Source organism: Electrophorus electricus, chromosome 15, assembly GCF_041902795.1.
Source record: "Electrophorus electricus isolate QZ-2024a chromosome 15, ASM4190279v1, whole genome shotgun sequence".
Classification (NCBI taxonomy): Eukaryota; Metazoa; Chordata; class Actinopteri; order Gymnotiformes; family Gymnotidae; genus Electrophorus; species Electrophorus electricus.
The window spans coordinates 20,179,371-20,408,258 of record NC_137511.1 but is presented as its reverse complement, the minus strand read 5'-3'; the positions used below and the strand labels follow the sequence as shown (position 1 = coordinate 20,408,258).

Sequence of the window (228,888 nt, the reverse complement as noted above, 5' to 3'; positions counted from 1 at the left end):
GAAGGTCTCGTCCTGCATTATGGAGCTCAGTCCTGTTGGGAATATCAATCCGTATGTTGTACTCTACACCAACCATACGTGGACTGTAGATTCATTTGCAAAATTTTAACAGCCAGAGGGGATCCCTTACTAAATATAAGCAATGTGTCTTAAAACAGCTTTGCTCTCATTTAACAACAAATAATAAGCATTAAATAACATGCACTCGCTGACCTTTGACCTGCCTGTGGTTGTTCTTGTTCTCATGTTATGCTCTAATTAAGCATGAACTTGAGTAGCATTCTAATGTAACAAAGTTAACATGCCTTATGCAAAGCACCTACCTCAGCGCTGGCTGTAATCAGACCTGATGATGTGAATTGTAGGTCTCTGAAGTGTAGTCAGATTTCTCTCTGTGATTGAGTAATTGCTCTCCCTTGCACTTACTTGCTAATTGTTTGCACTTTTCCTGAGCCAGTAGTACACAGCCAATATCCTTCACCTGTTCACATTAGTAAATACAATCAGAACTTGCTCACTCATGTTTGCTCACCTTATTCAGATAGAAGGGAGAGCCTGAAAGCAAGGACTCTGGATATTGTTTCATCAGAATAAGTAGACAGTGAGGAGTAAGGAAGAGACTTAATAAAGGAAACTTTCATGCTCTCACACACAGAAAGGACAAACTGACCAGGCTCCATTATAATATTAACATGTGTGCAGTCAAGACACTTAAGCCATAGTTCAACTCATAGATTCTATGGCACCTCTTTGCAGTGTTGGTAAGTAATAGCCACTGCTAGTCAGCTTGCCCTAGAGAGTTCATTTCAAGCTTTCGCTTGTATGAAATGAAGTTTCCATGATTTCTTCATCTTAATAACTTTTCAAAACCCAAATTCCCAGCCGTCTTAGTATTAGTTTGAAAGAGGCTGATCTGTTTCAGACAAAAACGCACCAATGTAAGTTGGCTGGTGTGTGCAGAGAGCCAGGTTTATGTGGAGACCAAAAATGTCTCCTCATGTCATAACTGTCTGATGCCATTACCCAAAACCCAATACAGGAACTCATAGCCGGGGTAGGGAAGAGGAACCCAAAGAGAAGGTTGAAGGTGCTGAAATGTCTTTTGTCCACCCTGTGCCCCCTTAACTTTTGATGAATGGCTGGCTTCAACTGCTTTCTGTAAAGTGAGACGCCCACCTGACTCGGGTAATGGTGGGGGCAGGCTGGGGACATTTGGTGAAATCTGGTTCAGATCAGCAGGTGCTGGTGTTGAGGAGTGTTGGATCTACCATCTGCACAAAAGCACACCCCACTGTCTTCGCTGCCCCCTGATCACAGAACCAGGTGGCATCTGAAGGCAGCTGGCAAACAAGCCCAATTTTGACAGATCCCCGAGATCCACTGAGCATGCTGCAGTCTAGGAGATACTCGGACTGACATATTTTCCCTTGTGCCATAGTGTTGCTGTAACCAGTAGTCAGAACAAATGCAAGAGCCATAAGTGGCTCTGATTAGCAAATAATAACAATTACCAAATAACACAGAAAACATCACTCACTTGCCAATTTGTAGGAACAACCAGTGCATCTTGGTAATGCACTGGACTCTCAGCACTTTAATCTGTTTTATTAATAATAATTTTTGCTAGTTATACAATTTCACATTATATCTGAAATATCAAATTGGATTGTAGTTACCTGGCTTAAATCAACTTCTGAGTTCTCCTTAAAGGAAAATAACACAAGTTGTTTTTTTTTCTGCATTTGTGGTCCCAGTTTGAGAGGAGCAACAGACTGCACTGCAACATTTTCATTAGAAACTTTTGCCACTTTCTCCCATACTGGTCAAAAGCATATGACCTGACTAGTTAGTGTGGGCGGTTTTAACATACTGAAAAAAAATTCCATTTCTCAACAAACAGGAACATGAAATGAAGTACAATGACATTATTAATGTTTATACCATAACAATTATAACACATATACAGTTATAGATGCAAATGCGCTAGATAGTTGTCTGTGAGCCAGGAGATTTCTGTGTGGTTATACAGAGGAGCAGGAGAAACACAGCAGGCTACACTGCTGTCAGCTTCAGCTATAGTGGGCATGACCTGTAAAACACAAGATGGACTGTATGAGTGTGGATGTGTATAATACATTGATGCTAATGAAGAAACCATAGAGTGTACAAATACAAACCCTTCCACAGTTTGCATCATTAAAAAAAAACAAAAAAAAAAAAAAACTGTTCTACAGTGAATACATTTAACTTGGTTCAGATATTTTTATTCTGTTTTCCATTGTGTTAATTTGGCTAATATTCCTTTGTCAACAACAATAATTCAACTCAAGTTTGTGGAATATTCTAGGACCCCCACACAGATCACAGATGGTTCACAAACACTGAACACCTGGTACATTCATGATGCAAACTTGGATTAAGCAAATTCAGTTTAATTCAGTTCAGTAGTTATTTGTCTAATACTTTTACAATAGATATTGTCACAAAACAGCTTTACAGAAATTCAGTTCCAGACCCCTCAGTAACAAGCCAGAAGTGAAAAGGGACAAACTAAATCTCCCTGAGTTGATAGGAGGATGAATCCTGACGAGGCGAGAGCCTCGCAAGAGGAAGTCATTCTCCTCTGGGATGCAGCTGAAAGGGGGCTTTTGATGTGAAAATGACAAAAGTAGGATGAAGTGTGATTGGTCTGAGGGTACACAAGGGTGAGGAAACAATGATTTAACCAAGCATAGTTCGTTAAATTAAACTCTCAACACTGATTGTTGTACTCTGCCATGGTGGATATGTTCAGTATAAGGACAGAACATTGCTGTGCTGTGAGATCTGATATTATCTGAAGTATAATTATTCAAAATGGAGTCTATAGGTGTAGTGAGGAGCTCAAGAGAGCTCAATGATGGGAAGAAACTGTTCCTGAGCCAAGTGTTCTGGAACTGATACTCCTGTATCTGTAGGAGGTTATACAGAGTGTCGCTTGGGTGGGAGGGGTCCCAAGTGATGCTATACACAGTGCTGATTATTATTATTATTATTATTATTAAGTTACATTTATTCAGTTCCTTTCTCAAACTCAAGGACACTTTACAGTCAGATATCACAGACTGTCAATGGCAGGTAGCTGTGTCCCAATGACTTCACACCTTCCTCTTCTGTCATTAAGATTGCATGTGTGCTCACTGCGAATGAAACCCATGACCTTGGTGATGTATCAGGTACGAGCTATAGGACCACAATATTCATATTCAATTTTTAAAACATATTTTATTCATATTTATTCAATATTTATATATGCTGAATTATTTGTGTGGGCTTGAACCCAGGTCAGCTGGGTGATGACACCAACTGCCTACTGGGTGAACAGTTAGATCTTGGATCAGGTAAAACAAAAGGAAAAAAAACTAAACACCACAGCGAGCGTGGAAAAAGGGAGAACAAAGGATGCCACGGGAAGAAATGGCAACTCTGATGAACTGAGGAAAACCAAACTAAAACTTCCCAAACAAAACCAGAAAACAGGGAGGAACTAAGGGAAGCCTCGAGAGAGAGACAAACTCGAAAGGGGAGGAGACGTGTAAAAACACGGACACCCTCGCAGCACAGAAGTAAGGTGAAGCACAAGGGGGAAATCTGGAGAGGGAAGGGGACGTGTAAAAGCAAAAACAACTTCAAAGACAAGAAGTGAGGTGTAGCACAAGGGCTCAGAACTTTGGCAAAGACCCAGCACTGAATATTTGGGTCACTGGGCTTATATAAGGTCTAGCCCAGCTGTTGGGTGTTAAGCCTGATTAGTGGTGTGCGTGACTTGAGGCCTCCCTCTGGTGGCCGGAGGGGGCCTCAGCCTGGCACCAACCCTTACAATTTGTACCAGCATTACACATTTATTTATATTCACATGTATACGCTGATTCATTTATACCTGCTTTACACATTTATTGATACAGTATTTACATGAATACGCTGATTCATGTATACCTGCCTTACACATTTATTTATATTTACCTGTATATGCTGATTCATTTATATGCACGAATATTTTGTCAGCTTTATACATCCGCTTTCTTGGGGTTAGGAGTTATGAATAGGGTTAATGTGGACTACATCTCACCTCCTAAGACCTCTGCTGAGAAGCAGTAACAGCAGGATTCTCCAATTCATGGTTTTCTACTGGTGGGTCCTGTGTTTAAGGGAAACATGAAATTTCGATGGTATTATTTGTATTATTGCCATGTGAAGTTACATCTAATAAAAGGAAACTGAGTAGCATTTTCTGGCAGAAATAAAATTACATCCTTTTGAATATATCTAACAGTAAAAAAAAAAAATATATATATATATATATATATATATATATATATATATATATATATATATATATATATATATATATATATATATATATATATCTCATAAAGAAAACAACTACTTATTTGAATTTCATGAAATTTAAATATGTAGAGCAGTGACAGCAAAACCCTCTAGTGGTGCATGAGGAAGTATAAATAACGTTGTTTTAGTACCCATATGTTAGAAGAGGAATTCTAAGTGCTGCTGGTATGCATTATCATTTATCTTTAATTTCACTGATAATGTTCACATGGCACATGTTCTGGGTTTACTGTTCTGGTTAATAATCGAGACTTTATGTAGGTAGGTGGTGCTTCTTTCTATACGATGTGTGATGCTACTACACTGGTCTACTAGGGTGCACTCAACAGTGCAATCAACCTCCAAGGCATCTGGTAGACCACACACACATACACACACACACACAATATATATATATATATATATATATATATATATTCAAAGATGATTAGAGTATAACTGCAGTGCACTATAGTAAGGGATGTAGAGGTACTCAGTAGTACTTTACTACAATTCTAAATATCTATCTATCTATCTATCTATCTATCTATCTATAAATAAATTATATATATATATATATATATTTTTTTTTTTTTTTTTTTCTTTTTTCCAAAGATGATTAGAGTATAACTGCAGTGCACTATAGTAAGGGATGTAGAGGTACTCAGTAGTACTTTACTACAATTCTAATTATCTATCTATCTATCTATCTATCTATCTATCTATCTATCTATCTATCTATAAATAAATTATATATATATATATATATATATATATATATATATATATATATATATATATATATATATATATGTATGTGTATATATATATATATATATATATATATATATATATATATATATATATATATATATACACACACAATTTATTTATTCTACAGCAACCTAAACAAAATTGAGTTTCAATTGGGGTTTTCCAGCAATCCTGCTCAATCCAGCCAATCACATTCTGTGCCTTCTGCCAGTATGCCCTATCAGTTTGGGGTCTATATGCATTCTAATTTTGCATCAATTGTATATATAAAATTGGGTTTACTGCTCCTTTAATATTCTATTGTGATGTACTTACCCTTGATGTCTGTGTACGTCTGCACAAATGACGCCAGTAGTTTATGTGGTTTTTTAATCTAATAGTGACACTATAAAGAAGTAGTAAATAAGGGCAAATATTTACATTAATAACAAACAAATCTTGATATAATCTTCAACAATGTTTCAACAATGTAAACTTACCTTTCTTTATTCTTCCTCCCTGTGTGACACAAAGAGTAACAAATTTAGATTAAGTGGCATTTAGACATTCTGGGTACACATAACAGTAAATTGATCATCATATGAACATGAAGGCCTATTCCACAGTTCGGTATAATTTGAACTATGACTAGGTTTACAGTAGTTTTGTTAGATTGTGTAGCAGGCAAGACGGGGAGTCGAATTTATGGGCAAATTGCAGCAGAATCCAAAGACATTACCAACAGACAGAGTAAGGCAGGGAAACAAGTTAAATAGAGCAATCCAAAATATGACAGGAAAAAAGGCAGAAAACATAATAATAAAGCATCAGTTCATAATGAGGAAACGAATGATAAAAGTAATAGTAAAAATAATATTTTGTAAATGGAAGATAGAACAAGAGGCAATCAGAATCAAAGTAAATAGGAACCCCCCAGTCCCCAGAATTCTAATCACACCTGTTCTTAATTATTTTGATTCTTGTTAATATAGCTTCTTGTTCTGTCTTTCTGGGAAACAGGTCCTGGCAGGTGTTACAAGTATAAATGAATTCTTATGAAACATATATAAAACAAATTCCCCACTTGCCCTCCCCTGGGTGGTCTTTTTACTTCAAGTGTGGGTCCTCTACCAAAGGTCTGTGAGCTTGAGGATCCTGTGTAGTATTTTAGCTGTTCCAAGGACAGCACTCTTCTGGAGCTCTTGAATATTGTTCATGGGATCTGCTGGAGCCATTCTTCCACTTTGGGGGTCACAGCCCCTTATTGCTCTGATAATCACAGGAACCAATGTCACTTTCAACTTCCAACTTTCAACATCTCTAGCTCTTGTTTCATCCCTTGGCATCCCTTGGCATCTTTTCATGATGTTCCTGATGTTGCTATCACTTGGGCTTGTTACATCTATCAGTATGGCCCTCTTCTACTGTTTGTCCCTCACTACTATGTCCAGTTGGTCTTTACCATTTTGTCAGTCTCTATCTAGATATCCTACAGGATCTTGGCATGGTCATTCTCCACTGCTTCTGTGGGTGTATCCCACTTAGACCTTGGTACATCCAATCTGTACTCAGCACAGATGTTTCTGTATACTATGCCTGCCACTTGGTTATAGAATTCCATATATGCACAGTCTCAGTGCTGGATTTGGTGTGAAACCCTTTGTGTATTGTGAAGAGTATCAGGACAGGGCATCTCCTTGGCAAATCCTGTACTCAATGGTGACTCATTCTATTGGCCTGAAGTTGGCCCCTAGGGACATCTTACACAGCTCAACTGAGTTCTAATAAAAGCTCTTAGAGTCCTGTTGATGTTATACAGCCTCAAGCATTCCAGGATTGACTGAATCATAGGCTTTCATATAGTGAATCCAGGTGACGCACAAGTTGGTCTTACAGTCTCGAGTGACTGTTTTATCCAGCAGTAGCTGAGGCTTAGCTCCTCTGGTGTTCTTGCCAGTGCCTTTTTTGGCCCTGCTCATGTATTAAGCCATGTGTCTACTCATCTAAGCCACAATGATTCCAGACAGGAGCTTTCATCTTGTTGAGGCAGGTTATTGGATGGAACTCAATCAAATCAAAATCAAAATTGATTTCTATTTTTATATTTACTTATAATAGCCATTAAGGGCAACAGAGAAGTAGTTGGCTTGGGTGGAGGTGTGGTGGGCTATGGGAGGGGACATCAGGGAGTGGTGGAAGTAGCGAGTGGTGATTAGGCCTAAAGGGAACTGCCCTTTTCTGGGGGTCCTTCAGGATCAGGACTGTCCGGCCATTCAGGGTGGGTTCTATCCATTAGCATCTGATTTATTTGTGTTGCCAGGTGTATATGAAGAGCAGTCAGCTTCTTCAGCCAGTAGGCATAGACCATGTCTTGGACCTGTCCAGTTCTTCATACTTGAGACCCTGCCTGGATGTCTGCTAGTGTGATGCTTACTGGATACTGTTCAGGGAGGTTGCTGTGGTCAGCTCTCGGGTTCGATAACCTCTGGACAATGTTGTGTGATACCTCCTTCTCCTTTATGCCATTCCAGTATTGTTTAGTCTCCAGCTTTGGGGGGGGGGGGGTGTGTTCTCATGCTGTTACACTGTCACCAAGAGGGCAATTTGGATGGCTCATCGGAGAATATCCTGTTTATTCTCATGGCTTCTACTTCTCTTTGTATCTCTTCATGATCTGTTAATCTGTTAATCTCCAAGGCCTCAGGTATGGACAGATTGTTGCACTTCTCAGTTACATTTATCACTCCTTTCTGCATTTATGATATCTGGCTGACTTTCTGTGTTGCCTTTATCTTGGCCTCTAAGTATCAGTGATACTGTAGCATATATCAGCTGGTTGGTCACAGTGATGGTCACAGTAGTGGTTGTCTGTAGTGCTGCATTCATATCTTCCAACAGCCTCTCAGAAGCCTTCTTGGTCTTGGTAGTCTGCTACGACCGATGTCAAGGTTAGCCTTGATCTCAGGTAAGCAGCTCAGGTCAGCAGGAGGTGTTGAGCTTAGTGCATAGGTTCATTGGCTCTTGGTTCCCAAACTTGGTGTGTGTAGATGATGATGATATAATTTCTCCTCTAACCTGGCTCCACCTTGCCATAGCATTTGTGTTGTACCTTGTCAATTTCTAGTTGTGACAGCAGTTGCTGCTTTTAGATGTTAGAACACTGAGTTAGTAGTTGTTTCAGTGTTAGTCTAGATGTTTTGAAGCATCCATAGTTCCCACATTCTCTGCATATTCCCTGTCGCACTCAGCTCGCTTGTAGAGTAGCATTCCAACAGTCCTCTGTTCTCCACTCTTGTTCATGAGTGCATTGTATTGTTTCCAGTAACCCACTTTTTATCAGATTGCCCTGTTCCCCCAACATCTGACACAGTCCTTGTTGACCTGGGTGACATCCGAGCCAGTATGACTCTCTTATGCTCATCTCTCATTGTTATTGAGGTAGGCGGACAGCAATAAGGAACTTGCCTAAGGGACCACACTGCAGATGCCCTGGTCAAGGCGTCAAACCTCTGGCTGGCTAGCTCCGTGGATTACACAACTGACTTCAGTAGAGGCAGTCAGGATTTTAAATCACAACATATATCTACGTATTTTTTAGTGAAATCTTACTTGCACTATACTTTGGCTATAACCAGTGAATTTTTAACAAAAAGGATGGCCAAAAAAGTAGTTAATCTATGTCAATTTATGTGTACATTAGAATGCCGTCATGTAATCAGGTTCCCTGGAAGTAAGAAGCTTAAGATATGGCCATGGATTAATTTAATGCATCTTAGTGTTAATACATTTTCTTTACCTGTGAATGATTGACTGTTTAATATGCAAGAAAAAGTAACAAAAATGTTCATAATCAGTATTGTGATTTTGGTTGAACCCTTTCTTTACTTCAGTCCAAAGCAGCTTTGTTTCTCAGCTGATGCTATAGCTCATTGTGTATGTCAGCACTCAGATTGGGTCATGTTTATATATTATACTTACAGAATGCAGATATTGCTAAAGCAAGGCAGCATATGGCAAAGACACATTCAGATGGCAGAAGAATCACTCTCAGATCCGTCAGTGTGCGTTCACCATGTCCTAATGATTGAAAGAGAAACGGCGATCACTAGGACTTTCTTTAAAGAAGATTTTGTGATTGTAGAACATGCACTCTTCAACCGATAAAACACAATTATGTAAAAATATGATCATATCTTCATGGAAATGCTGCTATGAACAGACTGATACATGAACAGACTGAAACATACCAAAGGTATTCTGATCTATTAATGTGAAGCTGCAATTTGCTATAATATAAGAAAGTATATGTCTGCATAACAATAATAATAATAATAATAATAATAATAATAATAATAATGAAGAAGAAGAAGAAGAAGAAGAAGAAGAAGAAGAAGAAGAAGAAAAATAACACTAAAATATAATACATGTATAAGATTACAAATCAACACTAAACAGTTATGAACTGTAATTCAAAGAGTAAAGCAACATTTTGTTTAATTTTCATAGGTTACATAAAAGTGCCATTTATACATACACACAATTATACTAATTAGTAAAGGAAACAATTTAAAATGCAGAGCTCACTCACGTGTTTTCAGGATCAGTTCTGCTATTAATGAGATGGAGTTCACACAAATGAGCCCGACTGCCCCAAGCATGTGTACAATTGTATATAATTGCCCTGTAATATCATGCAAAAGAAAAAAATTATTAAGATCTAATTTTCTGAAGAAAACACTGACTTGCTAAAATAGTTCAGTTAATCACACAATCAATGGGTTAAACACACACATGAGGTTTAGTTTGGAGCTCAATAGTGAAACTGCTGAAGTTGGATGTCTCCTGATGTCTCCTGATCAGTCCTGATCTGACCATCAGGCTATTGTTACAGACAGAGCAGCATATTTCTGAAACCTTGTAGAAACAAATAAATAAGATTTGATTTAATGCACTTTGAACCACTATAATGAAAACACTATAATGGACACACTATAAGGTCATTTATAAGGTCACACTATAAGGTGCGTGTGTGTGTGTGTGTGTGTGTGTGTGTGTGTATAAATGATTATCATACACGATATAACATTACTCTGCAAAGGTTGTAGGCACCCATGAAATTACATGGCAATAAGTGTTCCTTTACAGGTAAAACAATCATATAAGAACAATATAACAATAACATATAAAAATAACAATATAACATAACAATAACAGCAACAACAATAATAATAAATATCTTGGGCATGACGTTAAACTGCATCCAACAATGAATACACAAACAAGAATAAACCCATGCCACATTGCATAGGTAAACAAGGGTCACGTACTCCAGTGACTGCTGAACAAGCTGTAGTAGAAAAATCAGCTAGTGATTGTCCTGGTCCTCATGTAGTTACCTAATCAAGCCTCAATCTCAAGATGATCTATATTTTATGGCATCATCTACACAGGCAAAGTCCACCATATGGCTAGTAAATCAACAAGACTAAAGTGGGCTATGTAGGAGTACTACTATGCTGCTGAGAACAAGTTTGTTTACCACAAGGAGATGGATCAATAAAAAGAAGCTCCAGCTGCTGATGTCCAATGACAGTGTCCCACACCTGAAACCATAGTTATGCTAGAGAATGTCAGAAACAGCATCTGTAATTACCATCGCAGTCCCCTCGGAAGGTGACTCAAGACCCGAAATCAGACCAAGAACAATCAGCAAGCTGCATGATACCGTCTCATTAGCCATAACAAACCATTAGCTTAACAAACCATGCCTTACAAAGGCAATTTGTGAGCAAATAGCAGCTGTGAATCAAGTTCAAGTTCAAGTTCATATTCAAGTTTGGTTTATTTGTCACATACATAGTCATACACATTATAACTCACAGTGAAATGGTTGAGAGTGCTCTCTCCAAACTGAGGAAAAAAGAAAACAGGGGTGCATAGAGAAATATATATATCAGGCCCTCTTTGATATCCAAGAATGACAAAGTTAACCTCACTTCACCAAGTCAAAAAGCTGATGTAAGCAACAGCTACCGTTAATGCCAGAGACTAAAAATCATGACATGAACCCAGAGATTAATCAACTTGGAAGAGAAAGAACCGGAACAAAATCAATAAGCATCTGAAAGACCATCCTTAGTGAACTGAAGAAACGAGTCAAAAGCAAACAAGTACACGCCCAGGCCAAGCTCATATTTCACTGAGCAAAAATGCAGAGCATTTGCATTGCATTTTTTAGATTTCGCTCATCTCTACCAAGAAATAAAAGTGAAGCTTCAGGCCACGACTCAGCGACTGAGGAGGTCCACAATGAGAAGAGAGCAGTTCTGATAAAACAAGTTCTTTGGTGAGGATGCTAAGAAATACTACCAGGAGCTCAAAGGTCAGAAGAAGTCCTCATAGAACCACCAGCAAAAGAATGAGTCAAGGAATTCTGGCATGGAATCCTGGAAGACAGCATTGCCCACAACATATAGCAATGTGTAATAAATGTCTAAAATCACCATTTGTACAATTGTTTACTGAGTAAAAGTGTCTGTCACTCTAATTTCGCAAAATCTTAGAGGGCCTAAAATGTGACTGAACAATATATATATATAAAGCTTCATGGAGTATCAATATGTCAAGCTTCATGTGTGCAAGAAAAAATGTCCTTAAAACAACTATAACCAAAAAATTGCAAAAAACAAAAAAGTCTCAACTGCATAGAACCGTATTTAATATGGCGAAAAACATATGCATTCATCACCAGTTTACTTTCACACAAAAAAACAAATAAATATTTACTAAAGGACTGTAAATTGTGTCAAACAAAAGTCATGACTATTGTATTATAACATTGTAAAATAACATTAATTTAGCCATTGATCTCTGTAATTTTCATATTCTTCTTCAACAAAGTAATCAAACCCCTAAGGCTCTAAACTTCAGCAGCAGTTATCTTTTTGCACAACATTTTAGCTAGCTAACTAGATCTCAAATCAGCGAGGGAGGAAATGTTTCTGACTTGAAGGGTTAATAGTTAATGATTTCATGATTTTTTATTGGTCACACAGACTGACACACAAATTATGACACACAATGTTAATAAACCTCAAATCTGAATATTTACGTGAGGTTTTGGCTTTCTTAGAAGAATATCTATGTGTGCATAAATCTTGGGCAACTATTATTGTGCAGAATTATTATGCAACTAAATGAAAAACTGACATTTTCCCATCTCACTTGTCGATTTTCATCTGTTAAAGTGAGAATAATAAACAAACAACTCAAAATTTACAAATAAACATTTCTGACATTAAAAAAAAATCAGTGACCCATATAGCCACCTTTCTTTTCTTTTCATAAGCCTCCCATTGATTCGGTCAATCTGTTGACGATCAACTTTTTGTGCAGCGGCAACCATAGCCTCCCAGCAACTGTTCAGAGAGCTGTACTATTTTCCTTCACTGTAAATCTCCCATTTAAGAAGAGCCCACAAATTCTCAATAGGGTTTAGGTAAGGTAAGGGCCATGTCATTATTCTTTCATCTTTAAGGCCATTACTGGCTAGCCATGCAGTGGAGTACTTCGATGCACGCAATGGAGCATTGTCCTGCATAAAAATCGTGGTCTTCTTGAAAGGTGCAGACTTTTCCCTGTACCACTGCTTGAAGAAAGTGTCTTCTAATAGGTTTGGCAATAGGTTTGGGAGTTGATTTTGAGTCCATCCTCAACCCAAAAAGGTCCAACTAGCTTTAATAATATCAGGCCATAGCAGTACCCCCACCTCCACCTTTCTCTGTCTCTGACTCGATGTGGAGCTCTGTGCCCGTTACTGATCCAGCCATGGGCCCATCCATCTGGCCCGTCAAGAGTCATTCTCATCTCATCAGTCCATAAAGCCTTTGAAAAATCTGTATTCAGATATTTGTTGGCCAAGTCTTGATGTTTTACCTTATGTGTCTTTTTCAGTGGTGGTCAGGTTTCAGCCTTCCTTACCTTGGCCATGTCCACACCTTGTAGGTCACAGTTTAGGAATATGACAGCACTGGAGGATAATGGGTTCCTGGATGCTTCATGTTTGATTCTTCACAAATCTTTGGCAGTTAATTTGTGTCTTTTTTTCCTCAACACATTTTTTGTGACTCTGTTGATTATTTGCAACAAACGTTTGATGGTTCTGTGATTATACCCCAATATCTTAGCAATTTTAAGAGTGCTGCATCCCTCTATTGACCCCTTTGGCCCAAGGAAAAGAAGCTGCCTAATAATTTTGCACACCTTGATATAGGGTGCTGATCTCCTTATGTCACATCCTCCCTCATTACACAAATACACATCATCTGATATGTTTAAATCCAAAAAGCATTCAAGTTTATACAGCTTGGAGTTGGGAAATATGTATATGCTCTCCAAAATATCAATATTAGCAGTCCCGGGAACACAGACTAGGATAAGCTTCTAATGAAATAAAGTTTTTAATGAAGTAAAAACAGATAAAGGTAGTTAAAGAGCAAGTTAAAGGTGAATTGGAGAGCAAGGAGAGAATGTGTAATCTGGAACTGAACAATATATAATGTATAAATAAATCCTACTAAAAAGTAAGTGGAAACTACAAGTAGGTGTTGTATCCAGACTTTAGTGCCTGTAACACAGTGCACTTTTGATTTGTAAAAAACATGAAAACATCAAACACACTAAAACACAATGAAGACCCGCATCTTGTCCACGAACAGAACGAGAACAGAACTTAAAATCAGGAGAAAAAAACAAGAGAAAAGATTTTTAAAAATAAATACATTTTTAAGTCGTCAAAGTTGAAAGAATAAACTTGGAAGAATTTTACATGGTGCCACATTTTGTTTAAGCAAGTAAATATATACTTTTAGCACCATCTTCTTGGGTATTTAAGATTTTGTAAAGGAATACACACACACACACACACACACACACACACACACATTTATTTCCCTTTGAAATATTTGCAGTAGTACTTACCTGGTGATTGTTCTGTCTCAGTGTCATTAGAATTAGATCCTGTGTTGGAGTGAAGCATAAAGCATTGTGCATTAGATTTAATTATGCATGCAAAAAAGCAGGACATGTGAAAATAAACTTTAACCCATTGATTTCTCACATGCCTTGGCACTCGCTTTGTTCTATATTTTAAATAAAAGCTAATTAGGAACATTTCCAGACACAATATAACATTCCAAAGAGGTTCACTGTAGATTAATGTACAAAGAGTTAAAATAATGCAGTTATTAATCAATGTAGAACAGTGTTTTATTCTGAAATTTTTATTCTGAATTTTTTTAAAATTCTATTTCTGCTGGTAATTTATTTAACCTTCAAAACAGAGGGAGTTTGTGCATTCGCTGTGTCTCATCATAATTAGAATTAGATCCTATGAATGAGAAATTAAATGCGAATGAAATGTGCCATTCCACAAAAAGATGTACTGGGGTAAATATCCAACTCCAAAGGTAGGGGGCTTTTATGCCCTCAACAGAGGGCATTTATACTTACCCCATACTAGCCAAGTCCTGGTGTTGATAGAATTCGATTCTGTGTTAAAGCGAGATATGTGAAGGAAAAAGAGTTAAATTAATAGTGGAGCTCATGGGAGTGAATAAAATGTGCAAATTCACTACAAATGAATATCCTGGGAAACATAAGCATCAGAGGTAAAGTTAAAATATGGAAAATGAATATTAGCCCATAAATCATCTAGGGGAAAATACTAATGTGTCTATGAATGACAGATTCAAATACACAGGCCATGAGCCAAATAAAAGATTTGAAAGTTATGAACTAATTAACTCAGTGTCTTTCTTTCCTTTTATAATGACATAACAACCCCTAGGTGGTGTGCACGATGAGGCAGAACACACACCACCTGAGTAAGACATGTTTAAAACAAAGACAAGAAGAAGTGAAACCAAAACATAAACAAATGTCCCATGCTCAACCACCACTGCATGCTAGCATGTACCTGCAGGGGGATGGCACCGTGACAATTACAAAACAAATCTACCACTTGAATATACAGATTAACTCAGAATTTCAGGCATTCATGTGTAAATATAGCTGCATAATTACTGAAAAATATGTGAACATGATCAAAATAACTAATACTGTACCACGTAAATGATCAAGATATTTAAAGCATGCAGTCAAAGACAAAATGTGGAGATACTTAGTAGCACAGGTCAATGCCACACGTTCTGTAAAGAGGAAAAATATTCGATTAAGATTAAATATATTTAATCATTAAAATAGAATGATCTGAAATATGTAACTACAAAAAAATTAAAAGGAAAATATTGCTTGGAAAAAATATTTGAAAAAGTCATTACTAAATTTGTACTGGATGATCCTTATGAACTTAAGAAATACTAAAATGTCATACAGTCACATGCTATGTGCATTTTAAAAATGTTTATTGGTTATAACCAAAGTAATGCATGTAGCATTTCATATGCATTTATATGTAATGAAAATTTTCATAAGCATTTATATGTAATGAGCATTTGCATATGTCTCAGAAGCAGATAGCAGTGCTTTTGTCCTGAATGACCAGAAACAATGTGAGAGGGAACGTTATCAGGCTAAATTCTCAAATTATTGTAAATTATTACTTTACCTGTTTCTTCTATGAAGAATGTTAGAAATTTTTAATAAATATGAATTGTCAAACATCTCTATAATTTTATAAATACCTAATATGTTATACACCGAATATATAAATGAATCATGCTCACTCATCAATATTCCTACAAATGTTTTTTTTGTTTTGTTTTGTTTTTTTATTTTTTATTTTTTATTTAGGGTTAAGAACTCTTTGATCATCCATGTGGACTTATCTTTAATACCCTGATTAAAGAGTCAACATGTGGCTGCTGGTGTAGGAAAGTGAGATGTTAGGATCATCCAGTACAAAAGCATCACATTCTCCAACATTCAAAAGTAATGAAACAGGATTTATATCTACCTTTATCACCTTCCAATAATTCATTATGAAGATAGACTGATATTACTGTACTTAGGATCTCCAAGATACACAGAACTGATATCCAGAGCAAAACTGCAAAAGACAAAATGCTATAGAAGGTTTTGGCACAAATTGCAAAGTTTTGTTTATGTCCAGTCATAGAAGACCAGGCTTTTGAATGGAGAATGGCCTATAAATCTGAAACTGATCTGGTAAAATTGAGATTAAATTAAAATGGCATTAAGGATTTGCCTTCGTTGCCTGAAATAAGGAAAAAAATATTCCATTATGTCCACAACAAGAGGGGAAAAGGTTTGATAGCACCAACCTTCTTAATGGCAGATCCTACGGTAGTGGATCACCTCTTCTTTTCTGTGAAGCATCATAGGTGCTGCCTCAAGTGATCACCTCTTGTAGCCTGTCATGATCACCTCTTGTAGCCTGTCACATTTTAATTTATTGTTAATTTATAATGACAATTTTCATGATTTAATTTATAGTTTTACAAGCTGCCATGGTAGAAGAAAAAAAGAAAAAAGAAGCAAACATTTATATTTGTTGGCATAGAACATCTGGATTTGGCCCTCTAACTGACATGCTCCCCTGGTCTACCCCTTCACCCACATGCTGAGATCCACCACATGGCTTTGTGTCTGTTGTCATTTTGTTGGTGTGTCTCCATGTACTTTCTGTCTACATTTACATTTCCCACATATTGCCTGATATGTATGAATCATCTAAAAGTTCCTTGAGAATAAACTTGCATTTACACTTGGCAAATTGATTATACTATTCAGAATACACAAACTATTAATAGATGTACTTACATGGAACCCCCTGCTGAAAACCTAACCAGCATAGAGGCAGCAACAAAATAAATCCCAGGACAATATTGGCTGAAAATAAGAAAAATAAGAGAATCATGCTTTTGTTATTTATTGTTTTTACTATTGTCAAAAAGCCAGGTTGCTTTATGCAATACTATTATAAAGCTAGTGTCCTTTTTCTTGATTCATAAAGTATTTGTCCTGACCCGATATGAACAGCATGTCCTAACTTTGTATGGGGGGATTTTGGTGGCTTTAATATAAATAAATACACACAAAAAAAAAAATTTTAATGATCATTGTTACGAACCCCAGGAACAAACCTCAGCCTTGCATAGCCACACCCACTGGCACTCACCTCCAATCTGACTCACCTGGATTCTAGCACACACCTGATTCCCATTCCCCTCATTACCACCCCCTTTATAAGCTTCTCCTCCCCGTGTACACGTCACGAAGTATTGCTTTACTTATGTGGTGTACCAAGCGGTTCCTTATCCTGTGTGTCTTCCCGGTTATCGACTCCTGCCTGCTTTCTAGATCTCATCTCCTGCCTGACCCTTGGACACCTCCCAGATGCTACACTGTTTCGATGCCGGACTGACACGACCACACTTACCTTACCTGTCTGATTGGATCGTCTTCTGTGTGTGTGCAAACATTTTTCATTATATTAAATTATTATTTCATTTAATTAAATTACTTTTCAATAACTTGAATTATTTATTATTATTAAATGTTTTAAATGTTTTAAATTACTAAATTAATTATTTAAGTTAAAGAGAACATTATGCTCAAGAAGTTCACATCCATTAATAATTAAATTATTAATGAATTCTCATTTTAATAATTTATTTATTTACTTATATTAAATATTCATATTCTTTCATAATATTCCCCCAATTCCCTTCAGACATTCATATTCTGGTACAACAATAAATAGTAACTTCAGTAGCTAATACATAAACTAATAGGCTACAGCCAAATGCAGTCAGATATATAAGTAGGAAAATGTATTCTGAATTTTCAGATTATTTTAAGTGAAGTGTTTGCCACAGAGAATATTTGTGTATACAATGGTTGAAAATAATATGGTTGTATATATTGCAATTAAGCTTGGCTCAATGCACAACAGTAAGTAAACTAAATGATAACTTACCTATACTTTTCAAAGAATACCAAGTCATAATCATGAATATCCTAAATAAATTGTTTATGCATATACAGGTATATATGTTGTTCGGGGATCCTATAAAACAACAAAAAATACATATTTTATACTGCAGAGCAACAGAAGGATAAGAATAAGCACCCACCTACTATGTGACTCTGCAAGGTAAAGTGTTTCTGATGAATAACAACAGTGACTCTACTTGGTGATGTGTTTCTGGTAAGCATCTCTACTGTAACTCTACATGGTAAGGTGTTTCTGTTAAAGTGGCTGATGAATGTATAAGCTGTCAGTTATTTCCATTCTAGGCTTTTCTCTGTGTAAACTGAGCATCCATACATTGTGTTTATCCATAGCTGGAATGGTTCACTCGTTAACTCATTCACTATTCACTATACAGTGTTTGCTACATAGTGAACTGATTAGAGGACAACCAAAAACCTTTTTGGACACTATGTTTGGAAATGCTGCTCAAAGTTATATAATACTTTATGACAATAAATGGTCATCTTTTTATCATATTAATGACATTTCATCTTTTGGTCCTCTTGTACTTCCTATTTACTTTAGCCCTACATTGCTCCTATATCTGATCTCTTTTATTTCCATTATTTTGTAAAAATAAAGTAAACAAAACACCTTTATGATGGAAGCTCAAGAGGAACAGCAGAAGCAGAAAAAAGAGCTGGGATGCCCAAGACAACACCATAACAACACTATCAGTAGTGCTCTGGATGGCTTCATATTTATGCCAGTTATGCACAACCAAACCGAGAGCAAAATAAAACAACATCTTTTAAATCATATATACTCAAAGCTGAAGCAGAATAAATTTAACAGATTAATGCATTTATTGAACTGTGTAAGCGACTCTATACTTTAATGAACAGCTTGTTTCTGACATGTCATCAAGACTGGTATGGCTTGCACAGGGTTTAAGACATGATTAAGTCAGTTGATTACTGATGGGGGAATGGGGGTAGAGGTAGGAGTGGGGGGGAGTGATGCAGGAGTGCAGGTGAGAGTGGTGGTGGGGGTAGGGTTACTCTGTTACTCTAGGGTTACTCTGTTATTCTAGGGTTACTCTGTTTACTCTAGGGTTACTCTGTTTACTCTGTTTACTCTAGGGTTACTCTGTTTACTCTAGGGTTACTCTGTTATTCTAGGGTTACTCTGTTTACTCTAGGGTTACTCTGTTTACTCTGTTTACTCTAGGGTTACTCTGTTTACTCTAGGGTTACTCTGTTTACTCTAGGGTTACTCTGTTACTCTGGGGTTACTCTGTTTACTCTGTTTACTCTAGGGTTACTCTCTTTACTCTAGGGTTACTCTGTTTATTCTAGGGTTACTCTGGTTACTCTAGGGTTACTCTGGTTACTCTAGGGTTACTCTGTTACTCTAGGGTTACTCTGTTACTCTGTTTAATCTTCATCTCATTTGTCTATGAACCCATGTTCCAGGAATCAACTGACTTTTACATCTATGTTTTAACAAACTGTAACCAGGTCCCTTATGTTCCTAACAAGTACGTTCTGTCATGAAGAGTGGCGTGGCTTGTACTGTGTTTAAGACATGCCTTAAAAAAAGCTGATTACTGGGTAACTGTGGTCTGTATAAAGCATATAACACAATGCATCTCACGTCTGTCAATGATAATAGTTCGCTGTAAAATACTTTGTTGATTAAACCTAGATTTTCCATCCTAACTGCAGACACTCTGTCACTAATATAAGCCTTCCTGCATTAAACTGTAGAGCAGTTACTGACTAAACAGAGTCTCTTATGTTAACAGGAACTATCTACCCAGTGTCTGGGAAATGTTTACATATACAACTATTCATACATACTTCTATAAAACATCGAGGTAGCACATGCATTATGGGGGAGACAGGCATGTAAGAGGCTAATAGCATTTTAACCAAAAGACATGCAGCACAATTCACTGTTGGTAAGAGTTAAGAATACCAAATGGTCATGACGGTTATTGATGCATGTGTATTTTGCATGTGAACAATTTTTAATTTTAGATTTTCTGTTTTATAGAGTTGACTATTTTAATTTGCAAAGCAATGATACATGAATCATTGTAGATCAGTGGAGGAAATCCAGATTTAATCTGCTAAAAGTTATATTTTATGTTATAGTAATAGTTGAAGTAAGAAAATATTGAAAAGGATGTTTGACACTGGATACCTTTGCAAGGTACTGTTCAGTTCCAATAACAAGCTGTGGTTTAGCACAAAAGAAATTAATTGTTTAAATTTCATTATATAATTTGGCCCAAAGATTTTGGTCACAAGATATAAGTAAGACAAATCAGTGCATTCAGAACATTCAGTTCATATTATTTTGAAAGTTGATATTGATAGATGTTATAAAAAAAGTCTGTTTATATTTATAGATACACAAACTGTTGGCAAGCAGCACTAGAACTTTGTGTTCTTGAAGAGAAAGATAAGAATTTGCTCAATCAATTTAGCGATCTAGATGCTTTAAATACTAATAATATTTATGATGATTTAAAAATACTAATAATACTACACAGCAATAGCTAACTTTCAAAAACTTGGTTGGTCAGAGTTGCTTCGTTGAGTGTTTAGTGTTGTTTCTGTGCACACCACTGTAGTTGGTCCATTATTCTTAAAACAGTCAAATTTAAATGTTTTTTGCATTTTGGAGCACACAAGGATCATAGAAATTACTCAAACATCTACAGCAAGTATCAAATTACACTACAGAGAATTATTTACATTTAGCTGACACTTTTATCCAAAGCAGCTTACATTTATGACCCTTGAGGGTCAAGGGCCTTACTCAGGTGCCCAGCAGTAACAACTTGGTAGTGGTGGGGCTTAAACCAGCAACATTTCGAATACAAGTCAAGTACCTTAACCACTGACCTACCTGCAGCTAATAAGGTGACAATGATTGTAGAGATAGGGTAGTTGTATTCAAAGTAACAGAGTAGTTGATAAAGTGCATTTCTTTTTATATATATTCATTAACTTCCATCATTCCCTGAAAGACTGCTTTATATAACATACCCGGAAATGTCTTGAAATGGGAAATAACCCAAAGCAGGGAAAGAATCCTTAAAAGATTCAGAGATGAACAAGTAGCCACCTCAGCAAGAAACCCTGCAGAGAAACCAAATAATTAAATGTTAGTGATAAGCCCTTCACAGTCAAAACAGAGTGTTACAGCAACAAAATGAGCTTGGGTGGACAACCACATCAGGCCTTTGTGTGTGTCTCTGTAACCCAAAACTAAATGACATAGTCCAAGAGCAGTGAGCTAAGAAATAACTAACAAAATATACAGCAAGGGATAAAGAAGTGAAGTGAGTGGCAGAGGAATTCAGATTGATCAGTGAGAAGCAACAACTCATTCTGGCCAGAGTCCTCACAGGAAACATCTAAACACACTTTAGCATGGGAGTTGATGGAGATGGTAATGGGCTGTTCATTAAAATGTTCATGCATAGTCTTTAATCTCATCAGGAGGGTGAGGAACACATGCAGATGAAGCGCAGATGGACGGTCATCCTCTATCTATTAAACTTGCTAACACATTGTGAAATATTACAATAGTTATGTAAAAGTTAGCTATGTTCAGTTAGTCATTTGTGCGATAGCATTAATGTGTTAATGTGTTAATCATTTCACACTGGTAATTTTTCAGTCAATTTTGCATGTTCTAAAAGACTAGTGTAGTACATCAGTTACTGCTTTTGTTGGAAAGACCATTCCTAAAGGTATGCTTCATTAAGGAGTGACAACACATGCTACATCTGACATCACCAACAATAGTTCCAGAAGAGACATTGGAGCGAATGTAGCCAGTGACTGTTCCTCGTTATTCACATTTCTTGTGCAATGGCGTCCTTGACCTGATGTACGTTGATTACCTGCTGTACATTTTAGTTAAGAGTACATGTTTGGCCATTGTCAATGTTTGCTTGAGATCTAACTTAGAATTGACTGTTATAAACACATTACGGTATTAGCCTACTGAGTTGCTAATTTTATACTCTTATTATTCCTCACTAATGATGTTTGTTATGTTATCTTGTCAAACTAGTTTTAGAACTTCACATGCAAGAATATAGAAGGACTACCACATTCTCCCCTTCTAGAGGGCAATGATGGAAACCTAATTAATTAATGCATATTCATATTGCATAGCAGATTCACTGTGAATATATTGCTCTATACGAATGACAAGCACTGATGATGATGGAATGATTATTTGAATGTATGCTCTGTTTTCTTATTCCAGACCGTACTTCTCATGCTCCATACTTCACTCTTCATATCCTCTACATACTTCTCACTTCATATTTTACACCTCAAATACTTAACCTTTTGTCTAAAATGAATAAACCTGAGCCTGTGTGTTAATGTGCATAGTGAATGTGCTGGTGTGCAAACATGCCTCATATGTTGCATTGCTGAATTTTATTAAAGAGTTGAATATCACTACTAACACTCCAGTGTTCTGACTGACACTCTGAAGGAGGACAAATCGCCCCTTAGAACCTGCCTCATTATGCAGTCCACTTGCCTTACCTCTATCAAACAGCTTTATCTAGGTGAATAAGCAAATTTCTTGCATTTTTCAAACAGCCAGGAAATGAAAATGAGATTATTACAATTTTCAGCTGACCTAGACATCTGTAGTACTGGCAAAAATTAAGGAACCTCTCCAAGTTTTCATCTCTAACAAGAAGTTACTATTATTGCATGTTTACCGATTTATGAATCAAGCGATATCAAAATGTTAAAATTTAACAATATATCCTGTTTTTGCTATATTGATATTATTACAGTTAACATAACAATAACTAAAAAGTATAAAATATTAACTACAAATACCTACCCTCAGTCACACCCCAAAGAATGAAGGCAAGGGCCAAAGCAATGGTTGGACAGCAGACAAATGTGCACTGTAGAGCCAAGTCTGATTTGGTGTTTTCTGTAGAGGAGATAAAACATGTGCATACAACTTCAAAGCGTCAACTTCATTAATGTTTCATAATGTTTCATAACTTCTTAATTTTAGGAATAATCAAATCAACCTGACTTACTGTTATTTTTTATAGAAGTGTATGCTGCGTAACCTAGCACAAGTAAAAGTACAAATGCCAGGATACAGAAACACAACACCCCTGTATGCATATTGGAAAAACCTGTGTGGCACTGAAATCAGTGCTTATACAATGTCATTCAAATGTAAAAATGAAAAATGTGAATGAAAAACAGAACCACTCCTGACTTGTGTAACTATTATACTAATTTGTGCTTCTAGCTGTGTTTGTTTTTCAAAATTTGCATGGTGATGCTACTTTTTGAAATGCCAGGCAATGCATTAACAATAATATATATATATATATATATATATATATATATATATATATATATATATATATATATATATATATATATATATATATATATATATATATATGTGGGCTACAACTAACAACTATCTTGGTAGTTAAAATATCTATTGATTGTTGAGGCGACTAATCAGCTTTTCAGATTGTAGGTTTCACAACTAATAAGTGGATCTTATTTATGTAGCAGATTTTAAATACAGATTGATGTTTTAGGCATGTGCTAACTAATACTAAAGGTTATAAAGATTAATATTTATATGTCTTTGTATATTTCTGGTTTTGTAAGACAAAAAATATACATCCTTTTCAATTTCAGTATCCATTTTTTCTGTCAAAATTTAAAAGAAGGACAAGCAAAGTATCAGCAAGAGAATAACAAAACTACAGCACTTTTCCTTAATCACATAAACCAGCCATCTAAATGTCAAAGAAATAAAGAGGGTGATGGGATGAGAGGACAAACATAAACACACCCACAAATGATTTGAATTAATTTGAATGCAACCCACATTGGGCAAGCATGCACAGAGTTGCAAAATGTTTTGTGATTTAGAAACTTGTGCACTCAACAGCAACATTGTAAATGACACTGTGCAACTGTAAATGTTGCCATGACAACAATGCATTGTTTAAGATGGCAAATTTAGAGCAGTAATTAATCCGCCATACAAAGAAAAAAAATTATCTCAGTACAGAACCTGAGAATGTTCTGCATTAAACTATGTGGAAAACTGCACTCACACTGCTACTGTGATATTAACAGACATTTCCTTACCATTCCCACAAGAATGTCAGAAAGTAAATATTTTCTTTCTTGTTTTAATACCCTTGGATTAAGTTACTAATATTCCAATTCCATTGCAATTATTTTGTATGTTTGATGGCATTAATTTATTGATCAAGAAAAAAGTATTTCAGAATGTAAAATGTTATAGCTCATAACATGGATTAAAGTGGCTAATTTTAACATTAACACTAGATAGCTATCTAGCTAACTAATTTATCGAGAAGACTCTTCATCATCCATGTTCTTCCACTTCAGATGCTCCAGCGTAACTGATGTCCTTGAGTAGATGGAGCTCAGATATGCAGGGATCCCTGACAGTGCTTCTGGTTTAAACAGATTATGGTTTAAACAGTGTTGGATTCTGGCTTGCTACTGTTTTTACCCTCTTGCTGTAAAATCATTAATGGAGTCATAGCTCCTGAGCAGATGGATATTTGTACATTCCTCAAGTCCCAGCAGTGATTCACTACATATCTGTTATGCCATGTTGTGCTCCAGCTCCCCTACATCACCCACATGCTTTGCACCACACCGAGAACAAAAATGCTTACTCACCCAGCTGCTGTACTTCCACTGTGGTGTTAGCTGATAAGTCTTCATGGAATACTTCACATATGTAGAAGCCTTTGTCTTCAGTCTGAATGTTCTTCAGCCTAAGCGAGAAGTTTCCTTTGTGGATTTCCTCACGGCTGAAGAGCTCAACTCTGTCTCTGTATGTTTCATGGATTGACTCTGGCACAGTCTGACCATTTATAAATTGCAACACTACCATGTCTTCATCTGTTTTCCTTTTCTTCCATGAGACTTCTTCAAGCTCCTCAGGAGGGATGTGGGAGTGTACAGAGCAGTTCAGAGTGCTGTCCTCTCCCGCATATACAGAAACAACATGACCTCCAGCCACAGTCAAATACACTAGAAGAATAATCATTTGAAATATTAAAGTTCTAAAGTCTCAGATAAAGTCTCAGTTGTTAAGTCTCAGATCAGACAATAAAATTGCACAATATATTCAGTTAATTCCTAGCTCTAAAAACTAATAAATATAATATTTAAAGTATAGACAACTTCATTTTTCAAGAGGACAATTTAAACTGTGTGACAACAATTGTGTGAATATTCACCCACCACTCATCTTTATTTCAATCAAGGTTTCATTAGATTCCTGGTTTCTGTAAACAGCACACTTGTAGAGTCCTGTATCCTTAGTGGTCACATCTGTAGGTAAAAGAGAGAAGTTGCCACGGGCAATGTCCTCAATAAAGAAGTGTGCCCTATCATGGTAAGCCTGGTCCTGAGACTCTGGTTGACTCTCTCCATCTTGGAACAAATGCACAATCGTTTCAGAGTCTGTTCTTCTCCACTCCACTTCCAGCTCTTCCACTGGTATGGGAGTTTGAACATAACAGGGCAGCATCACCGAGCCTCCAGGTTGGATAGCCAGAGGACCAGAGGGGCCTAACACATGGAGCCCTAAAATAAATTAAAATAATAGCAATTTTGTTAATGTGGCATGTTCCATTTAAAATATTTAAACAATCATTATTTGACTCACTGGCTGCATGCACTCTATTCCCTTGTACATCTTCCTTGTAATTTACAGTGCAAATTAGTTGAGACAACTTGGCCGATGACAATGTTTGGTTTACAGATTTGCATATTAAATGTCCAAAGGTATAATATTTTCCTAAGGCTTCACACACATTGTCATATAGTCGAACAGACTATGGGGCATCAGCCTGTATATGCTAATGAGCTGGAGAGAGGACAAGCAGAGGTTTGTCATGAGTGCTAAAGGCTGAAATGGTGGCATTTACATCCCTGACACTAACAACCTTCAAGTTTACAGTCCAGTTACCAGCCAGCAATACCAGAATTTAAACCAGTAGCCCTCCAGTAGATAACATGCTCCTCTTTAACCACCAGACCATTTGTATTCAAATCCGGTCCTGCATTTTGTAACCCCTTGTAGTTCATTAAATGATTATTGTAACTTGGGCACTTGTCACACTCCTAAATGAAGAGGGTGGAAACTCTGTAGGACCTGGAGGACTGGGATCTGAATACCACTGTACTCTAGTACATAGAGAGAATAGAGAATAGAGAATAGAGAGAATAGGCTATGCAGTATTACAAACATCAGGTTCATTAAATGAGTCCTCATGAACAGCTGGACATGCTGATTAATACTGTTCCTTGAAGTTTGGTTTTCTTAGTTGTTATGTGGATTGTACATGTTATGTGGATGTGTGTCTGCTAGGCCTACCAATTCAACTGCAGTGATAGTGTAGTATATGTGGCATTAATCAAATATATCTACCTGGCACAACTACACATTATATTCTGGCTAATATCATAAGATTCCACTTATTTTCAGGGCAAACGTGCCACTATGCCAATATTTCGTAGCACACGTTTACTACAATGTAAACATTTCTATTGATGCCATTAAGTCAACGTCTTTCTTATAACTTTCGTTTTCTTTAACTAGATTAAAAGTTGTTTCAGAATTAAAATTCTGGGGTTATACAAACTTAAATGAAAAAAAGGGTTATATAAAAAAAGATATTACATCGGATGTGTTTAAATATTGTGAACAAAAGACTTTAGATGCACATTGAAATCTATGACCATAGCGATTGGTTGTTTTCTGTGTTTCTTAACGTGCACATTTAGTGATTTTTTTTCTCTTTTCTCTTTAGAGATCTGACTTTTGTTGTATTATGCGCTTAGTTACTGATTCTACTGGCTCACACGGCGCGTTCAACTCGTTGTAGAGCTGGGGGGCGTTACCCATTGTGTACGTCGCCACGTTTAACACTTCTCGCCGTTTATACAGTTTAGTTTAAATCTAAAATAAACTAACAAAAAAGAATAATGTTTAAAGCATAGCGTACCATTAGAGAGAACAACGACCGACAGAGCAAAGCAAATAACGAGGCTCGTCTTCATGTTTGAGAAGTTAGCGGTCTTGCCATTTGAACGGTGAAAGCTTTTACTTTCGCTTTCCTACAAATACGCAGAATGTTATACTGAGTGGATTAGAATAGACAGAATTCCAGTCGACCATTAACTACACAGCACTCTTCACCGCAAGCGTCAAGGAAGAATGTGATTGGCTCAATCTTATTTTCTGAGAAAAAAAAAAAAGATCTGAAGTTCTGCCATTTTGCAGGCTGTTATGCTAGATACAGTGGTGCAGACGTAGTCCATTAGTCCACTAGGATGTTTTTTGTTTTTTTTTGGTCTGATTGTTTATCTAAACACTTCAATGCATTCATTCATATTGGCATGATATTAAATGTGAAGCATCTTTAAAAGCTGTTAATACAGTAAAGGATACCAAACACAATTTAAAATAAATTGTATCAAGTCTGAATTATTTGTGTCCCACCGTCAAAAAAACATGTGGTTTTGCATTCTTGTGTTCTCCTTTCCCTACTCTCCCTCTCTCCCTCTCCCTCTCTCCCTCTCCCTCTTCCTCTCCCTCTCTCCCTCTCCCTCTCCCTCTCCCTCTTCTATTCCCCCCCTTGTGTTAAATTTATTGTCTGTGTTCCCTCCATCTTTGGTCACCTCTCTTTCTCTCTGTTCCCTCCCTCTTTCTCTCTGTGTTGGTCTTCATGGAGCGAAAGCGCTTCCCTGACCTCAACAGAGAGAAGAGCCTATTGTTGGGATGCGTGGGGTCCTTCACAATCCCCCTGGCTTTGGTCTGGCACCACTTGTGATAGATAGTCTGCAGGTAAGGAAGTTCCATTTGAATGATGTGCTCTGCTGAACGCACCAGCCTCTGGAGTGCTTGTCTGTCCTGCTTGGTGCTGTTCCCAAACCAGGCTGTGATGTTCCCTGTGAGGATGCTCTCAATATTGCAGGCGTAGAAGTTCCGCAGCACCTTGGAGGGCAGTCTGAAGTCTCTTAGGTGTCTGAGGTGGTAAAGACGCTGACGAGCCTTCTTTGCCAGGGAGTTGGTGTTGCGGGACCAGGACAGGACCTGTGAAATCTGAACTCCTAGGTACCTGAAACTGTCTACCCTCTCCACCGTGGTTCTGTTCCTCACAGCTTGGTAGTGCCGCTGCTGCTTTTTGCTGTAGTCCACAATCAACTCCTTTGTCTTGCTGACGATTATTTTCCTGGCAGCAGTTCTCCAGGTGTTTAATCTCCTCCAGGTAGGCCCTGTTGTCCAAGATCAGGCCCATGACGACGGTATTGTCAGCAAACTTGACAATAGTGGTAGAGCTGGAAGTGGCCATGCAGTCGTAGGTGTACAGTTAGTAGAGCAAGGGGCTTAGAACACAACCCTGAGGAGCTCCAGTGCTGAGGGTGAGGGTGAATGAGGCACAGTTGCCCACCTGTACTGATTGTGGTCTGTCTGTTAGGAAGTTAGAGATCCAGTCACGCAGGGACGGATGCAGTCCTAGATTCTCCAACTTAGTAGTGAGTCTGGAGGAGATGATGGTGTTAAATGCTGAACTGTAGTCAACAAACAGCATTTTAACATAATTACCCCTCCCTTTGTTCAGGTGGGTCAGGGTGGTGTGGAGCAGATGTGTAAATGTGGAGCAGTTGTGACGGTATGCAAACTGCAGTGTGTCCATGGAGGCTGGCAGTGAAGAGGTGATGAAGTCACTGACTAACTTTTCGAAGCACTTCATCACGACCGATGTGAGGGCAACAGGGCGCTAGTCATTGAGGCTGGAAGGTTGAGGTTTCTTCAGGACAGGGTCGATGGTGAATCGCTTGAAGCCGGATGGGACGATACCGAGCGTCAGGAGAGAGGTTGAAGATGTCAGTGAATACCGGGGCTAGCTGGTCTGCGCAGGCTTTGAGGACACTACCGTAGATGCCATCCGGTCCCGCTGCCTTCCTGGTATTCACTCTTTTGAACACTCTCCTCACATCACTCTCCGTGATGATGAGAGGGCGCTGGCCTATGCTGGGCTCTGTGCATACGCCGTTGGCTGTGCCAATAGCACCATTAGTGTTGTTAGCACTAGTGCTGTTAGCATGACCGCTGCTAGATGTAGCCTCAAAGTGACTCTAGTTTCCTCCCGTAGCGCCACTTCACCTCTCTCACCACCCTGCGCACTCTGTATGCCACAGACTTGTATTCATCCATGTTCCTGCTGACGATTCCCATGTTGTAGGCAGCAGTGCAAGAGTTTTTGTCCACACAGGGTTTCTAGTTGGGAAACATCTTGATGGTGGCTCTTGGGATCGTGTCGTCCACCAGTTTCCCAATGAACCCTACTACTGCCTCCATAAACTTGCTGACATCATCAGTGCTGCACCAGAAAATGTCCCAGTCCACATCATCCAGAGCGTCCTGCAGAGCGGCCACCGATTGGTCTGTCCAGTGCATGACCTCCCTCTGAACCGGAGTTTCCCATTTCTGCCTTTGTTTATATTTTGGTATGAGGAAGATGGCGGCATGGTCCGACTTACCAAATGGTGGATGAGCTATTCATAACAGAACCCCCCCCCCCCCCCCGACAGGTGCATCCACAGATGGCCGAGAAAAAACTAGCCTCGGCGTACCCCGGCCTCTGGGACTTGGACAGTATGTTCCCTGAAGGTAGCCATGATTGTTCCTCTGGTTCATACCCCTCTCAATCAATTAGGTAATACAATTGATCCATACGCCTGTGAGAATCCAGGATCTCACTTTAAATAGGAAGCAGGTGGATTGTCAAGAGCAGAGCCTGTAGAGAAAGGGCTATATTGAACTGGTTTTAGCAAGGAGACATGGAAGGTCAGAATGATACAATGTAACCGAGGGCTTATTTTACTGCAAGAAGACCCTGATCTCATGTTACATGTAGATACTCATACTCGCTGACCTGTATGGAACACAGCTGTGGGGCGTCAGCGGCAGTTTGCAAACATTTGTTGTGACAGGATGGTTCAGTTTAATTGAACAGTTGCCAAATTCCAGTTCTTGGCTCTGTTGTTGAACTAGTGACATGCCAGAGCAGGGATGTCAGTAGAGGTGTCATCCCATGGGAAGAAGGCTGGCTGAAACACACTGAAAAGGAGTTATTTGTGTGGATGAGTACTTTAGTGAATTACGTGCATATTCTGCCCAAGGGAGCTATTGAGACCAGTTAGAATGAGTAGTACACTAGTTGCCTGAGGAATCATCCTAATTCCTGGTTTGTCCTCTATGCTGCTCTGTTGGACTGGGGATGATGACCTAAGGAAAGGTCTTGATGTGTCTCATGACGAGTCTCTCGAAGCACTTCATGATAATGGATGTGAGTGCGATGGGACGGTAGTAATTGAAACACGACAGCATGTGTTTCTTAGGCACGGGGACGATGGTGGTAGTCTTGAAGCATATTGGGACCACGGCACAGCTCAGAGAGATATTGAAGATGTCTGTCAGGACATCTGCAAGCTGGTCAGTACATTCTCTGAGCACATGACCCGGGATGTTGTCTGGTCCAGCAGCTTTCTGTGGGTTAACTCCACGCACATCAGCCTCACATCAGCCGCAGTCAGGCAGAGCACCTGGTCATTTTGCAGAGGGATGCATAGAAGTCATTCAGTGCATCTGGGAGGGTGACATCACTGTCACAGGAAGGTGATGTTTTCTTGTAGTCAGTAATGGCCTGGATGCCCTCCCACATGCGCCGTGTGTCAGCAGTGTCTTTGAGGTGTCCATGGATCCTCTGTGCATGTGCACGCTTTGCTTCCCTGATCGCACGTGACAGTTTGGGTTCTCAGTAGCATGCACACCTCAGCAGTCATCCATGGCTTCTGGTTGGGGCGCGTGGTGATGGTCCTGGAGACAGTAACATTATCAATGCACTTGCTGATGTAGATAGTGGATGCTGTTTACAGTAAGCAGCTCATGCTCGAGTTGAGCCTTATAGGAATTTACTAAAGAGGTCCTCTATTACACTGCAGTTTGGGGATTCATATTTTGCAGACACGCTCGTATGAACAGGTTCCTGTCTGTCTCAGAGGTTGATCCAAGGCCCACCCGCTCAGCCCAGTCCTTAGTAAAACAGGAGAAAAGCCCCGAGCACAGCTCATCAGGCCCATATCTCTCCAAGAGGCCTGCACTTTAAGTAGGAATTGCCTCAGCAACTGAAAAGGTGTCAACGTTAGTGTGCTATTGCTATTCATATTTGGGAGGGTGTCATTGCTAACCAACTCCTCCTCAGTAAACCTGGGCTTTAAATATATCAGAACAGTCCAAAAATCAGGTTGTTAATTGAGCATATTTGGTGCCTTCCTCTAACACATCCAAAATTAGTCTGCATGAAGATTAGTCTGATCAGGTAAACTGTCACAAATATTTTTTTAATATCAGTCATGTTAGGAGGCATAACTACACACTCTCACCCAGCATCATGAATAGAGCAGAAATATTCATGGGGGGCTGGAGCCATGGTCCAAAGTCTCACCCTGCTGTCAAGAGATGTGGTTAGGATAGAGGGCTGGTGTGGGCTTGCCACCCACACCTCATCCAGAAGCCCCCCTCTCAGCTTCCTGATTTAGCTCTGATGCATCCATGGCCTTTGGCACAGAAACACACAAACCAACTTGATTTCTTCTAAATGCTATTTATTCTTTGAGAGTCTTTGTTGAGACTGGGGTTAACTGAAAATGAAGCCAAGAACACCATTGCTGGACCATAAAAGAGCTTGTGAAAACTGTGCTAGAAAAATGCCCATCAAATAAAGAATCATGGATCTCAGCAGAGAAGTTGTGGCATGGCTTGTTGCCACACCCGAAGAACCACTGCTTTCATCACCTTGCAAAGCTAGATTGAATTAATGCTGACCCTTGTGCTCCTTCAGACTGCAAGTAACCCATACAAATGAAGCAGGCAATATTACAAATACTTTATTCAAGTAACAAAACCAGAACCATTTTGAGAAAGACCATTACACTCAGTATCCCATTTAGACTGCATCAAACAGCCTCAAATTGGAACAGACGCTAGTGGTTTTACATTTGCCTCCAATAAGGAATCCTTGTCCCACCCACTGGAGTACATGCTTAAGAGCCCTTTGTCAATCCATATGCTGGATGAGGTTTGATCAACCTGTAAAACCCAAGTATAAAACATTGGATTTGTGAGGAGATTGACCTTCTGCATCTAGGATTGGGCAGCCTGTACTGAAAGCTGTTAGTGGCTGGAGAACTGGCCTTTTGAGACATCATGGGAATTCAGAGGTCCAGGAAACCGTTGCCTTTCATGTGCACCACCCCCTTCTGCCCGACGACTAGTAGAGGTCACACCAGAAGCCCACATTTGGGAACGGGCAGCCAGTCCGAACGGCTGAACCTTACTCGAGAAACGGGCAGCCTGTCCTGACCCCTGGACGGTGCTCAACAAACGGGCAGCTTGTCCTGATGCTTGGAAGTTGGGTACAACATGAGAATCCAGATATCCAGGAAACCGGTGGCTTGAACGTGCATCATTCCCTTCAGACTCACGATTGGTAGAGGTCACACCAGAAGCCCACATTTGGGAACGGGCAGCCTGTCCCAAAGCTTGGACAGGCCTTGAGGAGTGGCCAGCCTGTCCAGACACCTGGATGGGGCACAATGAAGGGGCAGTGGACAAATCATGGGAATATAGATTTCCAGAACCGCTTCTGGTCTTACATGGAACCATCCCATCAGATTCATGGATTGTGGAAACCAAACCAGGAGGCCACAAGCGGGATAATGTATTCTGATCTGAGGGCTGGTAGGGGCTGCCGGGGTGGCCTGCCTGGCCCGAGGGCTGGTAGGGGCTGCCGGGGTGGCCTGCCTGGCCCGAGGGCTGGTAGGGGCTGCCGGGGTGGCCTGCCTGGCCCGAGGGCTGGTAGGGGCTGCCGGGGTGGCCTGCCTGGCCCGAGGGCTGGTAGGGGCTGCCGGGGTGGCCTGCCTGGCCCGAGGGCTGGTAGGGGCTGCCGGGGTGGCCTGCCTGGCCCGAGGGCTGGTAGGGGCTGCCGGGGTGGCCTGCCTGGCCCGAGGGCTGGTAGGGGCTGCCGGGGTGGCCTGCCTGGCCCGAGGGCTGGTAGGGGCTGCCGGGGTGGCCTGCCTGGCCCGAGGGCTGGTAGGGGCTGCCGGGGTGGCCTGCCTGGCCCGAGGGCTGGTAGGGGCTGCCGGGGTGGCCTGCCTGGCCCGAGGGCTGGTAGGGGCTGCCGGGGTGGCCTGCCTGGCCCGAGGGCTGGTAGGGGCTGCCGGGGTGGCCTGCCTGGCCCGAGGGCTGGTAGGGGCTGCCGGGGTGGCCTGCCTGGCCCGAGGGCTGGTAGGGGCTGCCGGGGTGGCCTGCCTGGCCCGAGGGCTGGTAGGGGCTGCCGGGGTGGCCTGCCTGGCCCGAGGGCTGGTAGGGGCTGCCGGGGTGGCCTGCCTGGCCCGAGGGCTGGTAGGGGCTGCCGGGGTGGCCTGCCTGGCCCGAGGGCTGGTAGGGGCTGCCGGGGTGGCCTGCCTGGCCCGAGGGCTGGTAGGGGCTGCCGGGGTGGCCTGCCTGGCCCGAGGGCTGGTAGGGGCTGCCGGGGTGGCCTGCCTGGCCCGAGGGCTGGTAGGGGCTGCCGGGGTGGCCTGCCTGGCCCGAGGGCTGGTAGGGGCTGCCGGGGTGGCCTGCCTGGCCCGAGGGCTGGTAGGGGCTGCCGGGGTGGCCTGCCTGGCCCGAGGGCTGGTAGGGGCTGCCGGGGTGGCCTGCCTGGCCCGAGGGCTGGTAGGGGCTGCCGGGGTGGCCTGCCTGGCCCTCTTGGGAATCTAGATGTCCATAACGGCTACGGCTTTTACATGCTTCATGCTGGCCAGGTTGAGGGCTTGTGGACGTTACACCAGAACCCCACAGCTGGGATTCCTGAGACCACACTGCACTCTGGAGGCTGGATGTTTGCCCTTTCTTTGACAGCTGAAAAGGAGTGGTCCCATACAGGTGCCTGCTGCTACTTTGTTGAGCCCCCCTAGCAATCTGCTGCCTGTCAGAAGTGTATGGACTTCGAAATCCTTGAGCACTGGAATCGGTGTCTACACCATCAGAAGACCCATGGTACAAACGTCCTTGTGGAAAAAGGCGACTGGACAGAGGAGTATTTAATGCAACATTGCCACCAGTGTGTTCATGGGAAGAGGGACCCTGCAACTGGGTTTGGGTTACAGTTTCAGGAAGCTTCTGACCACTTTGGAGAACCGACTGGTAATATCCTGCTGTCCCAATTTCAGTCAGGTCTTCTGAAAAACCCTTTCCACTGCTGGAAGCCCACCTTGACTTGGCAGCTTCATTCTCACTAGATTCTAGGCCTTGCTGCAAAAACGGGGAGCTACTTTCCATGGATGCAACACTAGAAGGCAAGTCTCCCATATCAGTAGCATTTCCAGGCTGACCTAAAGGATTTTCATTCCACACTTGCAGGACAAAGGAGAAAAAGCAAGGTTACATTCAGAACATTTGAGCAAGCACAAGAGAACCAATATCTTTCTCCAGTCTCATACCTCTATATCCCTCTGCATCTTTTACTAATAATAGTGCAGTGAGAAGTAACCAAAACCTACAAGACAAAAGAGCATTTGTTCATGAAGATAACTCCCTGTCAGTGTCAGACAAAATACCAGCACAAATGATCCACACCATATGTTTACCTCCTGCTCCACCACATCATGCCTCTAGACAGGATGACCCCAAACCCAGGGTGTAACAGCACCTTTGTCTCTCTCTGAGACTCACAGGCAAACAGATGCTTCCCTTCCTGCTTGTGTTCCTCTTAAGCCTCTCATTAAAGTTAACCTGATAAGGATCACCTGGTCAAACTCTTTTCAGCTGTTATATAAGCAGTTACAGGAACTGAGGCATGACCGACGCTGAAAAAAAAAAAAAAAATAGTTGGTGATAGTAAAGTATAACTGTAACATTGTTTTAGTACCAGAGACTGATTGTAGAAGAGTTAATGTGCAATTAATTTGTTTGTTTGTTGTATGGGTAACTGTGTGCCAATTTCACTTCTCTTTGTTTATGGCTGGTGAGTATTTTATTTTGCCAAATGTCCTTTACTAAGCTTATCATCCAAATTTTCTACAGTTCTATATTTGTTTGTTTGAAGAGTTTGGTGCTATTGCCTGTCTTTTTGCACATCTTGATTATAGTTGTATATAATTGTAAATTATAGTAACATTTTTATATCTATCTAGGTTTCTCAAGAAATTCTGGACAAAGCCACTTTTATGGATTCACTGCCTCTGTAAAAAAAAAAAAAAAACAAACAAAAAAACCCCAACTATTAAAAACCATTCAGAATTCTAATTTGTGGGTAAACCAAGAGTGAATCCTCAATCCTGTAGTCATATGAAATGCACTGGTGAAAAATATTTAAGATTGCTTGACTGTGTGGAAATGGTACATTAGCAAATGAAAGTAATCAAAAATGTTGAAACGATGTATAACTCTTCATAATTTGAATCACATCATTAATAAATCTTCTGCATGCAGTTTTAAGAACATTCTCATTCCAGATTTGACTGCCATTCTGAAATTTGGCTTTAGTTTAGCTCAAGGAAACTTGCTGCATAGTAGGTTAGCTTCACAGTGTATGTTGCAGTAGCAACTATCCTACACTTTTGCTGAGCGAAAGGACCAGTTTACATGCTCTTGATCTCATTTAGTAATTCACTGAAATAAACAATTTTAAACTTGGGGGGGAATTAATTTTTTTTTTCTTTTTTAGAACTTCTTAACTCGCCCAGCTCTGTGATGAAGACCTGTGTATTTCTCTTCTGAATTACATTTCAAAAGGCAGATCACATGACTGGTACTTTGCAACAGCTCTTGACATCCACTTCTCAACTTGCTCCTTTACCTATTTTTATTCAAAGTCTCATTTTGTGATTCAAACGTTCCATGAACTCAATTTTTAATTTGAACGATAACTGTACTTAAAGTGACCAGTACTTCAGGTTCGATCTCCTCAGGTTACCCTCCGTCCTCTGTAGCCGCATCAATCCGGGGAAGTCGAGAGACACTGACACCAGTGTGAATCAAGAGAGTTCCACTTTATTGAGGAAAGCACAAAGTATACATGTGTCCTATATGTACTATCTAATCTACAGGATGATGGGGCGGGGGGGAAGTCAGACATGTTCTAAGAGTCTATGTAGAAAGCAAAGAAGCAAGGCTAATACAGATTAGATGTTCACTGCATGAACAAGCAGGAGCTGTCCCTGTACCAGCCATTAGCTACTCCTGTGCTTAGAGAGAAAAGGAGGGGTAAAGGAGACAAGAGGAGGGAGCGGATGATCTCGGGAGACCGTCAAGCCGTCATGGCTGATGAGCAGAGACCTTGTGTTGGGTGCCTGAAGACAGAAAGGCTCCAGTGTCTAACACTCCCCCTTTGATTCCAAGAGGAATCATAAATCAGTATATAGACTTTGCTCATACACAGGCACCAAGGCAACATTTGCATGATTAATCACAGTGGTGTGATTACAGGAGAACACGAGTTTATAAAACAAGATCACGGGAGAACATGTGTTTATAAACCAAGATTCCTGAGGTCCAATAAGGTCTGTCAGCCAACTGAACCAAGAATCATCAGCAGGTGGAGGCTCAGCAGTAGCGGCCTTCGTGTCAGTAATGTTCTTATAGTAACTAAAGATGTCAAAGCAACACGTTTCGTTAATGACCTAGCAGCCGCCTCCCTCCTTTGCCAAGAGGAGATCTAGGGCCAAGCGGTTTTGCAAGACAGCTGTTTGGATTTTATCTACTTCATCATTGAACAATGCCAGGGCGTTTTCAGTCCTATTGACTAAAGTAAGCACCTGCCATGCCAAGTCATTAATTTTGTTAAGTGCTGCAGTAGTTCCTCCTCCCAGGAACAAACTCCAAACCAAGTTTGCTCCAGGGTTAGTCCATGGGTTGGCCAGTATGTTCCCATCATACCTATTAGGGGGGGCCAGGAATTACAAACCATTTATTAGCCCTGCCCTGCGGTAACATGATCGACCGAGACCGGTACCCAGGGTGTATGGAACGCCTGACATACCAGACAATCCTTCTCTGGCTCTACCTCTCCTGCCGCTACCAGGGAGACCACACAGGCTAAATTACCATTACATTGCCGTTGATGAGTCTAAAAGCACTCCAGCCCCCTTTTGTACCCATCGAGACTGAAAGTAATGCCAATATTATCACACAGATGGGGCCCATTATTCATACAGTAAGGTTTTGCATACAATTATCAGGAAAACAAGGAGAGAAAGGACCAAAGAGTCTGCAAAGGATGTTAATAGGCAGATAGGATAGCTATCAATTTAAAATACCAATTTATAATATCAACAGGGCCAAGGAGTACTTCCTCTGTGTGGTGCAGCCGAGGGGCAGTCCCCCAGCATAACAAATTTTGTATCATATGTGAATGTGTTAAGGTGCATTTGGCTTGGCGGACGTGTCAGCTACTGGTAATTTCTTCGGCAGGTTGGCGTGTATCCACTGTACCGATCCCGATGTTAGCACAGCAGTTCGAGTCACTGCGATCACGGTTGTTGGGGCTCCGTACGCAGCTTCACCAACTTTCTGAGGGTTCAATGATTTGACTAAAACAGTGTCACCTGTAGTAGGCTTGTCTGTGGGAAGAGGGAGAGCACAAGAGACATTACCACGCACACTGTTCAATTTCTCAATCAACATTTAGGTGTAGTCTGCCAGGATCACGTCCGTGTCACCTGAATGAGAAACACCTGGGTTACCTCTGACCCATGGGGTAAATTATCCAGCAAAAATTAACTCAAATGGTGCCAATTTGGTGGTGGCACTGGGCGTCATTCTGATCTGACATAACATTGCTGGCAGTAGATCTATCCATTTCTTTCCTGTTTCCATCATAGCCTTTGTTAACATTTCTTTCAATGTATGATTAATTCTCTCAACAATGCCAGATGACTGAGGGATGTGAAACTTCCAGTCAAGAGTTAGGTAGGTGCATAGTTTCTGAGTTACCTTAGAAATGAAACAAAGTCCCTGATCTGAATCTATTACCTGAGGCACACCATACCTCTTTATTATCTTCTTGGCTAGGATTTTAACCACAGTGCAGCGTCTTCCTTAGAACAAGGAAACGCCTCAGTCCACTTGGAAAACCTGTATACAATCACTAGCCGATACTTCAACTGACCACAAGGTGGCATGTGAGTAAAGTCTATCTGTAGTCACTGAAAGGGATATTCAGGAGCCTTACCCTGGTTGCTTCTAGCATAGGTTAAACAGCTATCTAGGAAGAGTTTTATAGTTTTACATGTTTCAGGTATACAAAACTGCTTTTGAATGTTAGCCGTCACCCCCCCCCCCCCCCCTTTGTGCAATATGTGAAATCCTGTGAAAAGGACGCACAAGAAATGGCAAAACAGATATAGGAAGGGCGATACACCCCTCCGGGTCACAGATTAGACCATTTTTATCATGACTACATCTTTGATCAGCCCAATGAGAGCAGTCCAGTCATGTACCCTGAGTCTTTAAGAAATGCAAATCGATATCAGTAGACACCGAGCAATGAGAAAACATGGAGACAGCTTCACATGTCGACGATACAGTGTATGGGCATGAGGGGGCATTAACAGCTGCCCAAAGTGCAACCTCATCTGCCAAGGCATTGCCAGTGTCTGTGTCAAATCCAGAGATCGTGTCCTGACCCCTGACCTTTTCGACAGTCAGCCAAGCTGGTAGTGTACATGCAGACAAAAGTGCAGACACTAATCCTGAATTAGAAATAGGCTTACCATCCGAGGTGCAGCACCCCCTGGAGTGCCAAATCTTACCGAAATTATGAGCAACCCCAAACGCATGACAGGAATCAGTATACATGGTGACAACCTGATCCCAGGATAGATGACAGGCCCTGGTCAATGCCATCAGTTCAGCTGGTGAGCAGACCTGTAAGGGCAGACAGAATATCCGCAGGGAAATTCAGAGTCAGACGGTGTAAAACATGAGGCATCTACAAAAATGTGATAGGCGTGCTAGCGAGATCAGAGTGCATGCTCAATGACTCAAGGATAGCCTCCATTCGTGGGGCACAGAGTCAGCAGAATGATTTAGCGATGTCAAAAGCGATTGTAACAGACTAGCAGATGAACTCAGGGTTGTGTGTGATTTAATGGTTCTGAGTGGCGCAGAGGATGGCCTCAAAGCCTGAACGGTGCTGTGCCATCATGTGCTGTGTTTGAATGTTATTGAGAATAATAATAACTTGATGTGAAGTGTGAAGAACCATGGTATGAGACAGTGCCAATTTCTCAGCGTCAGTGACTAGCAGGGCCGAGGCAGCCCTGGCGCGTAAGCAGGCCGGCATGCTTGAACGACCGAATCAAAAGTTTTGGAAAGGTAGGCCACAGGGCCATAACTGCCACCATGCTCTTGACCCAGGATGCCCACGGCTATGGAGCCGTTTTCAGAAACGTAAAGGTGGAAGGGCAGATTATAATTCAGCAGGCCAAGCGCTGAAGCAGAGCACAAGGCCGATTTCAGAGTCCTAAATGATGCATGGTTTCAGTCCAGACCAACGTATCAGGACAGTCTTTTCCACAGCCCTGCCTGTGGACTTTATCATGAAAGGAACAATCCAGCACCCATTAACCAGACCCAGGAAACTCAACATGTGTTGCTAGGCTGGCCCATCACGTCTGTAAACATAGAGATATTTGGTCTGGAATGGATCGTCATTTTGCCCTGTTCAAAAGAGAGAGAGAGAGATTCATTTTAAACATTAAATCATGACCCAACAGGTTCAATGGAGAACCAGGAATAACTACAAACCGATGCATCAAAAGAATTGAGGGGTCATCTGGACTTCTAACGGACAAAGAGTGCATTTTAGGACAGTTCACAGGGACCCCCAAAATTCCCACAGAACTAACGGACGAACCAGAAACCGGACCAGTGTAACAGTGCGAGCTAAAGGATGAATAGGTGGAACCGGAGTCCACCAAAAATGAATAAAAATGATTATCGATCAGCAGATCAATAAGGGAAGTGAACGAAAATCACCAGGGGTGAGCAGGGATGTTTGGGAATAGGCAAAAGATGGAGCTCGCTGCTGTGGAGAGCACGTGTGCAAGTTTGAGTGTATACTGTACAGGACATCACATAATCCCATATGTCATCAACCAGGGACTCCCACCAATACTTCCTCAGCAATAACTGGTAGTACGTGTAACCCCCAGATGTCCACTACACAATGAAGTATGTGCCCATCTCACAGGGTCACCTCTCAGGACTGTGGGTACATATTGTCTCCCTGGGGGTGACAAAAAGGAAAAGACAGAACTGGTTGATCTGGTTTAATCTCCCGAAAGCCTCCTCAGCCTATGTATTTCATCTTAGTCTCCTGTTAGCCTGCCCCTTGAGAAGATTGGTTAAGGGTGAAGCTATTGTGCCAAAATTCCTGATAAATTTTCTATAAAAATTAGCAAACTGCAGGAACCTTTGTAACTCCTTAATGCTTACAGGTACTTGCCAGTCTACAACAGCAGTAAGCTTTTCAGGATCCATTGAGATATTCCCCACAGAAATAGCACAGCTTAAGAAGGTTAGGGATGTCCAACGGAACTTACATTTAGCCTTGGCATAAAGGTTGTGTTGGGCTAGAACAGTAGCCACGTGTTGTAGATGTGGTAAATCTACATATTGTCGATATACACAATAAGGAATCTGTCTATCATATCATGAAACATCTCATCCATGAACACCTGGAATACAGGACTATTGGCCAGGTCTTACGGCAGTACCAGATACTCTGTGTGCTGTGACAAAACAAGCCTTCCACATAGCTCCTTGCAGCTTTTCATGTGCAAGGGAGATCAAGGGCAGGGGAAAAGAATACTTCATGGTTACCTCATTTAATACTCTGTAATCAATGCATGGTCGTAAACACCCCTCCATTCTTCTCCACAAAGAAGAATCCAGCTGCGAGGGTCATGTGGACAGTTTTCTATTAAGTCTAGGAATGGTTATGTGACTGGTTTCAGCTTGATTGATGAGTTAAGTAAATACCCCATATCATGTGAAATAAAACATTTATTAGAAGATTTGTGTCACAGTACACTGAACAATTTTGCGCCCTCAAACAAAACTGTCTACAAACAGTGTTAAAGCAGAAAAATAAATTGGAGGTTTTCAGATTACAATTACATTTATGGCATTTGGCAGACGCTCTTATGCTAAGCAACTTACAAACGTGCTTTGTCATTTACTCATAAAATGTATACTAGCCAGTACAGTAGGTCAGTGTTCAAGATACCATTGAACTAGATAAGCTTGGAGTGTAACGCGAGGAGGCAGAGCACGATGCGTGGACGAGTTGTGTAAAACACAATTAGACGTTTATTCCAATGCACAAGATGACGTAGCTTACAGGCTATCATGGGTTAAACATTGACTACAAGTAACGTTTAAACGAGACCTTAAATACACGCATGACAACGATGAAGAACGAGAACTAGTTGTGAGACATGGGGGGGGGGGCGTGGTCCTACAAACGAACACACATACACACACACGGAGACGTCTGGGAGGAGGGGCCGTATCGTGACATGGAAAAAAACTTCTCATTAACTATCATCAAAATAAAGAATCTCATTATCTATCATCAGAATAGACAGAATAGAACAGCAGATAATGTTTATAAATTAATATTTCCATGTCGTGTCTTTGTTTTCCTTTACTTCCTTGTTTCATTCCTTGGTTTTGTTTTCTCCGCCCCTCGTCTGTTCCTCAGTTCCAGTCGGTGTTTTGGTTGTCCCTGCTATGTTCATCTTCGTCTGATTAAGCCTCGATTGTTCTGATTATTTAAGCTTTAGGTTTTGGCTTCTATTTTGTCAAGTCACGTTCTTCTCAGTCATGTTTATATTATGCTCCTAGTACTGTCGTCGCCATTTCTTTTCTATTTACTCCGGTCATGTATTATGTTACTCTCAGTGTTACCCCTTTGCCTCTTTGTATTTTGCCCTTATTAATAAACCGCTTCCTGCATTTGCGTTCTGCCTCTTGCCTCGTTCCTGCTGGAACTGTAACAACTGTAAATAAATTAAGATCAGGCCATTATTGAGTCCCAACTTCCTCCAGACATTACTAGCAACATGCGTTCAGATTTCTTCAGTATAGAGATTAGAATTAAGCAGCACATTTTCATCAGTTACAACCAAAAGGGCTTCTGAGGCTATGGAGTCTGAAGGTCTCGTCCTGCATTATGGAGCTCAGTCCTGTTGGGAATATCAATCTGTATGTTGTACTCTACACCAACCATGTGTGGACTGTAGATTCATTTGCAAAATTTTTAACAGCCAGAGGGGATCCCTTACTAAATCTAAGCAATGTGTCTTAAAACAGCTTTGCTCTCATTTAACAACAAATAATAAGCATTAAATAACATGCACTTGCTGACCTTTGACCTGCCTGTGGTTGTTCTTGTTCTCATGTTATGCTCTAATTAAGCATGAACTTGAGTAGCATTCTAATGTAATAAAGTTAACGTGCCTTATGCAAAGCACCTACATCAGCGCTGGCTGTAATCAGACCTGATGATGTGAATTGTAGGTCTCTGAAGTGTAGGTCTCTCACACACAGAAAGGACAAACTGACCAGGCTCCACTATAATATTAACATGTGTTTAGTCAAGACACTCAAGCCATAGTTAAACTCATAGGTTCTATGGCACCTCTTTGCAGTGTTGGTAAGTAATAGCCACTGCTAGTCAGCTTGCCCTAGAGAGTTCATCTCAAGCTTTCGCTTGTATGAAATGAAGTTCATCTTAATAACTTTTCAAAACCCAAATTCCCAGCCGTCTTAGTATTAGTTTGAAAGGGGCTGATCTGTTTCAGACAAAAATGCACCAATGTAAGTTGGCTGGTGGGTGCAGAGAGCCAGGTTTATGTGGAGACCAAAAATGTCTCCTCATGTCATAACTGTCTGATGCCATTACCCGAAACCCAATACAGGAATTCATAGACGGGGTAGGGAAGAGGAACCCAAAGAGAAGGTTGAAGGTGCTGAAATGTCTTTTGTCCACCCTGTGCCCCCTTAACTTTTGATGAATGGCTTCAACTGCTTTCTGTAAAGTGAGACGCCCACCTGACTCGGGTATGGTGGGGGCCGGCTGGGGACATTTTGTGAAATCTGGTTCAGATCAGCAGGTGCTGGTGTTGAGGAGTGTTGGATCTACCATCTGCACAAAAGCACACCCCACTGTCTTTGCTGCCCCCTGATCACAGAACCAGGTGGCATCTGAAGGCAGCTGGCAAACAAGCCCAATTTTGACAGATGCCCGAGATCCACTGAGCATGCTGCAGTCTAGGAGATACTCGGACTGACATATTTTCCCTTGTGCCATAGTGTTGCTGTAACCAGTAGTCAGAACAAATGCAAGAGCCATAAGTGGCTCTGATTAGCAAATAATAACAATCACTCACTTGCCAATTTGTAGGAACAACCAGTGCATCTTGTAAATGCACTGGAGTCTCAGCACTTTAATCTGTTTTATTAATAATAATTTTTGCTAGTTACACAATTTCACATTATATCTGAAATATCAAATTGGATTGTAGTTACCTGGCTTAAATCAACTTCTGAGCTCTCCTTAAAGGAAAATAACACAAGTTGTTTTTTTTTCTGCATTTGTGGTCCCAGTTTGAGAGGAGCAACAGACTGCACTGCAACATTTGCATTAGAAACTTTTGCCATTTTCTCCCATACTGGTCAAAAGCATATGACCTGACTAGTTAGTGTGGGCAGTTTTAACATACTGAAAAAAAATTCAATTTCTCAACAAACAGGAACATGAAATGAAGTACAATGACATTATTAATGCTTATACCATAACAAATATAACACATATACAGTTATAGACGCAAACGCGCTAGATAGTTGTCTGTGAGCCAGGAGATTTCTGTGTGGTTATACAGAGGAGCAGGAGAAACACAGCAGGCTACACTGCTGTCAGCTTCAGCTATAGTGGGCATGACCTGTAAAACACAAGATGGACTGTATGAGTGTGGATGTGTATAATACATTGATGCTAATGAAGAAACCATAGAGTGTACAAATACAAACCCTTCCACAGTTTGCATCATTGAAAAAAAAACAAAAAAAAAAAAACAACAACAACAAAAAACTGTTCTACATTGAATACATTTCACTTGGTTCAGATATTCTTATTCTGTTTTCCATTGTGTTAATTTGGCTAATATTCCTTTGTCAACAACAGTAATTCAACTCAAGTTTGTGGAATATTCTAGGACCCCCACACAGATCACAGATGGTTCACAAACACTGAACACCTTGTACATTCATGATGCAAACTTGGATTAAGCAAATTCAGTTTAATTCATTTCAGTAGTTATTTGTCTAATACTTTTACAATAGACATTGTCACAAAACAGCATTACAGAAATTCAGTTCCAGACCCCTCAGTAACAAGCCAGAAGTGAAAAGGGACAGACTAAATCTCCGAGTTGATAGGAGGATGAATCCTGACGAGGCGAGAGCCTCGCAAGAGGAAGTCGTTCTCCTCTGGGATGTAGCTGAAAGGGGGCTTTTGATGTGAAAATGACAAAAGTAGGATGAAGTGTGATTGGCCTGAAGGTACACAAGGGTGAGAAAATACTGATTTAACCGACCATAGTTCGTTAAATTAAACTCTCAACACTGATTGTTGTACTCTGCCATGGTGGATATGTTCAGTATAAGGACAGAACATTGCTGTGCTGTGAGATCTGATATTATCTGAAGTATAATTATTCAAAATGGAGTCTATAGGTGTAGTGAGGAGCTCAAGAGAGTTCAATGATGGGAAGAAACTGTTCCTGAGCCAAGTGTTCTGGAACTGATACTCCTGTATCTGTAGGAGGTTATACAGAGTGTCGCTTGGGTGGGAGGGGTCCCAAGTGATGCTATACACAGTGCTGATTATTATTATTATTAAGTTACATTTATTCAGTTCCTTTCTCAAACTCAAGGACACTTTACAGTCAGATATCACAGACTGTCAATGGCGGGTAGCTGTGTCCCAATGACTTCACACCTTCCTCTTCTGTCATTAAGATTGCATGTGTGCTCACTGGGAATGAAACCCATGACCTTGGTGATGTATCAGGTACCAGCTACAGGACCACAATATTCATATTCATTTTTTAAAACATGTTTTATTCATATTCATTCAATATTTATATATGCTGATTTATTTGTGTGGGCTTGAACCCAGGTCAGCTGGGTGATGACACCAACTGCCTACTGGGTGAACAGTTAGATCTTGGATCAGGTAAAACAAAACGAAAAAACTAAACACCACAGTGAGCGTGGAAAAAGGGAGAACAAAGGATGCCACGGGAAGAAATGGCAACCCTGATGAACTGAGGAAAACCAAACTAAAACTTCCCAAACAAAACCAGAAAACAGGGAGGAACTAAGGGAAGCCTCAGAAGAGAGACAGACTCGAAATTGGAGGAGACGTGTAAAAACACGGACACCCTCGCAGCACAGAAGTAAGGTGAAGCACAAGGGGGAAAACTGGAGAGGGAAGGGGACGTGTAAAAGCAAAAACAACTTCAAAGACAAGAAGTGAGGTGTAGCACAAGGGCTCAGAACTTTGGCAAAGACCCAGCACTGAATATTTGGGTCACTGGGCTTATATAAGGTCTAGCCCAGCTGTTGGGTGTTAAGCCTGATTAGTGGTGTGCGTGACTTGAGGCCTCCCTCTGGTGGCCGGAGGGGGCCTCAGCCTGGCACCAACCCTTACAATTTGTACCAGCATTACACATTTATTTATATTCACATGTATACGCTGATTCATTTATACCTGCTTTACACATTTATTGATACAGTATTTATATGAATACGCTGATTCATGTATACCTGCCTTACACATGTATTTATATTTACCTGTATATGCTGATTCATTTAGATGCACGAATATTTTGTCAGCTTTATACATACGCTTTCTTGGGGTTAGGAGTTATGATTAGGGTTAATGTGGACTACATCTCACCTCCTAAGACCTCTGCTGAGAAGCAGGAACAGCAGGATTCTCCAATTCATGGTTTTCTACTGGTGGGTCCTGTGTTTAAGGGAAACATGAAATTTCGATGGTATTATTTGTATTATTGCCATTTGAAGTTACATGTAATAAAAGGAAACTGAGTAGCATTTTCTGGCAGAAATAAAATTACATCCTTTTGAATATATATGACAGTAAAAAAAATATATATATATATCATAAAGAAAACAACTACCTATTTGAATTTCATGAAATTTAACTATGTAGAGCAGTGACTGCAAACCCTCTAGTGGTGCATGAGGAAGTATAAATAACGTTGTTTTAGTACCCATATGTTAGAAGAGGGATTCTAAGTGCTGCTGGTATGCATTATCATTTATCTTTAATTTCACTGATAATGTTCACATGGCACATGTTCTGGGTTTACTGTTCTGGTTAATAATCGAGACTTTATGTAGGTAGGTGGTGCTTCTTTCTGTGCGATGTGTGATGCTACTACAATGGTCTACTAGGGTGCACTCAACAGTGCACTCAACCTTGAAGGCATCTGGTAGACCACACACACACACACACACACACACACACAATATATATATATATATATCCCAAATAAAATTGAGTTTCAAATGGGGTTTTCTAGCAGTCCTGCTCAATCCAGCCAATCACATTCTGTGCCTTCTGCAAGTATGCCCTATCAGTTTGGGGGTCTATATGCATTCTAATTTTGCATCAATAGTATATATAAAATTGGGTTTACTGCTCCTTTAATATTCTATAGTGACGTACTTACCCTTGATGTCTGTGTACGTCTGCACAAATGACGCCAGTAGTTTATGTGTTTTTTTAATCTAATAGTGACACCATAAAGAAGTAGTAAATAAAGGCAAATATTTACATTAATAACAAACAAATCTTGATATAATCTTCAACAATGTTTCAACAATGTAAACTTACCTTTCTTTTTCCTTCCTCCCTGTGTGACACAAAGAGTAACAAATTTAGATTAAGTGGCATTTAGACATTCTGGGTACACATAACAGTAAATTGATCAGCATATGCACATGAAGGCCTATTCCACAGTTCGGTATAATTTGAACTATGATTAGGTTTACAGTAGTTTTTTTAGATTGTGTAGCAGGCAAGACGGGGAGTCGAATTTGTGGGCAAATTGCAGCAGAATCCAAAGACATTACCAACAGACAGAGTAAGGCAGGGAAACAAGTTAAATAGAGCAATCCAAAATACGACAGGAAAAAAGGCAGAAAACATAATAATAAAGCATCAGTTCATAATCAGGAAATGAATGATAAAAGTAATAGTAAAAATAAGATTTCATGAATGGAAGATAGAACAAGAGGCAATCAGAATCAAAGTAAATAGGAACCCACCAGTCCCCAGAATTCTAATCACACCTGTTCTTAATTACTTTGATTCTTGTTAATATAGCTTCTTGTTCTGTCTTTCTGGGAAACAGGTCCTGGCAGGTGTTACAAGTATAAATGAATTCTTATGAAACATATATAAAACAAATTCCCCACTTGCCCTCCCCTGGGTGGTCTTTTTGCTTCAAGTGTGGGTCCTCTACCAAAGGTCTGTGAGCTTGAGGATCCTGTGTAGTATTTTAGCTGTTCCAAGGACAGCACTCTTCTGGAGCTCTTGAATATTGTTCATGGGATCTGCTGGAGCCATTCTTCCACTTTGGGGGTCACAGCCCCTTATTGCTCTGATAATCACAGGAACCAATGTCACTTTCAACTTCCAACTTTCAACATCTCTAGCTCTTGTTTCATCCCTTGGCATCTCTTGGCATCTTTTCATGATGTTCCTGATGTTGCTATCACTTGGGCTTGTTACATCTATCAGTATGGCCCTCTTCTACTGTTTGTCCCTCACTACTATGTCCAGTTGGTCATTACCATTTTGTCAGTCTCTATCTAGATATCCTACAGGATCTTGGCATGGTCATTCTCCACTGCTTCTGTGGGTGTATCCCACTTAGACCTTGGTACATCCAATCTGTACTCAGCACAGATGTTTCTGTATACTATGCCTGCCACTTGGTTATAGAATTCCATATATGCACAGTCTCAGTGCTGGATTTGGTGTGAAACCCTTTGTGTATTGTGAAGAGTATCAGGACAGGGCATCTCCTTGGTAAATCCTGTACTCAATGGTGACTCATTCTATTGGCCTGAAGTTGGCCCCTAGGGACATCTTACACAGCTCAACTGAGTTCTAATAAAAGCTCTTAGAGTCCTGTTGATGTTATACAGCCTCAAGCATTCCAGGATTGACTGAATCATAGGCTTTCATATAGTGAATCCAGGTGACGCACAAGTTGGTCTTACAGTCTCGAGTGACTGTTTTATCCAGCAGTAGCTGAGGCTTAGCTCCTCTGGTGTTCTTGCCAGTGCCTTTTTGGGCCCTGCTCATGTATTAAGCCATGTGTCTACTCATCTAAGCCACAATGATTCCAGACAGGAGCTTTCATCTTGTTGAGGCAGGTTATTGGATGGAACTCAATCAAATCAAAATCAAAATTGATTTCTATTTTTATATTTACTTATAATAGCCATTAAGGGCAACAGAGAAGCAGTTGGCTTGGGTGGAGGTGTGGTGGGCTATGGGAGGGGACATCAGGGAGTGGTGGAAGTAGTGAGTGGTGATTAGGCCTAAAGGGAACTGCCCTTTTCTGGGGGTCCTTCAGGATCAGGACTGTCTGGCCATTCAGGGTGGGTTATATCCATTAGCATCTGATTTATTTGTGTTGCCAGGTGTATATGAAGAGCAGTCAGCTTCTTCAGCCAGTAGGCATGGACCATGTCTTGGACCTGTCCAGTTCTTCATACTTGAGACCCTGCCTGGATGTCTGCTAGTGTGATGCTTACTGGATCCTGTTCAGGGAGGTTGCTGTGGTCAGCTCTCGGGTTCGATAACCTCTGGACAATGTTGTGTGATACCTCCTTCTCCTTTATGCCATTCCAGTATTGTTTAGTCTCCAGCTTTGGGGGGTCTGTTCTCATGCTGTTACACTGCCACCAAGAGGGCACTTTGGATGGCCCATCGGAGAATATCCTGTTTATTCTCATGGCTTCTACTTCTCTTTGTATCTCTTCATGATCCGTTAATCTGTTAATCTCCAAGGCCTCAGGTATGGACAGATTGTTGCACTTCTCAGTTACATTTATCACACCTTTCTGCATTTATGATATCTGGCTGACTTTCTGTGTTGCCTTTATCTTGGCCTCTAAGTATCACTGATACTGTAGCATATATCAGTTGGTTGGTCTCAGTGATGGTCACAGTAGTGGTTGTCTGTAGTGCTGCATTCACATCTTCCAACAGCCTTTTAGGAGCCTTCTTGGTCTTGGTAGTCTGCTATGACCGATGTCAAGGTTAGCCTTGATCTCAGGTAAGCAGTTCAGGTCAGCAGGAGGTGTTGAGCTTAGTGCATAGGTTCATTGGCTCTTGGTTCCCAAAACTGGTGTGTGTAGATGATGATGATATCATTTCTCCTCTAACCTGGCTCCACCTTGCCATAGCATTTGTGTTGTACCTTGTCAATTTCTAGTTGTGACAGCAGTTGCTGCTTTTAGATGTTAGAACACTGAGTTAGTAGTTGTTTCGGTGTTAGTCTAGATGTTTTGAAGCATCCAAAGTTACACATTCTCTGCATATTCCCTGTCGCACTCAGCTCACTTGTAGAGTAGCATTCCAACAGTCCTCTGTTCTCCACTCTTGTTCATGAGTGCCTTGTATTGATTCCAGTAACCCACTTTTTATCAGATTGCCCTGTTCCCCCAACATCTGACACAGACCTTGTCGACCTGGGTGGCATCCGAGCCAGTATGACTCTCTTATGCTCATCTCTCATTGTTATTGAGGTAGGCGGACAGCAATAAGGAACTTGCGTAAGGGACCACACTGCAGATGCCCTGGTCAAGGCATCAAACCTCTGGCTGGCTAGCTCCGTGGATTACACCACTGACTTCAGTAGAGGCAGTCAGGATTTTAAATCACAACATATATCTACGTATTTTTTAATGAAATCTTATTTGCACTATACTTTGGCTATAACCAGTGAATTTTTAACAAAAAGGATGGCCAAAAAAGTAGTCAATCTATGTCAATCTATGTCAATCTATGTGTACATTAGAATGCCATCATGTAATCAGGTTCCCTGGACGTAAGAAGCTTAAGATATGGCCATGGATTTAATTTAATGCATCTTAGTGTTAATACATTTTCTTTACCTGTGAATGATTGACTATTTAATATGCAAGAAAAAGTAACAAAAATGTTCATAATCAGTATTGTGATTTTGGTTGAACCCTTTCTTTACTTCAGTCCAAAGCAGCTTAGTTTCTCAGCTGATGCTATAGCTCATTGTGTATGTCAGCACTCAGATTGGGTCATGTTTATATAATATACTTACAGAATGCAGATATTGCTAAAGCAAGACAGCATATGGCAAAGACACATTCAGATGGCAGAAGAATCACTCTCAGATCCGTCAGTGTGCGTTCACCATTTCCTAATGATTGAAAGAGAAACGGCGATCACTAGGACTTTCTTTAAAGAAGATTTTGTGATTGTAGAACATGCACTCTTCAACCGATAAAACACAATTATGTAAAAATATGATCATATCTTCATGGAAATGCTGCTATGAACAGACTGATACATGAACAGACTGAAACATACCAAAGGTATTCTGATCTATTAATGTGAAGCTGCAATTTGCTATAATATAAGAAAGTATATGTCTGCATAACAATAATAATAATAATAATAATAATAATAATAATAATAATGAAGAAGAAGAAGAAGAAGAAGAAGAAGAAAAATAATACTAAAATATAATACATGTATAAGATTACAAATCAACACTAAACATTTATGAACTGTTATTCAAAGAGTAAAGCAACATTTTGTTTAATTTTCATAGGTTACATAAAAGTGCCATTTATACATACACACAATTATACTAATTAGTAAAGGAAACAATTTAAAATGCAGAGCTCACTCACGTGTTTTCAGGATCAGTTCTGCTATTAATGAGATGGAGTTCACACAAATGAGCCCGACTACCCCAAGCATGCGTACAATTGTATATAATTGCCCTGTAATATCATGCAAAAGAAAAAAATTATTAAGATCTAATTTTCTGAAGAAAACACTGACTTGCTAAAATAGTTCAGTTAATCACACAATCAATGGGTTAAACACACACATGAGGTTTATTTTGGAGCTCAATAGTGAAACTGCTGAAGTTGGATGTTTCCTGATGTCTCCTGATCAGTCCTGATCTGACCATCAGGCTATTGTTACAGACAGAGCAGCATATTTCTGAAACCTTGTAGAAACAAATAAATAAGATTTGATTTAATGCACTTTGAACCACTATAATGAAAACACTATAATGGACACACTATAAGGTCATTTATAAGGTCACACTATAAGGTGCGTGTGTGTGTGTGTGTGTGTGTGTGTGTGTGTATAAATGATTATCATACACGATATAACATTACTCTGCAAAGGTTGTAGGCACCCATGAAATTACATGGCAATAAGTGTTCCTTTACAGGTAAAACAATCATATAAGAACAATATAACAATAACATATAAAAATAACAATATAACATAACAATAACAGCAACAACAATAATAATAAATATCTTGGGCATGACGTTAAACTGCATCCAACAATGAATACACAAACAAGAATAAACCCATGCCACATTGCATAGGTAAACAAGGGTCACGTACTCCAGTGACTGCTGAACAAGCTGTAGTAGAAAAATCAGCTAGTGATTGTCCTGGTCCTCATGTAGTTACCTAATCAAGCCTCAATCTCAAGATGATCTATATTTTATGGCATCATCTACACAGGCAAAGTCCACCATATGGCTAGTAAATCAACAAGACTAAAGTGGGCTATGTAGGAGTACTACTATGCTGCTGAGAACAAGTTTGTTTACCACAAGGAGATGGATCAATAAAAAGAAGCTCCAGCTGCTGATGTCCAATGACAGTGTCCCACACCTGAAACCATAGTTATGCTAGAGAATGTCAGAAACAGCATCTGTAATTACCATCGCAGTCCCCTCGGAAGGTGACTCAAGACCCGAAATCAGACCAAGAACAATCAGCAAGCTGCATGATACCGTCTCATTAGCCATAACAAACCATTAGCTTAACAAACCATGCCTTACAAAGGCAATTTGTGAGCAAATAGCAGCTGTGAATCAAGTTCAAGTTCAAGTTCATATTCAAGTTTGGTTTATTTGTCACATACATAGTCATACACATTATAACTCACAGTGAAATGGTTGAGAGTGCTCTCTCCAAACTGAGGAAAAAAGAAAACAGGGGTGCATAGAGAAATATATATATCAGGCCCTCTTTGATATCCAAGAATGACAAAGTTAACCTCACTTCACCAAGTCAAAAAGCTGATGTAAGCAACAGCTACCGTTAATGCCAGAGACTAAAAATCATGACATGAACCCAGAGATTAATCAACTTGGAAGAGAAAGAACCGGAACAAAATCAATAAGCATCTGAAAGACCATCCTTAGTGAACTGAAGAAACGAGTCAAAAGCAAACAAGTACACGCCCAGGCCAAGCTCATATTTCACTGAGCAAAAATGCAGAGCATTTGCATTGCATTTTTTAGATTTCGCTCATCTCTACCAAGAAATAAAAGTGAAGCTTCAGGCCACGACTCAGCGACTGAGGAGGTCCACAATGAGAAGAGAGCAGTTCTGATAAAACAAGTTCTTTGGTGAGGATGCTAAGAAATACTACCAGGAGCTCAAAGGTCAGAAGAAGTCCTCATAGAACCACCAGCAAAAGAATGAGTCAAGGAATTCTGGCATGGAATCCTGGAAGACAGCATTGCCCACAACATATAGCAATGTGTAATAAATGTCTAAAATCACCATTTGTACAATTGTTTACTGAGTAAAAGTGTCTGTCACTCTAATTTCGCAAAATCTTAGAGGGCCTAAAATGTGACTGAACAATATATATATATAAAGCTTCATGGAGTATCAATATGTCAAGCTTCATGTGTGCAAGAAAAAATGTCCTTAAAACAACTATAACCAAAAAATTGCAAAAAACAAAAAAGTCTCAACTGCATAGAACCGTATTTAATATGGCGAAAAACATATGCATTCATCACCAGTTTACTTTCACACAAAAAAACAAATAAATATTTACTAAAGGACTGTAAATTGTGTCAAACAAAAGTCATGACTATTGTATTATAACATTGTAAAATAACATTAATTTAGCCATTGATCTCTGTAATTTTCATATTCTTCTTCAACAAAGTAATCAAACCCCTAAGGCTCTAAACTTCAGCAGCAGTTATCTTTTTGCACAACATTTTAGCTAGCTAACTAGATCTCAAATCAGCGAGGGAGGAAATGTTTCTGACTTGAAGGGTTAATAGTTAATGATTTCATGATTTTTTATTGGTCACACAGACTGACACACAAATTATGACACACAATGTTAATAAACCTCAAATCTGAATATTTACGTGAGGTTTTGGCTTTCTTAGAAGAATATCTATGTGTGCATAAATCTTGGGCAACTATTATTGTGCAGAATTATTATGCAACTAAATGAAAAACTGACATTTTCCCATCTCACTTGTCGATTTTCATCTGTTAAAGTGAGAATAATAAACAAACAACTCAAAATTTACAAATAAACATTTCTGACATTAAAAAAAAATCAGTGACCCATATAGCCACCTTTCTTTTCTTTTCATAAGCCTCCCATTGATTCGGTCAATCTGTTGACGATCAACTTTTTGTGCAGCGGCAACCATAGCCTCCCAGCAACTGTTCAGAGAGCTGTACTATTTTCCTTCACTGTAAATCTCCCATTTAAGAAGAGCCCACAAATTCTCAATAGGGTTTAGGTAAGGTAAGGGCCATGTCATTATTCTTTCATCTTTAAGGCCATTACTGGCTAGCCATGCAGTGGAGTACTTCGATGCACGCAATGGAGCATTGTCCTGCATAAAAATCGTGGTCTTCTTGAAAGGTGCAGACTTTTCCCTGTACCACTGCTTGAAGAAAGTGTCTTCTAATAGGTTTGGCAATAGGTTTGGGAGTTGATTTTGAGTCCATCCTCAACCCAAAAAGGTCCAACTAGCTTTAATAATATCAGGCCATAGCAGTACCCCCACCTCCACCTTTCTCTGTCTCTGACTCGATGTGGAGCTCTGTGCCCGTTACTGATCCAGCCATGGGCCCATCCATCTGGCCCGTCAAGAGTCATTCTCATCTCATCAGTCCATAAAGCCTTTGAAAAATCTGTATTCAGATATTTGTTGGCCAAGTCTTGATGTTTTACCTTATGTGTCTTTTTCAGTGGTGGTCAGGTTTCAGCCTTCCTTACCTTGGCCATGTCCACACCTTGTAGGTCACAGTTTAGGAATATGACAGCACTGGAGGATAATGGGTTCCTGGATGCTTCATGTTTGATTCTTCACAAATCTTTGGCAGTTAATTTGTGTCTTTTTTTCCTCAACACATTTTTTGTGACTCTGTTGATTATTTGCAACAAACGTTTGATGGTTCTGTGATTATACCCCAATATCTTAGCAATTTTAAGAGTGCTGCATCCCTCTATTGACCCCTTTGGCCCAAGGAAAAGAAGCTGCCTAATAATTTTGCACACCTTGATATAGGGTGCTGATCTCCTTATGTCACATCCTCCCTCATTACACAAATACACATCATCTGATATGTTTAAATCCAAAAGTTTATACAGCTTGGAGTTCGGAAATATGTATATGCTCTCCAAAATATCAATATTAGCAGTCCCGGGAACACAGACTAGGATAAGCTTCTAATGAAATAAAGTTTTTAATGAAGTAAAAACAGATAAAGGTAGTTAAAGAGCAAGTTAAAGGTGAATTGGAGAGCAAGGAGAGAATGTGTAATCTGGAACTGAACAATATATAATGTATAAATAAATCCTACTAAAAAGTAAGACATTTTTATATTGTTTCTTTTCAGTGGAAACTACAAGTAGGTGTTGTATCCAGACTTTAGTGCCTGTAACACAGTGCACTTTTGATTTGTAAAAAACATGAAAACATCAAACACACTAAAACACAATGAAGACCCGCATCTTGTCCACGAACAGAACGAGAACAGAACTTAAAATCAGGAGAAAAAAACAAGAGAAAAGATTTTTAAAAATAAATACATTTTTAAGTCGTCAAAGTTGAAAGAATAAACTTGGAAGAATTTTACATGGTGCCACATTTTGTTTAAGCAAGTAAATATATACTTTTAGCACCATCTTCTTGGGTATTTAAGATTTTGTAAAGGAATACACACACACACACACACACACACACACACACATTTATTTCCCTTTGAAATATTTGCAGTAGTACTTACCTGGTGATTGTTCTCTCTCAGTGTCATTAGAATTAGATCCTGTGTTGGAGTGAAGCATAAAGCATTGTGCATTAGATTTAATTATGCATGCAAAAAAGCAGGACATGTGAAAATAAACTTTAACCCATTGATTTCTCACATGCCTTGGCACTCGCTTTGTTCTATATTTTAAATAAAAGCTAATTAGGAACATTTCCAGACACAATATAACATTCCAAAGAGGTTCACTGTAGATTAATGTACAAAGAGTTAAAATAATGCAGTTATTAATCAATGTAGAACAGTGTTTTATTCTGAAATTTTTATTCTGAATTTTTTTTAAATTCTATTTCTGCTGGTAATTTATTTAACCTTCAAAACAGAGGGAGTTTGTGCATTCGCTGTGTCTCATCATAATTAGAATTAGATCCTATGAATGAGAAATTAAATGCGAATGAAATGTGCCATTCCACAAAAAGATGTACTGGGGTAAATATCCAACTCCAAAGGTAGGGGGCTTTTATGCCCTCAACAGAGGGCATTTATACTTACCCCATACTAGCCAAGTCCTGGTGTTGATAGAATTCGATTCTGTGTTAAAGCGAGATATGTGAAGGAAAAAGAGTTAAATTAATAGTGGAGCTCATGGGAGTGAATAAAATGTGCAAATTCACTACAAATGAATATCCTGGGAAACATAAGCATCAGAGGTAAAGTTAAAATATGGAAAATGAATATTAGCCCATAAATCATCTAGGGGAAAATACTAATGTGTCTATGAATGACAGATTCAAATACACAGGCCATGAGCCAAATAAAAGATTTGAAAGTTATGAACTAATTAACTCAGTGTCTTTCTTTCCTTTTATAATGACATAACAACCCCTAGGTGGTGTGCACGATGAGGCAGAACACACACCACCTGAGTAAGACATGTTTAAAACAAAGACAAGAAGAAGTGAAACCAAAACATAAACAAATGTCCCATGCTCAACCACCACTGCATGCTAGCATGTACCTGCAGGGGGATGGCACCGTGACAATTACAAAACAAATCTACCACTTGAATATACAGATTAACTCAGAATTTCAGGCATTCATGTGTAAATATAGCTGCATAATTACTGAAAAATATGTGAACATGATCAAAATAACTAATACTGTACCACGTAAATGATCAAGATATTTAAAGCATGCAGTCAAAGACAAAATGTGGAGATACTTAGTAGCACAGGTCAATGCCACACGTTCTGTAAAGAGGAAAAATATTCGATTAAGATTAAATATATTTAATCATTAAAATAGAATGATCTGAAATATGTAACTACAAAAAAATTAAAAGGAAAATATTGCTTGGAAAAAATATTTGAAAAAGTCATTACTAAATTTGTACTGGATGATCCTTATGAACTTAAGAAATACTAAAATGTCATACAGTCACATGCTATGTGCATTTTAAAAATGTTTATTGGTTATAACCAAAGTAATGCATGTAGCATTTCATATGCATTTATATGTAATGAAAATTTTCATAAGCATTTATATGTAATGAGCATTTGCATATGTCTCAGAAGCAGATAGCAGTGCTTTTGTCCTGAATGACCAGAAACAATGTGAGAGGGAACGTTATCAGGCTAAATTCTCAAATTATTGTAAATTATTACTTTACCTGTTTCTTCTATGAAGAATGTTAGAAATTTTTAATAAATATGAATTGTCAAACATCTCTATAATTTTATAAATACCTAATATGTTATACACCGAATATATAAATGAATCATGCTCACTCATCAATATTCCTACAAATGTTTTTTTTTGTTTTGTTTTGTTTTTTTATTTTTTATTTTTTATTTAGGGTTAAGAACTCTTTGATCATCCATGTGGACTTATCTTTAATACCCTGATTAAAGAGTCAACATGTGGCTGCTGGTGTAGGAAAGTGAGATGTTAGGATCATCCAGTACAAAAGCATCACATTCTCCAACATTCAAAAGTAATGAAACAGGATTTATATCTACCTTTATCACCTTCCAATAATTCATTATGAAGATAGACTGATATTACTGTACTTAGGATCTCCAAGATACACAGAACTGATATCCAGAGCAAAACTGCAAAAGACAAAATGCTATAGAAGGTTTTGGCACAAATTGCAAAGTTTTGTTTATGTCCAGTCATAGAAGACCAGGCTTTTGAATGGAGAATGGCCTATAAATCTGAAACTGATCTGGTAAAATTGAGATTAAATTAAAATGGCATTAAGGATTTGCCTTCGTTGCCTGAAATAAGGAAAAAAATATTCCATTATGTCCACAACAAGAGGGGAAAAGGTTTGATAGCACCAACCTTCTTAATGGCAGATCCTACGGTAGTGGATCACCTCTTCTTTTCTGTGAAGCATCATAGGTGCTGCCTCAAGTGATCACCTCTTGTAGCCTGTCATGATCACCTCTTGTAGCCTGTCACATTTTAATTTATTTTTAATTTATAATGACAATTTTCATGATTTAATTTATAGTTTTACAAGCTGCCATGGTAGAAGAAAAAAAGAAAAAAGAAGCAAACATTTATATTTGTTGGCATAGAACATCTGGATTTGGCCCTCTAACTGACATGCTCCCCTGGTCTACCCCTTCACCCACATGCTGAGATCCACCACATGGCTTTGTGTCTGTTGTCATTTTGTTGGTGTGTCTCCATGTACTTTCTGTCTACATTTACATTTCCCACATATTGCCTGATATGTATGAATCATCTAAAAGTTCCTTGAGAATAAACTTGCATTTACACTTGGCAAATTGATTATACTATTCAGAATACACAAACTATTAATAGATGTACTTACATGGAACCCCCTGCTGAAAACCTAACCAGCATAGAGGCAGCAACAAAATAAATCCCAGGACAATATTGGCTGAAAATAAGAAAAATAAGAGAATCATGCTTTTGTTATTTATTGTTTTTACTATTGTCAAAAAGCCAGGTTGCTTTATGCAATACTATTATAAAGCTAGTGTCCTTTTTCTTGATTCATAAAGTATTTGTCCTGACCCGATATGAACAGCATGTCCTAACTTTGTATGGGGGGATTTTGGTGGCTTTAATATAAATAAATACACACAAAAAAAAAAATTTTAATGATCATTGTTACGAACCCCAGGAACAAACCTCAGCCTTGCATAGCCACACCCACTGGCACTCACCTCCAATCTGACTCACCTGGATTCTAGCACACACCTGATTCCCATTCCCCTCATTACCACCCCCTTTATAAGCTTCTCCTCCCCGTGTACACGTCACGAAGTATTGCTTTACTTATGTGGTGTACCAAGCGGTTCCTTATCCTGTGTGTCTTCCCGGTTATCGACTCCTGCCTGCTTTCTAGATCTCATCTCCTGCCTGACCCTTGGACACCTCCCAGATGCTACACTGTTTCGATGCCGGACTGACACGACCACACTTACCTTACCTGTCTGATTGGATCGTCTTCTGTGTGTGTGCAAACATTTTTCATTATATTAAATTATTATTTCATTTAATTAAATTACTTTTCAATAACTTGAATTATTTATTATTATTAAATGTTTTAAATGTTTTAAATTACTAAATTAATTATTTAAGTTAAAGAGAACATTATGCTCAAGAAGTTCACATCCATTAATAATTAAATTATTAATGAATTCTCATTTTAATAATTTATTTATTTACTTATATTAAATATTCATATTCTTTCATAATATTCCCCCAATTCCCTTCAGACATTCATATTCTGGTACAACAATAAATAGTAACTTCAGTAGCTAATACATAAACTAATAGGCTACAGCCAAATGCAGTCAGATATATAAGTAGGAAAATGTATTCTGAATTTTCAGATTATTTTAAGTGAAGTGTTTGCCACAGAGAATATTTGTGTATACAATGGTTGAAAATAATATGGTTGTATATATTGCAATTAAGCTTGGCTCAATGCACAACAGTAAGTAAACTAAATGATAACTTACCTATACTTTTCAAAGAATACCAAGTCATAATCATGAATATCCTAAATAAATTGTTTATGCATATACAGGTATATATGTTGTTCGGGGATCCTATAAAACAACAAAAAATACATATTTTATACTGCAGAGCAACAGAAGGATAAGAATAAGCACCCACCTACTATGTGACTCTGCAAGGTAAAGTGTTTCTGATGAATAACAACAGTGACTCTACTTGGTGATGTGTTTCTGGTAAGCATCTCTACTGTAACTCTACATGGTAAGGTGTTTCTGTTAAAGTGGCTGATGAATGTATAAGCTGTCAGTTATTTCCATTCTAGGCTTTTCTCTGTGTAAACTGAGCATCCATACATTGTGTTTATCCATAGCTGGAATGGTTCACTCGTTAACTCATTCACTATTCACTATACAGTGTTTGCTACATAGTGAACTGATTAGAGGACAACCAAAAACCTTTTTGGACACTATGTTTGGAAATGCTGCTCAAAGTTATATAATACTTTATGACAATAAATGGTCATCTTTTTATCATATTAATGACATTTCATCTTTTGGTCCTCTTGTACTTCCTATTTACTTTAGCCCTACATTGCTCCTATATCTGATCTCTTTTATTTCCATTATTTTGTAAAAATAAAGTAAACAAAACACCTTTATGATGGAAGCTCAAGAGGAACAGCAGAAGCAGAAAAAAGAGCTGGGATGCCCAAGACAACACCATAACAACACTATCAGTAGTGCTCTGGATGGCTTCATATTTATGCCAGTTATGCACAACCAAACCGAGAGCAAAATAAAACAACATCTTTTAAATCATATATACTCAAAGCTGAAGCAGAATAAATTTAACAGATTAATGCATTTATTGAACTGTGTAAGCGACTCTATACTTTAATGAACAGCTTGTTTCTGACATGTCATCAAGACTGGTATGGCTTGCACAGGGTTTAAGACATGATTAAGTCAGTTGATTACTGATGGGGGAATGGGGGTAGAGGTAGGAGTGGGGGGGAGTGATGCAGGAGTGCAGGTGAGAGTGGTGGTGGGGGTAGGGTTACTCTGTTACTCTAGGGTTACTCTGTTATTCTAGGGTTACTCTGTTTACTCTAGGGTTACTCTGTTTACTCTGTTTACTCTAGGGTTACTCTGTTTACTCTAGGGTTACTCTGTTATTCTAGGGTTACTCTGTTTACTCTAGGGTTACTCTGTTTACTCTGTTTACTCTAGGGTTACTCTGTTTACTCTAGGGTTACTCTGTTTACTCTAGGGTTACTCTGTTACTCTGGGGTTACTCTGTTTACTCTGTTTACTCTAGGGTTACTCTCTTTACTCTAGGGTTACTCTGTTTATTCTAGGGTTACTCTGGTTACTCTAGGGTTACTCTGGTTACTCTAGGGTTACTCTGTTACTCTAGGGTTACTCTGTTACTCTGTTTAATCTTCATCTCATTTGTCTATGAACCCATGTTCCAGGAATCAACTGACTTTTACATCTATGTTTTAACAAACTGTAACCAGGTCCCTTATGTTCCTAACAAGTACGTTCTGTCATGAAGAGTGGCGTGGCTTGTACTGTGTTTAAGACATGCCTTAAAAAAAGCTGATTACTGGGTAACTGTGGTCTGTATAAAGCATATAACACAATGCATCTCACGTCTGTCAATGATAATAGTTCGCTGTAAAATACTTTGTTGATTAAACCTAGATTTTCCATCCTAACTGCAGACACTCTGTCACTAATATAAGCCTTCCTGCATTAAACTGTAGAGCAGTTACTGACTAAACAGAGTCTCTTATGTTAACAGGAACTATCTACCCAGTGTCTGGGAAATGTTTACATATACAACTATTCATACATACTTCTATAAAACATCGAGGTAGCACATGCATTATGGGGGAGACAGGCATGTAAGAGGCTAATAGCATTTTAACCAAAAGACATGCAGCACAATTCACTGTTGGTAAGAGTTAAGAATACCAAATGGTCATGACGGTTATTGATGCATGTGTATTTTGCATGTGAACAATTTTTAATTTTAGATTTTCTGTTTTATAGAGTTGACTATTTTAATTTGCAAAGCAATGATACATGAATCATTGTAGATCAGTGGAGGAAATCCAGATTTAATCTGCTAAAAGTTATATTTTATGTTATAGTAATAGTTGAAGTAAGAAAATATTGAAAAGGATGTTTGACACTGGATACCTTTGCAAGGTACTGTTCAGTTCCAATAACAAGCTGTGGTTTAGCACAAAAGAAATTAATTGTTTAAATTTCATTATATAATTTGGCCCAAAGATTTTGGTCACAAGATATAAGTAAGACAAATCAGTGCATTCAGAACATTCAGTTCATATTATTTTGAAAGTTGATATTGATAGATGTTATAAAAAAAGTCTGTTTATATTTATAGATACACAAACTGTTGGCAAGCAGCACTAGAACTTTGTGTTCTTGAAGAGAAAGATAAGAATTTGCTCAATCAATTTAGCGATCTAGATGCTTTAAATACTAATAATATTTATGATGATTTAAAAATACTAATAATACTACACAGCAATAGCTAACTTTCAAAAACTTGGTTGGTCAGAGTTGCTTCGTTGAGTGTTTAGTGTTGTTTCTGTGCACACCACTGTAGTTGGTCCATTATTCTTAAAACAGTCAAATTTAAATGTTTTTTGCATTTTGGAGCACACAAGGATCATAGAAATTACTCAAACATCTACAGCAAGTATCAAATTACACTACAGAGAATTATTTACATTTAGCTGACACTTTTATCCAAAGCAGCTTACATTTATGACCCTTGAGGGTCAAGGGCCTTACTCAGGTGCCCAGCAGTAACAACTTGGTAGTGGTGGGGCTTAAACCAGCAACATTTCGAATACAAGTCAAGTACCTTAACCACTGACCTACCTGCAGCTAATAAGGTGACAATGATTGTAGAGATAGGGTAGTTGTATTCAAAGTAACAGAGTAGTTGATAAAGTGCATTTCTTTTTATATATATTCATTAACTTCCATCATTCCCTGAAAGACTGCTTTATATAACATACCCGGAAATGTCTTGAAATGGGAAATAACCCAAAGCAGGGAAAGAATCCTTAAAAGATTCAGAGATGAACAAGTAGCCACCTCAGCAAGAAACCCTGCAGAGAAACCAAATAATTAAATGTTAGTGATAAGCCCTTCACAGTCAAAACAGAGTGTTACAGCAACAAAATGAGCTTGGGTGGACAACCACATCAGGCCTTTGTGTGTGTCTCTGTAACCCAAAACTAAATGACATAGTCCAAGAGCAGTGAGCTAAGAAATAACTAACAAAATATACAGCAAGGGATAAAGAAGTGAAGTGAGTGGCAGAGGAATTCAGATTGATCAGTGAGAAGCAACAACTCATTCTGGCCAGAGTCCTCACAGGAAACATCTAAACACACTTTAGCATGGGAGTTGATGGAGATGGTAATGGGCTGTTCATTAAAATGTTCATGCATAGTCTTTAATCTCATCAGGAGGGTGAGGAACACATGCAGATGAAGCGCAGATGGACGGTCATCCTCTATCTATTAAACTTGCTAACACATTGTGAAATATTACAATAGTTATGTAAAAGTTAGCTATGTTCAGTTAGTCATTTGTGCGATAGCATTAATGTGTTAATGTGTTAATCATTTCACACTGGTAATTTTTCAGTCAATTTTGCATGTTCTAAAAGACTAGTGTAGTACATCAGTTACTGCTTTTGTTGGAAAGACCATTCCTAAAGGTATGCTTCATTAAGGAGTGACAACACATGCTACATCTGACATCACCAACAATAGTTCCAGAAGAGACATTGGAGCGAATGTAGCCAGTGACTGTTCCTCGTTATTCACATTTCTTGTGCAATGGCGTCCTTGACCTGATGTACGTTGATTACCTGCTGTACATTTTAGTTAAGAGTACATGTTTGGCCATTGTCAATGTTTGCTTGAGATCTAACTTAGAATTGACTGTTATAAACACATTACGGTATTAGCCTACTGAGTTGCTAATTTTATACTCTTATTATTCCTCACTAATGATGTTTGTTATGTTATCTTGTCAAACTAGTTTTAGAACTTCACATGCAAGAATATAGAAGGACTACCACATTCTCCCCTTCTAGAGGGCAATGATGGAAACCTAATTAATTAATGCATATTCATATTGCATAGCAGATTCACTGTGAATATATTGCTCTATACGAATGACAAGCACTGATGATGATGGAATGATTATTTGAATGTATGCTCTGTTTTCTTATTCCAGACCGTACTTCTCATGCTCCATACTTCACTCTTCATATCCTCTACATACTTCTCACTTCATATTTTACACCTCAAATACTTAACCTTTTGTCTAAAATGAATAAACCTGAGCCTGTGTGTTAATGTGCATAGTGAATGTGCTGGTGTGCAAACATGCCTCATATGTTGCATTGCTGAATTTTATTAAAGAGTTGAATATCACTACTAACACTCCAGTGTTCTGACTGACACTCTGAAGGAGGACAAATCGCCCCTTAGAACCTGCCTCATTATGCAGTCCACTTGCCTTACCTCTATCAAACAGCTTTATCTAGGTGAATAAGCAAATTTCTTGCATTTTTCAAACAGCCAGGAAATGAAAATGAGATTATTACAATTTTCAGCTGACCTAGACATCTGTAGTACTGGCAAAAATTAAGGAACCTCTCCAAGTTTTCATCTCTAACAAGAAGTTACTATTATTGCATGTTTACCGATTTATGAATCAAGCGATATCAAAATGTTAAAATTTAACAATATATCCTGTTTTTGCTATATTGATATTATTACAGTTAACATAACAATAACTAAAAAGTATAAAATATTAACTACAAATACCTACCCTCAGTCACACCCCAAAGAATGAAGGCAAGGGCCAAAGCAATGGTTGGACAGCAGACAAATGTGCACTGTAGAGCCAAGTCTGATTTGGTGTTTTCTGTAGAGGAGATAAAACATGTGCATACAACTTCAAAGCGTCAACTTCATTAATGTTTCATAATGTTTCATAACTTCTTAATTTTAGGAATAATCAAATCAACCTGACTTACTGTTATTTTTTATAGAAGTGTATGCTGCGTAACCTAGCACAAGTAAAAGTACAAATGCCAGGATACAGAAACACAACACCCCTGTATGCATATTGGAAAAACCTGTGTGGCACTGAAATCAGTGCTTATACAATGTCATTCAAATGTAAAAATGAAAAATGTGAATGAAAAACAGAACCACTCCTGACTTGTGTAACTATTATACTAATTTGTGCTTCTAGCTGTGTTTGTTTTTCAAAATTTGCATGGTGATGCTACTTTTTGAAATGCCAGGCAATGCATTAACAATAATATATATATATATATATATATATATATATATATATATATATATATATATATATATATATATATATATATATATATATATATATATATATGTGGGCTACAACTAACAACTATCTTGGTAGTTAAAATATCTATTGATTGTTGAGGCGACTAATCAGCTTTTCAGATTGTAGGTTTCACAACTAATAAGTGGATCTTATTTATGTAGCAGATTTTAAATACAGATTGATGTTTTAGGCATGTGCTAACTAATACTAAAGGTTATAAAGATTAATATTTATATGTCTTTGTATATTTCTGGTTTTGTAAGACAAAAAATATACATCCTTTTCAATTTCAGTATCCATTTTTTCTGTCAAAATTTAAAAGAAGGACAAGCAAAGTATCAGCAAGAGAATAACAAAACTACAGCACTTTTCCTTAATCACATAAACCAGCCATCTAAATGTCAAAGAAATAAAGAGGGTGATGGGATGAGAGGACAAACATAAACACACCCACAAATGATTTGAATTAATTTGAATGCAACCCACATTGGGCAAGCATGCACAGAGTTGCAAAATGTTTTGTGATTTAGAAACTTGTGCACTCAACAGCAACATTGTAAATGACACTGTGCAACTGTAAATGTTGCCATGACAACAATGCATTGTTTAAGATGGCAAATTTAGAGCAGTAATTAATCCGCCATACAAAGAAAAAAAATTATCTCAGTACAGAACCTGAGAATGTTCTGCATTAAACTATGTGGAAAACTGCACTCACACTGCTACTGTGATATTAACAGACATTTCCTTACCATTCCCACAAGAATGTCAGAAAGTAAATATTTTCTTTCTTGTTTTAATACCCTTGGATTAAGTTACTAATATTCCAATTCCATTGCAATTATTTTGTATGTTTGATGGCATTAATTTATTGATCAAGAAAAAAGTATTTCAGAATGTAAAATGTTATAGCTCATAACATGGATTAAAGTGGCTAATTTTAACATTAACACTAGATAGCTATCTAGCTAACTAATTTATCGAGAAGACTCTTCATCATCCATGTTCTTCCACTTCAGATGCTCCAGCGTAACTGATGTCCTTGAGTAGATGGAGCTCAGATATGCAGGGATCCCTGACAGTGCTTCTGGTTTAAACAGATTATGGTTTAAACAGTGTTGGATTCTGGCTTGCTACTGTTTTTACCCTCTTGCTGTAAAATCATTAATGGAGTCATAGCTCCTGAGCAGATGGATATTTGTACATTCCTCAAGTCCCAGCAGTGATTCACTACATATCTGTTATGCCATGTTGTGCTCCAGCTCCCCTACATCACCCACATGCTTTGCACCACACCGAGAACAAAAATGCTTACTCACCCAGCTGCTGTACTTCCACTGTGGTGTTAGCTGATAAGTCTTCATGGAATACTTCACATATGTAGAAGCCTTTGTCTTCAGTCTGAATGTTCTTCAGCCTAAGCGAGAAGTTTCCTTTGTGGATTTCCTCACGGCTGAAGAGCTCAACTCTGTCTCTGTATGTTTCATGGATTGACTCTGGCACAGTCTGACCATTTATAAATTGCAACACTACCATGTCTTCATCTGTTTTCCTTTTCTTCCATGAGACTTCTTCAAGCTCCTCAGGAGGGATGTGGGAGTGTACAGAGCAGTTCAGAGTGCTGTCCTCTCCCGCATATACAGAAACAACATGACCTCCAGCCACAGTCAAATACACTAGAAGAATAATCATTTGAAATATTAAAGTTCTAAAGTCTCAGATAAAGTCTCAGTTGTTAAGTCTCAGATCAGACAATAAAATTGCACAATATATTCAGTTAATTCCTAGCTCTAAAAACTAATAAATATAATATTTAAAGTATAGACAACTTCATTTTTCAAGAGGACAATTTAAACTGTGTGACAACAATTGTGTGAATATTCACCCACCACTCATCTTTATTTCAATCAAGGTTTCATTAGATTCCTGGTTTCTGTAAACAGCACACTTGTAGAGTCCTGTATCCTTAGTGGTCACATCTGTAGGTAAAAGAGAGAAGTTGCCACGGGCAATGTCCTCAATAAAGAAGTGTGCCCTATCATGGTAAGCCTGGTCCTGAGACTCTGGTTGACTCTCTCCATCTTGGAACAAATGCACAATCGTTTCAGAGTCTGTTCTTCTCCACTCCACTTCCAGCTCTTCCACTGGTATGGGAGTTTGAACATAACAGGGCAGCATCACCGAGCCTCCAGGTTGGATAGCCAGAGGACCAGAGGGGCCTAACACATGGAGCCCTAAAATAAATTAAAATAATAGCAATTTTGTTAATGTGGCATGTTCCATTTAAAATATTTAAACAATCATTATTTGACTCACTGGCTGCATGCACTCTATTCCCTTGTACATCTTCCTTGTAATTTACAGTGCAAATTAGTTGAGACAACTTGGCCGATGACAATGTTTGGTTTACAGATTTGCATATTAAATGTCCAAAGGTATAATATTTTCCTAAGGCTTCACACACATTGTCATATAGTCGAACAGACTATGGGGCATCAGCCTGTATATGCTAATGAGCTGGAGAGAGGACAAGCAGAGGTTTGTCATGAGTGCTAAAGGCTGAAATGGTGGCATTTACATCCCTGACACTAACAACCTTCAAGTTTACAGTCCAGTTACCAGCCAGCAATACCAGAATTTAAACCAGTAGCCCTCCAGTAGATAACATGCTCCTCTTTAACCACCAGACCATTTGTATTCAAATCCGGTCCTGCATTTTGTAACCCCTTGTAGTTCATTAAATGATTATTGTAACTTGGGCACTTGTCACACTCCTAAATGAAGAGGGTGGAAACTCTGTAGGACCTGGAGGACTGGGATCTGAATACCACTGTACTCTAGTACATAGAGAGAATAGAGAATAGAGAATAGAGAGAATAGGCTATGCAGTATTACAAACATCAGGTTCATTAAATGAGTCCTCATGAACAGCTGGACATGCTGATTAATACTGTTCCTTGAAGTTTGGTTTTCTTAGTTGTTATGTGGATTGTACATGTTATGTGGATGTGTGTCTGCTAGGCCTACCAATTCAACTGCAGTGATAGTGTAGTATATGTGGCATTAATCAAATATATCTACCTGGCACAACTACACATTATATTCTGGCTAATATCATAAGATTCCACTTATTTTCAGGGCAAACGTGCCACTATGCCAATATTTCGTAGCACACGTTTACTACAATGTAAACATTTCTATTGATGCCATTAAGTCAACGTCTTTCTTATAACTTTCGTTTTCTTTAACTAGATTAAAAGTTGTTTCAGAATTAAAATTCTGGGGTTATACAAACTTAAATGAAAAAAAGGGTTATATAAAAAAAGATATTACATCGGATGTGTTTAAATATTGTGAACAAAAGACTTTAGATGCACATTGAAATCTATGACCATAGCGATTGGTTGTTTTCTGTGTTTCTTAACGTGCACATTTAGTGATTTTTTTTCTCTTTTCTCTTTAGAGATCTGACTTTTGTTGTATTATGCGCTTAGTTACTGATTCTACTGGCTCACACGGCGCGTTCAACTCGTTGTAGAGCTGGGGGGCGTTACCCATTGTGTACGTCGCCACGTTTAACACTTCTCGCCGTTTATACAGTTTAGTTTAAATCTAAAATAAACTAACAAAAAAGAATAATGTTTAAAGCATAGCGTACCATTAGAGAGAACAACGACCGACAGAGCAAAGCAAATAACGAGGCTCGTCTTCATGTTTGAGAAGTTAGCGGTCTTGCCATTTGAACGGTGAAAGCTTTTACTTTCGCTTTCCTACAAATACGCAGAATGTTATACTGAGTGGATTAGAATAGACAGAATTCCAGTCGACCATTAACTACACAGCACTCTTCACCGCAAGCGTCAAGGAAGAATGTGATTGGCTCAATCTTATTTTCTGAGAAAAAAAAAAAAGATCTGAAGTTCTGCCATTTTGCAGGCTGTTATGCTAGATACAGTGGTGCAGACGTAGTCCATTAGTCCACTAGGATGTTTTTTGTTTTTTTTTGGTCTGATTGTTTATCTAAACACTTCAATGCATTCATTCATATTGGCATGATATTAAATGTGAAGCATCTTTAAAAGCTGTTAATACAGTAAAGGATACCAAACACAATTTAAAATAAATTGTATCAAGTCTGAATTATTTGTGTCCCACCGTCAAAAAAACATGTGGTTTTGCATTCTTGTGTTCTCCTTTCCCTACTCTCCCTCTCTCCCTCTCCCTCTCTCCCTCTCCCTCTTCCTCTCCCTCTCTCCCTCTCCCTCTCCCTCTCCCTCTTCTATTCCCCCCCTTGTGTTAAATTTATTGTCTGTGTTCCCTCCATCTTTGGTCACCTCTCTTTCTCTCTGTTCCCTCCCTCTTTCTCTCTGTGTTGGTCTTCATGGAGCGAAAGCGCTTCCCTGACCTCAACAGAGAGAAGAGCCTATTGTTGGGATGCGTGGGGTCCTTCACAATCCCCCTGGCTTTGGTCTGGCACCACTTGTGATAGATAGTCTGCAGGTAAGGAAGTTCCATTTGAATGATGTGCTCTGCTGAACGCACCAGCCTCTGGAGTGCTTGTCTGTCCTGCTTGGTGCTGTTCCCAAACCAGGCTGTGATGTTCCCTGTGAGGATGCTCTCAATATTGCAGGCGTAGAAGTTCCGCAGCACCTTGGAGGGCAGTCTGAAGTCTCTTAGGTGTCTGAGGTGGTAAAGACGCTGACGAGCCTTCTTTGCCAGGGAGTTGGTGTTGCGGGACCAGGACAGGACCTGTGAAATCTGAACTCCTAGGTACCTGAAACTGTCTACCCTCTCCACCGTGGTTCTGTTCCTCACAGCTTGGTAGTGCCGCTGCTGCTTTTTGCTGTAGTCCACAATCAACTCCTTTGTCTTGCTGACGATTATTTTCCTGGCAGCAGTTCTCCAGGTGTTTAATCTCCTCCAGGTAGGCCCTGTTGTCCAAGATCAGGCCCATGACGACGGTATTGTCAGCAAACTTGACAATAGTGGTAGAGCTGGAAGTGGCCATGCAGTCGTAGGTGTACAGTTAGTAGAGCAAGGGGCTTAGAACACAACCCTGAGGAGCTCCAGTGCTGAGGGTGAGGGTGAATGAGGCACAGTTGCCCACCTGTACTGATTGTGGTCTGTCTGTTAGGAAGTTAGAGATCCAGTCACGCAGGGACGGATGCAGTCCTAGATTCTCCAACTTAGTAGTGAGTCTGGAGGAGATGATGGTGTTAAATGCTGAACTGTAGTCAACAAACAGCATTTTAACATAATTACCCCTCCCTTTGTTCAGGTGGGTCAGGGTGGTGTGGAGCAGATGTGTAAATGTGGAGCAGTTGTGACGGTATGCAAACTGCAGTGTGTCCATGGAGGCTGGCAGTGAAGAGGTGATGAAGTCACTGACTAACTTTTCGAAGCACTTCATCACGACCGATGTGAGGGCAACAGGGCGCTAGTCATTGAGGCTGGAAGGTTGAGGTTTCTTCAGGACAGGGTCGATGGTGAATCGCTTGAAGCCGGATGGGACGATACCGAGCGTCAGGAGAGAGGTTGAAGATGTCAGTGAATACCGGGGCTAGCTGGTCTGCGCAGGCTTTGAGGACACTACCGTAGATGCCATCCGGTCCCGCTGCCTTCCTGGTATTCACTCTTTTGAACACTCTCCTCACATCACTCTCCGTGATGATGAGAGGGCGCTGGCCTATGCTGGGCTCTGTGCATACGCCGTTGGCTGTGCCAATAGCACCATTAGTGTTGTTAGCACTAGTGCTGTTAGCATGACCGCTGCTAGATGTAGCCTCAAAGTGACTCTAGTTTCCTCCCGTAGCGCCACTTCACCTCTCTCACCACCCTGCGCACTCTGTATGCCACAGACTTGTATTCATCCATGTTCCTGCTGACGATTCCCACGTTGTAGGCAGCAGTGCAAGAGTTTTTGTCCACACAGGGTTTCTAGTTGGGAAACATCTTGATGGTGGCTCTTGGGATCGTGTCGTCCACCAGTTTCCCAATGAACCCTACTACTGCCTCCATAAACTTGCTGACATCATCAGTGCTGCACCAGAAAATGTCCCAGTCCACATCATCCAGAGCGTCCTGCAGAGCGGCCACCGATTGGTCTGTCCAGTGCATGACCTCCCTCTGAACCGGAGTTTCCCATTTCTGCCTTTGTTTATATTTTGGTATGAGGAAGATGGCGGCATGGTCCGACTTACCAAATGGTGGATGAGCTATTCATAACAGAACCCCCCCCCCCCCCCCCCCGACAGGTGCATCCACAGATGGCCGAGAAAAAACTAGCCTCGGCGTACCCCGGCCTCTGGGACTTGGACAGTATGTTCCCTGAAGGTAGCCATGATTGTTCCTCTGGTTCATACCCCTCTCAATCAATTAGGTAATACAATTGATCCATACGCCTGTGAGAATCCAGGATCTCACTTTAAATAGGAAGCAGGTGGATTGTCAAGAGCAGAGCCTGTAGAGAAAGGGCTATATTGAACTGGTTTTAGCAAGGAGACATGGAAGGTCAGAATGATACAATGTAACCGAGGGCTTATTTTACTGCAAGAAGACCCTGATCTCATGTTACATGTAGATACTCATACTCGCTGACCTGTATGGAACACAGCTGTGGGGCGTCAGCGGCAGTTTGCAAACATTTGTTGTGACAGGATGGTTCAGTTTAATTGAACAGTTGCCAAATTCCAGTTCTTGGCTCTGTTGTTGAACTAGTGACATGCCAGAGCAGGGATGTCAGTAGAGGTGTCATCCCATGGGAAGAAGGCTGGCTGAAACACACTGAAAAGGAGTTATTTGTGTGGATGAGTACTTTAGTGAATTACGTGCATATTCTGCCCAAGGGAGCTATTGAGACCAGTTAGAATGAGTAGTACACTAGTTGCCTGAGGAATCATCCTAATTCCTGGTTTGTCCTCTATGCTGCTCTGTTGGACTGGGGATGATGACCTAAGGAAAGGTCTTGATGTGTCTCATGACGAGTCTCTCGAAGCACTTCATGATAATGGATGTGAGTGCGATGGGACGGTAGTAATTGAAACACGACAGCATGTGTTTCTTAGGCACGGGGACGATGGTGGTAGTCTTGAAGCATATTGGGACCACGGCACAGCTCAGAGAGATATTGAAGATGTCTGTCAGGACATCTGCAAGCTGGTCAGTACATTCTCTGAGCACATGACCCGGGATGTTGTCTGGTCCAGCAGCTTTCTGTGGGTTAACTCCACGCACATCAGCCTCACATCAGCCGCAGTCAGGCAGAGCACCTGGTCATTTTGCAGAGGGATGCATAGAAGTCATTCAGTGCATCTGGGAGGGTGACATCACTGTCACAGGAAGGTGATGTTTTCTTGTAGTCAGTAATGGCCTGGATGCCCTCCCACATGCGCCGTGTGTCAGCAGTGTCTTTGAGGTGTCCATGGATCCTCTGTGCATGTGCACGCTTTGCTTCCCTGATCGCACGTGACAGTTTGGGTTCTCAGTAGCATGCACACCTCAGCAGTCATCCATGGCTTCTGGTTGGGGCGCGTGGTGATGGTCCTGGAGACAGTAACATTATCAATGCACTTGCTGATGTAGATAGTGGATGCTGTTTACAGTAAGCAGCTCATGCTCGAGTTGAGCCTTATAGGAATTTACTAAAGAGGTCCTCTATTACACTGCAGTTTGGGGATTCATATTTTGCAGACACGCTCGTATGAACAGGTTCCTGTCTGTCTCAGAGGTTGATCCAAGGCCCACCCGCTCAGCCCAGTCCTTAGTAAAACAGGAGAAAAGCCCCGAGCACAGCTCATCAGGCCCATATCTCTCCAAGAGGCCTGCACTTTAAGTAGGAATTGCCTCAGCAACTGAAAAGGTGTCAACGTTAGTGTGCTATTGCTATTCATATTTGGGAGGGTGTCATTGCTAACCAACTCCTCCTCAGTAAACCTGGGCTTTAAATATATCAGAACAGTCCAAAAATCAGGTTGTTAATTGAGCATATTTGGTGCCTTCCTCTAACACATCCAAAATTAGTCTGCATGAAGATTAGTCTGATCAGGTAAACTGTCACAAATATTTTTTTAATATCAGTCATGTTAGGAGGCATAACTACACACTCTCACCCAGCATCATGAATAGAGCAGAAATATTCATGGGGGGCTGGAGCCATGGTCCAAAGTCTCACCCTGCTGTCAAGAGATGTGGTTAGGATAGAGGGCTGGTGTGGGCTTGCCACCCACACCTCATCCAGAAGCCCCCCTCTCAGCTTCCTGATTTAGCTCTGATGCATCCATGGCCTTTGGCACAGAAACACACAAACCAACTTGATTTCTTCTAAATGCTATTTATTCTTTGAGAGTCTTTGTTGAGACTGGGGTTAACTGAAAATGAAGCCAAGAACACCATTGCTGGACCATAAAAGAGCTTGTGAAAACTGTGCTAGAAAAATGCCCATCAAATAAAGAATCATGGATCTCAGCAGAGAAGTTGTGGCATGGCTTGTTGCCACACCCGAAGAACCACTGCTTTCATCACCTTGCAAAGCTAGATTGAATTAATGCTGACCCTTGTGCTCCTTCAGACTGCAAGTAACCCATACAAATGAAGCAGGCAATATTACAAATACTTTATTCAAGTAACAAAACCAGAACCATTTTGAGAAAGACCATTACACTCAGTATCCCATTTAGACTGCATCAAACAGCCTCAAATTGGAACAGACGCTAGTGGTTTTACATTTGCCTCCAATAAGGAATCCTTGTCCCACCCACTGGAGTACATGCTTAAGAGCCCTTTGTCAATCCATATGCTGGATGAGGTTTGATCAACCTGTAAAACCCAAGTATAAAACATTGGATTTGTGAGGAGATTGACCTTCTGCATCTAGGATTGGGCAGCCTGTACTGAAAGCTGTTAGTGGCTGGAGAACTGGCCTTTTGAGACATCATGGGAATTCAGAGGTCCAGGAAACCGTTGCCTTTCATGTGCACCACCCCCTTCTGCCCGACGACTAGTAGAGGTCACACCAGAAGCCCACATTTGGGAACGGGCAGCCAGTCCGAACGGCTGAACCTTACTCGAGAAACGGGCAGCCTGTCCTGACCCCTGGACGGTGCTCAACAAACGGGCAGCTTGTCCTGATGCTTGGAAGTTGGGTACAACATGAGAATCCAGATATCCAGGAAACCGGTGGCTTGAACGTGCATCATTCCCTTCAGACTCACGATTGGTAGAGGTCACACCAGAAGCCCACATTTGGGAACGGGCAGCCTGTCCCAAAGCTTGGACAGGCCTTGAGGAGTGGCCAGCCTGTCCAGACACCTGGATGGGGCACAATGAAGGGGCAGTGGACAAATCATGGGAATATAGATTTCCAGAACCGCTTCTGGTCTTACATGGAACCATCCCATCAGATTCATGGATTGTGGAAACCAAACCAGGAGGCCACAAGCGGGATAATGTATTCTGATCTGAGGGCTGGTAGGGGCTGCCGGGGTGGCCTGCCTGGCCCGAGGGCTGGTAGGGGCTGCCGGGGTGGCCTGCCTGGCCCGAGGGCTGGTAGGGGCTGCCGGGGTGGCCTGCCTGGCCCGAGGGCTGGTAGGGGCTGCCGGGGTGGCCTGCCTGGCCCGAGGGCTGGTAGGGGCTGCCGGGGTGGCCTGCCTGGCCCGAGGGCTGGTAGGGGCTGCCGGGGTGGCCTGCCTGGCCCGAGGGCTGGTAGGGGCTGCCGGGGTGGCCTGCCTGGCCCGAGGGCTGGTAGGGGCTGCCGGGGTGGCCTGCCTGGCCCGAGGGCTGGTAGGGGCTGCCGGGGTGGCCTGCCTGGCCCGAGGGCTGGTAGGGGCTGCCGGGGTGGCCTGCCTGGCCCGAGGGCTGGTAGGGGCTGCCGGGGTGGCCTGCCTGGCCCGAGGGCTGGTAGGGGCTGCCGGGGTGGCCTGCCTGGCCCGAGGGCTGGTAGGGGCTGCCGGGGTGGCCTGCCTGGCCCGAGGGCTGGTAGGGGCTGCCGGGGTGGCCTGCCTGGCCCGAGGGCTGGTAGGGGCTGCCGGGGTGGCCTGCCTGGCCCGAGGGCTGGTAGGGGCTGCCGGGGTGGCCTGCCTGGCCCGAGGGCTGGTAGGGGCTGCCGGGGTGGCCTGCCTGGCCCGAGGGCTGGTAGGGGCTGCCGGGGTGGCCTGCCTGGCCCGAGGGCTGGTAGGGGCTGCCGGGGTGGCCTGCCTGGCCCGAGGGCTGGTAGGGGCTGCCGGGGTGGCCTGCCTGGCCCGAGGGCTGGTAGGGGCTGCCGGGGTGGCCTGCCTGGCCCGAGGGCTGGTAGGGGCTGCCGGGGTGGCCTGCCTGGCCCGAGGGCTGGTAGGGGCTGCCGGGGTGGCCTGCCTGGCCCGAGGGCTGGTAGGGGCTGCCGGGGTGGCCTGCCTGGCCCGAGGGCTGGTAGGGGCTGCCGGGGTGGCCTGCCTGGCCCTCTTGGGAATCTAGATGTCCATAACGGCTACGGCTTTTACATGCTTCATGCTGGCCAGGTTGAGGGCTTGTGGACGTTACACCAGAACCCCACAGCTGGGATTCCTGAGACCACACTGCACTCTGGAGGCTGGATGTTTGCCCTTTCTTTGACAGCTGAAAAGGAGTGGTCCCATACAGGTGCCTGCTGCTACTTTGTTGAGCCCCCCTAGCAATCTGCTGCCTGTCAGAAGTGTATGGACTTCGAAATCCTTGAGCACTGGAATCGGTGTCTACACCATCAGAAGACCCATGGTACAAACGTCCTTGTGGAAAAAGGCGACTGGACAGAGGAGTATTTAATGCAACATTGCCACCAGTGTGTTCATGGGAAGAGGGACCCTGCAACTGGGTTTGGGTTACAGTTTCAGGAAGCTTCTGACCACTTTGGAGAACCGACTGGTAATATCCTGCTGTCCCAATTTCAGTCAGGTCTTCTGAAAAACCCTTTCCACTGCTGGAAGCCCACCTTGACTTGGCAGCTTCATTCTCACTAGATTCTAGGCCTTGCTGCAAAAACGGGGAGCTACTTTCCATGGATGCAACACTAGAAGGCAAGTCTCCCATATCAGTAGCATTTCCAGGCTGACCTAAAGGATTTTCATTCCACACTTGCAGGACAAAGGAGAAAAAGCAAGGTTACATTCAGAACATTTGAGCAAGCACAAGAGAACCAATATCTTTCTCCAGTCTCATACCTCTATATCCCTCTGCATCTTTTACTAATAATAGTGCAGTGAGAAGTAACCAAAACCTACAAGACAAAAGAGCATTTGTTCATGAAGATAACTCCCTGTCAGTGTCAGACAAAATACCAGCACAAATGATCCACACCATATGTTTACCTCCTGCTCCACCACATCATGCCTCTAGACAGGATGACCCCAAACCCAGGGTGTAACAGCACCTTTGTCTCTCTCTGAGACTCACAGGCAAACAGATGCTTCCCTTCCTGCTTGTGTTCCTCTTAAGCCTCTCATTAAAGTTAACCTGATAAGGATCACCTGGTCAAACTCTTTTCAGCTGTTATATAAGCAGTTACAGGAACTGAGGCATGACCGACGCTGAAAAAAAAAAAAAAAATAGTTGGTGATAGTAAAGTATAACTGTAACATTGTTTTAGTACCAGAGACTGATTGTAGAAGAGTTAATGTGCAATTAATTTGTTTGTTTGTTGTATGGGTAACTGTGTGCCAATTTCACTTCTCTTTGTTTATGGCTGGTGAGTATTTTATTTTGCCAAATGTCCTTTACTAAGCTTATCATCCAAATTTTCTACAGTTCTATATTTGTTTGTTTGAAGAGTTTGGTGCTATTGCCTGTCTTTTTGCACATCTTGATTATAGTTGTATATAATTGTAAATTATAGTAACATTTTTATATCTATCTAGGTTTCTCAAGAAATTCTGGACAAAGCCACTTTTATGGATTCACTGCCTCTGTAAAAAAAAAACAAAAACAAACAAAAAAACCCCAACTATTAAAAACCATTCAGAATTCTAATTTGTGGGTAAACCAAGAGTGAATCCTCAATCCTGTAGTCATATGAAATGCACTGGTGAAAAATATTTAAGATTGCTTGACTGTGTGGAAATGGTACATTAGCAAATGAAAGTAATCAAAAATGTTGAAACGATGTATAACTCTTCATAATTTGAATCACATCATTAATAAATCTTCTGCATGCAGTTTTAAGAACATTCTCATTCCAGATTTGACTGCCATTCTGAAATTTGGCTTTAGTTTAGCTCAAGGAAACTTGCTGCATAGTAGGTTAGCTTCACAGTGTATGTTGCAGTAGCAACTATCCTACACTTTTGCTGAGCGAAAGGACCAGTTTACATGCTCTTGATCTCATTTAGTAATTCACTGAAATAAACAATTTTAAACTTGGGGGGGGAATTAATTTTTTTTTTCTTTTTTAGAACTTCTTAACTCGCCCAGCTCTGTGATGAAGACCTGTGTATTTCTCTTCTGAATTACATTTCAAAAGGCAGATCACATGACTGGTACTTTGCAACAGCTCTTGACATCCACTTCTCAACTTGCTCCTTTACCTATTTTTATTCAAAGTCTCATTTTGTGATTCAAACGTTCCATGAACTCAATTTTTAATTTGAACGATAACTGTACTTAAAGTGACCAGTACTTCAGGTTCGATCTCCTCAGGTTACCCTCCGTCCTCTGTAGCCGCATCAATCCGGGGAAGTCGAGAGACACTGACACCAGTGTGAATCAAGAGAGTTCCACTTTATTGAGGAAAGCACAAAGTATACATGTGTCCTATATGTACTATCTAATCTACAGGATGATGGGGCGGGGGGGAAGTCAGACATGTTCTAAGAGTCTATGTAGAAAGCAAAGAAGCAAGGCTAATACAGATTAGATGTTCACTGCATGAACAAGCAGGAGCTGTCCCTGTACCAGCCATTAGCTACTCCTGTGCTTAGAGAGAAAAGGAGGGGTAAAGGAGACAAGAGGAGGGAGCGGATGATCTCGGGAGACCGTCAAGCCGTCATGGCTGATGAGCAGAGACCTTGTGTTGGGTGCCTGAAGACAGAAAGGCTCCAGTGTCTAACACTCCCCCTTTGATTCCAAGAGGAATCATAAATCAGTATATAGACTTTGCTCATACACAGGCACCAAGGCAACATTTGCATGATTAATCACAGTGGTGTGATTACAGGAGAACACGAGTTTATAAAACAAGATCACGGGAGAACATGTGTTTATAAACCAAGATTCCTGAGGTCCAATAAGGTCTGTCAGCCAACTGAACCAAGAATCATCAGCAGGTGGAGGCTCAGCAGTAGCGGCCTTCGTGTCAGTAATGTTCTTATAGTAACTAAAGATGTCAAAGCAACACGTTTCGTTAATGACCTAGCAGCCGCCTCCCTCCTTTGCCAAGAGGAGATCTAGGGCCAAGCGGTTTTGCAAGACAGCTGTTTGGATTTTATCTACTTCATCATTGAACAATGCCAGGGCGTTTTCAGTCCTATTGACTAAAGTAAGCACCTGCCATGCCAAGTCATTAATTTTGTTAAGTGCTGCAGTAGTTCCTCCTCCCAGGAACAAACTCCAAACCAAGTTTGCTCCAGGGTTAGTCCATGGGTTGGCCAGTATGTTCCCATCATACCTATTAGGGGGGGCCAGGAATTACAAACCATTTATTAGCCCTGCCCTGCGGTAACATGATCGACCGAGACCGGTACCCAGGGTGTATGGAACGCCTGACATACCAGACAATCCTTCTCTGGCTCTACCTCTCCTGCCGCTACCAGGGAGACCACACAGGCTAAATTACCATTACATTGCCGTTGACGAGTCTAAAAGCACTCCAGCCCCCTTTTGTACCCATCGAGACTGAAAGTAATGCCAATATTATCACACAGATGGGGCCCATTATTCATACAGTAAGGTTTTGCATACAATTATCAGGAAAACAAGGAGAGAAAGGACCAAAGAGTCTGCAAAGGATGTTAATAGGCAGATAGGATAGCTATCAATTTAAAATACCAATTTATAATATCAACAGGGCCAAGGAGTACTTCCTCTGTGTGGTGCAGCCGAGGGGCAGTCCCCCAGCATAACAAATTTTGTATCATATGTGAATGTGTTAAGGTGCATTTGGCTTGGCGGACGTGTCAGCTACTGGTAATTTCTTCGGCAGGTTGGCGTGTATCCACTGTACCGATCCCGATGTTAGCACAGCAGTTCGAGTCACTGCGATCACGGTTGTTGGGGCTCCGTACGCAGCTTCACCAACTTTCTGAGGGTTCAATGATTTGACTAAAACAGTGTCACCTGTAGTAGGCTTGTCTGTGGGAAGAGGGAGAGCACAAGAGACATTACCACGCACACTGTTCAATTTCTCAATCAACATTTAGGTGTAGTCTGCCAGGATCACGTCCGTGTCACCTGAATGAGAAACACCTGGGTTACCTCTGACCCATGGGGTAAATTATCCAGCAAAAATTAACTCAAATGGTGCCAATTTGGTGGTGGCACTGGGCGTCATTCTGATCTGACATAACATTGCTGGCAGTAGATCTATCCATTTCTTTCCTGTTTCCATCATAGCCTTTGTTAACATTTCTTTCAATGTATGATTAATTCTCTCAACAATGCCAGATGACTGAGGGATGTGAAACTTCCAGTCAAGAGTTAGGTAGGTGCATAGTTTCTGAGTTACCTTAGAAATGAAACAAAGTCCCTGATCTGAATCTATTACCTGAGGCACACCATACCTCTTTATTATCTTCTTGGCTAGGATTTTAACCACAGTGCAGCGTCTTCCTTAGAACAAGGAAACGCCTCAGTCCACTTGGAAAACCTGTATACAATCACTAGCCGATACTTCAACTGACCACAAGGTGGCATGTGAGTAAAGTCTATCTGTAGTCACTGAAAGGGATATTCAGGAGCCTTACCCTGGTTGCTTCTAGCATAGGTTAAACAGCTATCTAGGAAGAGTTTTATAGTTTTACATGTTTCAGGTATACAAAACTGCTTTTGAATGTTAGCCGTCACCCCCCCCCCCCCCTTTGTCCAATATGTGAAATCCTGTGAAAAGGACGCACAAGAAATGGCAAAACAGATATAGGAAGGGCGATACACCCCTCCGGGTCACAGATTAGACCATTTTTATCATGACTACATCTTTGATCAGCCCAATGAGAGCAGTCCAGTCATGTACCCTGAGTCTTTAAGAAATGCAAATCGATATCAGTAGACACCGAGCAATGAGAAAACATGGAGACAGCTTCACATGTCGACGATACAGTGTATGGGCATGAGGGGGCATTAACAGCTGCCCAAAGTGCAACCTCATCTGCCAAGGCATTGCCAGTGTCTGTGTCAAATCCAGAGATCGTGTCCTGACCCCTGACCTTTTCGACAGTCAGCCGAGCTGGTAGTGTACATGCAGACAAAAGTGCAGACACTAATCCTGAATTAGAAATAGGCTTACCATCCGAGGTGCAGCACCCCCTGGAGTGCCAAATCTTACCGAAATTATGAGCAACCCCAAACGCATGACAGGAATCAGTATACATCGTGACAACCTGATCCCAGGATAGATGACAGGCCCTGGTCAATGCCATCAGTTCAGCTGGTGAGCAGACCTGTAAGGGCAGACAGAATATCCGCAGGGAAATTCAGAGTCAGACGGTGTAAAACATGAGGCATCTACAAAAATGTGATAGGCGTGCTAGCGAGATCAGAGTGCATGCTCAATGACTCAAGGATAGCCTCCATTCGTGGGGCACAGAGTCAGCAGAATGATTTAGCGATGTCAAAAGCGATTGTAACAGACTAGCAGATGAACTCAGGGTTGTGTGTGATTTAATGGTTCTGAGTGGCGCAGAGGATGGCCTCAAAGCCTGAACGGTGCTGTGCCATCATGTGCTGTGTTTGAATGTTATTGAGAATAATAATAACTTGATGTGAAGTGTGAAGAACCATGGTATGAGACAGTGCCAATTTCTCAGCGTCAGTGACTAGCAGGGCCGAGGCAGCCCTGGCGCGTAAGCAGGCCGGCATGCTTGAACGACCGAATCAAAAGTTTTGGAAAGGTAGGCCACAGGGCCATAACTGCCACCATGCTCTTGACCCAGGATGCCCACGGCTATGGAGCCGTTTTCAGAAACGTAAAGGTGGAAGGGCAGATTATAATTCAGCAGGCCAAGCGCTGAAGCAGAGCACAAGGCCGATTTCAGAGTCCTAAATGATGCATGGTTTCAGTCCAGACCAACGTATCAGGACAGTCTTTTCCACAGCCCTGCCTGTGGACTTTATCATGAAAGGAACAATCCAGCACCCATTAACCAGACCCAGGAAACTCAACATGTGTTGCTAGGCTGGCCCATCACGTCTGTAAACATAGAGATATTTGGTCTGGAATGGATCGTCATTTTGCCCTGTTCAAAAGAGAGAGAGAGAGATTCATTTTAAACATTAAATCATGACCCAACAGGTTCAATGGAGAACCAGGAATAACTACAAACCGATGCATCAAAAGAATTGAGGGGTCATCTGGACTTCTAACGGACAAAGAGTGCATTTTAGGACAGTTCACAGGGACCCCCAAAATTCCCACAGAACTAACGGACGAACCAGAAACCGGACCAGTGTAACAGTGCGAGCTAAAGGATGAATAGGTGGAACCGGAGTCCACCAAAAATGAATAAAAATGATTATCGATCAGCAGATCAATAAGGGAAGTGAACGAAAATCACCAGGGGTGAGCAGGGATGTTTGGGAATAGGCAAAAGATGGAGCTCGCTGCTGTGGAGAGCACGTGTGCAAGTTTGAGTGTATACTGTACAGGACATCACATAATCCCATATGTCATCAACCAGGGACTCCCACCAATACTTCCTCAGCAATAACTGGTAGTACGTGTAACCCCCAGATGTCCACTACACAATGAAGTATGTGCCCATCTCACAGGGTCACCTCTCAGGACTGTGGGTACATATTGTCTCCCTGGGGGTGACAAAAAGGAAAAGACAGAACTGGTTGATCTGGTTTAATCTCCCGAAAGCCTCCTCAGCCTATGTATTTCATCTTAGTCTCCTGTTAGCCTGCCCCTTGAGAAGATTGGTTAAGGGTGAAGCTATTGTGCCAAAATTCCTGATAAATTTTCTATAAAAATTAGCAAACTGCAGGAACCTTTGTAACTCCTTAATGCTTACAGGTACTTGCCAGTCTACAACAGCAGTAAGCTTTTCAGGATCCATTGAGATATTCCCCACAGAAATAGCACAGCTTAAGAAGGTTAGGGATGTCCAACGGAACTTACATTTAGCCTTGGCATAAAGGTTGTGTTGGGCTAGAACAGTAGCCACGTGTTGTAGATGTGGTAAATCTACATATTGTCGATATACACAATAAGGAATCTGTCTATCATATCATGAAACATCTCATCCATGAACACCTGGAATACAGGACTATTGGCCAGGTCTTACGGCAGTACCAGATACTCTGTGTGCTGTGACAAAACAAGCCTTCCACATAGCTCCTTGCAGCTTTTCATGTGCAAGGGAGATCAAGGGCAGGGGAAAAGAATACTTCATGGTTACCTCATTTAATACTCTGTAATCAATGCATGGTCGTAAACACCCCTCCATTCTTCTCCACAAAGAAGAATCCAGCTGCGAGGGTCATGTGGACAGTTTTCTATTAAGTCTAGGAATGGTTATGTGACTGGTTTCAGCTTGATTGATGGGTTAAGTAAATACCCCATATCATGTGAAATAAAACATTTATTAGAAGATTTGTGTCACAGTACACTGAACAATTTTGCGCCCTCAAACAAAACTGTCTACAAACAGTGTTAAAGCAGAAAAATAAATTGGAGGTTTTCAGATTACAATTACATTTATGGCATTTGGCAGACGCTCTTATGCTAAGCAACTTACAAACGTGCTTTGTCATTTACTCATAAAATGTATACTAGCCAGTACAGTAGGTCAGTGTTCAAGATACCATTGAACTAGATAAGCTTGGAGTGTAACGCGAGGAGGCAGAGCACGATGCGTGGACGAGTTGTGTAAAACACAATTAGACGTTTATTCCAATGCACAAGATGACGTAGCTTACAGGCTATCATGGGTTAAACATTGACTACAAGTAACGTTTAAACGAGACCTTAAATACACGCATGACAACGATGAAGAACGAGAACTAGTTGTGAGACATGGGGGGGGGGCGTGGTCCTACAAACGAACACACATACACACACACGGAGACGTCTGGGAGGAGGGGCCGTATCGTGACATGGAAAAAAACTTCTCATTAACTATCATCAAAATAAAGAATCTCATTATCTATCATCAGAATAGACAGAATAGAACAGCAGATAATGTTTATAAATTAATATTTCCATGTCGTGTCTTTGTTTTCCTTTACTTCCTTGTTTCATTCCTTGGTTTTGTTTTCTCCGCCCCTCGTCTGTTCCTCAGTTCCAGTCGGTGTTTTGGTTGTCCCTGCTATGTTCATCTTCGTCTGATTAAGCCTCGATTGTTCTGATTATTTAAGCTTTAGGTTTTGGCTTCTATTTTGTCAAGTCACGTTCTTCTCAGTCATGTTTATATTATGCTCCTAGTACTGTCGTCGCCATTTCTTTTCTATTTACTCCGGTCATGTATTATGTTACTCTCAGTGTTACCCCTTTGCCTCTTTGTATTTTGCCCTTATTAATAAACCGCTTCCTGCATTTGCGTTCTGCCTCTTGCCTCGTTCCTGCTGGAACTGTAACAACTGTAAATAAATTAAGATCAGGCCATTATTGAGTCCCAACTTCCTCCAGACATTACTAGCAACATGCGTTCAGATTTCTTCAGTATAGAGATTAGAATTAAGCAGCACATTTTCATCAGTTACAACCAAAAGGGCTTCTGAGGCTATGGAGTCTGAAGGTCTCGTCCTGCATTATGGAGCTCAGTCCTGTTGGGAATATCAATCTGTATGTTGTACTCTACACCAACCATGTGTGGACTGTAGATTCATTTGCAAAATTTTTAACAGCCAGAGGGGATCCCTTACTAAATCTAAGCAATGTGTCTTAAAACAGCTTTGCTCTCATTTAACAACAAATAATAAGCATTAAATAACATGCACTTGCTGACCTTTGACCTGCCTGTGGTTGTTCTTGTTCTCATGTTATGCTCTAATTAAGCATGAACTTGAGTAGCATTCTAATGTAATAAAGTTAACGTGCCTTATGCAAAGCACCTACATCAGCGCTGGCTGTAATCAGACCTGATGATGTGAATTGTAGGTCTCTGAAGTGTAGGTCTCTCACACACAGAAAGGACAAACTGACCAGGCTCCACTATAATATTAACATGTGTTTAGTCAAGACACTCAAGCCATAGTTAAACTCATAGGTTCTATGGCACCTCTTTGCAGTGTTGGTAAGTAATAGCCACTGCTAGTCAGCTTGCCCTAGAGAGTTCATCTCAAGCTTTCGCTTGTATGAAATGAAGTTCATCTTAATAACTTTTCAAAACCCAAATTCCCAGCCGTCTTAGTATTAGTTTGAAAGGGGCTGATCTGTTTCAGACAAAAATGCACCAATGTAAGTTGGCTGGTGGGTGCAGAGAGCCAGGTTTATGTGGAGACCAAAAATGTCTCCTCATGTCATAACTGTCTGATGCCATTACCCGAAACCCAATACAGGAATTCATAGACGGGGTAGGGAAGAGGAACCCAAAGAGAAGGTTGAAGGTGCTGAAATGTCTTTTGTCCACCCTGTGCCCCCTTAACTTTTGATGAATGGCTTCAACTGCTTTCTGTAAAGTGAGACGCCCACCTGACTCGGGTATGGTGGGGGCCGGCTGGGGACATTTTGTGAAATCTGGTTCAGATCAGCAGGTGCTGGTGTTGAGGAGTGTTGGATCTACCATCTGCACAAAAGCACACCCCACTGTCTTTGCTGCCCCCTGATCACAGAACCAGGTGGCATCTGAAGGCAGCTGGCAAACAAGCCCAATTTTGACAGATGCCCGAGATCCACTGAGCATGCTGCAGTCTAGGAGATACTCGGACTGACATATTTTCCCTTGTGCCATAGTGTTGCTGTAACCAGTAGTCAGAACAAATGCAAGAGCCATAAGTGGCTCTGATTAGCAAATAATAACAATCACTCACTTGCCAATTTGTAGGAACAACCAGTGCATCTTGTAAATGCACTGGAGTCTCAGCACTTTAATCTGTTTTATTAATAATAATTTTTGCTAGTTACACAATTTCACATTATATCTGAAATATCAAATTGGATTGTAGTTACCTGGCTTAAATCAACTTCTGAGCTCTCCTTAAAGGAAAATAACACAAGTTGTTTTTTTTTCTGCATTTGTGGTCCCAGTTTGAGAGGAGCAACAGACTGCACTGCAACATTTGCATTAGAAACTTTTGCCATTTTCTCCCATACTGGTCAAAAGCATATGACCTGACTAGTTAGTGTGGGCAGTTTTAACATACTGAAAAAAAATTCAATTTCTCAACAAACAGGAACATGAAATGAAGTACAATGACATTATTAATGCTTATACCATAACAAATATAACACATATACAGTTATAGACGCAAACGCGCTAGATAGTTGTCTGTGAGCCAGGAGATTTCTGTGTGGTTATACAGAGGAGCAGGAGAAACACAGCAGGCTACACTGCTGTCAGCTTCAGCTATAGTGGGCATGACCTGTAAAACACAAGATGGACTGTATGAGTGTGGATGTGTATAATACATTGATGCTAATGAAGAAACCATAGAGTGTACAAATACAAACCCTTCCACAGTTTGCATCATTGAAAAAAAAACAAAAAAAAAAAACAACAACAACAAAAAACTGTTCTACATTGAATACATTTCACTTGGTTCAGATATTCTTATTCTGTTTTCCATTGTGTTAATTTGGCTAATATTCCTTTGTCAACAACAGTAATTCAACTCAAGTTTGTGGAATATTCTAGGACCCCCACACAGATCACAGATGGTTCACAAACACTGAACACCTTGTACATTCATGATGCAAACTTGGATTAAGCAAATTCAGTTTAATTCATTTCAGTAGTTATTTGTCTAATACTTTTACAATAGACATTGTCACAAAACAGCATTACAGAAATTCAGTTCCAGACCCCTCAGTAACAAGCCAGAAGTGAAAAGGGACAGACTAAATCTCCGAGTTGATAGGAGGATGAATCCTGACGAGGCGAGAGCCTCGCAAGAGGAAGTCGTTCTCCTCTGGGATGTAGCTGAAAGGGGGCTTTTGATGTGAAAATGACAAAAGTAGGATGAAGTGTGATTGGCCTGAAGGTACACAAGGGTGAGAAAATACTGATTTAACCGACCATAGTTCGTTAAATTAAACTCTCAACACTGATTGTTGTACTCTGCCATGGTGGATATGTTCAGTATAAGGACAGAACATTGCTGTGCTGTGAGATCTGATATTATCTGAAGTATAATTATTCAAAATGGAGTCTATAGGTGTAGTGAGGAGCTCAAGAGAGTTCAATGATGGGAAGAAACTGTTCCTGAGCCAAGTGTTCTGGAACTGATACTCCTGTATCTGTAGGAGGTTATACAGAGTGTCGCTTGGGTGGGAGGGGTCCCAAGTGATGCTATACACAGTGCTGATTATTATTATTATTAAGTTACATTTATTCAGTTCCTTTCTCAAACTCAAGGACACTTTACAGTCAGATATCACAGACTGTCAATGGCGGGTAGCTGTGTCCCAATGACTTCACACCTTCCTCTTCTGTCATTAAGATTGCATGTGTGCTCACTGGGAATGAAACCCATGACCTTGGTGATGTATCAGGTACCAGCTACAGGACCACAATATTCATATTCATTTTTTAAAACATGTTTTATTCATATTCATTCAATATTTATATATGCTGATTTATTTGTGTGGGCTTGAACCCAGGTCAGCTGGGTGATGACACCAACTGCCTACTGGGTGAACAGTTAGATCTTGGATCAGGTAAAACAAAAGGAAAAAACTAAACACCACAGCGAGCGTGGAAAAAGGGAGAACAAAGGATGCCACGGGAAGAAATGGCAACCCTGATGAACTGAGGAAAACCAAACTAAAACTTCCCAAACAAAACCAGAAAACAGGGAGGAACTAAGGGAAGCCTCAGAAGAGAGACAGACTCGAAATTGGAGGAGACGTGTAAAAACACGGACACCCTCGCAGCACAGAAGTAAGGTGAAGCACAAGGGGGAAAACTGGAGAGGGAAGGGGACGTGTAAAAGCAAAAACAACTTCAAAGACAAGAAGTGAGGTGTAGCACAAGGGCTCAGAACTTTGGCAAAGACCCAGCACTGAATATTTGGGTCACTGGGCTTATATAAGGTCTAGCCCAGCTGTTGGGTGTTAAGCCTGATTAGTGGTGTGCGTGACTTGAGGCCTCCCTCTGGTGGCCGGAGGGGGCCTCAGCCTGGCACCAACCCTTACAATTTGTACCAGCATTACACATTTATTTATATTCACATGTATACGCTGATTCATTTATACCTGCTTTACACATTTATTGATACAGTATTTATATGAATACGCTGATTCATGTATACCTGCCTTACACATGTATTTATATTTACCTGTATATGCTGATTCATTTAGATGCACGAATATTTTGTCAGCTTTATACATATGCTTTCTTGGGGTTAGGAGTTATGATTAGGGTTAATGTGGACTACATCTCACCTCCTAAGACCTCTGCTGAGAAGCAGGAACAGCAGGATTCTCCAATTCATGGTTTTCTACTGGTGGGTCCTGTGTTTAAGGGAAACATGAAATTTCGATGGTATTATTTGTATTATTGCCATTTGAAGTTACATGTAATAAAAGGAAACTGAGTAGCATTTTCTGGCAGAAATAAAATTACATCCTTTTGAATATATATGACAGTAAAAAAAATATATATATATATCATAAAGAAAACAACTACCTATTTGAATTTCATGAAATTTAACTATGTAGAGCAGTGACTGCAAACCCTCTAGTGGTGCATGAGGAAGTATAAATAACGTTGTTTTAGTACCCATATGTTAGAAGAGGGATTCTAAGTGCTGCTGGTATGCATTATCATTTATCTTTAATTTCACTGATAATGTTCACATGGCACATGTTCTGGGTTTACTGTTCTGGTTAATAATCGAGACTTTATGTAGGTAGGTGGTGCTTCTTTCTGTGCGATGTGTGATGCTACTACAATGGTCTACTAGGGTGCACTCAACAGTGCACTCAACCTTGAAGGCATCTGGTAGACCACACACACACACACACACACACACACACAATATATATATATATATATCCCAAATAAAATTGAGTTTCAAATGGGGTTTTCTAGCAGTCCTGCTCAATCCAGCCAATCACATTCTGTGCCTTCTGCAAGTATGCCCTATCAGTTTGGGGGTCTATATGCATTCTAATTTTGCATCAATAGTATATATAAAATTGGGTTTACTGCTCCTTTAATATTCTATAGTGACGTACTTACCCTTGATGTCTGTGTACGTCTGCACAAATGACGCCAGTAGTTTATGTGTTTTTTTAATCTAATAGTGACACCATAAAGAAGTAGTAAATAAAGGCAAATATTTACATTAATAACAAACAAATCTTGATATAATCTTCAACAATGTTTCAACAATGTAAACTTACCTTTCTTTTTCCTTCCTCCCTGTGTGACACAAAGAGTAACAAATTTAGATTAAGTGGCATTTAGACATTCTGGGTACACATAACAGTAAATTGATCAGCATATGCACATGAAGGCCTATTCCACAGTTCGGTATAATTTGAACTATGATTAGGTTTACAGTAGTTTTTTTAGATTGTGTAGCAGGCAAGACGGGGAGTCGAATTTGTGGGCAAATTGCAGCAGAATCCAAAGACATTACCAACAGACAGAGTAAGGCAGGGAAACAAGTTAAATAGAGCAATCCAAAATACGACAGGAAAAAAGGCAGAAAACATAATAATAAAGCATCAGTTCATAATCAGGAAATGAATGATAAAAGTAATAGTAAAAATAAGATTTCATAAATGGAAGATAGAACAAGAGGCAATCAGAATCAAAGTAAATAGGAACCCACCAGTCCCCAGAATTCTAATCACACCTGTTCTTAATTACTTTGATTCTTGTTAATATAGCTTCTTGTTCTGTCTTTCTGGGAAACAGGTCCTGGCAGGTGTTACAAGTATAAATGAATTCTTATGAAACATATATAAAACAAATTCCCCACTTGCCCTCCCCTGGGTGGTCTTTTTGCTTCAAGTGTGGGTCCTCTACCAAAGGTCTGTGAGCTTGAGGATCCTGTGTAGTATTTTAGCTGTTCCAAGGACAGCACTCTTCTGGAGCTCTTGAATATTGTTCATGGGATCTGCTGGAGCCATTCTTCCACTTTGGGGGTCACAGCCCCTTATTGCTCTGATAATCACAGGAACCAATGTCACTTTCAACTTCCAACTTTCAACATCTCTAGCTCTTGTTTCATCCCTTGGCATCTCTTGGCATCTTTTCATGATGTTCCTGATGTTGCTATCACTTGGGCTTGTTACATCTATCAGTATGGCCCTCTTCTACTGTTTGTCCCTCACTACTATGTCCAGTTGGTCATTACCATTTTGTCAGTCTCTATCTAGATATCCTACAGGATCTTGGCATGGTCATTCTCCACTGCTTCTGTGGGTGTATCCCACTTAGACCTTGGTACATCCAATCTGTACTCAGCACAGATGTTTCTGTATACTATGCCTGCCACTTGGTTATAGAATTCCATATATGCACAGTATCAGTGCTGGATTTGGTGTGAAACCCTTTGTGTATTGTGAAGAGTATCAGGACAGGGCATCTCCTTGGTAAATCCTGTACTCAATGGTGACTCATTCTATTGGCCTGAAGTTGGCCCCTAGGGACATCTTACACAACTCAACTGAGTTCTAATAAAAGCTCTTAGAGTCCTGTTGATGTTATACAGCCTCAAGCATTCCAGGATTGACTGAATCATAGGCTTTCATATAGTGAATCCAGGTGACGCACAAGTTGGTCTTACAGTCTCGAGTGACTGTTTTATCCAGCAGTAGCTGAGGCTTAGCTCCTCTGGTGTTCTTGCCAGTGCCTTTTTGGGCCCTGCTCATGTATTAAGCCATGTGTCTACTCATCTAAGCCACAATGATTCCAGACAGGAGCTTTCATCTTGTTGAGGCAGGTTATTGGATGGAACTCAATCAAATCAAAATCAAAATTGATTTCTATTTTTATATTTACTTATAATAGCCATTAAGGGCAACAGAGAAGCAGTTGGCTTGGGTGGAGGTGTGGTGGGCTATGGGAGGGGACATCAGGGAGTGGTGGAAGTAGTGAGTGGTGATTAGGCCTAAAGGGAACTGCCCTTTTCTGGGGGTCCTTCAGGATCAGGACTGTCTGGCCATTCAGGGTGGGTTATATCCATTAGCATCTGATTTATTTGTGTTGCCAGGTGTATATGAAGAGCAGTCAGCTTCTTCAGCCAGTAGGCATGGACCATGTCTTGGACCTGTCCAGTTCTTCATACTTGAGACCCTGCCTGGATGTCTGCTAGTGTGATGCTTACTGGATCCTGTTCAGGGAGGTTGCTGTGGTCAGCTCTCGGGTTCGATAACCTCTGGACAATGTTGTGTGATACCTCCTTCTCCTTTATGCCATTCCAGTATTGTTTAGTCTCCAGCTTTGGGGGGTCTGTTCTCATGCTGTTACACTGCCACCAAGAGGGCACTTTGGATGGCCCATCGGAGAATATCCTGTTTATTCTCATGGCTTCTACTTCTCTTTGTATCTCTTCATGATCCGTTAATCTGTTAATCTCCAAGGCCTCAGGTATGGACAGATTGTTGCACTTCTCAGTTACATTTATCACACCTTTCTGCATTTATGATATCTGGCTGACTTTCTGTGTTGCCTTTATCTTGGCCTCTAAGTATCACTGATACTGTAGCATATATCAGTTGGTTGGTCTCAGTGATGGTCACAGTAGTGGTTGTCTGTAGTGCTGCATTCACATCTTCCAACAGCCTTTTAGGAGCCTTCTTGGTCTTGGTAGTCTGCTATGACCGATGTCAAGGTTAGCCTTGATCTCAGGTAAGCAGTTCAGGTCAGCAGGAGGTGTTGAGCTTAGTGCATAGGTTCATTGGCTCTTGGTTCCCAAAACTGGTGTGTGTAGATGATGATGATATCATTTCTCCTCTAACCTGGCTCCACCTTGCCATAGCATTTGTGTTGTACCTTGTCAATTTCTAGTTGTGACAGCAGTTGCTGCTTTTAGATGTTAGAACACTGAGTTAGTAGTTGTTTCGGTGTTAGTCTAGATGTTTTGAAGCATCCAAAGTTACACATTCTCTGCATATTCCCTGTCGCACTCAGCTCACTTGTAGAGTAGCATTCCAACAGTCCTCTGTTCTCCACTCTTGTTCATGAGTGCCTTGTATTGATTCCAGTAACCCACTTTTTATCAGATTGCCCTGTTCCCCCAACATCTGACACAGACCTTGTCGACCTGGGTGGCATCCGAGCCAGTATGACTCTCTTATGCTCATCTCTCATTGTTATTGAGGTAGGCGGACAGCAATAAGGAACTTGCGTAAGGGACCACACTGCAGATGCCCTGGTCAAGGCATCAAACCTCTGGCTGGCTAGCTCCGTGGATTACACCACTGACTTCAGTAGAGGCAGTCAGGATTTTAAATCACAACATATATCTACGTATTTTTTAATGAAATCTTATTTGCACTATACTTTGGCTATAACCAGTGAATTTTTAACAAAAAGGATGGCCAAAAAAGTAGTCAATCTATGTCAATCTATGTCAATCTATGTGTACATTAGAATGCCATCATGTAATCAGGTTCCCTGGACGTAAGAAGCTTAAGATATGGCCATGGATTTAATTTAATGCATCTTAGTGTTAATACATTTTCTTTACCTGTGAATGATTGACTATTTAATATGCAAGAAAAAGTAACAAAAATGTTCATAATCAGTATTGTGATTTTGGTTGAACCCTTTCTTTACTTCAGTCCAAAGCAGCTTAGTTTCTCAGCTGATGCTATAGCTCATTGTGTATGTCAGCACTCAGATTGGGTCATGTTTATATAATATACTTACAGAATGCAGATATTGCTAAAGCAAGACAGCATATGGCAAAGACACATTCAGATGGCAGAAGAATCACTCTCAGATCCGTCAGTGTGCGTTCACCATTTCCTAATGATTGAAAGAGAAACGGCGATCACTAGGACTTTCTTTAAAGAAGATTTTGTGATTGTAGAACATGCACTCTTCAACCGATAAAACACAATTATGTAAAAATATGATCATATCTTCATGGAAATGCTGCTATGAACAGACTGATACATGAACAGACTGAAACATACCAAAGGTATTCTGATCTATTAATGTGAAGCTGCAATTTGCTATAATATAAGAAAGTATATGTCTGCATAACAATAATAATAATAATAATAATAATAATAATAATAATAATGAAGAAGAAGAAGAAGAAGAAGAAGAAGAAGAAAAATAATACTAAAATATAATACATGTATAAGATTACAAATCAACACTAAACATTTATGAACTGTTATTCAAAGAGTAAAGCAACATTTTGTTTAATTTTCATAGGTTACATAAAAGTGCCATTTATACATACACACAATTATACTAATTAGTAAAGGAAACAATTTAAAATGCAGAGCTCACTCACGTGTTTTCAGGATCAGTTCTGCTATTAATGAGATGGAGTTCACACAAATGAGCCCGACTACCCCAAGCATGCGTACAATTGTATATAATTGCCCTGTAATATCATGCAAAAGAAAAAAATTATTAAGATCTAATTTTCTGAAGAAAACACTGACTTGCTAAAATAGTTCAGTTAATCACACAATCAATGGGTTAAACACACACATGAGGTTTATTTTGGAGCTCAATAGTGAAACTGCTGAAGTTGGATGTTTCCTGATGTCTCCTGATCAGTCCTGATCTGACCATCAGGCTATTGTTACAGACAGAGCAGCATATTTCTGAAACCTTGTAGAAACAAATAAATAAGATTTGATTTAATGCACTTTGAACCACTATAATGAAAACACTATAATGGACACACTATAAGGTCATTTATAAGGTCACACTATAAGGTGCGTGTGTGTGTGTGTGTGTGTGTGTGTGTGTGTATAAATGATTATCATACACGATATAACATTACTCTGCAAAGGTTGTAGGCACCCATGAAATTACATGGCAATAAGTGTTCCTTTACAGGTAAAACAATCATATAAGAACAATATAACAATAACATATAAAAATAACAATATAACATAACAATAACAGCAACAACAATAATAATAAATATCTTGGGCATGACGTTAAACTGCATCCAACAATGAATACACAAACAAGAATAAACCCATGCCACATTGCATAGGTAAACAAGGGTCACGTACTCCAGTGACTGCTGAACAAGCTGTAGTAGAAAAATCAGCTATTGATTGTCCTGGTCCTCATGTAGTTACCTAATCAAGCCTCAATCTCAAGATGATCTATATTTTATGGCATCATCTACACAGGCAAAGTCCACCATATGGCTAGTAAATCAACAAGACTAAAGTGGGCTATGTAGGAGTACTACTATGCTGCTGAGAACAAGTTTGTTTACCACAAGGAGATGGATCAATAAAAAGAAGCTCCAGCTGCTGATGTCCAATGACAGTGTCCCACACCTGAAACCATAGTTATGCTAGAGAATGTCAGAAACAGCATCTGTAATTACCATCGCAGTCCCCTCGGAAGGTGACTCAAGACCCGAAATCAGACCAAGAACAATCAGCAAGCTGCATGATACCGTCTCATTAGCCATAACAAACCATTAGCTTAACAAACCATGCCTTACAAAGGCAATTTGTGAGCAAATAGCAGCTGTGAATCAAGTTCAAGTTCAAGTTCATATTCAAGTTTGGTTTATTTGTCACATACATAGTCATACACATTATAACTCACAGTGAAATGGTTGAGAGTGCTCTCTCCAAACTGAGGAAAAAAGAAAACAGGGGTGCATAGAGAAATATATATATCAGGCCCTCTTTGATATCCAAGAATGACAAAGTTAACCTCACTTCACCAAGTCAAAAAGCTGATGTAAGCAACAGCTACCGTTAATGCCAGAGACTAAAAATCATGACATGAACCCAGAGATTAATCAACTTGGAAGAGAAAGAACCGGAACAAAATCAATAAGCATCTGAAAGACCATCCTTAGTGAACTGAAGAAACGAGTCAAAAGCAAACAAGTACACGCCCAGGCCAAGCTCATATTTCACTGAGCAAAAATGCAGAGCATTTGCATTGCATTTTTTAGATTTCGCTCATCTCTACCAAGAAATAAAAGTGAAGCTTCAGGCCACGACTCAGCGACTGAGGAGGTCCACAATGAGAAGAGAGCAGTTCTGATAAAACAAGTTCTTTGGTGAGGATGCTAAGAAATACTACCAGGAGCTCAAAGGTCAGAAGAAGTCCTCATAGAACCACCAGCAAAAGAGTGAGTCAAGGAATTCTGGCATGGAATCCTGGAAGACAGCATTGCCCACAACATATAGCAATGTGTAATAAATGTCTAAAATCACCATTTGTACAATCGTTTACTGAGTAAAAGTGTCTGTCACTCTAATTTCGCAAAATCTTAGAGGGCCTAAAATGTGACTGAACAATATATATATATATATATATATATATATATATATATATATATATATATATATATATAAAGCTTCATGGAGTATCAATATGTCAAGCTTCATGTGTGCAAGAAAAAAATGTCCTTAAAAGAACTATAACCAAAAAATTGCAAAAAACAAAAAAGTCTCAACTGCACAGAACCGTATTTAATATGGCGAAAAACATATGCATTCATCACCAGTTTACTTTCACACAAAAAAACTAAGTAAATATTTACTAAAGGACTGTAAATTGTGTCAAACAAAAGTCATGACTATTGTATTATAACATTGTAAAATAACATTAATTTAGCCATTGATCTCTGTAATTTTCATATTCTTCTTCAACAAAGTAATCAAACCCCTAAGGCTCTAAACTTCTGCAGCAGTTATCTTTTTGCACAACATTTTAGCTAGCTAACTAGATCTCAAATCAGCGAGGAAGGAAATGTTTCTGACTTGAAGGGTTAATAGTTAATGATTTCATGATTTTTTATTGGTCACACAGACTGACACACAAATTATGACACACAATGTTAATAAACCTCAAATCTGAATATTTACGTGAGGTTTTGGCTTTCTTAGAAGAATATCTATGTGTGCATAAATATTGCGCAACTATTATTGTGCAGAATTATTATGCAACTAAATGAAAAACTGACATTTTCCCATCTCACTTGTCGATTTTCATCTATTAAAGTGAGAATAATAAACAAACAACTCAAAATTTACAAATAAACATTTCTGACATTAAAAAAAAATCAGTGACCCATATAGCCACCTTTCTTTTCTTTTCATAAGCCTCCCATTGATTCGGTCAATCTGTTGACGATCAACTTTTTGTGCAGCGGCAACCATAGCCTCCCAGCAACTGTTCAGAGAGCTGTACTATTTTCCTTCACTGTAAATCTCCCATTTAAGAAGAGCCCACAAATTCTCAATAGGGTTTAGGTAAGGTAAGGGCCATGTCATTATTCTTTCATCTTTAAGGCCATTACTGGCTAGCCATGCAGTGGAGTACTTCGATGCACGCGATGGAGCATTGTCCTGCATAAAAATCGTGGTCTTCTTGAAAGGTGCAGACTTTTCCCTGTACCACTGCTTGAAGAAAGTGTCTTCTAATAGGTTTGGCAATAGGTTTGGGAGTTGATTTTGAGTCCATCCTCAACCCAAAAAGGTCCAACTAGCTTTAATAATATCAGGCCATAGCAGTACCCCCACCTCCACCTTTCTCTGTCTCTGACTCGATGTGGAGCTCTGTGCCCGTTACTGATCCAGCCATGGGCCCATCCATCTGGCCCGTCAAGAGTCATTCTCATCTCATCAGTCCATAAAGCCTTTGAAAAATCTGTATTCAGATATTTGTTGGCCAAGTCTTGATGTTTTACCTTATGTGTCTTTTTCAGTGGTGGTCAGGTTTCAGCCTTCCTTACCTTGGCCATGTCCACACCTTGTAGGTCACAGTTTAGGAATATGACAGCACTGGAGGATAATGGGTTCCTGGATGCTTCATGTTTGATTCTTCACAAATCTTTGGCAGTTAATTTGTGTCTTTTTTTCCTCAACACATTTTTTGTGACTCTGTTGATTATTTGCAACAAACGTTTGATGGTTCTGTGATTATACCCCGATATCTTAGCAATTTTAAGAGTGCTGCATCCCTCTATTGACCCCTTTGGCCCAAGGAAAAGAATCTGCCTAATAATTTTGTACACCTTGATATAGGGTGCTGATCTCCTTATGTCACATCCTCCCTCATTACACAAATACACATCATCTGATATGTTTAAATCCAAAAGTTTATACAGCTTGGAGTTGGGAAATATGTATATGCTCTCCAAAATATCAATATTAGCAGTCCCGGGAACACAGACTAGGATAAGCTTCTAATGAAATAAAGTTTTTAATGAAGTAAAAACAGATAAAGGTAGTTAAAGAGCAAGTTAATGGTGAATTGGAGAGCAAGCAGAGAATGTGTAATCTGGAACTGAACAATATATAATGTATAAATAAATCCTACTAAAAAGTAAGACATTTTTATATTGTTTCTTTTCAGTGGAAACTACAAGTAGGTGTTGTATCCAGACTTTAGTGCCTGTAACACAGTGCACTTTTGATTTTTAAAAAACATGAAAACATCAAACACACTAAAACACAATGAAGACCCGCATCTTGTCCACGAACAGAACGAGAACAGAACTTAAAATCAGGAGAAAAAACAAGAGAAAAGATTTTTAAAAATAAATACATTTTTAAGTTGTCAAAGTTGAAAGAATAAACTTGGAAGAATTTTACATGGTGCCACATTTTGTTTAAGCAAGTAAATATATACTTTTAGCACCATCTTCTTGGGTATTTAAGATTTTGTAAAGGAATACACACACACACACACACACACATTTATTTCCCTTTGAAATATTTGCAGTAGTACTTACCTGGTGATTGTTCTGTCTCAGTGTCATTAGAATTAGATCCTGTGTTGGAGTGAAGCATAAAGCATTGTGCATTAGATTTAATTATGCATGCAAAAAAGCAGGACATGTGAAAATAAACTTTAACCCATTGATTTCTCACATGCCTTGGCACTCGCTTTGTTCTATATTTTAAATAAAAGCTAATTAGGAACATTTCCAGACACAATATAACATTCCAAAGAGGTTCACTGTAGATTAATGTACAAAGAGTTAAAATAATGCAGTTATTAATCAATGTAGAACAGTGTTTTATTCTGAAATTTTTATTCTGAATTTTTTTTTAATTCTATTTCTGCTGGTAATTTATTTAACCTTCAAAACAGAGGGAGTTTGTGTTTACCTTGCATTCGCTGTGTCTCATCATAATTAGAATTAGATCCTATGAATGAGAAATTAAATGCGAATGAAATGTACCATTCCACAAAAAGATGTACTGGGGTACATATCCAACTCCAGAGGTAGGGGGCTTTTATGCCCTCAACAGAGGGCATTTATACTTACCCCATACTAGCCAAGTCCTGGTGTTGATAGAATTCGATTCTGTGTTAAAGCGAGATGTGTGAAGGAAAAAGAGTTAAATTAATAGTGGAGCTCATGGGAGTGAATAAAATGTGCAATTTCACAACAAATGAATATCCTGGGAAACATAAGCATCAGAGGTAAAGTTAAAATATGGAAAATGAATATTAGCCCATAAATCATCTAGGGGAAAATACTAATGTGTCTATGAATGACAGATTCAAATACACAGGCCATGAGCCAAATAAAAGAGTTGAAAGTTATGAACTAATTAACTCAGTGTCTTTCTTTCCTTTTATAATGACATAACAACCCCTAGGTGGTGTGCACGATGAGGCAGAACACACACCACCTGAGTAAGACATGTTTAAAACAAAGACAAGAAGAAGTGAAACCAAAACATAAACAAATGTCCCATGCTCAACCACCACTGCATGCTAGCATGTACCTGCAGGGGGATGGCACCGTGACAATTACAAAACAAATCTACCACTTGAATGTACAGATTAACTCAGAATTTCAGGCATTCATGTGTAAATATAGCTGCATAATTACTGAAAAATATGTGAACATGATCAAAATAACTAATACTGTACCACGTAAATGATCAAGATATTTAAAGCATGCAGTCAAAGACAAAATGTGGAGATACTTAGTAGCACAGGTCAATGCCACACGTTCTGTAAAGAGGAAAAATATTCGATTAAGATTAAATATATTTAATCATTAAAATAGAATGATCTGAAATATGTAACTACAAAAAAAATAAAAGGAAAATATTGCTTGGAAAAAATATTTGAAAAAGTCATTACTAAATTTGTACTGGATGATCCTTATGAACTTAAGATATACTAAAATGTCATACAGTCACATGCTATGTGCATTTTAAAAATGTTTATTGGTTATAACCAAAGTAATGCATGTAGCATTTTCATATGCATTTATATGTAATGAAAATTTTCATAAGCATTTATATGTAATGAGCATTTGCATATGTCTCAGAAGCAGATAGCAGTGCTGTTGTCCTGAATGACCAGAAACAATGTGAGAGGGAACGTTATCAGGCTAAATTCTCAAATTATTGTAAATTATTACTTTACCTGTTTCTTCTATGAAGAATGTTAGAAATTTTTAATAAATATGAATTGTCAAACATCTCTATAATTTTATAAATACCTAATATGTTATACACCGAATATATAAATGAATCATGCTCACTCATCAATATTCCTACAAATGTTTTTTTTTGTTTTGTTTTGTTTTGTTTTTTTATTTTTTATTTTTTATTTAGGGTTAAGAACTCTTTGATCATCCATGTGGACTTATCTTTAATACCCTGATTAAAGAGTCAACATGTGGCTGCTGGTGTAGGAAAGTGAGATGTTAGGATCATCCAGTACAAAAGCATCACATTCTCCAACATTCAAAAGAAATGAAACAGGATTTATATCTACCTTTATCACCTTCCAATAATTCATTATGAAGATAGACTGATATTACTGTACTTAGGAACTCCAAGATACACAGAACTGATATCCAGAGCAAAACTGCAAAAGACAAAATGCTATAGAAGGTTTTGGCACAAATTGCAAAGTTTTGTTCATGTCCAGTCATAGAAGACCAGGCTTTTGAATGGAGAATGGCCTATAAATCTGAAACTGATCGCCAAGCAAACGTGAAGTCCCTGGTAAAATTGAGATTAAATTAAAATGGCATTAAGGATTTGCCTTCGTTGCCTGAAATAAGGAAAAAAATATTCCATTATGTCCACAACAAGAGGGGAAAAGGTTTGATAGCACCAACATTCTTAATGGCAGATCCTACGGTAGTGGATCACCTCTTCTTTTCTGTGAAGCATCATAGGTGCTGCCTCAAGTGATCAACTCTTGTAGCCTGTCATGATCACCTCTTGTAGCCTGTCACATTTTAATTTATTGTTAATTTATAATGACAATTTTCATGATTTAATTTATAGTTTTACAAGCTGCCATGGTAGAAGAAAAAAAGAAAAAAGAAGCAAACATTTATATTTGTTGGCATAGAACATCTGGATTTGGCCCTCTAACTGACATGCTCCCCTGGTCTACCCCTTCACCCACATGCTGAGATCCACCACATGGCTTTGTGTCTGTTGTCATTTTGTTGGTGTGTCTCCATGTACTTTCTGTCTACATTTACATTTCCCACATATTGCCTGATATGTATGAATCATCTAAAAGATCCTTGAGAATAAACTTGCATTTACACTTGGCAAATTGATTATACTATTCAGAATACACAAACTATTAATAGATGTACTCACATGGAACCCCCTGCTGAAAACGTAACCAGCATAGAGGCAGCAACAAAATAAATCCCAGGACAATATTGGCTGAAAATAAGAAAAATAAGAGAATCATGCTTTTGTTATTTATTGTTTTTACTATTGTCAAAAAGCCAGGTTGCTTTATGCAATACTATTATAAAGCTAGTGTCCTTTTTCTTGATTCATAAGGTATTTGTCCTGACCCTATATGAACAGCATGTCCTAACTTTGTATGGAGGGATTTTGGTGGCTTTAATATAAATAAATACACACAAAAAAAAAAATTAAATGATCATTGTTACGAACCCCAGGAACAACCCTCAGCCTTGCATAGCCACACCCACTGGCACTCACCTCCATTCTGACTCACCTGGATTCTAGCACACACCTGATTCCCATTCCCCTCATTACCACCCCCTTTATAAGCTTCTCCTCCCCGTGTACACGTCACGAAGTATTGCTTTACTTATGTGGTGTACCAAGCGTTTCCTTATCCTGTGTGTCTTCCCGGTTATCGACTCCTGCCTGCTTTCTAGATCTCATCTCCTGCCTGACCCTTGGACACATCCCAGATGCTACACTGTTTCGATGCCGGACTGACACGACCACACTTACCTTACCTGTCTGATTGGATCGTCTTCTGTGTGTGTGCAAACATTTTTCATTATATTAAATTATTATTTCATTTAATTAAATTACTTTTCAATAAATTGAATTATTTATTATTATTAAATGTTTTAAATGTTTTAATTGTTTTAAATTACTAAATTAATTATTTAAGTTAAAGAGAACATTATGCTCAAGAAGTTCACATCCATTAATAATTAAATTATTAATGAATTCTCATTTTAATAATTTATTTATTGACTTATTTTAAATATTCATATTCTTTCATAATATTCCCCCAATTCCCTCCAGACATTCATATTCTGGTACAACAATAAATAGTAACTTCAGTAGCTAATACATAAACTAATAGGCTACAGCCAAATGCAGTCAGATATATAAGTAGGAAAATGTATTCTGAATTTTCAGATTATTTTAAGTGAAGTGTTTGCCACAGAGAATATTTCTGTATACAATGGTTGAAAATAATATGGTTGTATATATTGCAATTAAGCTTGGCTCAATGCACAACAGTAAGTAAACTAAATGATAACTTACCTATACTTTTCAAAGAATACCAAGTCATAATCATGAATATCCTAAATAAATTGTTTATGCATATACAGGTATATATGCTGTTTGGGGATCCTATAAAACAACAAAAAATACATATTTTATACTGCAGAGCAACAGAAGGATAAGAATAAGCACCCACCTACTATGTGACTCTGCAAGGTAAAGTGTTTCTGATGAATAACAACAGTGACTCTACTTGGTGATGTGTTTCTGGTAAGCATCTCTACTGTAACTCTACATGGTAAGGTGTTTCTGTTAAAGTGGCTGATGAATGTATAAGCTGTCAGTTATTTCCATTCTAGGCTTTTCTCTGTGTAAACTGAGCATCCATACATTGTGTTTATCCATAGCTGGAATGGTTCACTCATTAACTCATTCACTATTCACTATACAGTGTTTGCTACATAGTGAACTGATTAGAGGACAACCAAAAACCTTTTTGGACACTATGTTTGGAAATGCTGCTCAAAGTTATATAATACTTTATGACAATAAATGGTCATCTTTTTATCATATTAATGACATTTCATCTTTTGGTCCTCTATTTACTTTAGCCCTACATTGCTCCTATATCTGATCTCTATTATTTCCATTATTTTGTAAAAATAAAGTAAACAAAACACCTTTATCATGGAAGCTCAAGAGGAACAGCAGAAGCAGAAAAAAGAGCTGGGATGCCCAAGACAACACCATAACAACACTATCAGTAGTGCTCTGGATGGCTTCATATTTATGCCAGTTATGCACAACCAAACCTAGAGCAAAATAAAACAACATCTTTTAAATCATATATACTCAAAGCTGAAGCAGAATAAACTCAACAGATTAATGCATTTATTGAACTGTGTAAGCCACTCTATACTTTAATGAACAGCTTGTTTCTGACATGTCATCAAGACTGGTATGGCTTGCACAGGGTTTAAGACATGATTAAGTCAGTTGATTACTGATGGGGGAATGGGGGTAGAGGTAGGAGTGGGGGGAGTGATGCAGGAGTGCAGGTGAGAGTGGTGGTGGGTGTAGGGTTACTCTGTTTACTCTAGTGTTACTCTGTTTACTCTAGGGTTACTCTGTTTACTCTGTTTATTCTAGGGTTACTCTGTTTATTCTAGGGTTACTCTGTTTATTCTAGGGTTACTCTGTTTACTCTAGGGTTACTCTCTTTACTCTAGGGTTACTCTGTTTATTCTAGGGTTACTCTGGTTACTCTAGGGTTACTCTGGTTACTCTAGGGTTACTCTGTTACTCTAGGGTTACTCTGTTACTCTGTTTAATCTTCATCTCATTTGTCTATGAACCCATGTTCCAGGAATCAACTGACTTTTACATCTATGTTTTAACAAACTGTAACCAGGTCCCTTATGTTCCTAACAAGTACGTTCTGTCATGAAGAGTGGCGTGGCTTGTACTGTGTTTAAGACATGCCTTAAAAAAAGCTGATTACTGGGTAACTGTGGTCTGTATAAAGCATATAACACAATGCATCTCACGTCTGTCAATGATAATAGTTCGCTGTAAAATACTTTGTTGATTAAACCTAGATTTTCCATCCTAACTGCAGACACTCTGTCACTAATATAAGCCTTCCTGCATTAAACTGTAGAGCAGTTACTGACTAAACAGAGTCTCTTATGTTAACAGGAACTATCTACCCAGTGTCTGGGAAATGTTTACATATACAACTATTCATACATACTTCTATAAAACATCGAGGTAGCACATGCATTATGGGGGAGACAGGCATGTAAGAGGCTAATAGCATTTTAACCAAAAGACATGCAGCACAATTCACTGTTGGTAAGAGTTAAGAATACCAAATGGTCATGACGGTTATTGATGCATGTGTATTTTGCATGTGAACAATTTTTAATTTTAGATTTTCTGTTTTATAGAGTTGACTATTTTAATTTGCAAAGCAATGATACATGAATCATTGTAGATCAGTGGAGGAAATCCAGATTTAATCTGCTAAAAGTTATATTTTATGTTATAGTAATAGTTGAAGTAAGAAAATATTGAAAAGGATGTTTGACACTGGATACCTTTGCAAGGTACTGTTCAGTTCCAATAACAAGCTGTGGTTTAGCACAAAAGAAATTAATTGTTTAAATTTCATTATATAATTTGGCCCAAAGATTTTGGTCACAAGATATAAGTAAGACAAATCAGTGCATTCAGAACATTCAGTTCATATTATTTTGAAAGTTGATATTGATAGATGTTATAAAAAAAGTCTGTTTATATTTATAGATACACAAACTGTTGGCAAGCAGCACTAGAACTTTGTGTTCTTGAAGAGAAAGATAAGAATTTGCTCAATCAATTTAGCGATCTAGATGCTTTAAATACTAATAACATTTATGATGATTTAAAATACTAATAATACTACACAGCAATAGCTAACTTTCAAAAACTTGGTTGGTCAGAGTTGCTTCGTTGAGTGTTTAGTGTTGTTTCTGTGCACACCACTGTAGTTGGTCCATTATTCTTAAAACAGTCAAATTTAAATGTTTTTTGCATTTTGGAGCACACAAGGATCATAGAAATTACTCAAACATCTACAGCAAGTATCAAATTACACTACAGAGAATTATTTACATTTAGCTGACACTTTTATCCAAAGCAGCTTACATTTATGACCCTTGAGGGTCAAGGGCCTTACTCAGGTGCCCAGCAGTAACAACTTGGTAGTGGTGGGGCTTAAACCAGCAACATTTCGAATACAAGTCAAGTACCTTAACCACTGACCTACCTGCAGCTAATAAGGTGACAATGATTGTAGAGATAGGGTAGTTGTATTCAAAGTAACAGAGTAGTTGATAAAGTGCATTTCTTTTTATATATATTCATTAATTTCCATCATTCCCTGAAAGGCTGCTTTATATAACATACCCGGAAATGTCTTGAAATGGGAAATAACCCAAAGCAGGGAAAGAATCCTTAAAAGATTCAGAGCTCAACAAGTAGCCACCTCAGCAAGAAACCCTGCAGAGAAACCAAATAATTAAATGTTAGTGATAAGCCCTTCACAGTCAAAACAGAGTGTTACAGCAACAAAATGAGCTTGGGTGGACAACCACATCAGGCCTTTGTGTGTGTCTCTGTAACCCAAAACTAAATGACATAGTCCAAGAGCAGTGAGCTAAGAAATAACTAACAAAATATACAGCAAGGGATAAAGAAGTGAAGTGAGTGGCAGAGGATTTCAGATTGATCAGTGAGAAGCAACAACTCATTCTGGCCAGAGTCCTCACAGGAAACATCTAAACACACTTTAGCATGGGAGTTGATGGAGATGGTAATGGGCTGTTCATTAAAATGTTCATGCATAGTCTTTAATCTCATCAGGAGGGTGAGGAACACATGCAGATGAAGCGCAGATGGACGGTCATCCTCTATCTATTAAACTTGCTAACACATTGTGAAATATTACAATAGTTATGTAAAAGTTAGCTATGTTCAGTTAGTCATTTGTGCGATAGCATTAATGTGTTAATCATTTCACACTGGTAATTTTTCAGTCAATTTTGCATGTTCTAAAAGACTAGTGTAGTACATCAGTTACTGCTTTTGTTGGAAAGACCATTCCTAAAGGTATGCTTCATTAAGGAGTGACAACACATGCTACATCTGACATCACCAACAATAGTTCCAGAAGAGACATTGGAGCGAATGTAGCCAGTGACTGTTCCTCGTTATTCACATTTCTTGTGCAATGGCGTCCTTGACCTGATGTACGTTGATTACCTGCTGTACATTTTAGTTAAGAGTACATGTTTGGCCATTGTCAATGTTTGCTTGAGATCTAACTTAGAATTGACTGTTATAAACACATTACGGTATTAGCCTACTGAGTTGCTAATTTTATACTCTTATTATTCCTCACTAATGATGTTTGTTATGTTATCTTGTCAAACTAGTTTTAGAACTTCACATGCAAGAATATAGAAGGACTACCACATTCTCCCCTTCTAGAGGGCAATGATGGAAACCTAATTAATTAATGCATATTCATATTGCATAGCAGATTCACTGTGAATATATTGCTCTATACGAATGACAAGCACTGATGATGATGGAATGATTATTTGAATGTATGCTCTGTTTTCTTATTCCAGACCGTACTTCTCATGCTCCATACTTCACTCTTCATATCCTCTACATACTTCTCACTTCATATTTTACACCTCAAATACTTAACCTTTTGTCTAAAATGAATAAACCTGAGCCTGTGTGTTAATGTGCATAGTGAATGTGCTGGTGTGCAAACATGCCTCATATGTTGCATTGCTGAATTTTATTAAAGAGTTGAATATCACTACTAACACTCCAGTGTTCTGACTGACACTCTGAAGGAGGACAAATCGCCCCTTAGAACCTGCCTCATTATGCAGTCCACTTGCCTTACCTCTATCAAACAGCTTTATCTAGGTGAATAAGCAAATTTCTTGCATTTTTCAAACAGCCAGGAAATGAAAATGAGATTATTACAATTTTCAGCTGACCTAGACATCTGTAGTACTGGCAAAAATTAAGGAACCTCTCCAAGTTTTCATCTCTAACAAGAAGTTACTATTATTGCATGTTTACCGATTTATGAATCAAGCAATATCAAAATGTTAAAATTTAACAATATATCCTGTTTTTGCTATATTGATATTATTACAGTTAACATAACAATAACTAAAAAGTATAAAATATTAACTACAAATACCTACCCTCAGTCACACCCCAAAGAATGAAGGCAAGGGCCAAAGCAATGGTTGGACAGCAGACAAATGTGCACTGTAGAGCCAAGTCTGATTTGGTGTTTTCTGTAGAGGAGATAAAACATGTGCATACAACTTCAAAGCGTCAACTTCATTAATGTTTCATAATGTTTCATAACTTCTTAATTTTAGGAATAATCAAATCAACCTGACTTACTGTTATTTTTTATAGAAGTGTATGCTGCGTAACCTAGCACAAGTAAAAGTACAAATGCCAGGATACAGAAACACAACACCCCTGTATGCATACTGGAAAAACCTGTGTGGCACAGAAATCAGTGCTTATACAATGTCATTCAAATGTAAAAATGAAAAATGTGAATGAAAAACAGAACCACTCCTGACTTGTGTAACTCTATTTTCTATTATACTAATTTGTGCTTCTAGCTGTGTTGTTTGTTTTTCAAAATTTGCATGGTGATGCTACTTTTTGAAATGCCAGGAAATGCATTAACAATATATATATATATATATATATATATATATATATATATATATATATATATATATATATATATATATATATATATATATATATATATATATATATATATATGTGGGCTACAACTAACAACTATCTTGGTAGTTAAAATATCTATTGATTGTTGAGGCGACTAATCAGCTATTCAGATTGTAGGTTTAACAACTAATAAGTGGATCTTATTTATGTAGCAGATTTTAAATACAGATTGATGTTTTAGGCATGTGCTAACTAATACTAAAGGTTATAAAGATTAATATTTATATGACTTTGTATATTTCAGGTTTTGTAAGACAAAAAATATACATCCTTTTCAATTTCAGTATCCATTTTTTCTGTCAAAACTTAAACGAAGGACAAGGAAAGTATCAGCAAGAGAATAACAAAACTACAGCACTTTTCCTTAATCACATATACCAGCCATCTAAATGTCAAAGAAATAAAGAGGGTGATGGGATGAGAGGACAAACATAAACACACCCACAAATGATTTGAATTAATTTGAATGCAACCCACATTGGGCAAGCATGCACAGAGTTGCAAAATGTTTTGTGATTTAGAAACTTGTGCACTCAACAGCAATGTTGTAAATGACACTGTGCAACTGTAAATGTTGCCATGACAACAATGCATTGTTTAAGATGGCAAATTTAGAGCAGTAATTAATCCGCCATACAAAGAAAAAAAATTATCTCAGTACAGAACCTGAGAATGTTCTGCATTAAACTATGTGGAAAACTGCACTCACACTGCTACTGTGATATTAACAGACATTTCCTTACCATTCCCATAAGAATGTCAGAAAGTAAATATTTTCTTTCTTGTTTTAATACCCTTGGATTAAGTTACTAATATTCCAATTCCATTGCAATTATTTTGTATGTTTGATGGCATTAATTTATTGATCAAGAAAAAAGTATTTCAAAATGTAAAATGTTATAGCTCATAACATGGATTAAAGTGGCTAATTTTAACATTAACACTAGATAGCTATCTAGCTAACTAATTTATCGAGACGAGTCTTCATCATCCATGTTCTTCCACTTCAGAGGCTCCAGTGTAACTGATGTCCTTGAGTAGATGGAGCTCAGATATGCAGGGATCCCTGACAGTGCTTCTGGTTTAAACAGATTATGGTTTAAACAGTGTTGGATTCTGGCTTGCTACTGTTTTTATCCTCTTGCTGTAAAATCATTAATGGAGTCATAGCTCCTGAGCACATGGATATTTGTACATTCCTCAAGTCCCAGCAGTGATTCACTACATATCTGTTATGCCATGTTGTGCTCCAGCTCCCCTACATCACCCACATGCTTTGCACCACACCGAGAACAAAAATGCTTACTCACCCAGCTGCTGTACTTCCACTGTGGTGTTAGCTGATAAGTCTTCATGGAATACTTCACATATGTAGAAGCCTTTGTCTTCAGTCTGAATGTTCTTCAGCCTAAGCGAGAAGTTTCCTTTGTGGATTTCCTCACGGCTGAAGAGCTCAACTCTGTCTCTGTATGTTTCATGGATTGACTCTGGCACAGTCTGACCATTTATAAATTACAACACTACCATGTCTTCATCTGTTTTCCTTTTCTTCCATGAGACTTCTTCAAGCTCCTCAGGAGGGATGTGGGAGTGTACAGAGCAGTTCAGAGTGCTGTCCTCTCCCGCATATGCAGAAACAACATGACCTCCAGACACAGTCAAATACACTAGAAGAATAATCATTTGAAATATTGAAGTTCTAAAGTCTCAGATAAAGTCTCAGTTGTTAAGTCTCAGATCAGACAATAAAATTGCACAATATATTCAGTTAATTCCTAGCTCTAAAAACTAATAAATATAATATTTAAAGTATAGACAACTTCATTTTTCAAGAGGACAATTTAAACTGTGTGACAACAATTGTGTGAATATTCACCCACCACTCATCTTTATTTCAATCAAGGTTTCATTAGATTCCTGGTTTCTGTAAACAGCACACTTGTAGAGTCCTGTATCCTTTGTGGTCACATCTGTAGGTAAAAGAGAGAAGTTGCCATGGGCAATGTCCTCAATAAAGAATTGTGCCCTATCATGGTAAGCCTGGTCCTGAGACTCTGGTTGACTCTCTCCATCTTGGAACAAATGCACAATCGTTTCAGAGTCTGTTCTTCTCCACTCCACTTCCAGCTCTTCCACTGGTATGGGAGTTTGAACATAACAGGGCAGCATCACTGAGCCTCCAGGTTGGATAGCCAGAGGACCAGAGGGGCCTAACACATGGAGCCCTAAAATAAATTAAAATAATAGCAATTTTGTTAATGTGTCATGTTCCATTTAAAATATTTAAACAATCATTCTTTGACTCACTGGCTGCATGCACTCTATTCCCTTGTACATCTTCCTTGTAATTTACAATGCAAATTAGTTGAGACAACTTGGCCGATGACAATGTTTGGTTAACAGATTTGCATATTAAATGTCCAAAGGTATAATATTTTCCTAAGGCTTCACACACATTGTCATATAGTCGAACAGACTATGGGGCATCAGCCTGTATATGCTAATGAGCTGGAGAGAGGACAAGCAGAGGTTTGTCATGAGTGCTAAAGGCTGAAATGGTGGCATTTACATCCCTGACACTAACAACCTTCAAGTTTACAGTCCAGTTACCAGCCAGCAATACCAGAATTTAAACCAGTAGCCCTCCAGTAGATAACATGCTCCTCTTTAACCACCAGACCATTTGTACTCAAATCCGGTCCTGCATTTTGTAACCCCTTGTAGTTCATTAAATGATTATTGTAACTTGGGCACTTGTCACACTCCTAAATGAAGAGGGTGGAAACTCTGTAGGACCTGGAGGACTGGGATCTGAATACCACTGTACTCTAGTACATAGAGAGAATAGAGAATAGAGAATAGAGAGAATAGGCTATGCAGTATTACAAACATCAGGTTCATTAAATGAGTCCTCATGAACAGCTGGACATGCTGATTAATACTGTTCCTTGAAGTTTGGTTTTCTTAGTTGTTATGTGGATTGTACATGTTATGTGGATGTGTGTCTGCTAGGCCTACCAATTCAACTGCAGTGATAGTGTAGTATATGTGGCATTAATCAAATATATCTACCTGGCACAACTACACATTATATTCTGGCTAATATCATAAGATTCCACTTATTTTCAGGGCAAACGTAGCACTATGCCAATATTTCGTAGCACACGTTTACTACAATGTAAACATTTCTATTGATGCCATTAAGTCAACGTCTTTCTTATAACTTTCGTTATTTCGTTAAAAGTTGTTTCAGAATTAAAATTCTGGGGTTATACAAACTTAAATGAAAAAAAAGGGTTATATATAAAAAGATATTACATCGGATGTGTTTAAATATTGTGAACAAAAGACTTTAGATGCACATTGAAATCTATGACCATAGCGATTGGTTGTTTTCTGTGTTTCTTAACGTGCACATTTAGTGATTTTTTTTTCTCTTTTCTCTTTAGAGATCTGACTTTCGTTGTATTATGCGCTTAGTTACTGATTCTACTGGCTCACACGGCGCGTTCAACTCGTTGTAGAGCTGGGGGGCGTTACCCATTGTGTACGTCGCCACGTTTAACACTTCTCGCCGTTTATACAATTTAGTTTAAATCTAAAATAAACTAACAAAAAAGAATAATGTTTAAAGCATAGCGTACCATTAGAGAGAACAACGACCGACAGAGCAAAGCAAATAACGAGGCTCGTCTTCATGTTTGAGAAGTTAGCGGTCTTGCCATTTGAACGGTGAAAGCTTTTACTTTCGCTTTCCTACAAATACGCAGAATGTTGTACTGAGTGGATTAGAATCCCAGTCGACCATTAACTACACAGCACTCTTCACCGCAAGCGTCAAGGAAGAATGTGATTGGCTCAATCTTATTTTCTGAGAAAAAAAAAAAAGATCTGGAGTTCTGCCATTTTGCAGGCTGTTATGCTAGATACAGTGGTGCAGGCATAGTCCATTAGTCCACTAGGATGTTTTTTTTTTTTTTTTTTTGGTCTTATTGTTTATCTAAACACTTCAATGCATTCATTCATATTGGCATGATATTAAATGTGAAGCATCTTTAAAAGCTGTTAATACAGTAAAGGATACCAAACACAATTTAAAATAAATTGTATCAAGTCTGAATTATTTGTGTCCCACCGTCAAAAAAACATGTGGTTTTGCATTCTTGTGTTCTCCTTTCCCTACTCTCCCTCTCTCCCTCTCCCTCTCCCTCTCCCTCTCTCCCTCTCCCTCTTCCTCTCCCTCTCCCTCTCTCCCTCTTCTATTCCCCCCCTTGTGTTAAATTTATTGTCTGTGTTCCCTCCATCTTTGGTCACCTCTCTTTCTCTCTGTTCCCTCCCTCTTTCTCTCTGTGTTGGTCTTCATGGAGCGAAAGCGCTTCCCTGACCTCAACAGAGAGAAGAGCCTATTGTTGGGATGCGTGGGGTCCTTCACAATCCCCCTGGCTTTGGTCTGGCACCACTTGTGATAGATAGTCTGCGGGTAAGGAAGTTCCAGTTGAATGATGTGCTCTGCTGAACGCACCAGCCTCTGGAGTGCTTGTCTGTCCTGCTTGGTGCTGTTCCCAAACCAGGCTGTGATGTTCCCTGTGAGGATGCTCTCAATATTGCAGGCGTAGAAGTTCCGCAGCACCTTGGAGGGCAGTCTGAAGTCTCTTAGGTGTCTGAGGTGGTAAAGACGCTGACGAGCCTTCTTTGCCAGGGAGTTGGTGTTGCGGGACCAGGACAGGACCTGTGAAATCTGAACTCCTAGGTACCTGAAACTGTCTACCCTCTCCACCGTGGTTCTGTTCCTCACAGCTTGGTAGTGCCGCTGCTGCTTCTTGCTGTAGTCCACAATCAACTCCTTTGTCTTGCTGACCATTATTTTCCTGGCAGCAGTTCTCCAGGTGTTTAATCTCCTCCAGGTAGGCCCTGTTGTCCAAGATCAGGCCCATGACGACGGTATTGTCAGCAAACTTGACAATGGTGGTAGAGCTGGAAGTGGCCATGCAGTCGTAGGTGTACAGTTAGTAAAGCAAGGGGCTTAGAACACAACCCTGAGGAGCTCCAGTGCTGAGGGTGAGGGTGAATGAGGCACAGTTGTCTGTTAGGAAGTTAGAGATCCAGTCACGCAGGGACGGATGCAGTCCTAGATTCTCCAACTTAGTTGTGAGTCTAGAGGAGATGATGGTGTTAAATGCTGAACTGTAGTCAACAAACAGCATTTTAACATAATTACCCCTCCCTTTGTTCAGGTGGGTCAGGGTGGTGTGGAGCAGATGTGTAAATGTGGAGCAGTTGTGACGGTATGCAAACTGCAGTGTGTCCATGGAGGCTGGCAGTGAAGAGGTGATGAAGTCACTGACTAACTTTTCGAAGCACTTCATCACGACCGATGTGAGGGCAACAGGGCGCTAGTCATTGAGGCTGGAAGGTTGAGGTTTCTTCAGGACAGGGTCGATGGTGAATCGCTTGAAGCCGGATGGGACGATACCGAGCGTCAGGAGAGAGGTTGAAGATGTCAGTGAATACCGGGGCTAGCTGGTCTGCACAGGCTTTGAGGACACTACCGTAGATGCCATCCGGTCCCGCTGCCTTCCTGGTATTCACTCTTTTGAACACTCTCCTCACATCACTCTCCGTGATGATGAGAGGGCGCTGGCCTATGGTGGGCTCTGTGCATGCGCCGTTGGCTGTGCCAATAGCACCATTAGTGTTGTTAGCACTAGTGCTGTTAGCATGACCGCTGCTAGATGTAGCCTCAAAGTGACTCTAGTTTCCTCCCGTAGCGCCACTTCACCTCTCTCACCACCCTGCGCACTCTTTATGCCACAGACTTGTATTCATCCATGTTCCTGCTGACGATTCCCACGTTGTAGGCAGCAGTGCAAGAGTTTTTGTCCACACAGGGTTTCTAGTTGGGAAACATCTTGATGGTGGCTCTTGGGATCGTGTCGTCCACCAGTTTCCCAATGAACCCTACTACTGCCTCCATAAACTCGCTGACATCATCAGTGCTGCACCAGAAAATGTCCCAGTCCACATCATCCAGAGCGTCCTGCAGAGCGGCCACCGATTGGTCTGTCCAGTGCATGACCTCCCTCTGAACCGGAGTTTCCCATTTCTGCCTTTGTTTATATTTTGGTATGAGGAAGATGGCGGCATGGTCCGACTAACCAAATGGTGGATGAGCTATTCATAACAGAACCCCCCCCCCCCCCCCGACAGGTGCATCCACAGATGGCCGAGAAAAAACTAGCCTCGGCGTACCCCGGCCTCTGGGACTTGGACAGTATGTTCCCTGAAGGTAGCCATGATTGTTCCTCTGGTTCATACCCCTCTCAATCAATTAGGTAATACAATTGATCCATACGCCTGTGAGAATCCAGGATCTCACTTTAAATAGGAAGCAGGTGGATTGTCAAGAGCAGAGCCTGTAGAGAAAGGGCTATATTGAACTGGTTTTAGCAAGGAGACATGGAAGGTCAGAATGATACAATGTAACCGAGGGCTTATTTTACTGCAAGAAGACCCTGATCTCATGTTACATGTAGATACTCATACTCGCTGACCTGTATGGAACACAGCTGTGGGGCGTCAGCGGCAGTTTGCAAACATTTGTTGTGACAGGATGGTTCAGTTTAATTGAACAGTTGCCAAATTCCAGTTCTTGGCTCTGTTGTTGAACTAGTGACATGCCAGAGCAGGGATGTCAGTAGAGGTGTCATCCCATGGGAAGAAGGCTGGCTGAAACACACTGAAAAGGAGTTATTTGTGTGGATGAGTACTTTAGTGAATTACGTGCATATTCTGCCCAAGGGAGCTATTGAGACCAGTTAGAATGAGTAGTACACTAGTTGCCTGAGGAATCATCCTAATTCCTGGTTTGTCCTCTATGCTGCTCTGTTGGACTGGGGATGATGACCTAAGGAAAGGTCTTGATGTGTCTCATGACGAGTCTCTCGAAGCACTTCATGATAATGGATGTGAGTGCGATGGGACGGTAGTAATTGAAACATGACAGCATGGGTTTCTTAGGCACGGGGACGATGGTGGTAGTCTTGAAGCATATTGGGACCACGGCACAGCTCAGAGAGATATTGAAGATGTCTGTCAGGACATCTGCAAGCTGGTCAGTACATTCTCTGAGCACATGACCCGGGATGTTGTCTGGTCCAGCAGCTTTCTGTGGGTTAACTCCACGCACATCAGCCTCACATCAGCCGCAGTCAGGCAGAGCACCTGGTCATTTTGCAGAGGGATGCATAGAAGTCATTCAGTGCATCTGGGAGGGTGACATCACTGTCACAGGAAGGTGATGTTTTCTTGTAGTCAGTAATGGCCTGGATGCCCTCCCACATGCGCCGTGTGTCACCAGTGTCTTTGAGGTGTCCATGGATCCTCTGTGCATGTGCACGCTTTGCTTCCCTGATCGCACGTGACAGTTTGGGTTCTCAGTAGCATGCACACCTCAGCAGTCATCCATGGCTTCTGGTTGGGGCGCGTGGTGATGGTCCTGGAGACAGTAACATTATCAATGCACTTGCTGATGTAGATAGTGGATGCTGTTTACAGTAAGCAGCTCATGCTCGAGTTGAGCCTTATAGAAATTTACTAAAGAGGTCCTCTATTACACTGCAGTTTGTGCAGGTTGGGGATTCATATTTTGCAGACACGCTTGTATGAACAGGTTCCTGTCTGTCTCAGAGGTTGATCCAAGGCCCACCCGCTCAGCCCAGTCCTTAGTAAAACAGGAGAAAAGCCCCGAGCACAGCTCATCAGGCCCATATATCTCCAAGAGGCCTGCACTTTAAGTAGGAATTGCCTCAGCAACTGAAAAGGTTGCTATTCATATTTGGGAGGGTGTCATTGCTAACCAACTCCTCCTCAGTAAACCTGGGCTTTAAATATATCAGAACAGTCCAAAAATCAGGTTGTTAATTGAGCATATTTGGTGCCTTCCTCTAACACATCCAAAATTAGTCTGCATGAAGATTAGTCTGATCAGGTAAACTGTCACAAATATTTTTTAATATCAGTCATGTTAGGAGGCATAACTACACACTCTCACCCAGCATCATGAATAGAGCAGAAATATTCATGGGGGGCTGGAGCCATGGTCCAAAGTCTCACCCTGCTGTCAAGAGATGTGGTTAGGATAGAGGGCTGGTGTGGGCTTGCCACCCACACCTCATCCAGAAGCCCCCCTCTCAGCTTCCTGATTTAGCTCTGATGCATCCATGGCCTTTGGCACAGAAACACACAAACCAACTTGATTTCTTCTAACTGCTATTTATTCTTTGAGAGTCTTTGTTGAGACTGGGGTTAACTGAAAATGAAGCCAAGAACACCATTGCTGGACCATAAAAGAGCTTGTGAAAACTGTGCTAGAAAAATGCCCACCAAATAAAGAATCATGGATCTCAGCAGAGAAGTTGTGGCATGGCTTGTTGCCACACCCGAAGAACCACTGCTTTCATCACCTTGCAAAGCTAGATTGAATTAATGCTGACCCTTGTGCTCCTTCAGACTGCAAGTAACCCATACAAATGAAGCAGGCAATATTACAAATACTTTATTCAAGTAACAAAACCAGAACCATTTTGAGAAAGACCATTACACTCAGTATCCCATTTAGACTGCATCAAACAGCCTCAAATTGGAACAGACGCTAGTGGTTTTACATTTGCCTCCAATAAGGAATCCTTGTCCCACCCACTGGAGTACATGCTTAAGAGCCCTTTGTCAATCCATATGCTGGATGAGGTTTGATCAACCTGTAAAACCCAAGTATAAAACATTGGATTTGTGAGGAGATTGACCTTCTGCATCTAGGATTGGGCAGCCTGTACTGAAAGCTGTTAGTGGCTGGAGAACTGGCCTTTTGAGACATCATGGGAATTCAGAGGTCCAGGAAACCGTTGCCTTTCATGTGCACCACCCCCTTCTGCCCGACGACTAGTAGAGGTCACACCAGAAGCCCACATTTGGGAACGGGCAGCCAGTCCGAACGGCTGAACCTTACTCGAGAAACGGGCAGCCTGTCCTGACCCCTGGACGGTGCTCAACAAACGGGCAGCTTGTCCTGATGCTTGGAAGTTGGGTACAACATGAGAATCCAGATATCCAGGAAACCGGTGGCTTGAACGTGCATCATTCCCTTCAGACTCACGATTGGTAGAGGTCACACCAGAAGCCCACATTTGGGAACGGGCAGCCTGTCCCAAAGCTTGGACAGGCCTTGAGGAGTGGCCAGCCTGTCCAGACACCTGGATGGGGCACAATGAAGGGGCAGTGGACAAATCATGGGAATATAGATTTCCAGAACCGCTTCTGGTCTTACATGGAACCATCCCATCAGATTCATGGATTGTGGAAACCAAACCAGGAGGCCACAAGCGGGATAATGTATTCTGATCTGAGGGCTGGTAGGGGCTGCCGGGGTGGCCTGCCTGGCCCGAGGGCTGGTAGGGGCTGCCGGGGTGGCCTGCCTGGCCCGAGGGCTGGTAGGGGCTGCCGGGGTGGCCTGCCTGGCCCGAGGGCTGGTAGGGGCTGCCGGGGTGGCCTGCCTGGCCCGAGGGCTGGTAGGGGCTGCCGGGGTGGCCTGCCTGGCCCGAGGGCTGGTAGGGGCTGCCGGGGTGGCCTGCCTGGCCCGAGGGCTGGTAGGGGCTGCCGGGGTGGCCTGCCTGGCCCGAGGGCTGGTAGGGGCTGCCGGGGTGGCCTGCCTGGCCCGAGGGCTGGTAGGGGCTGCCGGGGTGGCCTGCCTGGCCCGAGGGCTGGTAGGGGCTGCCGGGGTGGCCTGCCTGGCCCGAGGGCTGGTAGGGGCTGCCGGGGTGGCCTGCCTGGCCCGAGGGCTGGTAGGGGCTGCCGGGGTGGCCTGCCTGGCCCGAGGGCTGGTAGGGGCTGCCGGGGTGGCCTGCCTGGCCCGAGGGCTGGTAGGGGCTGCCGGGGTGGCCTGCCTGGCCCGAGGGCTGGTAGGGGCTGCCGGGGTGGCCTGCCTGGCCCGAGGGCTGGTAGGGGCTGCCGGGGTGGCCTGCCTGGCCCGAGGGCTGGTAGGGGCTGCCGGGGTGGCCTGCCTGGCCCGAGGGCTGGTAGGGGCTGCCGGGGTGGCCTGCCTGGCCCGAGGGCTGGTAGGGGCTGCCGGGGTGGCCTGCCTGGCCCGAGGGCTGGTAGGGGCTGCCGGGGTGGCCTGCCTGGCCCGAGGGCTGGTAGGGGCTGCCGGGGTGGCCTGCCTGGCCCGAGGGCTGGTAGGGGCTGCCGGGGTGGCCTGCCTGGCCCGAGGGCTGGTAGGGGCTGCCGGGGTGGCCTGCCTGGCCCGAGGGCTGGTAGGGGCTGCCGGGGTGGCCTGCCTGGCCCGAGGGCTGGTAGGGGCTGCCGGGGTGGCCTGCCTGGCCCGAGGGCTGGTAGGGGCTGCCGGGGTGGCCTGCCTGGCCCGAGGGCTGGTAGGGGCTGCCGGGGTGGCCTGCCTGGCCCGAGGGCTGGTAGGGGCTGCCGGGGTGGCCTGCCTGGCCCGAGGGCTGGTAGGGGCTGCCGGGGTGGCCTGCCTGGCCCGAGGGCTGGTAGGGGTCGCCGGGGTGGCCTGCCTGGCCCTCTTGGGAATCTAGATGTCCATAACGGCTACGGCTTTTACATGCTTCATGCTGGCCAGGTTGAGGGCTTGTGGACGTTACACCAGAACCCCACAGCTGGGATTCCTGAGACCACACTGCACTCTGGAGGCTGGATGTTTGCCCTTTCTTTGACAGCTGAAAAGGAGTGGTCCCATACAGGTGCCTGCTGCTACTTTGTTGAGCCCCCCTAGCAATCTGCTGCCTGTCAGAAGTGTATGGACTTCGAAATCCTTGAGCACTGGAATCGGTGTCTACACCATCAGAAGACCCATGGTACAAACGTCCTTGTGGAAAAAGGCGACTGGACAGAGGAGTATTTAATGCAACATTGCCACCAGTGTGTTCATGGGAAGAGGGACCCTGCAACTGGGTTTGGGTTACAGTTTCAGGAAGCTTCTGACCACTTTGGAGAACCGACTGGTAATATCCTGCTGTCCCAATTTCAGTCAGGTCTTCTGAAAAACCCTTTCCACTGCTGGAAGCCCACCTTGACTTGGCAGCTTCGTTCTCACTAGATTCTAGGCCTTGCTGCAAAAACGGGGAGCTACTTTCCATGGATGCAACACTAGAAGGCAAGTCTCCCATATCAGTAGCATTTCCAGGCTGACCTAAAGGATTTTTATTCCACACTTGCAGGACAAAGGAGAAAAAGCAAGGTTACATTCAGAACATTTGAGCAAGCACAAGAGAACCAATATCTTTCTCCAGTCTCATACCTCTATATCCCTCTGCATCTTTTACTAATAATAGTGCAGTGAGAAGTAACCAAAACCTACAAGACAAAAGAGCATTTGTTCATGAAGATAACTCCCTGTCAGTGTCAGACAAAATACCAGCACAAATGATCCACACCATATGTTTACCTCCTGCTCCACCACATCATGCCTCTAGACAGGATGACCCCAAACCCAGGGTGTAACAGCACCTTTGTCTCTCTCTGAGACTCACAGGCAAACAGATGCTTCCCTTCCTGCTTGTGTTCCTCTTAAGCCTCTCATTAAAGTTACCTGATAAGGATCACCTGGTCAAACTCTTTTCAGCTGTTATATAAGCAGTTACAGGAACTGAGGCATGACCGACACTGAAAAAAAAATAGTTGGTGATAGTAAAGTATAACTGTGACATTGGTTTAGTACCAGAGACTGATTGTAGAAGAGTTAATGTGCAATTAATTTGTTTGTTTGTTGTATGGGTAACTGTGTGCCAATTTCACTTCTCTTTGTTTATGGCTGGTGAGTATTTTATTTTGCCAAATGTCCTTTACTAAGCTTATCATCCAAATTTTCTACAGTTTTATATTTGTTTGTTTGAAGAGTTTGGTGCTATTGCCTGTCTTTTTGCACATCTTGATTATAGTTGTATATAATTGTAAATCATAGTAACATTTTTATATCTATCTAGGTTTCTCAAGAAATTCTGGACAAAGCCACTTTTATGGATTCACTGCCTCTGTAAAAAAAACAAAAACAAACAAAAAAAACCCAACTATTAAAAACCATTCAGAATTCTAATTTGTGGGTAAACCAAGAGTGAATCCTCAATCCTGTAGTCATATGAAATGCACTGGTGAAGAATATTTAAGATTGCTTGACTGTGTGGAAATAGTACATTAGCAAATGAAAGTAATCCAAAATGTTGAAACGATGTATAACTCTTTATAATTTGAATCACATCATTAATAAATCTTCTGCATGCAGTTTTAAGAACATTCTCATTCCAGATTTGACTGCCATTCTAAAATTTGGCTTTAGTTTAGCTCCAGGAAACTTGCTGCATAGTAGGTTAGCTTCACAGTGTATGTTGCAGTAGCAACTATCCTACACTTTTGCTGAGCGAAAGGACCAGTTTACATGCTCTTGATCTCATTTAGTAATTCACTGAAATAAACAATTTTAAACTTGGGGGGGGGAATGATTTTTTTTTTTTCTTTTTTAGAACTTCTTAACTCGCCTAGCTCTGTGATGAAGACCTGTGTATTTCTCTTCTGAATTACATTTCAAAAGGCGGATCACATGACTGGTACTTTGCAACAGCTCTTGACATCCACTTCTCAACTTGCTCCTTTACCTATTTTTATTCAAAGTCTCATTTTGTGATTCAAACGTTCCATGAACTCAATTTTTAATTTGAACGATAACTGTACTTAAAGTGACCAGTACTTCAGGTTCGATCTCCTCACGTTACCCTCCGTCCTCTGTAGCCGCATCAATCCGGGGAAGTCGAGAGACACTGACACCAGTGTGAATCAAGAGAGTTCCACTTCATTGAGGAAAGCACAAAGTATACATGTGTCCTATATGTACTATCTAATCTACAGGATGATGGGGGCGGGGGGGAAGTCAGACATGTTCTAAGAGTCTATGTAGAAAGCAAAGAAGCAAGGCTAATACAGATTAGATGTTCACTGCATGAACAAGCAGGAGCTGTCCCTGTACCAGCCATTAGCTACTCCTGTGCTTAGAGAGAAAAGGAGGGGTAAAGGAGACAAGAGGAGGGAGCGGATGATCTCGGGAGACCGTCAAGCCGTCATGGCTGATGAGCAGAGACCTTGTGTTGGGTGCCTGAAGACAGAAAGGCTCCAGTGTCTAACACTCCCCCTTTGATTCCAAGAGGAATCATATATCAGTATATAGACTTTGCTCATACACAGGCACCAAGGCAACAATTGCATGATTAATCACAGTGGTGTGATTACAGGAGAACACGAGTTTATAAAACAAGATCACGGGAGAACATGTGTTTATAAACCAAGATCCCTGAGGTCCAATAAGGTCTGTCAGCCAACTGAACCAAGAATCATCAGCAGGTGGAGGCTCAGCAGTAGCGGCCTTCGTGTCAGTAATGTTCTTATAGTAACTAAAGATGTCAAAGCAACACGTTTCGTTAATGACCTAGCAGCCGCCTCCCTCCTTTGCCAAGAGGAGATCTAGGGCCAAGCGGTTTTGCAAGACAGCGGTTTGGATTTTATCTACTTCATCATTGAACAATGCCAGGGCGTTTTCAGTCCTATTGACTAAAGTAAGCACCTGCTATGCCAAGTCATTAATTTTGTTAAGTGCTGCAGTAGTTCCTCCTCCCAGGAACAAACTCCAAACCAAGTTTGCTCCAGGGTTAGTCCATGGGTTGGCCAGTACGTTCCCATCATACCTATTAGGGGGGGCCGGGAGTTACAAACCTTTTAGCCCTGCCCTGCGGTAACATGATCGACCGAGACCGGTACCCAGGGTGTATGGAACGCCTGACATACCAGACAATCCTTCTCTGGCTCTACCTCTCCTGCCGCTACCAGGGAGACCACACAGGCTAAATTACCATTACATTGCCGTTGATGAGTCTAAAAGCACTCCAGCCCCCTTTTGTACCCATCGAGACTGAAAGTAATGCCAATATTATCACACAGATGGGGCCCATTATTCATACAGTAAGGTTTTGCATACAATTATCAGGAAAACAAGGAGAGAAAGGACCAAAGAGTCTGCAAAGGATGTTAATAGGCAGATAGGATAGCTATCAATTTAAAATACCAATTTATAATATCAACAGGGCCAAGGAGTACTTCCTCTGTGTGGTGCAGCCGAGGGGCAGTCCCCCAGCATGAAATCGTATAACAAATTTTGTATCATATGTGAATGTGTTAAGGTGCATTTGGCTTGGCGGACGTGTCAGCTACTGGTAATTTCTTCGGCGGGTTGGCGTGTATCCACTGTACCGATCCCGATGTTAGCACAGCAGTTCGAGTCACTGCGATCACGGTTGTTGGGGGTCCGTACGCAGCTTCACCAACTTTCTGAGGGTTCAATGATTTGACTAAAACAGTGTCACCTGTAGTAGGCTTGTCTGTGGGAAGAGGGAGAGCACAAGAGACATTACCACGCACACTGTTCAATTTCTCAATCAACATTTAGGTGTAGTCTGCCAGGATCACGTCCGTGTCACCTGAATGAGAAACACCTGGGTTACCTCTGACCCATGGGGTAAATTATCCAGCAAAAATTAACTCAAATGGTGCCAATTTGGTGGTGGCACTGGGCGTCATTCTGATCTGACATAACATTGCTGGCAGTAGATCTATCCATTTCTTTCCTGTTTCCATCATAGCCTTTGTTAACATTTCTTTCAATGTATGATTAATTCTCTCAACAATGCCAGATGACTAAGGGATGTGAAACTTCCAGTCAAGAGTTAGGTAGGTGCATAGTTTCTGAGTTACCTTAGAAATGAAACAAAGTCCCTGATCTGAATCTATTACCTGAGGCACACCATACCTCTTTATTATCTTCTTGGCTAGGATTTTAACCACAGTGCAGCGTCTTAATTAGAACAAGGAAACGCCTCAGTCCACTTGGAAAACCTGTATACAATCACTAGCCGATACTTCAACTGACCACAAGGTGGCATGTGCGTAAAGTCTATCTGTAGTCACTGAAAGGGATATTCAGGAGCCTTACCCTGGTTGCTTCTAGCACAGGTTAAACAGCTATCTAGGAAGAGTTTTATAGTTTTACATGTTTCAGGTATACAAAACTGTTTTTGAATGTTAGCCGTCACCCCCCCCCCCCCCCCCCCCCCCTTTGTGCAATATGTGAAATCCTGTGAAAAGGACGCACAAGAAATGGCAAAACAGATATAGGAAGGGCGATACACCCCTCCGGGTCACAGATTAGACCATTTTTATCATGACTACATCTTTGATCAGCCCAATGAGAGCAGTCCAGTCATGTACCCTGAGTCTTTAAGAAATGCAAATCGATATCAGTAGGCACCGAGCAATGAGAAAACATGGAGACAGCTTCACATGTCGACGATACAGTGTATGGGCATGAGGGGGCATTAACAGCTGCCCAAAGTGCAACCTCATCTGCCAAGGCATTGCCAGTGGCCGTGTCAAATCCAGAGATCGTGTCCTGACCCCTGACCTTTTCGACAGTCAGCCGAGCTGGTAGTGTACATGCAGACAAAAGTGCAGACACTAATCCTGAATTAGAAATAGGCTTACCATCCGAGGTGCAGCACCCCCTGGAGTGCCAAATCTTACCGAAATTATGAGCAACCTCAAACGCATGACAGGAATCAGTATACATGGTGACAACCTGATCCCAGGATAGATGACAGGCCCTGGTCAATGCCATCAGTTCAGCTGGTGAGCAGACCTGTAAGGGCAGACAGAATATCCCCAGGGAAATTCGGAGTCAGACGGTGTAAAACATGAGGCATCTACAAAAATGTGATAGGCGTGCTAGCGAGATCAGAGTGCATGCTCAATGACTCAAGGATAGCCTCCATTCGTGGGGCACAGATAGCCTCCATTCGTGGGGCACAGCGATTGTAACAGACTAGCAGATGAACTCAGGGTTGTGTGTGATTTAATGGTTCTGAGTGGCGCAGAGGATGGCCTCAAAGCCTGAACGGTGCTGTGCCATCATGTGCTGTGTTTGAATGTTATTGAGAATAATAATAACTTGATGTGAAGTGTGAAGAACCATGGTATGAGACAGTGCCAATTTCTCAGCGTCAGTGACTAGCAGGGCCGAGGCAGCCCTGGCGCGTAAGCAGGCCGGCATGCTTGAACGACCGAATCAAAAGTTTTGGAAAGGTAGGCCACAGGGCCATAACTGCCACCATGCTCTTGACCCAGGATGCCCACGGCTATGGAGCCGTTTTCAGAAACGTAAAGGTGGAAGGGCAGATTATAATTCAGCAGGCCAAGCGCTGAAGCAGAGCACAAGGCCGATTTCAGAGTCCTAAATGATGCATGGTTTCAGTCCAGACCAACGTATCAGGACAGTCTTTTCCACAGCCCTGCCTGTGGACTTTATCATGAAAGGAACAATCCAGCACCCATTAACCAGACCCAGGAAACTCAACATGTGTTGCTAGGCTGGCCCATCACGTCTGTAAACATAGAGATATTTGGTCTGGAATGGATCGTCATTTTGCCCTGTTCAAAAGAGAGAGAGAGAGATTCATTTTAAACATTAAATCATGACCCAACAGGTTCAATGGAGAACCAGGAATAACTACAAACCGATGCATCAAAAGAATTGAGGGGTCATCTGGACTTCTAACGGACAAAGAGTGCATTTTAGGACAGTTCACAGGGACCCCCAAAATTCCCACAGAACTAACGGACGAACCAGAAACCGGACCAGTGTAACAGTGCGAGCTAAAGGATGAATAGGTGGAACCGGAGTCCACCAAAAATGAATAAAAATGATTATCGATCAGCAGATCAATAAGGGAAGTGAACGAAAATCACCAGGGGTGAGCAGGGACGTTTGGGAATAGGCAAAAGATGGAGCTCGCTGCTGTGGAGAGCACGTGTGCAAGTTTGAGTGTATACTGTACAGGACATCACATAATCCCATATGTCATCAACCAGGGACTCCCACCAATACTTCCTCAGCAATAACTGGTAGTACGTGTAACCCCCAAATGTCCACTACACAATGAAGTATGTGCCCATCTCACAGGGTCACCTCTCAGGACTGTGGGTACATATTGTCTCCCTCGGGGTGACAAAAAGGAAAAGACGGAACTGGTTGATCTGGTTTAATCTCCCGAAAGCCTCCTCAGCCTATGTATTTCATCTTAGTCTCCTGTTAGCCTGCCCCTTGAGAAGATTGGTTAAGGGTGAAGCTATTGTGCCAAAATTCATGATAAATTTTCCATAAAAATTAGCAAACTGCAGGAACCTTTGTAACTCCTTAATGCTTACAGGTACTTGCCAGTCTACAACAGCAGTAAGCTTTTCAGGATCCATTGAGATATTCCCCACAGAAATAGCACAGCTTAAGAAGGTTAGGGTTGTCCAACGGAACTTACATTTAGCCTTGGCATAAAGGTTGTGTTGGGCTAGAACAGCAGCCACGTGTTGTAGATGTGGTAAATCTACATATTGTCGATATACACAATAAGGAATCTGTCTATCATATCATGAAACATCTCATCCATGAACACCTGGAATACAGGACTATTGGCCAGGTCATACGGCCGTACCAGATACTCTGTGTGCTGTGACAAAACAAGCCTTCCACATAGCTCCTTGCAGCTTTTCATGTGCAAGGGAGATCAAGGGCAGGGGAAAAGAATACTTCATGGTTACCTCATTTAATACTCTGTAATCAATGCATGGTCGTAAACACCCCTCCATTCTTCTCCACAAAGAAGAATCCAGCTGCGAGGGTCATGTGGACAGTTTTCTATTAAGTCTAGGAATGGTTATGTGACTGGTTTCAGCTTGATTGATGGGTTAAGTAAATACCCCATATCATGTGAAATAAAACATTTATTAGAAGATTTGTGTCACAGTACACTGAACAATTTTGCGCCCTCAAACAAAACTGTCTACAAACAGTGTTAAAGCAGAAAAATAAATTGGAGGTTTTCAGATTACAATTACATTTATGGCATTTGGCAGACGCTCTTATGCTAAGCAACTTACAAACGTGCTTTGTCATTTACTCATAAAATGTATACTAGCCAGTACAGTACGTCAGTGTTCAAGATACCATTGAACTAGATAAGCTTGGAGTGTAACGCGAGGAGGCAGAGCACGATGCGTGGACGAGTTGTGTAAAACACAATTAGACGTTTATTCCAACGCACAAGATGACGTAGCTTACAGGCTATCATGGGTTAAACATTGACTACAAGTAACGTTTAAACGAGACCTTAAATACACGCATGACAACGATGAAGAACGAGAACTAGCTGTGAGACATGGGGGGGGGCGTGGTCCTACAAACGAACACACATACACACACACGGAGACGTCTGGGAGGAGGGGCCGTATCGTGACATGGAAAAAAACTTCTCATTAACTATCATCAAAATAAAGAATCTCATTATCTATCATCAGAATAGACAGAATAGAACAGCAGATAATGTTTATAAATTAATATTTCCATGTCGTGTCTTTGTTTTCCTTTACTTCCTTGTTCCATTCCTTGGTTTTGTTTTCTCCGCCCCTCGTCTGTTCCTCAGTTCCAGTCGGTGTTTTGGTTGTCCCTGCTATGTTCATCTTCGTCTGATTAAGCCTCGATTGTTCTGATTATTTAAGCTTTAGGTTTTGGCTCCTATTTTGTCAAGTCACGTTCTTCTCAGTCATGTTTATATTATGCTCCTAGTACTGTCGTCGCCATTTCTTTTCTGTTTACTCCGGTCATGTATTATTTTACTCTCAGTGTTACCCCTTTGCCTCTTTGTATTTTGCCCTTATTAATAAACCGCTTCCTGCATTTGCGTTCTGCCTCTTGCCTCGTTCCTGCTGGAACTGTAACAACTGTAAATAAATTAAGATCAGGCCATTATTGAGTCCCAACTACCTCCAGACATTAGTAGCAACATGTGTTCAGATTTCTTCAGTATAGAGATTAGAATTAAGCAGCACATTTTCATCAGTTACAACCAAAAGGGCTTCTGAGGCTATGGAGTCTGAAGGTCTCGTCCTGCATTATGGAGCTCAGTCCTGTTGGGAATATCAATCTGTATGTTGTACTCTACACCAACCATGTGTGGACTGTAGATTCATTTGCAAAATTTTTAACAGCCAGAGGGGATCCCTTACTAAATATAAGCAATGTGTCTTAAAACAGCTTTGCTCTCATTTAACAACAAATAATAAGCATTAAATAACATGCACTTGCTGACCTTTGACCTGCCTGTGGTTGTTCTTGTTCTCATGTTATGCTCTAATTAAGCATGAACTTGAGTAGCATTCTAATGTAATAAAGTTAACATGCCTTATGCAAAGCACCTACCTCAGCGCTGGCTGTAATCAGACCTGATGATGTGAATTGTAGGTCTCTGAAGTGTAGGTCTCTCACACACAGAAAGGACAAACTGACCAGGCTCCACTATAATATTAACATGTGTACAGTCAAGACACTCAAGCCATAGTTAAACTCATAGGTTCTATGGCACCTCTTTGCAGTGTTGGTAAGTAATAGCCACTGCTAGTCAGCTTGCCCTAGAGAGTTCATCTCAAGCTTTCGCTTGTATGAAATGAAGTTCATCTTAATAACTTTTCAAAACCCAAATTCCCAGCCGTCTTAGTATTAGTTTGAAAGAGGCTGATCTGTTTCAGACAAAAATGCACCAATGTAAGTTGGCTGGTGGGTGCAGAGAGCCAGGTTTATGTGGAGACCAAAAATGTCTCCTCATGTCATAACTGTCTGATGCCATTACCCGAAACCCAATACAGGAATTCATAGACGGGGTAGGGAAGAGGAACCCAAAGAGAAGGTTGAAGGTGCTGAAATGTCTTTTGTCCACCCTGTGCCCCCTTAACTTTTGATGAATGGCTTCAACTGCTTTCTGTAAAGTGAGACGCCCACTTGACTCGGGTATGGTGGGGGCCGGCTGGGGACATTTTGTGAAATCTGGTTCAGATCAGCAGGTGCTGGTGTTGAGGAGTGTTGGATCTACCATCTGCACAAAAGCACACCCCACTGTCTTTGCTGCCCCCTGATCACAGAACCAGGTGGCATCTGAAGGCAGCTGGCAAACAAGCCCAATTTTGACAGATGCCCGAGATCCACTGAGCATGCTGCAGTCTAGGAGATACTCGGACTGACATATTTTCCCTTGTGCCATAGTGTTGCTGTAACCAGTAGTCAGAACAAATGCAAGAGCCATAAGTGGCTCTGATTAGCAAATAATAACAATCACTCACTTGCCAATTTGTAGGAACAACCAGTGCATCTTGTAAATGCACTGGAGTCTCAGCACTTTAATCTGTTTTATTAATAATAATTTTTGCTAGTTACACAATTTCACATTATATCTGAAATATCAAATTGGATTGTAGTTACCTGGCTTAAATCAACTTCTGAGCTCTCCTTAAAGGAAAATAACACAAGTTGTTTTTTTTCTGCATTTGTGGTCCCAGTTTGAGAGGAGCAACAGACTGCACTGCAACATTTGCATTAGAAACTTTTGCCATTTTCTCCCATACTGGTCAAAAGCATATGACCTGACTAGTTAGTGTGGGCAGTTTTAACATACTGAAAAAAAATTCAATTTCTCAACAAACAGGAACATGAAATGAAGTACAATGACATTATTAATGCTTATACCATAACAATTATAACACATATACAGTTATAGACGCAAACGCGCTAGATAGTTGTCTGTGAGCCAGGAGATTTCTGTGTAGTTATACAGAGGAGCAGGAGAAACACAGCAGGCTACACTGCTGTCAGCTTCAGCTATAGTGGGCATGACCTGTAAAACACAAGATGGACTGTATGAGTGTGGATGTGTATAATACATTGATGCTAATGAAGAAACCATAGAGTGTACAAATACAAACCCTTCCACAGTTTGCATCATTGAAAAAAAAAAACAAAAAAAAAAACAACAACAACAAAAAACTGTTCTACATTGAATACATTTCACTTGGTTCAGATATTCTTATTCTGTTTCCATTGTGTTAATTTGGCTAATATTCCTTTGTCAACAACAGTAATTCAACTCAAGTTTGTGGAATATTCTAGGACCCCCACACAGATCACAGATGGTTCACAAACACTGAACACCTTGTACATTCATGATGCAAACTTGGATTAAGCAAATTCAGTTTAATTCATTTCAGTAGTTATTTGTCTAATACTTTTACAATAGACATTGTCACAAAACAGCATTACAGAAATTCAGTTCCAGACCCCTCAGTAACAAGCCAGAAGTGAAAAGGGACAGACTAAATCTCCGAGTTGATAGGAGGATGCATCCTGACGAGGCGAGAGCCTCGCAAGAGGAAGTCGTTCTCCTCTGGGATGTAGCTGAAAGGGGGCTTTTGATGTGAAAATGACAAAAGTAGGATGAAGTGTGATTGGCCTGAAGTTACACAAGGGTGAGAAAATACTGATTGAACCGACCATAGTTCGTTAAATTAAACTCTCAACACTGATTGTTGTACTCTGCCATGGTGGATATGTTCAGTATAAGGACAGAACATTGCTGTGCTGTGAGATCTGATATTATCTGAAGTATAATTATTCAAAATGGAGTCTATAGGTGTAGTGAGGAGCTCAAGAGAGTTCAATGATGGGAAGAAACTGTTCCTGAGCCAAGTGTTCTGGAACTGATACTCCTGTATCTGTAGGAGGTTATACAGAGTGTCGCTTGGGTGGGAGGGGTCCCAAGTGATGCTATACACAGTGCTGATTATTATTATTATTAAGTTACATTTATTCAGTTCCTTTCTCAAACTCAAGGACACTTTACAGTCAGATATCACAGACTGTCAATGGCGGGTAGCTGTGTCCCAATGACTTCACACCTTCCTCTTCTGTCATTAAGATTGCATGTGTGCTCACTGGGAATGAAACCCATGACCTTGGTGATGTATCAGGTACCAGCTACAGGACCACAATATTCATATTCATTTTTTAAAACATGTTTTATTCATATTCATTCAATATTTATATATGCTGATTTATTTGTGTGGGCTTGAACCCAGGTCAGCTGGGTGATGACACCAACTGCCTACTGGGTGAACAGTTAGATCTTGGATCAGGTAAAACAAAAGGAAAAAACTAAACACCACAGCGAGCGTGGAAAAAGGGAGAACAAAGGATGCCACGGGAAGAAATGGCAACCCTGATGAACTGAGGAAAACCAAACTAAAACTTCCCAAACAAAACCAGAAAACAGGGAGGAACTAAGGGAAGCCTCAGAAGAGAGACAGACTCGAAATTGGAGGAGACGTGTAAAAACACGGACACCCTCGCAGCACAAAAGTAAGGTGAAGCACAAGGGGGAAAACTGGAGAGGGAAGGGGATGTGTAAAAGCAAAAAGAACTTCAAAGGCAAGAAGTGAGGTGTAGCACAAGGGCTCAGAACTTTGGCAAAGACCCAGCACTGAATATTTGGGTCACTGGGCTTATATAAGGTCTAGCCCAGCTGTTGGGTGTTAAGCCTGATTAGTGGTGTGCGTGACTTGAGGCCTCCCTCTGGTGGCCGGAGGGGGCCTCAGCCTGGCACCAACCCTTACAATTTGTACCAGCATTACACATTTATTTATATTCACATGTATACGCTGATTCATTTATACCTGCTTTACACATTTATTGATACAGTATTTATATGAATACGCTGATTCATGTATACCTGCCTTACACATGTATTTATATTTACCTGTATATGCTGATTCATTTATATGCACGAATATTTTGTCAGCTTTATACATACGCTTTCTTGGGGTTAGGAGTTATGAATAGGGTTAATGTGGACTACATCTCACCTCCTATGACCTCTGCTGAGAAGCAGGAACAGCAGGATTCTCCAATTCATGGTTTTCTACTGGTGGGTCCTGTGTTTAAGGGAAACATGAAATTTCGATGGTATTATTTGTATTATTGCCATTTGAAGTTACATGTAATAAAAGGAAACTGAGTAGCATTTTCTGGCAGAAATAAAATTACATCCTTTTGAATATATATGACAGTAAAAAAATATATATATATATATATCATAAAGAAAACAACTACCTATTTGAATTTCATGAAATTTAACTATGTAGAGCAGTGACTGCAAACCCTCTAGTGGTGCATGAGGAAGTATAAATAACGTTGTTTTAGTACCCATATGTTAGAAGAGGGATTCTAAGTGCTGCTGGTATGCATTATCATTTATCTTTAATTTCACTGATAATGTTCACATGGCACATGTTCTGGGTTTACTGTTCTGGTTAATAATCGAGACTTTATGTAGGTAGGTGGTGCTTCTTTCTGTGCGATGTGTGATGCTACTACACTGGTCTACTAGGGTGCACTCAACAGTGCACTCAACCTTCAAGGCATCTGGTAGACCACACACACACACACACACACACACACACACACACACACACACACACTATATATATATATATATATATATATATATATATATATATATATATATATATATATATATATATATATATATATATATATATATATATATGTATTCAAAGATGATTAGAGTATAACCGCAGTGCACTATAGTAAGGGATGTAGAGGTACTCAGTAGTACTTTACTACAATTCTAAATATCTATCTATCTATCTATCTATCTATATATATATATATACACACAATTTATTTATTCTACAGCAACACAAATAAAATTGAGTTTCAAATGGGGTTTTCTAGCAATCCTGCTCAATCCAGCCAATCACATTCTGTGCCTTCTGCAAGTATGCCCTATCAGTTTGGGGGTCTATATGCATTCTAATTTTGCATCAATAGTATATATAAAATTGGGTTTACTGCTCCTTTAATATTCTATAGTGACGTACTTACCCTTGATGTCTGTGTACGTCTGCACAAATGACGCCAGTAGTTTATGTGGTTTTTTAATCTAATAGTGACACCATAAAGAAGTAGTAAATAAAGGCAAATATTTACATTAATAACAAACAAATCTTGATATAATCTTCAACAATGTTTCAACAATGTAAACTTACCTTTCTTTTTCCTTCCTCCCTGTGTGACACAAAGAGTAACAAATTTAGATTAAGTGGCATTTAGACATTCTGGGTACACATAACAGTAAATTGATCAGCATATGCACATGAAGGCCTATTCCACAGTTCGGTATAATTTGAACTATGACTAGGTTTACAGTAGTTTTGTTAGATTGTGTAGCAGGTAAGACGGGGAGTCGAATTTATGGGCAAATTGCAGCAGAATCCAAAGACATTACCAACAGACAGAGTAAGGCAGGGAAACAAGTTAAATAGAGCAATCCAAAATATGACAGGAAAAAAGGCAGAAAACATAATAATAAAGCATCAGTTCATAATGAGGAAACGAATGATAAAAGTAATAGTAAAAATAAGATTTCATAAATGGAAGATAGAACAAGAGGCAATCAGAATCAAATAAATAGGAACCCACCAGTCCCCAGAATTCTAATCACACCTGTTCTTAATTACTTTGATTCTTGTTAATATAGCTTCTTGTTCTGTCTTTCTGGGAAACAGGTCCTGGCAGGTGTTACAAGTATAAATGAATTCTTATGAAACATATATAAAACAAATTCCCCACTTGCCCTCCCCTGGGTGGTCTTTTTGCTTCAAGTGTGGGTCCTCTACCAAAGGTCTGTGAGCTTGAGGATCCTGTGTAGTATTTTAGCTGTTCCAAGGACAGCACTCTTCTGGAGCTCTTGAATATTGTTCATGGGATCTGCTGGAGCCATTCTTCCACTTTGGGGGTCACAGCCCCTTATTGCTCTGATAATCACAGGAACCAATGTCACTTTCAACTTCCAACTTTCAACATCTCTAGCTCTTGTTTCATCCCTTGGCATCCCTTGGCATCTTTTCATGATGTTCCTGATGTTGCTATCACTTGGGCTTGTTACATCTATCAGTATGGCCCTCTTCTACTGTTTGTCCCTCACTACTATGTCCAGTTGGTCATTACCATTTTGTCAGTCTCTATCTAGATATCCTACAGGATCTTGGCATGGTCATTCTCCACTGCTTCTGTGGGTGTATCCCACTTAGACCTTGGTACATCCAATCTGTACTCAGCACAGATGTTTCTGTATACTATGCCTGCCACTTGGTTATAGAATTCCATATATGCACAGTCTCAGTGCTGGATTTGGTGTGAAACCCTTTGTGTATTGTGAAGAGTATCAGGACAGGGCATCTCCTTGGTAAATCCTGTACTCAATGGTGACTCATTCTATTGGCCTGAAGTTGGCCCCTAGGGACATCTTACACAGCTCAACTGAGTTCTAATAAAAGCTCTTAGAGTCCTGTTGATGTTATACAGCCTCAAGCATTCCAGGATTGACTGAATCATAGGCTTTCATATAGTGAATCCAGGTGACGCACAAGTTGGTCTTACAGTCTCGAGTGACTGTTTTATCCAGCAGTAGCTGAGGCTTAGCTCCTCTGGTGTTCTTGCCAGTGCCTTTTTGGGCCCTGCTCATGTATTTAAGCCATGTGTCTACTCATCTAAGCCACAATGATTCCAGACAGGAGCTTTCATCTTGTTGAGGCAGGTTATTGGATGCAACTCAATCAAATCAAAATCAAAATTGATTTCTATTTTTATTTATAATAGCCATTAAGGGCAACAGAGAAGCAGTTGGCTTGGGTGGAGGTGTGGTGGGCTATGGGAGGGGACATCAGGGAGTGGTGGAAGTAGCGAGTGGTGATTAGGCCTAAAGGGAACTGCCCTTTTCTGGGGGTCCTTCAGGATCAGGACTATCTGGCCGTTCAGGGTGGGTTATATCCATTAGCATCTGATTTATTTGTGTTGCCAGGTGTATATGAAGAGCAGTCAGCTTCTTCAGCCAGTAGGCATGGACCATGTCTTGGACCTGTCCAGTTCTTCATACTTGAGACCCTGCCTGGATGTCTGCTAGTGTGATGCTTAGTGGATCCTGTTCAGGGAGGTTGCTGTGGTCAGCTCTCGGGTTCGATAACCTCTGGACAATGTTGTGTGATACCTCCTTCTCCTTTATGCCATTCCAGTATTGTTTAGTCTCCAGCTTTGGGGGGTCTGTTCTCATGCTGTTACACTGCCACCAAGAGGGCACTTTGGATGGCCCATCGGAGAATATCCTGTTTATTCTCATGGCTTCTACTTCTCTTTGTATCTCTTCATGATCCGTTAATCTGTTAATCTCCAAGGCCTCAGGTATGGACAGATTGTTGCACTTCTCAGTTACATTTATCACACCTTTCTGCATTTATGATATCTGGCTGACTTTCTGTGTTGCCTTTATCTTGGCCTCTAAGTATCACTGATACTGTAGCATATATCAGTTGGTTGGTCTCAGTGATGGTCACAGTAGTGGTTGTCTGTAGTGCTGCATTCACATCTTCCAACAGCCTTTTAGGAGCCTTCTTGGTCTTGGTAGTCTGCTATGACCGATGTCAAGGTTAGCCTTGATCTCAGGTAAGCAGTTCAGGTCAGCAGGAGGTGTTGAGCTTAGTGCATAGGTTCATTGGCTCTTGGTTCCCAAAACTGGTGTGTGTAGATGATGATGATATCATTTCTCCTCTAACCTGGCTCCACCTTGCCATAGCATTTGTGTTGTACCTTGTCAATTTCTAGTTGTGACAGCAGTTGCTGCTTTTAGATGTTAGAACACTGAGTTAGTAGTTGTTTCGGTGTTAGTCTAGATGTTTTGAAGCATCCAAAGTTACACATTCTCTGCATATTCCCTGTCGCACTCAGCTCACTTGTAGAGTAGCATTCCAACAGTCCTCTGTTCTCCACTCTTGTTCATGAGTGCCTTGTATTGATTCCAGTAACCCACTTTTTATCAGATTGCCCTGTTCCCCCAACATCTGACACAGACCTTGTCGACCTGGGTGGCATCCGAGCCAGTATGACTCTCTTATGCTCATCTCTCATTGTTATTGAGGTAGGCGGACAGCAATAAGGAACTTGCGTAAGGGACCACACTGCAGATGCCCTGGTCAAGGCATCAAACCTCTGGCTGGCTAGCTCCGTGGATTACACCACTGTAGAGGCAGTCAGGATTTTAAATCACAACATATATCTACGTATTTTTTAATGAAATCTTATTTGCACTATACTTTGGCTATAACCAGTGAATTTTTAACAAAAAGGATGGCCAAAAAAGTAGTCAATCTATGTCAATCTATGTGTACATTAGAATGCCGTCATGTAATCAGGTTCCCTGGAAGTAAGAAGCTTAAGATATGGCCATGGATTTAATTTAATGCATCTTAGTGTTAATACATTTTCTTTACCTGTGAATGATTGACTATTTAATATGCAAGAAAAAGTAACAAAAATGTTCATAATCAGTATTGTGATTTTGGTTGAACCCTTTCTTTACTTCAGTCCAAAGCAGCTTAGTTTCTCAGCTGATGCTATAGCTCATTGTGTATGTCAGCACTCAGATTGGGTCATGTTTATATATTATACTTACAGAATGCAGATATTGCTAAAGCAAGACAGCATATGGCAAAGACACATTCAGATGGCAGAAGAATCACTCTCAGATCCGTCAGTGTGCGTTCACCATTTCCTAATGATTGAAAGAGAAACGGCGATCACTAGGACTTTCTTTAAAGAAGATTTTGTGATTGTAGAACATGCACTCTTCAACCGATAAAACACAATTATGTAAAAATATGATCATATCTTCATGGAAATGCTGCTATGAACAGACTGATACATGAACAGACTGAAACATACCAAAGGTATTCTGATCTATTAATGTGAAGCTGCAATTTGCTATAATATAAGAAAGTATATGTCTGCATAACAATAATAATAATAATAATAATAATAATAATAATAATAATAATAATAATAATGAAGAAGAAGAAGAAGAAGAAAAATAATACTAAAATATAATACATGTATAAGATTACAAATCAACACTTAACAGTTATGAACTGTAATTCAAAGAGTAAAGCAACATTTTGTTTAATTTTCATAGGTTACATAAAAGTGCCATTTATACATACACACAATTATACTAATTAGTAAAGGAAACAATTTAAAATGCAGAGCTCACTCACGTGTTTTCAGGATCAGTTCTGCTATTAATGAGATGGAGTTCACACAAATGAGCCCGACTGCCCCAAGCATGTATACAATTGTATATAATTGCCCTGTAATATCATGCAAAAGAAAAAAATTATTAAGATCTAATTTTCTGAAGAAAACACTGACTTGCTAAAATAGTTCAGTTAATCACACAATCAATGGGTTAAACACACACATGAGGTTTAGTTTGGAGCTCAATAGTGAAACTGCTGAAGTTGGATGTCTCCTGATGTCTCCTGATCAGTCCTGATCTGACCATCAGGCTATTGTTACAGACAGAGCAGCATATTTCTGAAACCTTGTAGAAACAAATAAATAAGATTTGATTTAATGCACTTTGAACCACTATAATGAAAACACTATAATGGACACACTATAAGGTCATTTATAAGGTCACACTATAAGGTGCGTGTGTGTGTGTGTGTGTGTGTGTGTGTGTATAAATGATTATCATACACGATATAACATTACTCTGCAAAGGTTGTAGGCACCCATGAAATTACATGCCAATAAGTGTTCCTTTACAGGTAAAACAATCATATAAGAACAATATAACAATAACATATAAAAATAACAATATAACATAACAATAACAGCAACAACAATAATAATAAATATCTTGGGCATGACGTTAAACTGCATCCAACAATGAATACACAAACAAGAATAAACCCATGCCACATTGCATAGGTAAACAAGGGTCACGTACTCCAGTGACTGCTGAACAAGCTGTAGTAGAAAAATCAGCTATTGATTGTCCTGGTCCTCATGTAGTTACCTAATCAAGCCTCAATCTCAAGATGATCTCTATTTTATGGCATCATCTACACAGGCAAAGTCCACCATATGGCTAGTAAATCAACAAGACTAAAGTGGGCTATGTAGGAGTACTACTATGCTGTTGAGAACAAGTTTGTTTACCACAAGGAGATGGATCAATAAAAAGAAGCTCCAGCTGCTGATGTCCAATGACAGTGTCCCACACCTGAAACCATAGTTATGCTAGAGAATGTCAGAAACAGCATCTGTAATTACCATTGCAGTCCCCTCGGAAGGTGACTCAAGACCCGAAATCAGACCAAGAACAATCAGCAAGCTGCATGATACCGTCTCATTAGCCATAACAAACCATTAGCTTAACAAACCATGCCTTACAAAGGCAATTTGTGAGCAAATAGCAGCTGTGAATCAAGTTCAAGTTCAAGTTCATGTTCAAGTTCAAGTTCAAGTTTGGTTTATTTGTCACATACATAGTCATACACATTATAACTCACACTGAAATAGTTGAGAGTGTTCTGTCCAAACTGAGGAAAAAGAAAACAGGGGTGCATAGAGAAATATATATATCAGGCCCTCTTTGATATCCAAGAATGACAAAGTTAACCTCACGTCACCAAGTCAAAAAGCTGATGTAAGCAACAGCTACTGTTAATGCCAGAGACTAAAAATCATGACATGAACCCAGAGATTAATCAACTTGGAACAGAAAGAACCGGAACAAAATCAATAAGCATCTGAAAGACCATCCTTAGTGAACTGAAGAAACGAGTCAAAAGCAAACAAGTACACGCCCAGGCCAAGCTCATATTTCACTGAGCAAAAATGCAGAGCATTTGCATTGCATTTTTTAGATTTCGCTCATCTCTACCAAGAAATAAAAGTGAAGCTTCAGGCCACGACTCAGCGACTGAGGAGGTCCACAATGAGAAGAGAGCAGTTCTGATAAAACAAGTTCTTTGGTGAGGATGCTAAGAAATACTACCAGGAGCTCAAATGTCAGAAGAAGTCCTCATAGAACCACCAGCAAAAGAGTGAGTCAAGGAATTCTGGCATGGAATCCTGGAAGACAGCATTGCCCACAACATATAGCAATGTGTAATAAATGTCTAAAATCACCATTTGTACAATTGTTTACTGAGTAAAAGTGTCTGTCACTCTAATTTCGCAAAATCTTAGAGGGCCTAAAATGTGACTGAACAATATATATATATATATATATATATATATATATATATATATATATATATATATATAAAGCTTCATGGAGTATCAATATGTCAAGCTTCATGTGTGCAAGAAAAAATGTGCATTAAAACAACTATAACCAAAAAATTGCAAAAAACAAAAAAGTCTCAACTGCACAGAACCGTATTTAATATGGCGAAAAACATATGCATTCATCACCAGTTTACTTTCACACAAAAAAAACAAAGTAAATATTTACTAAAGGACTGTAAATTGTGACAAACAAAAGTCATGACTATTGTATTATAACATTGTAAAATAACATTAATTTAGCCATTGATCTCTGTAATTTTCATATTCTTCTTCAACAAAGTAATCAAACCCCTAAGGCTCTAAACTTCAGCAGCAGTTATCTTTTTGCACAACATTTTCGCTAGCTAACTAGATCTCAAATCAGCGAGGAAGGAAATGTTTCTGACTTTAAGGGTTAATAGTTAATGATTTCCTGATTGTTTATTGGTCACACAGACTGACACACAAATTATGACACACAATGTTAATAAACCTCAAATCTGAATATTTACGTGAGGTTTTGGCTTTCTTAGAAGAATATCTATGTGTGCATAATTATTGGGCAACTATTATTGTGCAGAATTATTATGCAACTAAATGAAAAACTGACATTTTCCCATCTCACTTGTCGCTTTTCATCTGTTAAAGTTAGAATAATAAACAAACAGCTCAAAATTTACAAATAAACATTTCTGACATTAAAAAAAAAATCAGTGACCCATATAGCCACCTTTCTTTTCTTTTCATAAGCCTCCCATTGAGTCGGTCAATCTGTTGACGATCAACTTTTTGTGCAGCGGCAACCATAGCCTCCCAGCAACTGTTCAGAGAGCTGTACTATTTTCCTTCACTGTAAATCTCCCATTTAAGAAGAGCCCACAAATTCTCATTAGGGTTTAGGTAAGGTAAGGGCCATGTCATTATTCTTTCATCTTTAAGGCCATTACTGACTAGCCATGCAGTGGAGTACTTCGATGCACGCGATGGAGCATTGTCCTGCATAAAAATCGTGGTCTTCTTGAAAGGTGCAGACTTTTCCCTGTACCACTGCTTGAAGAAAGTGTCTTCTAATAGGTTTGGCAATAGGTTTGGGAATTGATTTTGAGTCCATCCTCAACCCAAAAAGGTCCAACTAGCTTTAATAATATCAGGCCATAGTAGTACCCCCACCTCCACCTTTCTCTGTCTCTGACTCGATGTGGAGCTCTGTGCCCGTTACTGATCCAGCCATGGGCCCATCCATCTGGCCCGTCAAGAGTCATTCTCATCTCATCAGTCCATAAAGCCTTTGAAAAATCTGTATTCAGATATTTGTTGGCCAAGTCTTGATGTTTTACCTTATGTGTCTTTTTCAGTGGTGGTCAGGTTTCAGCCTTCCTTACCTTGGCCATGTCCACACCTTGTAGGTCACAGTTTAGGAATATGACAGCACTGGAGGATAATGGGTTCCTGGATGCTTCATGTTTGATTTTTCACAAATCTTTGGCAGTTAATTTGTGTCTTTTTTTCCTCAACACATTTTTTGTGACTCTGTTGATTATTTGCAACAAACGTTTGATGGTTCTGTGATTATACCCCAATATCTTAGCAATTTTAAGAGTGCTGCATCCCTCTATTGACCCCTTTGGCCCAAGGAAAAGAAGCTGCCTAATAATTTTGCACACCTTGATATAGGGTGCTGATCTCCTTATGTCACATCCTCCCTCATTACACAAATACACATCATCTGATATGTTTAAATCCAAAAAGCATTCAAGTTTATACAGCTTGGAGTTGGGAAATATGTATATGCTCTCCAAAATATCAATATTAGCAGTCCCGGGAACACAGACTAGGATAAGCTTCTAATGAAATAAAGTTTTTAATGAAGTAAAAACAGATAAAGGTAGTTAAAGAGCAAGTTAATGGTGAATTGGAGAGCAAGCAGAGAATGTGTAATCTGGAACTGAACAATATATAATGTATAAATAAATCCTACTAAAAAGTAAGACATTTTTATATTGTTTCTTTTCAGTGGAAACTACAAGTAGGTGTTGTATCCAGACTTTACTGCCTGTAACACAGTGCACTTTTGATTTGTAAAGAACATGAAAACATCAAACACACTAAAACACAATGAAGACCCGCATCTTGTCCACGAACAGAATGAGAACAGAACTTAAAATCAGGAGAAAAAACAAGAGAAAAGATTTTTAAAAATAAATACATTTTTAAGTCGTCAAAGTTGAAAGAATAAACTTGGAAGAATTTTACATGGTGCCACATTTTGTTTAAGCAAGTAAATATATACTTTTAGCACCATCTTCTTGGGTATTTAAGATTTTGTAAAGGAATACACACACACACACACACACACACACACACACACACACACACACACACACATTTATTTCCCTTTGAAATATTTGCAGTAGTACTTACCTGGTGATTGTTCTGTCTCAGTGTCATTAGAATTAGATCCTGTGTTGGAGTGAAGCATAAAGCATTGTGCATTAGATTTAATTATGCATGCAAAAAAGCAGGACATGTGAAAATAAACTTTAACCCATTGATTTCTCACATTCCTTGGCACTCGCTTTGTTCTATATTTTAAATAAAAGCTAATTAGGAACATTTCCAGACACAATATAACATTCCAAAGAGGTTCACTGTAGATTAATGTACAAAGAGTTAAAATAATGCAGTTATTAATCAATGTAGAACAGTGTTTTATTCTGAAATTTTTATTCTGAATTTTTTTTAAATTCTATTTCTGCTGGTAATTTATTTAACCTTCAAAACAGAGGGAGTCTGTGCATTCGCTGTGTCTCATCATAATTAGAATTAGATCCTATGAATGAGAAATTAAATGCGAATGAAATGTACCATTCCACAAAAAGATGTACTGGGGTACATATCCAACTCCAGAGGTAGGGGGCTTTTATGCCCTCAACAGAGGGCATTTATACTTACCCCATACTAGCCAAGTCCTGGTGTTGATAGAATTCGATTCTGTGTTAAAGCGAGATGTGTGAAGGAAAAAGAGTTAAATTAATAGTGGAGCTCATGGGAGTGAATAAAATGTGCAATTTCACAACAAATGAATATCCTGGGAAACATAAGCATCAGAGGTAAAGTTAAAATATGGAAAATGAATATTAGCCCATAAATCATCTAGGGGAAAATACTAATGTGTCTATGAATGACAGATTCAAATACACAGGCCATGAGCCAAATAAAAGAGTTGAAAGTTATGAACTAATTAACTCAGTGTCTTTCTTTCCTTTTATTATGACATAACAACCCCTAGGTGGTGTGCACGATGAGGCAGAACACACACCACCTGAGTAAGACATGTTTAAAACAAAGACAAGAAGAAGTGAAACCAAAACATAAACAAATGTCCCATGCTCAACCACCACTGCATGCTAGCATGTACCTGCAGGGGGATGGCACCGTGACAATTACAAAACAAATCTACCACTTGAATATACAGATTAACTCAGAATTTCAGGCATTCATGTGTAAATATAGCTGCATAATTACTGAAAAATATGTGAACATGATCAAAATAACTAATACTGTACCACGTAAATGATCAAGATATTTAAAGCATGCAGTCAAAGACAAAATGTGGAGATACTTAGTAGCACAGGTCAATGCCACACGTTCTGTAAAGAGGAAAAATATTCGATTAAGATTAAATATATTTAATCATTAAAATAGAATGATCTGAAATATGTAACTACAAAAAAATTAAAAGGAAAATATTGCTTGGAAAAAATATTTGAAAAAGTCATTACTAAATTTGTACTGGATGATCCTTATGAACTTAAGATATACTAAAATGTCATACAGTCACATGCTATGTGCATTTTAAAAATGTTTATTGGTTATAACCAAAGTAATGCATGTAGCATTTTCATATGCATTTATATATAATGAAAATTTTCATAAGCATTTATATGTAATGAGCATTTGCATATGTCTCAGAAGCAGATAGCAGTGCTTTTGTCCTGAATGACCAGAAACAATGTGAGAGGGAACGTTATCAGGCTAAATTCTCAAATTATTGTAAATTATTACTTTACCTGTTTCTTCTATGAAGAATGTTAGAAATTTTTAATAAATATGAATTGTCAAACATCTCTATAATTTTATAAATACCTAATATGTTATACACCGAATATATAAATTAATCATGCTCACTCATCAATATTCCTACAAATGTTTTTTTTTTGTTTTGTTTTGTTTTTTTTATTTTTTATTTTTTATTTAGGGTTAAGAACTCTTTGATCATCCATGTGGAATTATCTTTAATACCCTGATTAAAGAGTCAACATGTGGCTGCTGGTGTAGGAAAGTGAGATGTTAGGATCATCCAATACAAAAGCATCACATTCTCCAACATTCAAAAGAAATGAAACAGGATTTATATCTACCTTTATCACCTTCCAATAATTCATTATGAAGATAGACTGATATTACTGTACTTAGGAACTCCAAGATACACAGAACTGATATCCAGAGCAAAACTGCAAAAGACAAAATGCTATAGAAGGTTTTGGCACAAATTGCAAAGTTTTGTTTATGTCCAGTCATAGAAGACCAGGCTTTTGAATGGAGAATGGCCTATAAATCTGAAACTGATCGCCAAGCAAACGTGAAGTCCCTGGTAAAATTGAGATTAAATTAAAATGGCATTAAGGATTTGCCTTCGTTGCCTGAAATAAGGAAAAAAATATTCCCTTATGTCCACAACAAGAGGGGAAAAGGTTTGATAGCACCAACATTCTTAATGGCAGATCCTACGGTAGTGGATCACCTCTTCTTTTCTGTGAAGCATCATAGGTGCTGCCTCAAGTGATCACCTCTTGTAGCCTGTCATGATCACCTCTTGTAGCCTGTCACATTTTAATTTATTGTTAATTTATAATGACAATTTTCATGATTTAATTTATAGTTTTACAAGCTGCCATGGTAGAAGAAAAAAAGAAAAAAGAAGCAAACATTTATATTTGTTGGCATAGAACATCTGGATTTGGCCCTCTAACTGACATGCTCCCCTGGTCTACCCCTTCACCCACATGCTGAGATCCACCACATGGCTTTGTGTCTGTTGTCATTTTGTTGGTGTGTCTCCATGTACTTTCTGTCTACATTTACATTTCCCACATATTGCCTGATAGGTATGAATCATCTAAAAGTTCCTTGAGAATAAACTTGCATTTACACTTGGCAAATTGATTATACTATTCAGAATACACAAACTATTAATAGATGTACTCACATGGAACCCCCTGCTGAAAACATAACCAGCATAGAGGCAGCAACAAAATAAATCCCAGGACAATATTGGCTGAAAATAAGAAAAATAAGAGAATCATGCTTTTGTTATTTATTGTTTTTACTATTGTCAAAAAGCCAGGTTGCTTTATGCAATACTATTATAAAGCTAGTGTCCTTTTTCTTGATTCATAAGGTATTTGTCCTGACCCGATATGAACAGCATGTCCTAACTTTGTATGGAGGGATTTTGGTGGCTTTAATATAAATAAATACACACAAAAAAAAAAAAAATTAAATGATCATTGTTACGAACCCCAGGAACAGCCCTCAGCCTTGCATAGCCACACCCACTGGCACTCACCTCCAATCTGACTCACCTGGATTCTAGCACACACCTGATTCCCATTCCCCTCATTACCACCCCCTTTATAAGCTTCTCCTCCCCGTGTACACGTCACGAAGTATTGCTTTACTTATGTGGTGTACCAAGCGTTTCCTTATCCTGTGTGTCTTCCCGGTTATCGACTCCTGCCTGCTTTCTAGATCTCATCTCCTGCCTGACCCTTGGACACCTCCCAGATGCTACACTGTTTCGATGCCGGACTGACACGACCACACTTACCTTACCTGTCTGATTGGATCGTCTTCTGTGTGTGTGCAAACATTTTTCATTATATTAAATTATTATTTCATTTAATTAAATTTCTTTTCAATAACTTCAATTATTTATTATTATTAAATGTTTTAAATGTTTTAAATTACTAAATTAATTATTTAAGTTAAAGAGAACATTATGCTCAAGAAGTTCACATCCATTAATAATTAAATTATTAATGAATTCTCATTTTAATAATTTATTTATTTACTTATATTAAATATTCATATTCTTTCATAATATTCCCCCAATTCCCTTCAGACATTCATATTCTGGTACAACAATAAATAGTAACTTCAGTAGCTAATACATAAACTAATAGGCTACAGCCAAATGCAGTCAGATATATAAGTAGGAAAATGTATTCTGAATTTTCAGATTATTTTAAGTGAAGTGTTTGCCACAGAGAATATTTCTGTATACAATGGTTGAAAATAATATGGTTGTATATATTGCAATTAAGCTTGGCTCAATGCACAACAGTAAGTATACGAAATGATAACTTACCTATACTTTTCAAAGAATACCAAGTCATAATCATGAATATCCTAAATAAATTGTTTATGCATATACAGGTATATATGTTGTTCGGGGATCCTATAAAACAACAAAAAATACATATTTTATACTGCAGAGCAACAGAAGGATCAGAATAAGCACCCACCTACTATGTGACTCTGCAAGGTAAAGTGTCTCTGATGAATAACAACAGTGAGTCTACTTGGTGATGTGTTTCTGGTAAGCATCTCTACTGTAACTCTACATGGTAAGGTGTTTCTGTTAAAGTGGCTGATGAATGTATAAGCTGTCATTTATTTCCATTCTAGGCTTTTCTCTGTGTAAACTGAGCATCCATACGTTGTGTTTATCCATAGCTGGAATGGTTCACTCATTAACTCATTCACTATTCACTATACAGTGTTTGCTACATAGTGAACTGATTAGAGGACAACCAAAAACCTTTTTGGACACTATGTTTGGAAATGCTGCTCAAAGTTATATAATACTTTATGACAATAAATGGTCATCTTTTTATCATATTAATGACATTTCATCTTTTGGTCCTCTTGTACTTCCTATATACTTTAGCCCTACATTGCTCCTATATCTGATCTCTATTATTTCCATTATTTTGTAAAAATAAAGTAAACAAAACACCTTTATGATGGAAGCTCAAGAGGAACAGCAGAAGCAGAAAAAAGAGCTGGGATGCCCAAGACAACACCATAACAACACTATCAGTAGTGCTCTGGATGGCTTCATATTTATGCCAGTTATGCACAACCAAACCTAGAGCAAAATAAAACAACATCTTTTAAATCATATATACTCAAAGCTGAAGCAGAATAAACTCAACAGATTAATGCATTTATTGAACTGTGTAAGCCACTCTATACTTTAATGAACAGCTTGTTTCTGACATGTCATCAAGACTGGTATGGCTTGCACAGGGTTTAAGACATGATTAAGTCAGTTGATTACTGATGGGGGAATGGGGGTAGAGGTAGGAGTGGGGGGGAGTGATGCAGGAGTGCAGGTGAGAGTGGTGGTGGGGGTAGGGTTACTCTGTTTACTCTAGGGTTACTCTGTTACTCTAGGGTTACTCTGTTACTCTAGGGTTACTCTGTTTACTCTAGGGTTACTCTGTTACTCTAGGGTTACTGTGTTATTCTAGGGTGACTCTGTTACTCTAGGGTTACTCTGGTTACTCTATGGTGACTCTGTTACTCTAGGGTTACTCTGTTACTCTAGGGTTACTCTGTTACTCTGTTTAATCTTCATCTCATTTGTCTATGAACCCATGTTCCAGGAATCAACTGACTTTTACATCTATGTTTTAACAAACTGTAACCAGGTCCCTTATGTTCCTAACAAGTACGTTCTGTCATGAAGAGTGGCGTGGCTTGTACTGTGTTTAAGACATGCCTTAAAAAAAGCTGATTACTGGGTAACTGTGGTCTGTATAAAGCATATAACACAATGCATCTCACGTCTGTCAATGATAATAGTTAGCTGTAAAATACTTTGTTGATTAAACCTAGATTTTCCATCCTAACTGCAGACACTCTGTCACTAATATAAGCCTTCCTGCATTAAACTGTAGAGCAGTTACTGACTAAACAGAGTCTCTTATGTTAACAGGAACTATCTACCCAGTGTCTGGGAAATGCTTACATATACAACTATTCATACATATTTCTATAAAACATCGAGGTAGCACATGCAATATGGGGGAGACAGGCATGTAAGAGGCTAATAGCATTTTAACCAAAAGACATACAGCACAATTCACTGTTGGTAAGAGTTAAGAATACCAAATGGTCATGATGGTTATTGATGCATGTGTATTTTGCATGTGAACCATTTTTAATTTTAGATTTTCTGTTTTATAGAGTTGACTATTTTAATTTGCAAAGCAATGATACATGAATCATTGTACATCAGTGGAGGAAATCCAAATTTAATCTGCTTAAAGTTATATTTTATGTTATAGTAATAGTTGAAGTAAGAAAATATTGAAAAGGATGTTTGACACTGGATACCTTTGCAAGGTACTGTTCAGTTCCAATAACAAGCTGTGGTTTAGCACAAAATAAATTAATTGTTTAAATTTAATTATATAATTTGGCCCAAAGATTTTGGTCACAAGATATAAGTCAGACAAATCATTGCATTCAGAACATTCAGTTCATATTATTTTGAAAGTTGATATTGATAGATGTTACAAAATATTTAATTGCCCCCCATTGTTGAGTAAAGAGTATTTTGCATACATACCTGAATAAATGACTGCAGTTATTAAAGCATATCCTTGAGAAACTGCAGTTTTTTTTTATAAATCTTCTGATATTCTCTGTAATAGAATAATGTCAGAGGTTAAAACCATCATGAGCAAAATCATAACATGACTCACTGTAAATCTGTCATCTCAATACGACACAATTCCCAGATCTTCCATTTGAGTCTTAATGTAGACTTAATGCACTTGGATCCCAAGCATTGCTCATGGATTCATACGTTAATTACATAGTCTGCATAAATAATTTTTATGAGAATGGAAGTATAAGCTTAGTCTGTTTATATTTATAGATACACAAACTGTTGGCAAGCAGCACTAGAACTTTGTGTTCTTGAAGAGAAAGATAAGAATTTGCTCAATCAATTTAGCGATCTAGATGCTTTAAATACTAATAATATTCATGATGATTTAAAATACTAATAATACGACACAGCAATAGCTAACTTTCAAAAACTTGGTTGGTCAGAGTTGCTTCATTGAGTGTTTAGTGTTGTTTCTGTGCACACCACTGTAGTGGCTCCATTATTCTTAAAAACAGTCAAATTTAAATGTTTTTGAATTTTGGAGCACACAAGGATCATAGAAATTACTCAAACATCTACAGCAAGTATCAAATTACACTACAGAGAATTATTTACATTTACCTGAAACTTTTATCCAAAGCAGCTTACAATTATGACCCTTGAGAGTCAAGGGCCTTGCTCAGGGGCCCAGCAGTAACAACTTGGTAGTGGTGGGGCTTAAACCAGCAACCTTTTGAATACAAGTCAACTACCTTAACCACTGACCTACCTGCAGCTAATAAAGTGACAATCATTGTAGAGATAGGGTAGTTGTATTAAAAGTAACAGAGTAGTTGATAAAGTGCATTTCTTTTTATATCTATTCATCAACTTCCATCATTCCCTGAAAGACTGCTTTATATAACATACCTGGAAATGTCTTGAAATGGGAAGTAACCCAAAGCAGGGAAAGAATCCTTAAAAGATTCAGAGGTGAGCAATTAGCCACCTCAGCAAGAAACTCTGCAGAGAAACCAAATAATTAAATGTTAATGATAAGCCCTTCACAGTCAAAACAGAGTGTTACAGCAACAAAATGATCTTGGGTGGACAACCACATCAGGCCTTTGTGTGTGTCTCTGTAACCCAAAACTAAATGACATATAGTCCAAGAGCAGTGAGCTAAGAAATAACTAACAAAATATACAGCAAGGGATAAAGAAGTGAAGTGAGTGGCAGAGGAATTCAGATTGATCAGTGAGAAGCAAGAACTCATTCTGGTCAGAGTCCTCACAGGAAACATCTAAACACACTTTAGCATGGGAGTTGATGGAGATGGTAATGAGCTGTTCATTAAAATGTTCATGCATAGTCTTTAATCTCATCAGTAGGGTGAGGAACACATGCAGATGAAGCGCAGATGGACGGTCATCCTCTATCTATTAAACTTGCTAACACAATGTGAAATATTACAAAAGTTATGTAAAAGTTAGCTATGTTGAGTTAGTCATTTGTGCGATAGCATTAATGTGTTAATGTGTTAATCATTTCACACTGGTAATTTTTCAGTCAATTTTGCATGTTCTAAAAGACTAGTGTAGTACATCAGTTAATGCTTTTGTTGGAAAGACCATTCCTAAAGGTATGCTTCATTAAGGAGTGACAACACATGCTACATCTGACATGACCAACAATAGTTCCAGAAGAGACATTGGAGCGAATGTAGCCAGTGATTGTTCCTCGTTATTCACATTTCTTGTGCAATGGCGTCCTTGACCTGATGTACGTTGATTACCTGCTGTACATTTTAGTTAAGAGTACATGTTTGGCCACTGTCAATGTTTGCTTGAGATCTAACTTAGAATTGACTGTTATAAACACATTACGGTAGTTGCTAATTTAATACTCTTATTATTCCTCACTAATGATGTTAGTTATGTTATCTTGTCAAACTAGTTTTAGAACTTCACATGCAAGATTATAGAAGGACTACCATATTCTCCCCTTCTAGAGGGCAATGATGGAAACCTAATTAATTAATGCATATTCATATTGCATAGCAGATTCACTGTGAATATATTACTCTATACGAATGACTAGCACTGATGATGATGGAATGATTATTGGAATGTATGTTCTGTTTTCTTATTCCAGACCGTACTTCTCATGCTCCATACTTCACTCTTCATATCCTCTACATACTTCTCACTTCATATTTTACACCTCAAAAACAGAACCACTCCTGACTTGTGTAACTGTATTTTCTATTATACTAATTTGTGCTTCTAGCTATGTTGTTTGTTTTTCAAAATTTGCATGGTGATGCTACTTTTTGAAATCCATCTAAATGTCAAAGAAATAAAGAGGGCGATGGGGTGAGAGGACAAACATAAACACACTCACAAATGATTTGAATTAATTCGAATGTAACCCAATTTGGGCAAGCATGCACAGAGTTGTAAAATGTTTTGTGATTTAGAAACTTGTGCACTCAACAGCAACACTCCGTGCAACTGTAATGTTGCCATGGTAACAATGCAACGTTTAAGATGGCAAATTTAGAGCAGTACTTTATCCGCCATACAAAGAAAAAAATTATCTCAGTACAGAACCTGAGAATGTTTAGGATTAAACTATGTGGAAAACTGCACTCACACTGCTACTGTGATATTAACAGACATTTCCTTACCATTCCCACAAGAATGTCAGAAAGTAAATATTTTCTTTCTTGTTTTAATACCCTTGGATTAAGTTACTAATATTCCAATTCCATTGCAATTATTTTGTATGTTTGATGGCATTAATTTATTGATCAAGAAAAAAGTATTTCAGAATGTAAAATGTTATAGCTCATAACATGGATTAAAGTGGCTTATTTTAACATTAACACTAGATAGCTATCTAGCTAACTAATTTATCGAGACGAGTCTTCATCATCCATGTTCTTCCACTTCAGATGCTCCAGCGTAACTGATGTCCTTGAGTAGATGGAGCTCAGATATGCAGGGATCCCTGACAGTGCTTCTGGTTTAAACAGATTATGGTTTAAACAGTGTTGGATTCTGGCTTGCTACTGTTTTTACCCTCTTGCTGTAAAATCATTAATGGAGTCATAGCTCCTGAGCAGATGGATATTTGTGCATTCCTCAAGTCCCAGCAGTGATTCACTACATATCTGTTATGCCATGTTGTGCTCCAGCTCCCCTACATCACCCACATGCTTTGCACCACACCGAGAACAAAAATTCTTACTCACCCAGCTGCTGTACTTCCACTGTCATGTTAGCTGATAGGTCTTCATGGAATACTTCACATATGTAGAAGCCTTTGTCTTCAGTCTGAATGTTCTTCAGCCTAAGCGAGAAGTTTCCTTTGTGGATTTCCTCATGGCTGAAGAGCTCAACTCTGTCTCTGTATGTTTCATGGATTGACTCTGGCACAGTCTGACCATTTATAAATTGCAACACTACCATGTCTTCATCTGTTTTCCTTTTCTTCCATGAGACTTCTTCAAGCTCCTCAGGAGGGATGTGGGAGTGTACAGAGCAGTTCAGAGTGGTGTCCTCTCCCGCATATACAGAAACAACATGACCTCCAGACACAGTCAAATACACTAGAAGAATAATCATTTGAAATATTAAAGTACAGTTGTAAAGTCTCAGATCAGACAATAAAATTGCACAATATATTCAGTTAATTCGTAGCTCTGAAAACTGAAACACAATATTTAAAATATAGACAACTTTATTTTTCAAGAGAACAATTTAAACTGTGTAACAATAATTGTGTGAATATGTGAAAAAAATAATGTCATGATTCACCCACCACTCATCATTATTTCAATCAAAGTTTCATTAGATTCCTGGTTTCTATAAACAATACACTTGTAAACTCCTGTATCCTTAGTGGTCACATATTTAAGTAAGAAAGAAAAGTTTCCATGGCTGATCTCCTCAGTAAAGAAATGTGCCCTATAATTGTAAGCCTGGTCCTGAGACTCTGGTTGACTCTCTCCATCTTGGAACAAATGCACTACAGTTTCAGAGTCTGTTCTTCTCCACTCCACTTCCAGCTCTTCCACTGGTATGGGAGTTTGAACAAAACAGGGCGGCATCACAGAGCCTCCAGGCTGGACAGCCAGAGGACCAGAGAGGCCCAACACATGGAACCCTAAAATAAATTGTAATAAAAGTAATTTTGTTAATGTTTCACTTTTACATTTAAAATATTTAAACAATCATTCATTGACTCCCTGGCTGTGTGCACTCTAACCCCTTTTACACCTTCCTTGTAATTTCCAATGCAAATTAGTTGAGACAACTTGGCCAATGACCTTGTTTGGTTTATAGATTTGCATGTTAAATGTCCAAATGTATAATGTTATCCTTGGGCTCCACAAACATTCTCATATAGTTAAATGGAATCTGTGGCACCAGCCCATATATGCTTATGAGCTGGACAGAGGACAAGCAGTTTGTCATGGGCACTAAAGGCTCAAATGGTAGTATTTACATTACTAACAAACCTCCAGTTTACAGCCCAGTTACCAGCCAGAACTACAAGAATTCAAACCAGCAGCCCTCCAGTAGTTAACATGCTCCTCTTTAACCACCAGACCATTGGTATTTGGCCTTGAAACCAAATTTGGTCCTAGATTTTGTAATCACTTGATTAAATGTTTCTGTGTATCAGTTGGACCTGGATCTTGTGGACTGAGATCTGAAAATCACTGTATTAAAGACTCAGTTCTATTTTAACCTGTAGGACCTCAACCGTGAGGACTGACATCTGAATACCACTGCAGTAGACTATTTGCCACCCAAATGCAGACAACTATGACAGAGAGAATAAGCTACACAGTATTAAAGACATCAGGTCCATTAAATGAGTCCTTCTCATGGCACAGAAATCAATGCTTATACAATGTCATTCCAATGTAATAATTATATGTGAAGAAAAAACAGTACCACTCCTGACTTGTATAACTCCTGTATACTGTTGTATACCAGTACCACTCCTGACTTGTATTATTCTAATTTCTGCTTTTAGGCAAATGGTTTTATATATAAATATATATATATATATATATATATATATATATACACACACACACACACACACACGCACACACACAGAGATTATGGGGTTAATGAGATGCAATGTCACAGTTAGTCCCTCCCAGCTTCCATGTTCCCTGTTTTCCCTGTCTTGTGTATTTTAGTTCTATTCCGTAGTTTCGTTTTCTTAGCCCATCATTTGATTTTCCACACCTGTCTCTCATTTCGAGTCTTGTTAAGTTCATGTATTTAAATCTTGTTGCGTTCCTTGTGATATTTGAATGGTTGTATTTGGTTTTTAATATATTGGATGTAGTAAGCTCATCTGTGTGGAAGATAGACGCATATTGATATCTATGACCACAACGATTGATTGTTTCTTAAGGTACACATTTAGTGATAGAGGGTTTAGAGGGTTTTGTCTTTAGAGATCTTACTTTAAAAACCATTTTATTATCCACTTAGCTACTGATTCTAGTGGTTCAGACAATGCATTTATGCTCATGTTGTAGAGCTGGATGGTGTTAGCCATTGTGTACATCTCTATATTTACACTTCTCACCATTTAAATCTATACAATTTAGTGTAAATCTAAAATAAACAAACAAAAGGAATGATGTTTAAAGCATAGTTTACCATCAGAGACAGCAACGACCCACAGAGCAGCGCAAATAATCAGGCTCATCTTGCCGTTTGAATTTCTCTTTCTTCCAAATACGCAGAAATGTGCATTTTACTTGAGTGTGTGAAAAATCAATAGAACCCCAGCCGTCCATTAACTACACAAAACTCTTCACCGCAAGCGTCAATGGTGTGGCAGATATCTGAAGGAAGAATGGCTGTCACTATCTTATTTTCTGAGAAAAGGTATCGATTTCTGCCATTCTGCAAGTTGTTATGCTAGATACAGTGGTGAAGAAGTAGTCCAGTAGGGTGGTATTTTGGTGTTCTTTTTTCATCTAAACCCTTGGATTCGTTGCCTGACAAATTATTCATATTGACATGCTATTAAAATGTGACATCTTTAAAAGCTGGTTAATAGAAAAAAAAAGGAGTAAAGGAAATAATAACAAAGACAATTTAAAATAAATTGTATAAAAGTCTGTCTTATTTGTGTCCCACAATCAAGATAGCAAGTGGTTTTTGGATTCTTTTGTTCTCCTATTCGCTGAGGTAATATGGAGAAAGTGAAACAACAACATGAGACAAGGAAACCAAGGAAACATGGACGATAAGAGGGACCAACAGTGACAGCCAGGACATCTTGGCCTGGCACCAGACAAACAATAATATTGCTATGGGCACCAGGTAGCTTAAATGAGATCACTTTTTGAAAAAAAATAAAACAGTTTACGGATGGATATAATGGTACCAAACTCTAAATGGCATAAGTATTGCATATCAAATTGCATAATGTAAATATTGCATTTTTTGGACATAATGGTGGAAACCCTGAAAAGTAGTATGTAAAAAAAGAAAGTGGTTATGTAACTTTGGATTCTGAATCCAAATGTAAAATTCTGACAATTATTATAACCATCGCAATTTTGCAAAATAAACAGAACTGCTTTTCTGAACTACTTCAGTGCATTTTTATTGTCCAGATAATGTGTGTTTACACTGGTATGTCTCTGTTAATGTTTTTGTGTTTCATGTCTGTACAGTGCAGTTTCCCTCTGGATTCTTATCATTCCACTCCAGTCCAGATTCCATTCTGGGGATGAACAGAGAGAGGCTAAGATGATAAGAGAGAGGCTTTTGGGCAGACTTTTGGTAGATGTCTGTTCTGCTTTTATACTCTGTTATTTGAAGTGCTATTTCTTGGATGCTGAGAGAGTTCGCTTACAGATCATTTTGGCTGTTAGTTTGATACTGTAAACCACAAGCAAATGTTTTGTCTTTGGTTAATTTGCTTTGTATTAATGGCAGTAAGGACTGACTGCCTTTATGTTATGGTTTGGGTTGTCTGTCTGTTTTGTATAAGGGAGGTACTGTAGGATTATACTTTGGTCAAATGTCAAGTCAAGTCAAATTTATTTATATAGCGCTTTTTACAACAGACGTTGTCACAAAGCAACTTTACAAATGTTTGAGTCCAAGCCCCCCATGAGCAAACTAAGGGTGAGAGTGGCAAGGAAAAACACCCTAGAGCATGAAGAAGTAACCTTAAGAGGAACCAAGACTCAAAGGGGGGGCCTGTCCTCCTCTGGCCGACAGTGGTCACCACAAAATTAATAATATATACAATAAGGAGCAGAATAAATAGTGAGAGAGAAAAACAAATAAATAATAATAAAATGTCAAGTCTGGTTTTCTAGAAGGCCTAGTCTGGTCCCAGTGGTGTGTGTCTGAAACCCATCCCGCATGAGAACATCCATCATGGGCAAGAGGGAAGTAGTTGGCTGGGGTGGAGCTGTGGTGGGCTACAGCAGGGGACAGCAGGGTTGGTGGGGGTTGCCATGGCAGCTGAGATGGGTTGAGGCTGAGTAACATCATGTCATCTGGGGTAGGTGTACCTCAGCAAAAAGAGAGAATAAATTATTAGGCATGTCCAGGTACAAGGGTGTTTAAATTAGGTAACAATCATGTGGAAAAAATGGACTCTGGCAGATCTAGCTATGGCAGCACAGCTAAAAGGAAAAAGCCAGAAGGAACCAAAGGCATGGGGGCATCATGGAACATCAGCACTCTGCTGCTTTCAGTCAACAAACTTTCCACCCTCCCTCTTTTTGGCCTTCCCTCCACCCTCCCTTCCTCTGGCTTTCTCTCCACCCTCCGTTCTTAGGGCTCTCTCTCCATCCTCCATCCTCCCTCTGGATCTTCGTGTGGGTTCTCCAGGAGGTCTGCCTCTTTGTAGAGAGGTTTACTGGCTGGTTAATACAGCCACACTGTGTTCAAAGTTTAAATAACTAAATACAGAATCCAGGACTGTCACAGTGTCATTTTTTGCTCAGAGCAACAATTTTAGTCGTAGTTATCAGGATGTAACTGTGTTTCAGCCAGTGTTCCCAAAACAAAAGACTTAGAGTAGGTTTAAAGCTTCCTTTTAAGAGGTCATCTGATCACCAGACCTGCTCAAACACTGCTTCTACCCGTAACACACCCCACCTTGAACTTGTGTAAATCACCCAGCAGTTGTTGAAATACCTTTCTTTTAGAGTTTACTGTACTCAGTATTGTCAGTATTGTGCTTGATCAGAAATACAACAGAATGTGTCAGCATAAAGCTTGTATTAGACATTGATTCAGTTTTAAGGTTTGGATATATATATATATATATAGAGAGAGATGATCTGCCCATCTCTTCTAGAGATCTTGAGATTCACAATATTCACAATATATGCAGATGTAAATGGAGGACCTGACAGCCATCTATGGAGGTTTGTAACAAAAGTAATAAGGGTGCAGAGAGTACATATGTCTATGTGTTCTAGTTACCTACACAGCCCTCAATGATGGCTGCATATCCGCAAATAAATAACTAAAATGATTAGTTGGCAAGAAACGAAAACCGTTAAAAACAATTCTATCCTGAGCATGGTTCTAATTGTGGCAAAGATCTTTTTGACAACAGACTGAAGTTTAATAAAAACACAGAAATGATTTGCAGAAAATGCCACCAAAGGCATTTATTAAATTAAACTCTTTTGGGGCAAAACAAAAATATTCCCAGTACTTATTATTCTGCTTTTATAGAGCATTCTTTCATTTTCCTGTATATGTTGGTTTTATTCACCTAATCTTAAAGACAGCAAGCATTTCCCTCAGACTGTGAATATTTGTTCAAAAACAGCTGGGAGTACAGTGTCACCCCTGGCCCACTGTGATCAGCAGACACATAGGATGTCATCACAGCTGCTTGCTCTTACCACACTCTTACCTCACTTTTATCACACTCTTAATTCACTCTTACCTCACTTTTACTGCACTTGAGTTTACTGTTGGTATAATTACAGATGGATACAGTCCACCAGATCTTGATGATAGCATAGCATTACCATAGCATTAGGCTACGTGAAGCAGCTCATATCACTGCTGGTGATTTTAACTATGCAAATTTAAAAACCACTCTTCAGAAATATGATCATTAAACATGCTACCAGGGGTATAAGGTTTACTGAACCATTAAGACCAGTTTTCAGACAACAATACTACCACACTTTCAACTTTAGTGTCCTGTTGGGGAAACTTGGTTTGCAGATAGAACATATATACAAACATATATATATTTAATGTATATACAGTACATAAATACATACATTTACATATGCAAATTAGAAAAATTATCACTTGATAGACAGTATTACCTTGATTCATTTTATTTTATATTTATTTATTTTTCTTAAACCAAGAAATCCTAAATCTACAACCTGAAAGAAGAATACCACACTCGAAATAAAGAGGCTACTCCATGTTTCCCAATGCCTTGTGAAGAACCTGCTGATTAGAAATATTCAGCAGAGGAGTTTGAGCTGCACCAATCACTTTACCATATTTTAAATATTGCTGATGTTTTCTGTCGATCACAATCACGTTGCATCCAATGCACTCAAAGAGAAGGTGAGAACTGATTCAATAAAAGACTTCAAAAATACAACCATTATCTTCCTACTTCCTAAAAAAGTACAAGCATGTTGAAGTCTTATAACAAATAATTTTTGCATTAACATTACATTTCAGACTCTAATCAATAGGAGTGCTTGGTTTAATTATCTCCAATTGTGTTGTGTATAGTCCATTAGACATGACACAAGATGTTGTAAACCGTTCCACACATTGTTAATCAATAGTCACCCCTATTTCTTTACTTCCATGGTATGGCCCTATATCATGGAAAGAGAAACATTTACCGCTGAAGTGTGGTGTGCTTCATTAAATGCTGAGTCATGGTAAATGACTCTGACCCTAGGCCGAGGGATTCGGAAGAAGAAAAACATTCCACGTCTGACCAGCAAAGGAGGAAAGAAGCTTATCTCTTGTTTTTTCTTCAACAAAAGATGGAAGAAGCTTGCGTTCTTATGTCTTCAGTCTCTGAGGAAATGTTAGTATTATTTGGTCTTTATTAAATGCTGAATATGCTGATTTTTGTTTTCCTTTACAGATAAGGTGTACAGACAATGAGTCTCTTCTTGTGCAAAAGTTTAAACACTGGGAACTCCAGGGAAGCCTTCTGTAAAATCAATGGAATATGATATTGAATATATCAGTAGTATACAAAAAAATGACTTTCATTTACTTAACTTAACTAGTTATGGTAGTTTTGAAACATAAAGTAAAATACAATGATCTATCACAAATTGTTAAGTACTAGTCTTAGTCAGAGACATGCAGTGGTCAGGTAACATGGCCATGAATAAAATTACACTTTTTATACAAACACCAGGCACTATTCTGAGCCTAGCATTAACAGCACAAAACTCCTCTTGATCTAGATAGATAGATTAAACTTTATTAATGAAATAATAAATTAATTTGGTCAGTGGTGCAGAAAACAGTAGAGAATTCAATTACCAACACACATTTCCCCCACTTGCCCACACCCACCAATGCACAAAATATACAGAACCATTTCAAATAAATATACAATGTGTAAAACCAACAAAGAGGGAGCCAATAATGGGGTTCCAAATCCAAACACTTTGATTCACATAGAGCAGCAGCAAGGAAGGTCTTCCCATAGCTAGTCGTTTTGATTCTGTCCTGTTGGCTGATTTGAAATTTCAGATGTAAGGGGTGTGTAGAAAGTTTTTTTGAAGACCAGGACAGTGTGTATCTGTTATAGATGTGTAGAGTCTTTGATAACACACTGAAGTTTGTATAAGACAGGGTCAAGGTGGATCTGAGTATGTGGCAACTACTCAGTTCCTATTATGTTAACTAATCGCTGATATTTATTTTGGTATTGGACAAGTGTTTCCAAACACACACATCAGAGAAAAAACTAAAACACTCCATAAATGTATAAAAAAGGTGCAGAACAGAACTATGAACATTATAGTAACTGTAAAACAGATATATAGATGGAACATTTATAGTTAATCAACCTCTTGAACAATTTGTGCAGTAACTTTATTTTACTTTTTTTTTACCCTTGCCTCCGGGTCAATTCATAGCACAGCAATTGCTGCAATCATTATATTGTTTCTCTAACCTGTCCAGGAACATTCCCACCACAAGGTGCAGAACAGAAGCATGAGCATTACAGTAACTGTAAAACAGATCTATAGAAAAGATGCAGAACAGAACTATTAACATTACAGTAACTGGTGTAAGACAAGCCTTCTCGCTGCTCTTATTTGTTTAGATGCTGCACAATCTGTGAATTCAAGCGTATCAATCTCCAGTCCAGGATGTTTATGTACACATGAAGTGCAGAGACTAAAGATTATTATATTATAAAGAGGACAAATTAAAATGTTTGTATTAAAAGAGAAAACCCTGTTCCAGTGGTAGAGGGATGCGAGGGTACAGAGGACACAGTCTTCTACTGGGTAGCAGAAGAGGAGCTCTGCTGGAGCTCATTAGCTTCAGCCTGCTGGTAGTCTGGAGAGCAGAGAATAGCAGTGGTTTAGGTACTTGACTTGTAATCAGAAGGTTGCTGGTTCAAACCCCACTGTTGGGCCCTGGAGCAAGGCCCTTCATGCTCAAGTTGTACTCACTCGTAATTGTAAGTTGCTTTGCATAAAAGTGCCAGGTAAGTGTTAACTGTGCTAGCAACTATATAGAATGAATACTCTCTAACACGCTGTATGATACTGGCAAACATACTACACTGGGATTGCAAGTGCTGTGTACTAGAATTGTGAACAAATGCCAGTGTTTGATCATAATTCATCAGGACACTAATAGAACTCTCACTAGTCTTAGATTCCTTGGGGTGTTCACAAAACAAGTTTATTTGTTAAAGGGCTTGTTCGCAGAGGTCGGAAGTAATGAAGTATGTATACCTCTTTACTGTACTTAAGTCATATAAACTCATATTTGTATATATGATGCATATTATCAGTGACCTTGTGATATTCACTTTGTTTTCCTCAGGACTCTTTCACAAACACAAACAAGGACGGGGTGGTGCGACTAACACACAAACTAACGCTGAAATGTAGGACATTTAATAACTCCCCCTCCCCAAACATGTGTATACAACAACAAACCCTACAAGTAGTAATACACAAATATAGCCAACACAAAATCACACATCAGGTCATCCACTTTGACACTTTGGTAGATATGTCACGGGTGTAGTTCAGGGGAGGACTCCTACAGGCCCGTAACGGACTATGAAAGCTGGTACCAGGGAGACCAGTATCAAGGTCTGGACTCTGCGGGGTCCTATTCAAGTTCAAGTTTCAAATTCAAGTTTGGTTTATTTGTCACGTACATAGTCATACACGATATAACTCGCAGTGAAATGGTTTGAGAGTGCTCTGTCCAAACTGAGGAGAAAAAAAAACAGGGGTGGATAAGGAAAATATATATATATATATATATATATATATATATATATATATATATATATATATATATATATATATATATATATCCCCACAGTTTATCAGTTGCCCTGATTCAGGGCCCGAATGACCTGTGGGAAGAAACTCCTCTTCAGTCTCTCTGTACTGGTCTTCAGGGAGCGAAAGCGCTTTCCTGACCTCAACAGAGAGAAGGGCCTATTGTTGGGATGGGTGGGGTCCTTCACAATCCTCCTGGCCTTGGTCTGGCACCGCTTGTAATAGATGCCCTGCAGGTCAGGAATGTGGTGTGGAGCAGATGTGCAATTGCGTCATCAGTCGAGCTATTGTGGCGGTATGCAAACTGCAGTGGGTCCATGGAGGCTGGCAGTGAAGAGGTGATGAAGTCTCTGACTAGCTTTTCAAAGCACTTCATCACGACTGATGTGAGGGCAACAGGGTGGTAGTCATTGAGGTCGGAGGGTCGAGGTTTCTTTGGGATGGGTCGCTTGAAGCTGGATGGGACGGTACCGAGTGTCAGGAAGATCTTAAAGATGTCGGTGAATACCGGGGCTGCCTGGTCTGCGCAGGCTTTGAGGACTCTCCCGCAGATAGCGTCTGGTCCTGCCGCCTTCCTGGTATTCACTCTTTTAAACACTCTCCTCAAGTCACTCTCCATGATGTTGAGAGGGCGTTGTTCTGTGTTGGGCTCTGCGCATGCACCATTGACTGCGCTGATAGCACCATTAGCGTTGTTAGCGTAAGTGCTGTTAGCATTAGCGCTGTTAGTATTAGCGTTGCTAGATGTAGCCTTGAAGCGAGCGAAGAATGTGTTTAGCTCGTTCGCCAGAGACTCATCTGCACTCATCAGTCCAGAGGGTGGGCTCCTGTAGTCCACGATCGTCCATAGTCCCTGCAACAAGGATATAGAGCCACTCTGCTGGAACTGTGACTCCAGTTTCCTCCCGTAGCACCGCTTCATCTCCCTCACCGCCCTGTGCACTCCGTATGCCGCAGACTTGTACTTGTCCATGTTCCCACTGATGATCCCCACGTTGTAGGCAGCAGTGCAAGAGTTCAGAGCCTCGTGGATGGTTTTGTCCACCCAGGGCTTCTGGTTGGGAAACTTCTTGATGGTGGTTCTTGGAATCGTGTCGTCCACCAGTTTCCCAATAAACTCTACTACTGCCTCCGTAAACTCACTGACTTCATCAGTGCTGTGCCGGAACATGTCCCAGTCTGCGTCATCCAGAGCATCCTGCAGAGCGTCCACCGATTGGTCTGTCCACCACGCGACCTCCGTCTGAACCGGAGCTTCCCGTTTCAGCCTTTGTTTATATTTTGGTAGGAGGAAGATGGCGGCGTGGTCCGACTTACCGAACGGTGGATGAGCTAGTGCCTTGTAGCTGTCCTTGTATGGGGTGTAGCAGTGGTTGAGTGTCCTATTCTCCCTGGTGGGGAAGGTTACATGCTGGTAAAGGTTGGGCACTGCATGCTTGAGGTTAGCGCTGTTGAAATCCCCAACCACGATAAGTGCAGCGTCCCGGTGCTGTGCCTGAAACTGTGTGAGAGCCTCATGAAGTTCACACAGTGCAGTGTCCATGTTGGCCTGAGGTGGGATGTACACGGTGTTGATGATGACCGAAGTGAACTCCCAGGGAAGGCAGAAAGAACGAAGCTTGAGGGCGAGCAGCTCCAGGTTAGGTGAGCAGGAGCAGGCGAGAGTAACAACATTGGCATTGTTGCACCAGTTGTTGTTTACCATCACACACACTCCACTGCCTCTCGACTTCCCCAAATCTGCCGTCCTGTCCATACGGTGAACTGAGAAGAACTTGGCCAGCTGAATGGTGTGGTTTGGTACCGCTGGGTTCAGCCACGTCTCGGTGAAGCAGAGGAGATTGCAGTCCCGAATGTCCCTCTTTATCCTGGCCCAGAGGTCGTCGAGCTTGTTGTTCAGAGACTGGACATTGGCTAGCAGGATGCTGGGTAAGGGAGCTCGGTGTGCCCGAGCCCTTAGCCTGTTCCTGACGCCAGCTCGCTTCCCTCGAGGCCTTTTCCTCACGTCACGTCCTTTGTTTTCCCTCAGGATCTCTGTCGGCCATCTTGGGTCCGGGGTTAGAGACGGCTTGAGGTGAGTGCTATGTAGATTAAAAGAAATAAGGGCCTCTCTGCTGTACGAGATACGCGTCATGGTGTGGATAGAAGGGCTGCGGAGAAATCAGGGATAGCGGGAAGAGCGAAAAGAACGAAAAAAGTGCCAGTTCTGGACGGAGCAGTCGTGACGGCAGCCGACCTCACCAGCGCCATCTTGCATCTTGCAAGTTGGAGATCCAGTCGCACAGGGATGTATGCAGTCCTAGATCCTCCAACTTAGTAGTGAGTAGGGAGGGGATGATGGTGTTAAATGCTGAACTGTAGTCGACAAACAGCATTTTAACATAATTACCCCTCCCTTTGTCCAGGTGGGTCAATGTGGTGTGGAGCAGATGTGCAATTGCGTCATCAGTGGAGCAGTTGTGGCGGTATGCAAACTGCAGTGGGTCCATGGAGGCTGGCAGTGAAGAGGTGATGAAGTCTCTGACTAACTTTTCAAAGCACTTCATCACGACTGATGTGAGGGCAACAGGGTGGTAGTCATTGAGGGTCGAGGTTTTTTTGGGACAGGGATGATGGTGGATCGCCTGAAGCTTGATGAGACGGTACCGAGTGTCAGGGAGAGCTTAAAGATGTCGGGGCTAGCTGGTCTGCGCAGGCTTTGAGGACTCTTCCGCAGATAGCGTCTGGTCCTGCCGCCTTCCTGGTATTCACTCTTTTAAACACTCTCCTCACGTCACTCTCCGTGATGATGAGAGGGCGTTATTCTGTGTTGGGCTCTGCGCATGCGCCGCTGGCTGCGCCGATAGCACCAAGTTCAAGTTCAAGTTCAAGTTTGGTTTATTTGTCACATACATAGTCATACACAGTATAACTCACAGTGAAATGGTTGGAGAGTGCTCTGTCCATACTGAGGAAAAAAAAAACAGGGGTATATAGGGAAATATATATCTATATATATACAAAATATATTAACAATGTATGTACAATATATGTATAATATGTTTATATACACAATGTACAATGTATATATGGATATGTGTAAATGTATGTACACAATGTACACAATGTACAGTTCCAGCTTACAGTTGACATATTTACAGTTACATGGTGGTGGTCCCCACAGTTTATCAGTTTCCCTGATTCAGGGCCCGAATGGCCTGTGGGAAGAAGCTCCTCTTCAGTCTCTCTGTCTTGGTCTTCAGGGAGCAAAAGCGCTTCCCTGACCTCAACAGAGAGAAGAGCCTATTGTTGGGATGGGTGGGGTCCTTCACAATCCTCCTGGCCTTGGTCTGGCACCGCTTGTGTGTTCCATATGAGTGATGCGCTCTGCTGAACGCACAACACTTTGGCGTGCTTGTCTGTCCTGCTTGGTGCTGTTCTCAAACCAGACTGTGATGTTCCCCACGAGGATGCTCTCGATAGTGCAGGTGTAGAAGTTCCGCAGTACCTTGGAGGGCAGTTTGAAGTCTCTTAGGCGTCTGAGATGGTAAAGACGCTGATGAGCCTTCTTTGCCAGGGAGTTGGTGTGGCAGGACCAGGACAGGTCCTGCGAGATGTGAAAACCAAGGTACCTGAAACCATCTACTCTCTCCACCGTGGTTCCACTGATCCTCACAGGTTGGTAGTGCCACTCCTGCTTCTTGTTTCAATCCATGATCAGCTCCTTTGTCCTCCAGGTAGGCCCTCTCATCGTTGTCCGAGATCAGGCCCATGACGACGGTACCGTCAGCAAACTTGACAATGATGGTGGAGCTGGAAGTGGCTGCGCAGTCGTAGGTGTACAGTGAGTAAAGCAGGGGGCTTAGGACACAACCCTGAGGAGCTCCAGTGCTGAGGGTGAGGGTGGATGAGACACAGTTGCCCACCCGTACTGATTGTGGTCTGTCTGTTAGGAAGTTGGAGATCCAGTCGCACAGGGATGTATGCAGTCCTAGATCCTCCAACTTAGTAGTGAGTAGGGACATACACGGTGTTGACGATGACTGAAGTGAACTCCCAAAGAAGGTAGAAAGGATGAAACTTGAAGGCGAGCAGCTCCAGGTTGGGTGAGTAGAAGTGGGAGAGTGTAACAACATTGGCATTGTTGCACCAGCTGTTGTTTACCATCACACACACTCCACCGCCTCTTGATTTCCCCGAATCTGCTGTTCTGTCCATGTGGTGAACCGAGAAGAACTCGGCCAGCTGGATAGCATGGCTCTGTACCACTGGGTTCAGCCACGACTTGGTGAAGCAGAGGAAGTTGCAGTTCTGAGTGTCCCTCTGGAACTTTACCCGGAGGTCATCGAGCTTGTTGTCCAGAGACTGGACATTGGCTAGCAGGATGCTAGGTAAGGGAGCTCGGTGATGCCGGCTCGCTTCCCTTGAGGCCTTTTCCTTGTGTCGCGTCGTTTGTTCTCCCTCAGGATCTCCGTTGGCCATCATGGGTCCGGGGTTAGAGACGGTTTGAGACGGTCGGCGGATTCTGAAAGCGAAGAGTCTCCGGAGCCCAAGGTACCACCTAAGGCTCTGCCTAGGAGGCTCTGCTCCGGAATAAGCAGGCGGCCCAATGGGGCTTGCGGGGAGGTATCGTCCTCAGATGAGGACACTCCCTCCATGAAGGCTCACAGCCCCAGAACTCACATGCCTAAGCCGAAGCCACGCAAAGACAAGAATGTGGCGTCACCGGTGCCTGCTCCCGAGATGGGCCAATCAGTTGAGCCGTCTCCGGAAGCACGCATGCGCCCCACACGTCAGAGAGAGAGGATCCCTTCCAGCCGGGGCAGACTCTCATCCAGCTGATAAGTGGCGGATTAGCTGGGGCTCCTGCTACCTTCCCTGGACTGTGTAGTAGCCATTTATATAATCCTGTTTTTTACTAGTCCCGATCACTGTGCCTGTCCCTGTCTTGATCACAGTACCTGTTAGCTTGTCTCCCTTTATGTCAGTGCCTGTTCCTGTCAGTGTGGCCATACCTATGTCTGTTGTTGTCTTGGTCCCTGTCTTACCCCCTCCTGTACTGCACGTGCTCGCCTGTATTGGGTCGCTTGGTCCTCCGGCCTCGCCATTCGGCATGGGCTTCAGGGCCGTAGCCTGATAGGCTGGTGCGCCGGGAGTCGGGCCATTGAGGAGGGGCTCTGTTACGGTATGGCCCCTCCCCCCAAACATCTCCCTGTGTGTGTGTGCGTGTGTGTGTGTGTGTGTGTGTTCATCTGTAAGGCCACACCCTCCCTGTGTTTCACATCTTCTCCTTATTGTGTCATTAGTGTGCGTGTATATAAGTCTTGGGTCTGAGTATAGGTGGTGTCGATGTTTGAACCAGGTTAGCTCGCTAACCATGTTGTCTTTGTTTCAAATAAATGTTTCTTGTGTTAGACACGGCTTGTCCTCACATCCTGCCTTGCCTCCATACGTCACAAGATAGGAAAGCGAAGTTCATAAATCCCTCAGCAAAACTCCATCAACAGTCAATGATTCCTCGGGGTAAAAGAAAAAATAATCCTACTCTTTCAGGTGTATTCCCACTGTGCGAAAGTGGAGGGAGAAGATGCAAACTTTCCGCAAGTGAAGTCCCACGACCTGACGCTTCCATGTGTTCAAAAAACCTATCCCTTCTGGTTCCTGTGATTCCCTATTTCATTATTGGTCAATTCATGATCGCCCTGCCCATTGGGTGATCAGTCATCTACAGTCATCTTCTCCAGAAGGGAGGAGCCCTGAACTCATGTGCCACGCACCCTCCTTATGGGGTGTGCTCAACAGAATACACGAGTACAAGAAACAAAAAGGAAAACGGTTGACACACAATTACACATTATTTATCATATGTGATTGTTACAACCTATATACACTGATTTAAAATAAGTTAATCTTGAAAATAAGAATTAGTAGAGGAGGTATTAATTAGTATACATTTAGTATGAGACTGGACTGTTAGTTAAATGACCTAATAAAAACAGTTCTTGGTTGTGGTCTCTGCTGGACATTAACAGGTCCCATATCTTGCTGCACTATCTGCTTCTGGTCTGCTTCCTTCAACACCTCTTCAATACTCTTCAATACTGAATAAACAGATCTGATTAGTGAACTCCTGTGTCTGATTACTGAACACCTTGAGTTGAATAGTGAACAGTTGAATCTGATTTCCACTTCATTTTTGTATTTTGCAGTTAGTTAGTGTAACAAAAATAAGTCACCATGGAGATGCATGCAAACATTACATCCAAAATTGAGCATATAAAACACATAGGTAATTGGTTTTCGTAAGTCAGGGTTTACACACAACTCATTTCCTCAGTATCTTTCCCATTTTCCATTTTGTAATCTCAGTACATAAGTCATAATTCAATCTTTCTGTCACAGTACCCCCCTCCCTAGCACCTATTTGCTTTCCCCTCTCTGGGTATTTGAACTGTGCCTGCCTTTATTACTACTACCTGGATCTTTGCTCTGTCTGGATCTGCACCTTTGTACAGTACAGCTTATACCTATTAAACCTTCTGTTATTATCTGCGTGACCCTCTCCACCTACCATTTTTTCCTGTGTACTCCACCACAGCCATTGCAATAATGCAGCCTAAGGCAAAGACCCATTCAAACGGAAGGAGAATCACTTGGAGATCTTCAATTGTTCGTTTACCATTTCCTAATGATCATAAACAAAAGAGAAAATGGAGTGATGCACATTTTCACTTATCAGAATTACTGTAGTTGTGGAAATTAGTCATGAGTTCATGAGAAATGACTATGATTTCAGTGTTAATAAAGGGTTAACACAATTGAACATACACAATTTAGCGTCTTTGCAAAATGTATGCTGCAAGTAAAATGATTTAAAAAAAAAAAACTACAAACAATTCAGAAAACTAAATGCACCCAGTTATTATAGTAAATTATAGTGTGCTAATAGTTGGAACATTTCTGGTGAGATAGTGCATACTTACGCATTGACAGGATCAGCTCTGCTGTTAGTGTTAAAGAGTTCACCAAAAAGAGAACTGCTACTCCACACATACACAGTCTAGAGAACGGAACTGAAATACAAGACCGAAAAGGAATTGTTTCACTGGCAATCCCGAACTGTTTTCTGTTCTGCATGAGAATCAGATTACAGCAGTGTCAATACAGAAATTAAGCAAAAACTAAACTTCTGCTCTCTTCAGTATTCTCCTTCCTGTTTATCTTTGTGTTTTTATATCTAGACTCTGTTTTTATGGTAGGGCAGTACCCTGTAAGAACACCTTTTCTCCCACCAGTCATGTTTACCTGGGGTTCGGGGTGAACTTCACACCTTGACCCACAGAGTATAAAGGTCATTGGGGTCAGGGAGGCTTTGAGGTTACAAAGGGCTGGATGTCATTGTTTCTTGTTATCCCTTCATTATGTCATCAATTTAAATCTGTATAATCCTGTCAGGCTTTGCTGAGTCTTGTTAGTTTTAGTGTTGTTTTTGGTTGTGATTTAACTCCTGAATATTTTTGTTGATTTAGTTTTCTTCTTTACATGCTTGACTACCTGTTTGCTGACCTTGAACTGTTCTTTCATCAACAATATATTTCCATAATTTATAACAATTCCTCCAGTCTCTCCTCATCCAGTGTTACAGTGATCTGTATCTCCATCTCTGTTTTAGTGAGTTTCATTTTCACACAGTCAGCTCTATTTATTGGTACATTATCAACAGGTGTGGAGTTCCCTTTAAATTCAAGTATGCACCTGCAGTTCAGCATAGTAAAAATTTTATAATGGCAGTAGACGAGGATAATGCTCCTCAACTTCCATCCGTGGACTTGTGCCCCGTGCAAAACGACGACCTCCACAAGGAGATCGCCCATTTATTTATTCTTGTTGGTTTACTCATAGTTTGTTTGTTCAACCAGTTTTCGCTAGCAAGTGTAAAGATCTGCAGTAAAACATTCACAGATGGCTGGACCTCCACGAATTCCTTCCTCAAGTCGAGAGAGATCTTCCCTGGGAACACATCAGCAAGCTAACCATCATCATCAACTGACAGCTGGATGATAAAGGTATCTGGACAGAATAACGTGATCCAATGTAACTTTCACTTTAAAGTGCAGGAAAGGCTCACCCCCACGAAGCCACCTGACGTTCTGCAAGGGCCGTGAACAAAGCAACGACAGAATGTTGAAGAACTGAGTTTAATATCTAGCAATGTACTTTTTTTTGCTGTGTTTTATGTAGAGATTTAATTTGGTGCTACAACACTGTAGATCCAAGATAAAGGAATCTGTTTGTTAAAGGCCAAACTCAAAACACATATGAGGGGGCACGTCCATTAAGACCAACCATTAAAACCATAAAGTAGTCCCCCAGTGTGTGTGTGTGTGTGTGTGTGTGTGTGTGTGTGTGGTGGAAGGGGGGGGGGGTAATTAATAAAACAATTAAATACATAACTAAATATAAATGAGAGCAGAATAGATGACTGAAGAGGAGAAGAGAAGAAGTGCCAGAGATGAAGAAAGACAAGTTGAGCAGAGAAGAGATGACAGAGGAGAGGAGAGGAGAGGAGAGGAGAGGAGAGGAGAGGAGAGGAGAGGAGAGGAGAGAGGAGAGGAGAGAGGAGGAACGGAAAAGATGACTGGAGAACAGAGAAGAGGAGAGATCTACAGAGGAGAGGAGGAACCGAAAAGATGATTGGAGAGCAGAGGAGAGGAAAAGACATGACTGTAAAGGAGATTAGAATATAGGACCAGAGGAGAGAGGGTTGGAGAGGAGAAGTCGAGAGGTTAAAATGCGAGGAGAGCAGAGAAGAGCAGATGTACCTGATGCCCTCCCAAGTGTACTTGTAAGTAAATGACATCAATTTCCTAAACCTTGGTCACAATATCTGTACTTGTCTTCATATAACAATACATAGATTTCTGGTTATATGAATATTGTTATACATTATTATTATTATTATTATTATTATTATCATTGTTATTATTATTAATAAGGTACTAATAATTTCATCTTATGAGTTAGTGAATTCCCTGCCCGCCGGGGAGATTTGTTCACCCACACCCACAGTTTATGGCTACGGCCTTCCCTTGATCTCTCTATCTCTCGCTCTCTCTCCTTTTCTCCTTTTTCCACATGCGAACTCCCCTTAATTTCTGATTGACTCAGATTTAACCACTCGATCTTTATCTCTGTTGCCTTGAGAGCAATAAATAGCAGTATATGCTACTGCTTAGCAGTATAATTGATGCTTTGGTATGGTTGTGTACATGCTGTGCTTCCTTTATGATTATGTTGTAAACAGTTATTGTGATTATGTTGTAAACAGATCCCAGTGACTCTCCGTACCACACAGAGCGGTCTTAATCCACCCGTCTACTAACCTAACATCACATGTTTGTGGGTATAGATTTGAATATGGTTGAATTTCGTATCATAGTCTCTCCCTTTATATCAGGATCCTATACTCCTATACTCCTCCCCCCACACACAAGCACGAATGTACACACACACACCCACATACGCACACGCATGCACATAGTCAGTAGTTCACCCAGTGTCTCCCCATTTGTTATAACTGTGTTGTTGTGACGTTTTAACTAATAAATGTGTCTCGTATGTTGAACCCCGTTACCTGAATTGTTGTCTCTCATTTATAACCTGAGTCCAGAACTACTATCGAACTATCCTTTAGAGTATAATTATACCACCAATACACCAATTACCACCAATACAATTTACTGTAGATGTTTGACTTGGTTGATAAGATTAAAATAAATAGTTGGAATTTTAATGCAGTGTAAACTAAATTTCCAATATTTTGTTGGTAATTTTATGAGACTGACAGCTTTAAGAAACTTGTCTGGCACCTACAGCAGAGTGTGCAGAGAAAAATAAACACCCTACTTGTATATATGAAGGAAAGCCAAGACAGACTACAGTGGTAATGCACAGCTGTGGACTTGTGTCTATGTAGTGAGTTTTAGGAGGTGGTAATTTAACATTTATTTTGGAACAAAGGAAACAACAATTTTACCTGTTGGACTGAAAAACAACAAACATGTCACTCATACAAACCAGGCTAAAGTGTTTAAGCACACTGAGAGGCTGAATGTGTGTGTCCCAGTGAAAGGCCCAGTGATAGGCTGAATGTGTGTGTCTAAGCCCAGTGAGCGACTGAATGTGTGTCTCCAAGACCAGCGAGAGGCTGAATGTGAGTGTTTAGTCAAGTGTGAGACTCAATATGTGTGTCTTAGACCGGTGAGAGGCTGAATTGGTGCTTAAATCCAGTGAGAGGCTCAATATATGTGTCTAAGCCCAGTGTGAGGCTGAATATGTGTGTCTAAGCCCAGTGAGAGGCTGAATATGTGGGTCTAAGCCCAGTGTGAGGCTGAATATGTGTGTCTAAGCCCAGTGAGATGCTATAAATGAGTGGTGTTTCTCAGTACTAAAGCATTCAGCAAGGTTGTTATACACATGATTATTGTCACATGGCTCCAGGCAACACCACCTCTGGCCACTAGATGGCAGTCTGCTCAATTTTCCCCAAGTTCCATGTGCAAATAGTTTATTATAACATCATGGGCCTTCTAAGAGTCATTGCTTGTAATTTTCCACAAGGCCTTTACTCTAAAATGCTCAGAGAGATTTCTTCACATATCATTCTCTACCTTGGTTGCTAAGGTGACTGCCCTTGTCAGCCACCATAGAGGATGACACATTACACACTAATTTAGCCACTATAGAGGATGGCACATTACACACTGAATCGGCCACCTTAGAAGATGGCAAATTACACAATTAAAGCAGATTTTCAGACTCACAACCACATCTTTCACGATTTGTGACTGTCATTATGTAACAATATGATTGTTACATTAATCAAAGTGTAAACCTGCCTTAAGCCTGTTACCCAGGTTCCTTGTGAAGTCTTGCTCCCAATTTTACAGCATGCATTGCTGAGTGTTTCCCTTGTTTTGTCTCTGAGTATTTTGACCTCTGCTAATGGTTGTACAATTTGCCCTCTGGTCTCTATTGACCTCTGCACTTGACTCCTTGACACCTGCCTTGTCTGGCATTGTTACAATTATAAATGATGGCATTAAAATTTAATAAGGTAACCTTTAATATAAATGAGGCAGAACAGATGCTGTAGCTGCAGAACATTTAGATGCTGCTCACATGTAAACATGATGCCAGACATGAGTGTTCATATACAAGTTATTTCATGTATTTTGTCTCACTTTATGTGTCATACATTTTTCAAATGCAGAGCTCCTTTTATCTATGTAACATCTAAGGACTGAACTACTGCATTAGATTTTCATATAATACATTTTTGTACTTACCTAGTGGTTGTTTTCTCAGAGGCTTTTGTCGACCTGTTTGGAAATGTGACATGTAAGGGAAACCCAGTAAAATTCCTTCTGCTCACATGTGATCAAAAATAGGGAAAAGCTAATTAACCAATGATGCCATCATATTTGAATAAATTCATTTTAAAAAAGACCCGACATTGTTGCTGGTTCAGACAAACATTCATGCAGATTTTGAGCACATTTAATCAAATTATATTTTCCCCACAAACATACTGAGTAGGATTTATACAGTTCTCATTGTTGGAATGTCACACCCTCTTGATATAACTGTCTTTCACATGTATCTGTCACAGCACCCCTCTCCTAGAATCCTCCCCTGTTCATGTGTGTGTGTGTGTGTGTGTGTGTGTGTGTGTGTGTGTGTGTGTGTGTGTGTGTGTGTGTGTGTCTATTGTCATGCCCCTAACGTCTTACCGTGTTACCATGTGTCACACCTGTCCTTAGTTATATTCGCTGTTAGCACATGTATTTAAAACCCTTTTGTACTGTAGGTTGTTTTTGGTGTTTGACTCTACACGTAACATCATGCCAGTGTCTTCAGGTTTAACTGATCGATAAGTTGTTGTGGTTTAGAGTGTTTTTGTTCCATTCTTCGTGTTTTGGTTTCAGTTTTGTTTGTGTTATTAATAAACATGTTATTGGTTAGGGAGACTTGCGTCTGCATCCCACTTCCTCATCATGTCTTGTCACAGTATTATAATTATAATGTCAAACATGTGTCACCTTTTTGTTGAGTTTCACAGGAATGTCACAGAAACACATTTTTTTCAGGGCAACTATTGTAGTGACAGAACAATAAAATAAATGATGAACACTTAAAAATAAATGATGAACACAATAAATGCAAAAATACTGTACCAGTAATGCCAAGTTCTGCAAATGCCAGTACAGTCACAATGAAGAGAAGTACAATATCAAAGATCAGTCCCATAAAATCTACAAAAGGGAAAAAGACCCAAACATGTATAAAGTTTATTTAGAAGTGAATTCATGCTTAAAGGCCTGTGAGTTATACCCTATAAAGATTTAAGGCTTCCAGAAAAGCTTACAAAGCTTCAGGATTTATGTTGCATTTATAATTTTATAGTTAAATATGAAGATATCTTGTTCTTATTTCACCTAATTTTCTCACCTTGCTATTCTTTGCTGGTACGTTACCTCATGTATGCTAGTACGTGTTACCTCATGTATGCTGGTGCATATTACCTCATGTATGCTGGTACGTTACCTCATGCATGCTGGTACATTACCTCATGTATGCTGGTGCATGTTACCTCATGTTTGCTGGTGCATGATACCTCATGTGCTGGTGCATGTTACCTCATGCATGCTGGTACATGCTACCTCATGCATGATGGTACATGCATGCTGGTACATGTTACCTCATGTATGCTGATGCATGTTACCTCATGTGTCTTGGTGCAGTGTTGGTAAAGCAGGCACACATGTTGCAGTGCAAACACAAAGCTTTTTAGCAATCACACATATTAGAAAACACCTCTGCTTACCTTTATCATTTCTTTTCCAGTAATAAATGAGAAAAAATGAAAGGAAACATATGGAAAACAATACTCCTAATCCGATGTCAAACAGACGGACTGCAAAGAGAGAAAAACATATTGCAGACATTAGTATGGGCTTCATTTACATTATTTTACAATATTTTTCATTTTAAATATTCCTTTAAAATAATAAAATGAAAATATATACATCTAAAATTAATGTGTACATTAGCTTCAATTATATTATGGCGTCTCCCACAGAGACCAACTTCATTTCCTAGAACCCTCAACTAGAGGACACCTTCCTTCAGTAGATCTAGTTTGTCTACTAATCATCCTCACCTTTCCCATTTCACCATATCATATATATATATATATGTAGACATATCCTGATCCCCATCTAACTACTGGCCGATAACCTGCCTCTGCACAACATGGAAGCTCCTGTCAGGCACCATTGTGGCTATGATGAACAGGGCCCTATAAGAAAGCGGTTTTGTTTGTAACCACACCTGCACCTTCTTCATCTAAATGTATATAAACCCGTGCCAAAGTGTGGAGGGTGTTGGTTATTGTAGGCATAACGTGTGGATGTTTTATGTTAATGTAAAACATACTCTTGTATCTGTCTAACGTTAACTGTTTCATCCATCTCACCAGGATATACAGCAATGACATCGGAATGCCGTTTGAACTGGATAAGTGTGCTTGTATGGTCACAAGGAGAGGGAAGGTGGCTAGAACAGAGGGCTCACAGGCTCACACTACCAGAGGGTAATATAGCATATGTTAAGGGCAGCTAAAAATATCTTGGAAGTCAAAAGGGGATGACGAAGAGGCCACAAGGAAAGTAGCTACAGCCAAATACAAAGAATGAGGTAAGTCCTGCTAAATCAGCTGAATAGGAAAAATAAGCTATCCAAGCTATCAGCACTTACACTCTACTAGTCTTCAGATACCCCGCTGGCATAATAAGCTGGCCTAAGGAAGAGACAGAAGCCACTGACATCAAGACAAGGAAACACCTCACAATGCATGCAGGGTTTCATCCCAAATCCAGCACACTGAGACTATACACTAAGTGGAAGGATGGAGGCTGAGGACTAGTGAGCTCCAGAGCCACTATCCAGGATGAAACAACCAAGACCCAGGAATATACCAAGATAAAGGCCCAAAGTGAAAGTGCTTAGTGAGCACCTCAGACAGCAGAAACCCAAGGAGGATGGAAGTGAGGAGGAACAGGGACCATCATAGGAGGACAAACCCCTGCACAGTATGTACCACAGGCTGATAGCAGTAGTGGCTGATATGGAGAAATCCTACCAATGGCTGGAAAAGCCTGAATTGAAAGACAGCAGTGCCTCTGACTAATCATGCCAGCACAGAAACAAACACTAAGCACAAGCTCAGTAGAGGCTGGGATGTACCACACCAGCCAGAACCACTGATGCAGGCTGTGCAAAGATGCCCTTAAGACAATCCAGTGCATAATAACAGGCTACAAGATGCTAGCAGGCAGGGCATACATGGAATGCCATAACCAAGTGGCTGGCATAGTGTACAGAAATATCTGTGCCAAGTACACACTGGATGTTCCAAGGTGTATGTGGGATACACCCCTGAAGATTCTCTGGGACTTAGTAATGGCTAACCATCCAGATATAGTAGTGGTGGACAAACAGAAAAAGAGGGCTGTAGTGATAGGTGTGGCATTCCTGAGTGATAGCAACATCAGGAAAAAGGAACATCAGAAGACTGAGAAATACCAAGCACTGAAGGAAGAGCTAGAAAAGATGTGGGGGGTGAAGGCAACTATGGTAATTGGAGCAATTCACAGACTGGGAGAATAGCTCCAACAGATACCAGGAACAACATCCGAGATCTTGGTCTAGAAGAGTACAATCCTTTGTACAGCTAGGATGCTATGCAGGACTTTTAGTCTCCCAGGCCTCTGGTTGAGGATCCGAGCTTGAAGGAAAAAGACCGCCCAACATGGGCGAATTGAAAATGTATACACAAATTTATGGCATTTAGCTGACACTTTTATCCAAAGCAACTTACAATTGTGACTAAGTACAACAAGTAATTGAAGGCCTTTCTCAGGGGCCCAACAGTGGTAACTTGGCAGCAGTGGTGCTTGAATTGGCAACCTTCTTATTACTAGTCAAAGACCTTAACCTGTGATATTTGTGTGTGTGTGTGTGTGTGTGTGTGTGTGTGTGTGTGTGTGTGTGTGTGTGTGTGTGTGTGTGTGTGTGATCTGTATATATTACTGTTATTAACATGAATATGCCAAATATCAAAAAGGATCTAGGGTAAATGGAGATGTGTGCTGACACTCTACATGTTGACTTCACATACAGATACAAATTCACCTTTAATTAATGTCATTAGTCTTTTAGCAGTTTGTCATAGGCATATTGACACCTGCCATCCAGAGAATCATCACAGTATAATGACTCACCTCTTCCTCTCTGTCTACATGATAGATACATGATGGCAGAAAGCTAACAGCTATAATTCACATCAGGGCCACAAAAATACAGGTTTAGATGTGGTGAAAGTAGCACCTGCTCAAAGTGATGGCATAATTAAACCCTTCATTACAGTCAAAATACATGCAGAGCTGACATAACAGGATACAAAGTATCTTATTACATTTATCTGACACTTGCACCCAAAGCAACTTACAATTATGACTGAGTACAATTTGAGTAATTGTGGGATACAAGCATTGCTCAGGGGTCCAACAGTGGCAACTTGGCAGTGGTGGAGCCTGAATGTTATATTTGATAACAGTCATTATTGTGAGTGTATATAAGTCTTCTTTAGTCATGGATGTTGGTCATTATTTAACCTTCCGTTAGCCTTTGTGCTATGTTGTCTTATGTTGTGTGCAAATAAACATTACTGTGTTCTACATGGCTCACCTTTGCATTCTGCTTAGCCTCCCAGCATTACAGAAACATAGACTGCCAAAGGATGCCCGGGAGGAAGAACAAAAAGAAAAGGAAAGGAATGAAAACGTGTAACCGCTCCTCCCCAGTCCTTGCAGGGAAACCTTCCATACTCTTGGGCACGCTCTCTACTGGCACAATGGGGGAGAGAGCCCCTGAAGATTTTTTTTTTTTTTTGGGGGGGGGGGCTCAGAGTATGGTTCAGGGTCTGGACTCTGCAGAGTCTTACAGACCCCCATCGGACTACCGGAACTGGGAAGATGAGAACCAGTATCCAGGGTTGGACTCTGGGGTCTTACTATCCTATGAGGACTATTGAGAGGGCTATGAGGATTATGGATGGAGTGAAGAGTTCTACAAAGTCAGCCTCCAGTCGGACTTGGAGGTTGACCGCTTGGAGGATCTAGCAATGGAGGTGAGGATCCTCCCTCTGTGATGGACATTTGGTCAGCAGATTCCGAGAGCGATGAGCCTCCGGTGACCAAGGCACGCCACTCTAGAGCCAGCAAGTTGCCCTGCATGACTCGCAGAAGGTGGCAGCAACATCATCTGAAGACACTCCCTCACCTAAGGCACACAGCCCCAGAGCTCGTGAGCCTACACGTAAGCAGCAAAGTGGCAAGAAGGAGGTGTGACCAGTGCCCACCCCAGAGACAGGCAAAACAGCTGATGCGCTTCCTGGGTCATCTGCCCGAAAGCCAGAGAAGCCTCCACCAACCAAATCAGTGAGGGGTGATCCCCCACAGACTGGTCGGACTTCAACCCAGCTGACGACTGGGGGACAGGCTGGGGTTCCTGCCAGCTTCCCTGGAATACTTCACAACCCTTTGTGTAGTTTTGTTCACATGCCTGTCCCTGTCACTGTAACCGTCCCTGTCACACTTAATGTGCCGGTCACTTTGTCCCCCTTTGTGTCTGTGCCTGTTCCCGTCATTCTGTCTGTCATCCCTGTGTCTGTTGTCATCTTAGTCCCTGTCTTCCTCCCCTTAGTCCTGCTCGCGCTGGCCCGTGTCAGGTCGCTCGGTCCTCCAGACTTGCCATTTGGTGTTGGTCTAGGGGCCATAGCCCGATAGGCTGGCGCACCAGGAGTCGCGACATTGGGGAAGGGCTCTGTCATGGTATGCCCCCCCCCCATGTCTCCGTGTGTGTTCGTTTGTATGGCCACGCCCTCCCGTGTTTCACACCTGTTCCTCGTTTTGTGCCGTTATCATGAGTGTATATAATTCTTGTTTAGTCATGGATGTGGTTCGGTGTTTAACCTTCCGTTACACAATACACACAATTCAAGGAATCTCTGGCTCATCCATAAGCCAGCTAGAAAAGATGGATTTAAACATACAAGCATGCTACTCATGTACATTAACGGCATTTTGCAGATGCTCTTATCCAGAATAACTTACAAAAGTGCTTTGTCATTTACTCACCCTAACAGTAGGTTAGAGTCCAATATACCAATGAACTAGAATACTTGAAATACAAGGATCAATGCTGATACCTAGAAGTGTGAAACAACTATAAGCTCTATAACAGACAACAATAAGTGCAATAACAAACAATATCAAACAATGCTAGAATTTTGGTTATTCAACAGGTATAGGATCAATGGTCATTCTAAATATTCCATAAATAGATAAGTCTTCATTTTGCATTTGAAGACTTCCAGGGACTCTGCTGTCCAGACAGCCAGTTGAAGATCATTCCACCATCTGGGAGCCAGGACAGAGATGTTTGGACTCAGCAACACTGAATGCCCCATCACCAAGAGTACACAGCTTAAAGGATCTTTAATCAAGAAGAAGTTAGAGAAATGGAGGGTGTGCACTAGAGACTACGACTGTAGAAGTCTACCAAGGTAAAAGGGAGCGAGGCCATGCAAAGATTATAACCCAGAACAAGCAATTTATTATTGATATTGTACTGGGAGCCAATGAAGATTTGTCAAAGTCAGACTGATGTTCTCTCAGGATCTATTATGGGTTAAAACCCTTGCAGCTGAATTTTGCAAATAATGCAGCCTGTTCAAAACCTAAGCAAGGAGTTCATACAGTCGATTCTAGATACTATTTGTAACCACGCACACTTGTTAGCACACACCTGCATCTAATGTAATCTCATTATGCTTGTATGTATTTAAAGCCTTGTTGGTGTGTGCATTGTTGTTGGTCATTGTTCACATTCATGTTTATGGTCACAATGTTTTGGTTTCCATGTTAGCCATAGCTGTATTTATATTCCCTGTTATGTGCTTTCATCAGTTCCACCACAGTATGGTATTAGAATTATATTACTCTGGAACAGAAGAATATACATGTCTATGATCAGAACTGCACAGTCCATTTCAGGAGCAGTCTTCCCTGCATAGACATACTGCTCTAGGGACATCATCATGATGGACAATACACACCCCCAAAACAGCCTCATCATACTTGTATTTTATAGGATTATATAGAAGTGTGAAGTCCAGAACAACAATGCTAACAAACAGCTTTTACCCACAAGATATCAGGCTTGTGAATGACCTCCACCCATTGACCCTCCTCGCACTGCAAGTACTGCCCACACACAGTGAAGGCAGGACTCCACACATTCACAGACAGTAACTATGACCATTGTAACTGAAATTGTAATATTGCACAACAACATTGCACATTGCACTTTATGAACACTATATGACTGCCTTCACTGTATAGTAGTTAAGTCCTGTTTCTTTTGTCAAATGTTGGTCATTGTACTAAGCCTTTATCTGAGTTCTTCATCATCTACATTTCTGTTAGATATACTGCCTTGGTATCTGTTTCACCTCATTAGCCTGTTTATTTTTGTATTTTGCCTTCATTTTGTATTTGTATTTTGTTCTGTTCCTTTTGTAACCATGTATTCTGGTTTTGTTCCTTGTCTGATTCATATACCTTTTCAACCCCAGACTGTTCTCATGACCATGATTTTGGATTTGCCCTCAATAAAAGTCACTCTTATCAGCACTTGTGTCCTGCCTCCACTTACCTTTATGGTTTTACTGTGCATATGACAGAAAAAAAAAATCTTGAAATCTTTAATCTTGATACTGATAATTTAGCTAAAATTTACATTGGAAAAACAGTAGGCTACTGCATAGCAAAAGTAAACCCATGCACACTGAATCTAATCTTCAGGACGTAACTTTTACATGCAGATTTCACACAGGCTGTTTCTGAATATAAAACCTGATATATGGTCATTTAGGTGGAATATTATAATGAAAGTAAAATAAAACTGAGGCAAGGATTAAACAGAGTAATCGAATATGAATGTTTGCTTGTACACTGAGTGAAAAATGACTATGAATGATTCAAAAATACCTCAATAAAGAAAAAAAATGTAGATGAGAAAAGAATTTATACAAGAATCTACAGCATTTGATTTTTACTTACGAAAATCTCTGAACAGGGCATCAGGCAATTTCTCTTGCAGCAATGTGAAGAAGACATAACCTGAAATTAAAAGAATGATAAATTACATCAACATAATGTTTGGTATCGCTGGTTTGCTTTTACTGGATAGTAGTAGTATTATGGGACAAACTGGACAAAGGTAAAGGAAAGACACATGCAAGTGCTCTACATCTGTGTGAAATATATTACATGTACAGTATATGTATAAATAAATGTGTATAATTAACAACAGTTAAAGTGTAAAAAACAATTGGGATACCATTAAGCTTGAAATTTGATTGCAGAATGTTCAAAAATAACATAAACAAATGTAATTCATGACATAGATTCATATAACCAACAGGTATGTTCAGATAAAAGAAGGAAAAATTACTGCATGTCTCACACTCAAATACTGATATACAGCATATAAACATAACGATGAAATAAAATTCCTACCTATGAAGAGACTCAGAGTTATTATTCCAATAGCAATCATCGCAATTTCATATTCTAGACGCCAAAAACTCCTCAGCACTAGACGTGAAAGGAAAAAAAAAATCAAAGTCCATTTACATAAAACTCATTGATTTATGCCTCACAATTCTGGACATCAGGTGCTCTGCTCACTGTTATTGCTGCATTGTAGCTGTCTGAAAAGTGTGCAAATAACCAGAAACACTAAATATTTAATCTTTTTTTTATCATATGTCATAATAGTACCAATACAAGAGAGATCGCAAGTGCAGTCTGTAAACACTCGACAGTGATGGTTTTGCTCTGCGTTCCCACTCACTGATCATTTGAAATGATCAAATGATGATGAGGTTAAAGTGCAGAATATCAGATGCAATTCAAGGGTTTTTACATCTATAATAAGAAAATACAAGACACACGGGCATGTTCATGGAGCCATTTTTGGTTCCTGTTTATTTTGTGTACTTTGATTTCAGTCTTGTTTTACCTAATGGAAGGACGTGTTCAGGGGATTAAATTAGCCACAAAAGAAATGACACAGGGAAAAAGTATAAAACACATGAAGAAAGAGAGGTGCAAAAAGCAATGGAAAGTCATGACACCAGCTGAAATCTATCAGTAATTAGAAGGCAATCCTGCCACTTAGTGTAAATTAATATCAGATGGTTCAACTGACGGCCTATAAAAAGATGTCTCATTAACAAGGTGCCACACAAGAAACATCTCATGATGAGTAAAACCAGTAAGCTCTCTCAAGACCTTCGCAACCCTATTGTTGCAAAACATACTGGTGGCATTGGTTACAGAAGAATTTCTAAACTACTGAAGGTTCCAATGAGCACTGTCAGGGCCATAATCCGGAAGAGAAAAGAACATCATTTCACCATAAACCAGCCACAACCAGGTGCTCCCCACAAGATTTCAGACAGAGGAGTGAAAAGAATTATCAGAAGAGTTGTCCAAGAGCCAAGGACCACCTGTGGAGAGCTACAGAAAGATCTTGTATAATTGCTTCGAAGAAAACAATAAGTAATGCACTCAACCTCCATGGCCTGTATGCACGCTCACCATGCAAGACTCCATTGCTGAATAAAAAGCATGTTGAAGCACATTAGACATTTAGCCAAGTCTATGAAATATTTGGAGAATATAGTCTGGTCAGATGAGACCAAAATTGAACTCTTTGGATGCCATAATACACGCCATGTTTGGAGGTCAAAAGGCACTGCATATCACCCCCAAAACACCATAACAACAGTAAAGTTTGGAGGTGGGAACATCATGGTGTGGGGCTTTTGGCTCTGGCATGCTTTATATAATTGAAGGAAGGATCAATGGACAAATGTACCGAGACATTCTTGATAAAAATTTGCTGCCATATACCAGGATGATGAAGATCAAATGAGGATGGACATTTCAGCAAGACAATGATGCCAAACACACAGCCAAGGAAACTCAATTGGTTTCAGAGAAAGAAAATGAAGCTGCTAGAATGGCCCAACCAATCACCTGACCTGAATCCAATTGAAAATCTATGGAAGGAACTAAAGCTCAGAGTTCATAGAAGCAGCCCATGGAACCTTCAGGATTTGAAGAGTGTTTGTGTGGAAGAATGGGCCAAAATCACACCTGAGCAATGCATGTGACTAGTTTCTCCATACAGGAGGCATCTTGAAGCTGTCATCACCAACAAAGGCTTTTGTACAAAGTATTTAATAAATTTTAGTAAGCGTGTTCAATACTTTTTCTCTGTGTCATTTCTCATTATTGCACATATCTTAATTTATGGACATCTATGGTTTGATTTCTTTGCATGTGTGGATTGGATGGGGTGTTACTGGTTTGGATGTGGATTGGATGGGTTGTTACTGTTACTGGACATCTGGTGAGAATTTCATGTCAATAGCACATTTAGAAATGTATTTACTTAGAAAATGGGTGACGTGTTTAATACTTATTTCACCCACTGTATATGCCTACATTTTGGATAGTGTCCTTGATCTGTTTAAAATTATTTCTGCATGACTGAAAGTGTTCTTCAGTCATCTATTACTGAATGCTTCCATGGTCTACCAGATTAATTGAATTACTTATGTCACCTGTGCATACTTTTTTTCTCAAGCAATTTATTCTGACACATCAAGCATTTTGTTTTGTCTTTGATTTGATCTGATGGACCTGATGTTTTGGCTATACTTGATTTTTAGTTTTCATTCTCTTGCTGGCATGCTTTACTGGTATTCACACTTATTAAATCATCATGTTGAGACACATCAGTAACAGCATCCAGATGCAAATCACACCATTGGGCCATGCTTCTCCTATTCTGGGCTGTACTCCTCCAAGGCCACCAGATATTGCAGCTGCCCTCCTCTCAATCTGGCAGTGGTCCTGCTGTCTGCAAGAGGTCCCACCATTACAGCACCATCTTTCATGGCCACCCATAACTTGTCTCCAGGCTGGTAGTTAGGTGTGTCTCCTTGCCAATGGTTTCCCTTCTGCTTGTAGTCGGTGATGACTCCAGTGAATTTCCTCCCAGATGCACTCACTGAGCTTGCACCATGTCTGGAAAACAGGCTGGTCTGATGCCCAGGGGTGTCAGGGATACAGCAGAGATTGGTACCTTAGAATGCACTTGAAGGAGATAAGCCCTGTAGCTGCACAGCGATGAGAGCTCTGGGCATATTCTGCACAGAGGTTAAAAGCTCACCAGGCTTGTGGGTTCTGCTGGCAGTAGAGCGAAAGGAACTTCCCCTGTTCCTGATTAACTCTCTACACTTGTCTGTTGGGAGCGTGGCATGTGTGCTGTCTTGCTGTGTGCACGTTTCGCACATGACGACACATGCTGCACAATGTTCCAGTGCATCACCAGCCACTGGTAGCGTGCTGTCAGAAGCGGTGCTGTGCATGTGGATTCGAGATGTTCTGAGCTCACGGAGGTGTGTGTCCAAGTGATAAGCACCGTACAACATTATGGAGGGATGTAGAGACAGATAGGTGGGCAGTGAGGGCGAAGGTTATCCACAGCGATGTCTCAGTCCTGGTCCCAACAGATTACTCCCATGAAGCACAGTGGAGAGAGAACAGGCTCCTGGCAGGTGGTTTTACCTCAATACCGTACTGCCAGGAGAGCGTGTACACCTTTATGTTTTTCTCTCCTGGTCTGTAGATGACCTGGAAGAAAAAACAAAAGAAAAACACAGACCACCAAGCCTTCCTGGAGTTGAGTCTCTTTGTTGTCTGGAGGTACTCCAGGAATTTGTGGTCGGTGATCATCGTGAAGGGGTGCTATGCTCCCTCAAGGCAATTCCTGCAGTCCTTGCAGAGGTGGCACTTGCATTTCTACAAATTGTAACATAAATTATTGCACAAGAGAGTGCTGAGGACTTGTCGCACACCATGCACATGTTGGTCGTAAGAGGGTGAATAGACCAGGACACCATTGATGTAAGCGATGCTGGATCCACCCAGGAACTCCCTTAGGACTTCATTAATGTATGCCTGAAAGATGGAAGGTGCTGTGGCTAGGCCGTACAGAAGAACCAGGTCCTCATAGTGTCTTCAAGCCATCCTAAAGGCCTCCCATTTATCACCTTCCTTTATTCTAATAAGATTATAAGCAAAGTGGTGGTCTAGCTTCATGAAGTACTGCACTCCCCTCAGCTTCTCAAGGGCAGGTGTTACTAGAAGTGCACTAAGACCTCTATAACCTGTGCATGGCCTCAGTATATCTCACACTAGCTGAGGCAGGCGAGGTGAAGGGGTGGATGTAACCCTGGGCCAGGGCCTCCTGGATGTACTCCTACTGGACCTGTTCCTGTTCCTGGGACTGTGGATACACCCGGCACCATGGGGGGACAGGTCCTTCCTTGAGCTTGATGGCACAGTCATAGTCCTGATAAGGAGGAAGCTAACAAGGGGCACAGCCATGTACAGTGACTAGAACAGTGATGGGGCCCACTTAATGATATTGTTACATGCCCAGGATGTGTGTGGGTCGTGTGTGCAGAGCCATGAGAGACCCATAGTGACTGGCTGGGACAGGGAAGTTAACAAATAAAAGGTAATCTACTTTATGTAGAATGTGTCTGTTTCTAGCCAGACACAGGAGGTGAAGTGAGTTATAAACCCTTAAGATCTCCATACAGCGTGTACGCACTCAGCAGAGATGGCAGAGGGTTGGGCCGGATACGCAGTCGGGCAAGTGCCCAATCTGAGTCCCAATGCCAGCTGCTCCGTAATTGATCATCACTATAATTAGAGAAGAGCGACTTGTGTGTAACCCTCACCAACTCGTGAAATATCACAGAGACAGGAGTGTTTTTTCATCTTCTCTCATGTTCCTTTGCATTCACTGCACATACACCAGCACTGGTTCATTCCAGTAGGTCCCGACTGCTAGTGTCTGAAACTCTATGGCATATTCTGCTGCTGAGGGCTGACCATGTCTAAGGTGCAACTGGGCCTGGCCACAAACTCTACCACAGCAGGGATAGTGAAAGACTGCCTTGACTTCCTTTACAAACTCAGGGTGGTCAGTGAGCAGTGGAGGGATGCAGGACACCAGCACAGTCCGCCAAGTCTTAGCCCTCCCCATGAGATGAAAAACATGATTTGGCAGGCATGACTAGCATGATCAAGCAGGCACAACTGGTAAGTGAAGTACAGTTTGCATTGTACAAAGGAACTCCTCCCAGTGTTTTGGGTCTCGTCTGTAGACCTCAGGAGTAGAAAAGTAACAGTGTATTCTCTTGGAGGCTTGCAGATTAGTCTGCTCACCAGACCAAACTCAGTGTCCCATAGTGAGGGCCTCCATGAAGTGACCATGGCAGTCTACCACAAACTGGAGCTCTCCCAGTTCTTGTTGTTGCTACCCAAGAGTGGCCACTGGAGCAGCCTTCACGCAAATCTAGTTAGGGCTGCTTGCTTCATTCCCAGGTGACTACACATTCTGTAACAGCAGCAAGGAGGGAGCAAGATCCGTGTGTGGTTGCAGGGAGTCTTTTTTTCTCTATAGAAAGTTCAGAACACAGCAGCAAGTGAAAAAGGGAAAAAAGAAAATCAGTATTACAAAAGCAGCAGTAACTCTCAGAATACCCAAGCAGCAGTAATTCTTGTAGCGCTGAAGCCACAAAATGCTTTCATGCTTTGAGCAGGGAGTAATGTGGGCGTAAATAGAGGGAAATACATGCATGGAATTAATAATCAGGTGATTGAGAGTGGGACAGGTGCAGTGTGTGTGTGTATATGTTTGTGTGTGTGTGTGTGTGTGTGTGTGTGTGTGTGTGTGTGTGTGTGTGTGTGTGTGTGTGTGTGTGTGTGTGTGTGTGTGTTTCTCCCTCTGGGCACACCATTACATATACATTTGGGTATCATCCCAAAAATATCCCCAAGTGACGAATAAGCCTGAGAATAGCGCCCTGAGGAAGACCCTGCTATACTGGAACAGAATGAGAATGCTTACCAAAGATAAAGACAAACTGAAAGCGATTGTAAAGATAAACACAGTGCCACACAGTCCAATCCACCTTTGCAGCAGGTCAAGTAGAAGAGAATGGCTGATCATATCAAAACCAGCACTCAAATCAAGCAAATACAAGGATGCGCACAGGTGTACCTAATAAAGTGGCCAATGTGTGTAACTTCCATGTGGAACAAAGAGCTTGAGTTTTATGATCTTAGCCCAAGTTGGAATAATATCTTTCACTCACATCCAAGAATTTAGTTCATCAATTAATCAAATATAAAATCATACACAGAGTATACTATACTCATTACAAATGTTATAAAATGAGTTTGATTCCCAGTTACAATCACCAGTTCTGCTCTGGGAATCTAGCAAATGAATTTCTACTCAATTTGAAATTATTTTAAACTTATGGCAATTTTCCCTGAATTATAACATGAGAGAACCATGAAAGCACCTTGTGTTTACAACCAGCTAAAAAATCCTGCTCTTAAATCAGCCTTCACAAGTTTGTAGTTTATGTTCTCATGTGGGTAAATCAGGGGTACAATAGACTTTTTTAAAACAACCAGCATGTGGCATAGTGCAAAGTTCTGGGCCCCACTACAACAAGCCTGGTGGAGATCCCTTAAAAAAGTTGTATTATTTTTTAAGTGACAATCCCCTCCTGGGGGCTGAGGGTTGGGGTGGGGCACTCGGGTGCATACACTAGTGCAGAGTGTCAAGATTATAACAAATAGTGATACCGTTCTTTATTATACTTCAGTTGTTTGAACACATACTTCAATACATTTCTGTGATTCACATGATTATTACATTTATTGCATAGGGACAATCATGAAAACCTACCTGAATAAACAACGATATATAACACAGGACATTCTAATGAAGTTGATATTTTAATTCTTTGTTGGACTTTCCCTGTAACAATAAAAGAAAATTGTAACAAAAAAAAAAAAAAATAGATTAATACCTTCAACAAAATTTTAGATTGGCATGCTGCCCCATTGTCTGTTGGGCAGAGAAACAGTGCTAGTGAATCAGTGGGTGATTAAAATTGACTACAATTTGTGTGGGGTTAATGGCTGCAGTTTGAGGTTAATGTCATCTGTAAACATTACCTGTTGTTTAATTTGAGACAGTAAATTTAAAAAATGTGTTTTGCCAGGTACTATCACTCTACAGTAAAGTATGCTAAATCATATGGAGGTGCTTATGTGAAGGCAGAAATTTGGATGTTTTTATAGTCAGACATCATCTGAATGATAATTTAATACAAGAAAATATTTCTTAAATCTTACCTTCAAAATTGGCTATAAATGGAGTAAAATTTAATAGTTGAGCAATCCTTAGGAGATTAATGGCTGAACAAACAGCTATCTCACTAAAAAATCCTGAAGCAAAAATAAAATCAATTATACCAGTGGTCATTCACTTCTCAAGTCAAAACAAAATATACAAAACTATGATTTTAAAGTATTCTCACAGCACAATTGTTGATGTGGCTGTTTTAGAAAACAATTAAAAACATAGTTTTTAAGTCTGCCTAGATGTGCTTAAGTGCAGTCACATTTGAGGCTGTTTGGAAATTAAATCACCAGGTGACAGGAGCTTAATGACATGAGGAATGCATAAAAATTAAACTTTTGTATATTATTAAACCATAGTGTTAAACATTAAGCAAAAATAACAAACCAAAAAAACAAAAACCTTGAAATAATGTCATGGCTGGCCCCTCCTTTGTGTCTCTATTGCCCTGGCAACCCTGTCTCCTTTCTGTTTTTCTTTGATTCCTCATTCTCTTTGCTCTGCCCATCATTTGGTTTTTCCCACCTGCTATTATTTTTACCTGTTCCCCCTTTTTACATTGCTAGCTTGTGTATTTAGGCCCCATGTTTGCCTGCCATTGGTCATTTGTACTAAGCCTGTCAGTGTTCGCATGGTTTGCCTGCATGCATGTCCCCTGTTATGTTTTCATGTCTTTTTGCTTTTTGTTTAAGATGTATTCTCGGTCTTTTCGACTTTGCTCATTGACCTTGGACCATTCTAACGACCCTTATTTTGGATTTCCAATTAATAAATTCATAAATAAAAGGTTGATAAATATAACACAGTAAAAGTACATTTTTTACTTCACAAATGTACTTCAGAAAGAGCATAAAGTCACTATTTTAAACAACTCAAGTAAAATTTGATCAAAAAGGTACTTTAGTAAAGGTAACTCATTGTGTAAATGTAGTTCATTACTATTCACCTCTACTATGTACACAGATTATTTTATTAAGATACAGAATATCTATGATCCATTATGTTTTATGTTACTAATATTTCTAATTCAATGTGTTTTTTCCTGTAAATACTCTTCATTACCTCAAGTTATGATTAATCTTCATGCACATGAATATAAAAGCATGACATCTGTAACAAACAGCCAATCATGTGAAACATGGAGTGAAGTTGAATGGAGGAAGAAAATAGAGGGCAATAGAATGCTGTAGATGGAAAATTCAAGGTTGGATCAAAGTGTAAATTTAGCTGCCTAAATGATAACTCCTGCTTCAAGACAAAACCCAGCTCTCAAAATAGCCTGAAGATACATTATGCTGTTAGTGCTTAAACATTTGTTACAAAGCAAACATGCCAACATAACACTGGCAGCACACTGTAAAGAATTTTCTTAGTTGTTGGCCAAGAGCAATATTTTTGGTTTTAAGAAGAAAATTCCTAACATTGCTACCAAAACTGCTAGCCAATATCACTGGCTGACTCCACTTGACATGCCAGGAAAGTCCAGACTGAAATATGAAGACTAAAGACATAATTTCAGATTGTAGGTGATGTTGGGATTATTTTACAGTGAAGACTATGGCTGACATTACTGACTTTAACAATAACACTGTTGCTACTAACTTGGTCAATGTATGCTTGATTTTTATACTTTCAGGCCATTCAAGACTGGCATTGAGTGCAATAAGTCTTATGACTGCAAATGAACACCAGGACACACACGCTTAATAAAAACAGCTGCAAAGTCAATTGTACAAATAATTTTGGTGTATTCTTGACTATGCACAAAATATACCATAAATTGTATATTATTTTTTTAAAGTTCACAATATTTTAAACATTACATTTAGTATGCCATTTTGAATTCCAAACAGTTTGAGGAACCAAACCGTCAAACCATTATAGGACCAGAACGATTTTTTTAAATGGCTAAACAAACAATGTCCATTTTAAGGAAAATAAATTCAAATAAATACTTACCATCAAGTTGTCCCCATATGATGAAGGCAAGAAACATAACAATGTTTGGACAAAAGACGAGGGCATGCTGTATTTTTATCATGTGGTTATCTGAAGAGATTAAGAAGAACTGCATTTAAGTTCCCTGCAGTGTAGTAAAACTCCATTGGCAAAAACATCAACAGTATTTAGATGAAGATCTCACGTACCATCCAGTTTTATACAAGTCCATGGTATGCAGGCAAGTAGAAGAGAAATTCCACATAAACAAACAAAAGCACAGAGAAACAACTCCAATTTGTGGATGGCAGAGTAACCTGTGGCAAAGACACATAATTACTGCATCTAACTAAAATGTATTATTGTGAAATTTGCTCACTGAGTACAGTCTCATTCACTGTAGGTCCCTGTAAAAACAGCATAACATAATATAAAAAAAGTTATACAATAAAATAAAAATATAGAAAAAAAACCATTTAAAGGAACTTTAAAACAAAATTGCAATAATTTAACTACTTAATACATAAAATTAATAAAACAAGACCAATTTAGAGATACTAATAGATCTCAGATGTACATCTTTGAAATGTGGGAGGAAACTCTACACAAAATAATGGCAAAATAATGTTGTGATTCACTCACCACTTATCTTTACTTCAATCAAAGTTTCATTATATTCCTGGTTTTTGTAAACAACACACTTGTAGACTCCTGTATCCTTAGTGGTCACATCTTTAAGTAAGAGTGAGAAGTTTCCATGGCTGATCTCCTCAGTAAAGAAATTTGCCCTATCACGGTAAGCCTGGTCCTGAGACTCTGGCTGACTCTTTCCATCTTGGAACAAATGCACTACAGTTTCAGAGTCTGTTCTTCTCCACTCCACTTCCAGCTCTTCCACTGGTATGGGAGTTTGAACATAACAGAGCAGCATCACCGAGCCTCCAGGTTGGATAGCCAGAGGACCAGAGGGGCCCAACACATGGAGCTCTAAAATAAATTAAAATAAAAGCAAATTTGTTAATGTTTCACATTTCCATTTAAAATATTTAAACAATCATTCTTGGCTCACTGGCTGCATGCACTCCATCTCCTTGTTCATCTTCCTTTTAATTTACAATGCAAATTAGTTGAGACAGCTTGGCCAATGACAATATTTGGTTTACAGATTTGGATGTTAAATGTCCAAATGTATAATATTTTTCTAAGGCTCCACACACATTGTCATATAGTTGAACAGAATCTGTGGCATCAGCCCGTATATGCTAATAAGCTGGAGAGAGGACAAGCAGAGGTTTGTCATGGACACTAAAGGCTGAAATGGTGGCATTTACTTCCCTGACACTAACAAGTTTACAGTCCAGTTACCAGCCAGCAGTATCAGAATTCAAACCAGTAGCCCAGTAGCCCTCAGTAGATAACATACTCCTCTTCAACCACCAGACCATTTGTATTCAAATCCGGTCCTGCATTTTGTAATCCCTTGTAGTTGATTAAATGATTAATGTAACTTGGGCACTTGTCACACTCCTAGATGAAGAGGGTGGAAACCTGGGATCTGGGATCTGAATACCACTGTACTAGACTATAATAGAGAGAATAGGCTATGCAGTATTACAAACATCAGGTTCATTAAATGAGTCCTCAAGAACAGCTGGGCATGTTGATTAATACTGTTCCTTGAAGTTTGGATTTCTTAGCTGTTATGTGGATGGTACATACACAGATGGCAGGATAAAGGTGAAGATCTGTAGACAAAATGAGGCTCTAAGGTATTTGTGTAGAGGTATAATGGACAGATATCGTGTTTACGGTATTATGACTTATATTTAAGGTACATCATTGTCCTGTTTGTTTTGTGTGTCTGCTAAGCCTACAAATTCAACTGCAGTGATAGTGTAATATATGTGGCATTAATCAAATATATCTACCTGGCACAACTACACATTATAGTCTGGATAATATCATAAGATTTCACTTATTTTCAGGACAAACGTGCCACTATGCCAATATTTCGTAGCACACGTTTACTACAATGTAAACATTTCTATTGATACCATTAAATCAAAGTCTTTCTTATAACTTTCGTTTTCTTTAACTAGATTAAAAGTTGTTTCAGAATTAAAATTCTGGGGTTATACAAACTTAAATGAATAAAAGGGTTATATAAAAAGGATATTACATCGGATGTGTTTAAATATTTTTGAACAAAATAATTTAGACGCACATTGAAATCTATGACCACAGCGATTGTTTTGGTTTTTTTCCTGTGTTTCTTAACGTGCAAATTTAGTGATTTTAAAGGGTTTTTTCTTTAGAGATCTGACTTTCGTTCTATTATCCGCTTAGTTACTGATTCTACTGGCTCAGACGGCGCGTTCAACTCGTTGTAGAGCTGGGGGGCGTTACCCATTGTGTACGTCGCCACGTTTAACACTTCTCGCCGTTTATACAATTAACAACTAACAAAAAAGAATAATGTTTAAAGCATAGCTTACCATTAGAGAGAACACCGACCGACAGAGCAAAGCAAATAACGAGGCTCATCTTCATGTTTGGGAAGTTAACGGTCTTGCCACTTGAACGGTGAAAGCTTTTACTTTTACTTTCCTACAAATACGCAGAATGTTATACTGAGTGGATTTGAACGTGCCAAAAATAGACAGAACCCCAGTCGACCATTAACTATACAGCACTCTTCACCGCAAGCGTCAAGGAAGAATGTGATTGGCTCAATCCTTATTTTCTGAGAAAAATGATCTGGAGTTCTGCCATTTTGCATACTGTTATGCTAGATACAGTGGTGCAGACGTAGTCCAATAGTCCACTAGGGTATTTTTTGGTTTTATTTTTATCTAAACACATAGTTCAATGCATTCATTCATTTTGGCATGATATTAAATGTGAAACATCTTTAAAAGCTGTTAATAGAGTAAAGGAAAGAATACCAAACACAATTTCAAATAAACTGTGTAAAAAGTCTGAATTATTTGTGTCCCACAGTCAAGAAAACATGTGGTTTTGCATTCTTGTGTTCTCCTCTCCCTACTCTCTCTTTCTTAAAGTGATCTGTCTCTGTTCCCCCTCTCTGTGTTATGGTGAATCCCCCCCCCCCCCTGTTAAATTTATTGTCTGTGTTCCCTCCATCTTTGGTCACATCCTCTCTCTTTCTCTCTCTCTTTCTCTCCTTCTGTCGTTGTTTACACGTTTGTGTTGTTGGTTTGACTCCATTAGTGTGTGTGTTTGAATGTGAATGTTACATGTAAAATAAATGTATGCTTATGTTCCATGTGACTCGTCCCCGCATCCTGCTTAAACCTCCAATGTTACAAATTTTACATTTTGGTATCATATGTTATCTGACAGAGTGTTCAATTAAACTCTGTAAGAGTTCATTCAATACTAATTATCATGCTCATCCTGAAGTGGATCATGTAATCTAGAGCATAGCAGGACTGGATTGAAAATAAATTAAAGTTTTCAAAAAACCATAATTTAACATTTTTATATCAGTTGAAATATATTTCACTATGTGACCCCACAGCACCTAGTCCAGAGTATATGGATAATTTACACCATGTAATCCCACAGCACCTAATCCAGGGAATAAAGTTGATATATACCATATGACACCATAGCTCATAATACAGGGTATATGTGATATCAGCAAAGAGCTAAAGATCCATTGCATCTCAAATTCACAGGCACCAGATATTCAGGTTCATGTTCTTGTCTGCTCTGAGTTGAAGATAAGATGTTAGTTTTTTTTAAAGCATCAGTCTAGTATGAAATACTTACCTGGTATGCTGTTTGTTGGGGGGGTCCGTGGTCTGGGGGATCTGGGGTTGTTGGGTAGAGATTCCTAGCGCTGTCTCTTGGGTCTGTTTTTCTCTCTTGGGTCTAACTCTTGTCTTTAATGCCTTGAGTTACACCTTCTCCACTTTGGAGGTCACTCAGGCCTTTGCTATAGTTTCCCCAGGGCTTGGGATTCCTCTGGCCCTCCTTCCCACTGGCCTCTTTATAGAGATTTACTGGCTTGTTAATACAGTCACACTGTGTTGAAACAAACCCTTTTTCCCCTCACACAACCCACCTTGCAAGAACTTGTGTAAATCACCCAGCAGTTGTTACATACTTTTAGAGTATACTGTACTACTGAAATATGTGTCAGCATTGTACAATATCAACAATACAATAGAATGTGTCAGCATAAAGCTTGTACTAGACATGTATTTGGTTTTAAGGTTTGGACAAAAGTGTCTGCCAAATAAATACATTTAAATATAAGAAGGAGTCATACCATTTCACTTTCTTGCACATTCAATGCAGCTTGTTATTTTAGGAGAAAGTAAAGAGTGAGAAGAAAAGACAGTAGGGACAATTAAGTATATGGATGTATAGTTGATCTCCCCATCTCTGCTGGAGATCCTAAGAAACTTGGGATCTTAAGAAGTGGTGTAATAGTGGTCTCCTGCCATTCAAAATACATGCAGATGTAAAATGAAGGATCTGACAGCTATCTTGGGACAGAGATGCATATGATACAGCATATGTAATATACAGGACAATTTTGGAACTTCTGTTCTGACAGTGTTATTGCCCCCAGCAAAAATGAAAATTGTATTAGTGTGGCACTAAAGTTTATTTTCTTAGATAAAAAGCTATTTTTCCCCAGATGTTGTCATCAGGAACGCTAGGACACAGGTAGGTTTGGTCCAAATGCAAAAGGCTTTAATGCATTCACAATACAGATAGGGACTGTATGAGTGGTTTGCAGGATCAGCATTAGTAACCAGGAGATCACGATGCAGAGAGTAGTCAGTCAAATCCAGGGTCAGAACCAGTAGGCAGAGTCCAGAGTGAACTGAAGGGCTAGGAACGAGGTATAGTCTGGGAAGGAAAAAGAGATCAGTAGCCAGAAAAATCAGTAGGAAAAGAGAATGCTTGGTATGCATACTATTATGGCAATACATCACGAAGAGGTTTCAAGTTTCAAAGTTTCAAAGTTTTATTTGTCGCATATATAGTCATACATGGTATAACTCGCAGTGAAATGCTTTTTGTGACTGCTCTGTCCGAGCTGAGGGGATGCAGGGATACAGTGATAAATACAGTATATGTATAATATAATATGTATATATACATATATATATACACAATGTACAATGTATATTTATATGTATATATGTGTATATACAAAGTGTACAATTACCAGTTGCAATTTACAATTTATAGTTTACAATTTACAAGATAGTTGTCAAGATGTTATTGACATCATACGCAGTGCACAGAGTGGTCCCCACAGTTCATCAGTTGCCCTGATTCAGGGCCTGAATGGCCTGCGGGAAGAAGCTCCTCTTCAGTCTCTCTGTGTTGGTTTTCAGGGAGCAAAAACACTTCCCTGACCTCAACAGAGAGAAGAGCCTATTGTTGGGATGCGTGGGGTCCTTCACAATCCCCCTGGCTTTGGTCTGGCACCGCTTGTGATAGATAGTCTGCAGGTCAGGAAGTTCCATTTGAATGATGTGCTCTGCTGAATGCACCACCCTCTGGAGTGCTTTTCTGTCCTTTTTGGTGCTTGTAGCCTCAAAGCGAGCGAAGAATGTTTTTAGCTCATTCGCCAGAGACTCATCTGCACTCATCTGTCTGGAGGTTGGGCTCCTGTAGTCTGTTGTGGAATTTTGAACAAACAGCAAGTCAGATGTGATTAAGAGAGTAATTTAATAAGAAAAAGATCACAAAGTTTGGCTCGCCTCAGATAGGGAGCCCCGAGTATACAAAAGCATGGCTAGTTATACTACTCCTGTTCTGTTCTTTTAACCAATCATCTTTTCTCAAGCAGCTCTTCTTCCCTTTGTTGCTGTGGCTATAAGCCAATCAGCTCTTGGCTTGATTTGTTCTCCAAACCAACCCAAACTGGTTCCAAACAGTGTGGGTTGTGTGTCAAGTTGACCTTGATGTTAACAGTTCCTGATACATGTTCAACTTAATCAGCAACAGGCAGATACAAATGTGCAGACAGCATTATTCATTTGGCAACAGAAGGATCAGCATGATTATATATGAATCACATAATACATAGTTTCATAACATTTTCCATCACATTTCCCCCCTTTGATTCTTATACGATCATTTGTTAATTATCAGAGAATACTTTGTGCAGATGCAAAGTGTTATCCTCACCCAGGTCCTCTTCAGTGACCTGAATGAGTTGGTATCTAGTATCCATGTTCATGCGAATAGTACTAAGCATACACTGGCATAACAAGGGTCCACAACATATAATCAAGGCAAGTAGTAAAATGGATGGGATCATCATAATTACAATACTTTTCCATGTTAAGAATAGAGATCCCCATTTCCAGTCCCAAGGTCTCACTCCGGCTTCTTCAGCACGAAGTTGGTCAGCAATCTTACTCATATGGTCCAAGGCCATGGAGATATTACCTCCAGGTGCATCATTGGGCAGTATGTACGTGCAACAATGGTCGCCTATCATTGAGCACACTCCCCGCTCCTTAGCGAGGAGCATGTCCAAGGCCATGCGGTTTTGTGTCGTCAGTAGTACTTGGAATGGTCCTCTCCACCTGGATTGGCTCCACTGCTTCCTCCTGAAGTCTTTTATCAGCACCCAATCGCCTGGTTGATGCATGTGGAGGGGATTGTCTGTCACCTCAGGAAGGACTGCCTTCACCTGCTTAGACACATGGGAGAGAGATTTGTGCAGAGACACACAATACTGCAAAAGCGATTCATTGATCAGGTTAGTATCCCAATCGGGCGGACCTATCCCCGTGTTGGGAGGCCGTCCAAACACTATCTCAAAAGCTGATAGTCCTGTTCGTGCCTGCGGCCTGGTTCGACATTGCCACAGGACGAGGGGAAGGCATTTTACCCAATTCATGCCTGTTTCCTGCATTAATTTAGCTAGACCCCCTTTAATGGTACCGTTTGCCCGTTCTACTGCCCCTGCACTAGCAGGGTGATAACTGCAGTGTTTTCTCATATCCACTCCTAGGTATTTAGTCAGAGGCTTTAGCCCTTCATGTACGAAGGGTGTTCCATTGTCACTAGACACTCGTTGTGGCAACCCCCACCAGGGAATAATTTCCCTCAGTAGCACTTTTGCTACTGCATCACTATCTTGTTTCCCTGTTGGGAAGGCCTCCACCCACTTACTGAACATGCACACACATACAAGCATATATCTCTACCCTTCTGCTGGTGTTAGTTCTACAAAATCTATTTGCCAATGTTGAAACGGTTCACTGGGCGGCGGGTGTCCGGCGGGTGCGTGTTTGGTATGATTGTCTCCGTGTGGTGTATTTTGTGCACATACCAGGCACCGGGAACAAAAATTTTGGGTGTGTGTGTTTATTCCTGGTGCATACCAATGTCTTGTTATGCTCTCCACTATCCCCCCTTTGCTCATGTGACTTCTCCCATGAGCAATCTCAATTAGTCCTTTCATATAAGAAGTGGGGAGACATGGTTTCTTCATATCCGGGTGTACCCATATTCCTCCTATTTGTTTACATCCCCCTTTTTTCCATTTTGCGTAGTCTTGTGGAGTGGCTTGTTTTTGTATGTCTTTGGTAGTTATTCTGGTTTCAGTGTCTGTTTGTGCCATTTGTGGTTTGTTGAGCTACTTTATCCGCATAGGCATTCCCTTTTGACACAGTGTCATCTGCTTTTGTGTGTGCAGCGCACTTTATGATTGCTACTTCCTTTGGTAGTTGGATTGCTTCCAACAGCTCTGCTACTAGGTGGTAGTTCTTTATCTTTGCTCCTGAGCTGGTGAGAAAGTTGTGATGTTTCCAAATGGCCCCAAAGTCATGTGCCACTCCCCAAGCATACCGGGAATCGGTCTAGACATTCACGGTCTTATCTTGTGCTAGCTTACATGCGACAAGTTCAGCTGCCTGCGCTGAGTAGTTAGATGGGAGTGGTTCTGCTTTCACCACTTCTGTGTGTGACACGACGGAATATGCTGCTCGGTTAGTGCCTTGAGAGTCACGTCTGGCTGAACCATCCACAAACAATTCCAGGTCCGCATTAAGTATTGGTTCCTCCTTTAAATCTATTCTGGGAGATGTTGCAATTTCTAACACTTGTTGGCAGTCATGGGGCTCTCCCTCCTCCTCTGTAGGCAATAGAGTGGAGGGATTTAAACTGGGAATGCTTTCACAGTCACGTTTGGCATGTCTAATAAGGCTGTGTGGTATCTGAGCCACTGCTGAGTGGATAAATGCGCTACCTTTTGGTCCTGTAATACTCGTGATACTGCATGGGGAACGTGTAGGTTTAGATTGGCATACCCTACTATATCTCTGGACGCTACTAGAGCCCTCTCCGCTGCGGCTACTGCTCTTATGCAACAATGGCAGGCCTGCTGCAACTGCATCCAACTTTCCTGAGAAGTAGGCTACTGGCCTCTGTTTGTCCCCGTGTTTCTGCGTCAATACACTCATCATGTATTGTCCCTTCACATCTACTGTCTGCTCAAATGGTTTATTGGGATCTGGAATGCCTAAGGCGGGCATGACCTGTAGTAATTGCTTCAGTGCTGTAAAGGCTGCTTTGGCTTCTGGCGTCCATTCTAACTGAAAGGAATTCAACCCCTTGGTCGGTATTATATTCCTGAGTGGCTCCTCATGCTCTGCATAAGATGGTATGAACATTCTACAATAGGAACACATGCCTAAAAAGGACAGCAGCTGTTTTTTCGTCGTGGGCTTTGGTATAGTCAAAATGGCATTTACTTCGTCTTTAGTCAGCATGCACGTTTGTTCAGTAATGTCATGTCCTAAAAGTGCACTTGCTGCTTACAAAACTGTAATTTGGATTTGGATGCCTTATGGCCTTCCCCTGCTAAATGATGTAGCAGTGCCACCGTGGCTTGTTTACACGCTTCTCGTGTTTTCCCACAAATCAAAAGATCATCAACGTATTGCAGCAAGGCTGTTCCTTCACGGAGCTCTAAAGCTTCTAGGCTTTGGTGTAAGGCGGCGTTGTAAATGGTTGGTGATTCACAATACCCCTGACACAGTCTCGTAAATGTGTATGGCTTTCCTTCAAAAGTGAAAGCAAACCAAAATTGACTATCCTTGTGCACAGGTAAACTAAAGAAAGCACTGGCCAAATCAACTACACTGAACCACTTACTGTCTGGTGGGATCTGAGAGAGAATGGTGTGCGGGTTTGGAACTTCTGGGGCTCTAGGGTGCACTGCCGCGTTGACAGCCTGCAAATCCTGCACAAATCTCCATTCATCTCTCCCTGGTTTCTTAACTGGGAAAATTGGAGTACGTACCGGTGAATCTTGGCACAGCACGATTACTCCTGTTTGTTTTAATGATTGGAACACTGGCCTAATACCCTCCGCTGCCTCTGGTTTCAGAGGGTATTGGTGCTGGTGTGGTCTATAATCAGATTTTGGGGTGATGTGGACAGGCTCACATCCTTTTATTAAGCCCACATAATTTTTTCCCTGTGCCCATAACCCTGCAGGAACTGTTTTCAGTTCCTCTCCCTCTTCCTCTGAGAGGGTAACAGAGGCTGCCATAATTACCATATTTGGACTCATGAGCTCGACCCCCCCTTTTACAGTTTAACCTATACGGGGCTGGCATTTTCCACACCCCTATGCTTGGGCTGTACATGATTTCACACTGGGGTTCTTTTATCCAATCAGTTGCGCTCAACACGCATTTTGTCCACAACCCTACTCTCTGCCAGTCTGGGTCAGCATGTGCGCTAGCCAGTGACACATGAGGTGCTGCATGCGAGATAGAATATAAAGATTTTTGTTTAGCTGAGAGCTGCACCACTCCCGCAGCCCACTCGCAATCCCATGCTATAGCTGTGATAATCAAACTGTCACTGCCCCCTAAGTCAAATTTCTGTTCAAAATCAACATCAGATCCCTCATGGACCTTCATTGTGCAATGAATAGAGTCACATTGTTTGACCGTCAGCTCACCAGGTAGCATGTTAGTAACTTCAGTCATAAAATGTGTTAGTACTTCCCCAGCAGTGCACTGCAATTCATACACGTACAAAGGGACTCCTGCTTCTAGCTGGACTCCCTGTGTAGGTGTTTCCCACGTAACAAATAACCCCTCTGGGTTGCTGCTAATTGTGCACCCAAGTTTACACATTAAGTCTCTAGCTAACAAATTAATTGGACAGGTTTCTGACACCAAAAAGCTATGTTTGAATTGGCTGTTTCTTAAACTACATCGGAGAGGCTCGGACATCCTTTCATCAATGGGATGACCTCCCACTCCAATTACTGTTATCCCATACCCTGGTCTCATTCTACATTCTATTAAACCTTCTCTCAACACCGAGTGGGTGGCATCACTGTCAACCAAAAACTTAACATTTTTCCCTCTACGTTCACAATCACCTCGGGGAGGCCTCTTGACCCCTTACTAATCTGCTGTAGTAATTGGTAATTTAAATTTGTTACTTCCCTTTTGTCGTCTTCTCTCAGTGGTCCGTTGCTGTCCTGCCTCTCCACCGCCCGTCAGTCTAACTTGACTTCTGCAATTGTGGTGTTGACGTCTTCGTCCTCCCCCTCGGTACAGTCTCTTGCAAAATGTCCGAACTTCCCACAATTGTAGCACTCTTTCCCTTCTAGTCCTTTTCCTCGGCCTCTTCCTCTCCCTCGTCCGTGTCCACGTCCTCTGCCACGTCCACGACCTCTTCCTCTGTCCCCTACTGTCTGGAGCATGGTCAGCATCGCCTGATGAGTGGTGTCGGCGTGCTGGCACTCCCGTCTAGCGTCCTTCTTACCCAGGATGGTTTCATGATGCTTGGCGTGTTCTTCAATAGTCGACAAAGGGGCTCTACTGTAGCCGATGCAGTTTTTTCTAATGAGGTCACTAATGTCCTTTTTCATGTTCATAAGGAAGCTGTTTCTCAAATGAGCTTCCCATGCCCCTACTTCTCCGGGGCCCGCTGCACGTTGTGCTGGTGCATCAATTCCACAGTGATCAGTATGGACGCGTGTCAAACGAACAAGGAAATCAGCGACGGGCTCATCATCTCTTTGCCTGCATGCTGCTATCATATCAGTGTTAACAGTTGTTGGGTATGCTGCTTCCACTCTTTCGATGAGTCCTCTTATAATCTCTCTGTATGGGCCGTTTATGTCAGGTTGGCCTTGGGGCGGTGCATTCCACTCAGGCAGATGGAGACGGACATCTCCATTCACTCAGCCTCTGTCAATGCGGTTATACTGCGGTCCGAGTTGAATCATCAGCAACCGTCTCAATTCAGCCTGAGTTGGTCTGCAGGACTGCACGAATGCTATCAGTTCTTGTCCGAAGCGTCGTCCACCAATGTCACCTGGCTTGCTCAGGCCGTCAGCCGCGTTCAGGATGTTGTCTGCAGTCCAGTGATGGTGGAACATAATCACTCCCTCAGGTCCAGATACCTCCACCATCGGGAACTGCGGGGCATAGCCTGTCTCAGGCTCTGCAGATGGTTTTATAGTGGCGTGACTTCAAGTGTGATGAGCCACTGGTGAGGTTATTGCCTCCAGTTGTTGTCTTGGTTCGTCATATGGAGACGGCTTTGATGTTAGCGATGAAGTCCCTGGCTCAGGATATGGAGGTGGATTTGTTAGCACTTGTGGCTGTTGAATCAGCTGGGGGCTCTTGGCGGGGCGGCATCGAGGTCAGGATCAGCTAAGGAAACACACTGAGACACTTCATTATTACCTTTTCTATGCCCTACCTGCTGCTTCTGTCTTTTGTCAGCTTCCTCTAACCACATTTTTGCCTTTTCCAGCATATCTTCACTGTTCTTACCAAAATATTTCCGTGCTTTCTTATCAGCCTCCCTTGGTTTAATCTTAACCTTGGTTTAACCTTAACTTTTTCAATCAATTTAAGTAAATATGCAACACTCAAAGTCCCCAATACATTAAACCCATAGTATTTAATCCAAAATGGGACGTGTTTATTTACAGGTTCCCCATAGTCTTTACTCATTTGGAAGAACAGGCTACTGGAAATCTTGTCTTTGCTAAATTCATATTCCCTACTCTGTCCTTTACCCATTGTCGTGTCGGTTTTTTTTACTAATATTTTATTTTTTACTAATATTTTATTTTTATTTTATTTTATTATTTTTTTATTTTCTCTCTGTTAATCACGTCTCCGACGTTGCTTTAATTTAGTTCTGCTCCAGCAATCCGTGCTGGTTAACAGAGTTTTCACCTCTTCCTATGGGGCGTCCTGTCGACCCGCATCTATTCTTTAACACTCGTACGTCTACGCAATGTGCCTAACTCTCTTAGGCTGATGGAGTCCCAGACTCCGGAGTCCTCTTGACTCTCTGAGCACTAGTATCTCTTATACTACGCTGCTTTACAGGCCCACCCCAGGGCAAACTCTGGCGGAGCTCTATGTATCAGACTTCTCTAAGGATTAAATTACAGTAATTCCACCACTTACTTTCTGTTCGTTGGATCAGGCGGAGTACACCACCAGAGTCTAGCGGGACATCACTCCCTGGTTAGGTACTTTCCCGTATTCTTGTGGGTTTCCCTCTTTCTCCAGCTCAGTTTTCTCTCTGAGGAGCATCCTCGAAGTTTAGTCACCGCTGCGCCGCGTGGTGCCCCTCGCTGATCCTGCCGACTACGCCAATTTCTGTTGTGGAATTTTGAAAAAACAGCAAGTCAGACGTGATTAAGAGAGTAATTTAATAAGAAAAAGATCACAAAGTTTGGCTCGCCTCAGATAGGGAGCCCCGAGTATACAAAAGCATGGCTAGTTATACTACTCCTGTTCTGTTCTTTTAACCAATCATCTTTTCTCAAGCAGCTCTTCTTCCCTTTGTTGCTGTGGCTATAAGCCAATCAGCTCTCGGCTTGGTTTGTTCTCCAAACCAACCCAAACTGGTTCCAAACAGTGTGGGTTGTGTGTCAAGTTGACCTTGATGTTAACAGTTCCTGATACATGTTCAACTTAATCAGCAACAGGCAGATACAAATGTGCAGACAGCATTATTCATTTGGCAACAGAAGGATCAGCATGATTATATATGAATTACATAATACACAGTTTCGTAACATTTTCCATCACAAGTCCATGATCGTCCGCAGTCCCTGCCACGGGCATCTAGAGTCACTCTGCTGGAACTGTGACTCTAGTTTCCTCCCGTAGCGCCACTTCGCCTCTCTCACCGCCCTGTGCGCTCCGTATGCCACAGACTTGTATTCATGCATGTTGCCGCTGATGATTCCCATGTTGTAGACAGCAGTGCAAGAGATTTTGTCCACCCAGGGTTTCTGGTTGGGAAACACCTTGATGGTGGCTCTTGGGATCGTGTCGTCCACCAGTTTCCCAATGAACCCTACTACTTCCTCCATAAACTCGCTGACATCATCAGTGCTGCACTGGAAGATGTCCCAGTCCACATCATCCAGAGCATCCTGCAGAGTGGCCATCAATTTGTCTGTCCAGTGCATGACCTCCCTCTGAACAGGAGTTTCCCATTTTGGTATGAGGAAGATGGCAGCATGGTCTGACTTACCAAATGGTGGATGAGCTATTCATAACAGAACACCCCCCCCCCCCGCCGCCCCCAACAGGTGCATCCACAGATGGCCGAGAAAAAACTACCCTCAGCCTACCCCGCCCTCTGGGACTGGGACAATCTGGATAGGCAGCATGGAAGTCAGAGATGACTGAGTGGTCCAGTATGTTCCCCGAAGGTAGCCATGATTGTTCCTCTGCTTCATACCCCTCTCAATCAATTAGGTATTATGATTGACCCATACGCCTGTGAGAATCCAGGATCTCACTTTAAATAGAAAGGCTGGCCATCTATATCCAGAGGAGCAGGAGGATTGACAAGAGCAGAGCCTGTAGAGAAAGGGCTATATTGAACTGGTTTTAGCAAGGAGACATGGAAGGTCAGAATGATACAATGTAACCGGGGGCTTAATTTACTGCAAGAAGACCCTGATCTCATGTTACATGGAGATACTCATACTCGCTGACCTGTATGGAACACAGTTGTGGGGCGTCAGCGGCAGTTTGCAAACATTTGTTGTGACAGGATGGCTCAGTTTAATTGAACAGTTGCCACTTTCCAGTTCTTGGCTCTGTTGTTGAACTAGTGTTGAACAAGTTGTTGAACTAGTGACATGCCAGAGCAGGGATGTCAGTAGAGGTGTCATCCCATGGGAAGAAGGCTGGCTGAAACACACTGAAAAGGAGTAATTTGTGTCAATGAGTACTTTAGTGAATTATGTGCATATTCTGCCCAAGGGAGCTATTCAGACCAGTCAGAAGGAGTAGTACTCTTTTGCCCGAGGAATCATCCTAATTCCTGGTTTGTCCTCTATGCCGCTCTGTTGGACTGGGGATGATGACCTAAGGAAAGGTTGACAATAATATTAAGCCATCTACAAAACTGTCTCCAATATTGAGAGGTAAATTGTATTCCTCTGTCAGACACTATGTCCTCAGGTAATCCAAAAAACCCTGAAAACAAAAGTAAATATAGCATCTGTTAGAAACTGGTTCAAAGTGACCAGTCCTTGAGGTTCGATCTCCTCCAAATTACCTTCTGCCCTCCATCCTCTGTAGCCAGATCCTTGGAAGTCAAGAGACACTGACACTAAGGTAGTGAATCAAGAGAGTTCCACTTTATTGAGGAAAGCACAGAGTATATATGTGCCAATTTCTCAGTGTCAGTGACTAGCAGGGCCGAGGCAGCCCTGGCGCGTAAGCAGGCTGGCATGCTTGAACGACCAAATCAAAAGTTTTGGAAAGGTAGGCCACAGGGCCACAACTGTCACCATTTTCCTTTGTGCCATAGTGTTGCTGTGACCAGTAGTCATAACAAATGCAAGAGCCATAAGTGGGTCACAGACATCTCTGATCAGCAAATAATAACAATTACCAACTAACACAGAGAACATCCATTCCCTTGTCAATGAGCAACTAACAGAAAACATCACTCACTAGCCAATTTGTAGGAACAACCAGTGCATCTTGTCCACTGGAGTCTCAGCTCTTTAATCTGTTTTATTAATAATAATTTTTGATAATTATACAATTTCACATTATATCTAAAATATCAAATTGTACTGTAGTTAACTGGCTTAAATCAACTTCTGAGTTCTCCTTAAAGGAAAATAACACAAGTTGTTTGGTTTTTTTTTCTGCATTTGTGGTCCCAGTTTGAGAGGAGGAACAGACTGCACTGCAACATTTTCATTAGAAACTTTTGCCATTTTCTCCCATACTGGTCAAAAGCATATGACCTGACTAGTCAGTGTGGGCAGTTTTAACATACTGAAAAAAAAAAATTCCATTACTCAACAAACAGGAACATGAAATGAAATACAATGACATTATTAATGCTTATACCATAACAATTATAACACATATACAGTTATAGACACAATCTCGCCAGATAGTTGTCTCCAGGAGATATCTGTGTGATTATAGAGAGGAGCAGGAGAAACACAGCAGGCTACACTGCTGTGAGCTTCAGCTATAGTGGGCATGACCAGTAAAATACAAGCTGGACTGTATGAGTGTGGATGTGCATTGGACATTGATGCTAATGAAGAAACCATAGAGTGTACAAATACAAACCCTTCCACAGTTTGCATCATTAAAAAACAAAAAACAAAACTGTTCTACAGTGAATACATTTCACTTGGTTCAGATATTTTTATTCTGTTTTCCATTGTGTTAATTTGGCTAATATTCCTTTGTCAACAACAGTAATTCAATTCAAGTTTGTGGAATATTCTAGGACCCCCACACAGATCACAGATGGTTCACAAACACTGAACACCTGGTACATTCATGATGCAAACTTGGATTAAGCAAATTCAGCTTAATTCAGTTCAGTAGTTATTTGTCTAAGACTTTTACAATAGACATTGTCACAAAACAGCTTTACAGAAATTCAGTTCCAGACCCCTCAGTAACAAGCCAGAAGTGGAAAGGGACAGACTAAATCTCCGAATTGATAGGAGGATGAATCCTGACGAGGCGAGAGACTCGCAAGAGGAAGTCGTTCTCCTCTGGGATGCAGCTGAAAGGGGGCTTTTGATGTGAAAATGACAAAAGTAGGATGAAGTGTGATTGGCCTGAGGGTACACAAGGGTGAGGAAACACTGATTTAACTGAGCATAGTTCGTTAAATTAAACTCTCAACACTGATTGTTGTAACTATAAATAGCCTTTTGTTCTCTTACATTTTCTCTGCCATGGTGGGTATGTTCAGTATAAGGACAGAACATTGCTGTGCTGTGAGATCTGATATTATCTGAAGTAAACAGAAAATGCTGAAATAGTCTACTAGTAGGGTTTATAGCCTAAAGATGTTGGTAAATTGGGCAAAAACATATTAGATGCTTTTTCAGTGTTCAGAGAAAATTTTTACTGAACAAGATCAATGCCATTATAAAGTCAAGTGGTGAAATAAAATATGAAGCTAAATGTGAGTAAAAAAAAAAAAAAGTGATCTGATGGTTTGTAATCTGTCCTCTGCTGTAATCCAGCCTGGAGAAACATCTGTGCAGTGTAATCAATCTCTCCAAAAAAAAAAAACTTTTAATGGAATCAATGAAGAAAAGTACCATTGATTTCCACACACTCCGCCACCATTTTTAGCCATTACTCACTGTATCTCAGCTCTGCCACACTGCTATATAGGCTAATAGCATTTTGTATAGAGTGACCTATTTGTAAAGTGCCACACTTTCACTATGGTGTGCCATTACTGCGTCTCTCTCTCTCTCTCTCTCTCTCTCTCTCTCTCTCTCACACACACACACACACACACACACACACACACACACACACACACACAAAGTAACTTTGTACATATGCTGCCCTCTGTCTGACTCAATTATATTGCAACAATTTAGTCTCCAAAAACAGGTTGGTATAAGATACATGTTTCTGAGAAATATAACACAACTACACAGTTTGCATGCTCTAAATTGGCTTACTGGCCATGATACCCAAACCTACATTATTTCTCTCTATGTATATGTATGCCACTCAAATAGAGATTCTGATGGCTACAGTTTCATCTCTGTCTTCAATTAAATGCAAATATATTTGAAAACACAGCCAATCTGCACATTATTATTCGTCTCTGAGAGAAATGCTCTTCAGTGAGACTGAAGCTTTCAGGTTTAGGTTTTATGTTTAATCACCTAAAACTAGTACAGTAGAGATGGATGCTGTGTTTATACACATTATTTCAGGTAGCACATGACTCATTATTGTGTAGTGCTGTGCATATTTTGTGTCCAAATACAAATCAGAGCATGAATTTACACTCAGCCAACAAATCCCAGGGTTCTAATCCCAAGAAAAACAACGCCACACAACTCTTAAGTCTTCAAGATGGTTTGTAAGTTAGCATAATTACTGAATACACAGAATATAATACTTGTATATATACACACAATATAATTATTGTGAGTATTTCTGATGTTACTACTGTTACTATGGGTAGCTTCAGGAGTATTGCAGTATGGGTCTGAGACACTGCGCATCCCTCACTATAGATGTACTCTAGTGTCCTCTGCTGGAAAAGTGCAGTGGCAGCAGGCATCCAGCACACCTGCAGCAAAAAAAGGCTTCAGAAAAGAGAGGATAGTTACCGTGTGCATGTGAACACAAAAACAGAGCACACAGCACTACAGCTCCTGAACCCCTCAACACTGATGACTGCAAGGTCTCCCATGGTAGCCCAAAGTCCTACTCACTAGTTCTATGTCAGAGAGGAACACAAACGGTCCTGCTGTGGTAACTGAAATAAAAATATATTTTGTCTTGACCCATTACATATATCACTGACGATAACTGACACCACACCAAGAACAGACATCCATCTCCATTGAATATTGAGCCTAAAAATTTATTTACTGCAATGAATGACAGTCTTCATTTAAAAAATTAAACATGTTGGATTAAACTTCTTTTTTTATCCTTTACTTCTCTATATGTGTTGTATTTCTGTGATACCCTGAGTGCAAATATGTTCTCCTTTACCTTGCCATTGGTGTGACACTGATGCATCAGAACCACAGACAAACTGTTGTGTATCTCTCCTGAAGGGAAGAGGGTATTCAGCATGTATCCCACTGTCACTAATTAATTGTCATCTTATATATCTTTAGGTATTTGTAATGAGCCCATTCAATAAAATATTTGAATACTAATAAAATAATATGTTATAAAAATCTAATTAAGGAATGCAAGGATGTGGGGAAAATCTATTTTCATACTTTCCTGCTCTGTAGAATGTGAACTTGAAATAACTTGTTACTACACTAAACTATAGAGAATGGTAAAATCAGCTTTCTATTTTCTCACTGGTGAACAGGGTTTGGCTAGAGATGGATAAGAAATTTTGTTACTTTGCCCAGTTTAACATGGAGAAGGTGTTGATGCCATTGGGAAAATGGTTGAACACTTCTCTAAGTGCTTTTCATAAGTTTTTCATAAGCTTTTCATAAGTCATAAGTTTGAGAGCCCAGGGGGTACAAGTTCCACACCCCAGTAGCCCAACACAGAGCCTTACCAGTGATCAGAAAGAATGATCACTAACACATTTTCACAGGGGAAAGCAGAAGGCTGTGGGCTGAAATAAAGCGAGCACTTGATATGAAAGACTTTACACTGACGTGATGAGCCATCATGCTTTTCTGAGCTGGTGATGGGAACAGAACTAATGTTCCTCTCACTCTGGTGAGGTTGGAAATGCTGGACTGAGCTGGGGCACATGAGGAATAATCTTGAATATCACACACGTGAGCCAGTTCATCCACAGCCCTCACACATCTGAGTCATTTCAGTTCGGCTTGGCCAAGATGCATTGGACTGGCTTTAGCTTTGATTACAAAATGCATTCATCATTTCCACAAGCTTCTGCAATGTCACAACATTTATTTCTGTCCAGAGTTGCATTAATTTTTCCCCAAGATCTTGTATTGATGATGGGAGATTTGGACCACTGTGCAAAGTCTTCTCCAGCACATCCTAAACATTCTTGATGGGGTTTGGGTCTGGACTCTGTGGTGGCCAATCCTTGTGTGAAAATGATGTCTCATGCTCCCTGAACCACCCTTTCACAATTTGAGCCTGATGAATCCTGGCATTGTCATCTTGGAATATGCTCGTGCCATCAGGGAAGAAAAAATCCATTGATGGAATAACCTGGTCATTCAGTATATTCAGGTAGTCATCTGACCTCATTCTTTGGGCACATAACGATGCTGAACCTAGACCTGACCAACTCCAGCAACCCCGATCATAGCACTGCCCCCCACAGGCTTGTACGTTAGGCACTAGGCATGATGGGTGCATCACTTCAGCTGCCTCTTTTCTTATACTGATGTGCCCATCACTCTGGAACAGGGTAAATCTGGACTCATCAGAGCACATGACCTTCTTCCTTTGCTCCAGAGTCCAATCTTTATGCTCCCTGGCAAATTGAAGCCATTTTTGCCTCACTGACAAGTGGTTTTCTTAAGGCTACACAGCTGTTTAGTCCAAATCCCTTGAGTTCGCTTTGCATTCTGCATGTGGAAATGCTCTTACTTTCACTATTAAACATATCCCTGAGTTCTACTGTTGTTTTTCTACGATTTGATTTCACCACATATTTAAGTGATGGCCGACCATGATCATTCAAGATTTTTTCCAACCACATTCCTTCCTAAAAGATGATGTTTCCCAACTGTCCTTCCACTTTTTAATAATGTGTTGGACAGTTCTTAACCCGATTTTAGTAGTTTCAGCAATCTCCTTAGATGTTTTCTCTGTTTGATGGTGATGCTATTTTTTCAAATGCCAGGCAATGCATTAACAAATTGTGATGGAAAATATTATTTGATCATGTGTTATCATGTGATTCATATGTAATGATTCATATATATTCATGTTAATCCTTTCCATCATATAATCCTATATGAATGGTTTAGTCTGCATACTCTGTCTCTGTATATTGTGTGAACAAATGACTGTGGGAATGTTGCTTTATGACCTGCATGTGACCTGCAGGGGTCGTAAAGAGGGATTAGGCTTTTGTTTTCTTGCAAATGGTGTCTCTCCTTTGAAGAGTCCTGGCATATGCAGAAATGTTCATCACCAAATGGAGCAGGGAGTGCGTAAATAAGATCACAGAGCACCCCCTCCCTGGGGAGGGGGTTGAAGTTTGCATATAAGGAGTAGAGTCAGTCTACCCCTTTAGAGCTTTCGCTTTCGAGCATTAGCTCTCACACAGCTGTGTTTTGTGTGTCCTATTTTCTTTATTAAATTACTCTCTTAATCACGTCTGTCTGACTTGCTGTTTGTTCAAAATTCCACCACACATATATATATTTGTTAAGGCAAATATATGCATATATATATATTCTATTATAATAGATAATAAGTGATTTAATCCCTGGACTTTGAATCAATTTCAGGTTGCCGTTTATGGGAGACCAGTGCTAACTAGCGCTACACCTAACAACTATCTGGGTAGTTAAAATATCTATTAATTGTTGAGGCTGACCTTGACCACTATCTGACCCACCCAGGTTTTTGACACTAATGCTGGGAAGATAGGGGCAGCAGAACAAAACAACCCCTAGCAGGGAGTTGTTCCTTTTTCTCACTAACTATGAACAGGATAAAGGTGCACTGAGAGAGGGGGGAAGTCATTCCTCTCCCTTACACATGTGAAGTGCCTAGCCCTTATCGGCGCTTCTGTTTGTAACTCAGACACCCTCAGGCTTTGAATAAACTTAATTTTTGTTTGTTACTGTTGCTTCCAAGTCAATTCATAGCACAGCAATTGCTGTAATCATTATATTGTTTCTCGAACCTGTCCAGGGAGATTTCCATTACACTGTACTATAAACAATAGACATATAATACATTTTTTTTTTGTTGTTGTTTTTTGATAACTAGAACAGTAGCCAACAGTACGTTCTAATCTTATAATCTGCACTTCTACACACATAAAATCACAATTTTGTTCTGTAAAAAAACCAGACTGGATACTTTTTGCTAGATGTGATATTTTTTCCAGGAGTGAACAGCAGCGTCAGAAAAGCGGGTGCCATTGCTGACCAACATGATGTGTTGTTTGCCTGTGTACAGTCAAGGTGGGGCTTCTCGTATATGCATGCACTAATAGTCTTGACCTTGGGTTCAAGAAAGCAGCAACTAACAACAACTATGACTTTACATCTGTGTTGGTATTAAACAAACATCTTAAACTGTTAGAGCAGCAAGAGAACTCATACAGAGTATTTATCCAAATGACCTTGAACTCCACTAATGTGAGAAGAGACAACCTACTCAAGAACATCTTATGTACTTACAAGCTGAAATATGTGACTTAAAACTCACTCAGCAGCCTGTTTTGGGTGCTTTAACTTCCTTAAGCAGATGTGCCTTTGGTAACATTTTCTGGCAATCCTTTCTGTATTTTTATCAAGCTTCACTCTGTTGAAAAGATCTTTGCCATAGATGGCTGTCTGGTCTTTCTATTACATCCGCATATATTGTGAACAGCAGAAGAACCACTTCTCAAGAAGAGATGGGCATATACTTAAATGGGCCAACTGTCTAGTAGTAATTTGGCAGCAGTGGGGCTTGAACCAACAACCTTCAAATTACAAGGCAAGTACCTTAGCCAGTGAGCTACTACTGCCCTGTTGAGAAAGTGCAAGATAGTGGTAAATGGCCCCTTCTTATATTTACATGTATTTGTTTTTGGCAGACACTTTTGTCAAAACCTTAAAACTGAATCAATTTCTAATACAAGCTTTATGTTGACATATTTTCTTGTATTGCTTATATAACACAATACTGACATATATTTCAGTAGTGTGATGGCCCAGGGGCCACAGGGCAAGGAACAGGAAACACAGACCTCCCTCAAATTAGACAGACATTTATTAAACATGAACAATAAATAAAATAGCACTCACAGGAGGGTGGAGAGGGGATGGAGGGAGGGCCAGAGGAATCCCAAGGCCTGGGGAAACTCTGGCAAAGGCTTGAGGGACCACCAGAGCTGAGAAGATGCAACTGAAGGCTTTAAAGACAAGAAAGAACCCAAACCCAAGAGAGAAAAACAGACAATGCAAATGATTTTAAACTCTTCTGGGGTTTTTATAGTGTTCATCCATTTTCCTGTATATGTTGGTTTTGTTAATTTAATCTTAAGGGCATCTTTGCGCATTCTGCATCGGTGGTCTTGGCTGGTGTGGTACATCCCAGCCTCTACTGATCTCGTACTTAGCGTTTGGTTCTCTGCTGCCATGATTACTTCAGAGGCACTGCTGTCTTTCAATTCAGCCTTTTCCAGCCATTGGTAGGATTTCTCCATATCAGCCACTACCGCAATCTGCCTGTGGTGCATACTGTGCAGGGGTTTGTCCTCCTATGATGGTCCCTGTTCACTTCCATCCTCCTGTTTGTCCTGCTATGATGGTCCCTGTTCCTCCTCACTTTCATCCTCCTTCGGTTTCTGCTGTCTGAGGTACTCACTAAGCACTTTCACTTTGGGCCTTTATCTTGGTATATTCCTGGGTCTTGGTTGTTTCATCCTGGATAGTGGTTCTGGAGCTCACTAGTCCTCAGCCTCCCTCCTTCCACTTAGTGTATAGTCTCAGTGTGCTGGATTTGGGATGAAACCCTGCATGCATTGTGAGGAGTTTCCTTTTCTTGATGTCAGTGGCTTCTGTCTCTTCCTCAGGCCAGCTAATTATGCCAGCGGGGTGTCTGAAGACTGGTAGAGTGTAGATGCTGATAGCTTGGATCTTGTTTTCCCATTCAGCTGACTTAGCAGGACCTACCTCACTCTTTGTATTTGACTGCATCTGCTTTCCTTGTGGCCTCTTCGGAATCCCCTTTTGCCTGTGCAATTCCAAGATATTTTAGCTGTCCGTAATATATGTTATATGACCATGCTCGGGCAACACTTGAAAGCAGTCATATTAGGCAGAAACATTATTATGACCAAAGACGCCGTAATGTGTCCTACCATGAGGGTGACTTAGTTTAAATAAAAACCCACGCCAAATCTTATGCACTCGCAAATTTCACAGCTAAGTTAGCCCCTGTATATGCTGGGCCCTACCATGTCTCACAAAGGCTATCAGATGTGAATTTCAGATTGTCAAGGGAGGATATGGGTGAGGACGCAGGTGTTTTTCATGTGGTCAATATGCAAACATTCCACACATGGGAGTCAACCACTCCACCCGGGGACAACCAATGTTCATCAGGAGCGCGTGAGCTGTCAACATGGATAGAGGACCTACCTGCTGGCATGGATGTGAACAATATGGGCGCTCATGATGACTTGCGCTGACCCTGACATTGACTTCAGAGCTCGGGACAAGACCGACTGCGACAGTGAACATGCAGGAACACACTACTCACTAAGGCCTAGACGCATACCTAGGATCACCTCCGGATGGTCGGAAACAAAATGGACTAACCCCTATCACTCTCAAAGACTAGGCTTCTGAGTGGGTTACTTTAATAGACTGCTGGGGTTTGTTACATGCCCCTGCACTATAGTGTTTGGTTATTTGGGAGCTGTTGGAGCCTTGTAAAAAAATAAATAAATAAAAAATAGTTTTCTGTACTGCTTGGTGTGTTATACTACATGACTGTATTTTGTTTTCTTCAGGGAATATGTTATACTGTCATGTATTCCTGGTATTTACATGTTACTCTGTATGCCATCATTGTATGTGGTAATAACTTCTGTTTCTTGAGTTACAGCTGAGGGCAGCCTTTAAATTGCCTGGGGGAAATATGTAACGATCAGTAATTTGCTTACTGTCCCCTTAAGTTACATTTACATAAAAAGCGTGTGCACGTAGGCCACGCAGAAGAGTTTTCGTTTTGTACTGTGCATGGCGGACATTGCTGGACCCAGCTCTTCACTTATCACTGTTTACTTCTTCAGTAACGCATTATGAGCTTTGGATGTTTTTACAACTCATGTATGAGCTGTCTACAATACTCCAGGAGCGAGCCTATGTCACGTGGCGAATAAACCAGCAAGTTTACTACTAAACTGAGTGAGTCTGGTCTGTATCTCCTCCACGTGCTTTACAGAACTTCTCTCTACCTGTCCCAAAGCTCTGCTCATCTGGGTTAGAGTGTAACTAAAATAACCCCAACTCCAAGCGTTACATGGTGACTCATGCTATTGGCTTGAGGTTTGCCTCTAGGATCATCTTCCATAGCCTTAGTGAGTTCTTGATGAAGGCTCTTAGAGGCCTGTTGATGTTACACAGCCTCAAGCATTCCAGTTTGGGGCATTGAATCACAGGCTTTCTTATAGGCAATCCAGGCAGTGCACAGGTTGGTGTGTCTGGTCTTACAGTCTCGAGTGACTGTTTTATCCACCAGCAGGTGGTACTTGCTGTTGGTGTTCTTGCCAATGCCCTTGTGGGCCCTGTTCATCATAGCCACAATGGTGCCTGACAGGAGCTTCCATGTTGCGCAGAGGCAGGTTATCGGCCAGTAGTTGGATGATTAGTAGAAAAACTAGATCTACTGAAGGAAGGTGTCCTCTAGTTGAGGGTTCTGGGAGATGAAGTTGGTCTCTGTGAGAGATGCCATAATATAATTGAAACTAATGTAGACATTAATTTTAGTTGTATATATTTTCATTTTATTATTTTAAAGGAAGATTTAAAATGAAAACAATTGTAAAATATTTTTAAATGAAGCCCATACTAAGGTCTACAATATGTTTTTCCTCTTCGCAGTCCGTCTGTTTGACATCGGATTAGGAGTATTGTTTTCCACTATTTTTTTTTCATTTTTTCACATTTATTACTGGAATATAAATATAAAAGGTAAGCAGAGGTGTTTTCTAATATGTGTGATTGCTAAAAAGCTTTGTGTTTGCACTGCAGCATGTGTGCCTGCTTTACCAACACTGCACCGACACACTGCATACATGACGTAACATGCACCAGCATACATGAGGTAACGTACCAGCATACATGACGTAACATGCACCAGCATACATGAGGTAACATGCACCAGCATACATGAGGTATCACATACCAGCATACATGAGGTAATATGCACCAGCATACATGAGGTAGCATGTACCAGCATACATGAGGTAACGTACCAGCATGCATGAGGTAGCATGTACCAGCATACATGAGGTATCACATACCAGCATACATGAGGTAACATGCAGCGGCATAGAAGAGCAAGGTGAGAAAAATAGGTGAAATAAGAACAAGATATCTTCATATTTAACTATAAAATTATAAATGCAACATAAATCATAAATGCCTAAAGCTTTGGAAGCTTTTTTGGAAGCCTTTATAATGTTTATAGGGTATGACTCACGGGCCTTTAAGCATGAATACACTTCTAAATAAACTTTATAAATGTTTGGGTCTTTTTCCATTTTCTAGATAAGATGGGACTGATCTTTGATATTGTACTTCTCTTCATTCTGACTGTACTAGCATTTGCAGAACTTGGCATTACTGGTACAGTATTTTTGCATTTATTGTGTTCATCATTTATTTTTAAGAGTTCTGTCACTACAATAGTTGCCCTGAAAAAAATGTTTCTGTGACTTTCCTATGGAACTCAACAAAAAGGTGACACATGTTTGACATTATAATTATGATACTGTGACAAGACATGATGAGGAAATGGGATGCCGAGGCAAGTCTCCCTAACCAATAACGTGTTTATTAATAACACAAACAAAACTGAAACCAAAACACAAAGAACAGAACAAAAACACTCTAAACCACAACAACTTATCGATCAGCAAAACCTGAAGATACTGGCATGATGTTACATGTAGTACACATGGAGTCAAACACCAACAACAGCATACAGTACAACAGGGCTAACAATGAACATAACTAAGGACAGGTGTGACACATGATCAATTAACACGGTAGGGGCAGGACGATACACACACACACACACACACACACACACACACACACACACACACACACGAACATGGGGAGGATTCTAGGAGAGGGGTGCTGTGACAGATACATGTGAAAGGCAGTTGTATCAAGAGGGTGTGACAGTTCCATCAATGAGAACTGCATAAATCCTGCGCAGTATGTTTGTGGGGAAAATATAATTTGATTAAATGTACTCAAAATCTGCATGAATGTTTGTGATGGCATCATTGGTTAATTAGCTTTTCCCTATTTTGGATCACATGTGAGCAGAAGGAACTTTACTAAACACTTGACTAATCAACTTTACTGGGTTTCCTTTACATGTCACATTTCCAAACATTTCCAGGTCGACAAAAGCCTCTGAGAAAACAACCACTAGGTAAGTACAAAAACGTTTTAGATGAAAATCGAATGCAGTAGTTCAGTCCATAGATGTTAGATAAAAGGAGCTCTGCATTTGAAAAATGTATGACACATAAACTGAGACAAAATACCTGCAATAACTTGTATATGAAAACTCGTGTCTGGCTTCATGTTTACATGTGAGCAGCATCTAAATGTTCTGCAGCTACAGCATCTGTTTTGCCTCATTTATATTAAAGGTTACCTTATTAAAATATTATTTCCCATCATTTATAATTGTAACAATGCCAGACAAGGCAGGTGTCAAGGAGTCAAGTGCAGAGGTCAGTAAAGACCAGAGGGCAAAATGCACAACCATTAGCAAAGGTCGAAATACTCAAAACAAGGGAAACGCTCAAAACAAGAGAAATGTTCAGCAATCCATGCTGTAAACGTGGGAGCAAGACTTCACAAGGAACCTGGGTAACAGACTTAAGGCAGGTTTACACTTTGATTAATGTAAAAATCTTATTGTTACATATGACAGTCACAAATCATGAAAGATGTGGTTGTGAGTCTGAAAATCTGCTTTAATTGTGTAAGGTGCCTGATTCAGTGTGTAATGTGCCATCCTCTATAGTGGCTAAATTAATGTGTAATGTGTCATCCTCTATGGTGGTTGACAAGGGCAGTAAAGGCTTTGTGGAGTAAAGGCCTTGTGGAAAGTTACAAGCAATGACTCTTAAAAGGCCCAAGATATAATAAACTACTTGCACATGGAACTCGAGGAACTCAGTATTCTGGGCAGACTGCCATCTAGTGGCCAGAGGTGGTGTTGCCTGGAGCCATGTGACAATAATCATGTGTATTACTACCTTGATGAATGCTTTAGTACTGAGAAACTCAATTCATTTATAGCATCTCACTGGGCTTAGACACATATTCAGCCTCACACTGGTCTGAGACACATATTCAGTGGTAATACTAATAATTATACTCTAAAGGATAATTCGATAATAGTTCTGGCCTCAGGTTATAAATAAGAGACAGCAATTCAGGTAACGGGGTTCAACATACGAGACACATTTATTAGTTAAAACGTCACAACTACACAGTTATAACAAATGGGGAGACACTGGGTGAACTACTGACTATGTGCATGCGTGTGCGTATGTGGGTGTGTGTGTGTACATGCGTGCTTCTGTGTGTGGGGGGGGGGGGGCGGAGTATAGGAGTATAGGATCCTGATATAAAGGGAGAGACTATGACACGAAATTCAACTATATTCAAATCTATACCCACAAACATGTAATGTTAGGTTAGTAGATGGAGGATTAAGTAGATGATAGATGGAGAAGATGGTGGATTAAGACCGCTCTGTGTGGTACGGAGAGTCACTGGGATCTGTTTACAACATAATCACAATAACTGTTTACAACATAATCATAAAGGAAGCACAGCATGTACACAGCCATACCAAAGCATCAATTATACTGCTAAGCAGTAGCATATACTGCTATTTATTGCTCTCAAGGCAACAGAGATAAAGACTGAGTGGTTAAATCTGAGTCAATCAGAAATTAAGGGGATTTTGCATGTGGAAAAAGGAGAAAAGGAGAGAGAGCGAGAGATAGAGAGATCAAGGGAAGGCCGTAGCCATGAACTGTGGGTGTGGGTGAACAAATCTACCCGGCGGGCAGGAAATTCAATAACTCATAAGATGAAATTATTAGTACCTTATTAATAATAATAATAACAACAATAATAATAATAATAATAATAACAATAATAATAATAATAATAATAATAATAATGTATAACAATATTCATATAACCAGAAATCTATGTATTGTTATATGAAGACAAGTACAGATATTGTGACCAAGGTTTAGGAAATTGATGTCATTTACTTACAAGTACACTTGGGAGGGCATCAGGTACATCTGCTCTTCTCTGCTCTCCTCGCATTTTAACCTCTCGACTTCTCCTCTCCAACCCTCTCTCCTCTGGTCCTATATTCTAATCTCCTTTACAGTCATGTCTTTTCCTCTCCTCTGCTCTCCAATCATCTTTTTGGTTCCTCCTCTCCTCTGTAGATCTCTCCTCTTCTCTGTTCTCCAGTCATCTCTTTTCCGTTCCTCCTCTCTCCTCTCCTCTCTCCTCTCCTCTCCTCTCCTCTGTCATCTCTTCTCTGCTCGACTTGTCTTTCTTCATCTCTGGCACTTCTTCTCTTCTGCTCTTCAGTCATCTATTCTGCTCTCATTTGTATTTAGTATTTAATTGTTTTATTAATTACACCCCCATTCCTCCACACACACACACATACACACACACACACACACACACACACACACACACACACACACACACTGGGGGACTACTTTATTAGTCTTAATGGTTGGTCTTAATAAACATGCCCCCCCAATATGTGTTGTGACTACGTCCTTTCACAAACAGATTCCTTTATCTTGGATTTACAATGTTCTAGCACCAAAATGAAATCTCTTCATATAGCGAACAAAGCATGTACATTGCTAGATATTAAACTCACTGCTTCAATGTTCTGCCAAGATGTACACTCTTGCTTGGTGTCGCTGTTTTGTTCACGGCCCTCGCAGAACGTCAGGTGGCTTCGTGGGGGTGAGCCTTTCCTGCTTTTTAAAGTGAAAGTTACACTGGATCACGTTATTCTGTCCAGATACTTTTGTTGTCCAGCTGTCAGTTGATGATGATGGCTAGCTTGCTGATGTGTTCCCAGGGAAGATCTCTGTCGACTTGAAGAAGGAATTCGTGGAGGTCCAGCCATCTGTAAATGTTTTACTGCAGATCTTTACACTTGCTAGTGAAAACCGGTTGAATAAACAAACTATGAGTAAACCAACAAGAAGAAATAAATGGGCAATCTCCTTGTGGAGGTCGTCGTTTTGCACGGGGCACAAGTTCAGAACAAAGACCGCCTTGTCCACGGATGGAAGTTGAGGAGCATTATACTCCTCTACTGCCATTATAAAATTTTTACTGCTGAACTGCAGGTGCAAACTTGAATTTAAAGAGAGCTCCTAACCACACCTGTTGATAATGTACCAATAAATAGAGCTGACTGTGTGAAAATGAAAGTCACTAAAACAGAGATGGAGATACAGATCACTGTAACACTGGATGAGGAGAAGTTGGAGGAAATGTTATAAATTAGGGAAATATATTGTTGATGAAAGAACAGTTCAAGGTCAGCAAACGGGTAGTCAAACATTTAAAGGAGAAAACTAAATCAACACAAATTTTCAGGAGTTAAATCACAACCAAAAACAACACTAAAACTAACAAGATTTAGCAAACCCTGACATGAAATAGAGAATCCCAGGAACCAGAAGGGAGAGTTGTTGTTTTTTTAACACACAGAAGCATCAGGTTGTGGGACTTCACTTGGGGAAAGTTGGCATCTATGAATACATATATTTTTAAAAATTGACTTAAGTACAGTAAGGAAGTACATATACTTAATTACCTCCCACCTCTGTAAACAAGCCCTTTAACAAATAATTTTGTGTGCATGTTGTGAACACCCCAAGTTATCTCAGACTGATGATGAGTGTCTATTAGAATTATGACATTTATATGATACACAGTAAACAGCATTTGCAGTCCCAGTGTAGTATTTTTGTCAGTATCATACAGCGTGTTAGAGAGTCTTCATTCTATATAGTTGCTAGCACAGTTAACACTTACCTGGCACTTTTATGCAAAGCAACTTACAATTACGAGTGAGTACAACTTGAGCATTAAGGGCCTTGCTCCAGGGCCTAACAGTGGCAGGGTTTGAAGCAGCAACCTTCTGATTACAAGTCAAGTACCTAAACCACTGCTATTCTCTGCTCTCCAGACTACCAGCAGGCTGAAGCTAATGAGCTCCAGCAGAGATCCTCTTCTGCTACCCAGTAGAAGACTGTGTCCTCTGTACCCTCGCATCCCTCTACCACTGGAACAGGGTTTTCTCTTTTAATACAAACATTTTAATTTGTCCTCTTTATAATATAATAATCTTTAGTCTCTGCAGTTCATGTGTATATAAACATCCCGGACTGGAGATTGATAATCTTAAATTCACAGATTGTGCAGCATCTAAACAAATAAGAGCAGCGAGAAGGCTTGTCTTACACCAATTACTGTAATGTTAATAGTTCTGTTCTGCATTTTTTCTATAGATCTGTTTTATAGTTACTGTAATGCTCATGCTTCTGTTCTGCACCTTGTGGTGGGAATGTTCCTGGACAGGTTAGAGAAACAATATAATGATTGCAGCAATTGCTGTGCTATGAATTGACCCGGAGGCAAGGGTAAAAAAAAAGTAGATCCACCTTGACCCTGTCTTATACAAACTTCAGAGTGTCATCAAAGACTCTACACATCTATAACAGATACACACTGTCCTGGTCTTCAAAAAAACTTTCTACACACCCCTTACATCTGAAATTTCAATCAGCCAACAGGATCAAAACGAATAGCTACGACCTTCCTTGCTGCTGCTCTATGTGAATCAAAGTGTTTGGATTTGGAACCCCATTATTGGCTCCCTCTTTGTTGGTTTTACACATTGTATATTTATTTGAAATGGTTCTGTATATTTTGTGCATTGGTGGGTGTGGGCAATTGTGGGAAACGTATGTGGGTAATTGAATTCTGTACTGAGCTTTCTGCTTGACTGACCAAATTAATTTGCTCTTTGGATAATAAAGTTTCGATCTAGATCAACAGGTGTTTTGTGTTGTTTATGCTAGGCTCAGAATAGTTATGCCTGATGTTTGTATAAAAAGTGTTATTTTGTTCAAGCCTATGTTACCTGACCACTACATGTCATGAGTAACTGACTAACACTAGTACTTAACAATTTGTGATAGATCATTGTATTTTACTTTATGTTTCAAAACTACCATAACTAGTTAAATAAATAAAAGTCAATTTTTTGTATATTACTGACATATTCAATATCATATTCCATTGATATTACAGAAGGCTTCCCTGGAGTTCACATTGTTTAAACCTTTGCACAAGAAGAGATAGACCTATTGTCTGTACACCTTATCTGTACAGAAAAACAAAAATCAGCATATTCAGCATTTAATAAATATCAAATAATACTAATATTTCCTCACAGACTGAAGACATAACAATCAAGCTTCTTCCCTCCTTTGCTGGTCAGACGTGGAATGTTTTGCTTCTTCTGAATCCCTCTGTCTAGGGTCAGAGTCATTTACCATGACTCAGCATTTAATGAAGCACACCACACTTCAGCGGTAAATGTGTCTCTTTCCATGATGTAGGGCCATACCATGGAAGTAAAGAAATCGGGGTGAATGGTAATTAAATGCTATTGACTAAAAATGTGTGGAGCAGGTTGCAACATCTTGTGTCATGTCTAATGGATTATACATAACACAATTGGAGATAATTAAACCAAGCACTCCTATTGATTAGTGTCTGAAATGATGATACAGAAATTATTTGTACTAAGACTTCAATATGCTTGTACTTATTTAGGAAGTAGGAAGAAATGTTTCAAAGTGTTTTTGAATCAGTGCTCACCTTCTCCATGAGTGCATGGGATGCAACCTGATTGTGAGTGACAGAAAACATCAGCAATATTTTAAATATAGTAAAGTGATTGGTGCAGCTGAAACTCCTCTGCTGAATATTTATAATCAGCAGGTTCTTCACAAGGCATTACACTGGGAAACATGGAAATACATTTTATAGAAATATAATGCTTTACTAATAACAATAATAATATATACATATACAAAACAACACATACACCCAAGAAGGTGTGTATACACGTGCGTGTACATACAACAGAGATGGAGTGAAGTGAAATAAGCTGACCCCTGCAGAGGTTTTAAGTCTTGCGATCTTTTTCACTGTCAGTACAACTAATTACCTGGTGATGATGATCTTCATAATTTGCTATTGTGTGATTACTGGTGAAGATAACCCCCCCCCCCCCTTTCAACTCTTAAAATGTGTTTAAGAAATGACATAAAAATAAGCTGTTTTGATTTTGCAGCGCAACAATATGACACAAATGAATGATCATTACAATAAAACAAAATGTAAAAACAGAGGGGGCACATTCCCCCTTACTTCCTATGGGTGCGATGCCTTTGAACTGGAGATGGATGAAATAAAAGGCATCTGACAGACCATTTGAGTTTCAGAAGGGCATAAAGATGAAAGATGGTGTCTGACTATGGAAGATATTAAATGGGTGACCTATAACGGAGGCTCTAGAGTCTGCTAAACTGGTGAACACCACTGGCATATCCAAACTGCAGAGATACACAAAATAAACACCAGCTAAAAGACTAAAACGTGCACTCTCAGTCAGAATTCAGCATAACTCTGACTGTGCCACCCAGAGCTGAAAGAGAACAGTACTGGAAGAACATGTGGGAGAATGAATCATAAGATAACACTGGTGCTCAGTGAGCTGAGCAGGGCAGTGTGGACCCAGGCAAGCATTACTCTGCTGTCATTAATTATAAATGCCAAAACAAACAAAAATACACTTCAGAAGTCACTGTTAGCTTCATTGGCTTTGTCCACATATTGTGAGCCTCACTACACACTGGGTCCTCCTAATACATAATAAAGCTGACAGATGATTGGACTTGGATGTCCACTGGTCAGCTGCTCAAACAGCCATTATTTAAGGTCTTGTTCACATGTACATGGGTGTTTTTTTAAACATAGCTTTTTCTGTGTGTTTTGGGGTTTTTTCTCCACTTGCAAAGACTGCAAAGCTCCTTCCTGGATAAATATATTCAGTTGTCATGTAGACAGGGAAAATGAGTTTTTGGTTTGTATTATCAAGAGTGATTGCTGTTATCTTTTTTGTTTTAAGGGTGCACAATTATCTCCTTTGTTTACATGAAGCAATGTTGTGCAATGGCAGATGCAGCCAAAATAGCACTGATTTTAACATTGGTAAAATAGCATTGATTTAAACATTGGTAACGGGACTTGTTACAAATTTACACATAAATATACAGTTATTCTGTTCTAGTGTGAGACTGAGGAGAAACTCCACTTCAAGGAGGAAAACCTCCATTTAAAAAATACCCTGTGCATGCGGACTAGGGCTAATGCCTCCAGCGGTGGAAGCAGGCCATCTCATCTTCAAGCTTCTCATAACGTACTTGACCCCTCTCTCCGTGGCAACGCAGACATTCATTCCAGGGGAAGGCTTTTCTGCAGGTCATGAATCTGTCATGTGACCACCCTAGAGACAGTATGAATAATATGCTTAATTTATTAATAACATACATTCTTCTTATTTATTTTACATTCATCTTTAGACATTAACAGTTCATCAGTTCACTACAGTGGTCCCAAAATTACAGTGGTAAAATTCTTGTGATGAAACATCCCATTTGTAAAATGTTTACGCATTGACATTGTAATACGCATTGACATAGTGAGTCAATGAGACCACAGTTACTTGGTGAGAGAGGCAAATAAATCTGATTATCATCTGCAAAGCTCTGGTAAGATATTCCAGAGTCTTGGACTAAATTGAAAAAAGCATTTTAACAGAACAGAACCCTGGGGGACCCCACATCTGCTCAAAATGTGTCCATTTCAACAAAGTATTTTAGGTCTGTTCCTGAGAATCCAACCTCATTTGCAAGTCTATATAAAAGTACTTTATGACCGATGGTGTCAAAGGCAGAACTGACATCAATTAGTAGAAATACAGATGTTTTTCTAGAATTTAAATGGATGTAATTAATCACAAAAAGTATGCTGAAGTAAAAGCAGAACTACGTGTATTTAGTTGGAGGTAAGTCCATCAATGCTAATGTTTCTACTCTAAGGATGACTTTGAAGATGATTCTGAAACATTTTTATACGAAATAAACCATGTGACCTCTCTGGCTCCTAATCCAGGGCCCTTTGACTCTCCCATGTTGCACAGATGTAAATATCAGCAAAGATCAAAAGTTCATCACTTCAGTTATTTTTCCCACAACGCAGACATGTAACTCGTGCAAACAGTCTGGTGTTACACTTAATGTTGTCATGGACTGCTCCTCCCCCATAGTCATGTGGTATGGCCCACCGCGTGCAGGGGGATTCACGAATGTACTGTGTTTTTGTAACCACGCCCCCCGGTATTGCACACACATGTATAGGGTTTAATGTTAATGTCTTGTCTGTCTATTTAAACCCCTGTCCGTGCGTTCTCCGTTTGTTTGTTATTTTCGCTACCTATGTCTCTTTGTGAGTCATTAATGTAAACAGTAGCTGTAGCACGAACGTCTGTGTCTGTTTCCACCTTTTCATATTTAAGTGTATATTGTTAGTCTTAAATGTTTAATAATGTTCACCTCTGTAGTTGTATGTGAGTGCCACTTCTGCTGTCCTGCCCCACGCTCTGTGGCATTCGGGCCAGCAGCGTTACAAATGTCATATGTCCTGACTGACTGCAGTGTTTGTTTTTGTCAGAATTACACTTCTATAGCCGTATATCAGAAACAGTGACTGTGCCTTCCATGATTAATACGCTACAGATGTTTATGTAAGTATGCCTTGCATGATGCACTACATACGTATGTGTTTACTGTAGTGTGTGTGAAGAATGTGAGTGTGGGATATCCTACCTCTGCAGGATGCTGTGGTATTGAGTCCTCTACACGGTTCAGTTGTATTGCATTTAGCTCTTCTTCTTCTTCTTCTTCTTCTTCTTCTTCTTCTTCTTCTTCTTCTTCTTCTTCTTCTTCTTCTTCTTCTTCTTCATAATCTTCTTTGTCTGTGTTTTAGACAAAATTTGAAGTTGAAGTTATAGATCTACTATAAACCAGTTGTTTTGATGTTCTACAGTAGTTTTAAATAAAATGTAATTCATTCTAGTGGTTAGCAATTTTACATAAATGCAATTTTAAATGAGAAACACATAGTGTTATGTAGTAGTATGGGGCTGTGTTAAGATGGCATGTGCAACTGGCTGTTATGATGTTCTGTTGATAAAAGGGCTCGGTAATACACACCAGTCTGAGCTACCACAGTGGGGTCCATTAAGATTCATTAACCAGTTCAAGATGTTTTTACATCAACACATGCTGGACACCTCTTCAATACTGAATACATGGGTCTGATTAGTGAAATACCTGAATCAGATTACTGAACACCTGGACCTGATTACACTGTCACATTACTGAATGTCTTAGTCTGATTACTGATTACTTGGCCTGATTATTAAATATTTCATTATCTGATCTGTGAAACACCTGAGCCTGATTAGTGCAACACTAAGGTGTTACACTAGACACACTAGGAAATGACTCCTGCAAAACAATCCCATAAACTGGTACAGGACATCTTATGCCCACTAGATATTCTGTGATTATTTGTTTTGATGTTTCTGTGACTGTCTCCACCTACCTTTTTGTTTTGAGAACTCCACTACAAAGATTGCAATAATGCAGCCTAAGTCAAAGACCCATTCAAACGGAAGGAGAATCACTTGGAGAACTTCAAATGTACGTTTACCGTTTCCTAATGATCATAAACAAAAGAGAAAATGGAGTGAGGTACATTTTCACTTATCAGAATTACTGTAGTTGTGGAAATCACATTCATGTGATTCATTTGTTCATGTGAAATTACTAAGATGTCGTTTTCATAAATGTTAATAACTGGTTAATATAATTGAACATAGCTAAGAACAATTTAACATCATTGCAATATGTATGTTGCAAGTAAATATATATATTTTAAAAAACTATAACAATTCAGAAAATTGCATCCAGTTATTGCATTATGAATTCACATATTCCACAGTTTCCTCAGTTAGTAAATCATAGCCTGATAATAGTTTAGATATTTCTGATGAGGTAGTGTTTACTTACGTGCTGACAGGATCAGTTCTGCTGATAGTGTTACAGAGTTCACCAGAAAGAGAACTGCTACTCCACACATACACAGTCTAGAGAAGGGAACTGAAAGACAAGACCAAATAGAGAGAGGTTTCACTAGAGGTTTCAATGGAAATCACTACTGTTTCCTGTTCTGGATGAGCATCACATCATAGCACAGTCAACACAGAAACTAAGCCAAAACTAAACTACTGCTCTCTGCAGTACTCTCCTTCTTGTCCATATTTTTGTGTTTATATTCAGACTCTGTTTTTGCGTTAAGGCAAGACTAATCTTCTTCAGTGGAGGAGCAGGTGGTGTCTGATTACCAGCCTGTGCTGTTGTATTATGCTACAGATCAATAGGTGTTGCTGTCTGTCTTTACAGATGTGCCAACAGTGAAGAGGTCACTCAGGTCAGATGTGCAGGTCTGTGACTGCTCAGGTTAGACATCCAGGTCTGCGAGTACTCAGGTCAGATGTGCAGGTTTGTGAGCACTCAGGTTCTTCCTTTCACTGAACAGAAGGGCTCAGACTTTTCAGAAGGAATGTGGTAACAAACAGAAGGGTCCAGAATCTGCCAACACTAGCCCTAGATCCATAAGCACTTTGACTAGCCCTAGGTCCCACCACTAGGGCAGTACCCTCTAAAGTACACCTCTTCTACCACCTGTTATGAGTACCTGGGGTTCGGGGTAAACTTCACATCTTGACCCACAGGGTATAAGGTCATTGGGGTCAGGGAGGCTTTGAAGGGCAAAGGTGAGCAAGGGTGTCATGGTTCTCCCCTCTGGCAACAGTTCCCAAGGCCCTGCACTATATGGTTGTGTGGTTTTAGTTTAGTTTCTTTCTCTGCCCTATCTCTTGGTCTGTTCTTCCTTTTCTTTTCACCTGTTTCTTGTTATCCCTTAGTGTTGATTTTGTTTCTCTGACTTTGCTGAGTCTGACGAAATGACAAAAACTAACAAAGGATGGTCTTAGCTGTCTATCCAGGAAGACTGCTACATGAGTATCGTTCATTTTGTGCATTAAAGGCTTACATATATTGTGTTAGGTTACGAAGGAAAGTAAAAGTGTTTTTGTACAAAGATGTGAGCATGCAAATAAAAAACATTCTATATACTTTTTATATGTCATGCAGTTGCTTTGATGGTAAATGAATTTTCTATGACAAGTTATCTTATACCAGAAGCATGTTTTAAAAGGCCGTTAAAAAGGACAGGCACATTTGTTGTGTAAATTTATTTTAAAAGCTTGGTGTATTCAACGTGGGATTTCCTGCAAACGTTTGCATGTAGACGGCTGAAAATCGGTAAGCAGGTACTTATATTAGTCCTAAGAAATTTCATGTTGACAGATGTACTGTATTTTAAGAATAATGGATGCTATCAAGTGATTTATTTAAAAATGCCAGATTGGGCCTGCCCGCGGGCCCCCTAGAGGGCACAGGTGCAGTAGAAGGATGGCCCATAGCTCATTAATGTTGATTGAAATACATTGGGTCCTGGATTGTCAAGTTCAGTCATTCTGAGCTCAATTAAAGTGTTTTTGTAAAAATGTACTTTATATCTTTATTCAGTTTATTCACTGAGTATGTTAGCAGTGCACCTGTTAAAGCTGAAACACATAGGAAGTGTATATACTTTGTATACTAGGACCTAATATGCACACTGACATATTTGTTCATTATATTTGTCATATCATCGTAGGTCATCACACATTTTATTCATATGATGCAGACATAGTAGTCGCGCAGATAAAGGCCTCCATTAGCATGACCATCGGTGCAGGCAGCAATCTAACGAAGATTGGCACAATCACAAAAAGTGGTTGATCAAGGTTGAATATATTATCAATAGGTCTGGATAGGAGTGCTGCAGCAATGTCCAATCAGAACAGCTTCTTTTAAACTACTAAGCATGCACCAGCAGTTCAGCTGGGCTGAAAAACAGTAAACGTCATACATACAAATCAGACAGAATATGTGTGTTTTGTCCAGTGAGAAGCTGAATATGTGTTTAGTCTAGTGAGAGGCTGAATATGTGTTTAGTCCAGTGAGAAGCTGAATATGTGTTTAGTCCAGTGAGAAGCTGAATATGTGTTTAGTCCAGTGAGAAGCTGAATATGTGTTTTGTCCAGTGAGAAGCTGAATATGTGTTTAGTCTAATGAGAGGCTGAATATGTGTGTTTTGTCCAGTGAGAAGCTGAATATGTGTTTAGTCCAGTTAGATGATCACATATAAACATATAAACATCATTAACTCCTGTATTTCCTGCATTTTGCAAAATCACTTTTATCTCTCAGACATCCACTGAACTACTGCAGTTGATTTTCTTCTAATAATTGTGTGGTTTTGTACTTACCCAGTTGTTGTTTGCTGAAGGACTTCATTAAACCTGTATGGAATTGTAAAGAAAAAAAGTGTTTATCTGCTTCTGATAATGATAATCCAGCAAAGTAGTATCACTTAACAATGGTAGCAAGTCTATTTTCTCTCACTATAGAATCATATTGTTGTTCACATTTCAACACATTTTAATTGAACTTCAACCATTTTCACCACTTCTCTCCTGGTTCAAAGTCAGCATGTTTCACAGAAAAGGAGTTCAATGCAAAAGCTGGCACAGCACTATATATATATATATATTGTAATGGGTGTATGCAAACTTTTAAAATCGTTGCCGTCTCTGGTAGTGTTATTACACCAATGAAAAGAGGAAAGGTTGTGTGTTCAGGGGTGAGAGTGAGTTAGAGCTGTTGACTGCTGAGGTAATAAGGCTTGCTGGCTACAGATCTATTCTAGGTATGTTTTTGTTAAATTTATTGTAAGTAAGTGTGGTTAATATCGTTGCATATGGTTTTATGAAGAGTTTCTAACTTTTGTCTTTTTATTGTTTCAGATCAGGCTTGTATCACTGTTCTATATAATGATCTGTTTATATTATTTACCCTTTTTGATTTGGTGTGCCGGTGATCTGCGTATTTCCACTAAACACTATACTGATTGGTGCCTGATCTGCTGCTGCTACACAATCCATTGTTAAGGTATCGATATCATCATTTAAACTTATTTAAATTTGTAACTATATTGTCTCAATAAAATAATGTGTATTAAGAAACCAGAGGTGGTCCTCTATTAAGGAGGATGAGTCTGGGATAGCTCAGGAATTACGTTAGTATATCAGATCATTTACTTCATCTAAATTATCAGTCAGGGAAAAAATTAAGTCTACTTAATTATTGTGTCCAATGTATATGATTGAAAACACTAAATAAATTAAATAAATCCCATTATCCAACAGCAACATCATATCAGACTAATTATATAAATAAAAACTTTCTGATTTTGTCGCAGGTTTAAATAAACATTTATGCAAAGTATATGTACATTTAAACCAATTGTATTTTTCCCCCAAATATACTGAACTATGATACCATGATTTATGCCATTCTTGTTGTTACAGTTGTGACACCCTCTTTTTAAGTTGAACGGGAATGTGACAGATTCCACAACACCTGCCTATTCTCAGTCCTCCACCACCCTTGAGTGCTGACAGACACATTAGTACTGACCCACCTCATCAATGACTAAATATATTAAAATCACCCCCCGCCATCACCTCGCTGTGTAATCTAAAAGGTACGTATTCCCCCACTTTTCATAATATACATTCACTGAGCAGCTGTATCCTGCATATCGTTTGAGTCCTTGACAGGGAATCATTCATGGTTGCCTGAAGCACAATGTGATTTATGACAGACATACATGTTTCTACTGAAATTGAGTTGGAAGTAAAAAAGAAAGTGATACCAGATAAATAAACCAAAACAGCCTCAAAAGAAGTTTCCCTTTGAGTTCAGTCTCCCTTGGTACAGTCTCTACTAGTGAAATGGCAGATGTGTTGCAGTAACTGCCAACTCAAATAAAGCTGGGTAACTCATTCCCCCACCAGAGAATCCAGCGTGTAAAGAGATCTTACTAGGACTTGGAATAACAATGAATGTAAATGTAAGAAGGGGCTGAGAATTTGCCAATTTCTTGAATTTCCACTGCCTCTCTGACAAGGCTAGCAGTACAAGAAAAGAACACGCTTTGGATTACATGTTGGCTGCTAAAGTAAAAGTACATGGGAAAAAATCTAAATGAAACAAACACAGGAAACACAACAATACTGTACCAATAATGTAAAGCTCTGCATATGCCAGTACAGTCAATATGACGAGAAGTACATTCACAAAGATCAGTCCCATCATATCTACAAAAAAAGAAAGATACAGAAATATTTACACGGTTTATTTAGACATGTATTCATGCATAAAGGCCTGTGAGTCAGACCCTATAAAAGTTTTCCAGAAAATCTTCCAGATGGAACAAAATGGCAGGCAGGGCTCAGTGCTAGCATGTAAATTCTGTATTGTCACAACAGGTAATATCATAATCCTCAGACATAATAACTTACAGAAATAAAAGAAAGAAACAAGACCTAACAAAACCCAGGAAGGAAAACAAGGAACATGTTTTCCTGTTTGGGGAACCAAACAGACAAAGCAGAAAACATGACAGGTAAGTCTGCAAAACAACGAAACATGAGAACATACATGAGAGTGTTCATAGACTGACAAAGGAGACACAGGAACAAAGGGTATAAATACATAGACTAACAAACACTAACAACAGACAGGCATAACAAATCAAGGGCAGGGAAAACCGAAACAAGGGACAGAATCAGAGCCGTTGACAGAGAGAGTCGCGTCAACAGAAAAATGCTTGATGGTCATGTGATTAATGTAGAATTCAAATAGTTCCAGGAAGTTCTTGGCAGGTCATTTAAACTAGCTGACAGACCAAACTCAACAGCTCTGAGTGGAACAAGAACAGAACCAAAACAAAGGATGACATAGCAGGCTGCTAAGGGAATCACGACACCAGGGAAGGGGAATCTTGACACCATGACACATGTCTACGACTTTTAGGTGGCTGTCAGTATTACGTGTCTATTTGCTGATTGCACATTATTAACCACATAGACTGGTCTGTGTTTTGCATATCCTGCCATTTAATATACACCATGTAGCTTTGATTAATATGATTTGCTGGTCTAGCTTGTCTGTAAGTAATTAACTTGCTGTTCTGTCCACATATGTACGACCATTAATGTTTTATGTTTAATGCAATTAATATTATTTTAACAACTAAACTGATTTTTAAAAAGCTTGAAACATGCAAAAAATGTTGTGGAGAAAAATGATGGAATTATGCTGGCACATGCTACCTCATGCATGCTGGTGCAAGTTACATAATATATGCTGTTACATGCTACCTTATGCATGCTGTTACATGCTACCTCACGCATGCTCTTACATGCTACCTCACACATGCTCTTACATGCTACTTCATTTATGCTGGTACATGCTACCTCATGCATGCTGGTACATGTTACCTCATGCATGCTGGTACATGCTACCTCATGCATGCTGGTACATGTTACCTCATGTATGCTGGTACATGTTACCTCATGTATGCTGGTGCAAGTTACATAATATATGCTTTTACATGCTACCTCATGCATGCTGGTGCAAGTTACATAATATATGCTTTTACATGCTACCTTATGCATGCTGTTACATGCTACCTCATGCATGCTCTTACATGCTACCTCACGCATGCTCTTACATGCTATTTCATGTATGCTGGTACATGCTACCTCATGTATGCTGTGTGTCTTGGTGCAGTGTTGGTAAAGCAGGCACACATGTTGTAGTGCAAACACAAAAGCTTTTTAGCAATCACACATATTAGAAAACACCTCTGCTTACCTTTTATATTTTGTCTCAAGTCAACAAAGAGAAAAAATGAAAAAACACTAATGGAAAACATAGCTCCTAATCCGATATCAAACAGCCACCCTGCAAAAGGGAAAAACATATAGCAGACATTAGTAGGGCTTCATTTAAAATATTTTAAATATTACAGTCTTTTTCATGTTTTTAAAAATCTTGCTTTAAAATAAGAAAATGAGAATAAAAAACTTTTACACTTTAATTATAAATAACATTTACATTAGCTTTAATTATGTTATGGCCTCACCAACTCCAACTCCCAGAACCCTCAACTAGAAGCCACCCTGCCCTTCTTCACTAGATCTAGTTTGTCTACTAATCATCCTCACCT

At 40.3% G+C, this 228,888-nt stretch overlaps 8 protein-coding genes across 30 annotated transcripts in view; all 8 read right to left on the bottom strand.

Moving 5' to 3' along the window:
- Window positions 1-1,544: 1,544 nt before the first annotated feature.
- Window positions 1,545-28,285, bottom strand: LOC145651344 (CD276 antigen homolog). 8 transcript variants are annotated; one of them, XM_081697963.1, is made up of 21 exons: window positions 27,174-27,462; window positions 25,405-25,749; window positions 24,835-25,191; window positions 23,181-23,282; window positions 22,973-23,068; window positions 21,139-21,231; window positions 18,083-18,172; window positions 16,924-16,992; window positions 16,425-16,537; window positions 16,097-16,189; window positions 15,246-15,329; window positions 14,632-14,670; window positions 14,101-14,139; window positions 10,661-13,851; window positions 9,913-10,035; window positions 9,710-9,802; window positions 9,100-9,198; window positions 5,622-5,640; window positions 5,458-5,515; window positions 4,109-4,177; window positions 2,417-2,689 (listed from the first exon to the last, which is right to left on the bottom strand). In XM_081697963.1, exons 1-9 carry the CDS (start codon window positions 27,226-27,228, stop codon window positions 16,524-16,526), a joined length of 1,221 nt encoding a protein of 406 aa, XP_081554089.1. In that variant the 5' UTR covers window positions 27,229-27,462; the 3' UTR covers window positions 2,417-2,689; window positions 4,109-4,177; window positions 5,458-5,515; window positions 5,622-5,640; window positions 9,100-9,198; window positions 9,710-9,802; window positions 9,913-10,035; window positions 10,661-13,851; window positions 14,101-14,139; window positions 14,632-14,670; window positions 15,246-15,329; window positions 16,097-16,189; window positions 16,425-16,523. The 8 variants fall into 8 exon arrangements, with proteins under 8 accessions (XP_081554088.1, XP_081554089.1, XP_081554094.1 ...); XM_081697962.1 differs by lacking the exons at window positions 2,417-2,689; window positions 10,661-13,851 and adding an exon at window positions 1,545-2,089; XM_081697968.1 differs by lacking the exons at window positions 10,661-13,851; window positions 27,174-27,462 and adding an exon at window positions 28,058-28,285.
- A 4,125-nt stretch (window positions 28,286-32,410) lies between these two features.
- LOC145651360 (uncharacterized) lies at window positions 32,411-35,074 on the bottom strand. The gene is made up of 4 exons (XM_081698036.1): window positions 34,867-35,074; window positions 34,720-34,775; window positions 33,821-34,632; window positions 32,411-32,818 (listed from the first exon to the last, which is right to left on the bottom strand). The coding sequence occupies exons 1-4, from the start codon at window positions 34,884-34,886 to the stop codon at window positions 32,411-32,413; spliced, it is 1,296 nt and encodes a 431-aa protein (XP_081554162.1). The 5' UTR covers window positions 34,887-35,074.
- An 8,603-nt stretch (window positions 35,075-43,677) lies between these two features.
- On the bottom strand, window positions 43,678-69,057 carry LOC145651343 (uncharacterized). 6 transcript variants are annotated; one of them, XM_081697955.1, is made up of 19 exons: window positions 68,769-69,057; window positions 67,000-67,344; window positions 66,430-66,786; window positions 64,776-64,877; window positions 64,568-64,663; window positions 62,734-62,826; window positions 59,678-59,767; window positions 58,519-58,587; window positions 58,020-58,132; window positions 57,692-57,784; window positions 56,840-56,923; window positions 56,226-56,264; window positions 55,695-55,733; window positions 51,290-51,382; window positions 50,695-50,793; window positions 47,214-47,232; window positions 47,050-47,107; window positions 46,251-46,319; window positions 43,678-44,229 (listed from the first exon to the last, which is right to left on the bottom strand). In XM_081697955.1, exons 1-9 carry the CDS (start codon window positions 68,821-68,823, stop codon window positions 58,119-58,121), a joined length of 1,221 nt encoding a protein of 406 aa, XP_081554081.1. In that variant the 5' UTR covers window positions 68,824-69,057; the 3' UTR covers window positions 43,678-44,229; window positions 46,251-46,319; window positions 47,050-47,107; window positions 47,214-47,232; window positions 50,695-50,793; window positions 51,290-51,382; window positions 55,695-55,733; window positions 56,226-56,264; window positions 56,840-56,923; window positions 57,692-57,784; window positions 58,020-58,118. The 6 variants fall into 6 exon arrangements, with proteins under 6 accessions (XP_081554081.1, XP_081554085.1, XP_081554086.1 ...); XM_081697956.1 differs by lacking the exon at window positions 43,678-44,229 and adding an exon at window positions 44,237-44,842; XM_081697959.1 differs by lacking the exon at window positions 59,678-59,767 and having other exon boundaries at window positions 68,769-69,052.
- Window positions 69,058-74,008: 4,951 nt separating this feature from the next.
- Window positions 74,009-76,633, bottom strand: LOC145651359 (uncharacterized). The gene is made up of 4 exons (XM_081698035.1): window positions 76,426-76,633; window positions 76,279-76,334; window positions 75,380-76,191; window positions 74,009-74,416 (listed from the first exon to the last, which is right to left on the bottom strand). Exons 1-4 carry the CDS (start codon window positions 76,443-76,445, stop codon window positions 74,009-74,011), a joined length of 1,296 nt encoding a protein of 431 aa, XP_081554161.1. The 5' UTR covers window positions 76,446-76,633.
- Window positions 76,634-85,234: 8,601 nt separating this feature from the next.
- LOC145651330 (uncharacterized) lies at window positions 85,235-99,710 on the bottom strand. The gene is made up of 12 exons (XM_081697799.1): window positions 99,684-99,710; window positions 99,301-99,393; window positions 98,443-98,526; window positions 97,829-97,867; window positions 97,668-97,706; window positions 97,289-97,327; window positions 92,849-92,941; window positions 92,251-92,349; window positions 88,770-88,788; window positions 88,606-88,663; window positions 87,807-87,875; window positions 85,235-85,786 (listed from the first exon to the last, which is right to left on the bottom strand). The coding sequence occupies exons 5-11, from the start codon at window positions 97,672-97,674 to the stop codon at window positions 87,810-87,812; spliced, it is 381 nt and encodes a 126-aa protein (XP_081553925.1). The 5' UTR covers window positions 97,675-97,706; window positions 97,829-97,867; window positions 98,443-98,526; window positions 99,301-99,393; window positions 99,684-99,710; the 3' UTR covers window positions 85,235-85,786; window positions 87,807-87,809.
- Window positions 99,711-122,272: 22,562 nt separating this feature from the next.
- LOC118242397 (uncharacterized) lies at window positions 122,273-146,532 on the bottom strand. 9 transcript variants are annotated; one of them, XM_081698132.1, is made up of 15 exons: window positions 146,438-146,532; window positions 145,484-145,559; window positions 143,864-143,995; window positions 143,213-143,302; window positions 142,052-142,120; window positions 141,204-141,665; window positions 140,349-140,432; window positions 139,735-139,773; window positions 139,204-139,242; window positions 134,718-134,810; window positions 134,120-134,218; window positions 130,662-130,680; window positions 130,498-130,555; window positions 129,456-129,524; window positions 127,447-128,047 (listed from the first exon to the last, which is right to left on the bottom strand). In XM_081698132.1, exons 6-14 carry the CDS (start codon window positions 141,361-141,363, stop codon window positions 129,459-129,461), a joined length of 657 nt encoding a protein of 218 aa, XP_081554258.1. In that variant the 5' UTR covers window positions 141,364-141,665; window positions 142,052-142,120; window positions 143,213-143,302; window positions 143,864-143,995; window positions 145,484-145,559; window positions 146,438-146,532; the 3' UTR covers window positions 127,447-128,047; window positions 129,456-129,458. The 9 variants fall into 9 exon arrangements, 8 of the variants coding, with proteins under 8 accessions (XP_081554262.1, XP_081554261.1, XP_081554263.1 ...); XR_014117296.1 differs by lacking the exons at window positions 127,447-128,047; window positions 129,456-129,524; window positions 130,498-130,555; window positions 130,662-130,680 and adding exons at window positions 131,120-131,429; window positions 134,921-135,043; XM_081698136.1 differs by lacking the exons at window positions 127,447-128,047; window positions 129,456-129,524; window positions 130,498-130,555; window positions 130,662-130,680 and adding an exon at window positions 122,273-122,361.
- A 9,461-nt stretch (window positions 146,533-155,993) lies between these two features.
- Window positions 155,994-189,154, bottom strand: LOC113569021 (uncharacterized). 2 transcript variants are annotated; one of them, XM_035533311.2, is made up of 14 exons: window positions 188,987-189,154; window positions 187,134-187,478; window positions 186,701-186,808; window positions 186,513-186,602; window positions 184,547-184,639; window positions 184,095-184,166; window positions 177,761-177,838; window positions 177,302-177,361; window positions 170,941-171,030; window positions 170,291-170,368; window positions 169,403-169,435; window positions 165,038-165,127; window positions 164,626-164,739; window positions 155,994-157,107 (listed from the first exon to the last, which is right to left on the bottom strand). In XM_035533311.2, the coding sequence occupies exons 1-14, from the start codon at window positions 189,039-189,041 to the stop codon at window positions 157,049-157,051; spliced, it is 1,365 nt and encodes a 454-aa protein (XP_035389204.2). In that variant the 5' UTR covers window positions 189,042-189,154; the 3' UTR covers window positions 155,994-157,048. The 2 variants fall into 2 exon arrangements, with proteins under 2 accessions (XP_035389204.2, XP_081554470.1); XM_081698344.1 differs by lacking the exons at window positions 184,095-184,166; window positions 184,547-184,639.
- Window positions 189,155-218,075: 28,921 nt separating this feature from the next.
- Window positions 218,076-228,888, bottom strand: part of LOC113567751 (uncharacterized) — a 29,200-nt gene continuing 18,387 nt past the window's right edge. Inside the window, exons 9-15 of one of the 2 annotated variants that reach the window (XM_081698343.1) lie at window positions 228,534-228,623; window positions 226,895-226,972; window positions 225,080-225,112; window positions 222,711-222,800; window positions 222,244-222,357; window positions 221,463-221,611; window positions 218,076-220,081 (exon numbers count right to left, since the gene is read on the bottom strand). In XM_081698343.1, coding sequence (XP_081554469.1) covers window positions 220,058-220,081; window positions 221,463-221,611; window positions 222,244-222,357; window positions 222,711-222,800; window positions 225,080-225,112; window positions 226,895-226,972; window positions 228,534-228,623 — 578 coding nt within the window. In that variant the 3' untranslated portion in view covers window positions 218,076-220,057. The remainder of the gene's footprint in view (window positions 220,082-221,462; window positions 221,612-222,243; window positions 222,358-222,710; window positions 222,801-225,079; window positions 225,113-226,894; window positions 226,973-228,533; window positions 228,624-228,888) is intronic. The other variant, XM_081698342.1, reaches the window with a different exon arrangement.

What these genes read in the sequence shown, in the direction of transcription:
- LOC145651360 (XM_081698036.1), bottom strand. Translation starts at nt 34,886, where the DNA reads ATGATGTGGTGGAGCAGGAG. An exon ending in ATGATGTGGTGGAGCAGGAG is followed by an intron (nt 34,776 to 34,866) that starts GTAAACATATGG and finishes TTTGTCTTGTAG; the next exon opens with GTTTTGGTTACTTCTCACTG. An exon ending in AGATGCAGAGGGATATAGAG is followed by an intron (nt 34,633 to 34,719) that starts GTATGAGACTGG and finishes TTGTCCTGCAAG; the next exon opens with TGTGGAATGAAAATCCTTTA.
- LOC145651330 (XM_081697799.1), bottom strand. An exon ending in TGAGACAGAACAATCACCAG is followed by an intron (nt 92,942 to 97,288) that starts GTAAGTACTACT and finishes ATGATATTACAG; the next exon opens with GGCAATTATATACAATTGTA. An exon ending in AGAACTGATCCTGAAAACAC is followed by an intron (nt 92,350 to 92,848) that starts GTGAGTGAGCTC and finishes TTCAATCATTAG; the next exon opens with GAAATGGTGAACGCACACTG.
- LOC145651359 (XM_081698035.1), bottom strand. Translation starts at nt 76,445, where the DNA reads ATGATGTGGTGGAGCAGGAG. An exon ending in ATGATGTGGTGGAGCAGGAG is followed by an intron (nt 76,335 to 76,425) that starts GTAAACATATGG and finishes TTTGTCTTGTAG; the next exon opens with GTTTTGGTTACTTCTCACTG. An exon ending in CCTACCAGCCCTCGGGCCAG is followed by an intron (nt 74,417 to 75,379) that starts GCAGGCCACCCC and finishes TGCCCCATCCAG; the next exon opens with GTGTCTGGACAGGCTGGCCA.
- LOC113569021 (XM_035533311.2), bottom strand. Translation starts at nt 189,041, where the DNA reads ATGAAGATGAGCCTCGTTATTTGCTTTGCTCTGTCGGTCGGTGTTCTC. An exon ending in ATATATCGTTGTTTATTCAG is followed by an intron (nt 177,839 to 184,094) that starts GTAGGTTTTCAT and finishes TTTCACGTCTAG; the next exon opens with TGCTGAGGAGTTTTTGGCGT. An exon ending in TGCCCTGTTCAGAGATTTTC is followed by an intron (nt 171,031 to 177,301) that starts GTAAGTAAAAAT and finishes CTCTCTTTGCAG; the next exon opens with TCCGTCTGTTTGACATCGGA.
- LOC145651344 (XM_081697962.1), bottom strand. Translation starts at nt 27,228, where the DNA reads ATGAAGACGAGCCTCGTTATTTGCTTTGCTCTGTCGGTCGTTGTTCTC. An exon ending in GGTCGTTGTTCTCTCTAATG is followed by an intron (nt 25,750 to 27,173) that starts GTACGCTATGCT and finishes AATTTATTTTAG; the next exon opens with GGCTCCATGTGTTAGGCCCC. An exon ending in TCTTTGGGGTGTGACTGAGG is followed by an intron (nt 21,232 to 22,972) that starts GTAGGTATTTGT and finishes GTTTCTCTGCAG; the next exon opens with GGTTTCTTGCTGAGGTGGCT.
- LOC145651343 (XM_081697955.1), bottom strand. Translation starts at nt 68,823, where the DNA reads ATGAAGACGAGCCTCGTTATTTGCTTTGCTCTGTCGGTCGTTGTTCTC. An exon ending in GGTCGTTGTTCTCTCTAATG is followed by an intron (nt 67,345 to 68,768) that starts GTACGCTATGCT and finishes AATTTATTTTAG; the next exon opens with GGCTCCATGTGTTAGGCCCC. An exon ending in CACTTCTATAAAAAATAACA is followed by an intron (nt 64,664 to 64,775) that starts GTAAGTCAGGTT and finishes TCTCCTCTACAG; the next exon opens with AAAACACCAAATCAGACTTG.
- LOC118242397 (XM_081698132.1), bottom strand. Translation starts at nt 141,363, where the DNA reads ATGACTGGACATAAACAAAACTTTGCAATTTGTGCCAAAACCTTCTAT. An exon ending in ATTATTGGAAGGTGATAAAG is followed by an intron (nt 140,433 to 141,203) that starts GTAGATATAAAT and finishes TCCTCTTTACAG; the next exon opens with AACGTGTGGCATTGACCTGT. An exon ending in AGAACTGATCCTGAAAACAC is followed by an intron (nt 134,219 to 134,717) that starts GTGAGTGAGCTC and finishes TTCAATCATTAG; the next exon opens with GAAATGGTGAACGCACACTG.